The sequence below is a fragment of the Anser anser genome (assembly GCF_964211835.1).
Source record: "Anser anser genome assembly, chromosome: 2".
Lineage (NCBI taxonomy): Eukaryota > Metazoa > Chordata > Aves > Anseriformes > Anatidae > Anser > Anser anser.
This window is the reverse complement of record NC_139721.1, coordinates 14275656-14564013: the sequence shown is the minus strand read 5'-3', so window position 1 is coordinate 14564013 and position 288358 is coordinate 14275656. Positions and strand designations below refer to the sequence as shown.

Below are 288358 nucleotides of genomic sequence, written 5' to 3'. Positions count from 1 at the left end.
CCTCCAACCTGGATCAGGCGAGAGGGAAATCCCTCCCTGTACACGGCAGCTAGCATCCCTGTCAAAGCAGGCATGCAACCAGGAGATGCTTAAGGAACCAAAAGCCCCAGCCTAACCTACAGAGGAGAAGAAAATGTTCATTGTGAGGGAGCATAACCAAATATACAACACGCAACAGCAGGAAGCCACCTCAAGAGTGAAGACCACATCCCCACGCGAGGTGCCTCATGTCCTCTCAGATCCTGCCAACACAAAGGAGTTTCACTGCAGGCACTGAAACCTACCCCGACGCATCCGGGGGCACAACCCTGTGTGGATACACACCGGGATGTTACATATAACCCACTCGGTGTGACGATTCGTGTGTGGTGAGGCCATTGTCACCTCACATTTGCCCAGCAGGTAGAAGAAGAGCCCCATCTGAAGATAATTTTGGAAGACAGCTTGCCATCACGAACTGTAAAATAAAGTTGTCCTCATCCCGACAGCGTAAGAAGCACAAATGAAGAATTACCCAGTAAGTAAACTGTTACCACTTGGGGGATTCAAGTATTGGAGAGAAGCTACTTGAAGCCAATAGGGGGATCAAATATGAAATAATAATGTATTAGAAGTAATAAATTAAAGATGAAATATGCTTCACAGCTTCAGTCTGAAGAACCACACCGCCTTTAATCTGAAAAAACGCGACGCAACTAAGAACAACTAAGATAGCGTTAATCTCCGGCTTCAGTGCAGCGACGGCGAAAAATAAAAAGGACAGATTTTAATCCCGTGTGAGCTTTTATCTCGGTCTCAGCCTGGCGAACCACCCCGAGGTGTTTGTCTTCCCAGCGTTTACCAGGGAATCAATGGCAACGAGGGGCCAGGAGGCTCCGCGCGGCCCAGGCTGCCCAGTGGGCGCAGGCCTGCAAGGCAGCGGCAACGCCGGGCCTGCGCCGCCTGCACCTCCACGGTGGAAGATAAGCATGCCTGCAATCTGTTCCACTTCATGCTAATTACAGGCAAATCCTGTTTAGTCTACTCATGAAAGTAAATTGATTTGCATGGGATTATTTCCAGGGGTAAAAGGGATCTAAGACCGGCCCAGAGGATTTGGGGCTTTTGGGTGAGATATCCATGAAGTCCCCAGTTGGCTGAACGTTGAGTGCTTTCGATATCGTGTTAATACAGGTCAACAAATGTGATAGAGAGATACCCTCCCTCCGAAGACCCTGAACAATACAACTATTATTATTATTATTTTTAATTTCTTTCTTTTTAAATAACAGAGTTGTTTTACTATTGTAAATCTTAAGCTTTGGTTTGCATAGCCAAGAGATCTGGCTATGGTAGATAACTTTGAAAATTATTGGGTTTTTTTTTGAAGGTAATCTCTAAGGGGCTACCTTCTTCAGACCAGTTAACACTTTTGAAGGAGACAGATACAGCAATACCGCAGCTTGGCCCAAGCCCTCCCTTTGCCCCGTTTACTCCACTCCTCGGGGACCCATGCATCTTTTTTAAACAAGGCACAGCTCATGCGCCTCATACATTATTAGTGCAGCGTCTTCTCCCCCGGCTTTCCGAGCTCTCCGTTCCCTGCAGAGCCGCTGTTGACACTTCACATGCACCTACTTTGTAGCCCCTTTGTCTTATGACAAGATAATCAGTGCCAGGCAGATAACTTCCCCTCCACGCAGCCGCTCGGATGGCTCTGGCGCGGGGCTGTCTGCCTTCCACTGCGCCGCCGCCGCGCAGGGCTCGGTGACACAAGGAGAGACAGCTGTAGACCTCCAGTCTCCGAATTTCAACTTTCTGGCATTCCCCCATTTTGCATGACAGCGTCAGCGCTGTCAGAGGGAAAAAGGAGGATTCAGCGTCTCCCCTGTCATGCTGTGAAGCTCAGAATTTCACATCTACAGCACCTTCATCTTTCAGCAACTGCTGCAGTGGGGCGGGGGGATCGGTCCCTCTCTGCTTCATGGGTACAAATCCAATTTAGGATTGCATTTACTTTACCAATACAGCTATTTTTCTGCACACGATATCAGCTGAACAAGAAGAGGAGAAATTCCACGGTTCCTGTGCACCCTGTTCTCCCTCAGCTGAAGGTGAGCAACTAGCATGGAGGATTTGGACAACTGAGCTTCAGTTGAGGAGTTATCAAAGGTCTGGGCTTGGGTGAGAGCTCCTAGCATAGACACCTTGTGGAGCCTGGCTGTTCTCTCACAGACATACATACAGACACTTGCTGCCGTAGTGGCACCATCTTTCATCCCTGGACAGGTCTCCCAGTGCCTGGGGTTTCACAGGACCAGTCCTGTGTGCTCCCCCATCTCAAATCTGGTGTCTGCATGACAGGGATTACACAGTCCCCTCAAAGACCACTCCATTTCTGCACCAACGATAGTGGATTCATGGACGGTTCTTGTTTGGATATCTAAACGAAGTGAGATTAGCCAAGTAGTGCTGCAAGCCATCCTCTCCCTGGTCAAGGTGCTTTTTAAACCATTTGCAGGCTGGCAGCATTTTTAATGCCCTAACTGTTGCATCAGCTCTAAACAAAATTCCTTTTGCTGCAGCTCTAAGAGCTGGGTGGCTCAGCGAGTAAGCTTTTTTTTTTTGGTGAGGCAGATAACCTTCCCCTGTAACGCTCAGTAAATGTCAGGTATTCAGAATGGCGTCACCCCTCTCAAGTTTCTAAGGCCTCTCCGATGCAGACACTCAACCATAACCAAGGCTTATACACAAGAAACTTTTTTTTTTTGCCTGCCCCTTACAGCACTTGAAAGCTTTTAAAACAGAAAATTCCAAGTCAGCTGCAAGAGGAGAGACAGAATTGCCTCAACCCAGCTCCACTTCTCTCCTTGCGATCCTTGCTTACTGTTTCCATCAGCAACTTTGTTTTAATATGGCATTTTCCCCATTCACTTCTCGTACCCACTGCAGCCACACGCAGCAGGCACCACCGCCTCGATGAGTGCTCGCGGGGATGCAGAAAAGCAAACCCCAGCTCCCTGCGGCACCCCAGATAAAACAGGTCCCTTCGTGTACAGGCCAACAGCTGAAGGACAACATCCCACTGCCCAGACAGCACACAGCTCCCGCTCCTGGAAATCAGCGGGCACGATGAAGAAAGACACAGGACCCAAAAATACAGCCCGGCTGGCAGCCCATCCTTCAGCAGCTCGGGGGGCAGGCTGCAGCCGGCCACTGATCTCCTCCCCGCCTGCCAACACCCGAGGGCAGTTTGCCTGCAACCCAAGGAGCCCCCGGGGCGCCGAGCCAAAGCAATGCGATGTGTTCCTCACTCCACGACACCTCGGTTCGCAGCTGCCCAGGGTTCGGCCCAGGAAACAGGCTCCCCCAGTCACTTCGTCCAGCATCCCCCTTCCTGAGAGGCTTATCTCCACCGGTTCAGTCTGGCGAAGCAATGCTGCAAGGCATTTGGCTTGGCTTGGCGGTGGGTGTATCTAGAACCCGTTTAACAGACAGCAATGACAAGAGAAGCCTGCGATTCCCGAACTTAACTGATTTGAAGAATAATAAGAATTCAAGCTGGATCAGGAGAGCTCCTCTGCTAACTCACTTTATTGTCAGTATTGACCAGCACAATCTGGCCAAATCCCCAGTGCAAACGAGCAGCTTTAGCCAATATCGTCACAGAGCCAACAAGTCTTAATTTGCTACAGGAAATGCTCATTTTACTGTATCTTGTGCATCTGGCAATGGCTAAAATGCATCTAACTCAGTCAACAGTCAGATGTGATGAAACACAGCCAGCATTTTTCCACTGGCGTAACGCAGAGCTCAGCAGACGGGCTGAATCCAAAATCTGAACACCACTGAACATCAGATGTTTCTACATTCATTTTCAATTAAATGTTTTTGTGCAGGACTCCGACAGAGAAAGAGGCTGTCGAGAGATAGACTACACGACAGAAGATACATAAAGGAAGAAAATAAATAAAAGCACCTACACAAAGTGTAAGCCTGTGCCATAGCAGTTCAGAGAAGCTCTCTTCTTGCAAATCGGGTTTTCCCCCCACCCACTCAGTAGATAGTTTATTTCTTGAAAACTCATAGTTTGTTGGTTTTCGTTTTCTTTTTTTGTCAGCTGCCCAATACAAATAATTAAGTTCAACAGTTTGTTCCCATCTGAAACCTATTAGAGCCTTCTGACCCACATTAGATCAAATCCCCAATATTTGTTTTGCATTTGGATAACGTTTTGTAAACACGCGGTCTCCTTCCAGCCCTTGGTCACAAGGGGCCATCGTCTTCCCAGGTGCCGAAGCCACGCTGAGGAGGACGGGGCGGCCGATCCCCCCGTCCACCTTCCCCCACCTCCTCCCTCCGTGCACACTCTGGTTTCAAGTTTTCCAGGACGGAAAGAGAAGCACATGGAGACTGGGAAAATTCTCCTCTACCGCTGGAAAACATGACTAACAAGCATCTGAGGTGGCCTCAGAACTGCCTTGTTCTCCCAACAGAACAGAGACGTCGGTTGCTAATGTGGAAAGCCCACACTCCCAGCAATCACGCTTAATTTCTGACTCACTCCTACTGGCATCAGTCGTTTCTCCCTCTCCCCTTTGATTTTTTCTTCCCGTGCACCCCAAAATGCAGAACCTTGGGAAAAAGTAACACAGTAGCTATTACATCGTATTTTAAATTCCCTTTAAAACGTGTCTGCATTATTCTTGATCAAAGGAAAAGACCAAATGACGACCTGAATACCTGAGAACAATACTTTGAGGATCACTTGCTCATTATATCAATTTAGAAGTATTCAGTTTTTGATACCAATTGGCTAGTGGGACTTGGTTTATATGAAGAAATATTTCCCTTCTCTTCTGTTTTCTAGAATAGACTATAGAACAACATACAAAATCCCCCACTTAATTCTTCGTTAGTTGTCTTCTTCCATGGCACTAAAATCTGTTTTATACCAAAGTATGAGTTCAAATTAAGAAAAACATTACTGAATATATATATAGCTAAAAAATCAAGTCCTTGATGAAGTGCACAGACATTCCTGGTCAAAGCAGGGGCAAGAAACTGGGTCTCGGTGGAAGCTGACATCTATTTCCCTCTAAGCAAGCAGGGCTTCACGTTGAGGTCGGGGGCTTTCTTGCTTCCCCCCTTCTTCACGCCGTCCCTCGCGTTGGCAGGCTTTATTTTGGTCTGACACGGGTAACAGGGTTGGGAGCAGCTCTCGGATCTGCCAGTTTTCTCGTGGGAGGTATCGGTTCGGTTTAAGAGCGAGTGGGAAAGGAAGTGTCTGACTTTGCAAACACAACTTGCACACAAAGATATTTTTATTCCCTTGCCTTCCCACCAAAAGGTCTAAGCTCTAAAGCACCGAGCATAAGGCGGGGTAAAACACCCCGATTAAACCCAAGGCTGCAGGCGGGAGGCCCTTCAGCCTTCACCAAGGAGGTAATCCTGCTATCCCCAGCTGCTTTGCTGCAGCCCAGTGGGTAAGATGCCTTGGATGTGGCAATTGTTTCCCCCGCTCCGCTGCTGTAGGCATCCGAGGTTTGTCTAATTCTTGGTCATTTTGGTGTCAGGAGGCAGAGCCACGGAGAGCCACCCCGCGGCAGCTGGCACGGGGAGAGTCGGTACGTGAGACTCAGCCCCACTGTGGTTGTCCTGCGCTCCTCCAGCAGTGCACACTCACTGAATAATCATTCCACCTTGCATTTTTCCCCCCAAAAAATAATATCCCAAGGCTGGAAGCCCCCTGACCTCCTTTCCAGCTCCCCTGGGGGAAGGGAGCACTGCGACTCCTGCGCCGGGCTGCCACGCACGGCCCCAAAGAGACCAAGCAAGCGAACCGGTGCGGTGTTTTATCCCGGGGCTTACCAAAAGGAGGCTGCCCGTCAGCCTGCTCTAACAAGATGCCTTACACGGGCATTTAGCATTAAATCAGAGCCGCTCCTCGCCGCGCATTCCCTACTCCCTCGCCAGCACCGTCGCATCCTCTCCTCGCTCTGCCGCCGCTGGCACGGCCCGAACTCCCCAAAGCAGCAGCCCCGATGCAGCTCAGCTGCCCTGGCTCCCCAAAACTCAGGGCCACCTCCTTTTGGTCCCCAGGTGTGCCTGGCAGGAGGGCAGAGCTATTCACTCGGGTGATTAGTTATGCAAGTAAGTGGAAAAAAAAAATAAAATCAACGCTAAAGGTGAAGTACAAATGGGATTAATTTCCAAAACTGCAGAGCATTCGAGTGCTACTGGAGTCAGCAGCAGCATCTACAAGTACTCAGCACATTTGGAAGAAAAAAAACCACATTGATACTTTGATGGATTATTTTTTCTTTATGGAAATGCTACTTTAATGTAATTTCCCTAGTGTATTTAGAATGACAGCATACATATCTTTCTTCTGATCCGAAGTAAAGTTTTTTCACATCTCAAAGCCAGCTGAAAATACTTACAACCTACGAATGCAAAACCCTAGAAAACAGAAGTAAAATCTCCCTACATATATACTCAGCCTTTTCATGCAACTAATCAGGACTGACGGAGGGCTCTAGAGTTTCAGTTGTGGCAAAAATGGTGACAGTTCTTCAGCGAATACAGGAAAATCCAAAAAAATTAATCCTCAATCTGCCCTCTGCTTCTCGTGCTCAGCACGCGGGTCTCTGCCTTCCAAGCACTCTTGGAGCAGGCTGTGAAGGAGAAACAGCTCCGTGGTGCAATAAAAGTTTAAGCAATTTAAGTAATTCCCCCCCCCCCCCCCCTTCCACCAAGAAAACAAAAATAAGATGGAGGGGGAGACCGGGACAGACCCACAGTCGTATCTGGAGGGAAGAAAGCCAAAAGCATTCCTCATTAAACTCCACTGAAATAATCCCGGTGCAAAACGGTTACATGATGCAAGAAAGCAGCAAGATGAACTTCATTTCCAGGGAAAAGAAATACCTGGTTAGAAAAAGTAGTGTGAATGAAGCTGGCGTAGATCATGTGGACGTAATCCTCAAAGCTATTTCCAGCTAGGCAACAGTAATGAGAAAAATTCTTCGGCGAAAGAAGCGGGTTACTTTCAAGCTGCATTCCTTTCCATCTAGGTTTACCCTCTTCTTCCCTTCCCCAAAATACACCATACCTAGGGAGCAAAGCCACAGAAGTTGTGGGTTTTTTTTTTGTTTTGTTCTGTGTTTGGTTTCTGTTTAGGAGCAACTGTTTCATAACCGTAATGTTCGCAAGCACTGTTTGCTTTTCGGACAGATGTTGCATTGTAATTCCGTCCAAATGAGATTTTTTTTTTTTTTTTTGATTAGGGAACAAAGCTGATAAGAGCAAAACCACTGGGGCCAGACGAAATCTGTGGGAGTTCTGATGAACTGGCTTGCAAGCTCGCCTGAAAGCAGCAAGACTGCCCGGTTGCACTTCCAGGACAGATTCAGCAGCAGCTGCTCTCTACCTCCTTCTCCGAAACAAGCCTCGGGCAGACGTCCTCTCGTCATGCATCAGAGGGCTGGGGCCTAACAAGCTCCTGAGGACAGAGGCGAGAAAGGAGAGTGGCTAACGGGAGCGGGACGCTGGGGACCCGCAGGCTCGCGGCGTGCGAGCCCTTTCCCCGTGAGCCCATGCTCACCGATCCTGCACGAACACGTCATGATGCAGAAGGACCTGCATGGCCTGAAACGAGGCTTGTTAAAGAGGAGATAAGGGAAAAAAACCCACCCCCAAACGCCAGAGGGAAACGACGGGCCCAGAAGGTCGCCTTCCTGCACAAAGGGAAGAAATGCCGGCTCTGAGGCAACCCGCGCCACATTAACAGAAGCCAGAGAGCCAGCAGCTGCTCTGCAGATGCCACTTTCCACATCTTTACTGCCAAGCCGGCCAACTCAGGACTCTTAATTTCCATTAATCTTCTTGGGCACTGATGGGCCACAGCGAGCAATTTGCACAGTCCCGTCCGTGCATCCTGGGAGTCTATGGAGAGCCCGCGGAGAGCGACGGCTCCGGGTTAACTAAGCCATGACTCTGATGAAAAGCAGATGCCATTTAATTATTGGGGGGGGCTTCTACTGACTGCAACCCGTGGAAGTATATTTTATAGTACACCAAAGACCAGAACTAACAAGAGCCCAAGGCTACTAGTGCACAGATCCTCCAATGCCATTAAAAGTGTACGAGTGGGAAGACCATCGGGCCACTTCAACAAGGAGAGCCCTCACTTCTGCCATTAGAGTAAGTCTTGCACACAAAGAGGAGTACGGTGTTAGTTCAGGGTCCTCTTCTACCCGAGTTTCTTTCACCGAAAAAATAAATAAATCAGAAATTAAGATTAAATACGTGTTAATCCTGAAGCTTCTTCCCTAGCCTTCAGCCTCATGAACACAGCATCATTCCCAACTAAGCTATAACACAGCTTTTGGCAGCCCCCCCTTTTTTTTTAAAGCTCTGTTTCACATTTTCTGTAAGAGCCCCTGAATTACGTAACAGGATCTTGGTCAAAAATGAAGAATTTTAAACATCTTTTTCCCCCGTCTGCATGGTGATTTTAGAGGAATCTAAACCACGAGGCTCTTCTAAGCCATTAGTTCCCATTCTGCTATGTTTGGAAGAAAATACTTTCGACGAAGGGTGAGGTAGGAGGTAGTGGCAGATATCCAGATAAGTTCATTTCTTCGGTACATATGCGATCATTTCTCAGTAGAAAAAAATTCCAAATGACCTCAATTTTTGTGCCTGAAGTTCACTTTTCACAGCATTTTAAACGCACCACCACCCCAAACGCTCTTCAGATCTAATACATGCAACAATCCCAGGAAATTCCTTTTGGTTTACTCTTTACTTACAAAGAAAGTAAAGATGAAAGACAGATGAAATTCATTTCTCTTAAATTCTTTCAACAGTATGCAAGCAGCCCGGGCTCTAAATACAGTGCTAATTATGGGTAGCGGGCCTTTTTCTATTTACATGGCCAGGCTGGAAGTTACAGCGTGGTGTACGGACTACAAAAATTCCTGGCTTAGCAGATAATGCCTGTGGCCCTTCCCTGTGAAGGTGCTGTCTGCGAGCAGGGAACCACGATGGGGTTAAAATGTACATCGAGGCACAGAGAGTGAGATTTTAAATCACGTGTAGTAAAGGCTACGGTAATCTTACCTCTAAGTTAAAAAATGCCACGGGCATAATTCTCCCCGTGCTTTTATTTTCACGCCGAGGGTTACCACATGAAAAGCTGTACCTGGATATCGAGAGGGAGAAGAAACAGAAGCAAGGGTTTGCGTAGAAAGGTAACTTGCTGTCCTTGGTGGGAAGAAAAGCCAGCCTGGCTCCTCAGGTATCAACCCACGGCAGAAACTCCCAACTTGTCAGGTTAGCAGCAGCTTATACATCACTCGCTGTACTCAGCACATCTTTAACGTCAGGGAAAAAAGCCTGGAGAACTCCTGTGCAAGCGCCTTGCCTCAAAGCCCTTTTCCTTCAGGGTCAGGCGAGGAATGACACGCTTTCAGATTTACAGCTGAAACTAGACTCCTTTCGTGCCTCTCCACCTTTAACTTGGCCCAACACGTCGCTTTTCTGCTGTTGAATAAGGACCTCGAGCCCCTCATCTCCTTACACCTCAGGACTGCTCCTCTGGCAGACGGGGATGGCAGCAGACAGCCCGCACGAGGCTGGAGGCTTCGCCTCGCCCGCCCCGCAGCACCTCGGCTTTGCCAGACACCCCAGCACACGTGCAGCCTGGAGATCGTCCCGCTTACTTGGAATCCCCCAGAAAAGACAAAACCCGACGTGCCAGGTAGCAAAGAAAGGATTTTTTTTTTTTTTTGCACGACAGTTTCCTCCTTTAACACGAGACGCACGGCTGGGGCTTGCTCAGGAGCGCAGGGGCTGGCTTGAACTCTCACAGCGCTTCTCCCCCTTCTCGAGCAAGCCCTGGCGTTTTGACCAGATGCTGGGAGCCATTCCAGCCCCATCTGTTCGAGAGTTTTGAGTTGTGCAACATAAATTTTACTTTAATGTGTGGTAATAATGACCTCCGAAACCCCATCTTGCCTCTTTCAAATGCGCTAGCTGAAAGCCAGTTTTCCTACACGTTAACACGTTAAGTGCTGCGGGGTGCACGTTAATGCTGTTTATGAAGATTAAGCCACACAAATCCCCATTTGCACTAATGCTGGCTTCATGACCTAATCGCCAAGAAACGCAGAAAACTGTATCTTTGAGAAGTGCAAGTCTCCCTCCTGTCCTCCCTGCCCATGCCCGTCTGATCGCTCCCGCTCTCACCCATCCCACGTGCATCCACCCTCATTAGGTCTCACAAGCTGTGCAGGTTCAGGACAGGTCAAGCATCCAGACTAAATGCTTTTACAAACGTTACAGTGTGCTACAGAAAGTCTCTGGTGCTTCATTAAAGTGCATTTTCTGTCCTAAGGTAATACCAAATCAGTGCTAGGGTTTGTCAAAGAGTTTGAAAATCTTAAACTTTGCTGAGAGTTACTCTTTTGGCAATCCTGCACATACATCTGGATGATCTGTTTTAACAAACCAAAAACAAATGTTGGCTGGGCTCGGTTTCTGTATTTCTGCTTTTTTCACGGCCAACCTATCTCCTTTCACCTACATTTTCAATGGCAAAACAGAGACACAAAAGCTGATGAACCAAGTGTTTTCAAATGTAAATCTCAGTTCTCCTGTGAGAGGGCAGAAAGCAGCGTATTTTCCTCCCACAGGATGCTCCCCCCAAGCTTTGTTGCTTCATTCTAATTCATGTCCTAGCAGACAGAGAGGAGCACTGAAGTGCTGTTTTCTGGGTGATGTGTTATTATCATAATACACGTTATTTGTGTTCGCAAGCACATACTTACAGAGGGAGACTTTTCCAGGTGGCACATGTTATTCAACGCTTTTTCTTTTGCAAGTAAATACCCAGCTTCGGAAAGAAACAGCATAATGGTTATTTCTTTCCATTCTGGAAAGATCTTTGCAAAGGTCAAGGTCACGGAAGCAGGAGCTGTGCGAGTGGCAAATTTTGTCAGAAACCAAGGAGGGGGAAGAGTCAGGTCCTAAGGCAGGTTCACACAGAAACAGCCATTCACACCGAGCCACGCTTCCCAAAGGAGCAGGTTTCCTCTTCATGCTCTCTGGCTTCCTTTATCCTAAGATCGATATTAAAACCAGACAGCTTTTTTCTCTCCCTGCCACAGCCCCCTTCCTCCCAGAGAACCCCTAAGCCTGCCGACTGGATCTTCTTCTGCACCCGCTCAGCCTGCACCACCACGCAAAAATCAGCTTGGGGCTCCATCGTGACGGCTGCAGGACTCTCCTCTGGAGACCGGGACAACGGCGTGTTTCATGCCATTCATCTCAGTTTACAAACTGAGGTCAAGGCAGTAAGCGATACGGCAGACAGTGGAGCAACAGAACGATAAGCATCATTTCCCCAAATTATTCAGCTCTTAAGACAGAACTGCTGTCTGTATGTCCAGTTACCCACCGGATAATGTCCTAAGGCAGAGAGAATGAAGTCACACTCCTGGCCTTTGAGGTAAAGGAATTTTGCTTGTGAAGTGTCACTGGCAACAGCAGATGAACAACAAAGCAGCCCTTTACTCTTTTGATGAGGATGTGATTTAAGGCACTGGGTAGTGAGTACTGCACCAAAGCTTGCCTGTTTGCTTATTGTAGCAGTGAAGGAGACAAGGAGATACGAAGATCTCAAATAGATGCTTCTCCAAAAAAAACACAAAGAAACTAACGATAAAACAAAAGAGGTCATAATTAAGTGCAACACAATTCCGTGCATATCGAAACATAAATGAATTTACCCAGTAACTTGCCTTGCATTCAGCAATCATGCACAAACCTCATCCTCTGGGACTCCATGGCTCTGGAAGCCATGATCACACTGAGATGATGATGGACACAAAGCCCTAAGTGTGCAGTGGACCCAAAGGATTACCACACCTCTAATTTGAGATTCTCTGCATTTATTGATCCCAGCATCTCACACTAACCACAAAGGGGGTGGAGGGGTATCAAAGGAAAAGAAGATATTCTTCCTTAAGTAACTTACAAAGTCGTAAGTTTCAGAGGAACCAAGCGACTAAGGAAACAGGACGAAGTTTGATACAGAGCAGCTGATAACATACATTGAAAAAAACCCTGTGCCACGTTTTCAAAGCTCCAGCTGGATGCAGTGAAAGAGGAGAACCAACGATCACTCAGGACGGATTTGCCTGCGATGAATAAAGAACAACAGAGATAAGGCCAAAGCATGATGAAATCACAATTTATTTTGTTTAGGGCGGGGAGCCCAGACTTTTCCCACTGGCCTATTTCTAAAATAAATAGGAAAAACTAACCAACAGTCACAAGCTATAGAGAGTTCAACAACCAAATGGATTTAGCCAGGGGTTCCAAACTCCTAATTCTAATAGCTGGCACTGGAGTCCTTCATCCAGTTCTGGCTTGCCTTTTACTAATTTTTCAATAGCTCTAAACAGTCAAAGAGAATCGTATTTTGGGCTTAAGAGTTTTGGAGCAGGGGAGAATCCAGACCTCCTCTTCCTTCCCACATAATGTAACAGATAGACTTAATCTAGTTTCCTCAGCAGGGCTCCCTGCCAAAATATTTAGTCATTTTAGTCTGTTTGCTTTTGATACAATTATATGTTTCTGTTTTGTCATATCCTTATCTGATTCAGTTTGATATTTGTTCAACATGAGTGTTATGGAATGGGGTTCACTATTTCTGTGCCTGCTCCCAAACCCCTCCAACCATCACACTCCAGAACACACACATCCAAACCTCCCCCGTGCTCACACACACAAATGAGGGCAGATTTAGATAATTACCATATGGAAAAACTAATATGCCCAAGACATCCTGTAAAAGAAGACAATGAGATTGCTAAACTCTCGAGCCGTACATAAATAGAAGTTTCAAGGCTTTTATTTGAGGAAGAGATCAGATCATCCAGCGTTCTGTTTTGGCAAATTTGTGTCAAAATGACATTCCAATTTCAGCAGCATACATAAAACTGCACAATTATTTAGCACTGTACAGATTTTACATAACTCTTGAAGTTACTGACTCAATTCATTTCCCTTCCTACTATAAGACAGATTAATCTGAAATGAATTAAGACAGGCAACCAGAAGTAATGTTACTATAGCCAGTAAACATTCTTTAAACTGCTATATCACTAAGCTGCTTAAAACCCTCACTATCATCGTATGCTGCATCTGCTCCATAATTACTAACTCTCAATCCACAGATTATGAATATATATTTTGTATGGCAACACAACACGCAAAGCGGCACAGGTAGACAGCCATCCCGAAAGCCAAATATTCATTTAGCGTAGTACTTAATTTTTCAGACACAAAACGTGAGCTGCTCAGGCAGGCACGCCCACCCCCTCGCACAGGCAGATGCTCTGAGCCTTGAAATCAGGACTCTCATCCCATATTAAAAAAAAAGAAAAGAGAGAAAGAAAAAAGGACATCAAACCATCGTGTGCTCACTGCTAGTGATGAGAAACCCACTGAAAACCAGTGGCAGATCCCAAGGCATCAAAGCAGCACTTTGCTACAGGAGGCAGAAATATTTCACACAAAGAAAGAAGAACTACATTACTAAGGACAGGAGTGTTTATCTTCATTACAGTTCATCAGTTTATCAAGATTAACAGAAAACAATGGACAGTACCTAGAGTGGGGTGGGGAAGGAAGGAAAGGAGAGATTCCTCTCGCTTATAAAAAAAAAAAAAAAAGAAAGAAAGAAAAAAGGCTTTAAATTTTGAGACTAAGACAAGAAGCTCTTTGGGAAAAGGTCTGTTAATTCCTGTAGGACTGTGGTGCTGTCGTGGTTTAGTCCTCTACACCTAAAGGAAATGAAAGTGTTTAACAACAACCCCACAACTCCAGACAAGTCTAGGATAAAAAATAACCTCCACCCACAAGCACTTTGGTTTAGAAAAGGTTTCCAGCTGCACTGTGGCACCGTGCACTTAAAGAGTTTGGTCTGGTAGAAAGCAAATCATCACCAGAGTGTGAAATGCTTGCTGAGGCCTGATTCTGGTCACATGCAAAACTGCACTGCAGAAACTGCACTAACTGCAAAAATAATAAATAAAAATAAAAAATAAATCTCCCAAACAAAAAATCATAACGTTCAAAAGACAGACACAGAAAACAGCATGGAATAAGAATAAAGAGAAATTTGTTTAATAAGAACGTTTCAGTTCTACGTTTAAAATTAATTTCTCTAAGCTTGCCAAAGAAATATTTATCTCCAGGATCTTAATTCAATGATGTCTCAGTCTATATAGTGGGAGACAGCAAAGAATCAAAGGAAGAATTAATTGGCAATGCAACAGTTCCCAGTCCTCATTTGGTTTGTCTCCTCCATCAGTATCTTGCACATACATGTTCTAACACCTGACATCGGAGGCATCTGAACGCTGCTTTCAATCTCCGAGAAGAATGCAAGAACATAAGAAAATAGCTGACTTCCACCTGGGCACTTGTTTATACTCTGCTTATCAGATTGTTTCCCTTTAATGTAAAAAAAAATAATAATTTAGTTAGTCACAGAGAAATTTTAGTTACTGAGGTGAACTCAGGCTACTGGGAAGTTTTCAATTTCTTGTCAGAACTCATTAAGCAAAATGTACCCAAACACCCAAAGATGCATACATTTAGGAGAAAACAGAGCTATGCTATTAACTCTTCGGTTTCAGGATGTTCCTGTAGCACACGGAGCCTCGCCTCACAAAAAGGCTTTTGAATGCAAATGTCACGGAGTTAAAATTTCAGGTAGGACCAGAAATACCTTTAAACTGTAGTTCTGGAAGAGACTCAAAAGAATCACAGAGAACACAGGCCTACAAGCTGCTTTTTTCAAAGCCAACTCGTACGATTTAATATCAAGTAAAATTATGAATGGCTGGCACGGCTTTGCTGAATGGGTGTGCTTGACAGGACTTCAAATATGCTATTTCACAAATCAAAAGCAATGGACCATGCAAATGTTTCAACAAAACAGGATCAATGCTTGATATAAAGTTACTTAGCCAGTGCGCAAAGTAAAAGAAAATTACAGTCTACAAGGAGAATATTTAAGAAGATGATAATTCCTCTACGAAATAAGCCCTCTCTTACTGTTGTCCCTTCTCTCACAACAATAATTAATTTGAGATAAAGGACAGAACTCTGTAAGGACTCCCATGTGGAACACCGCTTTGTCATTACCCACTATAAAGAGTATCTACTAAACAAAAGCCTGAAAGCAGCTCAGCCCCAAGCTTTTGATGAAGTCCTCTAGCACATTGCAAGGAGCTGAGAACACAACCGATGCCCGTTACGGCAAGCATTCGCCCACCTCTCCTGTGCACATAACCCTACCTGTCTTCCCTACCTATTTGGTTTGGGTTTTTAAATTACCTTCTGAGGACCAGCCTTCGCAGTGGGCAGATCCCCTGACCCAGTAACCCATTTTATTTAACGTAGATCTGCTTCGCATGGACGCTCCCGATGACTTGCTGTCCACCGGTCACCAGCTGGGTGACCACTACTGGTCTACTATGCTCACTGCTCTGCTGCGTGCCAGGTTTGTTTTAGGCTGACGTATCTGTGACAAAAGATGTGAGGATTTCAGACGGTTTGGAGGGGGCACGGGTGGAGGGGGGAAGCTTCTCCTTTTCCGTGTGTCATTAGAAATTATTACGGTTACAAAAATCCAACAAGAAAATTTCACTTCATTAATCCAGCAGACAGAAAAATATTAATCTTTTTTTTTTTCCTCCAAATATACGACTGCAAAGCTTTAGACAAAAGACAAGTAACTAATCCTTGTTTAAAACAGCTTGCTTTGTCTAAAATACATGTGCCCCTTGGCATTAACTGCTTCAGATCTCAGGGGCTTGAGGTTACTTCAGGATTCAGTAACTAATGGAATAATTATATTACTGGGGGTTCAAGCAACAGCCTCTACATAGTTTAAATATCTTCCTGTAACTGCTTGGTGATAAACTACATTACACATCCTCCAGAAAGCAATATATTCTGAATGCTCAGACAATATTTATGAGTTTGTTTCAAAGGTTTCTGATTTTATTTAGGGTGTTCAAAGTGTGTAGGCATAGTCAAAGCAATACGTTTAAAACCCTGCCATAAATCATTCACTGTGCAAAAGCAAACTTTCATTAAAAAGAAAGCCCTTAATTGGTGAGAACTTCCTGAATGTAAACTGTCACTCTGGATACCACCTCTTGAGCCTTTCTTGTAGCAGATGGTCATTAACTTGCAGCAGGATGGGCACCCCGACTGCCCGAATCCCCCGGCTCTGCTGCACCGCCTGCTCGGTCCTACACTGCCTTCATCTCCCAGGGGACCGGCTCGTCCCGGCCCCAAATGCAACACCTCAGTACCCCATATCAAGGGGCTCCCAGCTGAACCACTGAATAACCATTAGCCGAGAGACCCAAGCCCTCTTTTGCCATTATTCAGATTTTTCTCTAGTGCACGTTCTTCAGCTCATGCATTTACCTTGGCAACGTAAATAGGTATTTACTTTGGGGTGTTAAGGCTTGACTATTAAGATTTCAACCATCTCCGTGTAAAACAAGATTTAAGAGAGATTTCGAAAAGGCACAAACTGACAGCCCTCCAGGATGTGAAGCCAAATTCCCACCACTTCCTTCCCTGCCGGTACTTCTGAAGGACATTTCACACCTGGATGAAACCATTCACATTTTAATTTACGTGCTTTGACCTCACCGACTGAAGTTGATTTGCCTTCACTTTCCTGGCTGCCCCAGCTGAAGGAGTCCCAAGGCAGGCTGACACTGCCCAGCAAGGGACCCAGCAAGGATCCTTTCACATGCAAGGATCCCCAGGGCAGCTCCAGGTAACGCTATCCGGTTAGCCTGGAGGAATTTTGCAAGTGAGGGGTCGAAAGAGAGAGATGTTGAGAATCACACAGAATGACAATTCAAAACTTCTTCTGAAGACAAGGCATCTTCAGAAGAAAGGCAACTTTAACACACTTTAGTGGAAAGGAAATCAAGAAGATTCCTTCAAGCTAATTGAGCAATAAACAAGAGAGAAAATACTACTTTCTGAACCCAACAGAAAGTTTCAAAACAGGGGAATTCAGTTTTGTGCATCTCAGCTTTTACCTCAATCCTTTACACCTGACACAGTTAAGTAACAGGAGAAGGCGATGGCGGGGGAGGAACTATAATTACCAATAAAGCCCTGCTATTATTTACAAGTATTCTCAGCAGAAGGAACCTCATCCCTTCACACTCAGCTCCCAGCAAAGAACGTAACAGTCTCACCTGGAGGAGCACAGCACTGCCCCATCCTCCTCCACCTCTTACACCCCACTAACTCGGTGCTGTGGCCCACGTCCCAGCTGTTTTAATTATCAGGAAAACCGAGCAATTCTCCTATGCAATGCTGATTAACATCATTTCGGAAGCTGACTCTGTAAGCATCAGAAAAATCAAGTTAATTTCATCTACATTACAAAAATCTAATTTCTTTCTTTCCTAAGTACTAACTGGCTTGCTTACCCAGATTTTCCAGCAGCGAACATCACTCTTAAAAGCTGGTCACTGACCTTCTTGTGATCCACATTTTTCTTGTGCTGGCCAGAATTTCACTTAGCTTTAACCTCCCTTTGTATCATGTACTTGGGAAAAAATACTCTGTAACAGTCCTACCCTTGACAATGCTATCATTCTCACAAAAGGTTGCACACAGCCTTATCATCTGCTGTGGTGGCCGTGCTGGGCAAAATCGCCTTCCAGGGCCAATTTCACTATTCTGAGCGCTGAGGGAAACTTCCAACTTCTCGTACGGCCGCAGCCTATAATGTAACATTTGCCAGCATAAAGCACTTAAGTATTTTAATATAGATTGCAATTCACGTAATACAGGATCAAACAATGCAGAATGTGAGGAGAACGGGGAAGTCCAAGCGGAGTAACGGCAGTAGATTGATCGCCATCCACAGAGCTTTGCAGGAGAGAGGACAACAAACAAAGACAGTGCTGCTGGTCCCAGCCCGGTCCCTGAGGAGCTACGGTCACGCTGCTGAACAGGCACCGCCGTAAAAGCTACTACTCAGACAAATTTGGTAGTGTCTGTTCAAGGGAGAAACCTAGGCTTGAGCAGGGATGGCTCCCAGATGTGTCACTGCTGAGAAGGAAAACCCAGTCAGGTGAAAAGATTTAGGTCACCTGCATAGCAGGCCTCGGAAAATTCACCCTGGCTGCCTGCCCTGCAGGTGACCTACTGAAAAAGCGGCTCAAATTTACTCTCCAGACAGACAGCTTTTTACAAAGGAAACTGGAGATTACGACTCCACTGGAAATTACCACTTCGGAGACTAGTACGTGCATACGCATACATGTACGCACAGGCACCGGCGCTTGCAGTGGGTGGGAAGGCAGGGAGCAGGCAGGCTGCCCGGGCTGCAGTTCTCATCGTAAACACGGCTAGTGTCAGCCACCCCACCTCAGCACAACCACCGTCCTCGCCTACACGACTGCCAGGTCCGAGGTGGCAACGTGAAGCATGGCAGCCGCAGGCCCCCTGCTCCTGGCCCACAGGGACCGGCTGCAGAGCCATGGCGGCCTGCACGCACCGGCACGGCCCCCTGGCCGGCCTTCGTGCCGGGGCAGGGAGGAAACGTGCAGGGAAAGCTGACACCGGGTGTCATCCAGGAATTCGCTTGATAGCAGCCCTGTGATCAATTGCCCGGGGGAGCGGACTTTTTAGGAATTATCAAGGAATGCAGAGGCATCCAGAAAGCTCCCTCTGAAGTCTCGCGGCAGCGAGTGACCTGCCTAAATGCCAAGGTGACAGATGCCTGTGTCGGGGCGCCGTCCTCTCCTCATGGCCTGGGGGGCTCGCAGCCAGGGGAAAACAGAAAGGCTTTGATGCAGTGCACTGGGATACATTTCAGTGGGCACCTACCGCCTACTACAGAGCTGTCAGACGACTTTGTTAGTGTGGCCAAGCCTTTAAATAGCAAAACAAGAAATTCTCTTTAACATTTATTTCATTTTAAGTTCTTCTAAAATCAATTTTGATGACAAACTCATCTACAAGGACTTGGTTCCCTTCCTTTGCTAAAATGACAGCTTTCAAAATGTCATCTGCAGCAAGGTACATCAAAAGCAAGCTTCATTTGCTGGGTTTTAGAAAGCCTTTATTTGTTCGGTGGTATTTGCTTTACATTCTTTAAAATACTTCCCATCCCTCTTCACTTTTACATTGTATGTCCTGTAATGTCATAGCTACCACTGGGCTGGACTTTCAAAAGGAGTCTGCTCTGCCATAAATTCATCCCTGCTTAAATCAACAGCAAATACTTCAAAGGTTTTGATCAGCAGTTATCTAGGAATTAACAATGGTGAGAAACTTCAACTATGAATATTCATTTTCAAATTTCATTGTGAATATTAATTTTCGAAGTTTTAAAAACATTTTGGTGCCCCTTCTCCATAGAGCAAGCAACGTCAGAGTACAGCTCTGCTTTGGTTAGTCTAATTTTCAAAGGTGCCATCTTCCCAGTGAAAACATCCTTTTTTTTTTTTTTTTTTTTTTTTTTTCTGAATATGCAACGAAGATACACCTTGCAGACAGGGAGAAGTAGTGGAGAGTCCAGCCGAAGAAGTATTTTCTCTCATTCACAAACTGTTTTAAAGGTCTCAGCATCATAACTTTGCTGCAACAAACTGGCATAATTACACACTGACCTTTGCACGGCCATGGGGGAAAGACCGGAATACCACACAGCCTCTGATATACTGAACTGCAGTGTTTTGAAGAGACAAGAAAATGAGTTTTCTAGTTATTTATGTAAGCAATTCAGAAAGCACATTTACTGGTTTCTCATCTCAGAGAGATTTTATTTTGTGGGGACTTTTCAAGGACGAAGGTTTCAATTCCAAAACTTTACCCAGGAAAAGAAAAGCACGAAAGATGAAAACCCCATAAAATTATTTCAGCTACAAGAAGCACTGCAGCGCTTGCTCAAGTAGGTAACTTCTTGGCGTCTCTGGCACATAGAGGGGCCCAGGTCAGCCATATTATGACAGCAGCATTTACTGTTTTGTCTCACATTTACACAGCTCCTGATAGATGCTGTGCTGCCCGCGCTGCATGGCATCCTCCCCCAGGCACCCACAGCCGCTGCCTCTGGAAGATGAAACACTCCTGCTGCAACAAGGAGTCAATAATGAGACACAAGAAAAGTGGACTCACATTTCCTTCAGGCAAATTAAAGGGAGGACTCGAGTTCACAGAAAGGTTTGAAGCGGAAGGCAGGAGGAAAAACGACCGATAAAATACACCCCCAGAACCTTACAGGGTGCGGTTTATACATTCTTGCCTCAAACACAAGTACTATTTCCAAACGGGGATCTCCAAACACCTGCCCGCTGGAGCTGCAAACACCAGAGCCAGGCAGAGGCACCATGGCATCCGCTCACCCTGCACTGAGGAGGGAGAGTACTTGCACCCGCGCCAGGCCCAGGACGCAGTGACATCCTGCTATCTTTTAGGGAATAATCCTGCCACTCTCCGAGGTTGCTTTGCTTAAGGAATATGCCTAGAGGTCTCCCTGTTTTAGAAAGGGGCACTGAGCAGCATTTCCCTCAGCTGCAGGAGCCCCCAGCCGGGCCGGGCCCTCCCCACACATGTCCAGGACCTAGCTTTCTCCACCGAGCCCCAGCTTTTTGCCTTGGTGGGGCGGTGGGGGAACTGTGAGGGGACAAAGGAATTATCTCTCATATTCCTCCTCCTTTCCAAAAATCACCCTATACTTGATTTACAGCAGTTTGCTCACCAGTCTTCCCCGCTTTTATTCTAAATCATTACAGTCTCCTCACAGCAGCCTTCACAGTCTCCCTGCTCTTATTTCCCCAGCCCCAGGCGAGCACGGCTGCGCTTCCAGGCACCCCATAAACCGAAACAACGGGCGTTAATTGTTTATGTGCTGCTCACTGCCTCCCTCAGCCAGCGTTGCCTGCCTCCCACCCCGGCACCAGCCACGCAAGCCCCAGCGGTGCCCTCTCCGCCTTTTCTGAGAGCATCGGAGACCTGAAAGCAGGACTGTGAAGCTCCTTTGCATTTTCCCTTCCTTTTCTGTTTCCTGCACTGTAATTAACACCAGGCATGGCAGACAGATAAGTGACAGGGGGTAGGAAGTGGCAGTGAGGTGCTGGCCTTGCTGCCCGTAATGGCGGGGTCCTTCCCAGAGCCATGCCGCGTGGGGCAGAGGTTGGCTATTACAGGCCACATGAGCCGCGAAGCCAGAAGTCACTGAATTGCAAATATAAAGAATTAGAAAAGGCACCATAAACAATTCCACCTTTACAGTGACAGGAAGGACATACTCCAGCAGTCTTCAAGCATCTGCACTGACGACCTGGGTAGCGCAGCGGACAGGTGCATGCCCGCTCAAAATGGAGGCCAAAGGTGTCTGAAAGTGTTGGACGTAGGGGAAAAAATACTTGTATATGGACTTCTCTAGAAAATTCAAGTTATAAATCAGCAGATAGAAAAGTCCGGTGTCGCATTTTCAGTACCACAGCGTCTTGCTACCAAAATAGTCCCGTTAAAAACAACTGGAGTATTCTTGCAGTCAGGTATTACTGCGCCTAAGTAAAGAATAGCACAATTGTTCATCATTAAACAGACAAAGTATGTATCTGAGAGAGTATTAAGCAAACCAAACTGAGAGGTTTGCAAAAGATTACTGGAGAGGATAAATGTACTAGAGAGAATTGGAGGGGAAAAAAAAAAAAAAAAAGCCTGTTCAGAAAAACCGGGAGGTAGAACTGAATTCCCCCTTCTCAATATTTCTAAGGAATACCATTGCAAAGTTTTGACAATTATGAAGCACGTTAGCTAATCATGGAAATTCATCAAGTATGTCATAAGTGACAAGGAAAGAGTACTTGACTGCTAAAATTGGATGAGCCACAAAACCTCCTGACAATCACTTACATAAATCACAGGAACATATCCATCATTTGACACAGAAGGTGTTTCCAGAGAGTAATATTTTCATGCCAAGAACAAGAAAGTTTGTATACCTCATTTGGAATCACACCATATTTTGATTATTACCATATCAAAGCACTTCAGTGAAAAAAAAAAAAAAAGGGTTATATTTTGGTGGCATAAAACCGAAATATTTGCAAATGAAGCAGAGGAATTTCATGTCCACACAAAGGCAGCACAAAGGCAGGTCAAGAGATGCATGCCAACAAATGAAGGTTGAAACTTGCATGTAAGTAGTGAGGAATGACAGTAAACACACATGCATGTTTCAAGCAGCGACACTTCAATCAAGGAAGTAACACCAGATTACAAATGTTAATCCTAAATGGTTTACTACGTTAGTGGAACGAAAGAAGTGAGGCAGAAGGTTTATTGCATTTTGTTTCAAGGACTGTACATGTGACACTACAGCATATGAAAAGTTAAGAGCACTTAAGTGAGAGCAATTGCAATTTTCTGTTTTCAAGTGTTAGGTTTTGGTTCTGCATTCGTAACTGGAAATGTCCTAGTTTATTTTGTTGGTGTTTTTTTAACTTGTGTCTCCTTCAGCTCCTCCTAAATTATTCCAGATATGAATTTATAACATCATTAATATGAAATTTCACTTCTTCCTACCACAGATATATAACCAAGGAAACAAATTGCAATCTACTTGAAGATAAAAGTATCGTTTTTTTCTTCAAAAAAGGAAGCCCTGATCACCTCATGTACATTCTCCAGAGCTGATCCCACCCAGAAGTGGAATTGCTCTTAAAACCTTTGGCACACGGCACGCTCTGCATTACTCCCATTACAGCAACTAACTGCCTCCCTTTTCCATAAATTCCCCACTATGGAGAAAGAAGCAGTAAGGGGACTAACACAGGTTAGCAGCTGACCAGCTTCAGCAACAGATACACGAGGTATGGGTTTCCCTTCGGGGGGGATGGCACACGGGACACGGTAGGTTGTTCTGTGTATAAGGTAACAGGAAGACACAAAGAGCAGCAATAAAATACACACCTTGACACATTCTTCCAAGAAGGAATAATCTGCCATCCACAGCGTCTTTCCTTGCTTCTGCAAGTATTTTTTTTTTTTCTTATTCAGTCTAATAGTAGCTCTCAATATCACACCATGGAATTTTATTTAATATTATGCTTTGTCAATATCCCATGGACTTTGAAGATGTCAATGATAGCTTTAAAAATAGCACACTTGTTCTGTTCTCTACCATTCTTGAAATGCTGTCAAGAGATATATTGATAATTAAATCTCTCTGTACATCAAAAGACATCCCTCAGCCAGGTACAATGCATGCACGCCAGCAGTACAATTAGTCTGAGATGGCATCCTAGATTTTCTAGCTAACAAGGTCAAAAGAGAAAAGATGGAAAATAACACCTATTCAACTGCAGCCATTACTGGCATACGTCTGTGAATACGTTTGCTGTGCTTCTTATTTAAATCGTAAACTTGTATTACTAGTGGAAGGAGAAGAAGACTGATATTGTAGTCCATAAGTAAAATACAGAACGTTTAAAAACTGATTATAGAACTATATTTCACATGCCCAGCATGACTAGTAATTGCGCAGCAGTTTTTACCATCTTCACGTAAAAATTTCTGCACCGTTGCCACCTACTTGACAATGAAATAAAAAATAGGTTGTCCCAGTAAGACATCTGCATATAATATCATGTGCAAGTTACCTTGGTTACCAGTATCACAGGCAGGTGGGTATTTTAAAAACAGCCTATCTTCAATTATTTTAAAACAATATTTGCCAGAAAACGTGCTCAGTTAAATCATCGGCCATACACCTATGGGTAAGCTCCCAGGAGCACGGTAAGCAGCTGTAACTCTTCAACAATAGCAGCACTGGTTATGGTCACACAAAGGAAACAAAAGAAGTCACCGGTATTTATACTTTAGTCTGTTTATGCGACATTATTTTACAGAAGTGGATAAAGCTGAAATCCCACTTCTTTGGATGACCTGCAGGGAACCCAACATAATACAGCTCAGTAATTTTGCTGTTTACCTCTCCAGAGAGAGAGCATTACGTTTCTCTGTACATGCTGTGATTTACAGTGTTCTGTTTTGTTTGTGCCCAGAGATTCCTATTAAGACCATTAAATCATATAGCCACTGATGGACTTCAATTAGCACTGAAAGCACACAAGAAACGCTTTGTTAAAATAAAGTTGGTTGACAAAAGACATCCTCGAATCCAAGTTTTCTCATACAGCAAAACAAATAACCTGATGAAACGGAATACAATGGGGAACCAGTTGCAACCTTAACTACGCAGGAACACCCCAGCAGTTCATAATGAGCACGGGACTATCGCTCATCCCGAAACTCAGCACAAGGCATTGTCCATCCGCTCCACCAGTTCTTTGTTACCAACTCCGTGACTGTTTGCAAGCATATTAAATCCAATTAACAGTTTTTAGGAACAAGTATCTGGCCTTTGCTAGGAAATGTAACGAACTCTTGGGAGAGAACTCGGAACCTCTCACTGAATTCCTTTTCATTGCACAAGTAGCCCAGGCTCCTTCCCACCCCCAGCCCCAGAGGACGGATTTTGTCACGGTCACTTCACTCAGGGCTGAACCCTCAGAGAAGCCAGAAGAGGCTCAAATGGACAGCCTCGAAAAATCCTGTGCTCCAGAAATTCATTTGAAACAAGGATATAAGGCACAGCTCGAGTACGAATTCAGATTAATCACGGTCTAAGGGGGTGATAAAAGCTTTAAACTTCCATCACCTTCAGCGTCTGGCAGCACTGTCATCAGAAAACCAAAACAACTACACAGCAAAAAATTAATTATGCATTTCTATTTAATAGCCTATCTGCAATCTGCTGCCAATACTGCAAAATTTGTTTTTGTGTTTTTTAACTGCATTAATGTTACATTTAAAACCATCTTAAAACTGTTGACAAAAGTTAGAGATTTAAGGTTAAATTAACGATGAAAACGAGTTAAGAGGTACATAACCTATTACAGCCCAAAAGAATCCTTACTGCTCTCTTTACTTTCTATAATATATGACATTTTTTTCCAGCTTTTCCAATAGAGGTTTTCAGAGATTAGTATTTTTGCTGCACAAACTTCTATCTCGTAATTATAATATATGATTTTTTTATAATAAGACAACCCAGATTTTTTTCCTTTATATATTAAAAAAATGTATAAACAAAACCAAAAAAACTCCACTAAAAAAAAAAAAAGGCACTTGAAAAAATCTGTAGTCAAAGTTCTGAGAGGGGGGGAAAAGCAACAAAAATGAATATTTCCTTTTTACCTATCTTCTTTCTCACAAACAGCTGAAAAACATTTTCGAAATACCAGTTTAAAAAAAAGCTTACATTAGTTGGCTTGGTCTAAAACGATGCAGTATGTTTTTAATTAGTGTAAAATAAATTCTTCATGTGCTTTTAAGAATAATAGAGGGTTTCCAAGAGTAAAATAAATTTGTGCAGTAAATGCACAAAAGGAACTTTCAAACCTTTATACCGACCATATAAACCCCGGCCGCTGGGCACAGCGTTTTCCCTCTTGCGCAGCCCTGAAGGGAACGGCTTCTTAATGTTTTAAGCAATGCATCCCAAATCAGACAATACTGGTTCTTAGCAGAGATTATGGGAAATTAGTAACACAGCCAAGGACCATATAACACGAGCGTCCTAAATGCTGAGCTACTTTCTGAACAGCCGGCAGTGGGAGGAAGGAGCCTCACGGAATGCCAAGGAATTAAATTTGCCTGTCAGCAAGAATGCACTGGGTTTTGTTTTAGATGGAGGGATACAAAAAGGAGCGAGGGAATGTGGCCAGACTATGGCCCCCTGGTCCTCAGCTTAGAAAGAGACCTAGCTAATGACTGTAATTTTTCTTTTTGCATCTAAACTGATGAAAACATGGCCTATTTAGACCTTCGGGAGTTAAAAAAAAAAAAAGCTCCAGAATAATGCAGGTAAATTCTTAACTGCACGTAGTGTCAGCCATTGGTGATCCAGGGATATCCAGCAGTGAGGAGTGATGAAGAAGGAAAAATTATAGAAATATTTCTGCTCAAGTGGCTAAGGGGAACTTTTAGAGAATATACTTCAATATTCCAATACAAAAGGAAAAGCAAAACAATAGATATTTTCATTGCAATAATCTCTTAAATATCTGGTCTCTGATTGAAAACAACAGTACACATTCCGTTCAAAATTAGCTGCAAACTTGTATGTTAATTTCCAGTTTCCTCCACCTGATTTGTGGTATTCATCAGAAGTAAGGCAGGTCTTTAAGAAGGTATCCAGCATGTGTTGTTCCGCCTTGTGAAAATCCCGCCAGGGAAGAGCAACGTTTGACTCAGAACTGCCATCTTAATGCAAGGAAACGGCCATGCCTTCTTTTACAAGCACGCACTTTAACGAATCTCTGTCTAGTTCAAATAAACCAACTGACCTAATTAGCAGAACACAAACCGCAGGACAGACAAGGCAAAAACTTCCCCAGCAGGTGTGTTTGCCTTTCCATTGGCGACTAGGACCACACTAGGTTAATTGCCTCAAAAATGGTCTACAGAGATCACACTTTGACTCGGTATCTAGAAATAAAACTTTCCCTTTTCTGGGTATTTTAACTGCTTTACACAAGCAGTAAGAAAAACAGCCCTGAAGAGAAAAGGATCTGGGCAAAGCACCGTCACTGGCAGGTAGGGTCTCACACCTTCCTCCTATTTCTTTCCACTGATTTAGCACAACCGCATTAGCGGATGGAAAGAAGACAAAGATTTATTTGCTCATAAACACCTCTCGAGTCAGCAGCAGACAGCTGCCCTCTGTCTCGGGGAGAAGGCTGCTTTCTGACTGGCACGTTGAATGCTTTTGTCAATATATATTCGGTGTATTGATATCCGCTGCCTCTCAGCCCGAGCGGTGCCTCTTCCCCACGGCACGTGACATGAAATCCAACTTCTCCTCAGGAGAAAACGGGCAACGTGTACGTACACGCGACTTTGATCCGTACGAGCTCAGGACACAATGAATAATTTCCCCTCCATCCTTCTCACCCCGACATTTCTCATCTGCAGAAGAGAACCTGGCCACTTCAAGGCAAGATGCTTCTCAAACAAGTCAACAACGCCAGAGGAAAGAGAAGCACGCTTTCAAACAAGCGAAACACCCTGATCAGGCATGTGCCCAAACTCATTTCAGAGGTGGAAGAGATCTGGATTAAAATTGTGCAATTTGGAGCTCACTCCAGGCCCCCTCTTCCATCTTGTTCCACCAGCTGTAGCCTTCAATCGAGGCAGACTCCAGCTAACAAAGCCACACAATTTAGCTGATCCAATAAAATCATCCAGATGGGAAAGATCCTTCCTCAAATGCCTTGTTATCTTAATTAGATAATAGTTTTTAAAGTTCGTTAGTTCAGGCTGCTAGGAGGCAGACGCATACACATGACTCACTGAAATGACTCGCTGGGCAAAGTTCAACTATCTCCTTGCACCTGCATCTGATTTAGCGTGACTGTTTCTCGTTCCTTCGCCGCTTGCCACATCAGCGCACGGTTACGCAATTTCCCAAAGTGGGGCAAAACTCTACCGCCCCTTTCCCTCCGTGAAATTTATCTTTGGAAAAGGCCTCCCTTGCCTTCCCTGGAATAAGCCTTCCTTTTCAGCCACCTAGCTATCCACGCCAAATAAAAGAGGCTACACATGCTAAGCAAGCCAAGAAAGGAAAAAAGCCCCAGATGATTTAGGAAAGAGTTTTATATGATTACAAAAACTTTCCAAAAACTAATAACTTTCGTAGACTAAGCTGTGTCCTACATTAGCAGAATGATTTGTTTTCCATGATCTCCTCTGGTCTTCAGAAAACTCTCCAAAGCAGCACATTTCAGATGGTAATTTGCTTTAGGTCTGTTAATTTTTGCTGCATTCTTCGCAGAAAAGGCTCCTCTTTCCCTTCACAACAGACATTTTAGGAATCTCCTTCTGTTCGCTTTCTGAGATGCTCCACACATTCTCGATGTGCTTCTCTAAGAAAAGCTCCACTGAACACGGCAAGCAGATGTAGATGCAACCAGGCCGGGCAAGAGAAAAAAGTACTTAACATTGCCTCAAAATAACACATTATAAAGGCAAAACACGATTACAGTCACAATACCCAGGGTTTATACATAAAAGCAATCTGATGAGGGACAAAGTTGTTAAATAAAATCCTGTAACTTCATTAGGGACCTGTTGCTGGAGTGAGACAGTTACCACGGCTCTCCTGCCACCTAATTTCAGCTGCCTGAAAGCCAGGCGTCAGCTGAAAGCCAGCTACAGAGGCAGAATCAAGAGGGAGAGGGATGTGTTACCCCTAAATCCAGTTTATTCCATTTGTCCATGGCCACAGTGACCTGGGTGTAAACCATGTGGATACCAGCCTGAGGTGGGCATGAATCCCTCTGCAGCTGCTCTTTTTTTACTGTCTAGAAGAGGAGTTTCGTTGCCCCTCCTGGACACAGGACAGACAAATCCTGACGCTCACATTCCAGAAGAGTAACTCGGAACCAGACAAAGTCCCCTGTAAATGCAGGTACTTCATACACGTCATACAGAGATGATACACACTTTTATGTATACATCTCAGCACATCTTGTATCATACAAGCACAGAATGCCTCAGGTAGGAAGGGACCTTAAAGTCCACCCAGTTCCAGCCCCCTGCCATGGGCAGGGACACCTCCCACCAGCCCAGGCTGCCCAAAGCCCCATCCAGCCTGGCCTTGAGCACCTCCAGGGATGGGGCATCCACAGCTTCACTGGGCTGCCTGTGCCTGTGCCTCACCACCCTCACAGTGAAGAATTTCTTCCTTATATCTGATCTAAATCTCCCCCCTTTTAGTTTAACGCCACTACTCCTTGTCCTATCCCTACACTCCTGACAGAGTCCCTCCCCACCCTTCCTGTAGCCCCCTTTAGGCACTGGCAGGCCGCTGTGAGGTCTCCCCGGAGCCTGCTCTTCTCCAGCATGAACAACCCCAACTCCCTCAGCCTCTCTTCATAATATACTGATGCTGAAAGAAATTATCAATGGAAATAACACTCACCAGGGCACCCTGCTTTCATGACGTGCCAGTGGCACCCAGCCACCACTCACCCGGGTCTGTCAGCCAGATGCAGCAGGTTTATGTCTTCCCTATACTCCGGAACGAGCATGGATGAGCATGTCCTGTAATATTCTCTACAGCTCACCAATGCCCTATTTGGCACATCTGAAAAAGGAGACTGCACAAGCAAAATAGGAGCTGATCCGGTGATGGAAGCGTAGCAGCAGGAAACAGAACGACTCAAATTCACTTTTTTTTTATGTGCCGGAAGATGCTCCCCAAAGGAAATAACTCGCTTTCCTCTTCACCGCGGAAAAATGATGTGGCAGTCATGAATGAGTAAAAGGGAGAGGAAATAACACAAAAAGAACTGAACACAGCCTAGAGCCCATTGTGCAAAGCGTGGATTTCAACCTGAGAGTGCTGTCTAGGAGAACTACTGCCACTGGGCTAAGTAAGCTGAAACAACCGGCTGTTTCAAGGCCTCAAGATAACACCCGGCCATAAAATGGCTCTAAAGTAAGTTATTATGAAACAAGATTAGCTGCACACACCATGCACGCAAAATTCAACATACAACATCACGCCTGCCCTTTTGCGAAAGAACAGTAGTAAGATAAAGATACATTTACTCAGAACATGATCACTCATTTTATTTCTCAGTCTAGGGCATGCAAATCCAAGGCGCTATGTGAACAGCCCATAACAACAATTTATAACCCACAATGATGTTTTAATACACGCTCAAAAGCTAGATATCCACTTCCTCCCAAGTGGAACTGAAATATATAAGGCCCTTATGCAAATACTGAAGCAGGGTTATTTATCTAGAGATCCCAGCCCAACTACAGTAGGCGTACAAAAGAAAAATAAAAACCCTGGCATAAAATAGATCAAACCCGAAAGTTTAGTAAAATAAACAATAGCTGAATATAACCAATTGGGGAAAATACAAAAAGCTATTCCAAACTTCAGGCTGTCTGGATCTAGATACAGGTTGGATGTGGTGCTTAGGGACAGGGTTTAGCGGGTGACACTGGTGGTAGGGGGATGGTTGGACCAGGTGATCTTGGAGGGCTTTTCCAACCTTAATGAGTCTATGATTCTATAACACTGGGTCCGTTTTGTGCACCAAGATACCGTCATCATTATTTCAGCCTTTGAATTTTTGCTGTACCTACAGACGAGGATCAGACGCGAGCATGTCCTCCATCCAGTGACCCGGATGCCTTCTGTTCTTGTTGCCTTCCGTACCCCAGCTGCAGAGCAGATTCCTAACAGTCGCGTTGCTTTCGATGAGCCCAGCCCACCCGAGCTCCCACAGAGGCTGCAGCTCGCTCAGCCTCACCTCTGCCAGATCCCATGGGGACTTACAAGGCACTAGGACCTTTCTTCCCAGGAGCTTCAGGGCTGTGCCAGACTCCGGGCCTGGCCGCGTGCACGCTCCCAGCAGAAGTGAAGGCACGCTGTGCCTTGGCCTCTCCGTCCTACTGATAGCAAATCTATTTGGAAGCAAATCTATTTTTACTGGTGGGTTAAACTAACATTTAGGGCCGTAACGCAGAAGCCCTGCTGAAACACAGGTGCACACAAGGGGTTCCCCGACTTGCTACAAGTCGGTCTTGAAGCAGAGCTGTAAACAGCTGATGGCAGCAACATCTGAAAAGGCTGCAGCAAGATGTACCAAATCTCAGTGCCACACAAAAACCCAGCGAGGGAGGAAAAGACAACTGCCAGCATGCCTTCGGCCAAACAGGACACACACAGAAAAAAAAGGCTGAGCACACCACAAAAAGGCTAAGCCAACGCAGAGGTGCTGGTTTTACACTGCTCCCGGCTGGCGGCTGCACTGAGCACCCGCGCTACAAAGGGAAGAACTCAAGGACGGGCTGGAAAAGAGAAGGCGTCAGCGGAGGCTGCCCACCTCTGCCACTGCCTTTCTGAGCACGGTCCTTACCATTGCTTTCACTGTTCAGAAAGACTACGTGAAAGTGCAGTTATTATAAAAGAAAGGCCAGGGTGAGAAGGGAAATCTCTCTCACCCACTGCCAGGTGATTTTGAAAGCTTTCATATTCAAATTTCCACAGGGTAAGAGACTTCAGCTTAAAAGCTTCCCTCAGCAAGAGGGAAAGAGCCTTCGCTTGCAAACACCTAAACCAGAACTCGACCACAGAGCATGACGAGAGCAAAACCAGACCCCGACGTCTCGTGGCTGCTGCCCTTTAAACCAACACCTCGCTTCAGCGCCGTCCCTGCCGCAGGCGCATCGTGTCCCTGGAGGTGCGACCACTCTTCCACTACGCTCCACGCCTTGCCTTCGCTCCTCTGTAGGGCTTCTTGCCCACGTTTCTCGGACAGGAGCTGCCGCGTTTGCTGAAGAAGGGAGAAATCTGCTTTGGGGCATCCCCGGGGCAAAAACGACACACGACGATCAGCTGTCTTATCAGAGAGGTGGGTGGGAAGGGAGGAAGCATTAGAGGAAGCATTATGGGGGATTTAATAAGAAAACAAATATGCAGGGGCAAAGTTAACTGCACCTGAAATAATTGTTTTTGCCTTTCAGGTGTTAATAAAAATATATATTTATACACAGTACAGATATCAAGACAAACAAGCAGCCACGGAGGAGAGTCAAAGGGAAGAGCGAAACAAACACATAAACAGGGCAATTTTGGAAAGGGAATTAGCTCTCATAAAATGTGAAGCATGCTAAACTCTAACATGTTGATTTTCTAATACAAATGTAAATTTTACTTAAAACTTAATTTATTTTCTTTGCATTTTTCCAGCACACACATTACAAGCAAGTTGTTGCTAGTGGGCCTACTCGGCTATGAACACTACACTAACACTATCAGTAAGATCAATCATGCACTAAATTGCTACTGAAAATATACTCTCTCTTCTGGCTTTATTTCTCCACATGGTTGACCTGCTATTTTCTGCTGTACATTTTTTATGTAGGGAGTAACTGCATTTTGAAATCGCCCGCAGCTTAACCATTGGCTTTTGCACAAGGGTCAGTATGAAATATGTTTTCCCATACTCCGGTGATACCAAAAGCTGTGGCCAATGCAAACAGCCAGGCCTTGGTCAGGTTTTGTTTCAGACTGTGCTGGTTAACCAAGGTATTAAAGGGCTCTGAAACGGGACTACGCCCCTTTTTGTCAGTCTTCACTGACAGACGAACGAGCAATATTTACCCTCTTCTCTTCAGAGCAGGCTGATTTCAACCACAGCTCTCACTTAGAAACTAATTAAACAGCAATTACACTTTTAAAAAAACAATGCTATCAGCAAAAAGATAACTATCAACAATCCAGCACGGCTATTTGAAAATGAAGAGATGCTTAGAGCTCACCAAGCCTCGGGTTGGCTTTGATTTAGCACAGTTAAAAGTCCAGGAGGAACCCGGGCACCCTTTAATGGTTTCCAGCTCATTAAGCAGACACGCACAAGTGAATGTGGGGCTGCAGGGGTAGGGACAAACCCGCAGCAGGTGCTTCTGATACTACAAATAACTGGTGGACCACCTTAAAATACCCGAAAAGGAAGTTTATTTATCTAGTAATTTTTTTTTTCAATACATCCACTGTACCTCTCTGTCCCTTTAGGAGATTTAAGCGTCCTGGAAGACCAGGGGGTGTGGGGGAGAGGAGCAGCCCTGGGGTTCCTCAGTTAATATTTACCTTAGCTCTCTAAAGAAATTTTCTAAAGAAAATCAGTTTTCCTAAAGAAATCTGGTTTTCTCCAGTGGGATGCTGAAATGTGAGTCTTAAAGACACCTTCATTTCAACTGAGGGCTTTGAGGTGTTGCGTTTCTTTGAGTTCGCTCCTTGTGAGAATTCTTTAGATGCTGAACTTAAACGTGGTTGAAAAAAGTTTGGATGCTCTCATTCCGTTGTTTGTACTCTCCCGTGGTTTACTGCTGTGGTAACAAGTCTGGTCCACCAGCGTCTGCCTGGCCTGTTTCTAAGAGGTGTTCTCCACTACCTCGTCCAACATCACCACGAACTTCAGGGAGCTCAGGCATTTTAAAAACGTACCCACGACATTGTCAGGGTGTGGATTTCTGCCTCCGCTGTGCCATGACACCATAGCTGTTCTGCAGCTTGCAGAAAAGAATGCATACCAGAAAAAAAAAAGAAAAAAAGAAACAGACTGCGGCATCATATTGAAAACTGAAAAAGCAAGCACCGGTTGTAGTCATCGCTTTGGGTTTGGCTCAGCAAAGCTTCAGCTTGCGTAACACCAAACACAGAGGATATCATCTTCTGTGGTTTTGAAGACAGCTGATTCAGAAAGCAGAGCCCCCGTATCACTTCCAGTTCCCCAGCTCTTTGATAATCCTTGTTTTAACGCTGACCTAACCCCTCTATGCTGGGGCTGGCGCTGTGCAATACGTTACAGCTTGTCCCTCAGACAGAGGGAGGAATATCGAGCAGGCCACGTTTGGGGTTGTGCCCTAGACGGCACGCGGCTGCGTAACGCTGCGCAGGCCGCTCATCCTCCCCACGCTTAATTCACCTCCCAAAAAGCTGGGATCACGCTTAGCCATTTCCAAAGTCTGCTGCAAGGCTTAATGAACCAGCAGCTGCTCCCTGGCCCACAGGTGCTGAAGCAACCGATACAGTCACTGGGCTTCTCCCAAGTTGGGGGTGAGGCGGGGAGGCATTTTGCGATGTACGGCGTCTCCCAGGAGCACCGCCATGTATATATATTATAGGTGTACAAGTGCCGTGTATATATATCATAGGTGACAAGAGTCTCCTTAGCAGAGGGTGAGAAATAAAGTGGTATCTCAGGCAGGACCTCACGGAGGGCAGGGCAACCTGCCCCACGTAGGCACAAGCCTCAAGTCCTCGGGATCAGCAGAGGCGGGCGCTATCCCCGGGGGCCACACGGGGCCCTCATCTTCACTGCGAACCACTTCTGGGAGGACAACACGCATGATCTTTTCTTCGCAACAAGAAATTACAAGGGCATAAAATGATAGGCCTAAATTGACAAAAGTTCTCCAGCAGAGCTGGGATTTGAACCCACTTCTAATCCAGGGCCTTATCTATCAGGCAAAGCTGCCCAAAAAGATAAGCTCTGTTTCCACGTCCTCACTAAAAAAGGGTTTTCTATGTGTTTTTTTTTTTTCCACAATGACCTAACTCTTTCTCATTACTGTTTCCCTTGGAAACAAAAACGTATTTTGCACAGTTTTCCTTTGGTTTGCTTTTCTTTCCTTTTTTTTTTTATATAAATAATTGCTCCTAAAATTAAGGATTCTTTTTTGTTTATTCAGTTCTATATGGCTGTTTCTGATAAATGCAGAATGAAAGCCTAATGGAGTTTCGCAGCCACACTGTTACTGAATAACCTCGATTTACGGGCCCCAGCACCACCCCGCGCAGACCTGACCCCGGAGAAGAAGAATCTTGCCCTTGTGCCTTGGCAAGGTGGCTGCTGGGCCAGCAGCGCCTCGGGGCAGGCTGCAGACTTTCCAAGCTGTATTTTCACTCTCTCTCCTAGCGCTGAGGAAGTTTTTTCCTGAAAATCACAAGCAAAACAGATAGCGTGCTAGCTGCTTGTGGTGGTTTCACCCCGACGGGCTGCTGAGCTCCACCACACCGCTCTCTCGTTCTCCCTCCTCAAAAGAACAAGGGGAAAGGGCTCTAGGGTTGAGAAAAGGACAGGGAGATCGCTCACTATCGCGGGCAAAACAGACAACATAGGCAGATTAATAAAATTTATTACCTATTACTAACAGCCTAGAGCAGGGAGAACTAAAAAAAAAAACGAAAACGCCCTCCCCCCATCCACCCTCTCCTACCTGCTCCCCCTGAGCAGCACAGGGGAACGGGGAATGGGGGCTGCGGTCAGTCCCTGATGCTTCGTCACGGGATGCCGTCCTTCCATCCCGAACTGAGCCTGCCCACAGGCAGCAGCTCTTCAACAACTGCTCGCACACGGCTCCGTCCCACGGGGTCCATCCCCCAGGAGCAAACTGCTCCAGCACGGGTCCCCCACGGGCGGCAGCTCCCCCCAGACCCCCTGCTCCTGCGTGGGCTCCTCTCCACGGGCTGCAGCTCCGGCCCGGGGCCTGCTCCTGCGGGGGCTCTCCATGGGCCGCAGCCTCCTCCAGGCCACATCCACCTGCTCCACCGGGGGCTCCTCCACGGGCTGCAGCGTGGAGATCTGCTCCGCCATGGTACAGCACAGGCTGCAGAGGAACTTCAGCTCTGGCGCCTGGAGCACCTCCTGCCCTCCTCTGCACTGACCTTGGAGCTTCAGGGCTGGTTCCCTCACATTTTCTCACTCCTCTCTCCCAGCTGCAATAGCACGGCAGTTTTTTTTCCTTTCTTCCATCTGCTCTCCCAGAGGCCCAACCAGCGTCACTCACTGGCTTGGCTCTGGCCAGCAGCAGGTCCCTTTGGAGCAGCTGGAGCTGGCTCTGCTCTGACATGGGGCAGCTGCTGGGCTCTGCTCACAGAGACCACCCCTGCAGCCCTCTGCTACCAAAACCTTGCCATGTAAAACCCAATGCACTCCTGGAGTCCAGGTGACCTTCTTTTGGTAGGACAGGAGCTTCACCTATGCCTGAAAGACACAAGGACCTCATCAGAGCAAGGACTGTCTCCTACTGCTTCTCCCACCAGAACTCCTGTTGGCCCCTGCTGCAACTCCACTGTAGGGCCAAAAGTTGTCAGAGGCGAACCCCCATAAAGAAGCAAGCTTAAAATATTTTTTTTAAGAAACAAATGTGTTACACAAGCATGCCCTCAATCCCCGGTTACTGAGTACAGCAAAAGAGGACAGTGGCAAAACCAACAACCGACTTCACAAAATTGTGCCACCCCAACTGTGGAGCTGCAGCTCCCTAAAGCAAAGCCATAGGTGTGCAGAGCCAGCAGGTTACGGGTACTAAATCCCAGCCAAGCTTAGCCACCAAGTCACGACAGAAAATACCAATATTCCGACTGCTCCATCTCTTCATAAGCAATTGCTACAAGACCACAACGTGGTCGCAAGCAGACGAGAAATGAGGGATGGGCTATGGCAAAGTTTTGCTCAGGCTGCAGCATCTGTGCAAAGCACGTCTTGCAGTACTGTTTGTCGTCTGCCAAAAGCCATACAATAGACTCTGTTATACCTCAACTCTAGCTTATTTCATGGGAACCAATAATAGTTATAAAGCCATTTATGAAATTCACTGAGTAACATTCATTATTTTCCTTTCTTTTTAAAATATATTAAAACCAGAATGCAATAAAAGTCCAATTTCAGTGTGTCAAGGAACAACGCAAAATCAAACTGCAAAATTATTATTTGGTTTCAATTCATCATTGGTTTGCCCAATTTATATACATCCAAATCTCAAGAAACAGAACTTCAGAAGGATTGTGGACAGGGAGAGAAGTGAGAACTGGACAAGACTGGGTGAGAAAGAATAGCATCCAAGCCAAGCTTCTGCCATTTTCTGGCTGTAAACCTGTGTCCTAGCACCTGAAACCAAAACTGAGAAGTGGAGATGTAAACACAACACATCGCTGCAGCTGCAATGAACTGCAGGAGCAAAGGTTTTATTTGTTTATTTATTTTGCATTAATTTTTGCTCCTATGCCCCTGAGTAGCTAGGAAGCCAAAATTTATTTCAGCATACATTCCCCTCCTCTTCTTGGAGGTGAGGAAAAGAAAGAAGGGATTGGCAAAACACATTTACACTCTAAAATAATCCTTTCGAATGACGTTTTGCCAGGAAATTTCCTTCAACGTAACACAAAAGAATTAATACAAATAAACTATCCTTGTCAAGAGAACTGAAACGTTCCCATTTTCTCTCTGGTGCTAAAACCTTTAGCAGGACCGCTGTAAAACAGCTTCATTCTGGAACACAAACGCAGAACACCAGACCTTTTTTCTCTCACTTCAGAGACACTGAAGCCCATATCTCCCTCATCCTCCCGCAAGCACCCCACCGTTTGCAGCCCGCTCAGCCCCCAAATCGCACCGCCTGCTCCCCTTTCCCACCCGCGCTCCCCGTGCCCGTTGAAATCTCCTCTCCCGCACTCCTCCCCCAACTTTCCCCAAACCTGAACTCACGCCACCCGATCCCAATCATTTCTGCGGAGCCCTCTTTAAGCAGAGGGGCACCTCGAGCCTTTTCTCCCAACAGGAGAGTGAGCAAGGAGAAGTACCCGGGGTTGCTGTGCCATGCTGCACGCTGGCTTTGTCGCTGCCACTGCTGGCTTTGCTCACCCCAGGAGAGGCAGAGAGGTCTGTGCCCGTGGCAAGCTGCAAGCCCCAAGTCGCTTTTGCTGAGCAAACCCTGGTTTGATACCCAACTGCTCCAAGCCCTCGTCTCCTCACTGCCCCGAGCTGGTCGCGACCATCCTGCCCCACAGGGCTCAGCTCCTCCCCCGAGCCTTGAATGCAGCCAGCCCCTGAGACATCAGCTGCAGATGGGATTTTTTTTTCCTGATTTACCACTGTAGAGGCCTAGAAAAAGATGCTACAGAAAGGCAAGTGACTGGACGAGTGAAACAAAGACACTTAACGTTTCTGCTCCCTTGGGTCTGGCTTGCTTCCCAGGGAGAAAATCCTCCCCAGCACAGGGGGTCACCACGAAGCCTAGACGCTCCTTCGAGCCACCTAAGAAGTATTTTGGCAGATACACGGGATTTAAGTGACGTCTAGGTCTCACGCGACACAGGGGAAATTCAGCTTCCCACAGATTAAAACCTTTATTCGCTGTTTCCCTGCGTGGGCTGGAAGCACTGCTCTCCAGAATGAAGACTTGTAGCTGTCCGACCAAACCCAGCAGCACACCCCGGTTCATCCTCAAGCTCTGTCACATTATCCCCATTAAAAACAGCATTATTTTTTTTTCCAGGCAGACTATACAGTCATGAGAGGTTTCAATTTTGCCCGGAACGTATGCAGAACCACCTCAACAGGTCCCACATTCATCCTCTCCGTCAGGACGCACAGCCCCAGGGAACCCTGCCGAGAGAGAAACTGAGCTCCTCTCCTCACCTTTGAAAGGGAAAATGTCCTCATTCTGCCTCCTTGCATGCCCTTTTTAAAACCTCATCTGCATTTGTTGTCCTGTATTATTATTATTATTATTATTATTATTATTATTATTATTATTATTATTGTTGTTGTTATTATTTACGTACACATGTAGGTGATGCAACCCCTCTCTGCTCAGGCTGGAGCTGGCTCTCAGGCAGGCCACCAGCCATGGCCCGGAGCAACCGGCAAGGCTTCCCCGTCCACCACCGCCTCGAGAAGGATGAGCCACACACTGCAGAAGCCAACGGTTAAAACCACAGCTCTGCAGTAAAACCTTCAAAGGCAAGAGTTTCACCCAATGCGTTTGCTTTTCTTTTTCTGTAAAAAAGTAAGTCTTGTACGCCAACCAACCACCGACGACACTATCCCCTTATTTCAGCTGTTTTATCTATTTGTAGTATTGGAAGAGAGGTGAAGTAAATGGGTGATGGATATTCCACTTCTTTAAAAAATGAAAGGAAGAATGGGCCAAATTCTGCTTTCAGAGGAACCTCACTTAAACGGAGTAACCTGAAATAAACTTCACTTTCAATTTTAGTGTATTCTGGTTTCACTGACATTCGTATGACCTATCCATATGCGCAGCAGCTATGTGCAGTATCTCTCACGTCCCGTTGTTCAGAAGCTGGAGAAAAAAACAAACGTTGATTGCTTGACTCAGTAACAGCACCAACTACTCATTTATATTTTAGCCATTTCTGTATGAAAGAGGAAAGAAGAGGTGTGCATCAGGCTCACCAAAGAGCAGGAAGACGCCCTGTTCCCTCTCCTCCTCCACTCCTGCTGCCATGGGTAGGCTGCACACCTTCCAGCTCCTCCAAACTGAGGATTTCCTCCTCGTACCTCCAATCACCACGGCACAGATCTTTCACACACCGTTTGAGCCTTACTAAAATTAGGGAAGATTAATTTCCTGCGCTGTAACTTCAGTGGGTCCTGTCCCATCTGTAATTCCCCACTCTGGACTGCATCACTCGTAACAGCAAGCAGTAAGCAACCCACTGCGGTCAGCAGTTTTCGGAGATCAGATCCATAAATCAGCGTGCTCGCAGAGCCTGGGACTTGCAACGGATTCATGGCCCCGCTCTCAAGCCTGCAGGCCGTTTCCACAAAGCCTGAACGGGGACACGACGGCAATTTCAAGCAAGAGGACAAGCGGAGGGTCCTGCGCACGCATGGGTGTGCTTGCCTGCCGCAAGGGTGGGACAAAGGCAAAACCACTGCAGGAAATCTGCGAGGCTAAAGGAACAAAAACTGGCACCTCTGAACCTTGCCCCAGTCTGACATCCAAAACAAGCAGCAGGGAGAGCCACTCATTTTCCAGACACACTCACTATGTGGCTTTTCCACAGGCGGGGGAAATGGAAATATTTGTTCTTCCATGAAAGCACCACCTCTGCCTAGTCTGGTTTCAAGAACGAGCCCAAAAAAACCATGCCCAAAGCCGTGTAATCCAGGTATGGTTCACATCCTCCTCCGGTAACCGCAATCTCGGCGTGCCATCTAGCCTCCCCCGCAGGGCTCACGGTCAAGCCTTGAGGTCTGAGTCATCTGACCCATTTTTAATGCCACGCCGGGATGGGAAGAAGCGCACCCTGGAGCTCTCGCTTCTCCCCTGCGCCACTCTCGCACCCGAACAACCCACCTTGTACGAAACGGGGCTGCTTTGACCTGAGGGATTTGGTTTATTCAGCCCGCAGAACTGACGCCCAGCCCACACGCCAGACCACGCTACGCTGCCACGGCACACGAGGATTGCCACGAACGCGACGCTTGCGCACGTTTTTCTCGCTGCAGACACCGAGACGGGGCAGACGATAAACCCTCCTCTCTGCCCCCGCTTTGCCGGATTAGAAGGATTCACTCGCACGCCAGCTACAACTTCAAGTTCAAGAGGGAGATTTCCCCTTCCTTTCTCTTGAATGTTTCTTGTTAAAGGAGATTTGAGTCAGTGGGACACCTGGGGATCAGACCAAACGAATTCCAGCACAGGCTCAGAGCCTCAAAACCAAATCCCGCTATCGCTGAAATCTTGCTAGGTGTCTTTGCTATTCTTTCCAACATTCGTCTTCTTGTTTCGGTGCTGTCAAAATGATGCTGTTTTCTTAGCAAGTGAGCGGTGCGTCGTACTGTAGGAGCTTACGGGGCATTTCCAGCTCCCAGGACACCACAGGGCCGGCTGGAACACACGCTCCTGCCTAGGACTTGGCAGGGTGCAAGGACTGAACAACAGCAAGACACAAAAAGGAACGGGTAAGCTGCTAGAGTAATTAGATGGGGCAGGTGACACGAATAGGAAATTGGTCGGTCGCAGCCTGCGTTTATTAAAAACGCAACCAAACGAGTTCCGAGAGAGATTTTCATGTGGATGTCTTGCTATCGGCAAGAGCACAAAGATTATCAGCGACCCTGAGCCCTGGAGCCTCGTTAGCTCCAGCCATCGATCCACAAAGTAAATCCCTGGTTCTGGGAAGAGCTGGCCAGGAACACGCCCACGGACCCGAAGCAGAGCAGGTCGCACAGAGGCTCCCAGCCTGTGCCGCTGCTGCCCCCGTCCCTTGGGATCGCCCAGCAGCCCGCCCCGCTAAGCAGCAAACTGCTGGGATTTGCTCCTCTCTCGGTGCGAGGGGACTCACTTGGAGGGGGCAATGGGCTGCTAACATCAGGGTTTAGCCCAAGCACACAAAAGCCAGGAAATTCACAGCTAAGGCTGAAAATGCGTGCTGACACGGCGGCATTATCTCCTGCTGCTGAGCCTTTTCTGGCTCTTCTGGCACAACCGCCTGGGTTAAAGCCTGCGTGTCAGCAGAGATTTTCAGGCTCCACCATGAGTTTCTTTGCTTAAGTCAAGCTGCTGGCATCGCTCGGATATAGTCTAACATGATATGAACGTCTAATGGGGATCGAGTGCAAACACACACACTCACGGCCTTCCACGCGTGGTTTCACGCTTGTCCTCCCCAACAGCCGTGAATTCGGCACGAACTGACTCGTAAAACCCCAGCCATCCCTCCGATGTGGGCACAAAGTGGGATTGAGCAGTGCCACGGCCCGAGGACCCGGCCGGGGGATGGCAGGAGGGGACCCGGGGACGGGCAGAGCTCTCCTGGGGGCACTTGTGCCAAAAACAGAGCTGGCGTGAGCTGAAGCTGTGGGTATTTCACAAGAATCCACTGAATTCATTGAGTCACTCTTTAACTAGGGTGAGAACGTGAAGAAGTGGGCAACTGATGGGGAAGGGGCTTCCCAGAACGGGAAAATCTCCATCCCAAACGCCAGCATTTGGCCAGGGAACAAATACACATCCCCCGTCCACTCTTCAGACCGAGGCTGCTTGCAAATTTAATCGGAGAACGGTTTGGGCTGGCAGGGACCTAAGGGCTGACTGAAATTAAGGAGAACGACCACCAGATCCTATCTCATCGGGAACAAAACGAGCTAACCTAGCTCTCTAAACCGAGCGCTTTAGAAATTACAAACTAATCCAATTAGAGACTTTATCTTGTCAGTTACAAGCTACTTGTTATAGATTTACCAGTAAATTAAAAAAAAATAGGGAGGTTGCTTCCACTGGCCCACAACTGAGCAGCTTAATGCAAAGGACCTGCCAGAATGACTCACCAGCAAAAAAAAGGGGCAGGGTTGGATTTTAGTTTTAAAGACATGCAGTTAGTACGATCTATAAATAACCGAAACCGTGTCTCTCAGTGAGAGGGCCACTGCTCATTTTTATCACAGGTGTGGGGAGAAGTGCTATGGGGAAGGCAAGGGAGGCTTTCCAGCAGAATGCTATAATTTATTTAAAAAAAAACAACAAAACTAAACAAAACGGAAGGTACCTGTGGGACACTGCTTCAGGTGTGCACGGGGGCAGGAGCCGTGACAGCGCACACACCAAAGGGACAAACCTAACCGACACGTGCAGGGAAGGGACAGGACATGCTGGTGACAGATAAATTTGCATTTTACGGGGTCTCTGAAGCCCTACAGAATTAAAAGTTCCCATTAATACAGCATAATATAATGCAGTTGCTTGGGAGGATTTTTCCAGGTGAATCCGAGCCACTTCGGACAATGACACTTGAGCAGTTTCCCAGTCACTCGAAGCCTAAAAAAACCAAACCAGTAACAACATCATTAGCATCAAACGAGATCGGCTCCCAGTTCTGGTTCACTGGGCAACCACGGCAATATTTGTCTTATCACAGGGGAGGCCAAGGTACAGGCAGAGGCAGACGCGTTCCTTTTGATGGCACTGACATCATTTTGACGGTAAAGTGACAGTAAAAATTTGGCAGGCAATAAATTCCTCTCCCCAAATGCCGCTGCAACAGTAATAGCTGTCAGGAGCAGACAACGTTGCAGGCTTTACAGTCTCAACCAAAAGTGCCCGCATCCCCGCACATTAATCTGAGGGGAAACCAGCGGGTCCGATCCTGCTTCCCGTCGGGGCCGGGCAGAATCCATCCCCAAATCGATCGGCAGCGAGGGCAGAGCTCCCCGGATGCAGGGGCAGCGGTGACCCCCTGGTCCCAAAGCCGCCAGGGGCTGGCAACCTCAGGCCGGGCTCCCTAAAGTCTTCCTGGCAACGAGCTGCAAGAAAAAGGTGACAATCGGGGTGGAGGTTGCTTGGAAAGGCAACCTCGAAACCAGTGGGTAAGCAGGGGAAACAGGCAGAAAATAAAATCCAAGGCCACGACACGGCCCCCTCCCCCCCCAAACGTTTTATTCCGTAGATGATGGAGGGCTCAGTCAGTCAAGATCTGCAAATTGGTAGGCAGTACGCTCTGTGCTGCCTGTCAGTACTACACATCCTAAAGGGCTGAATAAATAATTGAAGAATAAATAATTGTGCCAGGGCTTTGTCTCATGGGCCATTTTTATGGATTGCTGTCTAATGATAGCACCATCTGCGACACTCCGCATTAATATGGGATAAAATTACATAGTGCTTTGTTTCCTCTGACACTGTGATGTTATGATGTCTCTTAATATTACCTCAAATAAAAGGCCAGAACAACGAAGGAAGTGTCCCAGTCGCTAGGAAACTCTCATTTAGGGAAAACCAACTTGAAGCAATCGGAGACGTTCTCCCCCCAGGGACAGGGCAGGGAAGAGCGGGGAAGCCTCGCTGTTTCCAGTGCGTGCCATATCAATGTAATTAAAAAGAGAGGAGCTTGTTAGCATGTTTTTGTTATTCAAGTCCAATTCCGAGACGCTAGGTTAATAGTGCGGTGCTGCCAACTGCCAGGAGGCAGCCCCTCGGTAAGCTGCGCCCAGGTCCCATCCCTGCCTCGGCACAGAGAGGGAGGCAGAGATGAGCCACGGGCTCTCGCTCCCTAATTTCGGGAGAAACACGATGACTTGCATCGGTTTGGTCTGACACAGAGGCAAACCACGGGTGATGGGGGAACCCTGCAAGGAGACAAAGGCTGTCTGCACGGTGAAGAAAGCAAGCTTCAGCTCCACGCTGCGACCACCACCCGCTTTCCAGTAACGCTTTGCACTTCTTAACAACCCTCTGCCCAAGAAGCATTTTCGCCTTTATTTTTAGAAAGAAAAACCTGAAGCCATAGTTAAATATTCACCTGCCATACAGCTTAAATAGGCTTGCGCTTCGGTGTACTTCTTCTTGCCTGCAGGACACCGCCGGCGCTTCCCTCGCGAAGCTGCAAAGGGGCCTGCAGGCGCGTCCTTCCCTCCCTCCTCACCCCCAGGCGCAGGGGGACAGGGGGACACCAGCAGCGTCCCCATCCCTCGCGCCCACCGATGCACATCTGCACCCGCGGGGATGAGCGGCCGCCAGCCTGGTGGGTCTGCACAAACAGCAGCTGTTTCAGGGTCTGAGGGAGTCAGGAGAAAGGCACTTGCTGCTGCGGAGCTCTCCCTTACCTGCGGAGCGAATTGGGAAATTGCGAGTGGCTTTCGCAGAGCGCAGTCTCGGCTCTCTCTCCCAATCTAGCCTCATCCCGGGGAGATTTCGACGCGCAGAGCTGCTGCCTCTCCAGCCGCAGCCCTCCGGCGTGCGCAGGTCGAGCTGCTGGCTGGCTCCCGAAGCCAGAACTGAACATTTCAATTCTCACATCCCGGCGCAGCAGCCTGCGAGAGACATTTGGCAGATACGGCTCCCGCCGTCACGGCTCCCGTAACGTCAGGACTGCGATCGCAGGCTTCGGGAACCAATTTGCTAAACAAGAGTTTTCAGACTCTCTGTGGATCAAATGGAGCACGGCTTCAAAAGCAGGAGACACAAAGGATGAGGGCTTGCAGTGGGATTTGGAGAATAAAGCCTTTCCGGCTGCTCCAGTCACTGGGAAATACATTGAAGGGAAAAGCCTCTTGCCTTCAAGCCTTTCTCCTATCAGAAAAATCTGTTAACATCATTCAGTGCCACCCTAACACCAAATCCAGGGCATGTGCTTAGGCTGGCCAGGCCTATGGAGGCTGAGTTGTAACTGGATTAATAAGAAAGAAAGAAAAAAAAAAAGAAAAAAAGACCTTCCAGCAGGAAGATGCCTTTAACCAGTACAACGCTTCTGCTTCTCCAAGCAGATCAACATCGTATCTGCATTCTCGCCCCAACGGACCGTGGCTGGAATAACCACGTGCATAGCTGAAATACTGACAGCATGCAGTCCAGTTTCTCTCAAACCGCAGAAACCCAAGGATGTGGCGGACGCTCCTAAACACACAAATACAACATGGCAGCGGTGGGGAACCCGCTTCTGTGAGAAGAGCCGGCTGGGGCTTTCCAACATACCTGGGCACCTACACATTAAGCAGGGCACACACATGCAGAAATCAATCAGTGACTGCAGTTCACGTAGAATGAACTCAGGGGCTTCACCCCCACACTTGTATTAAAGGAAATCTATACCAAGAGCCAAAACCAACGGTGGCAGCTTTGCTGTTCGGACTCGGCACCTCGCCTTCTGGATGTGCTTCCAGTGCTCCCTGTTACAGACTGCATGAATTCGAGATAGCACAGATGCTAAACAATGAGGCCATGTGATTTATGGGGGGTGTATCTGGGTCTACAAATCAAGTAAAACAAGCCCAAGCACAAGCCGACACAATTAAGAGGTGTGTTCGGCATGCATAATGGATTGGTAAGTTTCCACTTCATTATTTTTAGAGGTTGCACCGAAAAAAAACCCTCCTAAACCAAATTTGCTTTGGGGGTACACTCTTCTTGTTGGCTGATGGCAACTTAAAAACAAGAAAAAAACCCTGGTTGGTGTTTGGAGCAAGCAGAAACATGCCATTTAGCAAAACTTATTCTAATGCTGAAGCACCATCAGTATACATGAAGCAGCTGGGCATCTTGGGCATGCCTTTCTCTTCCTCCTGGTATAAGACACAGCTTTCCTGGAGAGAGGAAGACAAGGGACATACCCATCAAACAAAGGAGGAAGAGGATTGGGCTCTGGATCAGAAAAAAAGCATTTTCTTCAGCAGAAGAAATGAAACACTGAGAGGTTGTCCCAGTCAGGGTGAATGTGTGAGCGTCCCCCAGCAGCCGCCCTGCCTTGCTGACATCCCTTTGCTTCTGCTGCAGACAGAAAGGAGATGGCGATGCTGGACAGCTATTGTGCTGGAGAGAAGTTCAGCCCCAAATCCCGTCAGAAAAGCACCATGAGGCGGCTCGGCGGGGGCTGAGGAAGAAGGGGAGGAGGAGGAGGAGGAGGAGGAGGAGGAGGAGAAGGAAGGGTTTAGGCCTTGCCAAACTGCAGATAATAGGGAGGGAAAAAGAGAAAAAAAAAACACAAACAAAAAACAAACAAACAAACAAACAAAGACCACAATGGCATTAGGGTAAACTTTCTCACAGCTACAGCTGAAAATGGGAAGGGATGCAGGGGAAGATGTGAGCTGTGGCACTGGCCGCTGCCTGCTGAGGCTTTGAGGGTGAAAGGGGTTGCTTTTATCGAAGCAGAGTGACTGAAGAAACTAATAATAATAAAAAGTACCGCTCTTGACATTAAACATTCATGGAAGCAGCTACGGCACGGCTAATGGAAAGTGTCTGTAAAACCTTTAAAAACTTTGTTAATGCACGGAGACTGGCAGAGGTCACGGCACGCTCGGAGCAAATTGGGAGCCATCGAACGAAAATAGTTTGTCCCTTTTCAAAACAGCACTAAAAAGCTGTGCGCTTCCTGCACTGAAACCAAAACGGCTGAAGGCACCGAGAAAGGTTATAAATGCTCATTAACACTACACCGGGTAGCCAGCCAGTAAAACCACCTTGCGCCAGAGCACCCGCTCTGTTCCTCGCCCCCAGCCCTTCTCCTCCAAACAAACCCGCCACCACACACCGAGAGCCTCTCGCTCCCCGATTTCGGCCCTTTCCACCATTACTTTAACCCCGAGGGCCCTTTCCACCATTACTTTAACCCCAAGGGCCCTTTCCAACATTACTTCAGCCCTGACGGCAGGGACGTTCCTGTCACGCAGCTGGGCCCCACGGTGGCAGGCAGCGCGGCCTGCTTCACAGCGCGTCTGTGGGTGGCTTCTGCCAGACATTAATTGCATACTCCCTCTTGACAATGCAGGAGAGCGTAATTTCAAGCTGCCTCTGGCTAGTAAGAAGTAAAAGTGTGTGAGATACTCCAGCATCGTACTAGTTTGAATAAAAAGCACCCGTTTTAACACAGCACTTCGCCTCTCGCCCCGTCCACAGCAGCCTTCTGCGACCGCCTCACCCTCATGGAGCCTCGGCACAGCAGCGTTTCAGTCTCGGCGGGTGTCTCCCGGCGTTAATGTTGTACAAATAATAAGGATGATAAATCAGAGAGCACTGCCACCAACCCAGACACAAAAGCAATTAAAAGCCCGTAACGTCCACGCGATGAATTCTGACCAGGCGGGCAGCTTTCAGGGCGCAAGGTGAGCGCTGCAGGCAGGCCACGAGCCCTATCCCCGTTTATGGCCCTAAAATGACACAGGCAAGCGTACCCAGCTGCTTATCACACATACAGGAAGGCTTTAAGGTATAGTAGCGGCAGGTCCTGCTGCATCAGCAGAGCGTTTCTACCACGTTTTCTAACGCAAAGATCAAATCAAGACACCCCTTGCTTTGTTCTACCTTGGATTTCAGAAAGCACAGCGCCCACGTGAAGTCGTTCGCAATGCAAGAGCAGATCACACTAAGAAACCAACATATTAGTCATATTAATACATTTTTGTCAAGGATTTGAAGGCACAGGGATCCGTCGCTTCTGTTACCTGGTTCAGTTAATCTTCACTGTTTTATTTATCTCCTAGTGCTTGATCGGCTTTCCAACCACTGGTATAAAAAGGTTTGCTACCTTTTATTTTTAAATTTAAAAAATGGAGTGGAAAAAACGCATTGTGATTCACCCCTAGGACACAGAAGAATTCACTTCTGCTGGAAAAGAAACCACCAACACATGCAAACATTTCCTAGAAAGCCAACAACTGTTACTGGCCTTTTTAGGTTAACATGCATGGCATTCCTCAACCTTATTTTACATAGAAAAGGTCACCAACCCTTTTCCTTCCTAAGCATCATTAACCCTCTCTATTCTGCAGGCCCCAACACCAAACTTCCACAGATCAGGCAAAAACCGTGGCAGCTTTCCAAACTGTCCTAGTTTTCTACGTGCCCTAAACTCTGCTAGTCTACGCGCCAGTTTCAAACCTGCCCCCAGACACAAAAATTACCCCCCCACACAGAAAAATTCAGAAGCTGCCTGGCATAACATATTCCAGCACCTTGGAGTATGCCCGTTCACACACACGGGACACCTTTGCCCATTTAACTTTGACAGAAGAAATCTCAGATTGGGTGAAAGTTTTTTATTTTTAAAACCATCCACACGGTTTCTTGCACTGATGCCCAACACAAGCAGAAGAAAGAATACGAGAAGGTCCCTTAGCTTTATGCTCATGGATATACATGCCCCTCACCCATTCCTCATGTGGTCCCGTTCACCATTTGGCCACCAATTTCCTTTCTGGTTTCTTTGTTTTGAAGGTATTTCCCAAGAAAAATGTCAAACTACTAATGCCCTTGCACGCACTTCCCCTCTACTGTATCTTATGGATACTAAATAGCAGCACCTTTCACCTGTTAAGCATAGGGCATGTTTTTAAATAAGGAGGAAAAAAAAACACTGGTGAACTAATCAAAACCACAAGCACAGCATTGGAGAATTCGTATTCAAGATGTTCCTGGATGAAGTTCAGCGTATTAGATCACACTTTCCTGCAAAAGTGTTTTTATTTATCTAGACTTTGCCACAACAATAAATCAAATCCATACAAAGCCAGAAAGCATCAGAGATGCCATTATCCTCGACAGACTTGCATTGGGAGTGAACATGACTTGCAGTACCCAGAGGAAAAAGAGAAAAGTACTGAAAATAAGATATTAAGAGCCAAATTAATTGGTGACATAAGCAGGTAAAAGTACATTGAGTGAAATGGAGTAGCTTATGTCTGCAATGAATAAAACCATAAGCATTTAGCATTTTCTTCCTCGAGTCTTTGTTTAAACAAATCTGAATTTATTAGTCTTCTGCTGAATAAATATGATAAATTCTTATTGAAATTATCCTCCGGTGAGCAGCAATAAATACTAGGCAATATTCTTTCAAGTGATCCATTATTTAATCTGGCTAGGAGCAACTCCAGGTTTCCTGCATGTGCAGACAAAAGTTCGCTTCAGAGCAATAGGCAAGCGTAGATCAGGGCTAGTTTGGGGAGGAACAGGGAAACCTTCCCAAGCTCAAGAACAAATGGAGCAACTCAGACGTCCCTCCTCGATGGAGTTCGTACAGGAACAATACAGAACATTTCCATACATAATTTACAAGCTCCTACGAAATGCTAGAGGTTAACACTTTCAGGGTGTAATTTAACAGAGAAAGCGTGCACCGCATATCGGATCAGCCTGTGCAATGTTAAAAAAAAGAGAAAAGTGGAGTAAGAACACAGACATTATGTGTCATCAGGAAGAAAAAAAGCCACTGCTTGTCAAACTGAGCATCCAAACACACACAGGCGCGCACACAAACTGTCTCCACAAAGGAGAAAAAAATATTTTAAAACCATCCCACCATTTGTGCTCCGTTACACAAACACACATCTCTAGATTACTCAGCGCTTCCCAGTGTCCTCCAGCTGAGGCATTTAACAAACAGAGGTGTCGTGAGACACTTTCAAGCATTGCTGCTTAATACTAGAGGAGATAAAACCCTTTTGATGTTTCAGCCTCAGGAAGTTCAGAGGTCAGGCTGGTCGCCTAATTTGCTCTCTTATACAAAGATTCAAAGCAGGAAATGCCTCGTCTTTTAAACCTTCCCTTGAAGATATCATTTATGGTGAAGTTTTAACCACCATTAACTGTTTGGGACAGCAGTGCGCTGCACCGCATCCCAGGGACAGGAGCACATGGAGGCTGCAGGTCCCCCTTGCCTTGCGATGCCCACAGCACCACTGCAGAACCCGCTGCTAAGTTGAACCACGCTAGATTCTTTGTAAAAATGCAATATAAAGTAAACCACCCGAGCACATAATGGAAAATTTGCATAACAGCAGGAAGACAGAAAATAAGACTGGTTAAATTAAGTGATTACATACATCTGTCTAAGCTCTCCAACGAAGGGACACGAGACAAACTCTATCCTGCTGGTTTTACGCTGGTTTCAGGAGATGACATGGCACCTGAGCTACATTAGGACAGCCTGGCAGATACCTGGTTCAGCACAAACCCTGCAGGATCTGCGTCAACTCATCACACTTTGGGGATTTTTTTTTTTAAGGCAATGTGAATCAGTGGAGCACAGCAGATGCGTGCCTTGCTGGATGGTGCCTGTGCTGCACCACCCGGTGCTGGGAGCTCTCAAACGCGGTTTATTTGACTGCTGAATGGGGGTGCCAGACACAAATGCCTCCACGCCAGCAACCCTCCACTTTGACATGGATGTGCTTTAAGCCAGGTGAGCACCTCCACGTTTGTTTTCACGATCTGGCTGCCTCAAGGAGGTTTACGGTTTGTATCTCGAATTAAAAAACAAGGGTAACCTTCTCACCGCCCAGATCAAAACAGCGTAACCCTGCTTCTAGCGAACACAGGAGGAAACAAACTGAGCTGTGAGGGAAGAAAAAGCTCCTGCGCTGAGAGTTGCTGCCGCTTTGCAAATTCTTAATTCTCTTCCTCCTTCCATCCTCTGGCTTTCACACACGATGTTTATCTTCTATTCCAGAAGCCTTAAACAGGGAAAACCATCGTTAGCACATAATCTGGGCCAATACATGACACCGAGTAGCCCTAACTCTCCTAAAGCCCTTCAAAGGAAGAAAACCCAGCAAGCCAAAGTTCAGCCAGCTCTGCAGCGCTGCATTTTATTTATGCCTATCTCGGGACCGTGGTGACCATCGCTGGCTCCTGGAAGCTCATGCTGCTCCTCAGGATGCCCAGCAGAGCTGGTGCCCGCCCAGCAGGGCAGAGGCCACCCCACAAACCCTGCCACTGCTGGACCAGCGATGCTTTTGCACAGCAAGCAGCACAGACCTTCGTGTTACGTGGTCGGGGAGGCTGCTGACCAAGAGCATCGCTGATCTCTCAATGTTCTCATTACTGCAGGGGCTTAGTGTTCACAGTGAAGTGTGCGTTGATTTAATTTTTTCTAAACCACTCTTATGTTATAGCAGATTATTTCGGGGTCTTCTTCCCATAGCTCCAAATATTAAAAGATCCAGGAACTAACTTTAACTCCTAGCAAAGAAACTGACAAGCATAAAAAGAAATGGGTCGGACAACAGCTTTGTCTATACCAAAGGGACTAGTGCGGTGCCTGCAGCTTCCAGCTCTTCGCTTTGGCTTTCCGCTGACGGGCAGCACTTTTGTCCACCCGTTGCTGTATCTCTCAGGCCCCCGCAGTTCACCGCTATCTGCCTGTGAGAGAGCAGCAACCGAGAGCACCCACTGCCAGAGGACACCCGCTGCCTCGACGCGGTCCCTCCGCACAGATGCCTCCACGTGACAGAAGTGACCTGCTCCTTTCCTCCACTTCTCGCCAAGCCGACACACAGAAAAAGCACCTATGCGAGGGCATCACGCCGGGAGCGCTCCGGCATTCCCCCCCCCCCTTCCTCCCATTTGTCTTTTTTCCCCTGAGTATCCTCACCCAGGAGTTGTAAGGGAAAGCGGATACAAGAATACGCCATTGTCATTAATGAATTGGCTCAGTCATGCCGTTAACAGCCCCATTTAATTGTACAGTACTATTTGCTTGGCAGCTTCTCCCACTATAATGGAATAACAATCCACTGCACTGTCCCAGATGAACTACCAGGGCTCAGTTTACCATGTCGTTTTATTCTCCACACCAAGCACCCAAAATACTACCCACTTGATTCTTACTGCGCTCTCATTAAGCAAATAGTCGAGACCAGAGCAGTCCGTGTTCATTTCAGCTTTCATGACCAACCCACGGGCATGAGGTCAAATAAAGAAATATTACTGCACGGGGATAATAACCAGCAGCGTCCTCATCATGGGCAACTCTGTCATTAATCATGGGGTGAGGTGTCCAAGCTGCTTTTGTTGTTTGTAGCAGAGAAATGAAGTCTAGATTATCTATGCATCCAGTCCATCCATAATAAGACTCATAGAATGGTTCGGGTTGGAAGGGACCTTAAGTATCACCTAGTCCTACCTCCTGCTAGGACACCTCCCACTAGATCAGGTTGCCCAAAGCCCACCCAACCCGGCCTCGGACCATCAGGCACTGCCTTCCTTTCTCACCACCTCACTGTCGATTACCTCCCAGCACTTGCCGACCAGTCTGCCCAGAAAAATTCTAGTCTTTCATCGTAACTAACCACAAGTGCCACTTGCGAACGGCTCTGGTTGTGGCCACAGAAAGATGACACGTCTCTTGAAGAAAGACCTCGGAAATACCCCATGGCACGTTCCTGGCAGGCAGGGACAGCCTGGGCCCCGGAGCCAAACCCGGCTGTGCCCTCCCTGCCCTCCGCCACCACTGCTGTGCCCCGACCCTGTGAAAGGGAGCATCACACACCTCTAAAGGAGTACCAAAACCCCACGTCAAGCAAGACAAATAGCTCCATGGGATACCTTTTATCTGAGGCTCACAAAGCACTTGTAAAAATCCACTATCCCCATTCTGCAAAGAAACAGCAAAATTACTCAACCAAAAGAGCTGGAGAAAACAAAACCCAGGGCTCTGCTTCCTACACCACACTGCACTACAGACTTCTTTCTTTTTTTCTTTACTTTGGTGCTATCTCTATAAGATAGTAAAAATTATTTTCCCCTTTTTACCAGATAGGCATTTTTTTTAAATATTGCATTTCTGAAAATACATTCTCTTTTCTTTCATATCAGACCCCGTGGACTTCTTTTCTCTGCTAATTGACCCTGGCAGCTTCATGAGAATCAATGGAGCTGCACGGGTGCCTGCACAAAGAGCTGCCCCTGTTAACAGGCCACCACGGACTCCAGCCCCGATCCTACTGGGAATCCATAACAGCAGCTGCTACCATTGGCTTCAGGAGGAGCAGAAAACCTCCTCCGAGCAGAGGAAAGCGATCCTATAGAACAGGAGATGATTAGCAGAAACTCAGATGGAACTGTTCCTCTGCTCCCACAGACAAGAAATACTTGTAATTCCCAGCTATTTAAATGCAATGAGGTCAGAGTCGATGAGAAAGGTCTGGTACAATTGATCCCAGAATGAGGAAACAATAACACTTTGGAACCGATATGGATTTTTTTTTAAACAACAGTGTAACAGGGTATGCTGCAAAAATAGCAGAAACTGATAAATATAGAAGACCTGTCTTCCACTGAAGAGCCGAGTGCTGGAGTCTCTATTTATGTGTACATTACCAGCAATGCCATGCACTGTATCAAATTACAGCACGATTTTCATTTTAGTGCATGCAATTCCTCCCCGCTACCCCCACAAGTCTCATGAGGAATCACAGTTAAGCACAGCAGAAGAAAAAAAAAAAAACAACAACAACACACACCTTTGGCTACAAATGCAATTGTCTTGCCTTATGACAGGAAGCTTTTGTTTACAGCCCAAAGCATTCACACACAGATAACTGGAAAAGATTGGTTTCCACCTCCCCACACTTTAAATATTTGCCTAAGCCATCCCCGTCCCCTCCCTTTCAGTAGTTGATAAGACAGCTACCGTCACCATCCTGCTATTGCTAAACATTTAGGCTCAGCTATTGATAAAAACCAGAATGGTGAATAAGGATGGAAAGGGCAACAACTACAGTCAGAACCGTGAGTTTCGATTCCTGTGCTGCACAGGCTCCCTGGGCAACCCTGGGGAGCTGGCTCGGGCTGCGAGCTCCCAAAACACAGCACTGATGGCAGCGCTGGCTTCAGGGCTCTCCAGCCTCCTGCCCAGCCCAGCCCGGCTGTGTGCTCGAGGATGCTGCAACAAAAAAAAACCTAGAAAGTAAATAAATAAAACCATCAGGTTTCCCCATTTAGGAAAAAAAAAAAAAAAACAAACACATAAATCAGTTCTCCAGACTGACACGCATCGTGGTCAAAAAGATCTGGGCTGACGCAGTGAGTGCAACGGGTGCACAAGGGAACGACCTCCCAGCAAATGTAAATCCCTGATACCCAACCTCTTACGTCCCCAAACCACAGCCACAGCCTTCCAAACGCCCCGTCCTTTCAGAGCTGGGTGGGGATGACAGCACGTAGGGACTGAAAAGCGCCAGGCCAGGGTGAGAGGGCCAAGCAGGGATGTGCTGTGCTGCACGCTGAGGGCTTGGGGGATACTGGTTTTATTGGGGTTTTGTTTTGTTGGTTGCTTTTTTCTAAGAAAGCAACGGGGTAATTAGAGAAAACGCAGGACCTGATACTCTACGTTACACAAATATCAGCCACAGTCCACGCTGATTACATGATTGAGGTGGGCAGCTTCAAGGCAGCAGGGAATGTCTGGACATGAGTTGAGTTGTGCCATTAAAGGAAGGCTCCAGAAATAAGCAGAAGCTTCTCCATCTGAAAGCAGTGGCAAAAAAAAAAAAAAAAAAAGCTTCTCTCACCCTTGCCATAGGCTTAGTCCAAAGATTTAAAGCAAAAAGCTACGAGTGAAGCTAAGGACCACAATTAATCTATCATAAGGTATGTAAGGCAATTGATCCTGGCTCATCAACACGAAGGATTTTTCCTAAAACTTTCCTTCCTCTGATGGAGACCAGGATTCAACTCGCCTAGCCCTGGATGGCAGAGCCCTGCCAGCCTTACCTGGCCTCCCCTGGGGACACCAAGGCGCTGCCCCTGTCCTCCGCCACAGCCTCCTCCGAGGGCCCGCTCCTCCGCGGTCGTCCTCCGGCCTACACCAACATGCTCGCTAATACCCACGTGCACCCTGCCGGTCACTGGAGCCCCAAATGGATTAGGATCCGGTGTGAGCTCACAAATCACACTTCCCTTGACTAGGGCTTCAGAAACCAATTCCCAACCAGAGGTCACACACCTAACCCCCCCAGATGGGGTTACCTCTCCCCCGGGGGGGTTAGAGCAAACTAACAGAGCACCGGTGGCTTCCTCTTCAAGTCTTTCGGGCTTCCCGTTCAGCCCCGGGCTCTCAATTTCTGGGCAGCACAGCTGAATTCAAAACGGCTGCAGCTGCAGGCTTGTTGGAGCCCTCATCCTCCTGGGCCTGAAATCGAGAACCTGGCAAGGAAGTTCCCAGTACAAAAAAGACAGGGATCTCCTGGAAAGAGTCCAGCGGAGGGCCACAAAGATGATACGGGGCCTGGAGCATCTTCCCTGTGAGGAAAGGCTGAGAGACCTGGGTCTGTTCAGCCTGGAGAAGAGAAGACTGAGAGGGGATCTCATCAATGTTTACAAATATCTTAAGTGTGGGAGACAGAGGGATTTGGCCAACGTCTTTTCAGTGGTTTGTGGGGACAGGACAAGGGGCAGTGGCCACAAAATGGAGCACGGGAAGCTCCGCACCAACGTGCGAAAGAACTTCTTCACGGTGAGGGTGACGGAGCACGGGGACAGGCTGCCCAGGGAGGCTGTGGGGTCTCCTTCTCTGGAGATGTTCAAGGCCCGTCTGGACGCCTACCTGGGCAGCCTGCTCTAGGGAACCTGCTTTGGCAGGGGGGTTGGACCCGGTGATCTCTGGAGGTCCCTTCCAACCCCTACAATTCTGTGATTCTGTTCCCTGTGACAGGCTGGAGAAGCGATGAGATCCCCTCTCCTGGTGGCTCCACCACAGGAGCTCAGCTGCCAGCTCCACCTGCCCACTCCCAAGGCAAAAGCGTGCAATACTTTGAAGTGGAGGGTTTAAGTACCCGGGAGCAGAGCTCTTCAACGCATTGCACTTTCTGCAAAGAGTCCCCCAGGTGACTCAAGGTGCCCAACGTGAGTTCAAGCCAGCTCTTTCTTCCCTCCCTTTTCCACCCTGCTTGTCTTCACAGGTCCACGTTCGTAACAATGGAAGAGTTTGAGTTAAAGTGTCATCTACATAAAGGTTGCCTGGATACTTCGAAGACGAGTGCCACAGAATGTGTGCAAATAACAGGATTTCACTTTATGTCACGTTTAAAGAAAATGCACCCAGCGTTACCACTTTATAGGCAATGAGGAAGAGAATAAATAAGAGAGGCCGTGTCACACTGATGGCACGACTGAAGATAACAGCTTGGGGGGGTTCCCCCATACACTGGTAAAGTAAAACCCATTTACTCTGGAGACACGAGGAGGTTAAATCAGAAGCTACCTCAACTTTTAAATATAATTCTGTTGTTGTGAATGCAAAGCAACACTGGTCTCAGAGCATTTTGTAGATATTAATTAATTAAGGACCAGCACACTTTCCAGGGAGACATCTGCAAGTGAGAGAAGCAATACCCCAGAAAGAAAATAAAGGAAGATGCATTCCAGACCTGTGATGGAAACTAAGTGGGACATAACATAGTATGGGAGGGGGTCAAACATCCCGGACCACTTGACTTGTAAATGGAACTGGATTCTGCAGCCTCTGACACCCACGGCACATTTAGCTCACGCGTGACACGAGGCTGTGCTGCAAAGAGACAAGTTTCCACATCGGCCTCCATCTGGCAGGCGCCAAGCTGCTCCGAGCCAAGCCGTGCCACCTCTGTCGGCGAGGGTATCGCCCAGCAATTCGGTGCATGCTCCCAACCCTGTTGTTCCCGAGCGTCGCGGAAGAACAAAAGCAGCTGCTAATCAAGATGCAAAATCACAAGGCTCGCCTCGCAGAGAGAAAGCGATACCGAAGTCGTAGCTGCTTTTGAGGAGGCTACAATTCACAGAAAAGCTGAGAGGCTCTACTTCCTCTTCTATTGCTCTAATTGTGCAAATGAGAATAGGGCCTAAGACAACGTATTGCAAAGCACACCTGAGTCGAAGGCGCCTTGCAGCCCCGCAGCTTTTAGCTTTCATCACAAACACATGACATTTTGGTCGTTACTATTTTAAAGAAAAATAAACAGGCTCAGACTGAGTTTTCTAAAAGGATTTTTTTTTCCCCTCCATATTTTACCTTTAGAACAATCATAAGCCATTATCACATCCCACTTTAATATCTAATTGGCTTAAATGATTCAGTTCCACTTTTTCCCAGGAAAAATCCCACCCAGGAGTGGGTTGCCATTGCGCACCAGACCCGGCGACACCCCTGGAGCACATTACACCACCAGCAGCAGAACCACTCGCTGCAGGAGCATTGCCCCATCTGCTGCTCCTCGCCCTGGGTGCTGGACCCAGGCTTGGTGGCGGATGCCATCGCAGGCAGATGTCACCTCCTCTCCAGGGGACACGCAGCTGAGAACCAGCAAGGAGGATGCTCAAGAGACCCAGTCCCTTGGGAGCAGACACGATGCAGGGGCGGTTCACAAAATCCCCCAGCCCGGCCGGTGTTTGGTGGTGGAAAGTGTTTTTGCAGGGTTACAGCAAGGCAAAGCGAAGCAAAAGGGCACACAGAAACTTTGACCTTTATTCCTCGTCGTCACGGTCTACAGATTTCTCCCCCTACTTTACCAAAGCTTTCAAGTAAAACCCATTGTCTGGAAGGGAAATTTTCCAAAAGGAACACAAAAAGCATCTTCCCCAGCCCTGAAGATAGGCCAGCACCTTCTCCTGTGCACTGCTCCCACTGACTTGCACCCTTCCCCGAGGATTTTAAAACCCTATTGTTACTGATGCTCTCCTAACCTGGAGAGGGGCTAAAGCCATACAAAGAGACCCTTTATCTTACAAACAGAGCAAAATGAGGCAGAAACAAGCTCATTCTTAGGCTTATAAAACCAGCCTTTACAGATAATTATGTTTTATTACTCTTCATTTTATGAGGATTGTGTTATACAAAACAAATACCAGATGCCTATTCGTTTCGTTGGGGGGGGGAGGGGGGAGGGATGAATCTCCACGAGCACTGCCGTAAGCAGCACTGCTTTTAATTAAACACAATAAACGCATAAAAATTAATACTGTTTGAAACCAGCAGGTAGGAAGCAGATGCATGAACTGGTGCTGCTGAAAGACCCTCTTGCCCCCGAGCTCCCACGGCAAGAAGAGCCAGCCCCCAGCCTAACACACAGGGCCTTGAGCCAGTGCTCTTTGAGCGAGGCTCTTCAGATGTGAATTTTTCTGAAAAAAAAAATAAGTAACTACAGACAACCAAAAGCTTAAAAAAAAGGAGGGTGAGGAATTTAATGTTACTGCTGCTAAAATGACACATAGACTCAACCAAGAAAACCCATGCTTAACAAAAAAAACACAACAACAAAACAGCCAAGTAGCTTAAAAATGAGGCTGTGAGCTCAAACGATGGCAGAGGAGAAGGCAAGGAGGTGTAAAGGGATTTCTGGCAACCTTAAAACAAAGCTACCAGCCAAAGTGGCGGCGCTGACACTCCAAAGTGGGAGGGATTCCTCAGCTCTTCGCTCGCTAGACTCAACAGTCTCCCAGAAGTGTGCAGGACCAAACCCCATGCCTGGGACCGGGAACGTGCATCCGAAACACGAGGAAGACAACGGGAGGGAGGCACGCAGAGCACGCACAAACACAAAAGCAAGAATTGGACACAGCTCCTCAAGGAAAATAAAAGACATCCAACTTCTCAGCAACAGCCAGATGTCAGCGATCCACCCCCGCGGAGGCACCGCTAGGAAATCCATTTCCTATTTTCAATGGCGGTTTCCTTTTTCACTTTAATTGCATTAAGATCCAATCGTGGGGGGACAATAGGCTCTTCTTTCTTAAGGCCACTGCCAGCCCTGTGCTGTCGGTCCAGTTTTCAGCATCGTGCCCAATACAGCTTTAATGTTAACATCCTGCAAACACAATTCCAGTCTGTAATAGGATCTCATTCCAGAGGAATCTTCTTCTAGAAACATATACGTATTTTTTTAAATAGAGGGATTTTAAAGGCATGTTGCAGCAGCAAATGCCAGATACGTAACAGAGGAATGGTTTCCACGCTGACCTGTTCATTTCCAGGTTTCCCCATGCTGTAATTATTGATACAGAGGACGGGGCTCCCCTCTCACCCTCTACCAGTGCCTATTCTCAACCTAAGCTTCTTCCTAATGAACTTTGTTTACAAATCTTCATTACACTCCACACTTTATTAGCCCAGCCAGTTAATTGTAAGACCACAGTACCACAAAACGCAATTATAGCAATCAGTGCATTGATTATTGTGAAAGACGGTCATCCTGAGAATAAAGGTGAAGTAAACGAGGCATTGTTATAACCAGTAACCAAACTGCCAGAGCAATCTGGGACCACACCACTACCTCTAAATCCCCGGCTCTCCAGTTCTAGACACATGCAACACAGATCTCCCTGCTAATTATTTGAGCATGACCCGTGGCAGAAACATTTTTCATTAAAAATGAAAGAATATGATTTTTTTTTTTTTTTTTGCTAGAAAGGATTATTACAGGCCACCAGGAATGGCTAACAGAACAAAAGCTGAAAACTTGTTTTCATTAAAGTTTGCAGATATTTCTAAGCCCAAAGCCAAAGGACACAGGTCCTAATTTCTGCATTTGTTATTGTTATCGTTATTATTATTTTGGCTTGCAGCAGCAGGAACCAAAGTGGCTACCAGAAGGCTGGAGGTGGTGACGAAGAGTCCTGCGAAGGCTGTTAGGTACAAGACGCAATCATTTTTCAACGCTTTGAGAACAAATGCTTCAGAGCAGGAGCAGGAACCTGCTGCCCATCACTAGGTTGGGAGCAGGCACTGGGAGCTCTGCACCAAGAGGCACACGGGGAGTTTAACGAAGCCCCTGGGAGAGCTGTGATTTTCTCTGCTCCAAGCAAACGAGCACCTCCTGTGCAGCACTGCAATGTGGCACACCTGCAGAAGGCATTTTTTAAGAATCACATCTGAGACTTTATTATTTGTGCCCGCACCGCGGGCTCCGGTGCATCCCTGACCTCTTCCACGAGCCCCAGCAGCTCACACGCTGTGACAGCTCACACTTTCCCTCCACCACTTCATTCCTGGCTCTTGAATCAACAGCCGTGAAAAGCAAGGGGGGAGCAGGGAGAGCGTGCCCAAGAGAAGGAAAAAGAGAGAAGAGCTGAGATTTGGGGCTGCAGAAGTCAACTTGACAGAGGGATCTGGCAAGAGCTGACACACTGCAAGCCGGAGATGAAAGCACGGAGCGCGGGGCTCGCAGTGTGCTCACTGAAAGGGTGGCACGATTCTCACACGGAAAACACGTTTTTGACACCTCCTCAAAAGCACTCCCATAAAAGAGCCATCGATCAACCCAGCGCTGCTAAATTTACCCCGACTTCATCTTTTTGACAAATATGCATAAAAGCTGCTTGAGACACGTGGCCAATCCAAACCTAAACCAAAATGTTTTTGGAAACGTGTCTTAAACTGATCCACGTGCCAAAGCCAGCCACGCAGCCCGAGAACATGCCAAGCAGTCAAGGGAAAGCTCACAGAAGCCTGCACGAAGATTTGCAGAGCTGTGTTTGAAAAACCAGCTGGGGAAGGGAGAGAGCGAAACGAACAACTGCCTGAACTACGTCCCCACCTTCAAGAAAATGTCACCTTTAAATCCCTACCTGTTCCACTCACCTTGCTGCCATCAGATTTTTATTACCCCTTCTTTGGAGCAATTCTCTGGCACTTAGCATGCAGGAGCGGTAGGCGGGAATAGATCCTGCTGCCACAGATAATGCGGTTCTAAGGGAAACCCATCAATTGTTAATGGCCATGCAAATTGTTGAAACTAGAGAGTTATTCACAGTTATCTCGCTGTGATTTGGTAAGTGTCCATGCCCGATGTGATCACTCACTTGATATATTATTCCATTACAACTCAAGCAGTAGCCTTACCTTTCGGTTTTAGGGGGGAAAAGGAAGCGTGAGAGAGGACGGGAGGGTGGAGGGCTGTTATTTGTTTTGAATTATTTTAAACAGCCATACGAACCTTTTCGTGTGAGGGTTTCACAGTACACTGAACCTCTCCCTGAGACTACAGCAGTGCCTTCCTGCAACGCTTAAACCCCCCCGAGCAGAAACTGAAGTTCAGCATGCAATTTCAGACCCTGGTCTTGCACAGCACCTTCTTACATTTCAGCCCCACACACGGCTCCATGTCCTCTGTGGCGCTGGATCTTCAGGCTGCAGATCACACGGTTTTCCATTTTCTGATCAGGGTTTTCTCCTGCTTATGCAAAACTTTGCTGCCATTCAATAAGCTATATGCATTATGGATTTGAGGAAATGCCTTCGCTCTCTTGCAGCACCAACTTACCGATTATTAATTTTCAGCTTTATTGCAGCTCCAACATATTAGATGCCTTTTTTTTTCCTTTTTGCTTCCTGCCTGAGATTTATTACTTTTAGCAAAGTGCAGTTTGTTTTTTGATTTTGTTTGTTCGTTCGTTTTTAAACAGCCCTTGAGGGGGAAATGTTACTCTTCTTTATTAAGTAATTCTAAAATCGCAGTATACAAAATAAATCCTGTAATTATGTTTCTCACTAGGATTAGATAAATTATATTTAATTAAAAAAAATCTGCTAGCACCCAGCACAATGGTTGGTGGCAAATCGAGGAGATGAAACATTTATGTGTTTATCTTCCCACAGCAGCTGATTGAGCCCATGAGCAGGCACACCCAAACAAGCCTTCTCAGACACAAAACCAGACAGCAGCACAAAGATTTGTCCTCCCCTTCGGACGAAGGTTCTGACTTCCAGAAGCAGCCTCTGATTTCCTCCTCGCGGACTGCAGCAAGTGCAGTTTTGATGGGCTTTTTAGCAGTCAGGCTAAACTACCCCACTGCACCAGTAATTCTGGTATTCTGATAACAGTTTGCCATCATTTGCAGGGCAAAAAAAAAAAAAAGGATGAGAAGAAGTCAAGATCTTCTAGGGGAAGGGGAGGAAAGCAGGGTCTGTAACTACGCTTGCCCTATGGGCACGTGAATGAAACTGAGCTCCACTGCCTTAAACCAGCACGCTCAAGGGACGCACCAGCCCTGCCGCTACGGCCAGGGGAACCTTGTCAGCCCGCTCCCAGCGCACACGTCCAGCTGCAACTGCAGAAGAAGGTGCATTTTGCAGAAGCAGATTTCCTCAGCTTCCCCTCACCCCGGGTTCACGGTCACCCTGCTGTCCACGTTCCTCCTCCCGGCCTGCTGCCGCCGCCTCGGCCCTCTCCGCGGCTCAGCACGCGATGCTCTCCTGGGGCTGACGGCCTTCGGGTCATACAGCACGCTGCCATCACAGGAACCGTTTACACCACATACATATACACCATGCTCTTTTTGCAGCCTCGGAGAACTGATCCTTAGCAGGACAGGGTCCCCTCATCTACCCCTGAACCATCGCAGCACGCGTTTTCCCTTCAGCAAGCGCTGCCGGGACAGCTCGGTGCAGCTCTTGGCTCCGGTCAGGAGCTGAGGAGTGATTGATCTCATCGATTTGTGTCAACAGCCTGACATAGCCGCATCGACCGGCGGTAATTTTGGGGGAGGAGCCGGGAAGGGGAGCGAAGACGGCGACGCTGCCGCTATCACGCCATCCTGCCGGAGGAGAAAACGCGGCCGGAGATGCTGGAGCAGCCGTCGGCGGGGCCGCACCGGGCCTCAAACCGACAGAAGGGAGCAGGCAGACATTTCACATGACCGTGTTTACAGCAAACCCACTGCTCGACGCCCAACTGTATAATTATAATCTATTACAATTATGCAAAGAAGTAACACTGCAGAAAGGCCTTCTCATTTCCCATTCTTCGCACTGAATACTTTTGTTTTGCAGCCAATCAACTAAATTAGCCCTAATTCTGTTTCATTCACAAACACAAAGAGTATATTAGAGGGAAAAAAGTGAACAAACAGGAAATTCACTTAGGAACCCGGGAATTATTTCGTTTTCGTGTATTTCTGAACCAGAAACCATCACGGGGAACAAAGTCCATAGTGGTAAGAGCAGCTTCACCACGGGAGCCTTTGGTACAGGCACCAGGACGAGCAGAGATGTCTGGGGGGTCTGAGTGAGGAGAGCCAAAAGGTTCATATATTACAAATGGCCATGCATCCCCACCTATGAAAACCAAAAAACCCTAAGTAAGTTCTTGTGGGGACTGCCACTCAGCGGCACAGACAACATCTCCCTCGAACGACCGTCACTTTTTATTGGCAAGTCACAATTCAGATGCTGTCTGAGAAGGGGACACGGTAAATATTAATGAACCGTACTTCAGTTTTACACAGCACTTTCTCTAAAACCCTCTAAAGCGAACTCCAAAAATGCTTATGGGAAGCAAAGCGTTCTTCCCCATTTTGAAGGCAGAGGGAAACGCAACGTCTTGGCCAGGGGCAAGGCTGGCCATGGACGGCAGCTGCCCATGGGAGGAGAAGGAGGTCCCATAGCAGCCACCAACAGGACTGCGGGAGCAGCGGGAAGCCTCTCCTACTGCATCGTCAACCAGGAGCCTGGCTCGGCCAGCATAAACGCCCCACGGTGCCACCTTCCAGGTCAGCACCTGCTTACCTCCAGATCGGCACCCTCTCCAAGGAGGCAGCACCGCAGCACCTGAAAGATTGAGGTTACACCTCAGCACGAGGGGGGTGGGAGAGCTGAGTGGGGAAAATGCAATGTGTTTACAGAAAACGGCATCTCCTTCCTCTCGTTATTGAGGAGTCCTAACCCCGTGGCTGGCTGAAAGTTATGTTTCCTTACTCCGATACACGATACTATTTCAGAAAGTCACATCCCATTTGGAAAGTCATCTAACTGAACACGCTCGCTCTGCTCCTTTCTCCGCAACGCAGCTAGGCACAAAATTCTGCTGAGCGAGGGCCTTTATTTCTTGAAGCATTACTTCCCTTTTCTCAAGTGAAGCAAACCTCCCCTCTTTTGTTCTCATTTTGGATTCACTCCTTAAGGGAGCGCTCTGGCCAGGACACCCCTATGTCCCAAACTCCCGAGCAACCTGGAAAGCTGCAGGACCTTAACCGTAACCTAAAGTTACGCATTCCTGAGCGCTGAACGCCTCTCCGTGCAAGCAGGGACAGGAGGATGCAGCTTGCATCATCCTCCAGCTACGGCCAAGTCCTTGGGAAATCAGCCACCCCAGCGGCACGCAGCACATCGCTTAACTTCCTTCGGAGCCAGCTGTCTGTGTATCCGCCGACTACTTTGCTCTGGTTAGCAAAACGGTTTGTTTACCGAAGACCACGAAACGCTGTGGATTTGCTGAAAGAAACCTTGCAGCGAGGACGGGAAAGCAGTCGCAGGTAACACTCCAGAAATCACCAGATTACCGCGCATTCTCTTGACTCACATCTGTTGAGCAAATAAGCGCTCCGTGCCCACCAGCTTCATTCACTTCCCGCTCACAGACGCCTGCCTTCTGCCTTTCCAGCGGGCTGTTCCCAGGCTGAATACGGGAGAAAAGGATTATTTCCGGCAGTCAAACTCAAACGACTTTCCCAACGCTACGTGGGTATGCAATTATACACATCTTGGAGAGCGCGTTTGTCCTTTTTTCTGATTAAAACCCTGAGGACACATCGCTAAGCCCTTGCTCGAACCAATCCAGGCCTGCAGATGTGCCCCACCGGGCAGGAAGGCAAGGGCATGGCTGGTCTCAGTCGTGGCTGGACAGCAGGCTGCAAACACGGCTTTTGGCTCGGCTTTGCTCGGGGCTCAGAGTGCTTCCAGCTCGCCTGTTTGGGGTTTAATTCCGCTACACGTGAAAACGATGGCTACAACCACTTTTGGGTTCGAGTTCTGTCCTACTGCCAAGCACGGTAATTATTTATCAATGAATTATCCCAGAACGTTTTTCTTCAAAAAGTAAAAGCAGTTTTCCACCTACGTTTCTGCCTATAGGAAAAAAGGGGCTGGACCAGCCAGCCATCTACTGCAATTCATTGTCACCGCAGAGCCTCGGATTAGATGCTGGGCAGAAGAGACGCCGAAAAGCCTGGAGCAAGGGATTATAACAACACCTCGCCTCACAAGAAAACGAGCTGAGGTTAGGAGGGAGGCTGGCCGCGGGCAGGGTGGCTGCAGCCACTCCGCGTGTGGACAGCCAGCACCCGCGTCCCTTTGGCGCCTTTCGGGGCCAGCAGGCAGCTCTGTCCTCCGTGGGAAGCCAGAGCCTTTCCCCATCTGCATACAAGGATGCTGAGACAGGTACGGAGAGCAGGGGTAGGAAGGCAGTACAGCACATTTCAGGTGCTGGGGAGCACATCGATATTTACCAGCTTCCCGCGCTTTGGAATAAACGCCTTGTGAAAACGGGCAGATTTCCAGTTTCTTGAAAATTGATATTGAAATAAAAAAGCAGTCTGATTGGGACTGGTCTCTGCAGGAGCCAAGATACTCTGGGAAAATGCCCAAGCTCGCTCAGTAGTTCTTGAGCTGCATCCAAGCTCCAGCAGCGGCCTGGTGATATTTAGGATCCGTGGGCCGGTTCCCGTCTCAGTGCAGCTCACCGGATTCGGGAACAGATCTGTCCTGGACATCAGCTACCACAACCGTGGATGACTTCTCAGCCCTGTCCTAAATAGCTGCTAACTCAAAAAAACCCTTTTAAATAATTCTGAAAATAACGCTTGAAGTGATTAAAGGGGGCATTTATCTTTATGCTTTCATGCAGCACACTGAAGCTCGAGATGCTGAAAACCCAAGAATTTCACCTTTGTTCAGAACATGCACGTACACGCGCGTGCAACGTCCAGATTATCATCACATGCTCGGCAGGCATGCCTAAGCCTCACTTCGTGTTTTCGTGCCAGTCTTGTGAGCGGCAAACTCATCCCTAGTGTCTACCACTTCTTTTTTTATATATATTTTATTCCTGGTGGGGAGGAAACAAAACCGAAAGTTGCTTTTCTTCCCAGCCCGTGCTCAGCGCGCATCCCTGTACCCTTTGCCCGGGACACTCTTTTCACGGTAGGAGGTACAGCAGTGGCTGACACGTGTTCCGCCAGCAGAGTGCACACCAGGTAAGCCCACGGAGCACCAGGGATTACCGAAAGCACCCACAACGTGTTCAACTGGGAGTCTTCCCCCAGCGAACCCCCAGCAGCTACCCCGTGTCCTGCCGAGGTGCCGTACACTAGCTGCCCTCCGCCACAAGAAAAAAAAAAATGCTCATCTGCCCAAAACCGCATTTTTTTGCTCACTTCCCCCTTTTCTTTCCTCCTTTCTTTGACTCTGCTCATTATCCGTGTCCTCCCCCCACCACACACCGTTTCATTACCAACACCAACCTCAGCTACCCTGCACAGGTAAGAGCAGGCAACACTCGAATGGGCTTCTGATGAGACCTCGCATTTTTGGATACCATCACTGCTGCTCACTCCATCTTCTGAGGGCAGGGCTGTCCACCCATCAAGGGAAACACCACAGACAACACTGCTGGCTTTCCTAGAAAGATCCCCGTTTCGGTGTGAATCTCTTCTCTGCATCTGGCTTTATTAAAACGCTGCGTTCCTCAATTTCTTTCGGTACCCGTAGTCATTTCTATTACCTTCCAAAAAGTAATTATTTGGAACCAGTTAGGCCTGTACGTGAATTCTGCCTTTGTTTAAAACACTTTGTACATATGTATATATTTAGACTGTCATTAAATATTTAAGAGGCTGTCTTCAAACTTCAGCAGCAGTTGGCCTGCTTAACCCTTCGTGAGGTGGGTGGAAAGCTCGGCGCGAAGATCCCACTGAACAGGAGCTCAGCAAGCCCAGCACTGATGACGAAGGCCAACTTCGACGAGCCAAAGACACTGTAGAGAAACCAGGTATTTTCTTTGTTTTCCCTTAAATCCTGCTTGCTAGCAGTCGGATGGCGATAATGCAATTCATTTCTGTCTGCATCAGCTTTATCTGCCGAGATGCGTAACCGGGATGCAAATTAATTAGCTGTAACACACAGACGGATCTCTCCATGCAATTTGGGGACGGAGCTTAATACGCACATGCCCTTCCCACCTTCCTCCCGATGCGGTAAGGCACTCCTGCGCTTCCCGCAGGTAAGGAGGTCACCTTTCCTGGCGGGGAAGGAAGGCGTCCTGCAGACCTCGCTCGGACTCGACACCCACCGCGTGCTGCGCCGCAGACGAAGCTCCAGCACGAGTAACTGACGGCAGGCGCTGGTACGGAGGTAACAGCACACAACCCCACCCTGTCGGCACGAGGTTACCGCGTTTTAACATCTGATCGCCTCGTTTACCTGGCTCGGCGAGCCCTCTGCCTCTCGCCAGTCATTCACACGGCTCTCCGGGGACGGGGCACGAGGGCACTACTCCCCGTCTGTCCTGCGAGGTAGGGTAGCCGCTGCAGCAAGGGAGAAGACCGCCATACACAACTAACTCTGCACGGATATGCAACTACACGTACCTTGGAGAACACATTTCATCCTTTTTGTGATTAAAACCTCGAGAACACATCGTTAAACCCGAGCTGAAAAAGCCCTGCAGAAGCAGCTCTGCTTGCGGTTTTCAAGGCCCCGCTAAGTGGTGTTCGAGTCAGCACAGGCCCAGCTTTATTTAGAGACACTTCCAAGTGCCACAGCCTTGCTGGTGATGAGATGCTGCTCTGGGCTGAGCGAGTAGAGGAGTCTCTTCCAGCGTTCACACGCAGGTTACACATTCACACACAAGCACCTCCACCAGCTGACTAGTTACCCTACCCTCAGGACGTGACCTTGTCAGGTTTTGTAGAGCCAGCTGAGCACCAGGCGCGGTCAGCATCCGAACGGGAGAAAGAGAAAAGGCAGGACACGGGAGGAAGCGGTCCTGGAGAATCAGCAGATGGCATACTTTGCTGTAAATCAGCTCCGAACCACGGGCGTGGAGGGGCAGCAGCACGCTCTGCCAGGTGCTCTCTGGGATCGGATGCGAGGTTAGGGAGCTTCGGCACCCGCACCTAGCTGTTTGCCTGCTCACCTCGGTAGCCTGGCCACAAATTCAGCCTGCCTCAATTCTTCGTGTAATCTTATTTGCTTGGAATCATCGTTATTTCCACTTCCTGTCTTAAAAGGTAGCGCCGTGAGGGAATGCTGAAGTCACCAGACACCACCCCGGACACAGCCGCATCTCGGAGCCAGAACGGTTTTTGTGCGAACGAGGGTTGTGTACGCTCTTCCCTACGAAACAAGCTGCAAAGACATTTTAGGGAGGCCAGGAAATAATGGGGAGAGCTGTTATCTTTTATTAGGCCAAATGCTGTAACTGGGAAAAAAGGAAGAAAAAATAAGGCTGTAGTCACGTCAAACAACCGGCTGGTGTTTGCTTTATGACAACTTGACAACACGCACTCTGCAGAACAGAACAAACGATCAAGACTCTTCATATCTGTAAACTAGCTCAAATTACTCCAAGCTCTGCCAGACAACAGCATGACCTGAGAGGCACAGCTGCCAGGTCTGCCTTCTTCTCTGCCACAGCCCGCGTCCCTATAACCGTGCCCTACAGGGCGGCCAAAAGAGCTCCTGGGTCACCAAGAGCGTGAGTCCAGCTTAGCAGCTCCGCTGGATTTCTCATCATCTGGTACCTCTGCTGGATTTTCTCTGCACCATTTCATCACTCCATCGTCAGTTTCCCAAAAGTGAATGGCATTAAAAGTGTACGAAGTATTTGCACCGCTGTCTTCTCCCCCCTTAGGGGGAATTTACAAGAACGGGAAGGCGAACAGAGTTCACCCAAGAACACACAGCCCTCCTCGTGTTTTGGTGCTGACCCGGCCGATCCCTCTCACAGCCCCGTGGCTACTTTCGGTGGAGAAGCAGGCAGCCAACTGCAAATTTTGATCAGCGTTAATGGCACTGTAGGTTCTCCACCGCTCCTCCCCAGGAGTATTTTCCCACCCACGCTCGCTATGCATTGCAAACCCCTTCCTCTAGCCCTCGGCAGCTCCGCGGTGCGAGGCTGCCCTGTTTTAATTCAGCGCCTGGCTCCCGCAACGCGGAACACATTCCCATGCTAAAAACTTCGCGTACATCCACTCCGCAGGAAATGTAGCGGTGGTCAGCATTTAAACGGGCTGCCAACAGCTTAATCAGCACCGCGGTTCTGGAGGCAATTCCCAGGAAGCGATTTTCCCGGCAGCTCTTTGTACGAACCTGAAAAGCGTACTGGAAAGGTAACGCCACAGCAACCTGACGGCGCCAGCAAATAAAAACAAGTATCGGGGAAAGCCGAGAGCGGGAGCGTTAAGGGAAAACGCGAGCTGCGCTCACACCACGGACGCGTTCCCTCACACACAAAAATCAGGAACTCGAGCACGGGGCATTCACACGGAGAGCTTCTCTTTCTCCTCCTCGCTCCTCTGATGTTGTATCAGCTCGAGCCAAGGGGAAACCGACCCGCGAGGCAAGTTGCTGCCTCGGGTAAACCACCCGGGGAAACCACCCGGACGGCAGGCAGCGCTTTCGGACACCATCCCAACCGCCGCTCTCGCCAACTCCAGCCCTCCCCAAACTTTGTCTCGGGCAGGGCATTTACCCGGAGAGGCAGGACGGGGAGGTAGGGTAGCACCAGGTGCCCGAGCATCCTCCAGCAGCATCCTCACCCGCCGAGCCGAGGGCACCAGCGCTCCGCCGGTCCCCAGGCGACACGAGCCGCAGCCGCGTCCCCCGTGGCCCCTTCCACCACCTCCCTCCCCGCTCCCCAACCCGAGGCATCGCCCAGGGCCAGCCAGAGGGGTACACGGAGACTCTCCTCTGTCCCGAGGGCAGCCACCGGCGCTCGAGAGCTCGCCCTCGGGCGCCGTGGCCCCGGAGCCGCGCGCGCGAGGCGGGGGCAGCGCTCACTTACTTCTCGTATTCGGTGTTGTCTCTATCGCAACGCGAATCCTTGTGCTTTTGCCAGTCTTTGCCATGCTTGCAGGTGGTCAAGAGGACAACATCCTCCCCGTTATGGACGTGATATAAGGCATTCCTGGTGTCTGACCCTATCCCTGTCAGGTACCTTTTCCCCTTGAATACCAACATGTACTTCCTGAGAGGAGGGATGGTGTTAAACCTCAAAAATCCCTTCTCCCCTCCTGTCCTAGGATGATCCTTAGAAAAGAGCGGAATAGAAACATCAAAATTGGGTCTGAAGTTTTCAGTACTGATGCTGGCTTTGGCCAGCATGGCCTGGCCGATGTCGAAGCCCACGTCCTCGGTGTAGTCGGGCCAGGTGCCGGAATATAAATTAAAAATCAAGTGATTTCTACCATTGTTCCACAAGTGGAGGCTCTGCACTTTGGAGCGGAGGTTGTGCACGTACTGCGGGGAGAGCTGGTCCCGGTCCAGCGTGTCCAGGCTGAGGACGAAGAGACACGCCTGGCTGGGGTCGGAGGTGTAGAAGCGGGAGCCCTCGATGGCCGCCAGCACGTTCTGGTAGCTCTCGGCGATCTTCTCCCCCTTCTGCTGCGGGTACACGTAGACCTTGAAGCCGTTTTTCTGGCAAAGGGCGAAGTCGAAGCAGGACTCCATGCGGCACCGCCGCCCGCGGTACAGCCCGGCGCTGCCGTCCCGCCGCTGCCGGGGCGAGACCCGGCCGCCGCCGCCGCCGCCGCCCCCCCCGGCGTCGCCCCCTCCGGCCCCCTCCGGGTCCGCGAAGGGCCGGAGGGCGTCGGGGAAGCGGGGCCAGGGCCGCTCGCTGCCGGGCCGCGGGGGAGCCCCATGCCGGCCGCCGGGCGGCGGGGCGCGGGCTGCCCGCAGCTGCACGCCTCCGAGGTAGAGCAGCAGGGCGAGACAGGTGGCGGCGGAGAGCAGCGTCAAGTAGCGTTTTTTGGCCTGCATGTGGCCGCCGGGGGGTCCGGGGGGCTGCGGAGGAAGGCTGCGGGGGCGGCCCCACTTCTCCGGGCGCCGCTCTCAGCTCCTCCGCCGCTCCGCCATCTTCTCCTCCTCGCCGCCGCCGCCGCCGCTGCCGGCCGCTTCCAGCTCCCCTCGCCCGCCTCCTCCGCTCGGCGCCGTTCCCCAAGCCGCGGGCTGGGGCCGCGCATGTGGGCGACCGCCCGCCCGGACCTCCTCGCCGCCGGGCTCTCAGCGGCGGGCGGCAGCGGGCCGGCGGCGGCCCGGCGGGGCGCCCCGCATGCACTCAGGGGCCGGCCCCCCGCGCGGGGCGGGCACCGGGGCAGCCCCGCTCCCGCCTTCGCGGCGCTGCGCTCCGCCACGCTCCCTCCCCTTCCTCCTCCTCCTCCTCCTGCTGCTGCTGCTGCTCCCGCTGCCGGCGGCGGGGCGCTCACAGCCTGACGAAGCCCTGCATCGCCCCGAGCTGCCCTCCGCGGAACGGCGGCGGGGACCGGCGGCAGCCCCCTGCTCCTCCCCCTGCTCCTCCTGCTCTTTCTCCTCCTCCTCGTCCCTCCGCGCACCCCCCCCCCCCCGCCCGGCTCCGCCGCCGCCGCCTCCCCCCCCCCCCTCCCGCTGCCGCCGCCGCCGCCCCCGGCCCGGCCCCGGCCCCGGCCCCGCCGCGCTGACCTCACCCAGCCACGCAGCCCCGCGCCCCCATTGGCTGGGCGTCACGTCCGGGGGGCGGGGCTTCCGCTGCGCCCATTCATAAAGCCGCCGGGCGGGGGGGGGGGGGCGCTGCGGCGGCGCCGGGGCGCGCCGAGCTCCCGGGGGTGTCCCCGTAGGGGGGCGACCCGTGGGGTGTCCGCTGCTGTCACCGCTGGGTCGTGTCCCCGAGCGCCTTCACCCCGGGGGCGGTGACTCCGCCAACGCCCCCCCCCCCACGCTGGAACCACCCGTCCCAACGCCTGGCTGCTGTTTCTGAGATGGTCTGGGCGGCTGTGCCCCCTGCCACCCGCCGAGCCGGGTCTCATGGCTGGTAGGATAAGCCCCCGGGACAAAGGGCTTTCTAACTGTAAAACTTACCGTAGAAAAACTCAGGTTGGAAGGGACCTTGAAGATCATCCTGTCCCAACGCAGGCAAGGGTGGACGCCACCGACTAGATGTGGTTGCCCGGGGCCCCGTGCTTTTATGTGCCGCTATGCTTTGAGTTTGTAAGAGCAAGAAATTAAACCTCAAAAATGGGGGAAAAATAAAAAATAAAAATAAAAATAAATAATAAAAATAAAGGAGGCTCAGGGGAGACCTCATTGCTCTCTGCAACCACCTGAAAGGAAGGTGTGGGGAGCTGGGGGTCGGCCTCTTCTCGCAGGTAACCAGTGATAGGACTAGAGGGAATGGCCTCAAGTTGTGCCAGGGGAGGTTCAGGTTGGAAATGAGGAGACATTTCTTCTCAGAAAGAGCAGTCAGGTACTGGGACGGGTTGCCTAGGGCGGTGGTGGAGTCACCGTCCCTGGGGGTGTTCAAGGAAAGGCTGGACGTGGTGCTTGGGGACATGGTTTAGTGGGTGACATTGGTGGTAGGGGGATGGTTGGACCAGATGGTCTTGGAGGGCTTTTCCAACCCTACTGATTCTGTGATTCTACAATAAGTGCTCCAGAAGGAGCACCCCAAACCTCATGGGGCTGGCCAGGGAGCAGCTGCTGGTGGTCAAGTGCTGCTACAGGGAGCTGCTGGAGCACCCGAACATCCCTCCAGCTGTGTGTTTCTGCTTGATCTCACCCACTCCTCAGCGTTTAGCTCCGTAACCAGCAGCCTGGTTTGCTGGAGGGAGCCACGCTGCTGGTTGGGTGGCGAACCCGATGGCACGGCCGGGCTGCAGGAGGTGGCAGGAGAGCAGCAGGACGTGTGGCAGCAATGCCTGTGCACACACGGCTCTGCGAGGGGCAACAACACCAGAGATGTTTCGGTGTGCGGGTGTCAGGCCTTCCTAGCTCAGTAATTGAGGGCAGTGGAATGGGATGGGGCGGGCTTCAAGCTGGTTGCACAAGCCGTAGATGCCAAGGAACCATCCCATGGAAAAACCTGTGCCAACACGCTTGCCCTACTGCTGGTACCAGTGTTAAAGCCATAACGGGTGGGCCTTCCTCCGCTGCGATCCCACCTCCCACCCTCCTGCTGCTGTGCCGGAGCAGAGTTGGGTCAAGCCAGCCGAAGGCCACAAACCCTGTCCTGACAAAGAGCGTGCCCGTCCCCATCCTCTTCCATGCCCCTGGGGCTCCTGTCGTGTCTTCTCCTCATCTCCCTCCGCTTCTGTGGAGCTGAGAAGAAGAAATGTGAAGATAACAGGTGTGAAGACGTCGTGCCTCCTCAGCAAAGGAGAACCTAGCAGAGGAGGACGCGTTACCGACGGGAAAGGAGGTCTGATCTCGTGGCTGGCGCCAAGAGAAGACAACTCCCTTCCAAAACAATTTGACTGTAGGGAGGACGGCTGAAGGAAGGAGGCCGGGGTTTCACGCAGAGGAAATTTCGGGGTCCTAGTCGAAAGTGATACTTATGGCTGGTGTAGATTTGGGTCCGGGGGCAGAAATTCTGGCCTGGGATGTGAAAGCAAGGAAGCGGGATTAAATATTAATGTGTTAATTAACCCTGTAATCCTTCCCTGAAACATTTGTCACAGCCCACATACCAAAACTGGGATGCTGTTCAAGAAAAAGAGGTCAGCTTCTTGAAAGGTGAACCAAGGCTGCTCGCAGAGGCACCTTCTGTCAAGCGCAGGAAGATGGAATCCCATTACTGTCTGCAAATTAAGCCTCTGGGGACCAGTTTCAAACAGAAGAGGAAGCCTGCGAGCTTTGCTGTCTGTGCCAAGGACGGTAGCTGCTGCGAGCCGATTTTGAGGATCGGGTGCTAGCGAGCCCATGGCACGAGAACGCCTCTCGCCACAACAGAGAGGCACGGGAAGGAAGCGAAAGCAGCTGGGTTTCCAGCAGGACTGCGGCACGCTGGAGGAACTGAGGCCATTACCAGCTTCGCAGCAGCAGCAATAAATACTTAAGCCTTAAAATGTCTGGGTCCGGACGCAGGCAGCAATGACATCACGTTGCGAGGCAGGGAAATGAACCTCTGCGGATCGCTGCTGCCGTGCCCGACGTGCGGTACAGCCGCTGCCGTCGCGTGGTGCTGGGCAAGACTCACTGAGGGAGAGGGTGCGTGCCCCTACCCGAGCTGTGGAGCTCCAGCGATCGATTCTCTCTCTGAAGACTGCCTTCAGAAGCCGGCTGCTGGCTGCTGTTCATCATTTCCCTGGGTAACAGCACGAAATCAGCCTTCTCCAGCCCATTTTTCGGCAGTGCTCAGGCCCTGTGGGCTCTGCGGAGGGCACCAGGGCTGCTGGGGAGCTGTCTGCCAGGCGGCAGGGTGCTCTGGTGATGCGAGCCCGCCTTCCTCGGAGGAAATAAATCTGCCTGCTTCTGCTGTCAGGCAGGTGGAGCGCAAGCCAGCACAGAGAAACCCAGCCTGGAGGAGAGGAGGAGCGTTTCATGTACTCCCCATCAAGGCTGAACCCCACGTTCGCGGAGGCTGCTGTTGCCTGCTAAGGGCCTGCAAGCCAGCGGTGGCTTTTGACCCCGGTCCATTACCCTTTTGCACTCTTCCAAGTAATTTGTACCTTCATGTGGCTGGCAGTTGTCTGGGAACCTGTCCAAGCCCTCAAACGAAAGGCCAGGAGCGGGAATCGGTTTTCTATTTCTGGCTTTGCCTCTTAACACCTGTCCGACCCGTGCAAGTCGCTCAGGGCCAGATTTAAAGAGGTGGATTAGCATGGACTCCTCTTTTGGGGTCTTCCTTGTGGTGCCCAACTGTGGTTTGCAGCGCCTCCAAAATCTAATTACTCAGAGTTCCCTGCTCTGGGTGAGCAGGAAGCCCACAGAACCTTTTTTTGTGTGAAAAAGTCCTTATTGCTCTACATGTTTGAGTGCACCTTCATTTTGACGCTGTTGAGTAAAGTCCTTGACTGACCCCCTCGGCACTGGATGTTCCTCTATCTGCTTTGCCTACAGGGCTCAATCCTGGGCCTCAGAATGTACTCCTTGGATTGAAATCTACATAAAACATAAGAGAAAATGCTGCCACGCTGTCACCTGTCCCCAGCCCCTTTGTTTTGAAGTGTTCGCCCAAGCAGGAGACCAGGAATCACCCTCATGCCTCGCAGGACAGCACCTTACCAGGCTGGGCCGAGTGGGACACCCCTTCTGAAAAACAGCTCCGTTCTGGGTCCTTGTGAGCATCTGGGCACGATGCAAGCACCTTCATCATTTGAGCAGCCTCCGGTAAGGAAACTCCCTGCATTTCAGTTCACACCTCAATGCACCGCTCTTTTACTAAGCCGTGGGCAGAGGAGCCACGTCAGGCAAGCGCCCTGGCTTCAAGCCCCCTGTTAGGCTCACCACAGCATCGTGAACGTGCCTGGGGTCTAATTTCGGCAGGACCACAGTGAGCCTTCGGTAGGAAAAGCTTCCCATGCTTCGGGGAGGAGGCTACAGAGCTTTTCTGTCCACTGCAAGCTGCCGAGCATGTACGTGCGTTACTCCTTGGTGCCGTACTGTCCCACGAGAGGTACGTGGCACCTAAACCGGGTGGTAAATCCAACCCTCTGTGGGGTTTTTGGCTTGTTTAAGTACCCAGATCTCAGTGGTCCAACCCATTCCTTTTTATTATTATTATTATTATTTTTTCCATCTTAAGAAGTGCTGAGCTCTGTCTTGGACTCGGTGAAGCTATGGGGAGCCCCACCTGGGGTAATCAACGCCCTTAGGCCATCTGTGGGCCTCGGATTTCTCACTAAACGGGGTCAGTAATACTTCCCTGGCTAGCAGGACATCACGAGAGCTGATTTATCACCGCTGTCGAGTGTGTTGTGATCCTAGGAAGAAACGCAGCGTAAAAACACAGAGCAGCCAGGATACTTGGAAGGGCTTGGCGACAGGCACGTGTGCATTAAGCAGTGTCACCTGCTGCTTAACTAGCTCCGACTGCCAGCCTTCGTGCCACGGATTCACCTTTCCGTGGCCAAATGTGGTATTTCCCCACCTTCTAACGGGAGCTGAGAAGGTCCCAAGGCAAGGCACCAGGTTCACCTTTGGAAAGCGTTCCTGGTCTGCAGGGATTGAAGGCTGATTTACAAACTGGCTCTGCCTTAACGTCGCCTTTGCCCGGGGTTGTGTTGCTTCATCAAATAAAATAAAAAAAAAAAAAGGAAGTGGGGAAAAAGGAGGGAAAGACAAAGCACACTTTCAAACAGTAATTTGTGGAATGATAATACTGCATTAAAATTGTTCCTCAGCTTGAAGCAAATTAAAGCGATCTTTGCTCCACAAATTAATACTAACACTACGGTTGTTTATCACGTCTTAGTAATATCACATGGGAATAAAACTATCAGCTCTTATCCGTTTAAATAGCCAAGATGTAACTGCTTGAGCTACAGCACTGCAACAGCTGTTCCTCGTGTCCTCGGAAATAATTGGTTGCTACAGAGGCTATTTAAATGTGAGAAACTGCCTTAGGTTTTATAATCAGTTTATTTTTAAGAAAAAACATCGCTGCCCTTTCCTAAGGAGGTGAGGGTTCCGGGTGGGGTGGAGGGACAGCTGTCCAGGCACTGATGTACTGTGACATTAAACACCTAGTAAAACCAGAGGCTTTTAAATCCTGAGTGCATCGCCCTCATCCTCAGCCGCTGGCTGAGCTCCTGTGCCGGGGCTTAAATCTCCATCACTGGTGAGGGAAAGAGCCAGCACACGCTGCCTTCTTTGCCTGTGGGTGTAAGCGAATCCCCAAGGAGGGGAGAGGTTGGCACAGCCCTGTCCCCAGTATTTCGCAACGGCTTTGCAAATCGGGGCTCTGCCTAACGCTTTGGCTTCCCGGCCCCCGGGGCTCCGCCGGCCGCAGAGCCTGGTTGTCGGTTCTTCTTCCTTCGAGGAGTAACAACTTCCAGATTTACTCCCTTTCTAACTGAGCATCTTTCAAAGTGGGTGTAGAACTATTTAAATAGCTTCTGTGGAGGTGGGATGAGAAATTGCTCTTATTCCGTAGTCTGCAATCAGCACCAAACAAGCACTTTTCTCCACTGCACACACAAACAGGCAAGCAGCTGCCAGCAGCCTCAGCACTTTAGGTCTGATTCTCTGCTCGCTGCTGCAAGGCGTGAGGAATTCCATTGACATCAACGGAGCTCCAGCGATGTGGTTGTTATTTTATGTCATTAGTTTATTTTTAATCCATTTAAGTCTCCGTTTATTTATTTATTTACTGCTGCAGGGGGTCTCCGGCGGCTGCACTCCGGGAGGGTGAGTGTGGGTGGTGCGGAGCAGCCCTGGGCCCCAGCGTGGTTCTTCTTCCCCCAGCTTTTGGAAGAGGCAGGGATCGGCTCCATCACCTGCCTGTCCCCTGATGGCCAAAGGCTTTCTCTGGCACCAGCACAGCTCTGCTGGGTGCAGGAGCTGGAGGCTGCAGGAGCTGCGGCTGCCCCAGACTCATCCCCGCTTGTGCAGAGCAGAAATGCGGAGGGCAGCACAGAGCACAAGCAAGCCACAGGCCATAGGGGCACAGCAAGCCTCTCTGGTGGCTCCCGGAGACAGCTCCCACTATACCAAGTGGGAGCACAGCAGGCAGCCCAGTAAAGCTCGATAAAAGTTTGGGCCATTGCTGAGTCAGTTCTGAAGCTGGCGATGTGCGGTATTTTCGTGCACCACTTTTTTTTTTTTCCTCCTTTCGGTGCAAATATGGGTGGCAATCTGATTAGCTTATGATTCACCATTTGGCTAATGTCCCTACTTCCCCCAGTCCCCACCTGTTCAAATAACTGCTACTGTAATGTAGGCTGTTAACTTGGAATAACTTTTCCAACCCCTTTTGTAAATGAACTCTGGAAACTGCTCGAACTCTTGTCCATGGGCTGAAGTTGTAATCATTTTAACTTAAATGCTGTTAAAACCAGCTCAGCCTGCTACAAAACTCCACGCGGGCATTTAAGGGGAAGCAAGCTCACTTCGAGCTGCCCAGACTCAACCGAGGCTGGGATCAGAGTGCTGTTTTGGGAGGGCCACGTCTCCAGCCCCAGCACAGCTCCTTACAAAGGCTTACAAAAGGCTTACAAAAACTGCACCTCCCGGGCAGTGCCACGCAGGGACATTGCAGCCTCACTGGTCCTGGGATCTGATCCAGGCTGGCAAAGCCACCCAGCTGCGGTAAACACCCGAGGTGGGTTGGGGCTGGTCGCCTAAGCTCGGTTTCGCTAAGGTCAGCAGCTCCGAGCACACCTTTGGTCAGCCAGTCCCATGCCCACCACTCGTCCTTTCAGCTAAGTCAACATCAGCCAGTTGCTCCCGTGACCCCCATAGGCCCTTTGCTCCAATTTAAACAGATCAATCAGGCTCAGGGAAACTTCACAAAAGACCTAAATTATGCAAGCTATGCAGTGCAAGCCAAAAAAAAAAAAAAAAAGTTGGAGGGAGTAATGGTGGTACTGAGCTAACCAGAGGAATGGTTTGTTCTGTTCCCAAACTGACCACGACAGTGCGACAGGAAGGTTAGACAGATCATTTTGAGGCTGTGAGAAGTCCACATGCATGTCAGCCGCTGTGCGTACACCCTCGAGAAGACCACTAGGCAAACCCCACGTCTCGCCTAGCCCTCTGACCACGCAGCCCTCTGCGCCCCTCCACAACCTCCCCTGCCCAGCCCTCCATCACCAGCATGGTGCACCTCATCGTGCTCAGCTCTCGCTGTCCCACGGCCACAGACCTCTCTGATCCTCAGCCTGTGGGTCCACCCAGCCCCGGGTTGGCAGGCTGGGATGTGCACGGAGCTCCCCGTGCTGCGGGATGGACGTGGCTGGTGCAGAGGTGATGGGGAGAGGAGTGGCTGCGTGTCCGCGCTGCTGCCGTCAGGATCAGGATCCGGTGCTAGCGCCAGGGCAGGCAGATGCTTTGCCTGTGGGTAAAAGCAGTAGGTTCGCCAAGGAAGTGGATCTCCCTAGGTGGTGTGCTAATTTCACCCCTGGCAAATGGCATTAATATAATACATCAAAGCTGGGCACATTAATAGGAAACCAAGGGAAAGGATTTGCTATACATGCTAGCTACTTTTCAAATGCAAATGTCTGTCTTAAATCAGATTAAGATAGAAGGAAGCCTAGAGAATGCCAATAATTAATACATGATAAAGCAATAAACATCCAGGGCATCAAAAGGTAAAACACAATCGCAGAGATGAAAGTGCTCCTGCTCCTCCGCGGTGCGAGCAGGTGCGAGTCCCCCTTCCCACCTGCGTGGGTCGGTGGTGATCACAACCCGGAGCGGCTGCTGCTGCTGGGCACATCCCTCTTCCGCTTCAAGGGAAATGAGAGGAAGCCTTAAGCTCGGCCAGGGAAGGGGAGACTCCCCGAGATGGGGCGAGCAGTGCTACTGCAGCAGGGGAGCCTGGAGCTGCTCCTGAATTCACAGGCATGGCCCCGGTGGGGAGGCCTCCTGGCAGCGTGAGGATATCCGGCTCCTGCAGCTCTACTTCAGTAGGAAAGAATGGGGATGGGTGCCAGCACCTCTGAAAACCTTGGGTGGTCAGGATCTCCCCTGTCCGCTCCGCTGCCATTAGCTGATCTCAGAAGTGCTTTGCACTGCTCCCCTGAATCCTCCTCCCATGAAGAGCAGACTTGGCGATTCCCTGTTCCCCTCCTTCCTCCAGACTTGTATGTTTAATTACGGTTGCAGCAGGGCGTATCTCACCTACCTTGAATCTTAAAAAACGAGCGATAAGAAACAAGGGAAATACTAACAGGCTCCTATGTCTTACAAATCACACGGTCCTGGCATCAGACCCCCCCCGAGTACCCTGTGGTTTTACTTCCTTCTTCAACTGATGCCGAAAAGCAGCGCTCACTCCAGCGTTATTGAGCTTGCAGAAGGCACCCAACTTCAGCAGGCTTTGCCTATCGATTGTACCACCAGATAAGTGGGCTGCCTCGCACGCAGTCCGTGCGTGCGGGAAATGAGCTCCTCTGACGGCAGATAAACATCGCAGTTAATGTTTGAAAGCTGCCGCTCAGCCCCGAGCCCCGGGTGGCTGCAGGTCCTGCTGACTGCTGTGGTCTGCGTACTGGTCCCTGGAATTGGAGGGCGCTTATCTTACCAAGCTGTTCTTTATTTTTAGCCCAAGATACCAGAAAATAAGCAGAAGTCTCTTCCCAGGCCTCTTAGGAGATGTAATGCTGACTTACAGGTTCGTAGCCTGCCCCTAGATCAGAATAGGACTTAAAAATCAAATAGCTAAAAGTGGAGCAGTAACGGTACACTGGGCTCCTCTCCCGATTTGCGATCACCTCCCAACACACAAAACCCCCTCGCTGGCCCCTGGAAGCCCAGGATCACATTCTGCTAAAATAAACTAGAAAAATTATGCAGTTCCCACATGCATCTTTGACATTTCCCTTTCCCTCGGAGCCTCGTTCAGAGCGCGCGCGGGGCTGGAGGGAGCCGTGAGCACGGCCACGGGGTGGGCAGAGGGACGGTGCGGGCACCAGCGCTTCCCACCTGAGGTGGCAGGGGTGGAGGTCACAGGCAGAGCTGTTGGCAGAGGCAAAGGCAGTTTAAGTCATTCCCTTTGGACACCCAGTTGGGTATCTGGTGGCCTTTGAGACCTTTGAGACCTTTGAGCCTTTGAGGCCTTTGAGGCTAGTGGCCTGTTTCTGCCCCTACTCCCTCCAGCCCCTTTTTGGTATCGTTTCTGGTGTAAAAGTCACAGTGTCACAGCACGGCTGAGGCTGGAAGAGGAGGACTCCTGGTCCAAGCCCCGTGCTCACGCGGGGCCACCTAGAGAGACCACAACAAGACCGCTGCAGTCAGCACCTGCGGTGGCTGGGCTCTAAACCACACGTCATGACCAGAATCCAGCCAGCCCTCCCTGCTGTCCCCCCGCCCAGCCACTGGGATCGGTCAGAGGGATCGAGTGATGATCCTGGTCCAGATCTCCATCACTGTGGAGAGTGTGCAGATCCAGGTGTGAGATCCAGGTGTGCTAGCCAGACTGAACACAGAGGAGATGCCAGATGCTGCCAGCGTCGTTAATGTAATGTAGGACCCATGTCCCTGCCTGCCTGAGAGCACCTACAGGTCTGCTGAGGCCATAGACAGCAGCTGTTGACCTTCAGAAGACACACTGGTACAGCAGACAAGATGGTCCGATGGATCTTCCTAGAGGGAACTTCATATCCACTCCGCTAGTGGTTATTCAAGCCTGACCATATCAACTGTTGATAATACCCAAGCCCTCTGGCAGATTGCTGGCGTCAGCATGGACTCTGATCTTTGGCTGCTGCCCAGAGAAAATTATTAATCAATCCAACAAGCGCTATCCTAAGCAAGTCCAAACAGCTTGTGCTCCAGCATTCAGGATTTTGGGTAATATTGAAGTTATGAAAGGTCTGAATTTCCATGTGGCCCTTGAGACCCCTGCAGTTTGGTCCTACTAATTAATGCAATCACCGTGACCAAATATTATAGAAGTGCTTACCACCCTTGGTCAAGGGGACCTCTGAGATGGAAATTACCCTGTCATGGTGCTGAAGGAACGTTGTTTCTCAGACCTGCCTGTAAATTTCTTTCATACAAGAACCAGAAGAGGGTTGCCTCCAAGTCCTCACAAGATGTAGCTGCTTACCATGAGCTGGACTAGGCTAGGGGTGCACCTCTCTTAAAAAAAAAAAAAAGATATATATATATATATAATTTTTAATTCTATTAAGAAATGAGGGATCTCCATGGAGAAAGGCGGATGGACTCAGGGTTCGGCTTCACAAGCAGGTCACTTTTGCTGTGCTGTAACTCTCACGACTGGAGGGAGCGAGCTGAGATTCACAACCTTTCGGGTTCTGGTGGTGCTTCCATCACAGACAGGGAATATTTGGAAGCACAAGCCTTATCTACCTTAGGGGCCCACCTCCCAGCAGCCCAGGCAAGGTCCAATTTTTGCCCACAGTGCCTCTCACTGGCATGGGTTTTGTTTCCACGGCCGATAACCTTCCCGTTCACCCCGGCCTTGCTCAACAGCCGCCGCGGCAGCTTCGGTTCCTGTCACAAACAACCACTTGCTTAGTGCTGATTTCTGTCCTAAACAGTGTTTCTTCTTATAACTTTGTTTTTATTTAGTGCCTAAAGTTCTAGATTAAATGCCATCTCCTAGCAACCAGTATATTTTTGTCCCTAGTCTGCTAACTTTTGGTGCTTGAATATTGCTCTCCGTTCATTGTGCTGCCTCAGATAAAACGCGAAACACTAGTTTCCAGATACCTACTGGTATTTACATTTGTTTATTAAATTTATAAACAATCGAGTCAGTTAAACAGCCACCTTTATGGCTGCTAGTTCGTTGCCTCTGTAGGTATGCTCCAGAGAACCAAAGATGCGCGGTGTAGCCCTCCTGCCTGGTGCATCTTCAGAGGAGAGAGCCAACGCAGGAGCTGCTCGTGCTGGGCACACCGCCTGAGACATTCGGGGATGGGGGTCTGCTTGACACCCAGCAGCCTGCCCAGACCCTTGCCTTTTCTTGACATGCTAAAGAAACGTCCGGACATGTGCTTCCTACTTCTGCAAATTAACTCATGTGTGTGTCCTCCCAGCCGTGGCAAACGCACCTGCGAAACTCCACATAACACATCAGAGGGTTGAGTTATCCCCTCAGGGAACCTGGCATGGCAGCGGGCTCCTGTCTCATGGTAGGGCACAGGACGTAGCCCACGTTACAGCAAAGCCATTTCTTTTTGGCCGTTCAGCCTCAGATTCTGCAGCATGACTTCTAAAAGGGTGCGTGGGGAGGGTTTTGCAGCTTTTATCCTTGTCGGGTAGCGCCGCAGGAGCTCAGCATCCTGTGAGGAAGGGCTCGCGGATCATGCCAGGCATCTCACCAGAAATTCTCAAAATGATTAGGGACTTGTCTATGAATTTGGCTTCAAAGAGCATCAGCAAGTAGGGTTCGCCTCACCTAACTTTATTCAGCCATAGGCTTTATCTGAGCTGGTTTCTGAGCCTCCTCTCATGGTCAGCAGAGGGGAAACAGCAGCGTTAAGGTGTGCTTTGCCATCGTGGCTGGCTGCTTTAGGCCACGATGGAGATTTCCCCAGCAGAGACCGTACAAAGACACTGCGAATGTTGACTGCTGGTCAGGTGAATCCCACCAAAACACCTCGTTAGAACCCATCCTTAGGCTTGCAAGTTTTTGTTCGCAAAGCTAAGTCACTTTTCTATCCATGCAAACTTGGCTTTAGCTATTTTTTCTGTTTGTGATAGTTATAAATTGAATTTACGTGTAATAAAAGATGCTGTCCATGAGCATAAAAAACAACTGATGCTTCGTGACTTTTATTTCTGTAACTTCTCACTTCCAGAATATCCATTTGACAAACTGTGAATCATAGATATTGGCTTGGGTGGATATACTTAGCTCTGTAATATCTATCTCTGTATAGCGAGAAGTAAATAATCAGCTAATTAAATGAAAAATTTCTCTGCGAATTACTGCTTCCCTTCTCTCCCGTTTTCCCCTGCCTCCCATCCGCTCTACCTCACCACTGCTCGAAGGCATTTGTGACCGCCGGCAGCTAGGAAGGCTGAAGCTGCCCAGGACTTCCTGCACAACTGACACAGAACCAGGACGAGTTACAGGTGATGGGGCATTGAATTTTCCGACTCATTGCTAAAAAAACCACAGTACTTCCAGCCCCATGCTTGGGCTGTGCTGGCTCAGAGAAAAGGATGCTTGCAATATCCTTTAATACTGCTCTGTTTCCACCTGTACGGGAGCGTCCAAAGCCCTGCTTTGACAGGTGGGCTTGCAAGGTCAGATTTGTAGTCTAAAACCCATCAAATATCCGCGCAAGGAGGGACGTGTGCGAGCGGCCCCCAGCCAGCTGAGCGCAGTGGCAGGCGGCCGTGAACACCAAATGAGAGCACGGATTTTGCCTGATCTTGCTGAGCTGGTTTGGTCTCGCCTGCTACATGCGACCGTCTCATTAGCACCTGCTGCCAGGTATCTTCCTCTCGTTTTGGCCAGGGCTGCCTGCTCAGCAGTAGGCAACGCCAGGCAGAGATGTGCAGAAACTTTTGGCAACTTTGTGCCGTTTGACTCCAGAAGGATTAAACCCTGCTCGCAACAAACAGAAAGGTAACTATTGTGAATTCAGCTCCGGACAGGTTTTGCAGTTGTGTGTTTTAGTATTAGGTTAAAAAAGTCATAATGCTAAGGCTTTTTGAAAGAGGGTATTTTGAACGAGCAGCAGTGAAAGCAGTCAGTCATGTTTTTGCGTCCTTCCTCCTCCTGTCCCTGCTCCCCTCAGGCACAGCACAGCTTGCACACAAAAAGCAAGGAGCTGCTCTCCAGAAAGCAGTATTTGGGACTGCTTATGGGCTGGCTTCTCCTGCACAGCCCACTCCTCCTGCCCCTTGCCTCAGTTTCCCCTTATTTATGGAGGGAGCTCAATGGCACCAGCCTCCTGGACTTGAGCTTATCAAGCTGGGTTCTTTTAGAAAGATGAAGAGCCTTAAAATACAGGTTTTGTCTGGATGCAAACTGTACCATGCTGTTATATGCCTTGGAACGTGTGCAGGCATTTAATAATTCACGACTGCCCTCCCCCCACGCCAGGATCTGCACCTCACAGCGGTCCCTTGATCCTGAAGCAGTCACATGCACCAGTCGAGGATTTGGTCTCAAACAGCTGAAGGCTGGAGGTGATGTCTCTGCAGTAAGCTAAAGAAGCACGAATACACGTCTCACATGTCTACGACTGTCACTTCCTAGTGCTCCATCTCCCCAGGACCTACCTTAGCACTCATAAATCCTGCAACAGCCAGAAAACAAAACCGGGCTGACAGGAAGACGATCTGCCACAAGCTTCCCTCCCGGTTCCTCTCTCTCTTCCCAAAAGGTGGCGAGGTGGGTCCCGGGGGTGAGGTGGGAACGGCGGATGATCTTTGCAGCAGCAATCTGAATGGACATGTGCCAGGGAGGATTGCTTGCATCCGGGGCGGAAGAAAGGATGTTGCGGTGAGACGTGAGGCGATGCCGAGTTGAGCTGTGTGGATGGAGAGGAGAGGCTGTGTCTCGACAGCGGTGTGGAGGAAGGGTCTGGAAGGCTTCAGCAGAGCCTGGAAGTAATTGAGGGCTGCCCCATGGCCTCCGTTATGCACAAGGTCAGATTAGATAATCACTGTGGTCCCTTCCGACTTCAGCATCTATAAATCTGTGAAATAGGAGCTTTAAACCACGATGAAGAACTGAGTCCTTGGAGCATCACTTTGAAAGCCCTGAGTATCCTGAGATATTGGCCTTTAATACTGGGATTTGGGGGTATAGGAAATCTATTTCAGGAGTTGGAGTTGGCTTTTTTTTTTTTTTTTTTTTAGGTTTACTTCATCTACCTGGTTTTACAGGCAGCGGCTATCAAAAAAAAAAAAACCACCCTACCTAATAAAATATTTAAAGCCCTTTAAATATCCCTAAAAGAGTCTTTTCATGCCATGTGTTGCATAAACAGGCTGTGTGCTGCTGGGTGTGATGCAGACGTCATGGCTTTGATAGTTTCAGAGCTTTCATGGCCAGGAAGCACCACTGCGGTGGTTTCCTCTGCCCTCCTGCATAATGCACACCGTGGAGCTTCGCCCAGCAATTCCCACACCAATACATGAGCTACATCATGTAGAAAGACATCCACACTTAATTTAAAGATCTTTTTGGGTGATGGAGAATCTACCATATCCCACGTCGGCTCCTCCAGTGGTTAATTACAAGGCTATTAAGGAGAAAAATATGCCTCATTTTCAGCCTGATTTTTTTTTAGCTCCAGTCTTCCCAGCTTGCACGCCATTGTCTGCAAGAGTAAGTAATCGTCCGATGCAGCATTGCTCCTTCATGTGCAGATACTTACAGATCTTGGTCAATTCATCTCTCATGCTTCTCTTTGATAATATAAATGGATTGCGCTCCTTTGGGTCATCGTAAGATATGCTTTCGATCAGTCTTATAGCTCTTCTCCCAGCCTTTCTCAGTTTTTCAATGTGATTTTTAAGTGTTGACAGCTGAACCGGACTATTTTTGTCTCATTAATGCCAGGTATAGAGCTAATACATTTCCTTACACTCAATGTTCCCATTTATACATGCTAGGGTCATATTAGCCCCTTTAGCAAGAGCATCACATGGGGACCTCGTATTCGGTTGTTTATCCATCACAACCTCTAAAGTAAACAGCCATGGAGAGCTTCCTGAATATTCTCTTTATGAGAACTCCCATGGGATCACTCTTCATTTGCAATTCCTCTTCTGAGACCTGTCGTTTAACTGCCTCCTAATCCATTTAAAATGGGCCGTATTGATTTTTTTTTATTATTTTTTAACAGTGCTGCCTCTCAACACAAAGCAAACGGCAGAGCGTAGCCCCCAGAATCTCTCGGATGCTTCCCAAGCACCTATTGCCACGGACACAGCTAACCGTGTTTTCTGTCTGCGCCGCGGCAGGGGACACGTGCAGGCACGGCCACCGCTTTGTGATGAAGGCCTGCTGCCTCTTCAAGTCTGCGATGGGAACCCAGGAAAACCGGAGCCAAGCATTGGCCACGAGCAGAGCAAACAGAGGAGGTAATGCTGCCTTACAGATAATGCTTTCAGAGATGGTAGAGCAGAGAGCAATTCTTTTTGTGGCTGGATACCAGTGCCTCTCGTTGGCTTTCGGAGAACATTTCGAGACAATATCCTGCTCTCAGGGGGTCCCAAACCATGGCCTGTGGAGAAGTATCAGGCTGAAGATCCCATACAAATGCCCTGCTGACTGCTTGAAACCATACTGCTTTTATGGTGGTTTTAATTTAAGCCTAATGGGGAGGGTTTTGTGACTGGCGGCCCAAGAGGAAAACTGAGGGTGGTCCTTGGTCCAGCACATTTGGGTAATATTCCAGACAATCTTGGTTTTCCTCTCGGTTGTCTTGTCCCTCCTGGGATTAGCAGAACACTGTCAAAAAGGTCCATGTTTTGGGATTTTGAGGCAGCCTAATAACAAAGACTAATAACAAAGAGAAAGAGAAAGCATGAAGAAAGCCTCATTTCCTCTACCCTCATTTCCTCGACCCTTGATACACACCTCAGGGAGGCAGAGGGAGGGAAGAAGAGCTGCTTCCAGAGGGCAGTAAGGGGCAGTTGTTATCGCCAGGAGGAATTAGGTGCTCGGAGCCCCAGGCTTTCCCAAGTGCTGAGGCTTCTGGCCAAGAACTGCCAACACCAGGCTGAGGCTGGGACCGAGGGACATGCAGTTAGCAGGACTGTATTCTTCATGCTCTGCATTAAAACTTAAACAAAGGCGGATAAAAAACACACCCTGCATTTTCCCCAAAGTGCTACAATTTCTGGCTATAACAATGACAGGCAGGGGCTTATCTGGCTTTCCTACATGTGGGAGCATTTCATTGTGCAAACGCTTACAGCTGCACTTTCATATGGGGCAACTTCTGCAGCTAAATAAAATTGTGTAAATGAGTTAATCAGCTTAGCACAATGGTTCCCGATATTTTCCATAAAACAATTTGCCTCCCACGTTGCCAGCCTCTCCTTCCCTTCCCGCGGCAGGGAGAGCCGAAATGCCCCTGGGGCTGCGCATCGGGCGCGTAGCACAGACCACGCTCCCCCTGGGCTCTCCCTGCAAAGTGCCAGAGCAGGGTGCTCGAGCTGAGACCTGCTACGTGCCCTTGGGCGCTTCGTTTCTCTGCCTTAAAACTCCCAGTGAAGGAGAGGCTACACCTACAGCCTTCGGTGGAGGTGACCACACGCACCTCCAGCCTGCCCTCTGCCAACGATGGATGAAGCTCTCAAGGCTTTAGACCATTGGCTATAAAATGTTGCCCCTTTTCTGCCTTGTATATGGGCTAAAACAGTTTCTTAGTTTCTTTTTTTTTTTCTTTTCTTTTTTTCTTTTCTCTCTCTTTTTTTTTTTTTTTTTTTCCATTTCTATCCACCCCTCTTTTCCCAAGCCTCTCGCCAACCTTGCCCCAAATCCTCTGGCCATGCCCTGCAAAGAGCGGATGAAAGCCTGGATCTTGGAGGTGGTCTCAAGCAGGATCCTCACCATGATGCCAAAATCCCAGAACCAAAGAACAGCCCAGGTTGGACAGGACCTCAAAAGATGATCAGGTCCAAACAGTCACGGGAAAAGGGTGCCTAGATGAGGTTACCTAGCACCCCGTCCAATCGCATCTTGAAAACCTCCAGTGATGGGGGCTCTACCACGTCCCTGGCGAGGTTGTTCTGGTGATTGATTGTCCTCCCTGTAAATAATTTCTCTCCTTTACCAAGACGAACCCGCGCTGGATGGGAGCCCTGCTCCCCGCAGCCACCCCGCGCTCTGCCCCTGTGCCCGGGGCGGCAGGAGCGGTGGACGTGTCCCACTTTCCCGGCTGACAGCCTGATGTATTGACTTAAATGAGCCAGAGCATGTCTGGAATTACTCATAGCTACAGCGTAGTAGGTTTCTACCTCCAAGAGGTAAAAAAAGAAGAGCTAAATTCGGTTCCAGCTGAAATGCAAAGTAATGATAATTAACAAAGTTAACTCTTTGCTTCCCATTCAAGTCATACCTGCAGAAAAATCGGTCTGAAAGAAATCCCAGGAGAGCACTTAGTCCATCCTCCTGCCCCAGCGCAGGGTCAGGATTCCCCTTGGCTGAGCAGCTCTCCATCTCTCCAGGCTCTCTCCCAATGCTTCCGCATCCCTGTTCCTGGAAAGCTTTGCCTCACGTCCAGCCGGAATCGTTCTTGCTGCCATGTCAGCCTATCGCTCCAACACGGGTATGAGGAAGAGATGAATCCCCTTGCTGCCCTATAATGTACCTGTAGCAGTTTGTCTCCTTTTTATCTCCTCCTAAGGCCTTGGTGCCATTTAGTTAAAGCAAAAGCACTTCAGTTGAAAGTATGTTTCCCATGTGCAGCAATTCAGCGTACTTCCCACTCGATGCTAACAGCAGTGGAAGGCGAGGAATCACGCTAGGTGCAGAAAGCAAGGAGAGGGCAATGACAAAGCAATGACACGAATGAGGCGAAGGAGCATTCAGAGGAGAAATTAACCTCAGACAAATCAAGGCTGGACTGACAGGAAACCTCACCCACAGAAATGCTGCTGGAGCACACGACCCACACTGAGACCCCGGCAGGCCATGGCATGGTTGCAGCGAGACCTGAATGTCAGATGAGCGTCGGGTGTGGATGGGAAATCCTTGTTCCCCAAATAAAGTGCATTACATTTGTACCAAAATGCCTGGTCCATTCGGCTCAGTCTCGCTTGCAACACAATCTTTGCAGCAGCAGCTTCTTGGAAGACTTGTATTTTCTCTGTTCAGCCTCAAGGTCAATACAGTTCCCATTTTACGGGTGGGATGAGAAGAGCTGAAGTGAGGGAATTTGTTCTTTGACAGACAGCGTGTCAGTGGTGGGACTGAGGGTATCACCTGTGTTTTCTGGGGTTGGGCTCCATTCACTGGACTGCACTGTGGCCTAAGGGCATTTGCTCACCGTGTAAGACTTTGCCCCAGCCGAGCACAGATTGGCTCAGCTTATCGGGTCCCAGTTCAGGAACCCGACATTTGGAGGGGACATCGGAGCCAAGGGGCCAAGCAGCATGGCCAGGGCTGTGACCTGTGGCTGCTGCCCGGAGGTACAGCAAGCTCTGGAGGACCCAGAGCCGTGCAAGTCACTCCGAGGACCATCCGTCATGGAAAGGAAATCCACAGAATAACCAAACTGCACAACCAGCTGCTCCAGCGATGATTTAGGAACAATGAGCTATGAACTAGGAAACTGCCCATGGGTAAGAAAGCAAAACCCGCAGAGCACCGTGGCAGGTCCTTGCCCCAAAGCACCAGGAGCTTTCTCTATGTCCAGGGAGGAGTTTCATTGTCACGGCAGCTGCTGTTTCATCCCACAGCAGATCTGATTTAGGTGCCATTGTTTATAATGGAAATAATCTTCATATGCAGCACCCAGAACAGCAGTCATATGGTGCTGCTGTAACCCCTGTGGAGACTACTATGGTGAAAAGAACATGCGACATGGAAACGGCTTCCTTCACCATTATGATTCTTCTGATTTCCTTCAGCCCAAGATGTAACGTGCACAGATTTGTTCTAAAACGGAGTTTCTCTGCTAACATATATTTCTCACTAACAAAGTTTATGGAGTAGAAAGCTTTTTAAAGATGCAAACAGAATTTAGAAAATGGCAGCACAATCACAAGATGCTACAATAAAAAAATATGATATATGATTTTTTTTAGATGACAATTTATCCTGACTTTGTCAGTTACATTGCACACTACATAATTTCATTCTATTATTTTGTATTAAGCCCACTATTTTCTGTTTGACCAAAACATGTCATCAGTCTCTCCCTTGCAAATAAGAGAATGTTCAGAATTATGGCTGAAAAGAAAAAAAAAAAAACAAAAACCAAACACCACATATATGAAAGAACACATTATTGTGCTGGAATTTCAGCATTAGCATCTCTGAAAACTGCCTCAGCCACTGACTTGTAAATTGCTGTTGTGCTGCAAGTGCTGAGCCATATAGAGAATAAATGGGGGTGGGATGGAGATGGAGCGACATGCACCATCAAGTCTAGCACCTGCCTCTTTTGTGCTTTGGTCCCCAGAGGAGATGTCTTGGTGGTGGGTTTACCCTGCTCCGTGGCTGAGCTCCAGCTGAACCGCTCTCTCACTCCCCCTCCTCAAAGGGAAAGGGGGAGGAAATACGATGGAAAGGGCTGCACCAGGGCACAGGTCCCCTCCTGCTGAGAACTGTCATCAGTGGGCCTCTGTTCCCCATCAATTTGTTGTGTTTTTTTTCATTTTTTTCCCTTCATGCGATGGAACAAGCCCTGAACCTCCTTAAATCAAACAAGATCCTTTTACCGTATAATAAAAATTCCATGTTTTAATACATCGCCATGCACAAATGAAGTCAAACAATGCAGAGTACAAAATTGTCAAATATACAAAATGATAAAGCAGATATCCAAAGCTTCCAGAGATCATGCCCAAAGATACCAAAAACTTGATATTGGTTTTAATTTCATCATTTATAAGAATTCCTCCCTCCCACCCGGGTTTTATTTTCTGTTGATTTTTGAAAACAGAAGGAATTTAATAGTAAATATAAAAACCGTAGGGTGGAATTAACAGTGATGGCCGCTTTGTATACTAAAAATTAGATTGCAGGACAAATTCTGGTTTGGGAAAAAAAGCACTGCTGTACAGATGAACACCTCGGATGCCTGGGGAAGCGCAGCGCACATCAAACGAAAAGGCACGCTTTTGTCTTACGCCACCTCGTTTGGCTCTGTCTTTAAAATGCTCGCTCATAGATGGACAGGGAGTAACAGTGCATCGCGTTTTAACCGCTCGAGTGCTGGCATTCTCCTAGATTTTCAACCAAGTTAACATCAAAAGGAGGTTACGGCCTTAGAGTATTTCCCTGGTGAGTGCAACTCAGAACCGAACCCAAGGGCAGCTGGCTCAGACACAGTCTGTGAGGCTGTGGGACCCTTCTGCCCACGCAGCATGGCCAGGGCACCGCACTTGTCCCTTTCTGCACCAGGCTCCTCGGCACTTTCCTGGCTCACCCCGGCGTATTTCCCAGGAACTCAACCCCAGGAGCTCGATCCAAGCCTCCCCCTCCGTTCCCGCAGCTCGTGTCCATCCCCAGCTGCATGCAGGCCACGGATTTGGGGCAGCCTTTGGAGACAACGCAGATGTGGCTACAGCTCCACCTGTAAATTACCTGCCCTCCCCAAGGACAGGTTCAATCAACCTTAAATTCAACTCCCTAGAATTGAGGAACCCAAAGCTGGAGGCCACTTTTCTGTCTGACACAGTGTGAGACGGATCAGTCAGGCAGCTATCACCCTCATCTCACCCATGCTTAGATGTGGAAAAGGAATAACCGTGAGGCAGGTCCGTATATCTCAATCCCTACAAGAAACCGAGGACAAAGCCAAGCGCATCCCAACCCCGCACCTCTGCAGCCCCTGCCAGGTGGCTTTGAGCAACCTGACCCAGTGAAAGATGCCCCTGCCCTGGCAGCTGGGGGTGGGGACAGGTGATGTGATGATCTCTAAAGGTCCCTTGCAACCCCAGCCACCCTGTCGTTCCATGATTTAAATGCTGGTCGTTCACATTTTTAGGTTCTTGCCCCGTGCAGTTCATCATTATTGTAGGGGAAGCCCAGCAGACTGCAGCGAGCTTCCCTGACCCCGAGCAGGCTGACCTTGCAAGGGGATCTGTCTGTCTGTCCGTCTGTCTGCCCATCTCCCGCCACGGCCCCAGGACAGCCTGGTGCAGGGCTCTGGGTTCCTCTCCTCCATCCGCGGAGCTGAGCTTAGCGGGGAGAAGGATGAGATCTGTGTCTCAGGCTGAGATGCTTTGCATAGTCTGGAAGCTCGTATCCCTCCGTGGCTTCTCCACCGCGCTGGAGGCCACTCGGTCTCTTCTCTGCCTCTCTCAGGAGCAAGGCAGAGAAGGAGCCTCCTGCACACAAGGAATGTGGATGAAGCAGTAAGAGGGATCCAAGCATTGGTTTGGACTAGTCTTGAGGCCAGAGCCTGCCGCAATAGAGAAAACCTCTGTCTGGATGCAAAACCGGGCTCTCAATAAACAAAACAAACAAAAAAAACAAGTCCCCTAAGCATCTGATGGGCAGATTTTTTTTTTTTCTCTGCGCAGCTTTTTATTGCTTACATGCGGTTTTGCTGCAATATTGATCTCCCTGCTTTAAAAAAACAACAACTGTATATCGCTATTTAATTTGGTGACATGATATTAAATAGATGAATTCAAGGCAAGTGCTTAATAGAAGTAATATGATTAGAGATGTAACAACAGCTACAAAGGATTTTTTTTTTCTTTTCAGCAAATGTATTTAGATATATTTGGAATTCAAATCAGAAAGGAGCTTTTCATTTCATTCTGACTAAGCCTGGACGTGTTATAATAATGCCTGAAATCCCACTTTTACGGAAGAAGCGGACATGATACGGCCATCTGCAGGATCAGCTTCCTTCCCCGCCCAGCCTGACCTCGGCCATGCCTCCGGGGGCCGTCTGTCCGTCCCCGCTGCAAGGGGACACTCGTGCCACCGTGCACATAACCAGTGACTCCACGGAGCTCATTTGACGGGCAGCCAGTATGTACCGGTGTTCTTTAAACAATAAATCTAGCCCAAACTCATTTTCTTAGGATTTCACACTGGATTAGAGCGAGAATCCCCGAAGATCTTTATCTTCTTAGCTCTGTCTGTAGCCAGCTCCCTTCTCGTCTCAGCTTCGTGATATTGATTCAATACCAATTTGCAGTAAGTATTGCTTTTATGGTTTCTTTTGCCTGCGCGAACTGTTTACTCTTTAAAACATGCATCCTATTTCGTGCCATTTTCCACAGCACAACTCTGGAAGGTGGCTCTTGGCTTCACGCTCGCCTCGTACCTACCGGCAGCAGCTTTGTGAGACCTGGGTCAGAACCCGAGCACTCCTTTGCTTATTTCCAAGGTGCAGTATTCAAAACAGCCAACTGCAACCAGCTCTTACTACCTGGGGTTGTCCCACCGAAGTCGTTTCACTTCCAGGCCTTCATGAACCGGCTCCAGCGGGGCCCGTCGGGAGAGCAGGCACAGTTTGCTGGCTTTGAAGCAAGGAGCTCACGCACCTCGTTCAGCTGCAAAGCAACACGATGTAATTCTCAATCAGCACTTCGGCTTCTCTACTCGCTGTTGAGCACAGGAAAAGCTGCTTCTTGCCACCACGATGCCGCCTCCTTGGTTAAGAGACAAAGCCATGGCTCCCATTCCTTGCTCACACCGATCGCCTGAGTGCGTGATTTTGTCCCAGGCTGTTATTAGTGAAAGACGTCGGGCTTATTCTCTGTGCTCAAGGGTTTTTGTTGTCCTTTCTTGTCCAGTTCTCTTCCCTTAATTACAGGCAGAACAACCTTGCAACTGCGAGGAGATCTAATGCATCTCCTACCAAATGCTGGCAAGCTCAGTTTAGCTCAGGGCTCTTTGTTCAAGTCAATTTTGTGTGAAAAAAATGAGTATAGGTGGGCCTGCCTTCACGTAATATCAGAAACTTTAAGAGATTTTAATTCAGAAGTTTGCATCTGATGACCTAGCCTAATCTCTTGCATAACGCACACCTAATAACCTCATCCAGTGACTGCTGAACTGAGCCTAAATTCCTGTTTGAGGTAGAGCTTATTGACTTAGAAAAATACTCCGCATATATTTAAAGACTTTATGTGATGGAGAACGTGCCAGGTAACTAAGTAAGCTGTCTCTATGGGTAATTATCCTCCCTGTCGAGCATTTGCACTTAATTTCTAGCCTGAAATCGGTTCCCAACCAGTAGAGCACATCACTCCCTTTTCCTCCAAATAAAAGAGCTACCTGCCTTCAGACAGCGCTTCCCCACACAGGTAGCAGATTGTGATTGCAGACAGATCCAGTCACCTCTTCAAATTGTCTCTGATAAATTAATAGCTTGAGCTTCATTAGTCTGGCACTATAATAAGACCTGTTTTCCTGCCCTTGAATGACACCGGGAGCTTTAGAAAATAATCTTTCCGAGTTGTCAATATGCTTTTTGAGAGATGGGCACAAACTGGCTCCGTTACAGTGTCACTGTTGCCAGATCCTCAATCTCCTCCAAGTCCTACTGACTTTCTGCCTTCGAGATTACATTTTCCCAGCTGGCAAGTGCATCTGTGGGGTTGATATTGAACGGATTATTTACCAGACCTTCACAGCTATCCTATTCCAGATGCCCCCAGGTGTGACTCTCCTTCTCCTCCCGTGGATTTCTGCATTTGCAGTACTCCAGGTTCATCATCATTTCGTACCATGCACATTTTTTTTTGGTGATCTGTTGATGTTGCCACCAGTAACTTTCTATTTCCTTGGGAGGAATATTGAAAATAGAACATACCTTGGGAGGAGCTCATTAGAAACAGTCTTGCTGATGATAATTTCATATTTACAGCCATTTTTTTGTGATCTAGCATGTAATCGGCTTTAATCCACTTAATATGGGCTATACTGATTTTGCATAGTGCTATTTTATTCTCTGTCAGAATCAAATGACCTATATGAGGTCATGTATTGTGCATCAGCAGAGTTTTTCTTTTATCAACAAACCTTTGATATCACGAGAAAATGATAGGAAGTTTATTTGACACAATACATTTCTATAAATAACCATTCGGAGGGGTTTATCAATTTTTAATTGCTTCAATGATTGTGTCATATCAACCTTTCCATGACTTTCCCAAAGGAAAATAGGAAAATAGGAAGCTCATGAGCCTATAGTTTTCTGGGTCAGGTCACTCATTCTTTTCAATTATTGTTTTGTGTGTGTGTGTGTGTGTGATTTAAAGCTTCTTTAGTGCTTCTGAGTTCTGATAAATCCTAGGTAAGTTTTCCTACACTTTTGGATTCAGTTATCTGGTTCTGCAAATTTAAGAATACGTTTGGATAGTTGTTGCTTAATATTACCCATAATTACTGATGGAGTAGGAGGAATTACATTTTAATGTGCAATCTGACTCCCTCATTCTACTGCTTTCAAACACAAAACAAGAATATTTGTTGTTTTTTTGCACGTTCTGTGAGTAATCACCATGCCGTATCTCACGTCAGACTCTGCTTTGCCACGACTGTATTTATTAGGATGCATGTAAAGTGTTTGGTCTTACTAGCCCTAACCTACTGTCCACTGACTTCCCATACATTTTGGCTTTCCTCATCAAACATTTACTTGCTCACTTGCTGATTTATACTCACGAGCCTGCCTAATCACCCATACATTACGTTGGTGGCTTTTTTTTGCACTGCAGAGTGCTTTCCTGAATTTTACCATAGGAGATTGCAGGTAATGCTGGTAATGCTCTCCCCCCCCCCCCCCCCCAACCATCAATTTTAATTATAACAGAGGGCCTTTTCTTTTTAAATTAAAATCTTATTGACCAGTCTATTTATACCAGGGTCAATCACGCCACAGTCTTGTAGCAGGGCCTTTCAAGGAGATTCAGATTGCAGCGATGTTATTTGTTAAAAGGGGACTGGGGTGAAAAATGCAGGTTTTTACTTTGCTTGCCTGAAACAATTTTGAATAATTGAGATCTTGTGGCTTCATGAAGGGTGGAGGGAGGTCAGTTTTAGTTATAGCAAAAAAATCACCCCAGGACGGGCTCCACAGCTGGCATTAATCAACAAATCTCCGGAGACTGTGATGGAGCGGTGCCATTGCAGGTCTGCTGGGGGCCTGCCCTGAGGTCTTCTGAAAATTCGGAACAAACCAAAAAAAGAATTTCGTCATTTTTAATGGTTTGATTTCCTTAACGGCACTGCAGCTGCTTTCGGTCTGGCTGTCGAGTAACAGAAGCAGGCAGCCAGGCACGAACCCACCACCAGGGCACGGCGATGCAGATGGGTTGGCAAAGCCCAAGAGCTCGCAGAGCTGTTGCAGACTTCCCTCCTGAAGCTTCTTAACAGAATAAACGACGGGGTATTCAGGCAGAGAAAGCCACGCAGATGTAAAAAAACAAACAAACCAGGAACGAAACAGTGCAAAGGATGTTTTCAGCCGCAGCACGTTTTTTTTTTTTTCGGGTGAGCAATTCCTCCTGTTTCTGGTGTTGGCCTTGACACAATTTGCAGCACTGAGGACGGCTGAGTCCCCGCCCGGGTTTCTTGTTGGGGCTGGTGCTGCACCATCCTTCCCTGCACAAAGACAGCGGGCAAGAAGTGGCCGGGACGGGCACCCAGGGGCAGCAAGGCTGCAGGTCCGCGGCCAGGAGCAGCGCCCTGACCACAGGGAGCCACCCGTGTTTCGGAGCTAATAACCAGCGATCAGCGTAATGGCAGCACTGGCCTTTGTGAATATATCTATCTCCACAGGGCTGATAATTGCTGTTTTATTAAAATAGCATTAGTCTCCAGCTCTTTTGCACAGAACTAATGGCTCTGAGCGTATTTAAATTCACTTCCTTTGCCGGAATAACTTATTCGCTCCCTTTCATGTTGACTTGGTCTTTGGCACTCTCGACATAAATGATTTATTGACTAGAGATAAAGCATTCTTTCCACAGAACCGTTCTTGCGACCCAGGCAAAAGCGGATGTGTCTGCTATTAATAAGGTGTTCAGCATAAAAAATGCAATAGACTTGATTGTCTGCACTCAATAGCCTTTCCGAGAACACAGTACCTGCCCCCATTCATAATAACAAAAAATTTCTCCCACATGTTTATTTATATTAAAAACTTTTCAGAAGAATACGCTGGGATCCAGATAGTTGTTCAGTAGATGCAGAACAATTTCATAAATATCCCTGAGGAAGCATGGCCTACTTTGGGAGAATAACAGCGATTAAAAAAAAAAAAAAATCCAAACATGATGAATAGTTAAATACAAGCCAAAAAGTACAGTTATTTCCTTATGGCTCCTTCAGACAGTTAGACACGTGAGGAGTGTTGCGGGGCTCGGGGGAACTATTCTTGCTCACGTTTGGAGTTATCCACATGCACAGGCTGTCTGTAGGATGGAGACCTACACCACCGTCCAACGAGCTTTGTCTGATGGGCACCTACAGCAGAGTTCTCACTGAGTTTGGCTACACAAAGGGTCTGGACTTTGTTTTCACATTTCTCAGGGCCTATAACACTGCTTTTCTAGATCACCGTAGCTAAAATCCTGGGAAGCTTTTAAAGCAAACTGTTTTAACAGGAGAAGTGCACACATCTAAATTCATGCCCATACACTGGAAGATGTTCAAAACTAACATTGATACAAAAAATGCTTCTAGTGGCTCTTTGCCTAACTCAACTTTGTCTCATACGCCCTTTTAAGATAACACTCTTTTTAAAGATAAACACTTCTTTTATCATTCATATTATTACAGATTTGTTTCATTGGATGTAATATAATGAGAGAATCCCTACTGCAGAAGCATAACATTCTCCTTTTAAAAATAATTTATATCCAAGTTGTTTCTTTTTTAATTGCTGTACCAACATGAAATTGATGTCAGTTGCCAGAGTGCATTTTTAAAATCTGTAGCAGAAAGAGCTGTAAAATTTACAGAAGCTTACAATGGAATTCCGCAAGGCTCACGGCCACTTCTCTTAATAAGGATCAGATTCCAACCTGCAATGCTACGAAAAGCTCTAAAAAGTGCAAATGCTGCTGTTGGCAAAGATTCTTATGTCTTAAGGAGAACTTGTACACCAATTAATTTAAAATTAGGCGCCAGGATTTTCAGAAAGAAAATATAAAGCTCACTGCTTTATAATTTTGGGAGCTCCATTGAAAACCCATGGAAAGACCCAAACCACTAGAAACCACTAGCAGCTTCTGAAAATCTTGGCCATCAGTAAAAATATTTTCCTTCTGGATTGAATAGTAAAGAAGCATTCAGCATGCTGAATCTGAGATGGGTGGAGAGCCGTAACCAAAGCCCGCACCCACCTGAAAAAAATTACAACCTAAATACATTTATCTGTTGGTTGTACAGGCACCCTCAGTGGTTGACCTTGCATTCTCTAGCAATGGACTGTACAATAGCTAAATATTATAACACAGGAACCTACTCTAAATACGTCCCTTGGCCTTGATATAGTTGCACCTTCTCTCGGTCACTGCATCGTCAAACCCCTATGGCATCTCACCCACGGTTTGGCATACACACTAATGGCAACTCTACAGTACCTGTCTATCAGGCTGGAGAGAATGATGGTGTTTAAGTACACAAAAAGCTACCTTTGATTTTAAAGAAAGAAGGAACAAATAGGTAAGCCTCCTCCGTACGCCGATGACATCAGTTCATTATAAAGAATATGTCAGGAAGGTCCTGATGTTAGGGACAGACGTTAATTCCACTAAGTCCCCATGGAAAAAACAGTACCACAGCCAGCTGTGATACAGCCAGTGATGAGGCCAGCCATTCAGAGACTGAACAAAAAACAATGCTCAGATTGAATGCAACAGTCTTGAGCCTGCTACAGTATATTGAAAGGCTTATTAGAACCATTTGCTTATTCCTATTTCCTACCAAAGTACTGTTTTGGATAGAAAGTGGAAAAAGTTAACAAAGAAGTCTGCCCTCTCCAGAGGGAGTGTCTTGCTCCTTAGAAGTGTAGTCTTACACTTTACCTTTTTCAGAGAGTTTGCTTTGGACTGTGATTCCCCAGTCCTTCCCAAAACGTAAATGGTCGCCAGCATAAAGAACCTGAATTCTTCCAGTTGGTTCTGTTTTTATTGTAGACCAAACCCAGGGTCAAACACATCTCTGAGAAAGGTGCTCTCCCTTTCCTCTCCCTCACTGAGTAAGAAAACTCATTGGCAAGCTAGAAATGAGAACCTTTGACATCTGGTGGATGGGAGGGAGAGCAGACAGTGTCCTACAGCTCGTTCAACCAACCCTGTTCTTGGCTACCTCTGTGACAGCCATTCTGTAAGTCTCGATAAAATGTCACACCTCTGCCACGTGCAAATCTATCTACACAATCTACTGTGAATCAGTGAAGGTATGCTAGTAGTGGACTTCAGTTTGGATGCAGTCTCAGCACAAAGACTGAAACGTATCCTCAGTATTTTAAAAAGACCTTTATATATATATGGGCTGTGCTACTTCTGTGTGGAAAGCACGTATGAAGTGCTGATATCGTTTAACAGAATACCATTAGACTGCAAAACTAACATATACAAGACGTTTACATTCCTATCAGGGGTGTAATATTGTGAACATATCCACTGAGATTGGAGAATTGCTGTAAGTTTTTCCTAAAACATCATGCCATCTGCATACATAATAAAAGAATCCAGTAGTTGCCATGCTAAAACAGGACTTCTAGTGAAGGGCATAGACAGTCCCCTACAGGGAACTCAAAGTTATGCACAGTGATGAAAACTGGAAGAAATTTTCCAGCTAAAGGTCTGCCAATGACCATTTTGAACAAATTAGCACTGGATATTATGCACCACATCTTTACTCCGCAGCAAACCAGCTCTTCCCGAAATGCATCATCTTGAGTGGGCTGCTTTCACTTCAAGTTTGCCTTCAGTCCTCCATGGTCACCTCTTGGCAGTGCCATTTGTTATGTTTGTTTCACGAAGGAAAGTTCACTTTCATATCAAGTGGCAGGACAGCAGCTTTAGAGGCTGGAAATGTTTACGGAGAGCTCTCTGCTGGGGCTGCAAGAAACAAAACAGAAAACCAAAACCAGACAGTGAGTAGTACAGAACAGAGCAAAGGAATTACCATATATTTCAACTAAAATAAAAAGTCAAGTTTGTGCTGAGCAAATGCATTTATAATGTAAAGACAAACTACTCCTAGAACATATATTGTGACCCTGGCAGTTTCTTTAATCAGTTTTACTCATCAACCAAAAACTTCAGTGCTTAATCAATTCCTTAGATAAATATAAAGCACAGAGCAGCAATCATTTGTCTGATTTGATAAATGCTACTTGAATTTTATTGCTTCATCTTAAAGCACTGCTCACTCTTCCTCTAGTCGGAGTCCCAGAGAGTTTAGGACTTGGTTGGGCTTGCATTAACTTACTGAGGGCTTGATAGCCAAATCCTGGAAAGGCTCCTCCAAATGCCAAGGTAGGGGCTGATGTTCCCTCACCATTTCTGCTGGCCAAGACAATTACAGTTGGCCATTGCTGCACGCGAGATGTGAAAACAGATCACACGCTTCCTTCTCTGCTTCACACTCCTTAAGATAACTGGGGAATTGCAGAAGGTTTCTCTATCCCTGCTAAAAGTCTTCTTTGGGATGCACAGCAAAAAGACGAGAGGTAATGGACACAAGATGCAACAGGAGATATTCCAGGTAGATACAAGGAAAAATTTTGCCCAGTGAGGGTAGCCAAATTTTGGAACAAGTTCCCCGATGAGGTTGCGCAACCTCCACCTACAGAAGATATTCACCACTCAACCCGAGAAGGCCCTGAGCAACCTACCTCAGCCCTGTTTTGAGCAGGGTCGGATTGAAGGATCTCCAGAGGTCCCTTCCAACCTAAGTTATTGTGTGATCATAAAATTTCGGATGGGGATTTGTGTTCCCCGTTGTGCCTTTGTAAACAGGAAACGAGTGCCTCTGCAGGCCAGCTCCCACTGAAACGCATTCATTTATTCAGTATTTAGCCACCAAAACGCACACAAATTGCTCACAGGCCTACACTGGTCTCTGGAGCCAGGGAGCCATGCAGAGACAAGCGCCTGTGTTACTTCAACAGGCCTGCTCTGGACACAGCTTTGTTTCTCACAGAGCCCTCAGCACCCCCACTTTTACAGATCGTGTTTAATACATAGCACATATTGCTATTGCAGTTTGGGAACCCCGAGGGCAGTGCCGGGACAGCCCTCATCAGGGTGTGCTTTGCACCCTCTCCAGTTGACGTCCTTCCTCGTGCATGAACGTACATGTCCGTATGTAAGGAGAGAGATGGATCTTTGGTTTTTTTTTTGGCCAGATTCCAATTTGAGAAGCTAATGGGATGCTGATGCTGCCAAGGCAGTATTCACGTCAACTGAAACTCAGGCTGGCAGTAGCCTTCTACTCTTCACCCCTTCAAAATCATGCCTGGAGGGCTCTTCTCTACAGGGTGTGGACTCACGGGCTCTGCCAGCCCGTCAAGTTTGCCCGTATTTGCCTCTCCCACCCCCAAACCCTTGCAGCTATGGAAATGGAGGTCTGATCGAGTGAGGAAAGGGTGGGATGCTAAACCATCAGGTTCTGGAAGAGTACTGAGTGAGATATAAAACAACAACAACAACAAAAACAGACCCTGCCATAAGCACTTTGTTCCTCAGTTTAAATATGGCCTATTAAATAGAGAAACAATAAAACCCAGTCTCCTTAGCTATTTCCTTTCTTATGTGGGCACATTCACCCGATGATGGTGCTAGTTTTCATTTTTGTTTTCACAGCTGCACTGTTTTTATTCTCCAGGTTCTCTAGGGTGATGATCCCGCTAGCATCTACTGTCATCGACTCCATAATATGACCGTGTCAAAAGTGGCCCAAGAAAGATGCACGTTTGGGACCCAGCAACTGTTTTATTCCATGAAAGATCTGTCAGGAAGGTTTCGATCCAGGGACCTTTGGTCTAGATAGATAACTGACTGCATCCCCCAGGACAGAAAAGGACACAGCGGTGATATTAAGCAGGTGTGAAGATAAAGGAGAAATCTGGGGGGACGTTTTAAATGTGGAGAGAGGGAAATTGGTACCTAACCTCAAAAATGCTGGATTCCAGGTGAGCTGGAGGCCATCTCACTTCTGTGTAGCATTGGCAGAGATGTACTTGTCTCATAAAGGAGAAATGAGACTTTTTTTGAGGTTAAATAGCACACCTGCTGCAACGAAGGGAAAATCTGAAAAGCTCGCCCAAGCACATGAAAATACCTTGCCTATCCACAGTTACAGGACTAAAATTAAATGGGTGAACTGGCTAACAGTATCAGATCAGGCTTCAAGATTACACTTGTGCTGGAATTTCCACCATCCACTTTGTCTAAACCATGGGTCTGTACTTGTGCTTAAGTTTGAACTGAGTCAGCTGGCCTGTGAGAAACCCATGAGCAAGAAGAATCAGGGACTGATCTGACCGCAGCGCCACGTGAGAGCAACCATCTCAAGCCATGTGGGACACCAAACAGAGCCAGTCTGGATGCAAGCAGTGACACTGACCAAGGGAAAAGCAGTCTGTTAAGCTCTGAACTTATACGAAAGCAAGGACTTAGTAGTGATTTAGCACCTCTCTTCTCTTCTCACTTCATCTTTTGAGGCCAGGAATTCAGGAGCACTTACTCCCCCTTGTAACCTATCACTTTTGGTGTCCAGATAGAGACTCATCTAAGGATCCTGGTTTACTAAGGATCATGCACCCAGTGCTTTTGGAAAGTAAGATCTTTTAAAAAGGCTTCACAAATGAGCAGTCACCTTTGAAAACACTGCCTTAGACTGCAAGCTCTTGGAATGACGACTGCTTTTTGCATGGGGTTTGTATGCCTACCAACTCAACTGCATACAGATCTAATCTCACATGACATTTTCGAGAAGCTGCTGTAGAAGGACTCCAATCATTTCAGAGCCAGAGATGTATTTCATTTTTGAGCACCTGTGATTTCTTTCTAAATGAAACAGGGACATCTTTTTCATTCATTTTAAACACATGTTAATTCAGCTCAACCTAGCATTATTACTTTTTTTTTTCTTTTTGTAATTGAGGAATCCTGATAACAAGCATCTGTTTCCTTTGCTATGTTTCTTCTCTACTAGAACTAATTTTATACTATATTTCTAAGGTCACGACATTTCAAACATGGGATTATTGTGAAAAATGCCTATTTCCAACATCCATATACCAACTATTCCTTTCAGATTGGTGAAAAACTGCATTCAGCTACGTCTACTAGTATTTTTCCTGTGTTAGAAAGGTCACGGGTATCTCACTTCATGCTTCTAACATCACTTGAGACATTCCAATATTCTGCAGATTACTGCAGACTTGTTGCATCTTGCTACATAATAATTAGAGATACTACTAGCTTTGAAGAATTTCATACAATGGCAAAAGGAAACGGTTGCCAGCCCATTTGTAGATTTACCTTCATCTTTCTTACTGAATTATAACCACTGAGGTGTGTGAGCAGGAGGTGTCTCTATGAGGCTGATGGAAGTTAACGTGAAAAAAAAAACAAAACACACCAAAAAATACTTGGGGAGCTGCTGATTCTGGTCAACCACTGTGACAGGAGGAGGAACGAGGATTACCATGGGCTGGGAAATGCAGCTGAGGGTGAGCTGTGCCAAGAAGAGGATGGTTCCCCACTGCAATCATTTGCCCCAGGACAGATGACACTGAGTTCGGTTTCATTTCATCCTGAAATCTTCCTCTTTCTGTTCTGGGCTGAGTGGGAGGAATCTCTCACCTTTTATTCTCTAGGTAAAAGCAGCTATTGCTACACATCCTTATTACCTAACCGGTCCCTGATAAGCGGAGTCAACAGAGCCAGAGATGAAAGGTTACCCCAGGGTGTGCATGGTTGTCCTAGCTGGAGCCAGCACGGAGGAGGTGGCAAAGCAGAGCCCTGCAGCCTGCTGTGCCCACCTCTCTGCCCTCCTCCCCCTCCGGGCAGGGCAGCCCTGTGTTGTACGGACAGCAGGACAAGCCTCCGGGCTGCAGGAAGACAGCAAGCTGCCTGGGTGCTGTGCCGCAGCCTCGCAGCCCGTATTAAAATGATGCTAAGCAGTGACACATTAATCAATGGACTGAACGCAACACCCAGCAGCCGAAAGGGAAAGCAGGGACGTGGATGATTTTTGATCAGCCTGACAATTTTGTTTTTATTCCCAACCAGTCATGTGTTGGTCTGATTTTCCCCTCATTACTAAGACCTGGTAGCTGACAGAGGCTTGAAGGTTATTTAATGTTGTTTGTCAACTGCAGTGTCAATATGGTAGGAAAATGCCGAGAGGGAAAAGGAAAGAAGTCTCTTCTAGCTTTTGATTTTTGAGTTCGCTTGCCAAGCAGGAAACCAACATTTTAGTTTTGGAGCAGACAACAAAGGTGGATCTATGAGCATACCAGAAGCATCTAGAGCTTCAAACACAGCAATCCTAATCCCAAGCATTTAAAAATCATTAATAAGGCCATGCTAAATAATTATAATGGCTGCAAAAGCATGGAATTAAAAATACATGTTGCTTTCCCATCAGCTCTACTCTTTTTTAGGATACCGTTATGACAGATTTTTCATTTTCACCCCCAACCATGAAACAAGATGGTTTTGTTCAAACGGCCAGGGACAGAGATGTATCATCACAAGACTCCAGGAGCAGAGCCTTTAAAACAAACAGCAGCTGACATGTGAAATGCTATTTCTGCAAATGTGAACTCAGGGTTTCTTTTTTTTTAAAAAAAACACTCCTTTTTCTGGACAACACGCTCCCATAACCAGGTGCCCTAAATCTACCTGTGTGGAGTTTTAACATCAGTCCATAAACATGCCACTGAACAAATATTCTTGTATGAGATATATGGAGGAGAATGACTTTACATGCAATAAACTCCTGGGCGTTATTTCTACGCTGCTCACCCCGAGCAGCCCCAGGTCCAAACCAGGGCTTCCAGGAGGCAGCTGGCACGCAGCCTGCACGCAGCCTGCCCCAGCAGGGCTCAGCGTGGGACGCCGCTAGCGCAGCGTGAACGCCGCAACAGCCATCGCGAGCACGTGGGGACGCCGGATCCTGGCTCGCTCACAGCTTCACAATCTGGATCTCGTCTTAAGGAAGGCTTCCGGGTGGCCTTCAAAAGCCGGAGCAGACGTCTCTCCTGTCACTTGATGCTGATGTATTTTAATTCCTATCCTCTATTTTATATTGAGATTCTAAGGAGCTCAGCTGCGGGACAGCCGGGTTTGAAAAGGATGCTCGGTGCTTCAAGACAGATGATGAACATTCAACAAGGTTGGGCAAATCCTTTTCCCTATATTCTGACTAAAGAGAAAACTCACTTCTTGCTTGCGATGCAGGGCTCCGTAGCCTGTATCAGGCAATTTTGAGATGAAACATTTCTGGGAGAATGGATGTCATGGCAGATGCTCTCAGCAGGTAACCTTCTGAAAAGCCAATTAGTCAGAGGTTATCGCAGCTGCTCTGTGAAACACAGTTGGTTCACACAGAATGGGCTGAAAATGTAGTTGTCCAAAATGTGTTTCACTAAGCTATTCAACGTCCTCAAATAGTGGGATTAGCCAAAAGTCTCTTCATGAGTCACGCACAGTTCCAGCTTCCCCACTAAAGCAGATCTCTCAGCAACTTTACTAGGTTAAACCAAATGAGGACACGATCGATTCTGTGCACAGATGATTTATGCAGTAATTTCTGTTCCTTGCCTCTTCCTTCAGAAATCGGAGTTCATGAAGGGCATGATGAGCTCTCTAACAGGCTTGAGCTCACACTCCATCCTTGTACTGAAAAATATCCTGAAAGCGTTTTAGCATCTACAAAGCTTGATTTTACAGTGCTAATCTGGAATCCTCAGAAGAAAAAACCATCCCCTCAAAATGTATGCCCTTTTCATGTCTGAGCCTAAACAAAATGTGACAATTTCCAAGCTTAAAAGTTAGGTTCAAAAAGCTGGGAAAATCCTGGGAGAGACTTTCTTCTTTCAAAGAGGCTCATTCATCCCTACTCAGGATGCTTCATACATCCCTCCATCTACCTGCTGCTGCGAACACACAAAGAAAAAAAGAAGTGTGTTTCTGCATTCAACAGAACACGATGATTTCCTTGAACTTACAAGCAGCTAAAATATTTTGAAAAAGTGCAAGCAACCACTTCCTTAGTGTTTACAGCTACTTTCAAAGAATTCTCTTGATCTACTGCAAACTCACCCATCGACGTGAGCAGTCAACTGGCTGTCCACCAGCATCCTTCTCTAGAGGCTCAAATTATAGCAAACAGAAAGATTTAAAGGAACGTGCTGCTAAGGAGTCTGGAAGTTTGAGCTGGTGCTGTCTGGAGCTGCAAGTGCACAGGAGATTGCCGACTTCATACCCTAGCATGCACATCTCTCGCTGCCTGCCTGTAATCAGTTCCTGATCTCACAAGTCCTTGTGGGGTGCTCTGCAGGAAGTGAAAAAGGTTGTCACAGATGAATAGGCTTCCACACACCGTGGCTCGAAATAGCCATCTGCACTACATCTTGAAACTCTGCATCTGCATTGCTTTTGTCTCGAGACACTGGGTTTTAATATAAAGCACCAGGAACTGTGCAAACTGAGTGAACTTAAAAAAAAAAAAAAAAAAAAAGATATGGCCTTAAGTGGTATCCTCAGCATGCAAATAAGGTGCTCAGCCACACAGTCTGCGGTGGCCTGCAGTGGTTTGGTGGCTGCTCTGACCATCACCTGGAACGTGCCCTTGCATTTGTTCTGCAGCTTCTGCAGGACACTTTCAAACCCATCCTGTTAAAAACTGTGCGGCAGCATTTGGAAATATAGTTCTGTCCATTATGTCGCTGTATTACTTGCCTGAGGACCTTCAGCAAAATATGTATTAAGTTATGAAGCATAATCAGAGGAAACTAAAGACTTCACTAGAAAAATCAAAGTGTTATAGCAAAAGGGTTTGGAAACTCTCTGGAGCTACAGATCCCCCACTGCCTTTGCAGAGCTTATGCAGGATTAATAGGTGGAACAAACTACCCACCTTTGGGGAGATATTCACTGTAAGGTTCCCTGAAATGAAAGTTTTAACTCAGTTTTCATTCTCTCAAATGATTAACCAAGTGAAAAGGAAAATTAAACCTACTAAAACCACCAGAGATTGCACGTGCGCACACACACATTTACCACAAAACAAAACAAAAAAAAACAAAGATCATGAAGCCTACAAAGTCAGCCTCTCCCCCAGTACATTGAACAAGCAGCTTTATTTACCTCTTTGGATAAATGAATTATGATACATCCTTTACTTGTATTATCACATCACATTATCATTGTTTTCCCCAGAATCCTCGCATTGCTCTGAGCTCCAAAGGAGAAAGAACAGAAAGAGGATTTCGGTGCCATTTGGTACTCCTATTTACCCTTGTGGTTCACGTGGCCCACCACCTCATTTAATGTGCAACATTCAGTCCCGAGAATAATCGCTATATTCACGGAATCTTCTAGTGGACACACTGCCCAAGCACATCACAAACAAAATGCCTCAATTTCAAAATACTCCACGAAAAGACATCACCTTATTTTACATCTCCTAGCTAGGCACAAAGGGTGTTCCATGGCAGCATTGCTGTACAAGCAAGACCCTAAAGATGCAAAAGAAAGTCTGGGTTTGACCGTCTATACCGAATCCTCAACATGCACTTGAAATAAATAAAATAAAATAAAATAAAATAAAATAAAATAAAATAAAATAAAATAAAATAAAATAAAATAAAATAAAATAAAATAAAACGAAACAAAACAAAACAAAACAAATAAAATAAAATAAAATCCCCATGTCTAATTCTTCCAGCTGCAGGACCAAGCCCAAGGAGGTGCTGCAGCAGGGGCAGGTCTTGCCTGAGGCAGAGGTCTCCCTCCAGCCTGTCGCTGATGCTGTGACGGGGAGCGTGCTCGCTGCTCTGCAAATCAAGCTCATGTTTCTGTCTGGGTGGCTGGAAAATGAACTACAGAGATCAGACTGATTTACCACCTTTGAAGAGTCCCTGGGTGATTATTGAGACTATATCTTGATGTATACCCACCAGAGACCCCAGATACCAGTGTCACTGCCTCTGCAGAAGCGCTTCAGAAATGAAGGATGGGCTGATTGTATCAAAGAGGCTCTTAAGTCAGGCCCCAAGTCTCAGGCCTGAAATTACATGGGCTGTGTTGATCACAGAGACAAGTAAAGAAGTCATTCATGAAATACTACGTATGAAACAAAGAATACCTCGCCAGTGTTCAAGAAGGTTTGAGAAGTTCAGTTGTTGAGGTTTTGGGGAGAAATAATCAGCTCCACACAGCAACTGACTGCTTGGTTGCAAAAATCTGCTTTACGCTGATTTGCCCCTTTCCTATTATTTTAGTGAGGAGGCTATCCAAAGCAGTTGCGTATTTTTCTCTCTCCTTTTGCATCAGGCACAAGTACATTCTGAAAATATGATCACACAAATATATTTAAATGGTTTCAGACCGGTGGCTTTTCTGTATTCTGTGGAGGTGACTGCTATATTTGGTTGCTGCCAACCCCAAGCAAAACATTATTCAGATTTGCGTCATGTCCCCTGCCTCCCAAACTAAGCGATACGAACCACGTCCTTAAAGGGTCCTTTGGGTCTATGTTTGTAAGGGGTCCTCAGGAGGGCTCTTTGGGGCAGATTACAGGATGGGTTGGAGTACTCCATGTCCCCCTTGCTGCCTGCAAACCCAGCTTTCCTTCCCAGGATAACCCATGCCATTCCCAGATCTCGCGTTTGGCCTTGGAAGGGCTCTCAGGTGCTGCAGCGTAGACATACCCGGTGTAAATCAAGGACAGGACCAACGTACTTTGTGGCAGAAAATAATTCAATACCAGGTAGAAATTGACCTTTAAAAGTCAGACAGAAGGGCATCTCCACACTTAAAACAGAGGGGTTTTGGACTAAATGTCATATTGGGAAAAAAGATTTTCACTTATCATGCAGATTCTTTGCTGGGGCACGCCAAGCAAGGACGTGTACACGTCAGTGAAATACGCAGCGGAGCAGGGCCTCGGCCCAAGTGGTTAAGGTGAAGGCCTTGCCTGCCACGTCCTGGAGCAGCAGGCTTCCCTCTGCTGTCCAGCTGAGTAAATCCAAAATTGTTCCACAAAGTGGAACAGCATCAAGAAAAGCCAACCCCCTTCCTGCCTGGGAGCTGGTCTTTAAGGTTAGAGATGGAAATAAATAAGCACGCATGGATTTCTGAGGCAATGATTTGGCTGAGCTGCGTTAGTCTGAAGCTAGCCGGGTATTTCCACACTGCAGGCTGCAACACAGGCCAAATGTGAGCCACAGGCAGAAGTGGGGCATGCGAATGCATCCCTGTGTTCGCTGAGCTATGAGAAGTAAGAGCACCCGCACACTTGGCTCTGAAGTTCACCTGGTGTTTGCACAAATTCGTTTTAACCTCCTCTTGACGGGCAACCAGTCTAAGCTAATTATCGAGGCCTCTTTGACAAGCGGCGGGGAAAGACAGGGCCCTTGGAGGAGTGATCCACCCTACTTACTTGTCGTATTGGATAAATGATCCTCTGGAAGGTCCTCTCTTCACTGATTATCCGGAAAAGCTAAATGATTAGCACGGAGTAGGAATCCAGCAATTAAATGGCAAACGAGAGGTGACAGGAATTGCAACTTAATGCTTAATTTGATTGTTGCAAATTCCAATTAGCATGTGAAATGTAGGTACCACAATGTTCAGGATTAGCATGTTTAATGCTTACATTTCTACTGAAATCAAGAATGATATAGATCCCAGGGAGGGATAAGAGCCCTAAATTCCTTCGAGGCCTTGGATATTGGAATTTGACAGGGAAATTACACACTAAATAATCTTCTTAGAAATTGATACGCACAGCTGAGATAATGAGATGCTTCCTGCAAACAATCCACAAAGTACCGAAGTTTTTTAGAGAAATTATTTACTCAGCATTACTGGTATCATTTTGCAGCTGGATAATTTATTGTGTCCATGCTGCCAAATTGTTTCGATTTGCCACTGATTTGCTTTCCATTTCTACTAGCAATATATGAACAAATCGACATCATAGTCAAGGAATCTGCACGGGCATATAAAACAAGAGTAAACAAAAATGATATTTTGTTTATTATTAAACACTTCTCATATTTTAGCTAAGGTAGGCAATTAGGTTGATAGGAATTTGCAAATGGATGAGAAGTTACACCATTTTATCTCAGGCCAAACAGTTTATCGCAATTCATGCACAGACAAACTTCTGTGCTTCAAAATATCTAATGGGATGTGGTATTTTTCTTCCAGTGCCAGCAAAATACAGATCCCAATTACATTTTTGCTTCAAGGAAGGCAGGAAGGAGGAATTTCTGCCATTGGAGCATGAAAAAGATTTTGGCTAGAAAGAAGATGGACCAGATTTTCCAAAAAAAAAAAAACAAAAAAACAACAAACCCAAATGATTTGCACACCAAAGTCTCATTAGAAGTCAGCAAGACTTTGATTTCTAAGTCACTTGTGAAAATTTTCTCTGATGATTCCTACAAGTCTTTTAATATTTATCCTGAACAAGTGCTGACAAATCATTCAGAAGCAGATCTGGGGCTGCAACAAGTTCTGGTAACCCCTCAAGACATTTCTAAAGCCTCACCCACAAGAGATTCGAAACTTCTGGCATGTCCATATGTCTGAAATCTTCAGTTTGCATCATGCATTTGTCTATTTAGGATAATTAAGGGCATGCCTCCGTGAACACATTACTGCGAGGTAACCAGCGTCCGGATTTACAGCAGAACAGATGCTCTGCTATAACTGTCCATGTGCATGCCCTTACCCTGTGGAAAACACACGGCAGCTTAGCGCCCTGTCATTGAGTACGAGCACGCAACACACATTCAGCACTCGCACTCCATCTTCCCATTTCCTCGCAGTAACTTGCTCAGGTAGCCGCCCTGTCATATTTGTTTTACAAGCCCAGCCCCTATCACACACTGCCCAAGAATAAACACAAAACGTCCTTCGCCAAGACATTTTTTAGGCTGTTCACTGTCACCTCCAACCCGCCCTTAGAGGATTTTGTATTCAGTGCTCATCCCTGCTTAGGCTGCACCAGGCGGGGTGCAACGTAAAGAAACGGAGGCTGGAGGCTGGTTAGCGAGGGGGACCCTTACCCTGGTATTTTAGCAAGATGAACCTAGGTTCCTGAGACGTTGTATTTAACCATTTTACTGATAAAACGCCAAAGTGAAAAAAAGAAAAAAAAAAAAAAAGCTATGACATTGCAGAGATCACAAAACAACTAAACAGCACCCTTGTCAGAAAGCCAGTGTTTCATTCAGGTGCAAGACTTTCAGAAACTGCTACTTGGTTCGCCACACTAACAACGGGGTTTTCTCTGAAAAAGTCCCGTATTTCAGGAGTCTGGACTTTGGTCCAAAGGGTGTGAGAACTGGAGATCTCTGAGAGAGCTGTAAACATGTTAAATATCAACTTCTTAATGACACCGCCATTTAATTCTACTTTCAATTCTGAGATTACAAAGGGAAATGATCTCACCTCATCAGGGCGTAACTACAACGTGCTGCTACAGCTCACACTTTTACCAACTTTGCGGAGGCTCCCATGAGATTACTGTATCAGTGGCCCTAATAGAGCAGCCCAGATTCATCTCTGATCACTGGAGCACAGCCTGCCAACAAGAACTCTGCCTTCATCCTCTTGGCCCACATTCGGGATTAGAAGTTCTTTCCAAATCTAAGTAGGACCAGGATGATCTCAGGAAATTACATCTTCTGATGCAGTTGAAAGGTGTTTCTTTATTGCACATGGAATTTGTTCAGTTATTACACCGACCAGGCCACTCCAGTGAGCACTTCTAAATCCACTGCTATAAACCCACCCTGATCATCAGTTAGAGGCTAAGGAAATCTGTCCATTTTGGATTTTCGTCTTGCAGATACTACTGGCTTTATGTAGAAAGCAAAAAAAATAAAAATCTTTTTTTAAAAAAGATTTTTTTTTTAAAAAAAGCTTTTTGCTTTTGATTCAAATTCTCAAAATTTTAACCAGTAAATAAGTGACATCTCCAGTAAAAAGGTAAAACTTCTGATTCTGCTATACAAAAAAGTGATCCCATGGTTTTGCACTTTTCTGGAAAGTAAGTTTTTCCCCTTCTGTCTGTGAAGGGAAGACCGTGGCTCTGCTTCCAGCACACAGACAACTCTGGGAGTGCAATTCCACGAGATGAATCACGCAACAGTGGAGACAGTCACGGTCCTCGAGCTTTTCCTTCCAGCAGGCACCACTGCCCCTCTGCTGGGCCCAGCTGGCTGCACAGTACAATGGATCCGTGAAACACACCCGCGTGGAAAACAAGACCGAAGAGCAATACTGGTTTTAAACCAACTCATTTCACTGATCTGCTTTAGAGCTCCAACCACAGCCACAGCGGCCTTGGCAGGGAGTGGGGAAGAACGGCTGCAGGCAGCGCAGGAACATCCTAAGCCAGCTTTGCAGCCGGAGGATTCGTAAGACGGAGTCACATCTTGTGTCTCCCCGAATGCTGACTGTGGTCTTCCAAAGAACATTGACGTCTAACTCAATTTAGAAAGGTAATAAGGAATGAAGCCAGCAGCCTGCGAATGGAGAGATAGCGCTATAGATAACAGGCACGGCTAATTCTGTTTTTAAATAACAATAGGGACAGCAGACCCACTGGCAACAGCCAGAACATTTGTTCAAATTATGCATTCTCTGACTTTTCTTTTGCTACTGGAGGGAGGGCCCAATCCTGAAGCTATTTTCAGTCGTGTTATTTTGTCAGTGCCCAGCCATGAATCAGGGTCCCACTGTGCTATTCAAACACTTAACTAAAGGCTGGTTTCTCCCCAAAGACTTTGAAATTCAACTTAAAAAAAAATTCCAGAGGTCTAAATGGCAGGAAGAACTACATTAGCAGTACTTTCTTTTATTGTTTTTTATTATTTTTTTAACTAAATATTGTTTACTTCATTTGCAGTAATTAGAGTAGAATAATGAAAAAAACGTTTTCAAGCAAAAGCCTGGAACAACTCTGCAGCACTGCTGGTGAAATAACAAGCCATTTCAATGAAATAAAATGCAAGCGTTGAACAGCCCAAAATGGCTTCCACGGAGCCACAGCAGTACTGTATGCAAATATGTAATTTAGTTGTTTTTATGTAACCTGGCTATTTTGTAATCACAGAGGTGGGGATTAGAGGAATGGGACAGAGGCCATTTGTAAAGAAACTACATGGGAAAAATATGCACTGCAGTTATAGTCCTGGTATTTAAATTCAGATACTCAATAAACACATTGTCAGCTAACAGCAGACTATTCAGTTTCATTAATGATACTGATTTAGAGTTAAAGTAGAACATACAGAAGTGAAAGCCTGGAGATATATATACATATGATCTTTTAAAACACATTTTAATGGACAGTGATTGCGTTGCTTTTATGGAGCGCTGCTCATCCAAGCCTGTTTTACAAACCAACTGCGGACGTGCACACACATTTGCCCCCAAACAAAGGAGCTCACCACGTCTGTCACTAAGCCATCACCTCTGCTGCGACAACAGGCGGTGCTCGTAAACACGCACAACACTTTTTAAACTCTTTCTATACCATAAATGCAAAATACAGACAGGAGCTGTGCCTAGAATCTAGACAAGATACGTTTCCCAACAACCCCAGCTAAAATATAATGAGAAACACATACATACATATCACTAAATCTATTGCGATACCTACATTGTGCAGATCCAGCAGCACTACCAACAGCACTCACCCATCCCGCCATGCTGAGATATCATTTGCAATGACCTTTAAAGAAAATGACCCCTATTCCCAGCGAGCAGACTGCCTGCAGGACAAGTGTCGAAGATAGGAGCTCATGATTGAGTGGCTAATATCTCTGCACAACTCCAGCTCTCCTGATCTAACATAACACGAAAGGAAGTTCTGAGATCTCGCTTTCTCGCCATGTCTGAGATTCGGTTTCCAAAACCTTTGTAGCAGCCTCTAACAGGGTTTTGGGAAGCTTGAAAACCTTCCTCGTTAAAGCCAAAAGCTAGGATACAGTCTTCTGCACTCCTGACACCCAGAACTTAACCGAATTTCTCCAAACGTTCTTTAAAATCTGTGGTAAGGATCTGGATCTCTTCTGAAACCACCAACCACAGATGACTCTTCCTGAGTCATCTACCAAAGCCTAAGCCAAAACTACCACTGAAGGCGACAGAAACCGTTGAAAATCTCGGCTTCCCCACCACACAAAATTAGTTACATTAGTTATATCACATTCAGCCCACAGCCTGCCTACCAGACTCACGATGCTTGGCCGCTGTACCAACAAAGGACTCGCAAATGGAAGCGTGGCCTGGATTCATTCAAGCACCTTCAGACACCTCCTGCCGTCACCTAGATTAAATCTGTAGGTTAATTCAGGGGAGGGAGGTGGCCGCGGGTCTCCTGTCCCCAGCCCCAGCCCATCACTGCCTCAGCTGATCACAGCGGGGCTCAGGGAAACCCGAGAGGTACCTGGAGGTAGATGGGGTGAATCCAGACCTCGGTTAACAAGTGGGTAGGTGAAATGTGAACTGCGCTGCTTCTACAGAGCCAAAGGGGAAAAAAAAGCAACAAAACTATTTTAGCTAACCAAAGCTGCAAGCACAAATCTGAGTACACAGAGGGAACAGATTTTTTTTTGAGCAAGGTGGTGCCGCTTTTACATACTGATGAGTAATAACACACTCTAAAAATGTTTTAAAGGATCTGATTGTGAGAGGCAGAGAGTTTGGAAACTTTGCCTTTTGAAGATCGTGCACCATGGCAACCACTAGAAAGGTGAAAAACAGTCTCCCCGGGTCATCTCTATGGAGGGTTCTGATTGTAGCTTGGCCGGTGCTCACTTCTCTGCACGGCAGCAGAATTACTGACTTTGCTGGGAACGGCCAAGACCCTTTACTTAACTCCGAGACACCACAAATCACTGCTAATTCTGGTGCTGGCTGCGAATTACATTAGAACATTCATTAGAGATTTTAAGGACCAGAAAAAAGGATCTGGAGGACCGGAATGTAAGTTGTCCCCTGTCGACCAGTAACCTTGTTAATTCCAGATAGCTGCCGTGATTCTTGGACTTCTGCTTCCTCTAAATAAAAGCCTGTGAAGGTTTGACACCAACTATCTGTGAACTGCTAAGTACTCCTCTGTGACTGCAGAGCAAATCACCTAGGTCTGTTCTCCCAGGGACTAACAAAGCTTTCATTGCCCAGAAGCAATATTCATCCTAAATGGATAGTAGCTCCCAATCCCTACAGCCTTTGGGACCTCATGGTATTGCCTCCCCACCCTACAGGAGTTGCTTAATGTAAGAAAGGGTGAAAACTTACACACGACAATGTGTTCGTGTATACACATGGACTATGAGTGAGGAATGAGCATCCTCCAGCACCTCCTGGGGACCTGAGAGCATCACCTTTGGGTGACAGCTGTAACCCTGCTGCATCAGGGGTCAGCCAGTAGCTGGTTCCTAGTGTCATCAGACGCCTTTCTCCCATGTCACATTTTCAGAACAGTCTGCAAACTTTCAACCTTTTAATATCAAATATGAAATCGAATTATATAAACAACCAATCTATCACTCCAGTAGAAACACGAAGTTCAATTTCAAGGTAGGGTATTTACACTGGGGAAGATCCCATTTGTATTTTTAAATTAAAGACTACTTTTTGAGGTTTATTCCCCCACACAAAGGTGTTTCTAATCCTGATGATGTGCCCCAATTTGAGTCACTGATGTCCAAGATGAAATGGCTGGAACCAGGACAAAAAATTTCAGCCCTTCTGATGTCACCTGTACCTATGAGATGGACATTGTCACTCACGTCGATAGTCACATCTGGCCAATTGGGGATGAGTCGGGAGAACACTCCTCATCAACAAAGCCATTTATTTATTTATTTATTTATTTATTTATGTGGCTATCATCATTTTTCTTGTTTCTTTGTGTTGACACTTATTACTGCACACACCCACACTGCCAGCAGCTCCAAACAAAAATATTTTTCACTATTCCAGTCCTTCCATTGTGTGTCACGATGCATGCCAGACTTGCCCCTAAAAGTCTGCATTTAAGTGTTTCTGTTTTGTCTCTCCGTATTCTGAGTAATGCTTATGGGAAATTTGCTCTTTGCTTTCAAGGTAAGACTGAAATGGACAAGCACTGATACTTAATCAGGGATGATTTATTTTAAAAACGTAACATCATCTCCATAACTCCTTGCAAATCAAATGCTTTAAAACAATGCTTTCAATTATTACTAGGGCACCTGAAGCCTGCTGCCAATTTCTGTGAGTTTTCTGCTGTGTTTGTTGTTTTTTTTTTTCTTTTTTTTTTTTCCTGTGCCCACAGAGTGGTACAGAAAAATGACTTCACTTCTGATTTGCAAGGATGCTCAACTGTGGCAGCCTCTTTGTCTTCAGGAGAAAGGAAGTGCAAAAACAGCTCTGCATAACTATAAAGGAGAGCAAGCTTAGATGTGTGTGAATATATATATATATACACACACATATATATAAAAGTCCCACAACAATGAAGTTTCATGTAACGTATAACCTAAACACAAGCAAGCAGACAAATTAAGCAGATGAATGCTCTGTGTGTACATTAATGTTGATATTAGACTTTTAAAGAATAACTTCCCATTACGTACTCCTTAAGCAAGTACAAATTCTGTTAGCACTCGCATACCAATGGAAAGGCTGAAGCAGCCAGCAATATGAATTGTCTTTCAATCCTCTGTAAAACAATTATATCCTCTGTGCGAGCTGAAATTCTTTACTGCTCATAATCAGCTTTCCGCTCTAAAATCCAAGTCACCAGGACACATACATAACTTACATTACGCTGTAAGATTGTGGCTGTAAAAGAATATTAAGGAGGAACCCTTGCAAAATAATACTAAATATTTCCTTTCCAGTTAAGATTAGAATTATGGCTTAAGGGAGTAGAGTCTTGCTAATTCACTTTAATGATTGGGAGATCCATTGCAAATTACTGAATTTTTCAACTAAGTTAGAAACACATTAAAAAAGCAAGTGTAATTTATCACAAAATGCACTTTGCTCATTTATTTTGACAACTGTTGTTTAAATTATTTATGCCCCTTCATCATGTACTAGTAAATGTACTGTAGTCTGTTTTGTAAAAATAGTCATCAGCGAGATTAGAGGAACATAACATCCGCTATTACCCTTTGCTTGGAGGTGAGTAGAAATCATCATTTTGTGCTTTGCCAATGCAAAACAGAATCTTTTTCCCCCCGTTCTTTTTTAAAGAATGCTGAACCCACAACAGCTCCTACCAGATTCAAGCATCTGCAGAGAAACTTGAGTGGAAAGAGCTGAGTGTTGTTACCTTGAAAGTCGGGCCACTGAAATAAGTGCCTATTAAGGGCTTAACGCTGTGGTATTAGGATCCCCCCCTTGGAAATCCCCATCAGTGAACATTAAAAAGATTCTGAGCCTGAACTCAAAGTCACTGGGAGCTTTGCTTGAGCAGCCTGACAGACGTTGTTGTGTATCTACTGCTCTGCATTGATGCATCTCCTTTAGAGGAGGAGAAGTTTTGCCTTCTCCATGTTCCCACTTCAGGCCTGTCTGGAGGAACAGAGGAGGAAGGCGCACCTTCCCTTCCTGAGCTGTGCTCTGACTCTACAACCTTGCATCACGGGCACGAAATCCAGGTGAATAAGTGCAAATGAGGAAGGAGAAAAGTTAAAGCAGATTTGGCTTTAGTCATTCCTGGAGTCAAGTTATGTCTAGCACATTAACCACGCGGGGTGTTGGCTGGCGTTGCATCACTGTCAGCCTACGCCGATGAACACGGTGTACTCAGGAAGCGAGGCAGTTGGGCATCCCATGAGGATTAGCGCTGAGGCTTGCCAGTGCATGTGCCTCCATCCGTTCTACCAAGTATATTGCAACCCTGAAGAAGGACAGAAAAAAAAACCACACGCAAAAAAAAAAACACAAACCAAAACAGCTCCCCACCTCCCCAGTAAAAGACCAGCTCTTGTGAAAGATGCCAGACTGACAGCCTGGGAGCCCAACGTTTTCCTACCGTCTTCACAACAGCTCCCACAAAGCAGCACAAACCCTCCCCTTCCATCTGAGCTGCAATCTGCGTGGCTTCTGGGCTGGGGCGAGGAGAGGCAGAACCACTTCTTGTGGGATCGTGCAGCTCAGCCCCCGGGGCTGATCAGCCTGGCTCTCCGCGCAGCTGGGTACGTCCGAGCCGGAGGCTGGCTCTGTGGCGCTACGTGAGCTCATTTCGTCTCAGGTAAACACCCAACCGCTCTCTCCGACTCACCTCGGGTGCAAGCAGGGCTAGAGGTAGGGATGCTGCTTTTTGGCGTCGCTCGCTAAGCAAGGTAGATCACGGGAGATCTTCGGAAGAGAGCTGGAAGAGCTTCTTGAGAGCTCTTTCCTTCGCCACCGATAGAAATCGGATCAACCAGAGTCTGACCTTACAATTGGATTCACCCCACCTAATTTACACCTTAATTAATGATGACTATTAATTACCCTTAATTACATTAGATCCCTAAATTAATGATGGTGCTTCTAAATTAGAAGCGTGGTTATCCTTGATATTAGGTGCCTCAACAGATGCCGTGAATCCAGGCCCTACAGTCGTGCTTTTTTGCTTATCTACTCACGCCCAAGAGGGCTGAAAATCCTTTCTGAGCAGCGCTTAAAAGATGGCCTTGAAAATGCTCCCTGTGAAATCAAAGTTGCTGTATCCTGAACCTCACGATTAGCAGGTGAGCTTCAGAAAGTGTTTGGGGCTTAAAAAAAACCCATAGCCCCCGGGTGAGGTGCTCTGTGTCTCAGCGACTCCTGGGGTCTGAGCCATCCTCGCTGCAGGACCGAGGGAAATTCAGGGTTCCAGGAAAGCGACACACTTCAGGCTTAGCTCACAGGGTATGTCTTTAAAAGCAGAGTCGTTAACCTGTAATTTAGGGGAGGAGGGGGAGAGGAAAAGTATGAAAAAAGATTTACCGATAATCTCACTGTACTCGCCAGTCATGTGAGTTAGCTTCCTGTATGCTGACTCATCTTTAGCTGTTGAAACGTGTTTCCTTACACATTTTCCTTTTTTTTTTTTCTTGAATGGCATAAACTTTTCTCTACTTAATATGGTAAGATGCAGTCAAAGACACTCAGGCCTTCGCCCTGCTCATTTTTTCCTCCCATTTTTTTCTGTCTCACTGGATCTACGGAAACCCAGCCAGAGTTTCCTTTGGGCTGCTGTCCGTCTGAAAGGCACCGCGGGCAGCTGAAGCAAGCCTGTGCCGCGCAGGGCAAGTGTCAGAGCCAGTCCTGCACAATCTTTTTGTTTAGAAAATCACTTTTAGATAAACAGGCTTCCAAGTGACCAAGGACAGCTGAATTCGACGGCACGACATCCCCACCGCCAGTGGTACAAAACTGCTGGATTTCCACGTCAAGCTGGGAACAGCCTCGTTAATGTGCTGCTCAGCCACGACTCGTATTTCTACACCACTAAAAGCATGAAACGCAAGGGTTAATCATCTCCCTGCCTCTTCCTCAAGTCTCTTCAAGTGCTTAAATAAATCCAAATTGGAAAAAAGATAACTTGCACCTATTTCGGATGGGCTGGAACAGCTGCTGAAGTCTCGGAACTGGAAAGCTGTGTGCTTCCCCGCGTCTTTCTCCTGTAGGAGTCCTTAGAAGCTGACTGCTCTCAAAAATGGGACTCATGCTGGAAGCAGGGCTGTAGGGAGCATTTGGACCACGGTATCAGAGTAGTGCAGAAATCTTGGGCTGTGGACGGATGTTTTCCTCTGGATTTCGCTGTGTCACCTGTAGCTGTCCATCGCAGCAAAGCGAACGAGGCGGATATTGGCTCTTCTCTCCCCAAAGCACAAAAATCCCGGCCAGCTGGGATCATCTACTGAGCAATATGGGCATCCCCTGCCTGCCACCTACACCCACTATCGCCCGCGCTCCCCTTGCCCTCACCTAGCTCCTGCTCTCCCTAACACACATCGCGTCGCTTTCCAGTGCTGGTGTGCAGACCTCCAACACATGCCCTCTGGAGGTGCGGGCCCCGTATAATGAGCCAAAGCCTGCTGCCAAAAGCTGTCTGTCCTCGGTTGCCTCGCTCCAGCCCCTCGCAATAATCCCCAGACTCCCAGAGGCTGCAGGCTACTTCCAAAATCGCTGCTTTGAACAACAGAACGACTGCACTGACATTTCTGGGGTGTGTGCACGCGTGTGTGTGTGTGTGTGTGTGTGGAGGGGGTATTACTCCTCTAACTCCCGGCTGGATCTCATTAAGATCAGAGCAAGATCACAATACAGTGTCTCTAAAACACCCGAGGAGAAAAAACAAAAACGCTGTCAACCCCCATTAGCTAAAGTGGGATTGCAGCGCTAGCTTTGTGCACACGGCAAATTATTAAACGCACTTTGACTATAAATAATAACAAACTTGAAGAAGCAAATCTTCTTAAGGTCTGCAAAACTGAATCTTAAGATTTTAGGTGCAGTTCTCTAGTTAAATTACAAAGCACTAAACCTAAAATTAACTTGCTCTGGGCAATCTTAAAATAGTAGATTGCTGGATCTAAGCTTATGGGTGTTCTCAGCTAACTGCTTCTGAAGAAATATAAAAGTGGTTTATTACATCTATAATTACAGAAAAACTTTGCCCTGTACTTTTCTCTCCTGGCTGGAGGAGACGAGTTTGGATATATCATGTGAAACCAAGCCTTGAAAATCAAAAGGACGGGAATCATAAACACGCACTAAGCAGCCTGAGCCATCCAAGCCTTTGAGATAAATCTAACAGAGCCTTCTGCAGGATCGTGCAGGTTTGTCTCTTCTTCTGCAAGACCACTTATCAGCACAAACATGCACACACACACATATATATGTCTGCTTACATGTACACACACAGACACATACGCATATTCATAATCCTGCAAAAAAGGGACTTTCAGGGCATATTTGAAAATAGATGCTCTTGCACACACATGCAATTAGTTTTAGAAGTATTCTCTTTTTTTCCCCCTATATTTCTACCCTGATTTTATCTATTAATAGTTTTATTTTTCTATAAAATCTGAGACCCTGATCTTGACAATAAAATACACTGCAAGAGCTCAGAGAATATTGACAATATTGTCAGTCTCAGCAGCAGACAAGAGTCGGACTCCCCTCTGCAAAATCATAAGACTGGGTGAAAAATCAGTATGAGAGATTGATCTGCTTTCTGATTTTCCACTTGTTAAGAGTCACATTTCCAAGCTGTTCTCTCCAGATCATGAAGGGACAGAAACTTCTTCTTTTATTGCTTAATGCAAACTGAAAACCCATAATTTCACATGACTTCAGAAGCTGCAGCTCTTCAATAAACGCTGAATGTTGTCACAGTCATGATAAACCTTCTGATTAGCCACAGTTTTAAGATTTGGAGGGTTGAAAGGTGCTACCTTTGGTAGCAAGTCATGCAGATAGACTTTTAAGCAAGACATGAGTTGCAATAAAATCTGGAAAATCATTTTTTTATGAAAGAAAAGAAAGAACATTGCTACTTCTATGAAGAACTCCAATAGAGCATTTGATATTTTGTGAACTTTTCTACAGGGATTTCAGCAACCACACTTCATTTATAAATTCACCTTTAACCCAATACATGCAGAAATATTCTCAGGTAGGCGATTTCTCTTGGAGGAAGTAATGCATCTGATATCCCTGGGTTTTTATATGGGATCAGATGTAGTTCCTTGTTCTTGATTGTATCTGACACTGTATTGGAACACTGTGTGATTAAGTCAGTAAACTTAAAAATATTTAAACTGCTCTTCTGATTAGAGAACTTCAAATATGTGGAGAGTAGCGGGGTTATCTCCAAGAGCACTTAGCTTAATTTTCCTGCCACTGAATTCAATTAAAATGACTGATTCAGAGAAGCATTAGAGCAATACTGGGTAGTCAGATCTAAAACAAATCCAAACCCTCCCATCATACTGTTTGTCCTCTACTTCTTTTTCTAGTGTTTTCCAGCCTGCTGATTTTCTTAAACTTTTTCAAATTTTCTCTCATAAACTGGCAACTGCTCCAAAATATTGGCAATATGAGAATAAAAAAAAGGCAATTCCCACAAGCATTCAAATCAACATTCACTAAAAAATTCAATACTTTCCAAAGATCAGCAGCCACTTCTGTTAACAGTGACTTTTATGGTCAATGCTGATGAAAAGCTGGACGATTCTGGAAAAGCACCGTGCTTCTCCTACCGACTATTTTCATATACAAGACAAATCTTGAAATATTAAAAAGCAAGTAAAACAATAACAAGCGAGACGTGTAGATTCCTCGACTCTCATCTAGAGGATGAGTCGTGTTCATTTACAGCTAAACTTGGATTTAATTGCTAGCAGTGAATCTGGGAGCAGAAAAATAAAAACAAAACTACTGGCCAAAGATGAACTTCCCATGTCGTTAAAAAACAGGAGGGTTTCAATATATATTCCCTGGAGTTTATTCTGGTAGGCAAATTCAATTAAGAAAAGGAAGACATGAAATTTTAGACAACATGAAAAGTCTTTAAAAGTCTATTAAAAATCCTTTGCTAAAACCTATTTTATGATGAAGTGAAGTCCCTCTGTTCCCTGCAATGCATCAGCTGGTTTTTGGTGTTTTATGCAAAAACAAGGCATTCATTCACCTGTTCCACAAAGTGCAGTTTTGGGGAAATTAAAAGACAATAAAACGCTCGATACAGAACCTCAGACCCATACAGTTTTCTGCACCCTCTGCCAGGTGTGGCCAAAAAGGTCCCGGGATGTCTGAATCATATTGATCTCAATCTAAGATAAATCTAGGATAACCCCTGCTTTTAGAGAATAAAATGAAATTAAACAAAATGTATGCTAAAAAATATACAATTTCAAAACTTGAAGAAAATAGACAGTTGCCTTTGCCTAGGGATTGTAAAACTCATTTAAGCAAAAATTCATGGAGTAAGAAGAGACTGATTCAAATATGAGGCTGCATATTTGCATAAGAATATGCTTTTTATAGTACCAAAGTTCTTGCAGATACTTTCCCTTTCCTCATTTTCTTTTGACAAAATGACGCCGGGAAGCGTTTTGCAGGAACTCCAGGTGAGAGTACAGCCTGTTTGCCGAACCCACTTGCACAAACGACTCCCAGGGCTTCTTGTTTTCGCCAGATGGTGTTAGGGTGGGATTGCTGGTGAGCAGCAAACCTGCCTATTTGTGGGCTGAGTCCTTCTGAAGGATTTGCTGACAGCACCACGTGAAACGCGGAGCTGTGAAGTCGTGCCTCCTGTGCGTGAACTTGGTTTTTCACAGCGTCAGTCAAATGTCTGTGCAAGATAGCCATCCCCCGTATGCTCCCCGTCTTCTTCCCTATACCACTTCCCAACAGTTAAAAACAAGTTCTGACTCCAGCCAACATTTTCTTGAGTGTATATGATCATGCCAAGACATCTTGGTTCTTTGGGCTTTGTGTTGCCCTTCAAAACAACGTACAGAAACAGCAGACCTCGGGTAGCTCGGCGCGTGCGTATCTTTTAATCTATGGCAGTTTTGATTCATAAACATCTAGCAGGGATTTTGCTTGAAGCAGACACGACAAAAAATACAACTTGCTTGCAACGCTGCTGACTGGACTCGGTCTGTAAACTTGCTGTTTTTGCAAACAGACTGTGACATAAGAAGGAAATTTGGTTTTAACTGAAATCACTCGGAACAGGCAAAAGGGAATGCTTTGATGCGTCATGTTCCTACATCATCCCGGGCTGACTTTGAACTCAGCGGGGATTGTTAGCGATTTTGTGCCATTTTAGCATGAGAGTTTCTCTAGTAGCAGGAAGTCCTTCATTACACACTACCAAAAACTGTCCCAGTGCATTTGGCCAGTCTGCAAAGGGGACCTCTTTTAGCCCTATTGAACAGTTTTCTCTGAAAATGCACATTCTCAGAAAAAAAGTTTAGCCCTACTATTATCTAACATCAATATACATTTTTAATAGCATACATTTTCTGCCTCAATATCTTTAAAAAAAAAATCTTAAATCTTGAGAAGATGAATATTCATAACCCTTTTTACTCTTTCTCTGTCTTTTTAAAAATCCTTTCTTCTACGCTGCAATTAGGTTTATCCATTTTCAAACTTCAGTTAAGCTGAAAACACACAATGGAGAACTTGCCTGCACTTGTTGGATGCTATTTCACTACTGAGGTTAAGAACAATGAGAGGCCTTTCACTGCATGCACAATACCTTAGCTTGGACTGAACATGTCAAACTGCCTTCGAGCACTGGCTGTGAATGCCAGGGAAGCTGGATTGTTGAGACTTCAGCTTTTGTAAAAGCTGTACTATGTTTGGCCTATCTGGGTATAAACACATATAAGCCAGTTATTTTTTTTTTAAAAAAAGAAAAAGCTTGCAGAAAAAGGAGTGTAAATTTAAGACTCAAACCAGATTACTTTTGCATCTACAAATGACCCAACAGTAACAAATATGGGTCGGCTCCAAATTCCACCTAAAGGAATGGGACCTGTGGACTTCCAGCACTTTCAGACAAGCTTCTTGCTTAGAAACCCACATCTGATTTTGGAAGCCTAAGGTTAGAAATTCGACAGACTAGTTCCCAGTTTGCCAGTCTACAGAATGACGAGGCTTAACCATAGGGGAAACAAAACGTGGATCCTTTACTTTTAACATTCAACACACTCTGTCCACTTCCACATCAGAAACAAACCTGAGCTCTGGCGAGTCCCACAATTTCTTGCTTCAATGTCCTTGTTCTCATGAACTTCAGCAAAGGGAAGCGCAAGGTCCTGCTCCCAGGGAGGAACAACCCCAGGCACCAGCACGTGCTGGGGCTGACCACCTGCAAAGCAGCTTGGCAGAAAGGGCCCTGGGGTTCCTGGTGCACCCCAGGCTGGCCATGAGCCAGAAAGGTGTCCCTGCAGCAAAAAGGGCTAATGCTACGCTGGGCTGCATTAAGCAGAACACTGCCAGCAGGTCAAGAGAGGTGATCTTTCCCCCTGCTCAGCATTGGTGAGACACTTCTGGGGTGCTGCATCCCGTGCTGGGCTCCCCAGTACGAGAGAGATGTGTACATACTTGGAGCATGTCCAGCAAAGGACCACAAGGATGATGAAGGGACTGGAGCACCTGTCATACGAGGAAGGGCTGGGAGAGCTGGGGCTGTTCAGCCTGGAGCACAGAAGGCTCAAGGGGATGGTACCAAAGCGTGTAAGCACCTGATGGGGGAGTGAAGAAGATGGGACCAGACACTTCTAAGCAGTGCCTGGTGAGAGGGCAAGAGGCAACAGGCACAAGTTTGACAAACATGCAATATCTCTTAAACATAAGAAGGGACTTTTTTTTACTGTGATGGTGGTCACACACTGGAAGAGGATGTCTGAAGTGGTTATGGAGTCTGTATTCTTGGAGATACTCAAATCCCTACTGGACACAGCTCTGAGCACCCTGCTCTAGAGGACCCTGCTTTGATCAGAGGGCATGGACTAGATGATTCAAGAGGTCCCTTTCCACCTCAGCTATTCTCTTCCATGATTGCTTCTTTCAGCAATGTCAATTAATTTAAGATTTGTACCCTTGGACTTTTCTAAATAGCCTTAACTTTTCTAAGTAAAAAAAAAAAACAAAACACACACACACACAAAAAAACCCACCTTTTTAAACGGTGTTAAACTTTAGCAATAAAGCAGAAATACATTTAATGTTAATGCAACTCTTAAAATGTTCTATTATCTGCTTATGGTTGGGGAATTTACTCAAATTCTTATACTTTACATATAATCCTTCAACATCACCATCTGTGGTGTAAAGGCATTCAGTTTAGCATCAAGCCATCATTTTACCAATTTCACAGTATCACAGTATCACAGATTTCTAGGTTGGAAGAGACCTCAAGATCATCGAGTCCAACCTCCGACCTAACACTAAGTACTCCACTAAACCATATCGCTAAGCTCTACATCTAAACGTCTTTTAAAGACCTCCAGGGATGGTGACTCCACCACCTCCCTGGGCAGCCCGTTCCAATGCTTAATAACCCTTTCGGTAAAGAAGTACTTCCTAACATCCAACCTAAAACTCCCCTGTCGCAACTTTCGCCCATTCCCCCTCGTCCTGTCACTAGGCACGTGGGAGAATAGACCAACCCCCACCTCTCTACAGCCTCCTTTCAGGTAACTGTAGAGAGCGATGAGGTCGCCCCTGAGCCTCCTCTTCTCCAGGCTGAACAAGCCCAGCTCCCTCAGCCGCTCCTCGGAAGACTTGTACTCCAGACCCCTCACCACCTTCGTTGCCCTTCTCTGGACTCGCTCGAGCACGTCCATGTCCTTCCTGTAGCGAGGGGCCCAAAACTGAACACAGTACTCGAGGTGCGGCCTCACCAGAGCCGAGTACAGGGGGACAATCTCTTCCCTAGACCTGCTGGCCACACTGCTTCTTATACAAGCCAGGATGCTGTTGGCCTTCTTGGCCACCTGAGCACTCTGCTGGCTCATATTCAGCCGACTATCCACCAATACTCCCAGGTCCTTCTCTGCCAGGCAGCTTTCCAGCCACTCATCTCCCAGCCTGTAGCTCTGCTTGGGGTTGTTGCGCCCCAGGTGCAGGACCCGGCACTTGGCCTTGTTGAACTTCATGCAGTTGACCTCAGCCCATCGGTCCAGCCTATCCAGATCCTCCTGCAGAGCCTTCCTGCCCTCGAGCAGATCGACACACGCACTTAGCTTGGTGTCATCTGCAAACTTACTGAGGGTGCACTGGACGCCCTCATCCAGATCATCGATAAAGATATTAAAGAGGACCGGCCCCAGTACCGAGCCCTGGGGGACACCACTAGTGACCAGCCTCAGCTGAAAAACTAACTTTAAAAAAGTAACCTTAATCCTAGTATTTGTGGTTAAAACAAAAAGTTTTACTCTACAAGTTAATGAATGTGGCTGAACAGCTGTTACAGCCACTGCTGGAGGAAAAGCAGCACTTTAATAAAGAGTAAAGTGATAATTACCCAGCATCCTGATTCATTTTAAGATATGGCATCTTCAAGCAACAGAACACACATACTGTCTAATTGATAACTGAAAACATTTCCTTGGGCTAACTAAATATCTAGTTGACTGAATTTTCATTAAAAAAAAAAAAAAAAAAGTCATATGATTCCCTGGGGAGAATGTTCTTCAATTATAAACATCCATGTTTCATTTTATAATCTCCTCTCATACCTTCTTGAGAAGCCCGTGTGAAGCTTGTGCCAAAATCTCTTCTGAAGCAGGCAATGTTTACTCTCATTCATACTTTTTCCAGATCAGGAATAAATAATAAAGCGCTCTCCACATCTGGACGGCATTGCATGCAACATATTTTCAGCACTACTAAACCACAAATCCACCCTAAACAATTTTCCCCCACAAATGGTATTAGCCAGATTTCATAACTCTTCCACAGTGACTATGGCTGTTCTTCACCTTCTGAAGAGCTGCTAGCTGGAATGGTCTCGGAGATGACCTCCCATTGTGCCACTAGCACGGGGTTTACTCAGGCCCAGTAGTTTACTTTTACCAGTGAGAGCTGGCAGCCTGGTCATCAGGGTCCTCATTTCTTCATGCGCTTTGTCCCACCACCTTCCCCATCCCCACTGTGTGTGTTGTTCTGTTCTGTTAGTCCTTGCAACTGCTGGGTCACTTAAATTCCTGTCCATCCATGCAGCTGTCTTAGTGTTTGGTCTCAGTTCTGTCAATGCAGAACTATAGATTTGCATCTAGATCACTAGCTCTTGGTGATCTGTTAGTCCATAGCTGTCAACACTTTGAAATTTATCCCCCGATCTCTCATCAGATTATCCATTTTCTGCTTTCCACCTGTTCCTCATCCACTCTTGCTGCCCAGCAATTCTCTACCTCACTCACAACGTTGCTGTGGTGGCCACCATCCTCATACACCTCTGACAGCTCCACGCTCGTACCCTGAGCATCTCAACCCACCTCTGATTTCCCCCCAGTCACTCTTCTTTAGAAGAGGTCCGTGAAGACGCCCTTCCACCCTGTGAAATTTGCCTTGATGAAACCATTCGACGTAGAAGCATTCGGTTTACCACGGCTTCTTGTTCCCCATGAGGAGAGGCACAGCCAGAATTAAAGCTTCAGGCCTCTTTTTTTTAGCATTAGCCATAACACTATTTGTTAGTCGCTGTTTGGTAACGGCCAGGTGGACGGTAACGGCAGTTCCTCTGCCTGCTGCTTCTGAGTAGGCCACAGCCTGTAACAACCCCGTGCCCAGCGCACCCCCTCCTGCCCCCAGCCACTTGTTCACCAGCTTCCTCGAGCCCTCTTCAGCCACCACTTCCTACAGACCCGTAGTAAACTACACGGAAGCGGGGAGCCCCTGGTCTGGTAGGCTTCTCCGACACGGCTCTGACACACACGACGTGCTGCAACAAACCCCACCGAAGGAGAGGGAGAGCAGGTGGGTGACATTTGTGCGCTGTGGGGAGAACTGGAGGTAGAGGAGGAGACAGACTAAGGGCCAGTTCAGAAAAGGGACAAGAAATGGAAAGGTGAAGGAAGTAAAGCTGGAAGAAAATCCGTCATCAGCCAGTATGCTATCCAAATTTTTCCTGATTTGCTCTATAAACCTTTGAACAATGGACTTTGGGAGCAAAGCCAAGCATTACAGTTTTAACAGCCTGTGTGTTAATCTCTGCCGGAGGTGAACTATATCGCTATGGCTCAGTTTATAATGTAGGGCAGGAGCATGCTATAAAATGCACCTGTCCCACAATTCTGACCCTCTGATTGCCCACCTCGGGGACCCGCTGGAGCATCCTGTGGTGCTCTGCTACTTGGGCTTTCTCTGTCTGGAAGCTGAGGAGCCAGGGTCTACTGAGAGGAGGCAAGATGCGGTCTTGTACCATGTGGAGCTGAGAGGTAGCCAGAGCCAGGAGCTGGGAAGCAGTACTGAATCCCACAGTATGGACACAACCGACATTGTTAGTGGGCAGACAGGTTCATATTGATGGGTCACATAGCAGTAAAGTTTAAAAAAAAAAAATAAAGTAATTAACAGAAAACCCCTCTCTATTCCAAGCTGCTTGTGGAGCTTTCAGACATGATTTTTGGGATGGACTTGATTAAAAAAATCAGCCAAAATAAAACCCACTAATATTTGCAAATCATATATTCAAACCATAAAACCATTTAAAATCTGACAGTAGTCTTTGTTCTTCCCATACACTTTGATATTCAAATGCTTTAATCTCTGTTATGAAGCCTCCTAGGACAGCCCCTTACAGACTTAATTTCAATACCATGAGCACAGTTATTTACTAAATGTTTTCAGGCCATAACTCAATCCCCTTAGGATAGGATTCATCTAGCCAACAGCAGATGTCTACGGAGAGGAACAGATGAGAGTTCGATGGCTACCCTCCTTTCTCCCACAATGGAGAGCTGCAGACATTTCTGGTGTGCAGTTCGTCTCATCTCATCTGGAGGTAGATATCTAAATCAGGCAAAATGTAGGTCACATTATTAGTGTCGACAGCTAGAAGCCCAAACTTATTCTTCGTGAGATCCAAGCTCAAACATCATTCACTTTCCCTACGCCAAATATTCCCTATTGCTTTGATGCCTCAGAAACCATCTACTAAGAAATACAGTGAATGCAGGAAGAGTTTAGGCTGTCTCAGTTTGGACTTTCTAAGTGTAACACATCACTAACCATGTAACACAAAAACTATAATAAAACACAACCTCTTCATCACGTTTTTGTCAGAAATGTAGTGGCATTGTTGCTAACATTACAGTCACTGATGCTTGTAATAGAAAAAAAAGTTACTTTTAACAAGATCCTGGAATTACCAAATACCCTCCTGTCATCCATTTTGTGTCAACTGATTGCAGAGACGTGATTTAGAAAAAAGCTATAAACGTATGTCTCTGGGACACGGGAGCAGATCCTTTAAGGCACTTAAAGTGTCCTTCACTCAACAGACCTACTCAGATCTGCTTATTCAGATAACCTGCCCCACAGCAGCTCATCAAGTCCTGCTCAGAGCAAAATGGAGCGTTACAGCAAGTCTGCCACGGGCACAAGGGAGCACAAGGCTGGCCGTCCTCACCTTCTTTAGTTGAACGGAATTGATGACATTCAGGTCATGCCGCATATCCGTTCTCCAAAGGTTTTTCTGAGTGTGGGGAAGGAAGCTCTTAGCTCTGGACATTGCCATTAATTTATATGCTGTAGGTGACTATTTTTATTATTAATCTTCCGTACCTGTGCCCAGCATGTTGGATGGGTGAATTTTAAATAAATTAAATTTTGCATACTCACTCCCTTTGTGATTTTATTATGCAAATAATGCTCATCTCTTCACCTCTGAAACCATCCACAAACCACAATTTCAAAGTCAGCCTAATTTATAAAAATGCTGATAAAGGCTGATCTTTTTTAAGGATTCAATACAATAAGAACTGAATCCTGTCCCTTTGTAATCTGGAGGGTAAACGGGAGAGCCTGCTGTTGTCACACGTTTTTTCCTTTTTGGGAAGTAGATGTTTAATTGTAATTTTTATCTACATTTATATTCTGTTGTCTCCATATTTCTACAGGTCATCTTAAATCCCATCTGTTCAACAGGCTGCGGTTATTTTATAATTTTCTGTGACACAGACTGCAACTCAGAAAGCACAAAACACAATCATTTCTTGAGGTGGTTGGGGATGGATGAATTCCCAAGGTAATGGGGGACAGGCAGGGGAGCGGGAGAGGCAGGACAATGCGGAGGACAACAAGAGGGGAAGCTGGCGGCTTTCAAAGCATTCAGATTGCTCTCTGGAGGCCTTCCCTGGAAATCAGCAGAGTTCTCAGCAGGATGTATTGAAAAGATATTGAGCACATAATCCTCAGCTCCTTCATAAATGCTGATCCACAGCTGGGTCACATCAGCTGCTGCAGAGTATAAGCAGTAGTAACAGATGCTACCAATACATAAATATGTTGGCTTTCCTAAGCCTCAGGTTTTGCAGAGGTAGTTTGTTAATTTGCAGAGGCTAGTTTATTAATTTCAGGTTCCTTTTTGACTCTGTGGAACCTTGGGTGGAGTGGGGCTCCCCCTGATACCCATTTTATTGGCCGGTTCAAACAGCAGAGCCAGTTTCATCAACATCTAAGGCCATATTTGCCTAACTGTTAGCATTTATTAAAGGCTCTCTGTGTATGCATAGTGATTATTTATCACTTGGAACAAGCGTCGGTCGTTCTTGGCTAGAAAATGATGCATATTGCTCACTGCTTTCTTGACCTTAGACTTGAAAATTAAGTTATTCAGCTGCCCTGGTGGACTGAATACAGTCTTGCTGTATTGGATTTGGTCCAATTCCAATTCTAGAAACTTTTGGAGGACATTTTTCTATTTTACTGGTTCCACGTCCATTTCCCTTTGAGCACTTCTTTTCAGACTAACTAGGAAAGCCGTAGTCAGTGTTTCCAGTTAGGACTCCTTTCTTCTTTATTGTTTTCAGTTAACACTTTATCTTATTTTCTTTAATGAGTGCCCTGTCACCTCTGCATTATGCAAGACTTCTTTGGTGCATCCAAACTAACCAGTAACTACCAACCCCAAAGACACCCACTCTAATGATGAATCCAACAGATCAGGTACAGAAATAATTCAAAGGAGTGATTAGCAATCTTAGCTTGCACAAGAAAAAAAATCTGAAACACAATGAAAAGTGTACTTATTTGATCTGTTCACATTTAGCATCAATTATAGAGATAGTGTGAAGTTGACAGATCTCAAATTTTAATTACCTTGAAATTTGCATAGTGGTTTACTAAATGCCTTTTTGTTTAAGTCTGTTTAATACGGTGTTTAATTAAACCGCATTCTAGGTCAAAGTAATTTAATTAAAAAAACTTACTGCCTGTAGGTCCTACATAAACAGCGCTAAGCACACCTTGCATGTCGAGATCATACAAACACTGACAAAGTTTCTTCCTTGCTCAGGGAGAAACTGATTATCTAGAAGCCTCTATAACAGAAAATGAGACAGATATGAGCTTTGTGATTTGCAAATTCCAACACAAAATACAACTGACCCACAGGAAAATGCTTCCATACAAAGGGGCTGTCCTGCTGTGTGTGGGATACTGCACTGCAAAACCAGTGCACATCCTATGGTGAATGGGAACAGGAGTCAGGGGTTAAAGAATTTTAAATTCCACTCAGAAGGATTTTTCTATAAAATAGTGAAAAAATCCCAAAGATTTTTTTTTTTTCTTGCCAGGATACACCTAACAAAAAAAATTGTAGCTTTAGAGTATTTTTGGGGCACTCATACTTGGCCCAAAGCATGTAAAAATTGATGCACAACACTCCAGCCATTATTTTAAAATGTGGCAGTACAGACAGTGCTCCAGCAAGGACTTGGACAATCCTGCACAGATTAAAAACATACTTAAGTCTTGGCAGAATTTCCCCTTTACCGTTATAAGATTTTTTCATCTCCAACACCAAATGAAAATTTGTCCAAGCTCGTGACTATCTTTAGAGCCAGGGTCCATCAGCTGCGGGTGTAACACTTCACAGGCACTCCTGGCCCTGCTTCCCATCCATCCAAAATGCTGTCACGAAGACTGTTCTCTGTTTCCTTGCTTGATGATAATGGATTCATATTTGCAACAGCAGACTCAGAAATGCCTGAAGACTTTCAAGGTCCCTCAGAGCACATCCTATCTTTGCCTATCATTTCTTATTTGTTACTGAGCTATTGATCCTAACTCTGCCAGCGACACCAGTCTCCACTACCCAGTCAAAAAAATCTCCAAAGACAATTAGATTTTCTCCCAAGAGGCTCTCACTTCTGGGCAGAGTTTGTACAAAACATCTGCGAGGCCACACATTCCTGTCTTTTCGAAAATCCTAACCTGGAAAGATTTTCCTTTGCCACGCTGTCCACAAAACTTTAACAGATTTGTCGGGGTTGTGGCTTACTATAAGAGAGCTATTGTCTTATTATTCTCCAATACTAATTTGCTGGATTTATCTGCTGCTTTCTGACATATTTAGCATGCAATCTTTTGCAATCTTTGCACTCCATATTCATAAAGCACCCAGTGCCGTGCGGTGTCGGCCCACAAGGAGGGCTTCTGAAGTGCTGTCACAATACAAACAAGCGCAAAGAAATAAAAAGAGCTCGTGGAAAGAATCGACTTTACCCTCTGCTTTTCATCAGTAAGAAAAGAGGGCTCCAGTAAGCAGACAGAAAATAACGAGGGCATATTGCAGACAGACTACGCGTGCCAGTCAATGTGCAGATCTCGCAGGAAGCCTCATGATTGCCTTCGCAGGGAAGCAATCTGCATAGCTGCAGATTAGCTTCGTTCTTCACGATGACACTGTAAACAGAGGCCAGGCTGAAGCACACTTAGGCACCTGCATGTAGGACTTGCCTCATTACTGGCTCCTTCACTCCCTGGCCTGGGGAAGGACACACAGGTCTCCCGAAAGGCCACCCAGCTCTACATCTGGATCCACGTCCTTTGGGTCAAGATTTAGCAGTGTATGTTAAGCATATTTTCAAGAGGTGGCACGGACTCTCACATGAATTGTCTTTCTTCTCTGTTTATCTAATTGCAAAACTACTCAAAATGTATTGAAGAAGGGAAAATACGCACTTGATAAGGCAGAAGGTGAAGTTTTTAAGGAGCATGATTGCTGCTTGATTTTCAGAGGTGTGAAGCCCCCCAGCTCTGTGCAGGTTTCGGCTCTCTCCAAATACACTTATAAAGATTTAAGACAGATCTTTTGACACCCACAGGTACCTTGTAAAAATCACACCGTCCCAGGGAACACATGCACAAAAGCAGTCCCTATTTTTTGCAGGATTTGCAGCCACGTACAACTGCTTATTTAAGGCAAGCTTTGAACTCTTGAGTGAGATGCCCTGATAGAAAATGTTGCAATGCTGTGGCAAATTATGTAAATATCACCCACAAGGAAGTACCCTCAAACAGTAATCTTGTTTGTGTTCTCTCTAAATTTCCATCAGCGTGGATTTTAACTAAGCAAACACCGTTCTTGTTGTGTTATTATTTGGAGAGGGAACCCAGTGGGAACTCTACTTCTTCTCTGAACCATGTCCTAGATCTTTCCAGCTTAAAACCTCCACCACCCACATCCCCGGACAATTCTACTTTCACCTGCAAAAATTAACCCTTCACTCTGCTCTATCTTTCCGGATCTCAAGGCAGTCGGTTACCAGGCAACCACCCCCTATTTTCCCCGGCTTGCTTGTTTAATTGAAGCCTGTGCTAAATAACATTGCCAAGGAGGGAAGGCACTCTCTAACGGAGCTCCAGTCGCTGAAGGCACTGGCACACGGGTACAGGAAAGCAGGGCCTCCCCCCTACGTTGTGCTCTTAGCACCAGCAAAGGACTGGTAAATATACAAGGAAAGGCATTTTATCTGTTCATCTTCTAACCCAGCAGTGGGAACCCCACAGGAAGGTGGGGACCCCGCAATGCCTGAACAACCCTTCCCTCTGCTTCTCCCCCCCCCAGCACCTCATGCAGCACCTGTGGATGGAGGGAACCACCGAGCTGCCCCAGGCTTCGTCTGGGGAGAGACCTAGACCTGATCCTCCACGGACAGGAGCTGCAGCTCATCTACCCTGCCTGCCTCACGAACACCTGGGGATACGGAGCACCTCGGGGGGCAAATTGCACTGGGAGTGCTCCCGGTGTGCACGGGTAAGCAGTTCCACCTCTGAGCTGGGGCATGGACCCCAAAACAAGGTCAGTCCCACAGCAAATCATAGAACCATAGAATATCCTGAGTTAGAAAGGACCCTTAAGGATCATCAAGTCCAACTCCTGGCACCACACAGGTCTACCCAAAAATTCAGACCATGGAATATTTGGTGCAGCTTTTCCAGGAGGCCCAGTCCAGCACGCACCGTCCCAGCACCCACACCCTGCACGTGCAGGAGGTAGAACTGGAAACAGGCATCGATAAAAGGGGATTTTTGCACCTGTTCCTGAAAGCCCGGATACAGAAGATGTAACCTTTCAAAAATGCAGGCCCTTCTCCTTTCTGCAGTAACATCGCTCAGAGGGAGGTGGCAACAGGGCCCACAAAGTCAGGCCTTAGTAATACGCTCCGGTTCTGTCCTCCCAAATGGGACATGAGTGTGCAAGCAGAAGGGGAGAACACATTTTCATGATGCAAAACACGCTAATGTGAACAATGAACGTCTGAGTGCACAAAAATCCTAAAGTTTTGGTAGTCGTTAGTCATTGTTTCTGGCTAGACCAGCTCAGTCAGTCAGTTCTCCACACCACTGCCTGAGTGCCTAGAGAGGAGTTAGGAGTTTACAACAAGGTGGGGAGGAGAAGCTGCAGCAGCCTCCACTTCGATGGCCTGAAACGGCTACAGAAACATCTGAAAACTCAAGCCTGCCTACTAAACAATCCCATTACCACGTTAGGTGGAAAGTTGTGCTGCCTCTATAGACATCTGCTTGGTGCAGAGCACTTCAAAGCAGCTGCTGACTAGACCGGCTTCAGCACAAGCCTGGCCTTGCAGATGAATTTGCATAAAATTCAGAGCAAATGGAATGAAAAATAAATCCACAAATTTCCTCACTTAATGAGAGGAGGATGAGAGATGTACTTGATTTTTAGGAAGAGTGTTCAACCACTAGTGTTTGACCTAAGTCTTAGACAAAGGAGCAGCCCCGATCAAACGTTTTTATGAAGTGAGATGTGTGCAGCAAGGAATTCTTCTGAAAAAAAAAAAAAATCCTCTGCCTGGCTTCTCCAAGTAATTCCTCACTCCCTGAAAGCCAAATTCTTGTCCAAACAAATTCTGTCAGGCCTTATAGTCTGGCTCCATCCCACCTAATCAAAAGCATTTAAAAGCCTTCATAAGCTTAGAATCTAACTACTTCATATTTGAAGTATAAATACAGCCTCCAATTTGAACTGCCCTCTGGATGCTTATCTGAACTGGTGGCTTGAAAGGGGCTTCTGGTCTCCCAGCTTCAGGCAACCAATGCAAGTTTGGTGGGAAGAATCCAGGTTGTACTATTTCCTGACTGCATGCTTCCAGAACAGAGGAATTAAGCACTTCTCCATTGTGTCTGGTTTTCTACTTTGTGGCAAGAGAGATTTTCCAAAGAGATAAGAATAAAATGTTTCACTCAAGAATTTCAAGAACTCAGAAGTAGCTTGTGATACCTGAGATAGCACTACTGATAAACTCGCTTTGTATCTCCTCCTGACCCATGACACCTATCTTTAAGATATCCTCTGCCAGCCAGCTGATAAGACTTGTCTAGAAGCTCCAAGTGACTAACTGGTAAGAATACATCTCAAAGAGAACGCTTTTAATTACGTTTGACATCCTTCTATACATTTCGTGAGATAATAAATACATTTTCACCAGGTTTCCTCTGATGCCATATGGCTGCTCACAAAAAGCTGAACAAATAAAGTATAATGAGGCTCATTAAACTAAAAAAAAAAAACAATCTGCGATTAGAAGGACTTTTGGAATTTGCAAGATGAGTTTCAGATGAGGAGATACCCTGTATATTGCTGCTTTGGACTTTCTGGTCAATGGCCATAGTATCAGAGGTACCAGTGGAATTATGAAGAGAAGCAGACTCAGGAAAACTTGAATTATGAATAGAAGGTAGAACAGAATCAGCTTTCACAGAATTATATGCAAGCCACTCATCCTTAAAAGTGGAAAAATTGAGAGATGCCAGTTAATGAATGTGACAATAATGACTTGGAACCAGAAAACAGCTTCAGATGGTCAGATGACTATGAATTTGATGGTGCTAGGCCAGGATTGCAGTTGCAGTAGTAGGGTGAAAGAGCTATGGGCAAGAAATGGGAAAACGGTTCTACTACGGGGACAGTGTTTGCCTTTCCTGGCCACACGAGAGGGAAAGGAGATCCAAGGAAAATAAAAACAAGTCACAAAGTACCGCGGACCTGTGTTAATGATTCACACAGGGATCACCAGGCAGCAGCGACAGCAGGCGCAGTGGTTGCTTGAAGAGGTTCTCGAGGGTCTGTTTACTCCAAACACGTGGTTGCCTTACCACCAGACTGCACGTATCTTGGGGGGCAGAGGACAACCCCTGCAAAGGAGGTCAACCTCTGCCACTACCAGATGCTTCCCGGTTCGGTCAGGAATCGTGATCTGGAAACACGAAGGGCAGTCCCTGGCTACCCCCTGGGCAGGGCAGAGGTCCGGCTCTGTTGCCAGCACAGCTGAATCTTGGCTCCCTTATTTGTTTTTCCTGCGTTGCTGTTTCATTTCGTTTCCATTTCCCACTCAGTAAACATCTGTTTGCTTAAATCTCTTGCTGCTTATTGCTTGTGAGATGGAAATCTGCATATCACTGAGTCCACATACAGAGCAATTTAGCACCAAGGCATGGTGAGAACTACAGCAATCCCCAAAAATAGAGTCGGGATCCCTACTATCACCTTGTGACACATACAAATAACCAGGCAGTGCCGTGTCCCTTCCACCAGGGATTTCTGAGTGTTTCCAGCAGCACTAAAGGATGCTTTTGGGTGACCCCAGAAGTTATGATGTGGATACAGCCACCTCAGGCTTCATTTGCACTGTGGCCGCTCTCACTTGAGCTATGCTAGTTAGAGAAGAATCACTTGAGCTAATTCTGCACCGAAAATCTGTCTAGAGCCTTAGAGAAAAGCCCAGCTGGTATTATTGTAGGACGCATCCACTGCTTAATTATTTGTTAGAAGTGCGGCTCAGAAAGATTAGGTCGTTTATTATAGTTGCTGTCGGAGCCAGCCTCCCTTCCCTCTGCTTCTCATGTCTGAGTGCGTGCTGCTTCTCTGCTGAGCCGAGGACAAACAGGATGGCAGTGAGTCACCTGCTTTTGGAATCGCTGCGCTGATAGCCTGTGTTTTTTTTATTTTATTACACATTTTTATGGTGAGATTATTCAAGCAAAGGGAGCAGAAATCAATCAAAGGAAGGGCTGCTGCCAATTATTCCAAGGTAGTCTTTCATATTGGACCTAACCCTACTCTTACCCCTATGGTACTAAAAGCTGGTCACAGCATGGCACTTACACTTCACATCTTCACATTTCCCTTTCCCTCTAGTTTTAACAGACTTGCAGTAACAACAACTATTGTGTCTCTAACCCCCGGCAATTTCCTAAAGCTCAGTGCCTTTACCTAAACCCATCGCACCGCAAGGCGCCTCGGTAGGATCCCTGTTTTAGACATTAATGTCTAAAATAACGTCTTTAATAGAAGCAGCAGATGTACGAGGAAGAAATGAAGACATACAGAACAGGAAAGAGGGAGGACAGCACTGATTAAGTTTTGCTGTGTTACAGCTTGTTCTTTCAGAAAGCCTTGCCATCAGCTGTTCCCTAGCGCCGTGCATGTGTCTCTTTTGGCTGGAAAGCACTGCTTTGTGTGTCAGCTGCAGCATGACTTCTCCTGGCTATTGCTCACTAATTGCAGACCCACTTCAGGGTCATTCAGCTGAGCAGCCTATCTCCTCAACAGGATGCTGCATTTCCCCGGTACAAAAAAACGCTCCGCGTGGCACATTATGCCGAAGGCCCTACAATGAGATGCACAATGTATGAATTACATTACATCCGCTGTATACTTTCTCCCGTCTCATGTCTTTTTTTAAATGAAAATGAAATAAGCTAATTCAGGATTACACTTTTGGTGTCGATCTAACTGTGATTTTCCCTCTTTGGGCGTGTAAATGCATGTAGAGGAGCAGTGCACTTCTCCAGTACCTTGAAGAATACAGACTACAATGATATCCGAACATCACAAAACAAAAGGGCCCCAACTCTTCAGGCCACGTGTCTTTAAAAGGTCCTTTCATAAGGAAAGCGCTGTTAGGCAAGAAAATGGAAATAATTCATAGTGGCTCCATCTGCAAAGTCCAGAGGATTCACAATTGGCCAGATAATGTGGAAGAAATGTATCAGAAATGATCAAAATAGGGAAAAAGTGACAACCTTTGTACTTATTTACAGGCTGCTCAGATATCCAGAGGGAACTCTGCATAGCTCTTAAAACTCCCCGAGCTGGGGAGACTTTTATGAGATTTCACTACCCCTGTCATATTCACCCTATTTTACGTCACCGCAAAGAGGACTTAACGTTGATAAAATATACTTCCAAAGAGCACATTAGTTTCTTTTTGGAATGATGAGTTTCCATTAAGACTGACAGGTATTTTCCATAATTTCCCATGGGAGACTATCCCCAGACTCCTCTAAAAGGTTCTCAAACCCCACTGCTACTGCCATTCAAAACACACAAGCACAACACCCTGCTCCTACTGCCCGACTCAAAGGGCTGTTCAAAAACAAATGACAAATCCTTCAATAAATTGCTGCTGAATACAATTTGCCTGCCCTCCTTGATTTTGCTTATAAGGAAGAGTGTTTTGTTCGCATTACTCTTCCTGCCAAAAGCGTATTATCACAAGCTAAAGGGGGAAATTACTTTGTGGGAGCCTTTAATTAAAAGAGGGTAGCGTTTCATTGCCTTTCTTCTTTGTGATCGACACTGCCATCCCTCCCTTCTCCTTTCTCCATCTCCCAAAAAACAATCCGGAACAGGTTGGCATGATGATCTTGTACCGAACCTCCATCACCGCTGAAATTCACTCCTTTTATACGCTGGCAGAATGCAACATTGCATAACGCTATAAATAACTTTCTATTCATCAAGGGCCTGCCTGGGACTGGCTATCACGCTGCTCTTTCTAGCACTGTCCAATAATTGCAAATTACAATTTTCTCACCAATGTGTTTATTGAGCATTAAGAAATAATTGCAAGGAGCATGGTATCACAGTCTGGCTTTTTTCTTTCTTTCTTTCTTTCTTTTTTTCCTGTCCCATTAGTTGCATCTAAATTGTTCAAATTTCAATGTGTTGTTGAGAGGAAAAATTAATACGAGCATCCTTTTCTATATTGTTAACTATGTATACATTATATATATATAATTTCTATACTGTTAACTTTGCCCTGGACTAGGAAACTAGTCCTTCATGCCTGCTATGTTCATTTTTTCTTGGATGAGAGATAGTGTATGTGTGAGTGTGTGTGTTTCTGGGTGATTAGACTCCTTACCTCTGCTTCCCTTCTATCTTCACTTCTATCTACTTGACTGAAATATCAGTCAGAAGCCTGTACCAGACATCCTTGTGCTATTTGTGATCACATATCTTTCAGGGATTTGCTGTCTGGCAGACCACTGCAAGATTTTTAGGACCTTCTGCAGTAATTCCATTTTTTCCTGGAATCAGAATTTTCTCTTCTAAATGGATTCCCTCTTCCTTTTGGGGCTGCTATACATCTATGAAGCATATCGTGCTTTCAGTGCTTAAAAACTCCTGGATCAGCAGAAGTGTGTGCAACAGTAGATGTTAAGGGCTTCTCTGACAGCATGAGGCATTTGGATGGTAAACTCCCAAGCTCATTTCCAATGAAAGTATGGGGTTTTTATTCTCACTGTTATACAGCGCAAATTTATCACAATTGGAATAAAAGACTTGGCAAAAAACATAAGCACCTCCTTGTCAAGAAACCATTATCTAAATAGCCTCTGAGATGTATCACAAGCACAAAACCACATTCTTTCCTCAGGAGATGCCTTTCAAAGCCAAGAGGTAAAAAAAGGCAGGGAAAAATACAAGGTTCAGAAAAAGATGACCCAAGGTCTGTACACTATAATTCAGCATACGTGAGCTCAAATCCGAAATATGGAAACACTGAGGAAAATTAAGGTAAATCACCCTAAACAATGAAGGCCCTGTGTAGGAGGTTGCATGCCCTAAACCTACAAATGGATGCTTTCATTCAAGCATGAAGTAGTCATAACTCACTACATCGTAATTCTCCTTAGAGGATTTTATGTGCTTTATCACAGATGCATTGATTTAAGGCATTAGCTGATTTGGCTTATCTTTCCTCCATGTATTTGGGCATATATGGCCCTGCTCTGTAATGACTCATTTGAAAGTTGAGCCCAGATTCAACACAGCAATTTTCCCTATTGGTATAAATCTCTCTCACCCCCAGATAATTGCGGGACAGGTCAGGAAAAGAGAGGGGTCCTGAGCACAGCCAATGCTATGAAAGTATCTACTGAACTCCACGTTGAAGTGCATTTAGAAATCCTTGAACCTCTTGAAGCTTCAGTATCTCCCCAACATCTCGCTCTGGAATTTCTGTGAACATGCCAAGTTACAGCCATGGGGCTGTGCTGTCTTGGTTGGGAACGGTCCTGGTATGAAGAAATTGCCATTATAGGACAACAGAAGCTCAGGCTGTTTATGAGCTACATTATAAAAGGCATTTTAAGAATCCGAGTAATAAAAGCTGTGGTTCTAGTCTAAAGAATGATTCCATTAAAGAAAGTGTCACTAGATGTTTCCATGTTTGTTATGTGCTAGCAACTCTGGACTGAATGTGCTCAATTTGTGAGTACAAAGACATTTTTCTTCTAACAGCCAATCTTAAAAACTCAAGCTGGGATCTGAGAGGTGGGGTGGGTTTTTCATTCTCATACCTCATTACCAGTAAATGTAAATTAATATATACTTGCTTATGTAGCTATAACCGATCCTTATTTTGTTGTTTTTTAAAAAAAATCTTGAAACCAGTTTGAAAACAAGAGCCAAAACACACAAACCAGAACACAGGGTTTATGCAGCGCTGACCCAGTGCCTATATACTGCAACTCAGCATACACGAGCACAAATCCAAAACATCTGACTGAAGCCACAAATGTTGCAAGATTAATAACCAAGATAGATGGTGAAGATACAACAAATTAGAGTCAAACCTTCCCTGGACTACTGCATGTTTTGGTATTGTCCTCTGAACTCTCGCCAGTGTCTTTTCAGGAAGGAGCAGCTCAGGGCTCCGGGTATTATCCTAGATAAAGTCACAAAAAGCCAGAGAGGGAGGCTGTTACCTCTCTGTATTATCATACAGTAAGTCTGCCACCACTTCCCTGGTGGCAAGCACCCGGCGCTGTGAACCTGTATGAAACCCACAGCCTGAATGCTACAGGGGCAGGAGCTTATCAAAATGGCTTTGAGCAACAGCTCGCCCTCCGTCCGTATCTCAGAAGCCACCAGACCGACGCAGGCGAAGGGAACTTCGAGCTCCTGGGATCAAGGCTGCAAGAGCCTTCAGTCAGTAGCCACGCTGTAATGAAACGAGATTTTTAGAAGACTAGCCTAAATTACAATTAGCTCGTAATAATTAGCAAGGAACAACAACAACAAAAATAGCATTCATTCACTCAAAATGATTTTTAATGTTATAATGACTGCTACATAATTATACCAGAGAAGGGCTATTGAAAAGAGGGAGAAAAGATAACTTCAAAAAAGGGAACTCATTTGGTGTTTATTTGCTGCAGGCTTCTAATTACTCTGGAAGCCAGCAGCCCTCCTGATAGGATTACCGCCACAAACGCAACTGCAGCTGCGAGGAACGCTGAGCACATCAGTTTTTTAGCACCATTAAAACAGTCCTCTATAAATACCAGATGCATCTATCTATCCATTACTATCCCTTCTCAGCACTTATTAGCCGAGCAGTCGCAGAGTATATCACAAAAATGAAATGTGTATCTGTGGCAGGACCGGCGCGGCAGAGCAAGTAATTTGTATCAGGCTGTAGAAGAGTTTAAGTTTTATTATTAAGTATATGTCACAGATATACTAGTACCAGTTCATCTTTTTCCCCTTTATAGTCCAGATTTATACACTTATTAATAAACTCCGGGCGGTCATTTCAACACTCGCATTTAGCAGAGTAAGCCGGTCAGATCCGATCAGGCTTGCGTGGATTCCACGTGGCAAAGTACAGAGCCCTGGCAACTTTAATTGTGGCAGTCCGGAGGAGATTTATGATGCTATCCATCCCGGTCCTAGCTAATAAATCACATCTTCCCCGGTCTTCAGCTGATAGGTTGGAGGAAAAATGCTGGTAGGTCTCATTAGTGCTGCACAGAGGTAGGCTCCCGAGAGCACGGGGCTGCCAGGGAGCCACGCGGCGCGGCGTTTCCTCCGCTTTTGCCCACATGGGATGCTCAGACGATTGCTGGTGGGACTCTGAAAAGCATTAAGAGGAGCAATTTTGCTCAGGAAGAAAGGCTGGAGGGGTAAAAACAGGCTTTAGAGCCAAGGCACCGGACAGCAGGTGCAGCCGTGTGAGTTCAGCTCTGGTTCCAGTACAGATTTCCCGTGCAGCCCGAAGCCTGAGCTTCAGTGCTCCTGTGCCTCCTCCAGGAGCAATCCTCAGGTGATGCTTCCTACCATTTGTCTTGTTTAGTAGATAAGCTCTTTAGGACAGCCACTGCCTTTTACTATGCATATGCAGCCATTCTCACCAGGGGGTAGTAGGTACAACAGCAATAGAAAACAATAACTAAAACAGCAGGAAAACATTTTCAAATGTCAAGTTTTTGTATTCTGTCCCTCCCTCGCATTTTTCCAGCAAGCTAATAAGAAAAAAAAATAAATCACAGAGCAGTTAGACATTTCTAAGGTCCAATGTGAACAGCATAAAGCAAAAAAACGTAGACATGCTCTGTAAAATAATACATTTCTCAAAATACTCAGGAGACGGGGCAGTGGCAAACTGGCAGTTTCATTAAGAGATCAACCTCTAATCCTCTTTGTGGCGCAACATCAGTGGAGAAATTAAGATTCCTACATTATACTCTTAATAACTGTATTATTCTAAGACCTGCAAGAGCAGGAGGGAGCCGGCACTGCCGGTACACTGCGTGTGCCCTGGAGCCATGCGAGGCGAGCCAGACCGGGCACAAGCAGCATGCAGGTGAGGAACAGGCGAGCTCTGGTCATTACAGGGCAACTCTGAGAGGTACACTGATATATTGCCTGTCTAATTCACATGGAAACAAATTACTGATGGAAATGTTCCCCTACGTCACATGCCAGGTGCGTTCCCAAGACAAACCAGAAGTCTGCGTGCTCAGGTGAAAGGTATGGATCCAGGTTTCAACGGGCTGGCTGTAAAGGAGCAGTGGCAGCAGTCACACAAAGCTTTTGCTCCTACAGGTAGCCTTCTCCATGCTCCCTGCCTGGTTTATGCTTCACGCTGCAGAAGGCAGTGCAGACGCATCCAAAGAGAAACGCAGCGGATGCAGAGATGCAAGGAAACGGTGAGACGACATGAGACAGCAAGCAGTCAGCACGCTTCCGCAGCTCAAACGCTGCCAAATTTCCAGCCAGCAGAGTCATCAGGTGGGGTCTGCAGGAGAATGGGAGCTCTCGGGGAGCTCTCCCCAAGGAGCAGCCCAGGTGATACTGCCGTGGGCGACGGAGGGTGGAACCGCAGCGACGGCAACGGCCGCGCTTCCCACAGGAGGTGCCAGGGAGGGAGGGAGCCTGCGAAGGGCTGGAAGACGAGAGAAGCTGCCGAGGTTTCATGTGTACAGGAGTCAGGCCTGGAAAGGATTTCCAGTCACTCTGTGGGGGTAGCTCACCAAAGACTGCAGAAGTTCACTTTGTGCTTACCGGCATCGCCGAGGTAGGTGCATACAGACAACGACGCAAACACTTCTGAAGTCTTCACTTATCTGAGCTGCGTGTGCGACACCAGGAAAAGACTACCATATCTTTGTTAATGACTCCATTAATGAATACAGAGTGAAGCTCAGTGGTACAAACCCTAAATAGCTGGCTAATGCTTGTAGGTGCATATAGCACCTATTTCTTGAGCAATCACGTTAAGTACCATGCTTACTGCTTCCTCATGTTTCCAAGAAGAAGTTCAGCTTTCGAAGGGGAGAAGAGGGAATGAGAATGCTGCATGCAGCCCCGTAATAGTTTCAGTTGTGAAAAAGACAGAGCTTCATGATTTCCAAAGTTGCTATTTTTGTACATGCTTGGAGAAAGCGCAGTTTAACAAAACTTCACAATCAGCGATCCTCACAGAGTGTTCAGCATGTATTTGCCAGTTCTTTACTAAGCTAATTCATTTTTAAAAGCATCTCAGCAGAGATTTCTGCTCAGATTTAGATTTGCATTCCACTGTACGATACTCTTCAGTAGAAATATAATACTTTGGAGATAAAAACAATCACATTGTTTCATTAGCCTGAAACATCTCAGATGGGGACAGCCATTAAAATAGGTAGCTTATAGATAAGAGCACAGCCGAAAACCCATGTTTCAGAGTGAGGGTTCAGAATGACTCTGGCAAATAGCCTCCACTTCTGATGGAAAGGTGCGGGTAGGGTCAGGTCAGAACGTGGGCTGACACGTTCAGCTGACGAAGTCCTGACTGCTCTCTCAGCTCCGTGTGTTGGGTATCCTAACACACCGCGTTTCAGTGCTTCCCAGTGGTTGTTTTATCTCGCAGGGAAAAGCAAACTCAGAGGCAAATGTTCCCTGATGAGAAAATGTTCCGTAACCTCTCAAGACAGAGCCAACCTTGTGATTCATACACGTTATTTTTCCTGAAGACAAGTCAAGCAGGATGGCATTCACGTGTGGATGTCTCCGACTGTTCTTCCTCCTTCGATAGGAAGCATTTACGAATGTCCCTTTCTCCAAGTCATCACAAGACTTAAGTAAAGCTTGTGGAAGTCCGTGAGAGCCCCAAAGCAGATTTTAAGCAATGCTTCACTGACCTCCTAATGAATTCATTTCTTCCCAGAAAAGCTAAATATTGAACATTTCAGAACCAAAACGCTACTGTATAAAGGAAACCAAAAACACTCCACACTGAATTATTCTTAATTCCTTTTCCTCCTGAAAAGTTCCTAACGCTTCGCTAGAATATAACTCCATACCTTGGCAAAGGTTTTCAGCAGGACTAGTACAAAGTACTCTGTGGCCGTCTCTAAAGCCAGCTTGTTGGTAGCAATGTACAGGAGACAACTTAGACCTGAAAATGCAGCTAAACCAAAATAAATGATATACTGAATTTCAACAGCCTTTCGGGTTTGAATGTTATTGGTATATATCGCTGCGATTTAGTTTTTAAACTTCGGAGGTACATCAGAAGTTATTTTAGGAAGAACTTAAGCTATGAGGCACAAGCTGACATTTTGAGGTATCATCAGAAAGATTACAATGAAATGTTAAAGAGAAAAGCTATTCCCTGCAGGCTGACAGAAGCGGGAATGGCACATCCTCATCTCTCCATCTGAAATTCTCCAAGTCCACCACAAGCCCTAAATTGTACAACAGCACACTTCAATTATTCCCCTGCTTTCAGTGTGCTAAAAATAGGACTGACATCACAAACCAATTTTAACTAATATTCTAAGGCTAAGTGCATGCCAGTGTCAGTAAATGAAACGTAAAATTAATTGTACTGCAAAAGAGGAAAGCCTTATGAAAGAATTCACTGTAGTAGTAAACGGTGAGCACTTTGTATGCCCTCAAGCTTCACTGAAGTCATTATTACTTGTATGTCAGGAAGGCTACTTTCAAAAGTATTTTTCAACATGATGTTCATAATTTATTATTGGGCAGGCACCAGCTAGGCAGAGCCCGAGAATCGATGATGTTGGCTTCTCATGATTTCAAGGGGCAGTGTTTGGTCTCACACTTGCAAAAGGGAAACTGTTCTTAGCTTAAGTTTTGACAGAACACAAAATTGTCTAATTTAGAGAGACAAAAGGTATCATCTTCTGAAAGAAATACAAACGCCATGTTCTCAGCACAGGCAATCATTAACAGGGAGTGCTGAAGCTTTAACGTGGAACTAAGAACATCAGGGAAACTTTTGGAAACCTGCCCTCCGTATATCAGCTTTCTACATATCCTCAAGCCATTACCACTTACTTTCCTGACCAAACAAGATTTGGCTGCTGTTACTAACACACTCCCAGTGCTACTATGGATGGGCAGACTGACCTTCGTATGCTACTTTACACCCTAACTGCAACACCTCCAGGTAGAGTAAGTCTCTTTTGTTGGTGGAAGATGTTGAATTCCTTAGGAGATGACACATTCCTTTAGGCTCCTTTGCCTTTAAATTTTTTTTCTTCTTTTTTTTTTGTTTTTTTTTCTCCAAATAACTGCAGCTTTAAGAGGTTAATGAAGCAATACAGGAGGACTGAATTTGATGCACAACAGTTTTAGGACCAGAAGCTGAAGGTACAGGGATAACTTGTTCCCTGCTCCCACGGGGCGTGCAAAACGCAGGTCCGAGTGAGTCACTGGACGGGCACGGCAGCTGTGGGACACAAATGGCCAATTTAACAAGCATGCTAATGTCCACTGAAGGGAATGGCAATTAGAAGCCCAAGCTGTGTCTTAGGGATGAGCTGAAGTGACAATGAGGAGATGCAGCTGTTCGGAAGGAAATGTGCAGAGGTAGGAGCACTCTGCATGTCTCATCTGTGCTCTCTACCACAACGATCTTGATTTTGCTACAAAGATACTGATCATGCTGTTGCGGAAGATGGTTTCCAACCAAGCTAAACGCCATGTGAAGACTTTTTTATACATAAAACACTGTATTTGAATTCCCTGTGCCTTGGCCCTAACCTGTGGAGGGGCATACTGCCTAACACACGGGGACGAGGACAATTTTATTATAGCAAAATGCTACGACTAGCTGGTGCTGGAGAACGAAGACGTGTTAACAGCCTTGTTCCAAACGCTGCTCTTGCTAAAAGGAGGTTGCACTAAATATGTATAACTACAGTGGTGTTAGGAGAGTGAGAATAATAATTTTCAGAACACCTGTGCTAAGAGCATCACTTTTTCAAACACTTAGAAAGTGAGTACCTTTGCTCTTGTAAGCTCAAACCGACTTACGTGGTGTTTACGTGCCTGCTTTTGCATGTGCATTCACATCAGAAGAGCTGGTTCCTCGGAATGCCATCGCCATAGATAATTTAACGTGGCCCCGCGAAATTTAGTTTAATATGCAAAGCAAAGATCACACAAAGTGATAAACATTTAATGCTGGTGGAGATGAAGGTGACACACTACCATAAAATGAAAACATATAAAGCGGTATTTGTTCTTCCTGTCAGCCTCTGCTAGACGACTTGATAACAAAATGACACACATGTATTTCCAGACTTAATCTGGATGCACAACAAAGCCTAAAATTTAAACTAACAGGCCCCAAGGATTCTGATCCAAGAATACACTATGCCAAGAGAAAACAGTGAAATCTGATGATTACACTTTTCAAAAGAATGATCCCTCAAATGTGTCATGCCAAGATTATAAATGTAACTGAATATCCACAGAACCTACAGGCAAAATTTAAAATAGAAGCCAGCCTTTAAATACAAGTATTTCAACCTGAGACAAAGCTGAGGTTATTTTTCTTTAAAAAACAATTTTCGGTAGTTATTTTTTGGTTTATTAGGCATTGATGACACTGACCAGTAGCTTCTTCTTGCTTACACCCAATTAAAAAGAAATAATTATAATAATAACTAAAAAGTCTTATACCAACTGAAAAACCAACTTTCCTTCCCTACCAATTTTGACCTTTTCTGTTTGGGAGACATTGATTTTTTTTTACCGCCTGTGTTTCTAATGGAGCTTGAAATTAACACGGCTTTTTGTTTACCTCCTAATTTGTGCACCACCATCATCAGTGTTGTCAGCACAGCTCTGGGAATAGGGTTTGTTTACTGCTTCTGCATAACCAGCAGAAGGAGCATAGGAGCAGAAAATAGGTTTGGTTTAGAGTTTTTTCCTTTATTTATTTTTTTTGCCCAGGTCCTTTTATAGGTTATGTATTAATGACTTGAGTGATAATGTGACCCATTTTGTCAATATTTCTTAAATGGAACATAGCGAGACTTGAGCTGGCTCAGGGATATGTTGAATTCTTCTGGCGCATACATCATAAAAAGTTGGTATTATTGTGTCAGTCCAAAGCATCTGTCAGCCTTTTGCACAGTGGGAGTTTCAGCGAGACCTAGCACCGCCTGCCTAGTGTGGAATACCAACTAGAGAAGTTCCACAGCAACTCATTCTCCAGCTAGCTTCTTTGGCGCAACGTCCCCATCCCTGCATTAAGACAGCCTCCAATATCTGAGCCCCTGAAGTGACACAGGACCAATGTCATCTCCTCTTCTCCGCGATGAATCAAATATTCAGGACCAGTACATGGGCTTGCATTCTTGCAAATCTGCAGCCTTACCAACTCTGTAAGAATAAACTTATTTCTCTTGGTCACCACCAAAGTGCACGGGAGGGGAAGATATACAAATAAATTTGAATAAGTTACCATCCCATTAACAGCAATCGTATGGCTGATACATGATATGTCCAATTAGTACTGGAATAGGTCATCGCATAATTGACATTTGTGGTATGCTACCAAACCGTGAATATTGCCAATTAAAAATAACTCCAGCCATTTTCCAGGTGCAGCTATAAACCCTGTGCGTTGATCTTGTGTCATTGCAAAGGGATGGACTATACAATCAGGGAAACTTCTTACATCTGGTTTCCACTACTTTTCAACCTAGTCTTTCTTTCCTAGGGAACTTTGTGGCCCAAGGTGAGAGAGGACAATTCTGTTCACAAACATCCTCACTCCATGCTCTTGTGTGGACACTGACATACCCTGTACATAAAGTACACCACCCATTCACAAACGATATTCTAAACAGTACCTTTATTTTGTTGCTTTAAATCAGATCCACCTCTTCAAATATTCTACCCACAGCAGTACACAGGGCTGATGATCTTCTTCGGCATAATCTCAATGACATGAGCTTCTTGTTCCTGTCACAAATGTACCCCTCTTCCCCAAATTCAGTACAGCCTCCTGTTATGCTCCCCAGTTTTCTCCTGCTTATAGCATGCCATTTGAAGATCCTCAGCATTTAATGCTGCATTGATTCAATGCCTTCGATGACGGACAGTACATCCAGCCATTAGGTAATCCTTAATAAAAACCTCACTACATTCCTTGTGAAGTATCAAGAGCTGTGCTTTAAACAGTGATGTGGCATGCTGAAAATCATACCTCCCCTGCTCTGTCAACTGTGCTTCCATGTCAAAATAACACCTTTTAGTTAACTCAAACATGCAGCGTATTTCAGTTGTTTCTTTTTCTGTATTCTCTCTGCTCCCCAGATGACAATCTTGTTGACTTCTGCCAGTAGCTTCATGCCTAAAGCCTTTTTCCCCTACAGAAGGTCATTAAGTTTGAGCTGGTTTTTTGTTGTTGCTGTTGTTGTTTTGTTTTTCCTGCATGAAGCTACCAAAATTAGGTTGTCTCAGCATCGTCCTGTTAGCATCCCAGAGACTAAACAACTCTATTTCCTCTGGAGACAGGAACTCAGAAAGGCCATCTTCTGACCCAGCTAGAACCATGCATATGCACTCCTCATCCCCTAGGTTGTCTGTGGACTCAGTGTAAATCATTATCAAGTAGTAGAAAGCTGAATCCTGTTTTCTGATTTTTAATTCAGCTCTTCTCAAAACAAAACAAAACAAAGCCCGAGGACTTATTTAGCCAAAAAACATTAAGTTACGAGCCAAAAAAAAAAAAAGTGTAATGAAGTGTAATGCAATTCCCAGCCTCAGCTGTTGACCCTAACCCTAAGAGGGTTATCCATCATATCCATCATATCCAAGAAGGAGGGGAGGCTGACCAGCCTTGGATGTGTTACTTGGCCTTTCTGAGGAGAGTGGATGCCCTGGTGGCAGCTTTGTAATGAGGAGATTCGTTTATTAGTGGGCACATTGGAAAAGCATATTCATTTCCTAAACTGTCCGATCTGACTTTAATCTTCCGCTTACTTCTGACCTCTGCTACACGGAGGCGAATGACAACGCAGACCACTAAGAGTCTCGTGAGCAATCCAGTCTCTCAGCGGATTTTCTCAAAAATAGTTTAACTAACAGATACTTGGGCTGCACCACAAGCACAGCGGGGCAATTTAGGACCTAGCAGAGTCTCAGAGGAGCAATTTGCCTGCAGAGATTAGGAAAGGATTCTCTCCCCTTCCTCAATAATCATACAGTGGGAACCATTAATAATAAACATTTGTCATCTCTCTGCAAGTGAAATAAAAGGGCATCTCCTATTCTGAGAACTCTGTGGTTAACACCGATGCCTGGAGTGACGGGATGTGGTGCTTTTCATTGTAATTGCTGTAACATTGCACATTTGGTTAACCAGCTCATTCGGGCCACTGCCAAAGGCAGAGTGTTGGTCTGAAAGGACCCTGGTCTGACCGGGGAAGCCAACAGCACGTGTAATTTATCCCTGAAGTTCAAAAGCAGATCTCTAAGCAGATCTCTCGTGTTACAGGATTCAGAGGCTGGAAAAAATATGCTGCAAGGGCTTCTACAAGTGTTTAGTAAGGGTTTACTAAACTAAATTGGTTTGCAACAGTAACTGAGTGTTTACTAGGGCACAAAATCAAAGGATCTTAAGGGCACAATTTTAAAACAACGAAAATGGTTAAAGTTTGCATTCTTATCCAGTGCTATTACAATAATTGCCTTATAAATAGATTCATGCGTTTGTCTGTTTTCATTTCATTTTTTGTCAAAGACCGATGTACCAGAATGTTAATGTTATATAATTATATATTCTGTAAATTAAAGCAGCATGGCGTACTGGTCGGGAATAGCACATTTCACACTTCATTACTTCTGCTGCAACTCAACCAATGTTAAGCTCTGAATTTTCTGTTTCCAGTAGTCAGGATTTCTTTGTTCATTACTTTCTTCAAAGCATTTCTGTTTCACAGTTCTTCGCTGCTTATCCACAAGCTCTCCCGTCCTCAGTAAAGGACACGTGGATAGCGATGGCAGAAATCTGGGGGGTTCCTCTAGTAACAAATGCAGAGGGCAACGGAAGCAAAGAGTAGGTTCTGGAAATGTATATGGGTGTCATATCGGGTGCTGGGACAGAATTGTTACTGGCAGCTCAAAGGTCAGACTGACAGAAAAGTTACAGCCAACGGACCCAAATGCCCGACTATTCAGTTGTAAACCGCAGCAGGTGCCCCGAATTCATCAGATTAGGATAAATACCATGTTGTGAGATTGCTACCAAGTTGTGAAATGGTTAGCTGAACTTTTAAATACAGAAGGTCACTCTCATCTGCAGAAACATACACAAAGAATATGCATGGTGAATTAAAAGAGGCCTGAAATACTGATAACAACTATCTCCGACTTTACCACCACCAAAAATGTAATTTTTACCTGCCCTTCAAACACAGAATAACAAACCAAGGAATTTGCATTTTTGCAAATACAGCTATAAAAAGATAAAGCCAACAGGCCACCAAAATCCATGTCTTACTTTACCTCTTAGCACATTTCCATGTGGATTTGGAGACAGTTTTGATACCAGTAGTGAGAGCAGCAGAGAATAACTTTGATTTTGATTTGCAATGCAGAAGGAAGTCAGAGCATATTCTAGATTTTAATTTGTTTCATAAAATACAGATCTGCTGAATGCAAATTGGAAACGTTGCCAGTGGCCAAGGTATTCAACCATAAATGTAAAACAGGAGGTTAAAGAGTTGTGGGTCACCGTTAAAAGATAAAAATCATTGGATCTATTCACCTGGGTTTAAGAAGTGGCGAATGACGGAACTAGCCATCTCTAATACACCAGCTCTAACCATATCATAAGTGCGAGTGCTGGTAGGTTGCAATGCTTATTCAGTAGCTGAAAGCTGCACACGTGGATTCGCCAGGCAGCAGCAGGAGTGCCCTATTCTCCCACCGATCACATCACGCTGCCTGCGAGCTTCCTATTATATGTCACAGCAGAAGCGACCTCACAGGTGTGAAATCCTTCCCCATCCAGATCACAGACAGCTCAACTCGCAGCCTTTGGTTTCAGTCTGGCTTCTAGCAGCAAGCAGATTGCACGTAACAAAATCCCCTGCTTTGAAAGCCACGTGCGATGGGCACGGAGGCCATCAGCAGGCAAACCACCAGGTCCTTCTCTGCGAAGCACTTTTTTTACTTTACCTTTTAACTCGTTCCGAAGCGGGGCCCCTTACTGCAGCTGCAGGCTCCACTGTGCTCAGATTCCCCAGAGAGGCAGTTACACGGTTTCACAATGCTCTCAGTACTTTAAAGGGTGTGAGCTCTTGCTAATACAGTAAAGAAAAAGCTGCCATCACTACAATGTCACAGCAGCTTCTGTTTAAATAACTTCCATCTCCCCGTGCTTACAAGCGCTATGAAGTGCCAAGACTCACAAAACCACCATATTTTACATATGGACCAGCAGGGCAAACAAGGGTTAAGTTTCTGGTCTGGTATCACCCAGGAAGCTCAGAGCAGAAATAGAGCCAAGATGTCCTGAATGGCAGTCCTATACTGTAACCCCAAGCACATCCGTCCATAAAGGTATTTTATTTAAAGATGCACATTTTCCTTTCCAACTTGGCAGTTTGGCTTCTTTTTAAGACCTTTAATTATAGCTCAAATTATGTTCAATTTATTTTTCCATGGTTGTTTTTTTCCTGTCTAGGGCTCCACTGTTTTTTCTCTCTCTAGAAACACCAAATGCTTTAAAATCTCTTTTGTTGTTAGCAAGCAGGAAAGGAAAGGAGGAGTTTTTTTTTTTTTTTTTGAGAATGTCTTTCTCTTTCTACATTTAGGAAGCAAAACAGATGTTGTGCTCTCTTCAGGGAGAAGGATCCTATCCCGTACCAGGTGTGAGCAAAGGCTGGTTTGCATGTGGAGAGGAAAAGAGCAGCATTAAAGGACCTTGTTGGAAAAGCAGAACCAATGGCAAAAACGTTTGGGTTTTGAGCAAGAAAGGTAAGTTCACCCACCTAAAGAAAAGAAGGGGTACCTGGAAAATAATAGGGAAAGTAACACCTTGCTTTGCATTGGCAGGAGGAATAACCACTACTGCCAACCTTCCCAATAGTAATCGAGTGTTTCCCTTATGGCAACAGCTCCACAAACCAGGGAATGGCATGAAAATTTCTACTTTGGTTTTTTAAAAGGTTTAACGCTTCAGCCTGAAACCAAGAAGAGCAAGAAGACTCAAAATCCCAGAACACAGAGAGCAAAATGTGGGTTCCTTTGAAACCTCATCTTTTCTGAAGGGGTCAACACCACATTTTTAATACTGTAGGCTGACATTACTGAATAACTTTCATAACCCAAAACATTTCCTAAGTCTTCTGTTGCAACCCCAAAAGATAATTAAAGAAAATCCCCAGCATAACATGAAACAATTACCTAAATACAACTTCACCTTTTGAAACACTTCCTCTGTGTATATGTGAATATGTAGCTAAGAAATAATCCTGTTTGCATTAACAGAATTGCTTATGCATATGGCAATAATTACACACAAAAATGGCATAGTTAGTTCAGACCATTGATTTGATATTGGCCTCACTTTTGATGAAACAGTCACGCTCGGTCAGTATCACACAGGGAGAGAAAGGTCAGAGCAGCTTCCTCCATCTCAGCAAAGACTGTTCCACCAACGAAAAGAAAAGAAAAACGGTTTCCTTTGGAGTTTTATGGAGTTTTATTTTCTGTCCTCCTGCAGATCAAAGAGTATCCTTTCCTGCATGAACTAAGCCATGTTTGCATAAATGTCAGCTCAGTTTTAAGGCCAGCCTTGCACTACAGGCTGACAGTTTTATCTGCAGAGCTTGATTTAAAAAAGAAGACATAGGAGCTGGTCCCAGTGCTGGTTCCAGGATCGAATTTAAGAAGAGACAGGTGTTCACAGGCATTATTTATACCCAAATGCAGGTCCAGATGCCTCCCTAGAACCTGCAAACCTCCTCTGTGGCCTTTCCATGGCATCTTTTTTCTTTTATGTGGGAATAATGCTAAAGCAAACCAAAGCCTATTCCCTTGGGAATGAGAGCACTGTGGTGTTCTGGTACTATTTTACTTGTTTAGTTCCTGTGTTTAAATTTGATGTATCCATTTTTGACAAGTCCTTGGTGAGGAAAACTGCCTGTTTACACAAGGGATGGGGTGCTGGAGGATAGGCCGGACTGCTCATATACCCACATGTACAAATAGGTGACAGGAAAATCAGAGAATGGTTTGGTTAGGAAGGGACATCTAACAATCGCCCAGTTCCAACCCCCTGCCATGGGCAGGGACACCTCCCACCAGACCAGGCTGCCCAAAGCCCCATCCAGCCTGGCCTTGGGCACCTCCAGGGATGGGGAGTCCACAGCTTCGCTGGGCAGCCTGTGCCAGGGCCTCACCACCTTCATATTAAAGAATTTATTCCAAATATCTAATATAATTCTCCCCTCTTTTAGGTTAAAACTGTTAACCCCGGTCCTACCACAACAGGCCCTGGCAGAAAGTCTCTCTCCATCTCTCTTATACGCCCCCTTTACTGAAAGACTGCAATGAGATCTCCCCGGAGCCTTCTCTTCTCCAAGCAAAACAACCCCAATTCTCTTGGCCTGTCTTCATAGGACAGGTGTTACAATCTTCTAATCATTTTCATGCTCAAATAGTGCTCAAAATTGCTGAGAAGTATTACCATATTGTACCACGACACGTGATAGCTGTATAAACGTGTGGTATCACCACTGGGTACAGCAGGAAACCAGTAGAGCACGGCCCCAGAGGTGCAGGAGAAGAAAACAAAGCCAAAACCACAACAGTAGGCCTGTTCAGAAACCCCAAAACTGTGCTTCCAGGAACTGTATGCCAACTGTAATCCATAACATCGTACACTGATGCACAACAGAACAGACTTCCATTCTTTGGGTTAATTACAGGTGAGGTGCACAGGAACACCTCGCGCCAGGGCCGCGTCTTATGCACACAAACTTTACAGCAGGTAACAGTCTAAGAATGAGGCAAACAAACCCTCTGAGGGGACCCCTTCCTCTGAGGACTTGAAAAAGAAATAAAGAAAAGGAAAATGTCTTTGTTCTTGAATTGCTTTTGTCCTCAGAGAAGTAAGGCTAACCAGAGTTTGGAAGTGGAAACGTTGCCTGGAATAACTAACAGCAGTATTACAGGAATCCAAACCATATTTAATAGGAACACTGTTATAAGGCAATGGGTAGTCAAAAGCCCACTGGCGATCATCTTCTTTTTCTGCCACCATGTTCTACCTATAAATAGCAATCGTGGTCCTGGTGCCACCTTTCTGGCCCAGCAATGAAGGGACAGGGGTGCATTTTGTGCACAACGGCAGCATTGCTGCTCCGCTGTGACCAGAGGGGCAGTGGTGTGGTCTCCTTGTGCTGGTGGCAGGCCATGAAATCTCAGCAAAGCAGGAGACTCGGTCAGATCCTATGCCTGGTAAGAACACAAACAGGATCCCAAGTCCATCACACTTTACCTTTTTACGACTGCAAAGAGTGAAATGAAACCTGTTCTGCTGTATGCATGGACTTCCAGAACTACCAGGGAGCCAGGCCAGGTTTGCCTCCATTACCCAAACGCACCCTGTATTTTGTACTCTTGAGAAATAAACAGATTAATAAACTCGGTCCATCAAACAATAAATAATTTGTGTGCACAAACAGATTTGATTCACAACAGCCCAATGGTGCACGTTACTAATGCAGCAAGCTGCCTGCTATAAATGCAATGTGTTCTCCAGCTATAGGAAAGCAAAGGGATACAGCTGCTGAAGGGTGATGTGAAATTAAAGAGGGAATGAAACGTGTGATCTTATTTAATCACACCTGGTGCTTCAATTTTTCAATAACAGCACCCTGCTAGACTGTGTCAAATCGGTTCTACAAAGAAAAAAATTATGGATGGAAAAAGAATTAACTCTTTCATCCCCACAGTTAATACATTACACCAGTCAGAAACATCTTTAACAGTGGCTGTTAAGAATCTTTTTTGCTCAGATGAAAGGTGCTTGGCACCTAGTTGAACGGTGCTCACTGGCTGATAGTGCTTCTGTGCCAGTGGGTGAGTGTGTGCCCTCCACACTGACATAAGCACAAGCCTCGAGTGCATGGATAACCTGTTCTTACACACAAGAAATCTTCCTGGTCAGAATCAACTCGAAGGATCGAAGTGCCACCCTGAGACCATTCATTTCCATTTGCCTCCTTAGGTGGGTGGCACATATGTGCAGAGGGACACGCAGGAAGCAGCCGGGCTGGGGACAGCAGAATGCAAAAGGGGAGAAAGCAGCTTTCCCCTTGGTCGTTCAGTTCAGCACAGATTTCCTGTAAGAAGAAAATTTATCCCAGCAATCACTTCTGTTTCCTTATGGGCTTTTCTCTTTTGAAGATCTGTGCTTTTTTTTTTTTTAAGTCATATTTTGCAGTTAGGTGTTAGGGTTTATAATGTCAAACATAATGTGACTCTGCAGGCATTGCATTGTGTGATTGCTTATGTCCCATTGGCCAGTCAGACACTGTTCATCAAACAGTGCGCCCTATGTCCTAGTAAATCACTTTTGGTAACAGACAGCAAGGTGTTCTATCTAATGCAAAAAATGGTAATTGTGGTCAAATGTTCAATTCTTCAGGGAAAAGGGGAAAAAAATCCTTCTACATGATTTCACTCAGCAGCAGAAAATAAAAAGCCAATGTATAATTAGCTTAACATAACCATCTTTATATTAAATTCATAGAGAAGAAAATCAAACATGAAAAATAACTAGCAGGCTCCCATTCTGGTCTCCTCATTGAATTAATGTCACCAGTACGGCATCAGATAAAATAAGATGCATACGGTTACTGTATGGATGAGCTGTATCTTTGGAGAGTAGTTTATTTTTAGAGGGGAGATATTTCTTTATGCAAGTGTTACCTATTTAAGAAATTTGTATTTATTCCAACATTGTTGTCTCAAGAGATGTCTAGTTTTTACATTATGGTTTCAGCCAATTTACTGAAAACCTAAGGCATTAAAGCAAATACCTCAGAACAGTTTTAAGAACAAACATCTTAGTCTCTTCATCATTACTTGTATAACTCATGCTCAAAAAGATTATCACACCAAGGAGCGTACACTGACTTATTTATTTTTTAATAAATAAAAAGGCATTGTAAAAGACCTCCATAAATAGAAAATGCTAACACTGCAACATGAGGGATTAATTTAAACCAGGGATGTTTAGAATGCTGAATGTAATCACCATTGAAATTAACAAACAGAAATCCTCGGTTTAAATCACTTTTATTTTTGTTTTGCATTTTTAATTTGCATTTTCCTTTGGAGGCCAGAACCACAGGTTGAACTGAAGTGGATTTCAAAAAGATCTAGTCTATCCCTCTACTCCAAGGCAAAGATGGATATCCTCACAGCTAACTCCTACACCTCATACCTATAACCCACCTCTACTCTCACGCCCCCAAGTACTCCACTCTGTGATATGTTTATGCTAAGTTTCTAATACCCCAATCTCCTTAGGCGCAAACTAAACCAATTAATTCCCATCTTACCTTTGGGTAGGGAGAGAGGGCATGGATAAGCATCACTTTTATATCACAAATCCTTTAATATACCTGAATGTTTGCATCTCTTCCCAACTTTGTCCTTCCATCCCGAAACCAATTCTTTTAATATTTCCTCACTGGTCTTTTCTAAATCTCTTCTCACCCCCACAGCTCACTCTCGTCTGGCCTTTTCCAGTTTGTCTATACTGCTTCACAGCCTGGAGCCCACTCCGGATACTACCCCAGCAGAGAGACGGCGAGCCAACAGAGAAGAGTTAATGATATCCTACCGCTTAAACGCAAGACTCCCACTTAAACTGAAGTCTGAGCTCTTCCCCATTCTCATTCTCTCCCCCGGCAGCTTTGGGCTGCTGACTCACGTTCAGCGTGTGATATCCCAGCCCCGCGTGCTCTCTCACGGTACCGTTACTTACTCAGATATCCCTCATCTGCATTCATACATTTGTTTTCCCTTCCTCGCCGCAGCCCTCGGTACTTGCATTTGCTTAATACTCATCTCGCTCATTTCAGCCATTTCTGCATTTCATCAGAATTACTTTGGACTCTAAACCTGCCCTCTGAAATGCCCAAAGCCTGTTAGAGCTGATAGTCCCTTACCACTGTGTTCTCCAGTCCATTGTCTGAGATATTATTGCAAATAATGACCAGCACCCGACCGAGGGCAGAATATAGCAGAACTGCACTTCAGGCTCCTCTCCCCATTTTACAAGAAAACAGTACCTAGTCTTTGAACACAGCACTTCAACCAGCTCTTCACCTACCTCACGGTCATTTCACCCAGATGATTTTTCCCTGTTTACTTGTAAGCAGGCCACACGGCTATCCGCAATACTGCCAAAAGCCTTGCTAAAGTAAAGACATACTTACTACTTCTCTTTTTTATACACCTCTTATTCCATTCAGAAAGGAAATTAGAGAGGTTTGACACTTTTTTTTTTTAAACAAATCCACACTGGCTGGTTTTCTATCAGCTTATTATCCTCTAGGTGTTTAGAAATTGATTAATAATTTGCTGCAGCATTTTACCATGTATCAAAGTTAAGCTGACAGGCTTCCTCAGTTCAAATGTTTAAGTTTGCCCTTCCTCAACCTTCACAAGTTTTAAAGATAAAAGCCAACAGCTCTGGGATGGTTTCATCTGACTCCCAGGTACTCAGGGTCAATTTCCTGAGACACCGATGCCTGCATCTAACTTACCTCCATATATATTTAACATCTCTTTCCCTATTCCAGCTTGTGTTCTTTTCCCTCTAGTAAAGTTAACAGTCCCAAGCACCCCATCATGATTAACCCATTTTGGAAAACTGAATCCAAGAAAACTGAAATGTTCATCCTCCTCTTTGTGATCAGCTTTCCCTTCCTTGTCTTAGAGTAACAGAACTCTAAACAGTTCCTTCATATTTCCCTTATGCAACTCATTAAACCAGGTGTTTGTGCCATCTTTTATTTTTTTTTCGCTTTGTAAAGCATTCTCCTACTCCCATTCCTGATTTTCAAGTAATTGCTGAGGTCCTGAAGTAGTTGTGATATTTTGTGTCTGCCTCCTTCAATGGGCTGCCATGCTGCCATGTCTGTAGCATCTTTTCCTTCAAAAACCCATCAGTTACCTTGAACTTTCTTTTCCCTCCCTTCCAGCCCTCACCTATCTATTCCAAGGTTCAAAGAAACCAGCTCTTTTAAAGTCCTTTGACATTATTCAGCTGCTTTTACTCATTTTTTCTTTCCTTCAGATCAGAAACCCTTTTGTTTTGTGATCATTTTCTCTCACTTTGCTTTCTGCCTTCAAATTCTTAACCACTTCTTTCCGATGACTAAGAATATAGCATAAAGTAAATTACTTTGCCCTCAGAAACAAAAGCAACCCTCTTTAGATGTTAATTCCTACTAGACAGCCTAGACAAGACTCACTTGACCAAGGGCAGGCATCTACTCAGCATGTCATTCTGGGGAAGAGATCAGGACCTCCCACAGCCAGATTCAACTTACTCCACGGTAGATGCCTAAAGCAAGTTACACAAAAAACCTCTAATGGCTCCTGCTTTTCCTACAGCGACCCATAAAGGGAAATTGGACTATTCACTCGCACATTGGCTTCTCTCAAAGCACAGAGCCACGCAGCATGGACGGTACCTCTGGAAGTCTTGCTCAGAGCAGGGTTAGTGTTAAAGTAGGTTGCGCAGGGCTGTGTCCAGTCAAGTCTGGGTTATCTACAAGGATGGACATTCACATCTTCTCTGGGCCTGCTCCACCATCCACTGACTGTCCATTGACTTGCTCCAATCCGTCAACGTTTTTCTTGTACTGGAGAGCCCCAAACTGCGCAGAATCTTCAAGATTTAGTCTCACCAGCACCAAAGGGAAGGGAACAATCGGTTCCGTTGACCTGCTGGCCTCACTGCTGCTTGTACAGCCCAGTATGTTGCTGTCCTTTGCAACAAGGGCACACTGCTTCTTCATATTCAAGTTGTTTTCCAGTGCTCAGGGTCTTCTTTAGCTGGCTCCCTGGCCATCGGCCCTCAGCTTGTACTGGTGCAGGGGGTTGTTGCCTCCGGAGGCAGCACTCTTTGTTTTTTGCTGAACTTCCTAAGGTCTATGTCAGCACGCTTCTCCAGAGTGCCCACGTCCCACTGAGTGGCAGTGCTGCCCTCCAGCACACTGAGTACGCCCCCGAATGTGGCATCACCCTACAACTCGCTAAGCGAGCACCCTGTTTCATCCTCACTTTATGCCACTGATTACAACTCTATGAGCCTAAGTCTAGATGATTCTCCATCTATGTTACTAATTATCCTGTCTGTATCTCAGCAGTTTGGGTATAAGGCCTCTGTGGGAGACCATGTCAAAAGCCTCGCTAAAGTCAAGTTCTACAACATGCACTGCTCCTCCTAACTCCTCATCACAGAAGTAAACAGGGCTGGTTTGCCCTCAGTAAACCCACGTTGGCTCCTCCTTGTCCTTCATGTGCCTGGGCTTCTAAACCACAAGAGTTGACTTGTCTCCTCCGTGTTCCCCATAAAACTGTGTTCTATTAATACTCCTTGATAGTTAAAACGCTCCTTACCCCTTGGGCCTTTCCTATCAATATTTCTGTTAAGTAGAAAAATGCAGAAACTACTCGTCCTAAGCTTGTGGGCAGCAAAGTAACACTGAGCTTGTCAGGATGTTGATCTAAATTTGAACATAGCATGTATCAATAAGTAAACATGGCATTTCTTTTTCAGTTAACACAACCTACACATATTTATTCACATGATTAGCACTTCCATACACAACTCTTGATTGATTTTCATTGCTTACATTCTTGTTATACTTGGTCATCAGTAATGATAGACAACACTAAGGTTTTGGGTTGTTTGTTTGGTTTGGTTTTGCTTTTGTTTTTTATTATTTTGGATTCATTTTAACCTCTAGTTGTAAAATAGATCTTAGGGTGTAAAAGTGAAGTTCAGTGAAAATGTTGAAGAACAGTATTTTCTAAATACTCTACATAATCAAGGCAAAACTAAGCTTACCATTAAACTTTTAGTAAGCAGTCTTATTAAGCAAGGAACATTATCTTCACTTGGTGAACTGAATGTCTTACTTCTGGTTACCATATTTCTCAGCATCTCAGAACTGGTAGATGCTATCTCCACTGCATAGGTTTTGTTTAAAGTTTAAAAGCAAAATAAGCTTTTCAGCTTTTTTTTTTCATCCCAAGTGGTTTCTTACCTTTGAATGAACTAGTCAGTGAATTGAAATAGCTGAATAAACATGAAAAAGATATTATCTTTGCACCTGCAGAAGTCAAAAAAGAGCTTAGCGCTTCAACAACAGGTGTTTAACCAGCGACTTTCACCAGTTTGGTTGTCTTGACTTCCTTTGCATTTCAGCAGCAAATACTCCCTGCTAGATGCTGAAAATACAAATTGAAGTAATTACAGAAACCTGTAAGGTCTAAGGTTACTCTGCTGTCTGAAGTTCAAATAAATCCAACGTACTTCTCTTTAAAAAAGTAAATATGCAGCACAGTTTTAATTTAAAAATCACAGTAAATATTTTATACCCACTTTGCACTACACAATTTGCAACTGTTGGAAATACTGCAGTGTTTGATCACAGTTTTTAGTTCTTTGAATTTTTTAAAAAAGAGAAAGGATTAAAAACTGCAACAGACTCCTTGCTGCATAAAACCACCCAGAAAACAGTCATTGCTTCATCCCCCATAGAGTCCAAGTGTGTGCTGAGGGGAAGAAGTGGGAGAGGGGTAGATGTGAATTAATCAGCTTTTGGTATAGGGCTCTGTTGCAAGAACTTCTGAGCAAACACATCACTGGTTTCGTATAGTCTTCATTTCATGCTTTTGCAATTGTAACACAGTTTTTGAAAATTCAGGCTATTCAAGCTGTAACTTGTACAAAATCTTGCTTCACTGCTACCAGTATGGTTCATCCTGGCTCTCTGCATTGAGTTTGACATTTTTCCTACTTCAGACACAGCTCTGAACCAAAAAGCTGAAGATGCCTAATGTTGCTTTTAAAGCTCACAAGATCAGTTTGTGATTGTAACAGTTTATTTGTCTCTGTTTTCCCTTTATTTTAAATGAAAATACCTCCTTATTTATACACGGGGTAAGTTGAGCAATAAAGACAATAGTTCTAAATAAGAATTAGAGATGTTTAAAACCCACAGAAGTGGGCATGGATGAATTTTGTTTTTTGTTTGGCACATCTGTCAAGCACCTAGATCTGATGTGCTGATACAACAAGACAGCTTAAGGCAATAAACATGTCAGATCCATCTGTTCTTTGGGACACAGAGAAGAAAAGGGATTGCTCCCTGCAGTATTCTGTACACTCGAGACCATTTTGGAGAGGCTTCCCTCTGCTGCTGACAGCAATTCAGCTCTACCACTTTAAGCCAGAGGGTTTCCAACCTTGTTTCCTGTGCTCCAGCTGGGCATGTTGTGTGCCCTTGGCTTCTTCTCCCTGCTCTCCGCAGTCTGAGAATCGGTAGTTTGGAAAAAGATGCAACTGCATGGGAATGGCTGCAGCAAAGTCAGGAAACAAAGCACAGAAAGCAAGAGTGGAACACATCCTGGGTGCATGTAACCTCACATCCTGGCTTCTGCCATGGCTTTCAGCAGCTGCATCTCAGACCTGGTGTATTCATGTCCTCCACTACTTTCTTAGAAAAATCACCTCCCAGCCATGTTTTAACAAAAGCCATGTTTTAGCCACCTTCAGCCACATTCAGGGATTTTGGCAGATGTTCAGGGGACACACCTGAAGGAAGAATTAAAATAAAGGTTTCTTGCAGGATATATACAACGCACTGATGTCGAGCTGGCTGTATAGATCTTTAACTCAAGTAACGTCCATCCATTTCTCACTTTTGACTGGCAGGAGAAAAGAGGGAAGAACACGCCCAGCCTAAATGAACCTAGGAGACCCACGTAACAAGCACAAAGCTCAGCTGTGTTCTGCAGTGAGCAGCACACAGTTTTAGACACATGCAGGCAGGAAACAAGAACAGGAAAGCTCTTTTGTCCCACATACCGGTCACACATCCATATTATCCAACCCATCTGAAAATCAAACCTCCAAGAAGACAGAGCTCACTGGAAAAGATCCTGCTTTGCTCAGCCCTGTCAGGTTAGTCCCAATGTTGAGAGGTCTTTAACCTTGTTTCAACTTTTCCCTAAATATTTAAGGCTAACATCGAGCTGTCAGCATTGAATTCAGGCTGTAACAGTCCTGCTGAGAATGACTTGGTCTAGGTCAAAACCACACTGACTCTAACGAAACAAACGGCCAAACATCTTGTCCTCTGACTCCACATGCAGGTCATGCAAGAGAGTAGGGCATAAATACGAGGAGATGGGCTGGGAGGGGTTGTGGGGCGGGAGGAGTTCCCGATCCAAAAACCGCAGCTTCTGCCGTGCAGTGCCAGATGGAGCTGCTCTGCACATCACAGGTGTAAACGCGGATCTCAGATGTGTAAAGCAGCTTCGACCTTCAGCTTATCATTCAACACGTACATAAACAAACAGCCGGCACAGTGGGCTGCAGAATGCGTAGAGGCTCTGGTGAAGCCCTGCAGAAAAAGGGGATGGAGATGGGGGGTAAATTACAGAAGCCTTGCAATGCACGAGGTCGAGCAGTGAGTGATTGGACCTTTACTGTCTCAGTCTGCTAAGCATCAAAGGTGATGGATTAAGCGTATCGCCCACTGTAGTTCAAGGAACTCATGCATGTTATCAGTTTCTTAAAAAGGCCGACAAAAATCGTGAAGGAACAAAACACGTAATTAAAGCTGAGGGTCTGATTAGTGAAACCCAGAAATATCCTTTTGGAAAGCCGGCCCTATTTGCTGCAAATCAGTTTCAGCAGCCAATTTGAAGCTATCACACCAGCACGCTGTTATATGTAAGTTAATAAGCACTTACTATTGATGGTTTCTGCAGTGGCTGTTAAATTTTTAATCATATCCTTAATTTACTGTTTACGTTCTTATCCAATTAAAGTGTGTGTGCATGTGTGTGACAGAGAGAACATGGAAAGCTGTGTTTGCTCGGACATACAAACCCTGGGTGATGTATGTCCATTGGAAACATTTTTTTTCCTCTTCCCTTATCAAATTCAGTGAGACTGCTGTCCTTTTCAAATATAAAAAGATTTAAAAATCTTGCTTTCTAAATGTAGAAGTATGTGTCTCCTCCTGCTTGATTTTTTTTTTTTCCACACAGCCCTCTTATTTTCAGGAGGATGCCATCCCAGTCTGCTGTGCTAAGTTTGCACAATTCTGCTGTTAGGAATGGGCCCCGCTGACCTCTCTGTACAATGCTGTAGCTGGAGTTTTGAAGTGAATGTCATTAAAATGCCCAATGCCTAAAAATGGGCAGCTTTATTGGCACTTTCCTGAACAGAAATCCCAGCATCCCTTTTCATTTGTGGATCAGACATTTAGGTAACGCTCTGGGACATCCTCATCCCCAGCTCAAGCTTTCAATAGATTCCTCCAGCCATAAAAACTAGACGCGCTGAGGAGATGGGAGATGGATCATTTATTTTTAAGCACTGACAATTTTTCACGGTGATCAACAATAAAGTTCTCAATTACAGAAGGAGAGTAAATAAACTGAAGGAGGATAGAGCTTTAAAAAGAGCTGGGTGATGACGGAAGGAGAGAGATTAGAAAATCTCAGCGTCCAAGAGACGAGCTAATCACAAATAAAATGACATTACAGTCCTATTACTACCTCATGCTGAAAAAGTCCAGGCTGCCATCTACTTTATTTTGTTCTCAGGATTAAAAAAAAAAAAAAGCAATTCTATCACTCCAAATATAACACCTCAAATTTCTTTTTCTCTACAGCAGAAGAAAAGTAAAGATAGGAAATCAATATGTTCATAGAAGAAAATAAGCATCTGGAAGTTCCCATATAAGGGAGAAACGAAAAGGCTGCGGATGTCCTGACAGTGGCAGAGCAGGTTGGGTTCCTGTGCGGAGGTAAAAGCCTAATAAACGGAGATGAGTAAACTGCTTTTAGAGAAAATGCTGCAGTTACATTGTGCTTTTCCAGAAGCCCATTAAACCTGCAGCCGAAGCACTGGGCAGTTGCACACACCCTTGTGCAGGGACCGTTCCTCAAAACACCCCCACCAGGGAGTTTTTCTACTGAGTGCGCTCAGACCTGCACTCCAGGAACCGGACTCCTGCCTTTAAAACACAAGCCGCCCGCATCAGCCAGGCAGCTCAAAAAGGCAGCTTCAGTTCTCGTTTTATTCTTTGCCCCCGGGGGCAGGAACTTTCAGCAAGGAAGGATGAGAATATGTAATAAAAGGGAGACAGGAAGGTCTCCAGTAGGCTCGGAGTCCTAAAGATAGCAATGAAACTAGCACGAAGGGAAGGAGGAAACCACCCTCCCACATGAGAGGAAACCCCAAAATAAAACCTTTTGGCAGATGGTAAAAGGCTTTAGCATTCAATAAAATGAACAAGCTGCATGAGAATGCAAAAGAGCTTCAAGGGAGACACAGAAAGCACAAACAAAAGAAGTATGAAAAAGCTTGGTTTTCCAGTCATTCTTTTGTGTTATTATTTTGAGTCGTTTTTTGGATAGGTTTTACCAGCCTTTCTATTTAATTCAAACTATGCAGTTCACGGCTTTCAAGAGACTTACACCTTCATTGCCCATATGAATTACATGAAAGGAAAAAGTTTTCAGCAACTTTTCTGAATTACAAAGCAAAAAGTTAAGTTCCCAATGAGCACTTCGGCTGGAGCTCTCAGCCTGGTCCTGGCCTTCATGTGCACGACTCGAACCACCTTCAGAGAGGCAAGAAAAGCCACAATCCTAAAATAATACTAATGGTTTACTATTTGTATCAGGCTCAACCACATCCAGATAAGAGGAGGAGCTCAGAGGACAGGACCTGTCTAACCCTAGTTATTAAAGAACTTACAGTCAAGAAAAATTGCCAAAGCACAGGTAATTTATAACCCAGGACAGTTTATAAAATGAGTCCATCACTGATTCATACTAAAGGAACACTTAAATTACAAGTAAGAAAACCACACCGAAAACCCTTAACCCAGAACTTTTAATTTATTAATTTTAGCCTTTTTGGTTGGCGCTTTAATTTTACTACCAGTGAGCAGCAGTTAGCTCAGGTGAAAAATTCTTCACAGGAAGTAATAGGATGTGAAAGATGATGCTACGAATTGTAGCAAAAAAAAAAATAAATTCAATTTAAGGGTATAGCATAACCAAATGCTGCTAACAGGTACAGATAACGGCAGAAAAATTAATATACTAAGGCAGTGGAAGATCGGCGGCAAATTAAAAGTAGGTAACATCACTTGTTATATACTTCACGCTGAGAAGCAAAAAATGGCAAAATCTACTGCCTTGCTTTTCCTCTATTCATTTTTAGCTAACCCAAATTAGATGGCTAGGCCTCCAGCTGACAAAGGAAAGAGCCTCCAGAGGGCAATGCATTGTACCTATCATGGGCATCTGTTTTAGAAAGGCACAGATTATCTCTGGAGGTGGCTATCACTCTTCATTGACTACTTGAGAAATGTGAGCAATGACTTCAAATAGACACCTAACTTTTGGCTAGCTAATGTAAGACACAATAAAGACACTTCAAACTACTCAAGCTAAAACTTGTATTTATCTTTGATTAAGCCATTTTAGTAAAGACCATGAATAGAAAAATAAGATAAAAAACAGGTTTTGTGGTTTTTATTTTCATCGGTGATTACGAAATTAGGATTTCAAATAACATAGGTAATGAGCATCATCAAAAGAAAATTTGAGACCAGGTAGGAAATAGGCTTTATATAGCTAAGAAAAAGTTTATAAAGAGAACAACGCATCAAAACTGTATTTTTGATATAATAAAATTGGCAAGGGATCACGATATTTTTCAATTTTAGAAAGACCTATGCTGACTTAAAGAACAGAACACTTATGCTTCTGTATTTGTGGTTTTAATTAAGTTACTAAAAAGGGTTATGGATTTGATCCAGAGGTCAGCAGAGTCATCGGTACCCTTCATTGATTTGAATGGGCTTTATAGTCTCATGCTGTAGAGGAAAAATGGGGTTGATCTTGTTCTCATTTTAACTAGTTTCACATTTCACCAAAATCAATGGAGCATTACTCCTTCATTTGCCCTCATAGAACCAAGAGCAAAGTTGAGGTCTCATATTTTCAAAGGGAGATTATTTGGATAAAACCAATGTGGAGCTGGTGGTAGACATAGATTTGCATTCTTCTCAGTAACTACTCTTGCTGTATGCTCACTGCATTAGAATTGGTACAGATTGTGTGCATGAGGAGTATGGACCAAGTTTTGAGTCATCTGAAGACTTTCTCAAAGACCTTATCCACGTTAATTATAAGCAGCAGAAACTTAAAGAAGACACTAGCATCAGGTGCTCCTAATTCTTAGAGATATCCATGATAAAAGGATTCATTTTATCTGGTCCCAGCGTCTGTTTAATGTTCCTCATCTAAATACCCTGGGTTCTGGCCATCTGGATCAAGAGAAAACATGGAATAAACTTGCAAAACAAATTCTTATACTAGAATTATCATGTGATCAGTTAAACCATGTAGAAGTAGAGTAAAATTCCCACAGTGACAGGTCCCATTATTAGAGAGAACCAAAGAGATCTCAAGAACAGCAGTAACAGTATAATAAAGGAAAACATGAGTTGCTGACAAAGCAACAATCACACGTTTTAGTGCTTAACACAGCAGCTGATATTTAAGAAGGGAGAAAGAGACCTTATCAACAAACAGTTCTAGCAAGCAAGTATCAGTAAACAACAATAATTCACTCTAAAAAAGAGCTTATTAGGATTAGAAGAAAATAAAACGCTATTTTCACAGCAACAGCTAAAAAACCCTCTACACCTAAAAGATAGATTTCTAGAAAAAAAGACAAAAAAAACTCATAGATATCTCATTTTAAGAAGATACAACCCAGCAAAAAGACATTTGTTACCTTGATGGGCTGTAAGGGCTGGCTATTTTCCATGATCCTCAAAAACTATGATCCAGGTTTAAGTAGAGATCTACAAAAGTCAACAGTATTGGTGATTAGTGTCACAGCCAACAGCTCCACCAGAACGGATGGCAGCTGCAGTGCTGGACACATTAAGGTAATTCATGAGCCTAGAGAAAGATGCATTCAGAAACTCCGCAGGTGACAGCAGATTTGTCAGTGGAGCTGTGGAGGTAGGACTATCCCTCCCTTCCTTTTCCTGTCCCTTTCATGTGAAAAATGGTTTGCTTCAAAAAGTCTTTCAAGTTTGGACCAAGAATTGTAACCGCCTTGACACCGGGGGAGCGATGAGCTTAGGGAATTTGCAAAGGTCTATCTGCATCCTTAATTGCCTGACGCTTTTAAAAGCCAGTCCATTGTCTAAGATAACGCTGATTGCTTCTTCCGGCATCCAGGAGTCTTTAAACGCGGCTGGACCATCTTGGCACCTTATGACAGAAAATCACAAGGCATGGCTGAATAGCGTTTCACATAACTACGCTCTCTGGTACAAGCTGAAGAAATTCCTCACCAATCAACTGCAGTCTAATCGGCCCTTTAAACACTCAGGCTGAGGGGAAACCAGCGAAAGAAAGCTAGAGCAGTAGATATTAATCTCTTGGCCCAACTTTAACAACAATCCTCAGTTACTCAGGAGATCGTAAAGGAATGAAAAACGAAAAGAAATAGCATTAGAAAGAAGCCTTTCCTCTTTGTTTCTCGAACAGGCTGGAGTGAGCTAACACTTTAAAGAAAGAAGGAGATGTGATTACTATTCCCCCTCCATCTCTACCTCTGACATATGCTGAAGAGAAAAGAAAAGAAAAGAAAAAAACATACTGTTTAGAGGACTTTGGAGAACACATTTTAATAACACAAGTTTTGCATTACTGCTCCCTGAACAAAGACATAATCAGTTAGAAAGAACCCCTTCTTTTTGCTTTGCAAAACCTTTTTTTTCCAGGTCTTTCTCTCAAAACCCATCTCCTGAAAATCCTACACAACAGTGCTCCCTCAACACAGAAAACACGAACTGAACTTTGGAGTCTGTTGACTGATGTTATTGCCAGCAAAGCTTCCTAACTGGTCTCAGTAAAGGACAAGGCAAAATTATTTGTTTCAAGACCCAGTGTTGAAGTGGCTTCAAATGCACCTCACGGCATCTGATGCCAGCTGATGGCAGCTGGGTGTCCCAGATGAACTGACTGGGAAGACCTGAATCCTATTTCTAGTGGAGAGGGCTCAAAGCTCTACGACCATGTCAATGTATATGCCTTCAGAGTGCTCTCAAGCTTGAAGGGAAACCTTGACGTGATTTCTTGTTCACATACGAAAGCCTTTACCATGCTTTCCCTATAGTTCCTGAGGATGAGCTCCAGCTCTCTTGTATAACTGAATGAGTGTGCCTGCTCAGAGTCCTGACATTTCGTATCGGGCTGTCTGGATATAAAACGAAGCGAGCACTCCTAAGCCCAGATGTTTTCTAATGAGGTTGTCTTCAGGTGGACATCAGTGGTACAAGCCAAGTGTATGTAAACTAACTCATTTTCTAACTGTGTGGATAACTGAGAATAAGCTCTAGGATGTGGGTGAAACCTTAGTGCGGTTGAGGAGCTTCAGAACTGTATGGCATTGCCATGCATGCACAGCCTAAAACTCAACCCTTTACTCATATACTGAGAAACACAAAGACTTACTCAGTGGCCTTAGAGATGACTCCTGAGTTCTGTAAGGAACGACTCACTGCAGATTTTCACAATGCGTCCTTTCTTCACACAGGTAATTTTTAATAAGACAGGTGACTGGGAGTCATTTTTTTACTGGTAAAAACTTTGAAAATTCTGTGAATGTAAAACTACGCATAACAGTACACAGTTCAATATTCATAGAATGGCTCGGGTTGGAAGGGACCTTAAAGATCACCCAGTTCCAACCCCCTGCCATGGGCAGGGATGCCACCCGCTAGATAGGCTGCCCAAGGCCCCATCCAGCCTGGCCTTGAACACCTCCAGGGATGGGGCATCCACAGCTTCTCTGGGCAGCCTGTGCCAGGGCCTCACCACCCTCAGAGTGAGGAATTTCTCCCTAATATATAATTTGAATGTAGGCTGTTTCAGTTTAAAGCCATTACCCTTGTCCTATCCCCACAGTCCCTGACAAAGAGTCCCTCCCCAGCTTTCCTGAAGGCCCCCTTTAGGTACTGGAAGGCCACTGTAAGGTCTGCCCGGAGCCTTCTCTTCTCCAGGCTGTACAAGCCCAACTCCCCCAGCCTGTCTTCATAGGAGAGGTGCCCCAGCTCTCTGATCATCCTCGTGGCCCTCTTCTGGACTCGTTCTAATAGGTCCACATCCTTCTTATACGTTATGATCCCACAACACAGCTGTAACTGAACTGCAAACAGAATAATAGGTTTATTTAAAAAAAACATTTATCTGGCCACTTACTTCCATTAATATTCACGTTGAAAACCGTGGCTGCTGTATTGATGTTGTCATCTGCTGGAATTAGCACTTAAATAAAAAAAATTACAGGTGTCTCATGAGTACTATCCTCAGGCTGCATAGAAGAAAATTAAGTATTTGTTGACAGCTGTTCAGAATTTTGTTAGAATTCAGAACTCCTTAACGTCAAGGACCACAAGATCATTGTTAAACACTTCAATATATTACTTTATAGGGAATCAATTTCAATTAAAATCCATTCAAATAGTGACTGGAAAAATTCTATAATATTGATCTTCAGGGGGAACTAGCATAGCTAAAATTATTAATCATACCTGAACGCGTCATAAAACACTGGTCTAGTACCCATGTTTTATGATCATGTCAAATAAAAAGGTTAAAAAAATCAACCCTTTCCTTTGTGGAAGATGCTGGAGATCTGCATACTGCTTAGTAATAAAAAAAAAACAGATCATAACACTGCTGACCGACTGTATGACTGAGTAAATGAAGGTGCTCTATCACAGGTAGCATAAAAGCCATTAAGAGAAAACTTTTATTTGAATAGAACCACATTCATTTTTAAAATTACATTACAGAAATGCTTTTAAAGAAATTGAGTGAAAGAAGAGAAAGTTTTAAACAAAACACATACTTTTTATATAACTTAGAAAAGCAAGTTTACAAAGGTATAAAAAGGGGAGGGTTTTTCTCCCACCTCCCTTGATTCTTTCCAGTAATTATAAATCTTTATTGCACAGGCCATAAATGCTAGCAACAACAGGAAGAAAAAATGCTTTTGAACTATTTGGCAAAGTCCACCTACGGGAATTGAAAACAGCAAAACTTTATATTTTCAAAAAGGGTTTAAGTGACTTTCGTGTTTGTTACAAGTACCAATATGGTGAAACACTTTGCTAACAGAACACATTTATGCAGGCGTCAGTAACGCTGGTTTCATAAAATCAGAAATACTGTGTTATCTGAGTGAAGAGGGCAATCCATCCAGCCTTCAGAGCCGCATTTTGCTGCTTGGGAGTCTACATCTAGGCATAGCGAGTGGGAATTGATCTCACCTAATATTAGTCGTCTGCCCTGTAGACAAATATACCTGACAGACATCCTGAACTTTTACAATAATCAATGGAGAGCAACAGGAACAATTCCTCTGATGTGTCTGAGATGTGACTGGTCTGTACGTGAAATACAGAGGATGCATGCCTACTACTGCACGCACATAACAGTGGGATTGCTTCGTCTCTGTAGAAGGCAGAAGAGTCCCAACCCAAGGCACACAAAGGTAGGCTTTGGCAGTTTGGGCTCCACTGAGGATGCCATATTTCCGTTTGTAAAAAGATTTCTTGTGAAGAACTTGGTTGATGACAAAATAAGACAGATACTAAATGGATAGCAGAAGAATTAGGCAGGGATTCTTCCTAATGCAGTACTTCTGGATGCTGGGGAGCACACGGGGATGAGACCACAGAGAGAGTCCAGGGTTCTTGGCTCTGTCAGAGACAGAGCATTTGGAAGTGGGATAGCGTTCTGATCCAGAAGGACATTTCCTATCCTCTTATTTCCAGCTCTGCTCATTCAGATTGTCCATAAAGGTGTTAGCTGTTGAAGACTACATCAACCAGAAGCCCAGCAGTGTAAATTCCTATGCATTTTCCAAGGGGTAGGAAGGTATAGTTAGAGCTCTGATTCTTCATTTATTTCACAAAACAACTATCAATCCTAATTTTATTCTAGGCCCGATTTCTGGAAAACCTCATTAGAAATGACAAGTATGTTACATTGTAAATGGCACCATCTTACAATATGTAGACGTGATTTATTTGAATTCTGTGTGAACAACTGTACCTATTGCTGGAATCCCTTTTAACAGCCTGTTCTTTTCAGCTGGGTGAAAACAAGTGATTTCTGCTGGCATTGATCACAAACAGCTGCTGTTAAATCACAGCCTCTGACTGTTCAAAACTTTCCTATTTGGTTGAAAGTCTTTCATGACTGGTCACAGCACAAACAGCAATATTTAAATTTTTTTCTTAAACCTTTTAGCAAAATTGTTTCTTCTCTTTCCAGTTTACACAAGAGTGGGGAAATATGCATATATATAAAAATATATATGTAAGATGTATTCATTCAACATGTAAGACAGTTTTGGGTATGGATTAGCTTAGAAGGGCCAAACTCTCCACACCTAATTTTCCAGCATACTGACTTCTAAGAAATTTGAAAAGCAGGAATGAGAAAGAAAAAAAAAAACACAAAACAATAAAACAGTAAGAAAATGAGACACTGCAATCAATCGTATAAAATGGATAAAACTGCATTCCCACTAGACTAAGTTGCAATATCATGTATAGAAACATATAAAAATGCAAGCATCTAATAGTATTATACAGCTAAAATCTTGCCGTAGAAGTTCATCAATACAAATTTCATAGCTGCTTACATGTTTCCTTATTCAAACTCCAAAATAATATGCTATGCAATTCTGTGCTAAGCACATCCAGAGTGCACTACAAGGTATCGTCCAGTGTTCTGGAACTTACTCTGTCAGCTGGCTCACTTGGTTGTTTGATATGAATATATATATATTAGCATCACAGCAACAGCTAAAAGGTAACTATTAGAACCATGGCAATTCAGTGGTCTATCAGGGACTGTTGATTGCACTGTGGAGTCTATTCTTCAGGTTAGAAACCAGAAACGTGCAATTCAAATAACTGATGCCATAGATGGAACTTGATATTCATCATCACCGATGCATGTATTTTAAACATTTTTATCTGTGCTCAAATAGACACTCCACATACAATATTGTACTTCAGCTAAAACAAATGAAAACTATAGAGAAAGCCTCAGTGCATAGTTGTAACCTGAAAAAATTGATTTTCAGAAACCTTAACAGTGCCTAAAGTCTGAAAAACCTCTCAGAAACAACCACAGCTTCTGACTACCAAGACTATATCCTCTTTAAGTGCTGCATATGTCCTTGACCAGGAGAAAAATACAACAAAGACTGCTCTTTTGTACTCTAGGATGGCAACAAAGTCATTTTATGGTCTTGGAAGAGAAGTGTTAAGCACTTAGCACAAGTGCTAAGATTCCTACAGCGGCACAGGAGAGAGAACATACAACGGAAGGAAGTGAGAGGGGTAAGGACATATAGAGAAAATAAACCAGTACAGAGAAGACTAAAACTTCTTTTTCTGTAACCAGGCAATTTACCATGTTGAGTCCTGGAATACAGTAGTTTATCCCTGGACTTTTGGACAAATTGTGCCAATATTTCCATGCTGTTCTTTATTTTAGATTTATGAGGTCTCTTAGAGATTTTGGAGCACAACAGGAGCACAAAGCAAAGGAAATCAGCTGGGAATTAAGTTTGCTGAAGCTTTTCTGAACTATCAAGTGTTTTTTTCTGTGCATTGGATAGATGCCATGTATGCAGCATATGCAAGAAACATTTGCATAGTAATTTGTGCTAGAAGAAGAAAGGCTCTTCCTGACTAGCTGGAAGCTTCCACTTAGGGAAAAGAAAAAAGGTGAGGTCAAGATAATGAAAACAAAAGAAAACGGGTGCCTGGTAAGAGGAGAGTCAACATTTCAAATGCCTCATGGCTCAGAACACCACCACAGGGACATGAAACCCAAATTCCACAAGTGTTACACACTTCCTCCCATCAGCTGCCTGGGAAGGCAAACGCACTGCCTACCTTGAGCGCACGCAGAGGCAACATCTGCTGTTTTTTACAGACATGAAAAAGAGTTTTTCTGGCGGAAGGAACTCTTGGTTCCTTAGGTGCCAAAACCTTGAGTCCAGAATGTACCCAGGAAAGAAAACAGTACATCAAGGAAGTGTAACAGGATCACCCTCTATCACGAACTTCAGTTGTTCTGACTTCTTTACAAGGATGACAAAGAGTTGTCCTGATCCCAAGCCACGGTTCTTTAAGAGACATAAAAGACAGTAGACAACAACAGTTCACATACTGCTGTATCCATAAAGCCTACACAGCAGGGTGATGGCAAGCTGCAGTCTTCTCTTGATTCCAAAAGACTTTCCAGTCCTGCACTTCAGAAGGCCCTGTGTTCTCAGATCTTCTCACTGCTCGAGCCCCTTTCAGGCAGGTGTGTAATTCCCAGCCATTCATGCTGTGCACCAGACCCATCACAACAGGGAAGGTCTTCCTATGTGGGAATTCAGACAATGGGAGTAAGTCTAGCACTTCAAGGCTTTGATTATGGAAAATGACAACGAACGTCCTCAGACGCGGTCGTGCAAGCTGGAAAGGCAGCGTTCAAATTCCTCCCGCCTTCAATATTCACAAGGAAGGAGCGGACAAGGTGAACAGGAATTAGGGTAATGTTTCCGACAGGCTGGGAGGGTTCGGTGCCAAACAGCTGAAACTTTCTCTGCTTGATCATGCCTGACTTTACTCTAGTACTAAAAGGCTGCTAATACTACAAAAATCCTTAAAACGGGGTTCAGTGGGGTGGGGTTCGTAGTCCTGGTTTATTCGCCACACTGACCCTGAAAGCAGTATTTCTGTTACCAGTTTCCTCTAATGCCCAGTGAACAATCCGTCTCTGGAATATGTGGCTCCTACTTCATCTTTCCTCAGAAGATGAGATGCACCTTTGAAGGCCCTCTAGTTCCTTTCCTGGAAGAATAAAATGCTAGGGCATTATAATACATTTTGAATGGGACTATTCTGGAAATCGAAGGAAGAAGAAAAATTGGTCTTATTGTGGTTACCAATGGGCACATATGTTTTTCAGTAGCTTAGCACCAGGGCAGGATGAGTATAAAACTTACTGAAGAAATAATGCCAACAGGTATCAACAGCTGTGATGCTTTTCAATGAAGCATAAACCCTTATTCTAACACATTTTTCTAGCAGGAGATTTTTTATTTTTATTTTATTTTTATTTTTTTAAGAAAATGGCACATCCTGTGGCCAGGCAGCACATTAAAGTTGCGCTTTGCCCTATATGAAACTCAGAGAGAAGCATAGGAGAGGCTCCAATGTCATCTTAAATGCAGGTATCTGAATTTTAATCTAAATCCAAAAGTGCCTCATAAACTCAGCCCTATTAGCAGATGGCTGTCTGTGGATACTTTGCTGAGAATCACACACAGCATTGTTCTACCATTTTGAGGACAGTCTCTGCTATGCTAGCCAAAACCAGGACTCACATTGAAAAATCTCAAAATAACTTCTTTGTGTAGTTATGTAAGGCTTTTTTTTTTTTTTAAATGATCTTTCAGCTCAGGTTTTGAGTGGAAACAGTACAATAATGGTGTTTCCAGCAGTGTGCAGCTCTCCCTAAGAGACACTGGAAGATATTTTGTCAAATTAGTTCCTCAACATCACTAAGTCTAGGAAAAAAGCAGAGATCAGTAGTTGGGCCTGTACCCTTCTATCCTAGCGCAGGTTGGAATAGCATTTCTGCAGATAATAGCCTCAATCAGGCAGTCCTTACTCCAAAGAAAAGTCTCCCTAAAACTCGAGACAAGTCTTCAATTACACAATCACATACTATTCTGGCTTTAAGATCCCCAGAACTGACTGGATGGTGTGTCCTGAATGAAGAAGAATGAAGCAGTTTTAAGCAATTTTCTAAAACAGGAGTGGAAAAGAATGCTAGTTCTCTATTGAGTTTTTAAAATGAGGTTAACTTTCTCTGTGGACAACAGAACACAAAAACACTTAAAATACCTGATAAATACTACATAGTGCTTTTTTTGAAACTTTCCCTGTCCCCTCCAGCTTCAATCAGGATACGAAGAGAAGTCAGTGGAAGTCGTTTTGCTGACATCAATGGGCTCTGAATTAGGACCTCACTGCTTGTAACCCTGCTGGTGTGTTAAATGAATTCAGAAAGGATTTTTAGTGGCTTCTTTTACCTAAAGATCTCTTGAGCTCTGCATCGAGAGACAGAGGGCTTTTTCACGTTTTTGGAGGACATTTTGGAGGACAGCAGAGGACAGTGTAGCTACTGCTGCACTGAGGGCTGCATTTTGCAAGTTGAATTTTCAAAAAGCAGAAACTGCTGGCATGCAAATCTGTTACTCTTCAGAGAAAAAAAGATCTCCAAAACAGAAGAAAACTTAGAGCAAACTATTTCAGTAACAACCTCAATTAGAAATGTATAAGCCATAGCAAGCGTGGACACTGTTTGAAGAAACTGGGCAAGGGGACAGAACCAGTTTCAGAGAAAAACTGACATCCAGTTTTACAGGCTGCACTTATTTGAGAAAATGTATCTTAACCTTAGTACTTGCAAACAGGCACTCTCAGCAGACACACTCCAGCTTGGTGTAAATGAAGTGATAAGGGATAGGAACACTGCTGTCAACCTATCACTCATCGTCCCCTGCTCTGGGATCACACGATTAGCACAGACCTGCTGCACGAGGGAACATTCAGTGGACAGCTGTACAGCCCCGTAACTCCTGCTCTATTTAAGGAGGCTAAAATGGAGCTCAGTGCAGCACAATGGCTAGTGCCACTCCGGGGGAAGACAGCAGGAGCTGCAGACCATCAGCTTTTTGTAAGCTTGTGCTGTTTTTCATAAAGCACACGATGGCATGCCTTTATATGATCAGACTAAGCAACTGTTCTCTCTACAAGGCAGAGAGAGACTACATTAAACACACACCCATACATCAATTGCTGAACTTTCTTTCATAGTTCAGTATGTGTTTATTCATGCCCTTACCAAAGTCCAAATTTGTATCTTCAACTGCACAGACAAGGATTAAATCTCAAAGGATGCTTCACTAAATTCCTTGAAATAGCAGTCACCGCTGTCTGACTGATCATGACTCATAGTTGATGTGTCCGGAGGGAAGCCAGAGAGAAACAGAAAAGGAGAAGCCTGGAAAAACGTAGTCCTCAATACAGGTTCATGCGGAAATCTATCCACAGTGACCGACTGACCCACATTTACAGCTCCTGGATCTTCACTGTCCCATATCAGTAGAGTTTACTTCCATAAACCAGCCTGCGGCAGTGATGGTTGACAACCAGAACTTCGCAGCCTGTAAACTTTCCAATAACATTTCTTATGTAGGGGAAGAGAGAACCCAGACAATACCAGAGAAAAGGATGTAGTAATAATGGATGAAAAGATGAATGGATGAAGGGAAGAGGGCTCTACACATCTGGCGAGCACTGATGCTTCAGCATGAGCGCTGCCTTTGACATGACAAAAGACGAGGTGAAGTCGTATTCACAGATCATGGTGATATAAAGGAGCCCTTAAAGCTCCTCATCACAATCCACAAGACACCGAGCCTGAAGGAACTATTCAGCTCTTTCAGATAAAATGCAGCTTACTCAACTAATCAGAGAGTTTTTCCCCAAACACAGTGAGAAAGGCTTAATCGGGAACATAATGTCATGTGTGAAGGACGTTTTGTTAAAAATATACTGCATGTACTGAAGAACTCTATTTTTTTCATACGATGTGACATATTACAGGCACTGAACCAAAACGCCACAGAAGTGTGCGGTTTATGCTATCTGACTGGACTACCAAACAATGTTTAGCATTGAGAAAGTACTGCAGATATGTATCAAAAGATGTATAAATGTTACTTTACACTGTTACCACAATGACTGCTTTTCTTCTGTGTTACCACAGCTGTTAAAAAGCCCTAATAGAAAACTAATAATGCAAGTCACTATAAAACATCTTAACCTCATTTTGAAAATATGTACAAGCTTTTTTGTTACTCCTGCTTCCCTGTCTCCTAATCAAGATCTCCATATTGAGCCCAGTTTTGCTTTTTTTCAGCAGCATAAATTAGAAGCAACTCTATTCAAGTCAATAAAATTACTCCAACATGAAAAAGGAATCAGCCATCTGCAAAAAGCAGAGTCTAACAGGTAATTTTCCACTGACAGCTCTTACCATAAAACAGGTTACAGAGATTACTCTTTTATCTCACATTGAAAGTAAACAATTAATGCAAAATGTACAGTGTCTATGAAGACAGCATGTTCTCTTCTTGTTCCCTTTATATGTAATTATTTTCATGTTAGTAAGCAGACATTTAAGTAAGACCACCATCAGTGGTAGATGGAGCCTACTCATCATGCAAAACAGGCAACTGAACATCTCTGTTTATTTGTGCATTATTTTACCTTTTGTTCCCAACTTGGAAAGCATGTGGAATCTATGAGGCATTTTCACGCATCATTTCTTGCTGCAGAATGTCAAGTCACCTTTTATTCCCTCAGGCAAACTTCTCCTACCTGATCTCAAGAGCTGCCCACACCGAAATTATTTTTCATACCTTGTGTAAGCAGCTGGAGGTTTCGGACTTCTTCTCTCACCTTCAGCTGAAGGACTTGCTGCAGAATGTGCTGTCGCAGGCTTTCCTGGGCAATGCCCATTCGTTCAAGCTTTTTGTCAGTAAGTCTCAGCAAAGCACGGCCTGGATGCAAAAGTCAGAAAGAAAAATCACACAAGGATTTCCGTTAATGTAATATTCTCACTCTGACAGGCTAATTTCCTACAGCAAAAGCTCCCAGCCCTGAAATACTTCAGTCTGAGATGACAGAGTCTCCTCGGTTAGGTACTGTTTTACTGTCAGAGACTTATGTTCCACTTTTCCCTTTTCTCTTGACTTTATATATTGTTTTGATATTTTGCGAGCCATTTGGACATGGAAAATTGGTATCTAGTGCCATTTTAGATGACCAATTGCTGTAGCTGAGTGCCAGCTGGTCTCCCCCAGAAGCCTACAATTGGTCCAGGTGTCTAAATAGGCCCTCACCTATTATCAAGCATGTAAATTACTGTCAAGAAACCACCAGTGAAAGTGAAATTTGACCAATTTAATCAATTTTTAGATATGCCAAGGATGAACGTTGTTGCAATTCAGACATGTTTATAGTGTAATAGCAACACCTCTCAGGAGAGCCCTATACTTGGAGATCCAGCCTTCCAAATCCCTCTAAGCAGTAACCTATCACAGCAAAACAGAAAAAATGAGCCAGAGACTTCCTTTATACATCCCCATACACAATCATTTGTATCTAAGTCATTCCTGAAAAAGCTGTTTGCCCAGCTATAAAGATTGCCCTATTACAGCCTTTGCAGGCTTTGAACTCTCTGTTCGCGACTTATCTTCTCCATTAGGGTAATGTTGCACCACGGTCCCATGCAGATTGTAGATATTAAAAACAATCCCCACTCCCCACATTCTGCTAGTGGAACTCTGACTCCATCTTTTGGGCACCTTCACGCCATGAGCAAACAGGAGGAAGGCGGCACATTGGTGGAGCCAACACTAGAGAAGTATTTGGACCAAGTAGAGAACCAAAGCATCAAGCAGAGCCTTATATTAGGAGGAAAACAAACAAACCTTACTCTCTTTCATTTTCACTAGTTTTGTGAGCTAATACAGGGAGGAGAGTCCTGTGGCCCTCTACTGCCTCTTATTTCCCAACGTCTATGTTTGCCTGGCCACAGATGCCCTGGCTGACACTGGCAAAGCACACTGGAGCTACATCGATACCACCTTGGAAAGTAGCACGACGCTTGGTTCAATTTTTTAAACAGACTGAACTTTTTACTTCCTCTAGTTCTAATGGCAAGCACTTTTAATTATTAAAAATCCCTTCTTTGATTTCTCAGGCTTTATTCTGAAAGCAGAAGAGGATGGTGAAGAAGAAGTTACTCTCTCCACAACACAGCAGCCTCTGTGCTGCCATTAGTGGGGCTTTTGGATGAATGGTGCAATTTAGCTCATCATAAAGCATTACTCAACAGCAAGATAAGGACCTTATTCAATCTCTTTCTTTACAAAACAGCAATATGGGTACAGAATTTTTATGATTATTTTAATTAAAGAATTTGAGATAAGTTAACCACCAATAATTCAAGGGGACACATAAAATTTGCCCCAAAACCAAGTAGTTAGCAGCATCCCCTTCAATAACTGCTACATTTCACTCATAAAAAGTTCGGTGAAGTGGTTGGTGGGATCTTGATATGATGTAAATGTAATGTAAAGTGCTGGGATGTTATTATTAACAATGCAAGATCTCATTGATCAAATGAAAAATGACAGGGTTCATTCATTTCCTGCCCTTCCCTGTCTCTCAAGCACTCAATACCATGGAGGATGACCTTTTGATTAGGAAAAGTTTCTTTGAAATCATAAACAAGAAGAATTCTATGGGTTAATGTAATAACAAACTATGGAAATTAGTTCCTTGCAGATCAATGCCAGCTGTCCAATTCCCTCGGTGATAGAGATAGTAATAATGACTTCAATTTTTATGTCGCCTTATCACACTAAAACATCTTAAAGCAATTTACAAAGGATGTACAGCAGCCTAACAGTATGGTCCGTAATGTCAATCTAGCAACTGAAAGCAAACAAAAAAATAAACAAACCATCAGTTTAAAGAGTGCCAACATCCATGTCATCTTAGGGCAGGGAGTCAGCAACAGTAATATGAAAAGACAGACACAGGCCATGTATCTCATCCAGCGTCCTCCACCTCTTTTTGGCCATGGATATAGTCACCACTCTTTACTTCCTCAGGGCACCTCTTTATTTCATATTCAAGTCAGTTTTCTACCCCAGTCGCTGCCTTTGGAAGTTGAGTGTGCACAACACAGAGACATCTCTTTTCAACTCCTGGCATGCTAGTTCCTCTGTGGCTTTGGCTCAAAGCACAATGCTATCGGGAAAAAATGTCTTTGACTCATACTATTTGCAACAGCTTTTACAAGCTGCCTTAGATTAACTCTTTCCTGTACCAAACACAAGGTGACCTGTTGAGGCAGTGATGAGGCAAGAAGGTAAACATCCATAGGCAGAAGTTGGCATTTCCAGAATGCAGGAAGTGACCTGAACTAAGACAATCAAATCCAATCCTCCCCATACTATCTTTCTTCCCTCTCAACACTCAAAACAACAAAATTCAAGTCAGAACTGGAATAACTTATTATACTGGTACTAAGTCATGACTTTGAAAAGATAGAGCTAATGACTGGAGTCACCAAAGCCAGTTAGTTACTAAGACCAAGGTCCTAATAATCAACTAATGATTTCAGATGCTTCACTGTATTGCTTCCTGTACGGTATGTACCTGAAAAGTGCTAAGGAGTCTGTAAAGGTTATTGAACACTGAGCTTAGATGTCCAGAGAGGTTGTGGAGCCTCCATTTTTTGGAAATACTAAAAACCTGACTAACAAGGTCCTGAACAACTGGCTTTAGTTGGCCCTGCTTTGAGCACGGGGACAGGACTAGACGATTGCCAGAGGTGCCCTCCAACCTCTGCTATTCTGTGCTGCTGTGGCTCAACCTTCATGAAGGATCTCAAGATTAAGATCTATTTTCATTGAAAAAGAGAGGATTAATGAAGAAAATTAATAAGCATACCCAAAAGATGGTCATTTTGGCAAGCATCAGAGATAAAAGAGACAGCTATGCAGAAACCATTGGGCTAGATTTTTAATTCTCAGAGCATGTTGGACAGAATATATTATCAAGAGCAGAACACGTAACAAGCATAAGGTTTTTAAAGAGTGTACACTGATCTCTGCTAGGACACAAGTAAGGAACTTTACTTACAACTCAGGAAAAGTTCCTCAAACTAAAGAATGGCTGCTACCTCTTTAAAGGCTGTTTTATATATATGTAGAAGTAGCAGCTACATGCATAAAAGACACTACATTTTTTTTCTAAAGTATCTTGGCCAACAGAACAATAAAGATTGTAGTCACAAACACATAGGCCTTGGCTCAAGTTATTTGCACGGCAGGGAACCAAATGCTTTAAAAAAAAACCAACAACCCTCAGTATCTCTATGCATCTTTTAGCACCTAAAACCCAGCCCTCACATATTCAGGAAGGAACAGCCATGGAACGTTCTGAGACACCCCGAGGGCAGACACAGAATATAAAATACTTTCCAGCTTAATAATGGATTGATGGCCTAATTTCTTCTAATATGACTTAGCTGTTACAGATCTCATCTGATCAAGCTGGGATTAGATGAAAATTTAAGTGGAGGGAGAAACATTGCATGCCACAGAACATTAATACGAGTATAAGCATTGGTCCAATGAGGTTGGCATTGGCCCTAGAGCAAGGAATGTGGCGCGGTCGGCTGTACCTAATCAAAAATGCTCATACCTCCCCTCATGGGTACAGCCTACTGCTCCTCTTCTTTTCCCTGAGCCTGTGAAGCTGACAGTTCACAGACATCTAGAGGGAGACCATGCTAGAAGCCCTGATAGTATACTTGTAAAGGAGGTGAATGCTTAAGGAAGAAAGGATTTATTAAGTGTAGAAAGAACTGAAGAAATGCAGGAAAGCAAGAGCAAATAGTAGGAGGTTGATCTCATGCAAAACCGTGAGAACTATGGCTAATTTAAAGTTGATAAGATAATGAACCAAGGGTGGGAACAAACAACGTGTGTGAAACATGGCCAAGAAAGGTGATCTTGTCTTCTGAGTGCAACCTGACAGGCACTCATGAATATCAAGACAAAATATTCAATTTACTTACCATGGAGCACAGAATCTAACTGAGAACGAAAGAACAGGACAGAGAACACAAGGACATTAAAAATGCCCTACTATCAGACCAGCGGTTCATCCAGCTTTATATTCAGAGATGTATTTAGGGAGAGCTACTTAAAGGGTTACTTTCTGAAGTCATTCCCCTTGAACTGTGCCTGCTACACTAGGGATACTAGAGAGTACATCATTTTTAGCACCTACATATTGTCCTGATGTCCATAAATTTGTCTTCTTAATCCTGCTGATACTGTCTGCCTCTGCAGCCTCCTGGGGTAGCAAATTCCAGAAGCTCACTGCCCATTTTTGCCTGTTTTATATTGATTTCTTACTAACTGCTTCAAGTGTTCCCTAGCTCTTGCACTGCAGTATTTGGTGAACAATTCCACAATCAGCTTATCTGTTGCCTTCATGATTTGTAAACCTCCATCATTTGCCTTTTGATCATATTTCTGGATGACAAACTTAGAAAAACAGGAACACAGAATTCATTAAATCCCTAAATTATCCAAGCTGAAAACCTGAAAAAATATTTCCATGCTAGAAAGACCATTTTAAATTGTTGTTGAAATGATTGTATATTCTTACTTAATTGATAATAATGTGCCTCTCTGGTTTTTGTATAGAACAATTTCAGAGATATTGCTTTTGTATTTATCTCTTTAGTTCCATTAACATATTCATAATTCTAGTTCACTGCTTTTTTCTACTTGAAACAGTCTGATCACAGCTTTCCTCTTTTTTTATACGGGCTGATGTTTGCTTCTCTTCACTTCAGTGCTTGAAAACAAGCCTCCTAGGACTTACCAGGTAAGAAATTTCCGTGACAGAGATAGAGACATTAATATCATTGTTCGGGTGCTGGTGAGACAGAAGTATAAAATCCTCATCACACGCTCAGGAAGGAGGAATTCAGACAAGAACAGGATGAGAGAGGCTATGACTTTATAGTGAGGAATGGTGCAATTATTTCATGTGAGGATGCTAGATAAATGTAAACCCACCTACAGAATGAAAACAGCCTCACAATGGCAGTGGAAAGCGATGAGTACCAGGGAAAGAGAAGAATTATTAAACCAAAGAGCTAAGTTAAAAAGAGGAAAGATGGATATGAACACGATTGAGGAAGCCGGGTTCAGGAAACTTTTGTAAAAAGAAATAGTACAAACCAGCAATCATGCATATTTTCAGAACAAACTTGATATGACTTAATGGTGTTCGTGATAACCCATCAGATCTTATACAGTCCTAGATTTTCTGCTTTCCATATAAGAATTTAAGAGCATGTCTCTTTCTCATGTCAGTCTCATCACTAGTCAACCAGACACATCAGTCACTTCATCATCAATGCACTGGGGCAAATCTACAGCTTTTCCTGCCAAAACAGTTAGATCTCTTTGCCCCACTTCAACTTTCTAACATCTCACTAATGAGGCAAGACCCAGTTGCTTCAAAAGCACAGAATCACAGAATCACAGAATCGTCTAGGTTGGAAGAGACCTCCAAGATCATCTAGTCCAACCTCAGCCCTAACACTAACAAGTCCTCCACTAAACCATATCACTAAGGGCTACATCTAAACGTCTTTTAAAGACCTCCAGGGATGGTGACTCAACCACCTCCCTGGGCAGCCCATTCCAATGCCTAACAACCCTTTCAGTTCTTCCTAACATCCAACCTAAACCTCCCCTGGCGCAACTTTAGCCCATTCCCCCTCGTCCTGTCACCAGGCACATGGGAGAATAGACCAACCCCCACCTCTCTACAGCCTCCTTTAAGGTACCTATAGGGAGCAATGAGGTCTCCCCTGAGCCTCCTCTTCTCCAGGCTCAACAAGCCCAGCTCCCTCAGCCGCTCCTTGTAAGACTTGTTCTCCAGACCCCTCACCAGCTTCGTTGCCCTTCTCTGGACTCTCTCGAGAACCTCCATGTCCTTCTTGTAGCGAGGGGCCCAAAACTGAACACAGTACTCGAGGTGCGGCCTCACCAGAGCCGAGTACAGGGGCACAATCACCTCCTTAGACCTGCTGGCCACACTGCTTCTTATGCAGGCCAGGATGCCGTTGGCCTTCTTGGCCACCTGAGCACACTGCTGGCTCATATTCAGCCAACTATCAACCAGTACTCCCAGGTCCTTCTCCGCCAGGCAGCTTTCCAGCCACTCATCTCCCTGCCTGTAGTGCTGCTTGGGGTTGTTACACCCCAAATGCAGGAGCCGGCACTTGGCCTTGTTGAAGTTCATGCAGTTGACCTAAGCCCATCGGTCCAGCCTATCCAGATCCTCCTGCAGAGCCTTCCTTCCCTTGAGCAGATCGACACACGCACCTAACTTGGTGTCATCTGCAAACTTACTGAGGGTGCACTCGATCCCCTCATCCAGGTCATCGATAAAGATATTAAAGAGGACCGGCCCCAGCACTGAGCCCTGGGGGACTCCACTAGTAACCGGCCTCCAACTGGATTTGGCTCCATTCACCGCAACTCTTTGGGCCCAGCCATCCAGCCAGTTTTTAACCCAACAAAGCGTACGCCAGTCCAAGCCATGAGCAGCCAGTTTCTTGAGGAGAATGTTGTGGGAAACGGTGTCAAAAGCCTTACCGAAGTCAAGGTAGATCACATCCACAGCCTTCCTCTCATCCACCAAGCGCATCACTTGGTCATAGAAGGAGATCAGGTTCGTCAAGCAGGACCTACCTTTCATAAACCCATGCTGACTGGGCCTGATCGCCCGGTTGCCCTGCAAGTGCCGCGTGATGACACTCAAGATAATCTGCTCCATGAGCTTCCCTGGCACTGAGGTCAAGCTAACAGGCCTATAGTTCCCCAGGTCTACCCTCCGGCCCTTCTTGTAGATGGGCGTCACGTTTGCTAGCCGCCAGTCGACTGGGACCTCCCCCGATAGCCAGGACTGCCGATAAATGATGGAAAGCGGCTTGGCCAGCTCCTCCGCCAGTTCGCTCAGTACCCTCGGGTGGATCCCATCCGGCCCCATCGACTTGCGCACATCCAAGTGTTGTAGCAGGTCGCCAACCATTTCCTCATGGATAGCGAGGGCCACATCCTGCTCCCCATCCCCTTCCACCAGCTCAGGGTACCAGGTATCCAGAGAACAACCGGTCTTGCCGCTAAAGACTGAGGCAAAGAAAGCATTGAGCACCTCAGCCTTTTCCTCATCTTTTGTAACTGTTTCCCCCCGCATCCAGTAAAGGATGGAGATTCTCCTTAGTCCTCCTTTTTGTGCTGATGTATTTGTAAAAACGTTTTTTGTTATCTTTAACGGCAGTAGCCAGATTGAGCTCCAGATGAGCTTTGGCCTTTCTAATTTTGTCCCTGCACAGCCTCGCAACATCCTTATAGTCCTCTTGAGTAGCCCGTCCTCTTTTCCAAAGCAAAAATGTCAGACTTACCACTGCAGCAAACACTTCATCGATACCTACTAGCATAGTGGCAAATGCCAGCATAGGCAAAGAACAACTTTCTCCCAAAATTGCTATTGGTGCAATCAGAAGCCTGGTGTTTCTGATATGATGAACACTTCTCAGCTGGGGACCCACTTAGACAGGAGACATAAGGAATACTGGTATGGAAATAAAGCAGAGGGGAGAATAGTTTCAAATGATATGGATCAGAAGGAGCAAAGAAGACCCTTCAACCTTGAGGAATACAAGATCTCCAGCTAAGGAAGTTCTCTAACATCTGTGACAGTATTCTTGTGCTATCTCATCCTGTTAGCAAATGCAGAAAACCTCCATGGAGCAGAAGGAATTATTTTCTGGTAAGTCATAGGAAAGGGAGAGGCTCACATCTCCAGCATTCCTCCAGTGGAAGAGCAGGAAAGCACAGGAAGACATTTTAGATTTGCTTATGTATCAAATTAGCTTTGGACTCGCCTTTATTTGTTAATATCATCATACATGAATAAGATGACTTTCTGGCTCTTTATCACTCATTATTTGCTGGCTCTGGATGAGGCCGGCTCTACAGTAAACTTTAGGAAAGCAAACACTGTCATAACTGGTCAATTAATGTCTGATTAATCTCAAAAAAGCAGCTATGTAAACAAAGGCGCTTTCTGAATATTATCTGCATCCTTTGTTTTCACATCATCTCTGTTTACAGTTCTGAAAAGAGGAAGAGATGACTATTCTTACCGCTGCCATTAAGTCTACCATCAAACCAGTTTATTTCCATAAAAGCCCTCTCAAGTTGCAGTTCTCTTGCACCTTTCCGCCCCTTTCCTGCATTTCTGAGCTACAAGCATGAACAGGATATGGATGAAAAATAACACAATCTTTTAACATTGCTATATTTTCAAATACAAAAATAGCAGCAGCCAAGACACGACTTTGTTTCTAAATTTCTCTGTTTCTGACAAACTTATTTAGCAGTCAGTAATAAATCTGTGAAGCTATTTAACTCAGATTTCTTAGTATGGCCTAACTTCCTCTCACGTTAGCATTGCCTTCCCAGTTCCCTCCATGTTCCATCCAGTAATGCTGTTCTTTTCTATTCTGATCTAGTCCTGTGAGCTACGTACCTTCTGGTCCCCAAGGTTCTCTGAAAATGAGCCATCTTAGAATCACTGAATCACAGAATCATTAAGGCTGGAAAAGCCCTCCAAGATCATCTGGTCCAACCATCCCCCTACTACCAATGTCACCCACTAAACCATGTCCCTAAGCACCACGCCCAGCCTTTCCTTGAACACCTCTTGAATTAAGAGAACATGGGTCATGGATATTAATTTTAGGGACTTAACTTTAGGGATATTAATTTCAGAACAAAAACTTCTCGAAGTCAGTACTATACCCTTGCTCTCTCCCTGGTAGACATTTCTTTCCAGCCAGACAGCTCAGAACAGTCCAGGTATCTTGAAAAGTCATGCTAAAGGCAAAATTCCCTCTATAGAAATAGGAGTCTCCCGACTCCCACATCCTTCCATAAAAAAAAATATAAATAAATAAAAGAAATTCCTGCTCCCTGACTCATCCACATATCTTCAAGAAACTATTTTAATCGTGTACTACCTAGTGGGGAGCATCACACATCCGTATATGTAACAGCCTTAGTTATTACATGTTGAATGAATTGCCCTAGTTTGTAAAGAATTACTAAAATATTCCAAAATAACTTTATTGGAGGAAAATAATGATTCTATACAGAGAAAGGAAGGGGTTAATGAGAAATTGTGCATCGTGATTACTGGAAGTGGTTCAGTAAGTAATTTACTGTACTGATGGGAACTATATTGATTCCTTACAAGTCTTGGGTAAAAGACTGTTAGACAGACCTGTTTTCCAGTTGTACGTATTTGGGACCTGATGATTTTAATAGGAGGAAATAGTAATAACTTGAATTCCCCTCTGAAATATAAATTCAGGCACAAATCATATTACACCGCTTTGCAAATATACTGTAAAATGTGAGACAACCATTTTTAGTACTCTCAGGAAGGACCCGATAGGACCCACAAAGTAAATTAAGGATAAATGTAAACCTTTAGCAGGCAGTCTATAAATCCACATTGCTTGTTGTATATACATTTGCCAACCTACTTCCTGGCCATACAAAATTATATATTATCTACGGCTATATATAAAGACGTAAAGACATGTAATAATGCACTTCTATTATATTGCACATCATATTTTTAAGAAACACAATCCAGGACTATTGTTTGCTGGTATCAGTGTGGTAGATTTATGGTCCCCCTATACAAATAAACAACCTCAAGGTCTTTTTTGTTTGTGATGAAGTGAGTGAATCTGTCAACACCTTTGATTTTGTCTACCATCAGCAGGACACACAGTTCTTCCATTCCTTGTTAATCTAATGTTGCTCAGTGTGCAACCCATTATGCATTAGATATCACATTTCTTTATTAATTGCAAAAAATCACATTAGATCATGCCCGCTGGCAAAACTCATGTTAATTTATTCAGGAGTAAACACACATTCATATATTATAATGCACGGCTTCTACACAGAGCAGATTATGAAAGGGCAAGCCAATTTGGGAAGCATTAGAATTGACTGAAGTCTTTACAGCAAACTCAGGCAAGAGGCTTTCCTGTAAGTCCTAATGGTGGACCTTACAAAAATCATTTTTCTTCCAGAAGAAAGATAATTTAATACCACAGGAAAAATAATGACACACACACACACAAAACAACGGTTATTCTTGAGGTGCCCAACCGAGCTGGAATTGGGAAATTCTTGAAAGCACGCAGAAGACTGTCTTACCTTTTGGCATTTCTAAAGCAAAAGTGGTTCTGCAGTTCTGCCTAGAAATAAATTGGTGCGTGCATCCAGCAAAGGGGGCAAGCCCCCCGGAGTACACACATGAATTAAGAAAAGCTGCCGTTTTATTAAGTGAGGAAGAACACCTGCTCTCATCACATGCAGATATACCACTGAGCTCTTTGAATTGCACTATAGTAGGAAACACTAACGTGGCTGAAGACCGGGCTCTGGGAGGGTGCTTCTGCAATCCAAGGGACTGAAATTGTCAGTAAATATTGTTGCTTGCTCTAATTTGCTAGTGATCAGTCCAACCAATAATTCAAAGATGCTAGGCCACAAAATACACATCAAACTCACAATTCTTCAGCACGCAGCATATGGAAGGACAAGGAAAGACAACCCATTTCTATGTAATATCTTCCTTTTTTCGGTCACGGCTTGGTGGGCCATCATGGGAACCATCTCACTCCTTCTGTGATGCTAAAGAGAGCCTGCCCTGCTTCTTTCTGATTACTCTGTCACACAGCTTTCAGGTAAAAATCTAAACACTGGAAAATGTTTCATTCATTTGCTGAGTTTCTTTTAATGCCAAACTTGTGGGAAGCAAGGAGGACCTACATAATGTGACCAGACAGCTTACTGTACTGCAAAAAGAAAGCTCTGTTGGTCATCATGAGTTGCAGCGGACCAGAATTTAAGAACTTAGATTTTCTAGTAATACTTTCCAATCACTGTTTTTGTTTTTAAAGAAGAGTAAAATTAAAATTTTATTAAATATTAAAATAAACTTTTGTTATCCCAACGCCAAGGAACATACAGTATTGCTACATTTCCTGATCTGTAGCCCTAGCTCTCCTCTGTTCCATGCTGTTATCACCAAGCAGCTTTCAGTGGTGCTTTCTTCCATGCCTGTTCTGGCTTTCCCCTCCATTTTTTAATAAAAAATGAAATGGAGAAAGGTTTTGTGTTAATATTCATGATGTTAATAATTAATGTTAATAAAAATGGAAAATTAAAAGCAGCATGCTCATAGGTTAAGCACTGTAGACTGCTTCAACTCTCCTAACCTGAAGAATCAGGCACATCCCTCCCTCCCACTGCACTACCAGGTCTCTGTGTGGGCTTCTAACCAGAAGCCTGGCACCTGCCAAGCTGCATGCACCACCTTTCGTGGACCCTTAATTTATAGTTGACCATTTTATAACCTCCAGGAGTATAATTTTCCTATTGTACGAGTCACCTCTAGTCAATTATGTACACAGCCTTGCAGGTACAGATACTAATCTCTTGCTGTGTTGCTGGTTCAGTAGCATGATAAACTTTGTACAGCTCCTTTGCATTTCTTCCAGCTTTTATTACTGTAGCTGTGAGGTCAATCGGGACATAAGGATTTCATTCTGCTGGCCCACTCCTTCTATTTAGCACTTGACCTACAGAAGACTGTGGGACCACATTAATTTTGGATCAGAAATAAAGCAGATACCTGAGCAATGATTTATTCTATCTAATCTGTAAGCAACTGGGTCCTATGAGTCCAGCCCTTATTTCTGGAAATTCTCCTTCCTATATATACCCCGTGACTCAGAAAGGCATTCCACCAGGCATACAGAAACAGGACCAAACCCAACAATTATTATAATGGTAATGATAATAATAATACACTAAGGTACAGGAACGCTACCAAAGGCTGCAGCCTGGCGCTGCAGTCCAAAGGGAACATGCAGCCCAGAGCCAGGCTTCAGGTGTCGTGATCCTTAGGAAAAATAAAAGCTCATTTTCCCTACAAGGGACAGGAAGACGACGCGATGTGTGATATTTTAAATAAAAATTACTACAGTTAGGAGCAATGGAGCTTTCTGGAAAGGAAGGGGATGCCTCATGCCCTAACACCCTGGGGAACATGCTGAACCCCAGCGCTACCCCAAGACAGGGCCCCCAGGCCCCCTGAGGAAAGGAGGTCTTGCCAGTAACATACTTGGGGAGCTGTATGCGAGACCAAAGGACAAAACCTCTTGGCTGCTGTACACCAAGCAGGAAGGTCTCCTGGGTGTCACTGCTAGCTCCCAGACCCTTCCCAAGACCAGACACTGAAGTCCGGGCCTCTGTGGCTGCGTTACAGAAGCAGGTGCTCCGTTCCCTGCCCACCAGCGAAACCACCGGCTGCCGGGCAGGCCGAGAGCTCGGCAGCAGGGTATGAAATCCCCCAAGCTGAAGAGGAAGCCACACATACTTCTCCTGGTTCCTGGACGAATGCTTCAGTTCCACAAAGCCTATCCTCCTCCCTCACCAGGAGCAGCGAGCACAACTGCGCGCTGCCTGGAGGCTGGTCCTGGGCCAGGCACACCAACCGAGCGTGCTTCTTCAGTGAGCTTACGCAGCCAAAGACCTTGTTTCTGAGTCACCACCAGGTGTAAATATGAGCGAGGTGCTCTTCTGCTCAGAGCCAGGCGATTTTAGACATGCACAAAAACGCAGCTCCAGGCACCGAGGTAAATTTACAGCTAAAATGGAAAAGGGAAACACGGTGTTCAGGTACCTCCAGGCTTTTGCAGCAGCCACACAAGCCTGGGACTGTTTTAGACAAATATTCGGGATTTATTATTTTTTTATTTTTTCACTCTAGAGCATCTCGCCTAGGTCCTGCATTCAGTGCCAAAGCCCATAGCTGTCTCTGTGCCTGTCACCCTCTAGCTGGCTGCCCAGTAGCTGATGTCTAGAAAGGCTTGGGAGCAAATCAAGAATGTGACACCACTTTCCCCAAAATCTCAGTCTCCCAAAACTTGTCATTTAGGGACTAATTAGCATAAATAGAGTTGGCCTATTTGAGCTTCAGCTGAGCCTAAGGTCAGTGGATGGCTTCCAGTGACTTTAGCCGTACCTAGCGCCGCTTGTGAGAGGAACCTCACCAATGACTTTAAAATGACAGAATAATTCTCCCATCCCCAAGGGGATTTAATCTAGCAGGATGAGGCAAAACAAAAAGCAAGTGCTGCAAGGTAAACCTAAACTAATTAAAATGTGAAAACAGGCATAAGAGTTCAATAATGAAGCTAATGCACAATAAGATGAAAACTAGCAGTGAAATGGGTGAATCTCAACTCCTTTCAGCCTTCAAATGAAGCCTTTGGAAGAGACAATTCAGAGGAGTTTAGGTTACTGCAGTCTGTACAGGTTGCACTACTGGGGGGCTGTTTACCTCTGTGTGAAATCCAGCAGTCCAAAAGGCCTTAGAAAACAGTGTGAGAAAGAGTAAGAGAAAGAAAAAGAAATGTCTATAAACCAAACAAGTACCAGTCAACTCCCAAAACTCTTTTTTTTTTTAATATATATATTTTTATTTATATTATATTGTTTTTCTGATAATTTCAATGGGCTTTCTTTCTACTATAAATTAAATTCTTCTCTTTTAGAGACAGCTTTCATTGCTTCAGATCAGCAAACATTAAAGCACCGCATTATGTACGAATCTTCAGTTGCACTTTGTTTTTAATAAAGAAGTATATGGCGAGGAAACATTTGAACATATGACATCATCTACTTTCAAGACTTTTTAAAAAGAGGCAGGCACTGAGTTCAACAAACACTGATTAACCAATAATATCAGATTAGAGAAAAAGCAACTGCGACTAGTGGATGTACTAAAGCCCATATGAACAATTTGCAAAGAACAATTTATATAGAGGAATAAAACTGGAAACTATCAGCACAGAAGATTCCAATAATAATACTGAAGACTAGCTACCTAAGCAGTCTATGTCTAAGTACCCAAGCAAAAGAACAGATGACTGTTTAAGCAGTGTTTTTACTTACAGAATATGCATTAGGTATCAGTGACAACACACTGGTTAAATCTATGGCCAGAGGCTGTCCTGGCTGAAAGAATGACTATTCCGACAAGTTCAGTGAGGATGCATCCACTCACAGCAGAGCTCAGATACAAATATAGAAAACCCTTTTTTTCTGCTGTTTTACACAAAAGAAAGAAATACATTTTCAGCCTGGCAAAATTTTCCTAAACTGTAAGAGTCTAGAGCGTATTTTCTGAGTAATAACATTGAGCCACAAATTGAACCCTTAGTCAAGTACAAAATTGCTTATTTATCTTCATCTCCACTCATTAGCTTGCGCTCAGGCTTCAGTACAAAAGCCAAATCATTTTAGGATAAGCTTGAAAACCAGTTTTGGTTATGTACAAAACAATTTCTTGTTTATACATGATAAATGAACATTTAGGCTCAACACTCTTTCCTGGGTTGGAGACACATGCACATGAAACTCTAGCAAGTATCAGTATTCCCACAGCAAGATCTGAATAGCAGCAACAGAAACCTAAGAAGCAACAACAGGTACAAAGAAATTATTTACTTCATTTTCCAGCGTATAATTAAAATTCTAAAGCAAACGTCCATATCTGTAAATACTCTTTACTCAATTCACTTTTATTTTCTCTGCAACGTTCTCCTCAGAGTCCTCTTCACAATACACTTTATGTTCTGTTCTCACCAGTGTTTTTCTGTTTGCTTCCCACTGGAACATGTTATTTTCTACAGTTTTCTCACTGCAAAGCTTCCGTGGTTAAGGAATATGCTGTGTACCATGGACTGGCCACGTGAGCACTGACAGCGTGAAATCCTGTCAATACCCCAAAAGTAAATCAGCTGGATGGTAAGCAGGATCACAGCTGTCTATAGATTGAAGTATCAGCTACAAATCCTTCAGCCCAGTTGCCTGAGAAGCTGATCTAAATCAAGTTATTTCTAGCCTGCTCCCAAGCAATTTTCTGATGACCTTTGAAGATGGGCAGGCCAAGATCCTGTCCGCAACACAGAGCCACGGGCACTCCCTTTCTTATCCTCATGCCCTTGTATCTGCTCAGCAACCGGGTTCTACTTAAATGATATGGAGGAGATCACATAAGGTCCACTTACAGAGTTGTAGGAAACATTTTTTTTTGTTATTAAACTAACAGGAAAAGGACCTGGGGTCCTGGTGGACACCAAGTGGAACATGAGCCAGCAGTGTTGCAGCAAAGAAGGCCAATGCTCTCCTGGGCTGCATGAAGCAGAACACTGCCAGCAGGGCAAGAAAGGTGATCCTTCCCCTCTGCTCAGCCCTGTGAGGCCACACCTGGAGTGTTGTGCCCACTGCTGGCTCCCCAGTATGAGAGAGACATGGACATATCGGAGCAAGCCCAGCAAAGAGCCATGAAGACGATTATGGACTTGAGCATCCGTTGTACGTAGAGAGGCTGAGAGAGCTGGGAGAAGGCTCTGAGGGAGTTTTTCAACACATATAAATACCTGATGGGAAGAATAAAAAGACAGTGGGTACAACTCAATCACAGGAAGTTCCATTTAAATGTAAGAAGGAACTTTTTATTGTGAATGTGGTTGAACACTAGAACAGGTGTCTGGAAAAGCTGCAGAGTTTCCATTCTTGGAGGCAGTCAAACTGGTACAGACCGAGGCAAGCTGCTCTGGCTGACCCTGCTTTGAGCAGGGGGGGTGAGCAAAATGACCTCCAGATTTGCCTTCCAGCCTCAGTGACTCTCTGATTCTACATAGTAGCAGTGAAAATCCAGTTGTCTGAATTTCAGCAGAGTTAGCAAGGTCACAATTAGCAGCGACCGAACACAAGATTCTTACATAATTTGTGTATCAATATATTCGATTGAAGTATGCAAACCATGGAGACGGGTGAAAAAATACCTATGTGGTTGGAACCTCACTCAAAATTGTTCGTATACTAGTGCACATGACCTACAGCATCCCTCAGTAGGAACACATCCAGACATCGGATTTCTATAAAGGAAACACTACAACTAGCAAGGTTACAGATGCAGAAGGATGGGGGCCATTAAGCATGTAAAACAGGGCTTTTTTTCAGCCCATTCACCTAATGTTACACACACTGAAAACCAGGGCACAGCTGGTTCCCAGGATCTGCATCCCAGTAAATTAGCCAGTGCCACAGTTGTCCAGGCACTGGAACTCGGTAATTTCCATTATCATATTGCTCCAGGGGTTCCTGGTATGATTCTGGCTTGGGCCAATTAACACTTTCCCAGAAACTTCCAGATGTGGTTCAGGAAGAAGCACAAATTAGGGGCTATTCTCCACAGAGAGTGTGGACGCAGCCATCCTGCTCTGAAGAGTAAAAGCCCGTAGCAGTATGGGCGTGAGCCATTCCACGCCAATTAGCCTTGGTGCCAGGAGATGTTTGGGGAAACGCCACTGACATCAACATAGCAATATTACAGAGCCATCAGTTCTGTCGGTAAAACCCAACCAGCTCTACTAACACAGCAAAACATAAGCTGGCTTCTAAGAAATCAGGGGTCCAGAGGTGAGACGTTAATATTTCCTCCCCTGGGAGTCCTGGCATGTCCACTGGCACAAGTCAGCAGTTGGAAGGGATTTCCTCCACTACTTCTTACCTGTACCAAACTATTAAATAATTCAGTTCTCTCAACACTGGAAATGAGGAAAAGCAACAGGGAAGACACATTTGGGCATGCTTTTACTGATTACAGTGGTTTTATTTAGATTTAATTCTGCTATAGTATTTCATTTCCAAGCATCTGAAAGATCCTGTCTGTTTTCAGGCCTGTCTCAGCTCTTACATAGCCAACAAGAGAAAGATATTCCAAAATTTTCAAACACTGGAAATGAGGAAGAAAAAAGGTGTAAATTATTGGGACACTGTGTTTGAAGAAAGGAACAACACAGTTCTTCTGGGAACATTGTTTCCGTGAAGTCCTGTACAAGATAGCGTGTGAAAGAGCCCAAACAACAGTATCTCAAGTCCAGTTCTGGACTACTTCTGAAGGGCAATGTGCTGCATATCACGTTGCACGAGTCAGAAGAGCTATCATGGATTTTCACGTGCATATTCTGCCTGCTTCATAGGAAGCACTAATTACAGTTGTAGGGTATGTCTGTGCCAGCTAACTCACCTGCATTTCGTGGGCATACCTTTAACGTGTTCTGCAACCCTGACCTCTGCAAGCCGCTGTTCCTTCTGAAGCCCTGTCAGGTCACAGCGAAAAATGCTAATGAATACTGGTCTCCTCCCACCTGCAAGAACAGCTAGACTGCTGGCCCAGCCTCCACAGGAACAGCTTTAAAGCAAGGGCAGCAAGAGCAGCTGAGAAAAAAAGGAAGAGTGTCGACACTGGGATACTTCTAAAGGTAATTTACAGGTTTTGATCTTGACGTAACCACAGTAATTAGTAGGATAAGATATCACTCCAGGCTCAGTATAAACACCACGTGATAAAAGTAAACCACCTTCTGCAAAGTATGGAAAAGCACCTGCTTGTTGCTCACCAAGAGCCTCCTGGTGTTGCAGAGTGGCTGTGTAGGAGCAGAGCTGCTTTGGGACTGCTGCACCAAAAGCATGCACAGACACCAAGAAAACTACTCTGCTGTCACAAAAGTGGGCTGTATGAAGACAGTTGCTAATAGTTTGTACTGCTAGGGTTCCTGAATGGTACGGAGCTGTTATTAAGAAACACACTTACTGTCACTTCCCACTCTAAGTTTTGAAATTCACCCTAGGTATTTTCATCAGGCATTAGAGCACCACACTGACCATTGTAAAAGGTTTACTCAAGGGGCTGCTGGAAAAGATTAGAAGAAAACAAAATGCCAGGTTTTTGAAAGGTCCTGGCTTATACCACATACATGCTGACAACTGGAACAGTTGCACCTACAGAGACAGAAATTCAGGACTTGCAGTGTTTGGGAACTGCAAACTCTTCAATATACTAAGCTTGCAAAACCATTCACTAAACACCTACCTAGAAAAGAGAATCAATCCAAGTCTGTCTCAGGGAGTCCCAGAATGATTGGGGAAAATGGCTTTTAGAGTGCTAAAGGTTAGATCAGCTAACCAGGCTCTTAAGACAGAAACATTTCTTGCTACAACCGACTTCTGCAACGCGACCAAGGGTTTTCAGCAAGTGAGAGAGAACTGCACTTCTACATGGAGTATCAGGTAATCTCAGTTACACAAAACAGCCTCTGTGGAAGTGAAGTGATTGAGCAGAGAGGAGTCTCTTATTTCAAATCCAGGAGCAGCTTGTGGAAAATGCATGTTCTTAGATAAGAAATTTTACTTGTGCGATAAAGTAAAATATTGCACGCTTCAGAGCCTCACATACGCTCACCTACTTGTGTGTGAACTCATGCGAAGTGTTAGTCATAAGAGGCATTCAAGCTCTCATTCATATTTTGTATCTTCAGTTTTAATAAGCTGTTTGTAACAAAGTTTTCACACAGGCCTAGTTCCAAACCTGCTACAAGATTTGGATCTTACAGCAGGAGTGCTTCAAAACAAAAAGAGAGGAGTATGAAGCCATCAAATGACAAATGCAATGAAGTTTCAGGATAATATTTATTATTTCTAATAAAAAAAAGTATATCAAGATGAAAGTTGTTCACATTAAAACATTTTTACTGAAGAGTCATAAGGCTGTGCAAAGCTAGAACGGCATTTGCTTAAGGAGGCCAAATTGCTTCTCCATCAGCAAAGTTTCTGTCTTCTCCTCACATTGATACAGCAATAAAAAATAAAACACACAGGTTATCTCTGGTGCCCTTCTTAAAATTCTTTTAGTTAGGTGATATTATTTTTTTATCCTTTATTGTTATTTTAAGATTGTGGGGAAAAAAACACACAAGTGGAAAGACACACAACTTTTCCTGAGCTTTCTTCTTACTCTAAAAGAGGAATAAAAAACGTGCATCATCTCTAGCATAGCTGTTACACCCAGTCCAGTGGCAGTGTGGCAGGAAGGCAGTACTCATACGTTATTTCTCCTCCCCTTGGGTTCTGTTTCTCCATAGTCCTACATACATACAGGAATTGGAAACGTCACAGTGGAGATGGTCAAGATATCTGCTCTTGCTGCTCTTGCTCTGCCTTGGAATCACTGAAGATTTCTATGACTCGACCTAGTGCAGTGGGTTTGCAGCCCCCGGGTTTGGGCACAAGTTATCTTACTGACACCACAACAAGCTTTGGAAGCAATACGGCACATGTAAGAAGGATATGCAGGATGCCTAGTTTACAGCACCACACCTCTCATCATACCATTAAGCAGCAATTGTCAATGCAATATAGTTTAACCACAGTAATTCCATTTTACAAAGGCACTGGGGAGAGCCCTGGTTGTCCCCTTACTTAGCACCTGCCCTTACTCCTGCTTTTATACCTCTGTTAAAACTACTGCCTGACAGCTGGCAAAGATAAAGCTCCCCTCTCCAGGGGTCAATTACACTGAGCATTTCCAGTACATGACCACAATACACTCGCCTGAGGCGTGACTGGGGAGTAATCCGGACAAAGATATGTGATCTCCCACAAGTTAAAATCGCAGAGGATGCTAACAGCCACACACCAGTATTTAAAACCAGAGATGAAATCCTGCCTGGATGTCCCTGGAGCAGGGCAGAACACAGTCTGCAAATAGATACTGCTTCACTGGCTGTATGAGGTGTAAGAAACTACCTAAAAAACTTAGTTGACTTACAAGAATTACAACATCCATGCCTATTTCATTGAGGGCAAATCCAACCCACTTTTAAGTGAACCCACTTCCAATGCGGTTTGACAACCAGATGACATACAAAGTTTCTGGACACAAGGCGTGGAAGTACAAAACAATTCAAAGTTGAGTCAAACTAATTTGTTGTCCATGTTGGGCCACTGCTGTTGCAATCAGCTCCAGCACTTTTCAATAACCTCCTGCAGAGGAGAATTACACGACTGGTCACCGTGGTTCACATCAGACAAAAGAAGTTCAATATTCCAGCTATGATTCTGGTCCAAGGTCATATTTGGCAACTTCACTTCTCTGCACTCGGAGAAAGCCATTAATTGTTGAAACAAAGCAAGCTGCCTTTTTTTATTTTTTTTTATTTTTATAATCATGTATCAGACTAGAATTAGCAAGTCCCCAAATGCTTTGGGAAAGCCATTTAATCATTTTGATATATTTTTGAGAGATATTATCAAAAGACACCGCTTCCCATAGTCTCTTACTATCAATTATAATCACAGGTTTGTGCAAGTGAGTGTTTCAGACTGGTTGTTTATATCATTCTTTACTCTAGGCAATTCATTGAGGTATAGAACAGATCCAGCACATCAGAGCTTTTTCCATACAGAAGTGTTAATGGCACTGCAGTTTACAGCATTTTTTTTCCTGCCAGATGGATGATCATATTGGTGTAACAGTTCCCAGCAATTTTTGCAAGTCAGCAATAGACTGCACAAGATTTAGTGGATGCTGTTTAGCTACAGTTTGCTTACATACAGAGTATGCAAATACTTGCTCACTACTAAAGGATTCACTCAGATAGGATGTGGAGAACCACATTCTACTTTGCCTTAAATTTTTAAGATTACTCTAAGAAGAGAAGAAGTTTCCATCTTTTCCTTAAACTGTATTCTGACACCTGGCATTCTAGAGCACGCAGTAAATGCTCAAACACTGTAATTGTTATTTTACTGACAACTAGCTCTCTCTTAAAGGGGAAAAACAAACAAACAAAGAGTCAGTCCTGAAGCACACCTGGTGAAAATAAACAATCTGTCAGGGAAATGAAAGCCAGGCATCATCCAGCGAATTCAAGAAAATAAAAAGGCTCGCCGAGTTCTTGCGAAGTGGTGCCTCTGAAGGTCAGAACTGTATGCAACAGTACGGATCTGTAAGGAAATGTTGCAAGTTTTTCCAAGCAGACTTCCAACGTTGATAGAAATATCTCAAACAACGCAAACCCGAATCACGTGTACAAACTGAAACAGACCCACGTGGGCTTATACTGTGCTTATTGAGGTTGCATTTCTGGAGGTAAAAATATTCGTGCCACCAAATAATCATTTTGCAACTAAAACATTAAATAAGCATCAATAAAAACTGCAAGCTCAGAAGGCACGCTTTTCTACTCCATCAGCCTGTTTTGTTGTCATTGTGGGCTTTTTTGTTTGTTTAATACCCTTATTACTCCCTCACGTCTTAAAATGTTCATCTCTTCTAGTATAAAACATACCAGTACCACTGAGCACATGAAAAGTCAATATTAAAGCTGCACTGTTCAAATCTTAGAAATCAGGGAATGCCAGCTTTTGGGTAGCATGAGCACTCTTATCTTTGTCCTTTACTCACACATAGTACCACAGAGATTTTATCTGTGGTTCATATAGTGGCTGCTCAAAACCATGATTTATCCTGCTTTCTGGAAGACTGAACCACAGAGTGTTGGAGGGCAGGAGGGCGTTAGAAATATGTATGACATATGCTTCTCCTGTTCTCATACTCCTCCCTAAGCACTTCGTTTGGACAAAGATAAGACTCTAGGCTAGATGCACCATGATATAGTATACTCAGAATCACACTTATTTTGCTGCCTTAAAGAGGTTTGTAGAATCTATTTCACTACCATGTGTACTGAGGGGTGAGAGAAAATGCACGGGAATGATTACAACACATAGAAACTGCATACACAATAGATTAGTTCTAAGAAATTAAACTTACCGATAATTATTTTCTAAAGAGCGAATGATGACATACTTCTAGTTTGAAAAATTCATATCTAAACACAGTAATGAAATAAGGGAAGAAAATGAAAGCTTCCATAACAGTGTATACTTGATTTACAGCATAGGAGCAGCCCCTCTAGACAGGCATTCCCTTTACACAGAGAAAGGTGCACCGCAGCTGATCCAGTCTCATAGCAATTAGGGATTGCATACATTCCTAACAAAGGAGACCAAATGCATGTTTGGGTACACACATACAGCACAGGTGCTGATGACTATGATTATAGCCGCTTGACACCTTTCATAATCATCAAGTGTTGCTGAACCACAACCACTGAGGCTGAAAATTTCCACATCAGTTGTTCTGCATCAGACTGATTTTTGGTAGGCTTAATTGTCTTTGCCAAAATTTCAATGTATTTCAATACAAAGTCAGGGAAAATATTTGCAGTTCTTTTAAAAGAATTAAATAGCAATTGGGAGGAAGAAAACAACCCCACAGTTTCTAGTGTGAAAGCACAACCTGAAAATAAGCCTTCGTGCCAACATGCTGTCTCCATTAAAATCTATCTGAATTTGTTCCTGTTAGAACCTTTTAAGCATTTCAGTTTACAACCACTCAAGACTCATTCAAAAAGTCATTTCAAGAGATTGTGTGTGCTCCAACCTAAGACTATGGGACAGAGTCATCCAAGCCAGGTAGAGCCTTGGTGGAGCCAGGAACAGTAAGAGAAGAAAACTGCCCCTCCTGAACTCCTACAGGTTTCCACTGCTGGTTTGGGTAGCAGAAAGAAGACCGTTCAGACTTTTGGTCCTTTTGTTGAACACAGAAGAAAAGATTTTTAAGAAAACTAAGACTAGGAAATGATGAAAGCCTTGAGCACAGAAAAAAAAAGACAATGGCATTTGCACAAGCAGAATGTACTTTTGCCTAAAAAATGGAACAAACACAACCTGCCTGAAACTTGCTTTCCTTTAGATTGATTTGATGTCCACACTTTGCATCCGTAGGTCCCATCCCAGCAACACAGAGATGGATCAGGAATCTCCATGGCACTGCTTTATGTAGTGTATGCAGGCCAAAGATAGACAGTTCAAATCCTTCTATTGATCTGATCCAGGCTGTATCAGCTGATGGCCACAGATTTCTGAATTGGGAAAAAAAATACTTGAAGTGTTATGCTTTTGGAATAGATGGTCTTCAAATTGTTATTTTTGTTATCAGTGTTAAGACAGTAGGATAGCCACTTCTGATATTGCAAATGTAAGGAAATGTACAGTATGACAGAAGAACTATCTACCTGCCCTACGGTGCTTCTTACAGCAATTCCCAGGCAACGGCTCTAGAAGTCAGAGTCTCCTAGCAGGCTGTAGGTTCGGCTATCCTCCCCAGTAAGAGCACATCAAATCAGCTTCGGCAACAAATGCTTCCTTGATCTAGAAGAATGTGTAAATAAACACGGAATCCAGATGGTATTAATAGGCTATAGGGGGAATCTAGTGCAGAAGTGAGACCTAACGACAGAACTAAAGGAACGGCAGGTACGTGAGCATGTATTAGCACCACACCGGCCTCACAACAAATGTGTAATAGATTGTTTACAGATGTCATCTTTGCATATTAAACCGTTTGGTACATTTGCAAAATTCAAATCACAAGGGATTTCTAAAAAATGATAGAGGATATCCTGAAACCTCAGATTAGCTTTTCTATACTGTATCAATCTAGTCTAACACACTCTTTGGTCAAACACAGAAAAAACGTAATGGATTCAAGCCCTAGGAGAGCAAGCATTACACATATAAAGTACTGATTGGTTTTACCACATTGTTCCCTGAGTATAGATACTTACCCCAAATTTTTACTAAAGTGATGCACCTAGTAGCATGCAGGATTCCTCTAAGTGGGAACACAAAATAAGTTGCCCTTCTATCAGAAGTTTTACCCTAGACCTAGTCTGATGTACTGATTGAATAAGAAAAATCACTTGTAGACCACAAAACCAGCTGGGTAACTTGCAGATTATTTCATCTGGAGTTTTTGCTAATTAGTCACACAATGTGGGGTGCCTTGTTCAAGGCTCATTTGAGCTTCCCAGGGACCTTCGCTTCTGGAGGCCTAGACTCTCACGAAAAGGAAAAAACATAACCACAGAAGCTGTAGAGTGCATTGGAGCCTAGAGATTGCAGGTATTTCTGCTAAAGGATCCCTGTGAGCATGCAGCCTTGGGTGTTGCGTGTACACATGCCTACCGGGTATTTTTCCACCCACCCATCTCAGCTTTTACAAACTCGATTCTGTCAGTATCTACCTTTTTTTCCTAGTAAGCAGCTCCTCTGCTGAATGACCTGCAAAGACAGGATTCATTTTCTGATTACTGAATCACTCAGGCTTCCAATTTCAGCTTTTGAACGTACGCTGTTGTCCTGCTAAGCCCCTATACTCGGTTATCGAGTCACCTATCAAGCTGCCTTTCAGCAGCTTCATCTCCTGTAACACGACAACACAAGGCTCATCTTCCAGGCTTGGGAAAAGGCTGGGCTCTGCCTTCCATCTATTTCTTGGCTATTCTTAGAGTTGAAACATCACAACTGGACACAGGATCCCGGCAGGAGTCCTAAGTGACCTGACCTGTGTATGTTACAACAGTCCCTGCTATTCAGTACGACTTCTATAACCAGAGATTACGTTAGTCCCATTAGCTTTGCGTTTAGAGTACATGTAACGCGGCTACCTACAAAACTCCTAATTCATTTTCTTCTTTGACAGGCTGCTTTCCAACAGGGGAGAGGCTATCCCTGCAAAGTGGAGGGACTTCTCATATACTGCAATACATTTGGCTACAGCTAAACATATTTTATGAGGACCGTTTAGCTAGATTGTTCATACCCCAGTTATATCACCAACCTAACTGTTTGCTGCTGCACCTCACCACAACGCTTAGGCCACCGACACAGAAAGTCTGAATGATGCTGCGTGACCAGGGGACACCAGGAATGTCCCTCTTCGTTAGCATCTCCTCACGCCGGGGCAGAGAGGCATCTGCCAACGAACCAGTCTCAGTCCAGTGCACAGCGTACGTATTAAAAGGCAAATGTTTAATGAAGATGCCATGTGATCCTAAGCTGTATGCGTTGGGAGGGGAAGTATACTGTATTCCACATGGTGGCCGTTAACAACTAAACTTGTAACCCTGCCAATGGAAAAGAAATTAGAAAGAAAAGAGTATCAGGTTAGTTTGACAGGTCGGACATCAAGACGACTGGTGTTAACTATACAATGCAATTCTTTGTTGACAGAAACCCAAATTAACTGTTCCATTATTTTGGCAGAATTGGCAAGAGGCTAACAGGTCTGTAGCTCCTTGTGCTGAGTGTAACAAAAAGAAAAAAAAAATCCCAGAACATCATTTTTGAAAAGAAAGAAGCTTTCTCCACGAGATGGACTTGGAGCGAGTCGGTATGATACGGGTCTGAATGTGGCTTAATGTGACATAAAAAAGGATTGTACACGTCTGTGAATGGCAAATTCAGAAGTAGATTAGCTTAGGATAAAGGTTACAGGTGACATTCATCACAGTCAAGCTGTCTTTTGTTTGTTTTTGATAAGCCAGTATATGACAAGCTTTATCTACATGCGTCTAACATTCATAAACCGATGGACACCGGCATTTTTGCACCGCAGTTTAACTAGTGCCTGACAACAGATTGGATCGCAGCACTTTATAGATTTGCTCACAACAGATCGTCACATTCCTGGCATTTCTCCAGACGGTGTTTATACTTAACAACAGCAACAAAAAATTAGAACACGTAACAAACATTTCCTTATAAGCCACTTGGGATTGTTCCACATTTGGCACTGTTTTTTGAATAACCCTACTAATCCATCTTCAGGTTCTGAGCTGTTATATTTAGGTCACGAACATGTGCTAAGAGATAAAATCTATGCAGCCTATGCAAAATAAACATTAAAAAGTGTACGCTGAAAATTATAGTCAAGGAAAACCTTGACTAAATAGACCATCTGTGCAGGTGATTCTAAACCCTACTGGACACGGTCCTGGACAATCTACTGCAGCTGACCCTGCTTGAGCCAGAGAGTGGACTAGATGATTTCAAGTGGACCCTTCCAACCTAAATAACTCCAGGATTTCGTTATTTTGACCTGTGAACAAGTAAGTCATCTCAATTCTGCGATTCGCTGCACCCAACAAAACCAGCAGGGATAGCGACTGAGGTTTATATTGGATATATTTATATATATGGACTACCAAACAGTTCGGCAGAAGATCTTCCTCTAATCACAGCAGAGGGAAATGCAGGTGCCCTGTCAGAACAATTGACAGGACAGGGATTACGCTGACGGCCTGTCTTAAATACATGGCGCAGTGACAAAAGATACACATTTCCTCAAGTGTATCATTGTTCTGCATTTCACTGAACAGAACCTCGAATTCCCCTTTGGGGAGCATTTGTGTTTTTTTTTCAGTCAGTGATTAAGAAGCGACGTTTTCAGTCTGTGGAAGTTGGAGGCTTCTCTTACCAAGCTGGTGGGCAGGAATTCCTCTGTGCTTCAAGCAGAGCTGTTGGAGAACTGGGTGAGGTCTGTACAGCCTGCTGTATTGCAGGCTCCTGGGATTCACAAGCCTTCCGTGGGATAGCTCACGTTCTGACTTCATTTCTGTGCGCCATCCTTTAACCCTGCTTCTGCTGTAAATATGCAGCAAGGTAATCCTAAACGACTAAAATCCACAGCAGAATGTACTTCAGTGACCTGATTTTCAGCAGCAACACAGCCTTCAAATACATGCACTCACATACAGGACCACGTTAGACAGTAGTTGCAATTAATAGTAAGCCATTAGAACAGGAGTTCCCAAGTTTTATCTGAGGTTAGCCACTTAATGCTGATTGCTGTTTAACAGAGTTGGCCTCCGATAAGTACTTTTGGGCTCAGTAAGGTTAATGAAACCTGGGGGGAGGGAAGGAACTATTATTATTACTTTAAAAAGATGCACTGAAGGCATGACAACTTAAGAAGGTCCATAGATTAATCTAGGTGCCCATGCTGCAGACCAAAATGGCTTATTAAGAACCTACTTTGTGTGTGTCTAGGCTCGCATTTATACCTGCAGGGCTCCTGGTCACAGATAACAAAAAAATCAATAAAAAGGCTCAAGTTTCTCACGCCGGATTCCTCTTCTTCAGAAGCGAGCAGCCCTACCAGCCGCACGCAGGAGGACAGTAAGCCTGCTCCTGCATCGGGTAAGCGTTGATCACTGCTGAGACCTGAGGACTCGGATAAACACTTCACAGGGTGCGCAGATCCTCGTTGGGCAAAGGGCTGAAAGTCAATTCCTAAATGCAGTAAAGGCTTGGACGGGATCCAGCCTCTTTTTTTTTTTTTTTTTTCCACTGTTCCGAGAGCTCCTTCAACTGAATTCAAGAGGAAAACGCCGGGTCCTTACATCTTGGCTGAAGGAGCCAGGTATTTGTGACCTCCCTCTGCTGTGTATTCTGCAGTAATGAGGATAAAGCTCAGTGTCAAATGCACCGTACCAGACCCTGTCAGACTTTTCAACCTGTTCAATTAACTATATCAAATCAAACAATAATTTTCACTGGACCGCTGGGAGGCACTTCTTTTTACTGAAGGCTATTCCCTTGGCAAATCTTGACTTTCAGAGGCCAGCTGCTTCTGCACTTGAGCTGTTCAAAAAAAGCAGCTTTGGATTTTACTTTGAGTAGAATATGGGGGAGGTAGGGAAGAGAAGAGTGCTTTTTCCTCCACTCTCTTTGTTCTCTGTAAAAGGCTCAGCTGCCTGGGCTGATATTTCCAAAAACTGAATCGTTTTCAAAAAGGGACATGAAAAAATCAGCGTCTGACGAGCAACAGTCTACAAATTAATCAGAAGAGACTGAAAACTGGGGGTAAGGACTGGCTTGTCCTACACAGACAGGGTGTAGTTGTCACCGACTTACCCGAATGCTGATATTCTGTTGGGATAAAGCCTACTGTAGTTACTTAGAGCTGCTGCTGTAATTTTGCTTCAGACTGGATAGCAGGTTCCCAATACAGCATCATAAAGTTGCTGTAAATATAGCCTACCGGAAGCCTGAACCAGAGGCTGGAAATCAGTTATTTAGCTGGTGTGCAAGCTCCCCCCTGAGGAACTAAGAATTATTGCACTACATATCAATAAACTGCTAAGGTCTTTACTGAACTACAGAAAAAAAAGCGTTTCTACTACATTTCACAGTGGGAGAGAAAGAATCGGGTCTCTCCAAGCTGTTTTAAAGTTTTTATTCAAGTTTTGCAAAAGAGTGAAGTAAAAAACAAGACAAAAAAAAACACCACTGCTTTCCCAAGTGCATTTCCACTTCTTTCTAAACATCAACCTAGACACACTTGGGATGTACTGAAGACTACATATGGCTATTTCCCTTCACCCAGTAACACTGGGGGAATTCTGGGCACAAAATGCCTACACAGGACAAGTCCAGCTCTTGTTGGCAATTCCATGAGGATCCTGACAAAAAGTCCAGAGGAAAGAAAGCAGAAGGTAGTTGACAACATGGGGAAGCACAATAGAGAGCAAAATTTAGGATAAGAATTAATCTGTTTGTGAGAGATACAGTGGAGGAGCAGATTTGTTGGCTACATATACATATAAAAAAAAAGAGAGAGAGACAGCAGAGAACCTGGAATCACAGCATCATTGTCTGAGGGCTCCTCTCTAGGGAATAGTCACGGGGGATTAGCTAATGGTCGAAGTCTGAGGTGAAGGGAGGAATACCACAAATTACAGACAGATCGGATGTGTGAGATTAACTCTGCACTCGCTTGTTTGTGTCACAAAACAGAAGCCAAACTCTTGGATGCGGCTTCCTCCAGGTTTGGGATTTCAGGAAAGCTTTCTTCTGTGTTTCATCATTAGGTTAGCTTTGTTATTAGACCAGGGAACGCTGCCAAATAATTATAAGATTACGTTAAGACTAAATCCCCCTATCATGAATAGCACATGCTGGCAAGTAACAAGCTAAAATAAAACGAATCAGCTCTAGCTGCTCACTGATATCACAAACACACACCCACTAAGCAGCAAATTAATTCCCTTCTTCAGAGTGAAGAATTATAAGGTCCTCTAACAACTCCTCCACTTAATCACTGAAGTTTTCCCCATCTAAGTTTTCCTTACCTACAACTGAGCCATAAAATTGACTTCATGTCTGCGCAGCAAGAAGATAAATACTCCTTCCCAGGCAATAGCACAAGTAATCTGAAAGAAGATCATCCAATACCTCCCATTTTTGTCCCAATTCCAAACAGAATGGGAATCTGAACTTCCAAAATGCTGCAGAAAAAAAAAAAAAACTTTGCAGTAAACGAGAACCCAGAGGTACTGACCAGCAGTTTAACCTAGCTGAGAAAGTAAGTTCCAAACTCAACGGATACAGCAGAAATTTTTAAAAGCACTAAAGAATTACAACTTAATGAGACTTTGGTCAGGGCAAAATAGGCAAAATACTTGGAATCAGCACAATTCATAGGAAGGCCTAAATATTTCATGACCAGTTGCGAACTGAGGACTCCATCCTTTGTTTCAGTGGACGACTCCAAGCTGTTATGCACCATATTGAAGCAGTTCATTAGTATTAACCAAGTGGGGAAATAAAACAAGGAAATAAAGAAGCGCACTGGAAGTTAACAATGTTACTTCCTATGGTTTCACACTGCTCCTTGGAGATCTCTAGGTAATAACAGTGCTTCACCCTGCCTAGCTTCTAGATAATGGGATCGCACAGCCAAGGGACACGGTAAAGTAATAATCTGATCACTAACAACTGGTGATAGCTCCAAAAACCTGTAGAAAGAGAACTTCCTGACAAATAAAATGAAAGGGTAGAGCTTCAACATTTGGCAAAGCGTTAAAGCTATTAATAAAGTAGTCAATGCTTATCTAAGTCACCTAAAGAAAAAACAGTTGATAAACATGCTTTGTCAAGAACTTGTCAAGGGTATTGCGGTGGTGTCTTTTTTTTTTTTCCTCCCAAAACAAGTGAAAGTGCACAAAGGAAACAGGGGGAATATAAAAGGGGTGTTTTCATTACCCCTTTCTCTAAGCCCACTAAGTTATTCTGTTTGGAAGCATGCCTTGCCTCTCTACCAGTGATTACTTGAGCAATTTACTCACTCACCCTTGGTCTTCTGAATCACACTTAAGTTGGATGTCTGAGTCACCTAAGATAGATAGGGTAAGCACCCACAGGCTAAATCACCAGCTTCTAAGCTTTTTGGTTCTGTCAATGGATCACAATCAGTGTTTAGTTCTTGCAGACACACCGTGCAGCCTTATCGGCAAGCTAGGAAATATCACAAGGCTTTACAATATGGTTCAAGAATTCCTGAAATAGGTTTTGCTAAGACATTTGATACAGCTGTCCGTATCTTACCTAATTCAGATTTTTAGCTCCCCTCTGAGTAAGAAACATAAATTGATTTTGAAACTGGCGGCCAAGGTGAGAGGTTCTGTCAGCAAGTTTTACATGATACTGATGTGAATCAGTGTTTCCTTAGGGGATAGAGTGGATCCAATTTACAAGGTAACAAAGGTCTTTTTAAGAAGAAAGGTAAAAGATGGTATGATCTCTAGTTAGCAGAAGTTGACTAAAACAAATAGAACAAGATTAAATTAAAAATGCAAAAAAAAAAATAGTGTTAGAGGGACGAAATAATCCAATTATTTTTGCATGTAATTATGAAACATTAATTCCCCAACATCTGACAGCACTTGAGAACTAAGTACTGAGGAGTAAGTACAAGTAAACACTACTTCAGATGAAGAGCAATATACTTTTTGCTCCTGTCACCTAAATACTCATACTCTAAAAGTACAGAACAACTTCTTTAAAGCTAAGTTGTCAGAGAATTTCGAATCTGAAGCTCAAGGACCAGAATTCAAACATTATTTGGATTCTGTTATACATCAGGTAGGAGTAAAAACTACAGCAAATGGAGCTACCATGGCTTTTAGTGAATTCTTATAGTGTAGCAGAATAAAGAAAAAGAGGCAGCTAGAGTGCAATTCAAATCTGAGTATGCTGTAGAGGAATCATTTATTGAAACCATAAGAAATCTTCCAAGGTAGTTACAAGCAGAGCGAACATACCCTAGCAAAGTAACCAGATCCAAGAAATACCAGGTAAGACAGGAAACAGTGTAAAACATTCATCAACTACTTGCCCAGCAGTTCTCACATCTGATAATGGCTGAGGAGTATGGAAATCGTTCATTCCAAATTTAGCAGATAAAGAAGCAGTAACATTAATATGTCATTGGCAAGAAAGGCCAAAAATGCCTCAGTAGCCCTTCGGCAAGTTCTCTTTCCTATTAAACGTAACACGGTAATACAACTTCCTCTACACATGATTTCATGTAACAAATAATGGAATTAGACACTCCCCACTGCTTTGTGCACGAAGAGAAGATAGCTCCACTTCATGACTAATCGACTCAAGTGCTGCGTACGCAATCAGGGGCTGGTTCCCCTGTGCACCAGCAGCAAGTTGGCTTAGCAATAAGGACTTTGTCATGGCAGCTACTTAGAAAATGGTCTCCTGCTTCAGCCTCTTTTTTTTTTTTTTTTTTAATCTCAAGAGAGAAGACTTTCTGCCACAGTACTCCACAGACCATTTTGCACGCAGAAAAAACAATTTCTCAGCAAAGAATTAAGTATTTTAAAATCAGAGCATTACTTGAACAGTTCCAGGAAGTTGTAACTTAGGTGCCCTCCACCCCCATCTCAACTGCAGAAAGCTTTCCTGGTCGTACTAGGTCTTTAATGAGCCGCTACAATTTTGTCTTCTGGGAGTTCGTTACACATTGCATGAGCTATAATCTAACTGAAAAGCCTGACCCAGGCATCACCGTTGAGACATGAGAAAAGATTACTTCCATGCAAACCTTTCTTTTATCAATAACAGGTAAAAAAAAAATGCAGAGGAAAAGAAAAAAAAAAAAAAGACTCCCACTTTCCAACTATCTGGCCCATCCCAATTTCTTTTCAATTAAATACATATAAAGCTATATAAACACAGGGTTGCGTTAAAATACGTCCAACACTATTCTCCATGCAAAAAGCACAGTTAGACTTTTGCCACATACTATGCAAACAGGAGCCTTATCCCAAAGCCGTCACTCTTTGATGTGTTCCACATGTTAAAAGTTTGAAAGCAGCCAAGTATGAAATAGGAAAAAACTCTTTAGTCCCTCAGATTTTCCAACACTAGCATCACAGCTCCATGAAGCATGTTGCAAATAAGACTGACCTTATAGAGGGAGAACAGAATAAAAGCTTTCTCCACTGTGAAGCAGCAATTTCATTTTATTTTTTAAACCGCAGATGGAAGCAGTCTGGATTGATCTGACAGCCTGCCAGCCAACAGTGCTGCTAAGACTTCACAGAGCATGGAAAAGTGGCAGAAAGGGCTGTGGGCAAGGCTGGCTTACCCCCTGCATCACAGAGAAGAGAAAAGCTTCGCAGAGATGGCTGGAGATGGAAGCTGCTTTACGAATCACTATCAGGACACTGCTTGGGAGAAGAGGTCTACTGTGCTGAAGAGAACTGCCACATGCAAAACAAGGAAGATAATTAATGTTTTATTGGAAATACCCCGCGTTTAGACACAATGAAGGTCCTTTTTCTGTTTCTGTTAAAAAACACTTTATTTTCTTCTTCTGGGAATAAACTAGGTGCTTTCTGAGATACATGAGAGCACTAAGGAATACTCAAAACTTGCCACACATTTGGAACCAACCAGAAAACCATAGTAAACAAAACCCGAACAATATTTTACAATAGGTCAAAGTACTTCCAACAACCCCTTGCTGTGACCCAGGACCTTCTTTACTTGGAACCAGTCCTACATCTGATCATAAAACCAACCCTCAACCAATAATAACCCGGAGGGTAGGTTATAACCATTTTATACAGGAAAGTAAAACAACGTACAATAAAAGAAGCCAAGAAAAGGTGCCAGTTTGTGTCATCTTCTGCACCGAAACTATAGTAGGATTTGTGAGAAGATTCTGGAGGGCCAGGTGTCAGGTACCACAGACAGGGAAGCATCAGGGGCGAAATCCTACTGAGGTCACCTTACAGAGGCTGTTATTTTGCTTCATGCGCTAGGCCTCACATTAGGTACACTGTGCAACCAGCACAAAAGATATTTTGAGTCGATGTGATACTTATCAATCGTGGAAGGATGAAGGATGGCAGAGTTGCAATCATTTCTCAAGGGAGGGAACAGCAATAGAGAAGTGATTTCAAATGAAAAGTACTTCCAACTGGAGGACTGCATTCAGCTCTAGGGCCCCAAGCACAAGAAGGACATGGACCTGTTGGACTGAGTCCAGAGAAAGGCCACAAAGATGATCAAGGGGCTGGAGCACCTCTCCTACGAAGAGAGGCTGAGGGAGCTGGGGTTGTTGAGCCTGGAGAAGAGAAGGCTTCAGGGAGACCTTACAGCGGCCTTCCAGTACCTAAGGAGGGCCTACAGAAAAGCTGGGGAGGGACTCTGTCGGGGAGTGTAGGGATAGGGCAAGGAGTAACGGCTTCAAACTAAGAGGAGGGAGATTTAGATTAGACATGAGGAAGAAATTCTGTACTCTGAGGGTGGTGAGGCACTGGACAGGCTGCCCAGAGAAGCTGTGGGTGCCCCATCCCTGGAGGTGCTCAAGGCCAGGCTGGATGGGGCTTTGGGCAGCCTGGGCTGGTGGGAGGTGTCCCTGCCCATGGCAGGGGGCTGGAACTGGGTGATCTTTACGGTCCCTTCCAACCCAACCTGTTCTGTGATTCCATGATAAAAGAACCTGTTAACAGGAAGACTCAGGTAGTTCTTAAACGTTTTTTAATCACATACCACAATACATTTACTTAAAAACACCAATACCTTTATCCCTGTTGTGTAGACACCAAAATATGTATGGGAATCTTTTTTAGGAGATCGCAACATGGTGAATAAAACCACCTGTTTGTCATCACCCTTCATACCCACTGAGCCTTGAAACTGAGATAGGAATGAGACCCAGGCCTTCTGCATCCCACTTCAGATCTCTCGCCCCTATGACATTTCACTGGTTGCAGCACAAAACATAACTGAGTTGTGTGAAACAGAGTATAGTTTAACTATATATCCTGGAAACATATCTGGCAGCACTGTGATAATAAAAAGGAGGCTCTTTCTCTGTATGAATAGAATAACTTAGATCCTTAAGATTCAGTATGCTGCCTAATATCAGAATAACCTGAAATGGAGCCAAGACTTCTCTGAATTCCAGTGTAGTATTTTAAACCACAAGACCGTCCTTTTACCAACGTGCTCATAACCTAAGTATTCCAGCCGTTATGATAAACCCATTATGTTTTGCAAACATATTATTCAAATGAAAAAAAAAATCATTTCAGATTTTAAAAGCAGTATTTTTATATGAATTTCATAAAAATATAAGGCAATGTAGTTGATTTAATGAAAGCACCTTTAGAGGTTATAGAATTAGCCAGATTCTAAGGCCATTTGTAGGTTTTCACTAGCAGTTCATATTTCATTTTCTGAGGTGCCATTTGGTATTTAATGAATATTCATAAATTCTGGTCCCTTCTAAAACTAAAAAGAGGTTTTCTTGAGTCCTGTTCCTTTCCTCCTTAAAAGTTTAATTTAAAAAGGCTTGAGTCCTTTCAAGTACCTCCTATCAAATTCCTTTCCTTGGACCAAGGTACCTCTTGGGTATTACTTTGACAGAATGAGGTTTGTTTAATGATCATAGCATTAAAACCTCATGCTCTGAAGACATGCATTAGCACACTGGGGAACAGGGTGTAAAAACAAGAGGTGAAGCAGGGTTTCTTTCCTTCCTTCCTTTCTTTCAACAAATCACACATGAATAAGTAGTTAATTAGGCATCACCTTTATTACTTTGTCAATGAACCATTTTCCCCTAAATGGTTATTCCTTAGTCATTCTATGCCCAGTCTTGCTCCTATTAATTTTGAGACACAGCAAAAATCTTCATTTGTTTCAATGGTACAGGATAAGACTGTCAAAGAACAATTTATCTCTCAAGAACTCCCTAGTCATTTAAAAGCACTGCTGCCTGGCAAATAAAAGCCGCATCCAAACACCAAAAATAAGGTACATTTCTCAGTTTTGCTCCATGGGTTATATTTGTATAATGCAGGTATAAAGGGCTGTGCAGTCAGAACAACTTTTTATGCTCTCTCATGCTGCTGTAAAAGTCACCACCAGTTGCAGAGCCTCTAATGTCAAGGTCATACTATTACATTCTTTTCTTGGTTGTACAGGCCACTGGCATCTTTGTTTTGCTCTTTTTATTGTCTTATTTCTTTCCTACCACTGGTAATTCTTATCGCGTGCCTTAGATCTTCCTCTGAGTTAGTCTTTCACATTGTTTTGGTCCAGTCTTGGGTCAAACACAATATAATTGACCTCTGGCCTTTTGCTGAATATGTCAACCAGATGCTCCACTCACCAAATCAGTTTTTGTGTATTAAAAACATCTCCCAACTTCTTATTGGACCTTTCTATATTTAATACTCCCTAACTGCCTGCAAAATGCGTTTAATTGGTTCTGAGGTGATCCATATGCACTCAGCAAATTGTAGCATCACCAGAGAACTCAGGTTGGAAGAGACCTCAGGAGATTTGTAGCCCAGCCTCCTGCTCTGAGCAGGGGCAGATATGAGATCAGATCACGTTGCTCAAAACTTCTTCCACCTGGGGCTTGAAACCCTCCCAGGGCAGAGACTGCACAACCTCTCTGAGCAACCTGTTCCAATGCCCAGCTATACGGGAAAAGTTTCTTAATATATTCAGCCTTAACCTCTCACTTCAACTTAAGTATAGTGACTGTCATACATCTCTGTGATGAGCCTGGCCCCATCTTTATGATAACATCCTTCCACACGCTGGGGGCTGCTGCTAGTCCCCTCATTCTACCCCCGGCAAGCTGCCTCCTCAGCCTGAACAAGCCCAGCTCCCTCAAGGCCCTGCTCACGTTGCAAGTGCTGCAGCCCTGAGCATCTTGGTGGTCCTCACCTGAGCTCACTCCATTTTGTCGATGTCTTTCCAGCACTGGAGGTCCAAGAACTGGAGTCTAAAACGTGTAAAGTACAATAACCACTGTCCTTGATCTGCTGGCTATGCACCTGTTAATGCTGTCCAGGATTCAGTTAGTTTGTTGTTTTTTTTCTCTGTCCACCAGGACCACAGGTCCTCTTCAACAAAGCTTCCCCAGCCAGTCAGCCCCAGCCTTTATGGGGTGCTAGGGGCTCTGCCTTCCCAGATACAAAACTCCACATTTGTCCTTGTTGAATTTCATACGGCTCCTGTTGGCTCATTCCTCCAGCCTAAGTCCCTGTCAGTGGCAGCCTTAGTCTTGAATGCATCAACTGTTACCCCCAATTTGGTGCAATTTGGTACACTGTCCCACAACATTATGTCAATATAAATGTTAATATAAATACCGTTTTCTTTTTCCTTGCTAGGTATACTAACATTATTTTTTTTTCCTCATACATCTGCAGCTGCTTTTTGTCAAGAGTGCTATAAACATAAATCCTCTACAAAGGACATTTTGTTTCAAATTTTTGCCCCCAAACCAATAAACTATAATCGTTAACTAACAGTCCCCAGGTACTCAAAATGCCACACTTTTCAACACCTATGGTTAAGGTGACAACATCTAGATATGTTTGTCCAAGAGTTTTTTTCCTGGCTTACAACCATGCCTTAGATTTTATCTTCAAATAAAGCTTAAAAATCCTTTTCTTGTCATTTTCTTCGAGTCCCTTTCATCATATTTTTCCATATCAAAGAAGCCTGTAAAATCAACTTAATTCCTGAGAGATTTTCAACAATCACATTACTTTTCCATAGCCATATCTGGAAACAGTTACACTATCTTGGCTTAATCTTCATAGCAGTTTTCATGCTCATTTCACATTCTGCTTTTCTTGAGCCAAAAATCTAGTGTTCTGCCCCTTTATTAAAATATGTCAAGTACTTTGAGGCATGGGACCAACAACACTGGAAGTATCCTCCTGAGTTACTGTTTTCACTCATAATATTATCACAATAATTTGTAAAATCCATACAAATATTACCACATTTCTTCTGTTATCACAAACATCCCGAGTTGGAAGGGACCCATGACGATCAAATGCAGCTCTTTTCTTTATTGCACACCAACTTTCTAACACTTGTACTAATATTTTCCTTATACCTCTTTTGAGTACAGTAAGAAAGATTGATCTTGATTCTCCTTTTTCATAGAGGTCTATAAAGTTTAAAGTTTCAACCATCTACAGTGAAACTACACGATTTCCATGTACGTTTAAATTGAAATGAAAACAATTTTTTCTTCAACTTTGTCTCACAGTGCCTTAATTCTAAAAAGAGACAATGTAATAGTAAAACAGTAGTAGAAAAAATGAAAAAAATACTTCGTTTCAAAATTTTCTGGTAGCTCTCTGGAAGCAGCCACCCATGTATACATGGGTGGAGATAGATTACACTCCTAGGAACTGCATTTAAGATACTGAGAATCAGATGATGACTTAGAGGAAATAGGCAGTGATTATGTACTAAATCTCAACATTTACCAAGGTGACACAAACCACTTCTCACATATTACCCATGTGTGTATTCATGGCTACACAACAATCGAAGATGAGTAGTTCAGTTTGCCATGTTTGCAATCATTCATTATCAAAAAGGAAGTAATAAAAATGGGAATTAATGGAAAAAATTAAACACAAGTGCACATATACAAAGAGGCACAGATTAAAACATGTATAAGTTAACAATACGTTATTGTTAGACTGAGGTTTGCATGTGGAACTGAAATCGCTGCTTTATATTAAATGGCTGAATGCCATTTCCAAGTTTTGTATACTACCACTTCAGAGAACAAATTAGTGTTCCACATAAGACTTTTTACAGACTAATTACTTCCTGGGAAACAAGCAAAAATGTTATTTAACTCCCCAGTTGCATTTGTATTTGTATTAATCCAGTTACTCAGCTAAACGGATGTCAGTTCAAAGTGGCCAAGTAAAATACTACTACCAGAATCTGAAAAGGAGTTAAAAAGTCAAGCAGATCGAGAAAATCAATATCAACTTCTAAAGTAAATAGGAAAATAAAAATACAATGATGCTTTTTAATATATTGTTTGCAGACAAAACACCAAGTATTGAGCATTTGGACGTCTTGCAGGTATTTGGAGGAGAAACTACGACAAAACAAGAATTTTTTAGACTGGCTAAAGAAAATATGTGAAAGTGGGAAGCCCTCTATCCAATAAAGGAAAGAACACAAGAAGAACAACTGTGTACTCCAGCTACAGACTTGGGGCAGAAAACAGCTTCACTAGCAGCAAATAATAGTTCAGATTGATACTAGAAAACTACTAACTTTAAGTTAAGTAACCACAAACTTCTGGAATTGATGTAAAAGTCTCCTCTGATCACAAATTTTCTAGAACAAAGTTAAAGAAATGCATCAGAAACAAACTTTCTGTGTTGATCCTGATTCAGTCCTAGGGTGGGGATCACTTGGGCTCACTTCCCAGCCTACAGATTAACAAATCTAAATGTAATTAAAAGAAAAAAAAAAAAAAAAGGCCAAAAAGATATGAACTCCTTAAGGTAGTACACCTCAATGAAAAAAATCATTTATGTTTTTCCTCATAAGGCATTTCTTAATGTTTAGGGGGGTTGATTTGGAATGAACAGGGTGCGGCCTTTACCCACATGCACACTGACTTCTTTTCTTATTATACTAACCTTGAATAATTGAAATTTGTATTTAAGAAAGCTGGGGAAAATCAGCTATACACCACAGCCAGTGGACACTGTTATAGTCCCCCTGCTCTAGATCGTGCAGCTCTTGAGTCATACAGTCAACAAAAAGCCCTCAGTGTACAGTCACAATCTATTAACAACAACGTAAAACAATTTATGACATTTTAACTAAGTAAAATATTTCTGATAGTGCATACTTTACCAGTTATGTCATGCTGTTTGAATGACTCACTGTAGATTTGATACTGATTAGGGCAATGTTTCTTCAGCCATTTGCAGACATCCTGCTGGGTCCATAATGCCACAGGCTTGGTCAGCTTCACAGTCCCGGACTAGAAAAGCAGAATGCAAAAGAGGAATGATGTTTAGTGCATACACTAGCTTCAGAAATTTTACGCTAATATCCCATATACAGTATTAAAATAATAAATGCTAGACGGGAGCTGCTGTTGCTGGCAGATATCCAAGTCACCAGCGCATTACACAAGACCCAACTACTCAAATGCATCATAGCAGGTATCACACAGAATTAAAGGTGTTTTAACAGTGTTACACATTGCATCACAAAAACGTACTGTGCCATGTCTTCCTTGAGCAACAGTTTAAAACTCTTTCTCAAAAGATTTTGATCATACAGGATCAGATTCTTCCCCATGCTTTGCAAAAATCACCAGAAAGCCAACACTTATGGCTAACAGGTCAAGGTTACCTTTTAAAAGATAAAAGGTCTAATTTCAGTACTTAAAATTCCCATTATTGTTTATTAACATGGTAAACACAGTAAACATATTTTCATTACAATAATCCTTTATTTTTTTGTCCTTATTACTTATATCCACAAACAGAGGTTTAATTGTTGCTGTGAATCACTTTAAGGACTGTCCTCTTCCAACTCCACTGAGAGCTCCTTTTGTCTCTCTCTAGCTCTTCATCTCAACTGCAACCTACCAGGGTACAGTTTTTCTTAAGTTTTGTCGTGGTCTTGTATCTGAAGTTAGCTTGGAACTACTGAGTGTAATTAGGGGTAGAGAATCTGTTATCTACAAACACTTCTGGGATAGACATATCAAAGCGACATTTTGCTTTAAATAACAATACTACATTTGGTGTAAGAAGGGTCCAGACTTTTTTTTTTTTTTTTAATACAGTGAGTTTCAAGATGAAAAACAGACTGAAAAAAATTAAGCCTGTTTTTGCTCTTCATCAGACCTGTGTGATTTCCACTGTCATAAAAGGTCCAGATTATGTACAACTGACAGATAACAGAACTGAAAAAGTCCTAACACAAAGCCAGCTTGAACTTCAGGTCCTGGCTTGGGGAACAATTTCTTCCTTACTAACTGTTTAACAGACAGCGGTTGCAGCCCTGTGAAAAGTTCAAAGCCAGTGCAATCCGGCACTCCTGAACAACTGATCCCCATGCGGGGCCAGGTTCAGGCTCTCACTTTTCACAGCAGAACCACGTTAGAGCCTCGGTCAGACCTTTCCCAGACTACAGCTATTCTCACACACAGCAAGGTTAGCCACGGTAACTAGCAGGCGCGGGGCTGGCTAGTCTAGAAGAAAGTTATCAAATGTATATAGAAGAAAAATTACAGAGAGCTACACGGCTACAGACCGTATTACAAGACAGAAAAAGGCAGTACGGAATAACTGCTCTCCCTTCCAACTGTCAATTTGCAATTATCAGCTTTCAATCACCCTAACCTAAATCTCAGTTTTCTCTTACTGCTATATATACAGACAGTCTCCTCCTCATCCATCTCCACCACTCCTCAAGCAAGAGGGACCCAGACAACCGGAGCTCTCACCTGCACAAACATGACAAATTAGTCACATCAGCACAGGTCACCAACAACCAAGAAGCATCACCAGTAGACGAGACTTCTCAGCTAAAATCTGTGGCTATTTAGATCACAGAGTAGCCTGAACCAGTCGTAACGTACGAGTGAAACTGCACGCAAACGGTAATAGCTGCAGCCTTTGAAGCCTTCAAATTCACAAGTGAGACCTAAATTTGTAAAAGATATCTGGACAAATAGAGTAACAATTTATGAATGTTCTACGTATAAACTAAGTCAATTGCATTTTCACGTCACATATCATTTAATCAAACAATTCACCTTTGCAGATATATTTTTTTAAACATACAAAAATGCCGAGTTTCAAAGTATCTTTGTTCCCTTGTTGTGCACGCAAAATACCGATCCCTCCAGCTCCCTGGGTGTTGTAGAGAAGTTCTTCTGCACAAATTTGAGGTGAAAGAGAATGTCGCCTCAACCGTTCTTCTCCATTAGGTCTTAGGGTAGATTTTCTCGATGTTGCCAGCCTGGTTTTCTTCCAGCATTTAGGCAGATACATTTTGTCAGGCAGCCGTTTTCAAAGTTGCTTTGAACTTTTTCATTACCAGAAGTCCAAAGGACAACAGCAGTTTTAAGCTAGTGCTTTGCGTGTCTTATTAAGTCCGTAAAGGACATCACACAAAGATACCAACTAAGGTCCAGGGAATATGGCAGAGCTAAAATTCTGACAGGCAAACGCCTTGAATTTCTCATGTCCAATTTTCCCTCTCTCTTTTCATTGCCTAAATAAGCAGCAGAAAAAATATTGTTGAATATACAATACAATGCCCGTCCCTTACCTTAGCCTTTTTTGTTTTAAACAAAAATACACTCACTGGAAATACGAATCCTTTCAAACACATGAATATACATCACCTGCATTTGGAGGTAATCCATTAATGCAAACCCACCCCAAATAATCGATTCTCATCTTGTGCTGTCACCCACCAAGCTACAGCGGGTAGAAGCCTGACTGACAGACTTGCATCCACAAAGAAAATTCCAGAGCTGTTTATGATGCACTATAACCAGGACAGTGCTTGCTTTACCACTAACCCTTCTGGGAAGCACGTCCGTCTCACACACGTATAGAAAAATGCTCTGGACACTGCACACATCTCAAGAAGGGATGGCCTCTGTAGAAAGAGTAAGTGCCCTGTAACTGTTCCTGGTGCAACTAGGAAGACTGAAGAAGCTGAATTTCAATGAAGAGCCCAATATTACAGTATTGGTTAGCTGACTTTTATTACATACATATATATACACACACACAATGCATTTCCTTCTCAAATACATCAAAGAAAAATACAAGTAAAAATAGCCATATAATAGGAGTAATCTCTCTGATTCCACAGAAATTCCCCAACAACGGGATCTAGACATTAACATGTGTATCTTTATACAAGCTGCTGCTTAAATTTAAAGATACTTCTCGAGCATTAGAATTTCTGAAGATGAGAGGAAAATCTGTCAGCCCTTGAAAAATAAATTGTTAATGGTTTTTCTTGTACATCATAAAAATCTTTAAATTACAAATATTTGCAAATATAAGTAGCTGGCTATAGACTTAAAAGCTATTTATTCCTAGCAGAAAGTACACGAGCAGTGACAAAGTTGGTTTTGACTAAGAGGATGCTGTTTTCAGTTCAGTAGCTATTCTTCTCTTACGAGCTTTAAACACAGTTACGTTAAATATCTGAAGAACAAGGTTATCTGCAGTTACGGTACAAATTTGACACTTCCTTCTGTGCCTGTAGAAGTGAAAGATGCTTCCAAATGTAGCTATTATGCCATGAAACATACAGATCACTGCCTAAACTCATATGCTAATCCTTTACTGTCCAGCATTCAGAATTATGATTGAAATACTACTGACTTAAACTTAAAAGCAGCCCTAAGAGGATATTCTTACATTGGCACCATCAAGCATTATGGTTAATTTTCTAATTTGTACAGACTTGCTGAGTTAGAGGAATGTAGGTTTTTTAAAGCAATGGTTATAAACAGTATATTGTAGGTACTTTCATTTTTGGAACATCATACCCAAAACATTTTCCAACCAGATGCTGTAGATGTAAGGTTATTAAAAATACACTTCCCTCCCACAGAACTCATTTGTTAGTTTCTTTCCTGTTCTAAAGCTAGATCTTATACTAAAAAACTCCCCGTACGCCAAGGAGAATGACCCTCACCATAAACATAGCTACAAAATGAGTCCCCTGCCATTAACTATATACAAACTATCTAGATAGCTGGAAAACACATTATGTTTTATTTTATTTCTGTTTATCAGCTCGGTCAAATAATAAGCCCAAACTGATAAAATACAAAACCTTGGTCCAGCCTTCCATTTTCCTGACAAATTTATCCTAAAATTGCCCTTTACTGGCAACATTTTAATAGTCTTAATCCTGCAGAACACTATGCCAGTCTGGCTTGGGCCACATACAGGTCTAATGAGCACAAAAGTTCTCAGTATTCAGGTCTTGTCTTGCAGATTTGAAGGAAAATCTGTTTCGTTGGGATTTTGTGTCAAAGTCTTTCTTTTAAATTGCCTAAACACAGTTTTTGTTATGTGTATCTCCAACTATAAAAACGGCTGTCCCAAGAGAAAAAAAAGAATCAGCATATTTAATACATGCAATTTTATGCTCTGTTTGTTCCACAATACAGAGAATATAGTACCTAAAATCAACAACTTAAGAATAAACAGATAAATCAAAGTTATACGCAGTGCATTATTAGAGTGTATTTCAGTGTTCAGAATAGCATTAGCAACCAACTCCTGTTCTTCCTGAGCAGCGACATACATGTTCCCTCTTACAGGTGCAGTTTACCAAGTCTGCCAGTTTCCAAGGTCAATTTATTCACCAGAATTTCTTTGTCTCTATCATATTTTACTCTGGAACAGAAAGAAAGGCTCTTGAATTTTGAGTGACGGAGGATTCAATCTTATTGTTAAAAACACTTTACATCCAATATTCTGATTTATTGCAAAGAACATCCCAAAACCACATATTTTTGGTTTGGCATTTATGAGTATGTTTGCAGTACAAAATCCAGGAAATCTGGGATCAGGGTCCTCATTGAAACAAGCCTGCAGGTCTGCTGGAAGAATGCAGCATGATACCACTTGCAACATCCAATTTATCAACATACTAATTCTGACCTATCAGCAAAGTCAATGCGTATTTGCACACATTTATCTACAGTCAGACCTCACAACTTCTGCCTAAAAAAATGCTCGCATAAAACAGATTGGTAAAAGAGGCACCACTCAAAGCACTAAGACAGATTGTGCTCCAACATCACGACTCATTCTCTGCTCTGCAGTTTACATTTTAACCAAAAAAAGTCAAAGCAGCAGCAATCTTGTTAGCGCTGCATTGGTCAAAGGACAGAAGCAAGGCAAGGCTGCAAGAAGGACCATCACTTCTCAGAGCAGCACACTGAGCTCTGCCAGCTGCACTTCAGGCATGGAGAAATCTTCAACCAAATACAACTGCTCTGTGTTGAACCATTTCATTAACCCAGTTCGAAAGAAAAGGAGGCCGTTAGCTGTGAGGGATGGCATGGGAAGAGCAAAGGAAAGAACACGGTCACTGCCATCTAAAAAGGACAGAGAGCAAGATGGGTGGCTGTCACCCCCAGAATAATGCAGAGTCAGCTCATGTGTTTGTGATCAGAGAGAAGGGGAGGAAAGACCAGGGCTCACGTCATGCGGGATGCTGAGAATGAAATATTTGTTAAATCAAAACAAATACCCTCTGCAAGCAAACTATGAAATATTTTAAAATCAGAAAAATGAAATTTTATTTGTATTTGATATATATATATAGCAGTGAACTTAAACTTCACAGCTCTAAAAAAGCTGCTATTTCAGTTACTGTCAAATCTGTCAGGCTGTTGAGGAAGCAAGACTAACGGTATCATCTTCATAGTTTATGACACAAAGATGCAGGAGCAGCTATGTCCAGGAAGACGTTCAAAATTGTGTTTTTTTTTTAATATGCTTGGGTTGTATTTCTAAATCCAAGAAAATACGAATCTTTTTCATATATTCCAAATTACTTCTCTAATTTTAAACTGTCCGTGTAAAATTCAGTACCAATGGCTAACACAAAAGCTGTGATGAAGTGAGCATGGGTTATGAATATATTTTTATATGTTATCTTAAAATATTGAAGAATGTCGGAAGGAAACAGTTTAGAAATATACCTTCTCAGGTAATCATATGGATTTTTCTAGCAAAGACCAAAGAAAATAACAGTAATAAGCAGACAATCCATAAAACACTGAAACCCCCATTGTGCTAGGTTCTTGTCTGTTATTTAGAATTTTAATACTAAGAAGAGATGAAAACAACAAACCAAAGGAAATGTGTTTCTTTACTTAAAAAGAAACAAAGGAAAATACTGTAACATGCCTTCCCTTTTATACTGATAAAAAAATGAACGTTTAAAACTAATTGGATCAGAAATTCTGAGTTACATTGTAATTTCTTAAGTAACTGTAGAAAAGCAATCAAAGTCAGTATAGTAAATAATATATATATATATTTAAAATTATTTCGATTTAGTTTAGAGGACCCTTTAAAGACCTACTTTGCACCAACTTTTGCTTTAACCATGAATTAAACGCCACCCAAGGAGGATTAAAGTAGACAGACTACAGCAGCTATTATTCCAGTCATACACCTATGACTGATCAACACACAACGTCCACTTTGAATGAGACAGAGACACGGCAGACCTACGAAGTCTCCCAGATCTTCTGAAAATGTGGTCAGCTAGCACCATGCATTCTTTGAGTTAGCTGCAAGCTGGTCTCTCACATTTGCAGACCTGTTCCAAGCTTGCTCGCTCCACACAGCAAGGCACTGGCTACCCTAATTTGTGACCACCAGAGCACGGCAGAGGCAGTCTTATAACGATGGCAAGAGCTTGACTTGGAGGCTGTGCAGTTCCCAGGGAACTCACATCTATTAACGCAGCCTGATGCTCAAAAGCATGCCACTGGCAGAAGCACACAGACCACATCCCAGCTGCTCCCCCGTCACTCACATGCGTGTTGTCCTTCATGCAGTCCCTCCTTGCCTGGTTCAGTCCGGACGCACCACATGCCTGACATCAGGGTCCCCATTTGGGACCCCACAAAAGATAAGACCGGTTACAAGTGCATGCAAGAGGGAATTACTTCCCACCACCGGTCAGCAGACAGATCGGAGTAAAGCTATAATGCCATCAGATTTCCCTAAATCCACACTGTCAGAATACATTGGGTTGTTTTGTGTGTGCGTATTTATTTGTTTTCAGAAGTAACTTCACAGCCAGCTCGCTGTGCCTGGCAGTAGCACAATGACTTCCAGCCAGGGTACCCAAGGTCCCAGGAGAACCACGTCCTCAGCAACTCTGAGTTAAACACACCTGAAGTTCATGGACAGATGCAAACTGGACTTGCAGAGAGATTACTGCCCCTGAAGAGGTGGGGACAGTCATCTGCCATTGTGGGGGCAGAGAGGGAGCACAGTTAAAGAGGGAGATGAGGACACCAGGGCAGCACCAGCTGCAGGTACTCTTCAAGAACTGCTCCCACACGGCTCCGTCCCACGGGGTCCATCCCCCAGGAGCAAACTGCTCCAGCACGGGTCCCCCACGGGCGGCAGCTCCCCCCAGCCCCCCTGCTCCTGCGTGGGCTCCTCTCCACGGGCTGCAGCTCCGGCCCGGGGCCTGCTCCTGCGGGGGCTCTCCATGGGCCGCAGCCTCCTCCAGGCCACATCCACCTGCTCCACCGGGGGCTCCTCCACGGGCTGCAGCGTGGAGATCTGCTCCGTGTGGGACCCGTGGGCTGCAGGGGGACAGCCTGCTCCACCAGGGGCCTCTCCACAGGCCGCAGGGGAACTGCTGCTGCGTGCTGGGGCCAAGAGCGCTGCCTCTCACTCCTCACACTCCCAGATGCTGTGTCACAGCAAGGTTTTTTTTTGTTTGTTTTTTTTACCTCCCTTTCTTACATCTGCTCTCCCAGAGGAGCAAAGAATATCGCTTATTTGCTCAGCTCTGTCCAGCAGCCGGTTCCTTTTGGAGACCGCTGAAACTGGCCCTTATCTAACATGGGGCAGCTTCTGGATTCTTCTCACAGAAGCCACTCCTGCAGCACCTCGCTACCAAAACCTTGCCACGTAAACCCAATACAAGGAAAAAGACTGAAAATAGGTGGGGAAGCCCTCCAAGATGCAGAAGTGGATAAGGCCCTGAAAAGTTGATTTGCTACTCCTACCCTCATGCTTCCAAGAGGAAAGGAGAGGTAGGAACAAATGCACTTCTGTCAGGGCCTCCCTCCTATGCTACCAGTGGTGCCTCCCCATACTTAGTTACTTTGCCTTTCCACAGTCCCAAGGGCAAAGTCAACCACTGGCTTCTTTTTGTTGCCTCCAGCAGACTGCTGGGGGTTGCTGCCCCTAACCAGGGATTGCTCCAGCGGTGCTTAAAGCCAGCTCTGCACAAGGGGAAACTGCTCCCCTAGCGTCCCCAATCAGTGCACCACCAGCACTTCAGCACGCACTATGAGACAGGCGTTTATCCAGCTTTCAAGCACCACCTGTATCAATCCTATCCATTACCTTCTGTACCTGCACCACAAGGTTCAGTGCACTACCAACAGAAAAAGGAAACCAATTATGATAAATAATGAGATCAGTCTGGAAAGTAACAACATGTTAGAGGGAAGTTAACTCTCTCTTAAGGCTGTCACAAGTATATCTATCAACAGGAAAGAATGAACTGTGCTGCCAAATAAACTATCACTGGGCATTATCCTGATAGGGATAAATACAGTATTGAAACAACAAGTGAGAATAAATAAGGTGATACATTTTCTGTAAGAGCATTCTCTTTCATTGCAGAGATATTGCACTCTGAAAGCAAGAATCACGACTGGCAGATGCTGGTGTTGAGATAAATTGTTGTAGCATTATCAACAGACTGAAGAACTCAAGTGTCAGGATGAGAAAGGTGAAGACAGAGCACTCTTCAACGTCATCAAGAAACTTGCCTGACACTATTCTGATTGCTATCAACATCCAGAAAACTGCTACCGTGACAGGCCAAAAATGCTTAAAATAAAATCACCAGCAGGACCAGGAGGACAATCAATTTTGGGGGGTTGACAGCTAAATCTAAATTAAGTGTGTGTGTAATGTTTTAAAATTCACTTCATCTAAAAACACTGTGCATTTTTATCTCGCCAAACTAAAGATTAATTTCACTCAGTAGAGAAGATTCCTTTCAGTCCAAAAATACATACTTGCTTTTGGATATTTGCAGAGAAAATCAGAAAAGGAGAGTTGCTCTGTCAGGTTAGGGATTTTAACTGCACAAAACACACCAGTTGTTCAATACCTCTTCACTGATGTGTATTTGATTCTCCTTCTGCTGAGACAATTCAAACCACATATTCCCGCTCACAGTCGGGGCTCTAACCATCAGCATCCTGCAACACAGATGACAGTCTTCATAAAGTAAGTACAAGCCCTTTTGCTTTTCTACATAGAATCCTATTCTGGATCCTGCACAGATCTGGAGAGTGGACCATTTCTGTTCACACAGCAGGTGCCCTACTAGCATGCCTTGGGCAGCTATGAAGATAAAAGGCTCCTCCTCAAACTTCTGCAGCCCGCTTGCTACTGTTACTTGAGTCAAAGAGGAAACATAATTAATTTCAGTTAACAGCCCAGTATTAACAACAATATCAAGTAATTAACTAAGGTTTATTACAAGCACATGTTTGTTATTGCACTTAGCCATCCGCTACAGCGAGAATAGAAATTCGAGACGCTCACCCTTGACATGGCACACATAACTTGCAGGCTGGCTCATCTTTTATCGTGTCTTAAGAACTAAATGCTACACCCACCGCGAAGGAGATTCATGGCATGAGTCTTCATCACAGAATACTCCTCCGCTCAGACTGGCAGGAGGCACAGAAAAGTACCCCATCTTGGTGAAAGCACTGAGTTCAAACCCATTCAGGCAAAAGCACGAAAGTGAGCAGGAGTTACCTAATAACTGAAGACAGCGATGAAATGTAGTCCCCCTCCCTTTTCCAATAGTTTGTCCTGAACTCAGAAGTACTGCCAGGCAAACTGCAATTCCACTTCTGGGGAAATTTACTATTTGTCAAAAATACTTTCTCCAGGTCTACATTAAAATAAAAAATAACACCACCACAAAGCTACCTATATTACAAAAGTGACAATTACAAAGGAGTCTCCATTCCCACTTTTTTTTTTTTTTTAAATCAGTCCTGGCACCTCAGCAAGTTACATTCTAGACAATTTAAGATCAAACTAAACTGAGACTCCTTGTATTTATTTTAATGGAACTGCTGACAAGGCATATAAGTAGGTCCACTGATTTTCTTGGAATTTCTCACAGATTTAAAGATAGTGACGTAAAAGAATTTAGCAAAAATACAGCCTGGAGCTGCAACGAAATCCATCAGCCAAAACACTGCAGAAATGTTTAATTTGCGCAAAACTGTCAATAATGTACTGAAATCTTGTTGCTCTTTAATTACAGAACAATAAACAGTACAAGAGGAGAGCTAAACATGTAAAGATCTGAAAGACAGCACAAAATTTTGACTTCACACCTGTCAATTCCATAATAAGAATTAAAGGAGGTTGGTCAGTTTGCATTTGTTTTGTAGATCACAAAAATGCTTCTGTCAGAAGCACGTATGTCTGGCGGTGCCTTATCTGCAATTCTTCAGTCACTTAATTGGACTCTTTCAAAAAATAGCTGAATTACCAATAGTTAGCAAGGGGAATTACAAAACAGGCTGCTCCGAAACGAAAAGAGCTAGACAGAGCTATGACTTTTAAATGTACCTGTTTCATATTCACATTATCCATAGTAACACGGATATGAACTGAAATGTGACAATTCAAAATTATGAAGTGTAGCTTAATGGGAGAATTTTCTAAGGCTTATAAAATTAATGCCTTTACTAAAAATACTACTTGAATACAAATAGGTCTTTATTTCATGAAAAAGGAGGTTGTACAGAGCAGCACTCTGTATTTCCAGAGATTTCATGTAACTCTAGTAACAAAACATAATGTATCTGAAGTCCCAATGCCTTTCATTTGTAAAAATAATTAAAAAAAAAGTCCTTATGCTTCAAAATATTCAGGATATTCTTACAAAAAGTTGTTCAAATGCAGGCTAAGTGTAATCTCAGAAACAGTCACCTAATAGGGTCAGAAATTTGTGCTTTTTGGTGACCTATTTAAAAAAACACACCTATGGCATAATATTACTTTTGCCAGTGCAGTGTACCTTTCTCTGGGAGTGTTTTCATCAATGATATTGGAAGATTTTTTTTTTTATTCTTGGGATTTGCTGTTAATCTGACAGCAAATCTGGGCAGCACAGACCACCTACATCCTTCTAATTATAGTGTTTTCAGAGAAGATGCTTGACATGTCATAACCTAGGGTTTGAGAAGTAGCTGTGTAAGTTTTCTAATAGCTGCCTTATGTCAGAGGTGAATATGACACTCCTTTTTTCATTCTGAAGTTACAGAGCAGGATTTCTGGATGAGAAGAGCTATAAACCAAATTGTTACCTCAACGTTAGCAGGTAGTGAGGCTAGTTCTGTCATTAGCTCAACAACAGTACACTTGTACGAGGAGAACATTTAACATCCTGAGAAGATCTTAATCCCTATTAAATAATGACAGGTTGCTTTCTTACGAGGTTTACTCCTTCTGAGTGAATCACATTTTTGGCACCTTTGTTTCCAGCAGATGTGCCAATTAAGAGGATTGTACCGTATGAAGCAGCATAACCTTTCCATGCCAACTTTCAGTCTTTATGGGTAGGCTCATTCATATGCAGAAGACAAGTGCAGCAGCCAAGGCATTTTATAGCCCAACAGCAATCAAAGTTTTCTGGATATCTTTGCCAGTTGACTCTTAACTACATTGTCTTGAGCCAAACACATTTTGAGCAGAACAACTTTATAGGCCAGACATGTATATGAGTATTAATAAGAAAAAGTCCCCAAGCCCCGGCTGACAGGTCAACCTCTTTTTTCCCAGCGATGTTGCAACTGCAGCAAAGGAAAGAGAAGGAAAGGTAAATGTTGATAGAAGAAGCAGATCAGCCCAGCCGTCTGATTCATGTGATAGTGCCGCAATGTCTGTGTAGAAGGTTGCAATGGCTTTCTCTACTTAAATAAATATCTAGAAGGCAGATACACTACCTATTTTTCCAAACATGCAGGGCACTTCTGACGTCAATTTAATTTCCTGCTAATTACTTTTGAAAAACTAGCGTTGTCTCCCTAATGAGGCAAATGCTTATATTCTCTTATCTTCCCTATGAAGTCCTATATTCACAAAAAGACCTTAAGCTTTACAATGCCCTTTTATCCCCTTTATTAGAGAAAGCATATAGCATCAAAACTGAGATTCATGAAGGCCAGCCCCTCTGGCTAGGAAGCTGCCCAAGCTAGCCAACAAGAAAACACAGAGAAAGCCACAGAGCACAAGGCCCACGCTCACATAAAGGCCAACCCAGGCCGAGGGGAGACATCCCCTCTTACTCACAGGAAGCACTCCCTGCAGCGAGGCAAATGAACTCAGCCGCAAAAGAAAGGTCAGGAGCTTGTCCTTATTTTAAAAGGAAAGAGGCATGTGCCAGCATCACTGTCTCCGCTCATGAGCCTAAATATTTGGAGCTATAAAGCCCGCATACGTGGAATTTGGCAAATCAGATTCAGAGACAAGAGGGGAAAAAAAAAAAAAAAGGTGGAGGGTAATATTACTGCCATACTCCAAACCCATTTCCTAGATCGAGCCATTCATGGGAAAATAGGACTTTTCCAGGAGCATCCTGGCTCCACAGGAAGGTTTAGCAGAAGAATGCCACTTACATGAAGATTTTGCCTTGGGCTCCACGTAACCTTTGAAAATCTAGCCTCAAATGTGCCAGCAACACCTTTCCCAAGGAAGGCAGCTAAAAGATGTCCCTAGAAACATGGAGTTGTTATTGTCAACAGCAACAAAAAAAGACCTGCTGCAAATGTTATGTCCACCTGACCTCAAAGTAAGGAATTTAGGTCTTAAGGAGATGAATGTTGTGGAAGGGCTCAGAGAAGGTAAATTCAGCACTGAGAGGAACAATATTTATCTGCTATGATGTGCTGAGCGCACACAATATATATCCTTCCTGGAGAGAGAGCTGTGAAGGGCCATCTAAACCAGTGTGCTGGAAAAACAAACTGGCCCTGAATAAGAACTGAAAATATTTTAATTACATTTGTGAAAGGAACTCAGTCAACTTCTCGTTCTTGGGTCATTGCTTGCAGTTTAAGATTACACAAATAATTCACGCTAATCATTCACTTTCTGTGAGCAGGAAGAACAATACTGTCAGGCAGCGAACAGCAGACAACTCAAGATCCACTCTAGGGGCAAATTCAGCTCACAAGTCAAAACTTACCCCTTGGTTAAGTAGCTGATGTTCTATATGCAGATGACTGCATAAAGAGTCAAGTAACTTTAAGCATCCCAAATCCCACATCAGGTCTGCCATGCTGTTCTGCTGTTTTGATCAGGGCTTTCGTCTCAACAGCAGCCTTCAGCAAGCGATATTTTTACACAATTAATACTCAAGAGCTGGCATATTTTCTGAATAATGAAAAACGCAGGCAGTTCCAATAATACTTCAATCACACTAATAAGGAAATCTTCATTTTTATGCAGCTTTTTATATCAGTCCAACTACAGATGAATAAATGACTCGAGGTAAAACTCACAATTGCATTGATTCATTTAAGTCATTTCTAAGAAGCATTAGATATAAAAATATGCTAGTTGCTATCTATCCAGAAACAGCAGGTAAAACTGCAAAGTTGGTATGCAAAGGAGAACTTTAGATCTGCAGCTGACTTGCCAAATCTGCTCTGCAGCTTTATTCTAGATCACGTTGTCGCAGCGTCTCTCAGGTCAGATGCATAACCAAATTCTACTCTTAAACACCCTCCAATCCACAATGTTTGTTCAAGGTTTTCACGCTGAAAGCTTCTGAGTTCGTTGAAGTTCAAAACAATGCATGCTCTCAAGCAAAAGAAGTTGAAAAAAATTCAAGGATGGAAGATGTTTCAAAGGAATCTAGTCAACACTTTTTTTTTTTTTTTGGCAGTCCTGCCAAAGCCTCCAAGTTTTCTAATCTCCTAGACATCAGAATTCAGAGAAATGAACTGTTAAGGAATGTCACCAGACCTTTTACATGAAAACACAGCCAAGCATAAGGAGCATGAGTAAATAGCTGATATAAAGAGCACCATCTACTGACAGGCAGCATTTTGACAGACCCAGATTTGCAAGGCACTGTGTGTGGCTTCCAGATAATGCAACTTTTACAGAATTCAGCTTTCTCCTAGCAATGTACGGTACTTTTCACATTTTCTCTCTCGCTTGCCTTGTCTCTTCCGTGCTGTTTAACCTCTTCTCCTGCTCACCTCTCACGAGACAGCCCACACGCTCCAAGGAGCAGCTGCAGCAGCTTTTAACAGTCAGTCCCCCCCTTCTCTTTCCATTTCTCTCATTTCACTTTCTCATTGAAGTTTCCCACTTTGAACTACTCTCCCCTAGTACCTACCTGCTATACTACCATTTTACAATTATAAATTAACATTTTATTACCAGTTGCTTATGAGGACATGTTTCCAAAACCTCCTGAGTCAACAGCAATTTCCCATTGAAGCCAACTACCTTCAGACTGTCCCTAGATGAGAGGCATCTAGCCTCAAGATTACTGGAAGCTTCAAGGTTTCCTTGATGAGATGAAATATGTTTCCATATTCTTACAGAGGAGATTATATGGAGGTGAAGGTTTCTTCCACACTTAACCTATTTCTCCTCTATTTCTTTGAACGAAGTATTACAACTTTTTTATTATTTTACGAGAGAAGACAGGAAAGTATTATCGATATCCACAAATGGTTCTGATGCAACTCTCGGTTCGTATAATCAGAAATAACCTTTAGGAATGCTATTTAACATCTTGATCGCTTCATACCTCAGGCATAATACACAGTAGAAATGCAAGGAGCTATTATGGCACATTGCTTTAAATACTTGCTAGCACTATTGCAGTTACTGTGCATGATTTGTGTTGCAGCATAGTAGGAGCTAAATTTATTTACATATATTTATATATGGAAAAGGATTTTAAAAAAGGAAATGATAATAAATTTTCTAACAAAATGGTCAAAATACCCTAGTTGTACAGGCCTTCACTAGTAAACATAAGAATCACTTCTGATAATTAAACTTGAAAGTGAAAGTAGAAAAGAAATATTCAAATACAGATTGCGCTGCTTTACTGATTAAAACATCAATAATGCATTTAAAGCTCAGTTCCATTTTTATATTTCATCCAGATTCCACGAGTCATAGAATCATAGAATAATTAAGGTTGGAAAAGCCCTCCAAGATCACCTGGTCCAACCATCCCCCTACCACCAATGTCACCCACTAAACCCTGTCCCTAAGCACCACGTCCAACCTTTCCTTGAACACCCCCAGGGACGATGACTCTACCAGTTCCCTGGGCAACCCGCTTCAATGCCTGACCACTCTTTCTGAGAATAAATGCCTCCTAATTGTTTTATTTGTTGTAGTGCTCTTTGTTCAATTCTTTAATTGTTGAAGAGTAGGGGCATGACGTTTCCATTTTTCCACTCACCAGGGACATCGCCCAAATGCCAGGACTTTTCAACTATGATGGAGAAAGGCTTGGCAACTCCATCAGCCAGTTCCCTCAGGACCCTGGGATTTATGTCATCAGGTCCCATAGACTTGTACCTGTTTGGATTCATCAGGTGGTCTCGAACCTGCTCTTCACTTACAGTGGGTGGGACTTTGATCCCCCAACCTCCATCTATGGGTTCAGGGAAGTTAAAAACTTGGGAAGCCCGTCTACCAGTGCAGACGGAGGCAAAGCAGTTGCTGAGTACCTCAGCTTTCTCCATGTCTGTCATTACCAATTACTCAGATACAGAAACTCACTCCTAATACAAGAAATTAGCCCCCTATGATTGCTTACACACTATTTTCACCCCTCAGTCTATTTTCACAAATGTTAAAGGCGCATGGTGGCCTGCAGGGACGACTCCTGTCACCCCAGCACAGCAGCCCAAAGGGAGCTGGGTCCTCTCTTGTGCTCTTCCTCGAGGCTTTGTGCAGAAGGGCTGCCACCTCTCACACAAGGGCTGGGGGATGGGAAAGAAGCACTCACACAACCCCTGAGAATCGGCAACACAGTTCTTTATTGCCGGGACATCTTGCAGGTGAGCCTGTGGGATGTCCATGGTGTTCGGTGGCTCCAAGCTAATGCTTGGGATGGAGCCTGCGCGACGAGTAGGGAGCTCGCCGGGCACTGCTGCGACGCTGTTTGTGTGCTCGGATGGCTGAGAGCAAAGACATGCCAGGATAGTCCCAGGTCTGCTCTGGCTGAGGTGGATCCACTTCCATCGGCTCCTCCACATCTTGTGGATCCAGCTCCATGGGCTCCACGGTGTTTGGCAGAAGGACAAGCCAGTCCTTGCCCGGGACTGCCCAAACGGGATGCCTTCCGTCTGGAATGTTTTCAGGCCAAGGTGCTGAACCAGGAGGTCGCCCAGTTCCAACTCTAGGTCCCACGCCACCGTCCGGCTGATTTCCCTGCACGGGTTCAATGCTGCCATCTGGTTTACGGCCCTGGCTTGGTCCCATGCTCCGTTCCGGACGACTGGCACGCCTCTGCTCCACGTGGCTGTCTGCCTGGCGCTCCTGCCTTCGCTCCACACCACCAGTGCGCCAATGGGAAGGTCCATGCCCCCTGTCGCTGTATGGCTGAGGGGCCGGCCTGTTCCCTGCGTCGCTGCGGTGCCAATGGTACCGCCTGTAAGTGTCTGTGGGCTGGGCGCCAGAGGTCCCTCGAGCACTGGTGTCAGTTGTGCTGCGGGCGCTATCCCCCTGCCCACGACACTTCTTCTCCTTAGGTGCATTCCTTCTTGGTGCTTCCTCAGGCCGCATTGCTGTCCTCACACCGAGGAGGCCTGCCGCTCGCCTTGCTGTTTCTAGTCGTCTTCCCGCCACACGAGGTGGCCGTCAGAGTGCCTAGAAGCTCAGCGAATGGCGGGCCAGCTGCATGGGTCCTGTTTTATAGGGCCCGCAGCAAAGGCGGGACAGCGGTGGCCACTGTGACCTCAGCAAGCCTCTGTGATGGAGTGGCCCACACTCGGCCAAAGGCGGCTGTGTTGGGAGCGGCCTGGAAGATGCCCTCACGTGGACAAGGAGGAGGGTTGGGGGGGCTGAGGGCCCCTTTTCTGGGGCTGGATCCCCCGGGCCATTTGGCTTGCCAGAGGGAAAGACTGCCCCTCGGCCACAGGGACTGCCCTCCACCTCCCATCCTGTGCCCCGAGTTTATTTTTAACACTGGTTTTTAAGCAATTAAAATTAGTTTACGGAAAAGAACAAAAGCAAGGTGTATCTTCAGCCCTAATACCCATGTGCGCTTTGTGCTGTGAGTGAAGAATTTCTTCTTCACATCACATCTAATCTAAATCTCCGCTCCATTTGTTCAAAACTATTATTCCTTTTTCCATCGCTACACTCCCTGATAGAGTCCCTCTCCAGCTTTCTTTTAGGCCACTTTTATGGGTTGGGTTAGGTGGCAAAACTGCAGAACCTTGCAAACTGCAGCCTTATCTACCTTGTTCCACGTGTTCCACATGACGTTTTCCAGCTCAGGCTTTAGCCTCTCATCAGCGTAACATAGAATCATAGAAACATTCAGGTTGGAAAAGACCTCCAAGATCATCTGCTCCAACCATCCCCCTACCGCCAATGTCACCCACTAAACCATGTCCCCAAGCACCACGTCCAACCTTTCCTTGAACAACCCCAGGGACGGTGTCTACCATGATCCCCAATACCTTTTCTGCAAACATCGCTTCCAGCCATCTGGCTTCCAGCATCTACTAGTACATGAGATTTCTCCTCTCCAGGTACAGGTCTCAGCATTTGCTTTTGGTGAACTGCACGATGTTCCTGTCAGCTCATTTCTCCAGCCTGCCATACTGAGATTATTTAATTTCCATAATGATTAAAATTTATTATTGCTGAAGAACCACTGCAAGACATTCAATTTACTGTTTTTATACAATAAACCTTGTCAATCTGTTTAGGACAGGATTGAAAAAGAAACACCTGATACATTTTGCTAGCAGAGACGTTATAGTCAATCTGCTCATGTATGTAGCAAATTAATACCCATTAATAACATTATGAGAGTAATTTTCTAATAGGTAGGGAAATACCAAATTCCACCATGATTTATAGTTCCGCTTGCTGGGGTCAGCACAGAAGCTTTATTTTTCTAGACTATTTGCATGCAGAAGCAACAATTTTCCTTTTTTTTTTTTTTCTTTTAGCCTTTCTCTGCTCTAGAAATTTTTCTTCCATTACACTTTATTTCATCCTTTGCAGTCCAATTCCCTTTTGCTGCCTATGTTCTTTACCTGATCTCCTTCGTCTACCTACTATCCCTCTAACCTGTGCCTTCCTCAGCTTTTTATTTTGACCCTTTGAGATGTCCCAGGTGATGAGATGGGTAATTTCACTGCTCCCCACTCTACTTCTCATATAATTATAGCTCTGGAGACAGACAGCAGCTACACTTCTCTGAACAGAAAAATTTGCACCTGTTTCACTGAAAGAACATCCAATTCTCATCTCTCATTCACCAGGACAAACTAAAGAATTTGGTAAAGCTGGTGAGGTGATATAAAAATCAAAACTCATTTGGTTAATAAGGTTACTACTCCTTTAGGTTGTACCTCATCCTCTTCTCGGTCTCCCCTCCAACCCTATTTAGGCTGCAGTTCAATGGACACTTCTCTCAGCAGCAAAAGCAGCACAGCAATACTCTCCCTACCTGCTGCCACTATGGCCAGGTGATTAAAATAAGCCAAATTAACAAGGGAGTGCTGCCAAAGGGGACAGTTCTCACTGGTTATTTTTGACCATCTAGTATAGAGTAGTCTATAACAAAAGCCAAAATGAGACAATTCAGGTGGATGATAAATTGATCATCAATTCACTGAAGTCAAAGAACTGAGCAGTCAACTCAATAAAATGAGAGAAAGTAAGGGCTGGGTGCTGAAATGTGCTGCACGAAGCACACCACTAAATTAGGTGCTCCATCATCAGCTCACATCGGCTGGGCCATACTTGCATTTCAACTCCATTTTGCCCTCTGTCCCTCAGAGATGCCCTGGTACAAAGCTCTGTATGATCCTGAAGTGCACCACGTTTGTCAATGGAAAAAAAAAACCAACAACACAAACAAACAAAAACAAAAACAAAACCTACAAACCCAAACCCAAAACAAAAGTCTAACCATGGGAGAGCAGGTTAGGGAGGAAGATGAAGATGATCATGCGGAAAAGAGAGCTGAATAAAAATCTCATCAACAATGACCTCGCCTTATTTGCCATCATCATGCCATGTATAGAAGTGCTGATCTTATTTTCAAGTCCAGTTCCATCCTCTCATTTTATTTTCAGTTTATAGCATCACTTGCAGTTTGTGTGAACTATTTTATAGCACAATAAGATGCACTCTGTATTGTCTTTTGTGTTTTTTTTTACCCCACCAAGTGTCAGTCCTATCCATTTAACTTGACTGCATTCTACAGTGTTCTTTGTGGAATCAAAAGTTAATGCAACTGCCTTCTCTGTTATTATTCTTTCTGGATTTTATCAGCATTTTTGTGTCCTTTGCAACCTGGAAACCAGCGTGGGGAGAAAAAGTTATCAGGAAAAAAAAAGTTAATGTCTTTTACTGTCTCCCTTCCAGCAAAACAGGCAACACATTCTAATGGACACACACGAGTAACTGAATTTCATCTGAATTTGAGATTTTATCACCATGCTGAACACTGATCTGAGCACCTCATTTGGCACTGTTCTTCAGAAATACTGTTTAAAAATGAAACGCTTCAAATACCAAAGTTATTTCACCAGATATTAAGGGAAACTTAAATAACAGCTAAGGAAAACACTGATAATTATTAGGCCAAAACCCCTTTTTCCAAATAATCATTCAGCTACTAGTTACTACGAACAACTAGCTACAGTTTGCAAGTCATAAAGTAGCCTTCCCTACAGAAAAAGAAAACAGCAGTGACAGTTGAGTAAGCATGAACCTTAACAAGCACTTAATTTTCAGAATCTTCTTCTACAATCAGCAGTAAAAGTTTTGGGAAACCTTACTACATGGAATAACAGTCTCAGTTTTCCTCATTGGGTCTATGAATATCACCAATGACATTTAAAGATGAAATATTGACAATAAAATTATTTTTTCCTTTAGCACAAACCAAAAGAAGAGCAAAATGTCTGAGTCACCAGAAGAGAAATGTTTGAGACAGTCACGTCTGAAGGAGAAGATGTAATTGTGATAGAAATTGTACCAGAAAATGTTTTTCTACTTAATCAGCAAGGACAGCAATTAGTTAAAAAAATCTTCAAACTTAGACACAAGCTGTATTTACAGAAAGGATGGTGTATCAGCAAAGGTATGCTGAAGTTCAGTCACATCTACTTTTCCATAATGAAAACATTCACAAAATCCTTGGCAATCTGAAGTGTACTGCTAAGATTGAAAGCAATCAGCCTTGAATGAAAGATGAATTAATAGTGATTCCAAAACCATTAGATACAGACTCTATTATCATGCTTTTGTTTAAAGCAAGGAAAAAAAGGAAAAAAAGTCGAGGGTGTCTAGGTCAACAAAGTCATCAGTAGTTGATGGATGCACTTACAGACATTAGAGAAAAAAGGGAAATAGGCAGAACATAATACCCACTTACAAGATGCCATATGTAAAGGGTATGAAAAAAGGCCTCAAGATGAGCAGTAACTCTACCTTGTTCAGAGCTGAAGGTTTTCTATTTTTAAATATGCATGTCAAGGACACATTTAACCCTAGAGTTGCAGCTTGATGCGTCATAACACATTCATTCCTAGACACTGATAAAATTAGAAATATTCACTCTACCAACTACATCTTCTGCGAACAGTCCCTACCAGTAATGTCTGTGAACCCCGGGTGAGGAATTAGGGGATAAAGGAGACAGAGGAATTCTTACTTCAGAAAGTGTTGATGACTGCTGTATGGTTAACCTCTAGGCAAGCTGGAAACGCAACGTTTTTGTTGTGAGAAATGGTCAATTTAACAGCGTGCTACTACCCAACGCAGTGGCCTTGCTCCCTCTCCCCGGTAGTTTGCTGCTGCTGCTTCTGCTGGTAGAGCTCTTGGGGTTGCAAGAAGAAAGATCACATCTGTTAGCTGCTGTGAGATACAAAATGGGTGTAGATGTCTCCCAAAAGCCATGCTGAGCTCTTGCTGCAAACTCACAGTCAGACTGCCAGGAAGCCCTGAGCAGATCCTGCTGGTTATTCAGACATAATCGTGCTTAGGTGGGCTCTGGTAGCGATGCTCCACAAGAACCAGGATCGGCATCTCCCATTTCAGGCAAAGCAAGAGTAAGCGCTACATCACTCTTAATCAGTCATAGGAACCCCACGCTACCTACTAATTGGTTAAAATATTAGAGGAGGAAAGGGAAGAATTGTCTCTCACTAAGCATGATGTTCTCCTTACCTTCTGCTTGCTTCACTGATAATACAAAGCATCACAGAAGATATTGTCTTGGACATTCGGGAGTTATCTTTCCGCTGCCTGCACTGGCACAACAGCTACACAGTGATCTGCAGCTGAACATGGAGCAGAGATAAAACAGAAACTCTTCTGACTGCCATCCACATCCAGAAACAGCCAAAACCATAGTATTTGCAGAGTGTGAAATCAAAGCATACTAGAAAGCCTCCTTGATTTCACGTGTTTTTGTCAGCATTTTTACAATGCCTAGAGGCCCTCAGTGAGACAAGGTATCCCCCTGCACCAAACACCACGCACGTGCTGGTAAGTCCCCAGCCACCAAATACTTCCAATCGAAATCACAGGCAAGCCACAGGAAGTTCTCCAAAATCCTCCCCAAAGTAAAGTCCTTACAAAAATGGAAAATCCTATCTACACCATCCATCAAAAATTAATTAAGGCTTGCAGAAGGCAGCATATACCAAACCCCACTGTGCTTTTTGGGAACTGTGGCGGAACAGTGTCCTACATCAAACCCTCTTTTAATTGGATGTACAGCAAACAAAGCACCAGAGGAGGCCTTCACCATTACCCACCATGGAAAACAGCTGGAGAATCTATTCCATGGAGGAGAATGAGAACATGCAGAAAATGCACTACAGCATTTATTATTCTGGAGCATCCTGCCCAAGTCAATGTTTCCCAGGTTTCAGGCACACATGGCAAAGCGTTTGGAGAACCCATGTTACACATGTACACGCGCACAAGAAAAGGTGGGTAGCAAGTTTATTCCAAGTCTTAGTTTTCTAGTAAAACCATCAGTTTTAGCTCATCCTAATCCTCTTCTTTCTACAGCTGGAAAAACTGATCCACACATCAGGAATTTCACTTCCGTGGAAGAGTAACAGATTCTAAAGTCCAAGACCTATTAAAAAAAGGGGGGGGGGGGGGGGGGCGAATACACACTCCAATCTTTCCCTTTTAATCCAAAGGACAGACTTTTTCCAGATTAGGCAGTATTTGCTTGCTAGAAGATCATACTGAACACAGCTGTATTCACGTGTCTAGTCCATCCTAAGTGTTCAATGTATGATTTTTGAGATAAACACAATTTCTGAAATGCGGCCTTCTAACACATTTCACCTCCGCTAGACATCAGTAACCATTTCAGTATCAAACAAAAGCTCGTTAGCTAGTAAGATTGAGTACAGAGTTCAGTCTGAGATGAGGATACCTAAATTCACATGTCAACATAGTCCACAAAGCGTAGACGGACTCTGCTGAGCAGTGCCCACTTCGGATCAAATCTAAACCCTCTCTGTGCTCTTCTGAGTATGTTGACTAGATCTCCAGCAAAAAATAATAGGAGTTTAGATTCCCAGCTTACACACAGACACTTAAATGAAGTTGCCCTCATCAACAAGCTCAATTCCACTCATTGTAACCGAGGGAAAGACGGACTCCATTCTGCCCCCAGCCATCCTTTTCCAGACCCTTAATGAAATCACTTCCTTCCTTAGCGCACCTCTGCACTGAGTGAAAGCTTGACAAGTTGATAACACAAGAAATGCCCTTCAGACACTATCAGGGCTATTACGCTCACACACCCCTTTTGTGATTGTGACACATTTCACTTGCAGTGCTAAGCAATTATGTCATTTTTTTCAAAATGGTAAAAAAAATTCCCACTTGTAGAGAGGAAGGTGGACTATAGCAACTGCTAATCAGTTCTGTCACAAGTGTCCAGCAAACACATGTGGCAGATTAATGAAATTACTGTTATAACTCAGATGAGATGCACTATTTGCAGAACTCACAGTGCCAGCAGTGAAGCATTAAACTGCTTTCCTATTTTAAATGCTAAATTGGTTCCATAATACATTTTGTAATCCCTCTAATCAGTATTCTATTATTTTCTTTAAAGGACAATTCTATACTTTTTCTTCTCCACCAAGGCAGCTGTGTCATTAAAATACTGATTTATTTTTAAAGCAATCTCCGGGAAGCCCTTAGAGTAGCTTCAAAGTGAAAGCAGAGGTTTTGGATGGCTTTGTGGAGCAGCGTCAGAACAAGGCAAGCAGAACAGGCAGTGTAAGTACATTATGCATCTGCACGCTGTATGGAATTGCTTTTTTCCTCTAAAAGCCGCTCCATCTTTTTATCTGTATTTCTTTTTCCCTGAAGAGAAGTTCTTTTAAACAATGTGTCTGTGCCCACATGTGCCTATAGCATCAGGCATCCCACTTATTTCTAGAGTACTACCCCATCTTTTTACTACTTGTTTGCTAATACATCCTGCAATCGCTGCTTCTTTTCACACTACTGTAACGGAAAAGCACACAAATTTCACATTGATAGCTTTCACAGGACAATAGAAGCCTGAAGAGACGACATTTCCCTCCTTATGCTCCCTCAGCTGCCTCTTTGTAACCATCTGCTCTTGCCTAACCTACACACGGAGGCGGCATTCGCTCCCTGCAGCAGATACCACCATTTTGCTGGGGATTTGTGCAGCCCCCAGCCCACCGCAGGGTCACAGGCTTCCCTTGGGCCAGCACCCTGCCTTCCTTCACGTGTGTACACTGTGCGCTTTCAGGCACCGAAAATGTTTCATTGATTTTTTTGGTGACGGTCCAACTGCAAGAGGCCTGAAAAACAGGATTTTCTCTTGCTGGTATCAGTGATCCTGATGCAGCAATAGACCTTGTACAGATGAATGCTGTAAAGGATCTCTTCAAATAGTTCGGAAGGTCAATAGTGGTCTTGTCTTCTGTGAGTAAATTTCATCTGCTCTACTTACAGCCATCTAAAGAGCTAAGTATTAGTCTGAGCTACTTATTTTGAATTCCTGTGGGAAGAAAGAAGAAAAAGAGAAGCAGTAGGAGAGTAATCTCATCTTCAGACAGGGAAGGAAAAGAATAATGGCCCTTTGCAGATGCCCTTCTTTTCCCTTCGCTGTCCTGGGCAGAGCACAACAAATGAGGTCAGGCAAGATCTCCCACTTATGTGCAGCTGCTGTCAGGGCAGATGATATTTCAGAATCCCCAGGTATGCAGTCACGACGAACTGGAAAAGACAGATCTTTTATGGTGAATGCAAAAATCCTGCTGCAAAAAACATGGGGCATCACAGTACGCTACTCACAACAAGAACAGAAGACAGAGAATGGGGAAAAACACACTGGACTGAGAATACATGTGGACTCCAAATCAGGCATTTGTCCTACAACAAGCTGACTTAGAGGACCGCAGCAGACAGATCTGTTTCTTGTCTCCCTGGCTAATTACAATTTAAATTCTGAACCAAGCAGTTAAATCCTGCCCTACAGGTAGGGTTCCTCCAGCACTTCATTCCATCCAGCGAGGGATAAAAACATCAGCCTCGGCTGCTGGAAATGTACAGGGTCACCCAGCATTCCTGTTTCACCGCTCAGGATACAAGTAGAGTTCACTGCAGAGTTTTGAGACTTCAGACAGCAGAGGTCACAAACAAACGATAAGCTGAGAGAGGAAGAAAGGTGTCCCCAAATGTTTCAGCACCTGAGCAGAACAGACCACGCGGGGCCACGCTGAACCTCCACTTGGCCAGGTGAAAACACTTTTGGGTTTCAGACAGTCCATCTGGGTGCTTGGTTACATACCCCACGGCCACCACAAGGAAGAGGGGAATAGTTGGAAAACAAAGCAAAACGGTAAAACTTCACCAACCAACCCACTCGGTGGCTGTTGATGTTTCTCAACCAACTACAAAAAAAATAAAAAATGGTTGAGCAGCTATTATGAGTATGTATGTAACGTTACACATATCCCTAGGACTGCGGCTTGGCAAAAACCCTCTCTTCCATCCTACTCATTTTATAGGTTTGACTACAAAGGATAATACTGTGAAACAGAAGCCACTGATTAAAAAACCTGGAGGATTTTTTTTTTCAGGAAAATATTTTTTTGTTCTTCTGCTAGAGAATATATATATTTTTTTTTGAGTAACTGACAAAATATCAACGATGCACACCCCAAGTACTCCCATGGCAGAGCAGAGCTCTTCAGGAAGCCAGAGGAGCTGCTTCCACCCCCATCAACCCTGAGCTGGGCCCAGAAAGCTGAGATAAATGCTCATCTTCTTGGAAGAGAGGTCAGTCAGCCCTCCAGTGTTGTTCAGTATCACTTTGAAAAAGCTTTTTTTTTTTTTTCTTTTTAAAGAAAGCAAAAGCAACCAAAAGAATTAGAGACACACTCAAAAAGTACACTTTACTGGTGTCTACACAGCAGTCATCAACAGAAGGCAAGACAAAACACCTCTCTATTTACCAGTTTCCTTCCAGAGTTTTCACGAGCATTTTAAAGGACTGTTAATTTGTCTGAGTCAGATAAAAATCTGCTATTACCAACACAAAAGTCTAACTGTAGTGGTTAACATTAAAAAGTCTTTATTATTTGCTACTGCTGCTCCCACATGAGATAAAGTGTCTCATCAGATATAACGCACCTTACTTAAGAAACAAAACTCCCTGAAGAAATGATCTTTTAACAAGTGACGGACCAGATTTGGGGGGTCATGCTCACACTGAACAGCACTTCATGAGCGCAGTACGTGGGCAGCCTTGATAAACTTAGCATTTCTGTAAGAGAGGCCTTTCTGAACCTTGTTAGGAAAGGCTTCCTCTGTTAAAGCCTACACTGAGAGAAATATGGGACTTGAAAAGTATAGTAAAACGCTCAGTACCCTAAATTATCCCTGGATAAACACAGGCCATTGGGAGCTACTGAGCAGAGTTCTATTAAAAAAATAAAACCAAACAGACCATAGCAACCAGAAGCAGCATTTTAATAAAATAAAGAATTCCAGAAAACACATATGATAGGCAGAAGGTGGTAGTTAAATAAGTTTTGTACACGTTTTTTATATCTATCTACATAAATATATATACATGAAGCATCCTTGCTTTCTCCAGTGAAGTTTTCTGCTCTGTAAGACTGTCCACTCAGACTGATTATTTTATACACTCTGAATACTGAAAAACAGTTACTGACCTGGAAAGTATACATATTTATATCCATAAGTACACATTTTTAAATATATAAAGCTATTTTAACACTTCAATAATATCCTTAATTTGTATTATCTCCTGTACATTATCAGAGTCTCAATGAATTAAGCACATCAATTTAAATATGAGTAATCATGGCCTTTTTCAGACTTTCTCATATTTTTTATACATAACAAGCTGGTTCCTTAGCAGAGTCTGAGATCATGACTCCATTTTTCTTTAAAATCACACCTCTGTCCATGAGAATTAGATCCCACACTCATCAGGAACATTCTAAATGAGAGCTCCTTCAATGAAACTACACTTTCTGCTGTCTGCATCCCGGATATAGAAACAAGTACTTGTATTCCCCTATTTGCAACTCAGTAGCTGCAGAAGAAGAACTTTAAATCTATCTGTAGCCCATGAATTATTACTGTTCTGCAAAACCATAGCTGAAGACAGAAAAAGAAGGACACGCTCTATTAGAAAGGAGACTCTGTTTGTTTCTTTGGACAGCAAAACGTTAGAGCTGCCAGGGGTTTAAAGTGCTGGAATTGGTCCCAATGAAGACAAATTAGAAAGCTGAAAGCAGAGAAGACAGTCTATAAAGGCAGCCTAAATTGCATTCGATACATTGCAATGCTTTGTGCAATGTATGTCTCACCACTGTGGATATGGAGCATGTGTAAATATTATCTGTATGTACAGGATTGCAAAGAAACCTTTTTAAAAATAACTGAGCAATGAGGAAATATAGAACAAATGGATCTGCCCAATGTTTTATTTACAATACTTGCCTCTATTCCTTCTCATCTTTCCACTGTACGGATATGATTGCATGTATAAAGTTTCATAATGACAGCTTGCTTCAACTCCTAAAGCCACACAAGTGACAATCCCAACTCTATATTCACATTTTAGAGGATAAAGCAACATGGTTTTGACATTTAAGGAGAGCAAGCCTGAAAAGACAGGCCACCTCAGGCTATAACATGAATCCAGATGAGAAACGTCACAAAGTTAATACCACACACACACCACAAAAAAAAAAAGTTACAAACAAGGCACTCACAAAAAGCAGACAACTTCGTTAGCTTGATATTATTATGCCAAACTTATTCCATCAAGCAAAATGCTTAGTTTGGGGTGGGGTTATTTTGCTGGTCTTGTGTTAAATCTGAAGAATGCCCAACTCATGCTACATAAAGCTACTGTAATCAGACTGAGGAAACCAATGGCTGATTTCACTACCTTCAGAGCAGTAAACTTCCTCTCTTTCCTGGCTATCCCCTTGCGCAGACAGCCTTGGAAATGGCTTCCCATCCATCAATCCAACAGGTACAGCTCACATAATAGAAAGAGGCTCCATTATATTAAATCACCAATGTATCTCATTCCAATTTTCCACTAGAATAAGTCTTTTGCAAGCAAAGACAAGCCTGATCTGCCTGGGTTCCATGTCAGCTACATGAGCCCATTCTCATCTGGAAGCCCCATGGCATCACTAAGCTCGTTCATGCCTAAGCTTGCAAGATCTCTTCTGAGTTTAATGTACTTGAGTTTTCAATACAGGGCAGATCTGCATCTGGTGAGGTCAAAACAGGGCAGAGTCAGATTGCTTTTGTAAGTGAAAGGCTGGGTAAACACATTATTAGCTAAGCTTTATCTCAAAGCCCATCCAAAATTTGGTGGTCTTTACACTAAACGGATGATTCCAACTAAGCACAAGCCTGTTTGCCAAGGGCTCAAGAGAAATCAGCAATGTGCTTGATCACCAGCCCCCAAACAGACTACAAGTAACAGTGTTTCACAGAATATCCCAATATGAAACAGAATATTCTATGAAATTGAATATCCTGTTTCACAGAATATCCCAAGATGGAAAGGACCCACACGGATCAGAGCCCAAAGAGAGACAGACTTTAATCAATGCCAGCTTGAACTGGATCTAGTTAACAAAGCTTACAGCTGAATCAAGTTGACAAAAGACAGAATGAAAAGAGCGTAAGGTGTTCTCATTCATAACTAGATATTTTAGACAAATATCCAAATGGAGAATTCATACCAAGCCTTTATTGTTAAGGCTACTGCTCAAAACATTTAATGCTATTTTATTCTAAAAGTGAAATACCTTGTAACTGTATGCATGTTATTTGTAAGATTTACTGTATTGATGACAGTAGCAAATACTCTTATTTTTTCACTCATTGAATGAATTGTTATTGTACCTAGCCTTTTTTGGTCTTTAAAAAAAAAGAGATGACAACACTCATTTTATTTGCTCTACTAGCTCCCAAAGTGTCAGACTCAGTAACAGTGAAACTTTTCATCCCCTCAAAAAAACTGCTTTTAGGCAGGTCAATAAGACTGATAGGGCTTTTAAAGAATCTCTCCCAAACTACTAGTATTTTTTAAAAAATATTCTCTTATATTAGATACACTCTTAACTAGAACAACATATGACAAATTATTGTTCTATACCTGAAGGGTCTGGAGCAGACATATTCACCTGCACCTCACAGTCATGTCTATTGCACACAAACAAGAAATAGCAAAACTCTCATCAGCTTATGAACGAGTGCAGACGCTTCATTTGTCTTTATGGTTCACCTGTGAAGTGTGTTTATTCACTGACATACGAGATACATAAGAACTGACAGGGTATTTTACTTAAAATTAGTTAAAAGTTTATTGAATTCAGTTATCCAAATAAAAATCCATACATTCAAACCTCTCTCTTCCTTTACCTGCTCCAGGAAAAACAAACAAACAAACAAACAAAAAAATAACTATCTATTGCCATTCTGGTTGCTACTCAAGTCATTCTGAAAACAGGTCTTCATAAAGCCTGAAAAAGAGCGATTTCATTATTTATCATTATCTTCACATAGAGAGAAATAAAATAGTGCAGTGTCCACGGTGTGCGTGAAAAAATTCCACAGCAATACCTCCCTTCTGTAACACCCACTTCCTTAGACTTATTTTTGCACCTTCGTATGTCTTTAACAGGATGATAAATGCTTTTTAAGCAGTAGTCAGGACTTCAGAATGCCTGGATTCTTAAAGACTCACCACAATAAGTAAGGATCCAGCTCTTCTTACCTTAGATATTTCTGGTTCCACTTGTTGCTTTTTGGGTGTCTCTTTTGACTCAGGCCCTTTTGGAGCACTGGTGTTCTTCGCAGAGGGCGATTCAACTCCTTCACCTTCAAGTTGCAGATTAATGCCTTCTGTGGGGACAGGGTGATCAATACCATTCGGATTCAGATTGCAATGGATAGCTGGGGAAAAAAAAAAAAAAAAAAACACTGCTTAGGAAAGAAGAACCCAAATGTTGCAAACATTTATCACAAAGTACTAAGAAACGCCATACAGTAACAGAGTTATGACAGATAATGGCAAAAGAACTGTCTGTAGCTTGACACTGATCCAGGATATGATATTTGAGGAAGAAAATGAAGGGTAATGCAACACTGTATAAGGCTATTTTGTGCAGGCTTCTGTGTCAAACTATATTCTCCTGGCATCACTACAGAGTCCCCCAGCTTACAACTTTTACTAGTGTACGACAATCTATCCCATGTACTTATCCTTCAGTCATACCTTTTTTCTCCTTTCCAGGCAAATAAGCTGAAGTTTTCCTATTGCATTTTCCATTACCTATAACATGCAAGGTTCTAAACAACGTGGGGTAAGTAAGCTGTGCACAGCAAGTCGGTCTTTGCATAGAGTAATGCCTCACCCAGCTGCTTATCTCCCTTCAGCGTTTTGTGCCGCTGCAAATCACCACCCACACCATCCTAACAAGCAAGAGGGATGTACTCTCTAGGAGCATATAATGAGGTGTGGACTAATGATAGCAGAATAAGGAAAGCAGCCAGAGGGGAAAAAAAAAAAAAAAAAGGAAACTAATGCAAACCATCCCACAGAAACGCACATTTAGAACTATGGTGGTGGTTTATTGTTTTCTGCCTGAAATTTCACGGTTCCAGCACTCAGAGAAGCAGCCTTAATAACCTTCTTGGCACACACAGAGATTTTAAAACGTACGGATCCTGAGGCGACTTCCCTTGGTGCAAGGATCAGGTTTTTGTATTCCTGCTCACGGGTAACTGCGCTACCTCTAGCGCAGCTCAGTTAATGGCCCGAGCTTCCTTGCTCTTATGCTGTGGTGCAATTTTTGACAGCCCCAAATAGAAACCCAAAAAACAATGTGAAACCGAAATAAAAGCTGCCCTTTTATTCGTGCTTGGCTTAGACGCGAAGGGTGGGGAGCAGGGGAAGGAATGAGAACTGCCAGTTTTAGCAGCTACGTGAACGGCCCCAAAAGCCTCTCATGGAAAACAGGCCCCAGCAGGCTCCGAAAGCAAAGGGTCCTTCAGCTGCAGCACCTTTTGAATACCCATACACCTGAAATCCAACTGAAAACTTTGAGCCTAAATAACAGAAATTCCTTGGTGAAGAATTAAAGCAAACCCAGAAGACCAAAATTTTGCCTTTTCCCCCTTGGGATTTCAAAAACACCCAAATACCTGTAAACAATGAGTGATTTGTACAAGGCCTACAATAACTACATCTGCAAGTTAGGGATGGAAACTTAGTCTATGTTCAAGTCAAGAGAACATTATGAAGGGTAATTCATTAACAACACCGAGCGATGGAAAGAAGTACAGAATTGCCACGTTTTATTACAAATTGCATTATCTCCCCATCACCTGCAGAAGAATGAAAAAATCCGTCACTGGCCCACAGAAAACCAGTAAAAGTCAGAATTGGAAGGGAACTAAATTTCACTCTTACTGTGAGTGGCTGTAAGGGTACCTAAAGGCATGTAAAGGAAAGGAGGTCTGCAGCCGTCTGCATGGCTGTTGCTCGTATTTGCCATCTTCTTGTCTCATTTTAGCAGGCCAGGCATCCGCAATTCCTTCCTAGAGAGCTGTTACAGAGCCCAGTTTCCCAAGCCAGCTCTAAAGAGTTCTTCCCCAAGCCTAGCTGCAGCTCTTTGATTTGAAAGTCTCTCTTCCCTCATTCAAACCAATTCTGGAGCTTGGCCGCAGGCAAAGCAAAACCCAAGTCTCCTCGTGCTGACGTTGCCTCTCACCGCTGAGGAGGGAACACAGACGACTGTCTGCAAGGCACTCCTCTCCTCCTCCTGCTTCTCCCAGCCACACCACTGTGTCAACCCAAAACACAAACGCTTAAACCTTAATCTCAGTAGGAGCATTTCCTAACTTTTGAGTCCTTTATTTCTAGATACACACCATGCCTACCTCTCCCTGGGTTTTGCTTTTATCATGGCTACAAGTCCACAGTGGAGCTAAACTTGAACACAGCTGCTTGATTTTTCCCTTAGAGAACCTCTTTCTGCAACAGAAAAAAATATCAAAACCCTTTTACTTCTGCAGCGAAGCTTACAGGCTTCACCTGCTCTGGCTGCGTGGCCATTATGTTCCCGTACCACGAACCTGCCGAGCTGTTATGATGGAGCCTTTAACACTTTTAAGCTCCCAAGGGAGGTTTCGAAGAGACTGTTGTGTGCTTTATATTTACATTCCAGTGTGTGTGTAAGGACACCAAAAAAATACCTGTCTCCTAGATCATACTCACCTGTCATGATCTATCTCTTCTAGATCATATTTGCCTACCTGAAAGAAAAAAAGTAATTACTAATGACTACTTTACCCTCCAGACTACAGAAAAAAAATAGATGTGATGCACCAAGACAGGCTTCCACATCCCAATACATATGGAAGTATACGTATGGAAACTGTTCTGTTAGTGGCCAGATTTAAGACTGCAATTCCCCTCCTTCACACACACAAAAAAAGGAGATACCCTAACCACCCTGTAAAAGCACTCCCTTCCAGCACACCCTGCTCAAGCAGAGGCTGGAAACTAGCAGTGAAAGACGCCTGGTAAGGAATGGGGGCCATAAAATACCTATCAAACTGTCTTTCCTGCAAGTATCTTGCCTAGCCCAACAGGAGGACTCCTGAGCACACCTTCCGAACGCTAACACACCACAGCAGCATCCAGAAACGCGCAGCTTGTGGCTGCCAGCCTCCTTTCAGTGCTCACCAGAGACAAATCACAAAGCCCGGTGGGACTCGAGCTGGCTGCAAGAAGGCTGCCAGCAGCAAGCTTCCTGTGGACTGCAACCCCTCCCTTCCCAGTGGCCCCGAACAATACAGATTCGGGAGGAGGACGGGATGCACAACAGAAGCCAACAAGGAAAGCCTTCTAGGTTACAGCACCGATTTGCTGTGCAGCACAGGGAGCAAGCGACCCAGCTTTCTGGTAACGTGGTAGCATAATCATCACCTGAATGGCTTAAGAAAAAGATGAATCACGTGGCAAGGCGCTGCTCGACTCTTAGCCCATCATTCTTTCAAGAGTAAAGAATGGTAGCGCTGTTTCAGCAATGCTTTATTTTGGGCTCCTTTAGGATACAGAAGGAAAAATAAATTGGAGAGGCTGCTGGCAACTACATACGCTCCCATTACCTCTTCATTGAAAAGATGTGACTGTTCAAAAGAAACAGGGACTGCCTCAGAAAAGACTTTTCTGAAGTTGCCAGTGTTAGGGTGGGAGAAAGAAACAACTTTTTAATTTATTTTCTAGGAGGAGAGGGAGAAGGAAAGAGTTCATCTCTCGTTCTTCCCCCCCGTCACAGTCTTGGCTTACCACTAAGCTTGGGACTGTCAGCATTCCTTCCGGAAGGCAAGCCCAGAGCAAGAGCCTCAGCACGGGGAGAAGGCAGACTGGAGGAAAATATGCAGAAGTGAGAATAAGTATCACCTCTGTCAATTGGCAAAGCTAACATCTCTGTCAGGAGGCATCATCAGGTGGCCAGCTCTATCGCCTTTCTCCAGTGCTGCCTCCAGCTCTCAGCTACACAGAGACAAAGAAGGAAAGAGCATTCTCTTGCGTTCTCTGTTACTTTCGGTTAGCAGACCGAAATCCCTTATTTTCATTTCTAGAGCAGGCAGAGCTCTTGCTTTTTTAAAAAGTGTCATTACAGACCATAATTGCTCCCTTTCAAGATTTGATAAAAGGTGAAGGTCTGGTCACTAACAGCATACCCTCTTCTCAAATCAGCACCTTGCATAATTGCAGCCAGATAAGACCAGCTCAAAACTTCAGGACTGACTATGCAAAGCTAAAGGGGCCGAGGGGCTGACAGCTTCCAGGACTGAAGTTCTCTAGAACTGATCTAAGCAGCTCTTCCAAGAGATCTCAAATCACCGACTTTATCACAGCCCGACTTCTCTGATCCTCCCAGCTGACTCTTAATTGCAAAGCTCATCTCTTCCAGGATGTCTGAAAAAGATTCTTCTCTCTAACTACAGACACGGGAGTTTCTTGCTAAAATACTTGTCCAGGCTCCTACCTCTCTCTACCCTGCCCTTGCCTACCACTACCTTCCCCCACCCTCTGCCATTTCCCCATACCACTCTTTTGACAACAGCCCCAGCGCTTCTTCGTTCTGCCAGATCAACTCCATCTCAGCACTCGCAGACTTTAAAAGCTCATCAGGCCTCCAAACCCCACTTCATACCAGTTGACAGTACGAGCCTAACGATACACGTATCAGTAGCATCATTAGATTTTGAAGCAGAATCTCTCCTGATCTTATTCCATACATCATCCCTATATCGCAGTAACAAGTCTCCATCCCCTTCTAGACTGCTGAAATTCTCCTTTCCCTTCATGCCTACCAGCTAGGCAGCGTGCTGAAAACCCCACCTAAGAGCTGATTAATGCCGCGTCTGTCTTCATGCTTCCCAACAATTGTTATTTTGCTTGGACTGAAAGCTTTCTGCGGTGGGAACGTTCTCCTTTTGGGGAGGGAGGCTGGGTGCTCTGCACAGCACCGACCGCGGAGCAGCAAGCGCGTGACAAATGGTGCTGGCAGACACAATGACAGAGATCCACAGATTACATTTAGAAAACCAACCATTATTTAAAAACAAAGGTTCTCGAGTGCTCTTGTACTCCTACCTCAATGGCAGAGCTGAATCTACAGGAAAATATCCCCTTCTCCAGAACTTTAAAGGAAAGGCTGCTTAGATCTGCCAAGTTAGGAGAGTCAGAAACTGTGAGAAAATAGTAAAATGAGCACCCAAAAGGGAAAAAATGACCACATCTGCCCTAAAAGACTAGGGAAGGAGAAAAACTAATGCAACACAGGGTATTTTTCCCATAAGCTAGAATGCAAACCCAGCTCCTTTCTGAGCAGACAGAGCAGGAGAATTTGTTGCCCTCCAGAAGCTGATGGGGAGCAGAGCCCTGCACCCACGCAGCTCCCCTCCGGCACACGTACACAGCTCTGAAGGAGCTCGCAGGGCAATGCGAAGGCTCTGCTCCCCTAGCTGCCTTCCTCCCATCCACGTCTGCCTCACGGACAGCAAACAGCCAGGAAACAGCTTGTCTGAGCACGCCTGATGGTACACAGCAGTCACCAAGGGCCACAGCAAGCTGCTGGCATCTGGGAGGAGGCCCGGCATTTGACTAGAGGACACTCTGAAAATCTTGAGACGAGCCTCAAGGCACTCTTCAGAAGTCAGCCTTGATACATCCAAAGTTCTGCATGACCAGATGGGGAGTCGGTCTCTCCATCTGGGGGCTCAAGGCGTAGCAGATCAAACCCAGGATCATTCGCTACCTCTGCGCGCTCCACTGCCTACCGCGTCAAACGTTTCTGAGCTACTTGTTTCAGTGGGAACACTGCTGGCTGCTCAAAATTTTAAGGAGATCAATTAAGACTGCATTAAAGCATACTTGGCAAGTGCTTGAGTTGCACGCAATAACAATTGCTCTATTCTGAAAAGCGATCGAGTAAAAATAGCATCTTCTTACTCATCTGCCCTGTTCTGCGTGCATCACAGTCATGTGCTAGCTTTTGCTCTTTGGAGACAAAAAGCGCGTACAGGAGACACCCATCCAACCTCTAAACTGTTACAAAACTTTCAAATGTAAAATACTTGCTAGCATGCAAGCTCCCTTTCATGTATTCATGCCACAGACTTAGCTCTGAAATGCTAGGAGCTGTGTCCATACAGTCCACCTTTCCATCTTGGCTTGGTTCTTCATCAAAGGCCGATCAGATCTCCAACTACACAAAATTCTGCGGTCAGCTCTTTCAGCCAGGCTCCTGCACACTTCCAGGTGCTCCATTTCAATACTGAGTGGTCAAACAGCTTCCACTGGGCTTTTTGGTTGGTATCATTCACAATCCACTTCAATTGCATTGATCAGAATCAGGGAGACATTGACATAGAGAACAGGTCTTGTTCCAGACAGATGGCTGCTCGTATTGACCAAGCAAGCAAGAAGGAGCTGCATCACAAAGCTCTTCCCAAATTTCCAGAAGCTTGTACTACATTAGTAATTCTGAACATCCCTAGAAAACATGGGATTATTCCCAAGATTGTCAAACCTGAGTTTTTTAAAAGAAAAAAAATTACTAAAACCACTAACACCACTAATGACCTTAATTAGTGCCGTAAAATATAGGAATATTTTGACTATTTTATCTAGCAGGAAGTTTTCCCACAGTAATCTGTTTCTGTAACTCCTGGTTGGTCCATTCACCTCATCAGTCTGTTCCTAGTTTGAGAAACTGTCTGGCTTTTGCCTGCAGGAATTACCTCTCCCTGCAGTGCAACCTCCAGCTAATGTAAACCCATGCAGTCCCACCAATTCTTCACTTTGGGCCAGCTGAAGCGGTAGTCAAAGCCTCACGTGAATCCATCCTGCTGCTTACGTTGCCATCCAGGTTGCTGGCAACCTTCAAGATCTTGCTTAGATCCGTTTCTCCAATCTGCCTCTCTAATGGTCTCAGCTGCATTCACACAAACCAAGAAGCCCCAAGTCCATCAGGATCTCTTCTGCTTCAGTACAGACAATGTGGACTTACCAGAAACCTCCTTGAAGGGTGAAGCCCTGAAGTACTTTGCTGGAGTAATACCGGTGCCAAGTTACCTGTTTCTGCTGGTCAGCATCAGAAACGAGCGTTACACAAACACAAACGGGCTGTGCCAAAACCCAGGGCTGAGCTGCGGGGAGTTTTGCAAAGTGGTCCAACCGATGAGCTGCACCAGGTGGTTTGGGTTCAGAGCTCAGGCAGGCAGGGACAGCAAGGCAAAGCCTAAAAGTACCCACGCTCCCGATGCAGCTAGCTCTGAACCTCTCTAGCGGGGCAACTGAGTGGTTACACCACAGTGCCAAGGAAATTAATACTACAATCCATTCACTCTATCCAAAAAACAAAGAAAGAATGCCCAAAATGAAAGCCGAACGCAAAAAGGGCTGCCTACACTCCACATACCTCTTACACCTCAGTTGTAAGAGGCAGCTGATAGCAATGAGTCGTGTATAGCATCAGAAATATATCACACAACCAGAACAAGTATCTTCGGAGTTTCAGTCTTAATCAAACTGAGCAAATAATTCTGTAATTTGGTTTAAGTCCATGCAAATCTTAGGTGTATAAAGAGGAGAAATACTCCCTACTTGTCTACTGAACAGAAATGCCAAGTCCAAAATGAGAAATCTTCTTTTTGTATATGTCAAATTTGCCTTTAAAGACCCTTGTCCCACCAGAATTTGTATTCACTTAAGTCTACTCGGTTAAGAAATTTATTCTTGCGTTTTTGACAATTTTCCTACTGGAAACTACTCATTTATTTTATGTAAGGCAATACCCACTTTCCATCTCTTATTTCACAGACTGTAGCAATGTTGTAAACCAAAAGGTTTCTGTTCCACCTGCTCTTCAGGACACAGCCTGCACTGGCTATCGCTGGGCTAGACAGGCCCTGGAGCCTCGGCAATGCAAGATCTGCCTTCTGTAACAGCAACAGGATCGCGTGATGAAAAGCAGAGACAAGGGCTGGGTAGCCAAATTATTTCTGAAGCATTTTTTCATTCTATTTTAATACATGTACAATTGGTGCAAGCAGCTCTTGAATTCACACTGGCAACAGAGAGACTCATTGAAAAATGGGCCAGTTCGGTGAGTAAGGCAAGTCTATCATAAACCCAGCGCAGGTATACAGGAAGAAGAAAATGGTGACAAAGACAGGGAACTAAAGAGCTACGAAATTAGCTTATAGTAAAATGCATCTTAGTGGGGAAAAAAAAAAAAAGGTCAATAAGTAACATGCATCATGTATACACAAGAACATACTACCAACTCTTATGTGCTGTAATCCATTGTTTGAAGTATGGATAAAATCACTTTGCAAAACATTGTTAATAAGAAGGCTTATGTCAGTACTGCAAAGTAACTCCTGAAAATTGAGTAACTCCCCTGGATTTCAGACAGGTTTGTGAGATGCACAGCCTTGCAGTCGAAGAGGATGTTACAGGAGGTAAGAGGCCCGAGTATGAAAAACACAAATCAGGAGGTAGACAGAGGGGAAGAGAGCTGAATTAATGCTCTCACTGGAGGAAAAGAATCCACCATACATTGCAGTCAACACCAAACAACTTGTGCAAACTCCCGACTAGACACCACTGGCTGTTGCCCACTGAGGATTTCAGAGTGAACACAGAATTAGATAGAAAAGGGCCTGGAGCACAAGTCCTGTGAGGAGCGGCTGAGGGCACTGGGGTTGTTTAGTCTGGAGAGGAGGAGGCTCAGGGGAGACCTCATTGCTCTCTGCAACTGCCTGAAAGGAAGGTGTGGGGAGCTGGGGGTCAGCCTCTTCTCACAGGTAACCAGTGATAGGACCAGAGGGAATGGCCTCATGTTGAGCCAGGGGAGGTTCAGGTTGGAAATGAGGAGACGTTTCTTCTCAGAAAGAGCAGTCAGGCACTGGGACGGGTTGCCCAGGGAGGTGGTGGAGTCACCGTCCCTGGGGGTGTTCAAGGAAAGGTTGGACGTGGTGCTTAGGGACATGGTTTAGTGGGTGGCATTGGTGGTAGGGGGGTGGTTGGACCAGATGATCTTGGAGGTCTCTTCCAACCTTAATGATGCTATGATTCAACTGGGTGAGACACAAGTCTTCATTGGTTCCACTACTCCTGGAGCAAACTTGTCTTGTGGTCACCAAATGAGCTCCTAAATATTTTTGCTGTAGAGATTAGCAAGTCATGGTCAACCACAGCCTGTATTTCTAAGAAAGCTTCCAATCCTAACCGCACTACTACCCAGTTCTACAGCCAAGCAGTGGCACAGCCCAGCGAGCCCATCCAGCACGTACCAAGCCCAGCCCAGATGCACACAGGTATTACAGCATCGGCAGGGCGCTGTCCCACGCACACCACAGATCTCTTGCCTTTGCCCTACTGCACCTAATGAAAGCTGGTGTCTGCTGAGCACGTGCAACAGAAACGGCTGCAATTCAGCTGTGGACCCAGGCTTTATTCCCTGTCCTACATACGATGCACAAAGTCATCAAAATGCAAAGGAAGAAACAGTTACCCATTCCCACTAGCATAACTAGTCGCAATCTGGCAGCTGACTTCTGTTTCCAGTCCTGTCTTTCTCTCAACTGCCTGTTAAGTCACCTCTTGTCAGTCCTCAAGGCTATCCCTTCCCTTGCACATTTAATGAAGGAGCCTGGAAATGCCTTCGTGCCTTCCCCCGGCAAAATTCTTTACCTCCTACAGCTTACTCATACCACTGTGTCCCACTCCCTCCAGTACCACAGCTGACTCTTGTAGTGACAAACCATTAGCTGAGAGCATGCAATTATTTTGCTGGAGGAAAATCCAGGAGAAAGCTTCTATTTACCCACATTAAAATTCCTTTTATTTCTGAAACAGCATTATTAAAGTCTGTTTCTTGCTTTTACTAGGATATTTGCAGAGAAGCAAATCAACTCAGCTAAAATGCCCTCTACCAAAAGAAAACCAAACAAGGTAGACAGAGGTGGATAGGACTGCACTGAAGACAGGCTACAATCCACCCCAAATTTCATCCTCAAGCCCTTTTCCTACTCAGCCACATATTCCCTGCAAGCATTTTAGATCCCACAGATGAATGCAGAGCTCACTTCAGCCCACATTCAGTCCTGCTGCCCACCTGCTTGCCTCACCCAGGAGCAGCACACGTTACAGCGATCTCCTGCTGTCCAGCGTGACGAACGTGCTCCTTTAAGCCAAGTTGAGCTCACGGACGGGTAACATGCAGCTACTGACAGCACCTCCTTCACCATCCTCTGTTGTCCTTCTGCCACAGGACACTTCTGGAGAGAGAACGAGGACCCTGAGCAAAGGAGAGGGACTGTACAGCCTCGATCCAAATCGGGCTTTTGTGCTGGGTGGGGTTGTTCCAGATGCACACAAGTCAGATTTTCTCATAGAAGTCATCAGGATGGGTCTGACAAAGTCCTGCCCCATATGCCACCACTCAAGGGAACAGCGCGAGAACAGCAGGTACATGAATTAAACTTGCCTTGGCGTGTTAGGAACGACCCAAGGTTGAACTTAGAAATGGTGTAATTTGAAAAACTATTATTCTTTTAAGCACAAAAGCCTATACCTTCATTGTTCTGCTTTGTGAACCAGTTCCTTTTTCACCTTCTCCAAACCACTCAATGTCTAAGGATTCTCTTCATGGTCATCTCTTTTCCACGTGAAAGAACCAGAACCTTCCCTCAGAAAACATACCGTATTGCTAACCAGCTGATTGCCCTTTTCTGTAGTCCTTCCAGCCCTGTGTCTTTTTTGGGGTGTGGCAAGAAAAAACAAATGGAGCATTGAGAATAGAAGAGCAATATCCAAAGAAATAGTAAAAAAACGTTCCTTGCTTCTTTTTTTTTGAGCTCCTCCTCATAGTTCCTAAATTCTATTTGCTATTTTGACCATGACCAACCAGACGGTTCCAGAAGACTTCAAAATTACTCCATTTTCTGGCCCTTTTCTCCACCTTTGCCTTTGGCACCTTACAGAACTACTCCCTCTACATTCTCTGCATGCTTTGAGCACATAATTTAGTGATGAGTAGTTCAACTCTTAATCTTCAAGGCTAAACACCTGTATCCAGTCAAAGGCAACAGCTTTCATGAGAAATAACGCACCATAGGATTGCTCAGTCCAACCTTTGAGTACCTCTTGTTCACAGAAACAGGAGCCCTAGCCTCAAAGATCATATCCTTTGAGCAAAAAGAGAGAGACCAGAGAGATGGGACAGGGCACAAGCTCGGAGGCTAAAGCTGTCTCAGCCATGACAGCAGAGAAAGTTAGCACCAGAACCAAACACAGCACCCCTAACCCCAAAACTCGATTGGGCACTGAGCAGTAGCCCTCCGACAGCTCTACTAGCTAGCTGTAGCACTTTGAAAGTCCAGCTGGCAAAACAGTGATTCCCAGTGCTACCCAGACACCTACATCTGCACTCGCTGGCAAGCCTTGAGAAGATATTTTGGACAGAACCCTCCCCAGGGCTATCAGCTGAAAACCCTGCACCAATCTGCAACTCTTACACCTCCCACCTGGCTGCAGTGCCTTACCTACGGTGCTTCTCACTGCTGCTCTCCTGTCGTAACCTTGTGACAAAGCAGTCCTGCAAAGTCCAAAAGACTGGCTCCAAACAGCCTGCCCTGCCCTCATAAACTGAGCTGTGGGAGGAACACAGCTACACAGTCTCCTTTATGGTACCTACCTTGCTTGGACATCTCGAGGGAAAAAAAAAAAAAATCAAGAAAAATTCTGTTTCATAACTTCCATTTAAGCAAGAATTTTGGGATCCTACAGTGTCACTACAGGCTTTGTCAGTGCTTTCCAGCAGCACGTTAGGAAATGCAAATAACATCTATCTTCTGTCACTCGCACTCTCGCTTTCTCTTCGTGGTAGAGAAAGTACATGAACTTTCAAAGCACCGTTCTTTCCTTTGCCCATACATCACTGCCACCACCAGACAAGTTTGATCCTTGGGATGGGATTCCATTGCATCAGAACAGCCAATTTATATCAGTCAATGTCCTCCTGGAGCTTTGGAGTCTTCCAGGTGTTTTGAAGGGTAAGAACAAACAGTCACGGAATTGGTTGACCTGAAAACGCTTCTGAGTTTCCAGGTACACTTGTGCTACAACAAAATCTCCTCCAAGGAAAATGCAGTGATATGCCAAGCCTAAACTGTCTTGATTCCTGCCTAATGTGAGTTCATTTCTAAAAGCAGGTGGAGGAAAATGACCACACAACCTGAAATCATATCCCCTTGCCACTCAGTCTAAACTCACCCAAGGAAACTTCAGCATAGTGCCGTTCTTTATTGAACCAGCTTAATTTTGGGGTGTCTGATTGCCACAATGCACCTCCTGAACTTCAGCTTGCAGCTTCCCTCTACGATGCCTGAGAAGAGCAGCTTACCTGTTGAAAATGAGAGCCTGAAGTCCAAAACAGACTTCTGGCTTTAGATAGTTACAGTATTCCTCTGGAGAGGGATCGTTAACCATCTATCTTTTGAAAGATGCAAGGAACTGCAACAGAGCTGACTTTTCAAAGGTAGATCCTTCCTCTCTGAGTTGCTAAGGAGTGGTTCAGCACAGAGGAGCACGCTGCCACCAAGCTGCGTGCATACTGAGGTGGGGGCACGAAGGGAAGCCTTATCCTCCAAAGTCAGGCTGCTGCTGAGCGAGAAAGAGGAGCACAGATGTTACTGCCCAACAGGAAGACAGCCACGTGAAAGGGGGTGGAAGAAGAGCTACGTTCCAGCCTGGAATCCCATAACTGCTGAGGCATTTTTACAATAAATGGTCACCAAGTAACATACGGAAGCAGCACGAAGATCAAAGGCTGCAGTTCAGGTCTTCCTCTTGCCTTGCCACCGCTGGTCCTATCAATCTCCTCTGCTATAATCTGATGGGACACTTTGAGCTGGAGAGGCAGACACATACATCAGCTCTGGCAGCTCCTTCCAAGCCACATGCCTGAGCCCCTCAAGCTAAGGAGTGGCTGGAAACTATTAAAGAAAACAAGAGCACCGAGGGAAGCACAGACTATTTTTGAATGGCAGGGTTTGTGACTTCTTTGCTAGGCAAAGCATTTTTGCTGAAAAAAACATGTATTAGATCAGATTCCATGAAATCCTAGGTGTGTAGACATCTAGTCTGAGCCTGGAGTGGGTTTAGGTGCAAGGAAATGCTGAATAACTGTAAACTTGTTAAGACAGTTGTACTTTTGAGCACACTGTGGAACAGCACGATGGTTACCTACACTAAAACTCACTAAAAGCTCTCTTTCTGATGGTCCTGAACTTGCTTTAACATTCTTGGCAGAGCTAGCACTGCAAGTTATAAGCTCACCGTATCTCAAGGCTCTGAGGAAACACGTGGCAGCACTCAATATCCGCCGGAGCTGGCTGAGCACCTCAAGCTTTCCACCCAGGTGTATCACACTGCTGAAATTCAGGACTGCTTTGACAGAGATCAGTTACAGGCTGCAAAAAACGTCAAGTCTTGCAGCAGTTAGCCTTGGCTCCAGACCCCATAATGCTCCCAACTCCTCCGAGCCTCCAGTCTCCTTCAGGACTGCCAAGGGGCAAGGCCAGAGCCTTTCTGCCATTTTATGTCAGCAAGTCTCTGCTTCTTAGTGAAAAACATTCTCCAGCAGGCAGATCCACCACTGCAGAAGAGCCATAGGACAGGAAAGAATTTATTTTTCCATCAGCTTTCAGGAGACTAGCAATGAACATACGCATATACTTTCCAAAGCACACGCATGGAAGAGAAGGCATTAGACCAAGCTTCACTAAACACTTGCTAGGAAATAATTCCGTGACATAATTAGCACTTTTTTTTTTTTTGCTCAGAAATCTGCAAGATACTGCAGGTCAGAGCTGCAGGGGAGCTGACAGAACTGTGTGGGATTACCTGCGCACATACATTATCTGCTGGCTGTTGTCAGTCTCTTGCTTTCCTGCGCAAGAAGCATTGTGGGGGGAAGTCACCATTCTCTCTTCCCCTTTTCCTCTGCTGCACAAGAGCAAAAAAAAATAATAACATATTTCTGAGAACACTGTTGCAGGGATCAAAAGCCTTTTTCGACTGGCTCTGACCTAGTTCTTTCATTCTTACTAGAGGGAGGAAAACACTTAAAGGAACATTGTCAAAACTGCTAGGTCTAAAATTAGACTTACCTTGGCAGTGCTCCCATCTAGATGGGCTCGTGTTAAGGAGAGCAAACTCTCTCTCCCCACACAGACACCGATATGTTCATCCATCCCAAGCACCAATACTACGAGCCTGAAGGACCACCCAGTCCACAAGATCTCTTTTGGGACAAGTAGAGTGAACCAAGATCCAACTCTATTCCGGCTGAGTCCCTCTGAACCCCTGCTCAGGTATGTGTTATGCAACTGCCAAGGAACTCTGGTATCCTCCAAATTCCTATTTCATATTTGCAAATCCATCTCTGTCAGCTATTCCGGTAAAAAAAAATTGGGATGTTTTCTTTAAGTAAACTGCTGGACATTTGTTACCATAACCAAACTCCAGCAATCCATCCTAAGACAGCATTAAAAATAATCGAGCCCAGGGAAGATTTCAACAGGTTGTTAAAATAAAGTCTGATTTTTTTTTTCCCCCAAAGATTCTCCGCAAACTATATGTTACGAAACGCTTTCATTTCAGCCACATGGAGCATTTCTGAAATAAAAGAGGGTAAAAAAAAAAAAAAAAAGTCTCTGGGTTCGTGGCTGAGGCTGCCGACCAGGCGTTTTCCCCAGAACAATAGCAGTGGCAGAGCTGGTCAGGCAGCGGATGTTGGCTCCCGCCAGGAACTCCCATGCTCCAGGACCTGTGGTTCCCTCGTGCCCCCAGGGACCCCCCCCCACTCCCTGCCACTTGTGTCCTAGAGCCAGCCGCTTGTGAGCCCGCGCGAGAAGCTAGCAGGCCCGGCAGTCCAGAAGCCTCGTGACACTAAAAAAAAAATTTAAAAAAAAAAAAAAGCTCTGAAGGCCCAGGAAGTCCACGCTAGCCAAGCTCCCAGCTGAGCCTGAGAGGCCGGACGAATTCCACTTAAGCCAGGTTTCCAGGACTTTCCTTATTACCAAGCTTCCAGAGCTGATGTACAGAAGGTTACGCTCTCAAGATCCCAAGCAGCAAAGCAGGAAAACATTTTTTTTCCAACAAAAACAAACAAATCAACTAAAAAAAAAAAAAGCAGTTTGTGTTTCCTAAGTCCAAGACATTGAGTTCAGCAAATTGGCATTTTTTCTCCAAAACTCTTTGAATTTGGAAAATTCCACAGCAGCTTCACTTTTGACTAGAGTACAATCCACATGCTGTGGTGACAGGAGCCACGAGGGACACAGGGTAAGCTCGGCTTCCCTAACAAAAGGGCCATGCGTTACCTGCCAAGAGGCACAGGTCATGAAAAGCACAGGGCCCACACCCAGGGCTCCAATATTGTGCAAAATGCATTAAGATAAAAGCACGCTTTTAAGCGCGTTCGCACAAAGAAGCCCGGTCCCAAAAGAAAATTAAGGATAAGAAAAGGGCTTAAACGTGCACGCACTGCGCTGACAGAAAGTAGTCACAGCCACAAGGCTCCTTGTGCTGGAGAAGTAAGGAGTCACCTCGCTGTGCCAGGGAGGGGGACGGAATTGTGCAGCAGCACAAAGGCGAGAAAAGTCGAGGGAGGAAGAAAACAAAGCGAGGGGAAAGTGGGACACACAGACGAGAAGGCCTGTTCTGAGAGCCCACAGCAGGGGTGCGTCCTGGGGAGAGGAAACGGGAAGAAGGGGTTAAAGAGGAAACAAATCCCAAATCAGCTCAAGAGAAAGGAGAGGCACTGCTTCCCAAAGGTTTAGCAGAGCTTGCCTTCATTAATATTTACAAAGCTTTTAGGGATTCTCAGATGGAAGGCACTGCAGATATGACAGGAATTATTCCAGACCTGAAAAAATCTAGCAAACAGACCGAGAAGGACTTCAAGTGAATAAAGGAGGATGACACACAGAAAGAGGGGTTGCTGCTGGCGTATGAACCATCTGGTGCATGGCAGTCCGTTTCATTTACTCACCCACTACCAGGCACGCATGCGCAGTTCCCATTGCTAAGTTTTTGCCACAGAAGAAGAAATGCTTTTATCCAGGACCACTACCTTCCTTCCACTGTTACAGTCTCCAAAACCGCTATTCAACAAAGCACCCTGGGCATAAAGGATCTGTTTGACTTAAGGAGAGGCTGGAAGCTCGGGACAGACACCTTTTGAGACACAGTGGTTTTATTTACCTTAATGTAAGTTTGCCTGGGAAGTTGGTTCGCAGGGATGCTAAGGTGTCCACTGGCCAAATTTTAGCTTGGCACTAATTTGTGCTGCTCACTCGGGTACTTAAAAGAGCTTCAGCACGATCCTCATGGGCACAGGTGGCCTCAGACGGACCCACAGATCTCAGCATACCTGAGAAACAGGAGCTGAACGAGGGCTGCCTGAAGCTGAGCGTCCCCCAAAACAGCGACATACCCCAGGCTATGCACAGGGGGAGGCCGTGGGGCTGGTTTTCATACCATGGACTCCTACAGCTCTCCTGTGGGCGCAGAGGAGAGCGAGACGGGCCCTGAAAGCAGCAATTCCCAGCGCCTCGCTCTTAAGTGCTAGAAAACGACGAAGTTCGGAGGCAGGCAGCAAGCAGGAAGATGCACCTTTCCCCACACGCCGACCCACGTCTCTCCATGTACGCCCCAAAAGCTCCACGGAGAGGGACCACGCACCCACCAGCGTGGCACCTACCAGAAGACCTCCACGAAGCAGCCACCTGCCCCAGGAGCCGGGCCGCTCACCGAGCTCTCTCCCCTTGAATTTGGGCACCTCCTGCTTGGGGAAGGAAAATGGGGCAAGGGGGGAAGGCAGGGGGGGCAAGGGGGGCAAAGGGGCACACATCCCCGGGCCAGGGGCTGTCTGGAGCTCACGACCTCGGCGGTGGGGGAGGCACCGAGGGTCGGCAGCGGGGGGCAGAAACCCGGGGGGGGGAGCTCAGGGCCTTGGGGGGGGGGGGCATTTGGGAAGGAGGGAAGGAAAAGGAGAGAGGGAAAGAGGGAGGGAGGGAGAGAGGGAAGGAGGGAGGCGCAGACCCGCCGCCCCCACCCGACGGGGCGGCACCTCGGGGCCGACCCCCCAGGGCTCTGCATGCCCCGGGCCGCTCGCAGCCCGCCCCCCCCACCTGCCCCCCCCCCCCCCCAGACCCCCGTTTTGGGGCCGGCCATGGCCGCGCACCCCCGGTGCCGCCCCCCAAAGCCGCTCCGTCCCCGCCGCAGGTGAGAGCCCGGAGGGGAGGAGACACGGGAGGGCCCCCGGGGGCGGCGGGCGAAGGGACGCCGAGCCCTCCTTACCTTCCACCGCCATCCTCCCGGCCTCGCATAGTGCGCCGAGCCCGGCCCCGGCCCCGACCCCGGCCCCGGTCCTGGCCCCGGTCCCGGCGGCGCTGCCCCGGCCGCCCCCCCCCGCCCCGCCCGCGCACGGGCTCGGCTCATCTGCAGCCGCCGCGATCAACCTGCAGCGCGGCCGCTGACAGCCGGGCGGGGCCGCGCCTCCCCCGCGGCTCCATGGGAAATGGAGTCCCCGGCAGGGCCCCTGCCGCCGCCGTCTGGTGGCGAAATGGCCGCCCCCCACCCCCCCACCTTGGCCCCTGAGGGGTTGTTGGCCCCAGGATGAGGAGGAGAGCACGGGGTGCCTGTGGTAGCTTGGTTTGGCGGGGGTGCTGCTGGAGGGTGCAGGCCTTTAGGGGTTGACCTCCGTTGCATTGCTATCCCTAGCTGGCCAAAGGGGGTTTTGCATGGGAGAAAAGCACGAAAAGCATCAGGAGCGTGCCGTCGTCACCTCTGGGTACAGTCACGCCACAGCGTGAGGTCCTCAGTCTTCCTCTGTTCACCATGTTTATCCAGAATCACAGAATCATCTAGGTTGGAAGAGACCTCCAAGATCACCTGGTCCAACCTCTGACCTAACACTAACAAGTCCTCCACTAAACCATATCGCTAAGCTCTACATCTAAACGTCTTTTAAAGACCTCCAGGGATGGTGACTCAACCACTTCCCTGGGCAGCCCATTCCAATGCCTAACAACCTTTTCAGTAAAGAAGTTCTTCCTAATATCCAACCTAAACCTCCCCTGGCGCAACTTTAGCCCATTCCCCCTCATCCTGTCACCAGGCACATGGGAGAACAGACCAACCCCCACCTCGCTACAGCCTCCTTTAAGGTATCTGCAGAGTGCATCCTGTCCCACTGTGACAGGTCAGCCAAAAAATCCAAAAATGGAAGGAGATTAGCAACATCCTAACCAAGTCTTTACTTTGACTCCTCGCAAGTCTTACACCAAACATTTCTCACCCTCATGACCTGCCCTGAGATGTTTGCTGTCTGAAAAGCAATGCATTTATACCCTTTTTAAGTTTTATTTTGAGATATCAAAAAGGTTTTGAAAGATTATTCTCTCTCAAAAGTACCTGTCTTCTTTGGTTTTAAACGTATCAGCAAATAGTAACCAACACCGAAAGAGTCTTTGAGTTCCTTCACCCACCCAAGTTAAGTCATTAATGAAGTTGAGAGGACAAGAGCAGAGGGACAGAGTATTCAAGGGCATGTACAGGTGGGGCATAAAAACATTTGCACATGTTCTTTTTATTTTTTAGCACTGGTTATTGCAACTAATGAGCATTATTCAGGACAGGTTGTTTTTGCAAAACAAACCTCCACGAGTTCAAATTAGAGTGCAAGAATATAACGTGTGCAAATGAGTAAGGTGTTCATAAATGCCAGGAATTTTGACATTCCTGAAATATCTGAAGTGATTAAAATAATACTGGGTCTTCATTATTTGTTTTATGAAGAAAAACCAGAGCCTATCCAGGACAGCCTAAAAGCTCCAGTCTGGCCTGAAGCCTTCTATTACCAACTTTGCCCTGAAAATCTCAATTGTTCTTTGCTCTCATATGCATTTGAACTATTAGCCTTTGTGTTGTATATGAATCAAGATACAAGCTCCCTCGAGCAGCAGCCTTGTCTTTCATGTATCTGCAAAGCAGTAGGCATACTCACAATGCATTATAAGTGATTATAATTGAGAGGATATGCAGAGACTACAGAAGACGACACAACCACACACCTGATCCCAGCTGTTGTGTGAAATGGCCTGATGCTCCCGTACTTTCTGTCAAGATAATGCGGTGTTCCTAGGTTTCATTGTTTTCAAATACGTAACACACACAACCTTCAGAAATTTCTTCTTCGCTACATAAACTTTTGTGATTTTAATGACATTTTGTGTTAAGCTTATGTATTCGGCTCATCATTCTTTATTTATTTAATCATGATGGTATTTGGAGGTAAGTTAGTGCAATTATCTGACTAGTGTACATGTGAAGCATTGCTTTCTTGGTTAGAATGAGTTAGAAGCCATGGCGTGAATAAATCAAGGCTCGGAGTTCGGATGGTATGGATGTGGAGAGCTGGAGCCTATCTCCATTAGTATGCTGAATTTCTGACTGGTAACTACGTTTCAGCTGTGGGCCCTGAGGACATCCCAAGTGAGTACGATTTTACGAAGCCCTTTAAAAGCCCTGTAATTTTTAATTACAGCTTTGTGCCTGATGAAGAACAGCAAAATTATGGCTGTGACTAGACAGCAAATAGGGCATGACAGATGTTAAAAGGTATAGTTTTTTATATTTAATGTTACATGATAGCTAGTGAAACCTAGTATTTAACAAAATCTAAAAGCATCAAAAACATCTACAATTCTGGTCAAGACTAGGCAAATTGTAATTTAATGTATGTCACTCATTAGAGAAAAGAGGCTGCAAATTGATTCAATTAATATATGGGTAAAGCACAATCTGTTTTGAGCGTAGCTTTCAAAAACATCAGTGAGAGCTAGCTAACTTTCTAAAAACACCCTACTAAATTATAGAGTAGAAAAAGACCAGCTTTCTCAGCTCAGAAAGAGCTATCTCATCACTCTTCCTTGCTTCTTTTTTTACCTTGTCTGTCTCCAGATATATTTCTTCTAAACTTTCTCTTGAAAGTATAGGAAACTTCCTTAAAACACACTTGGTTTGACGCAGCAGAAGTCCACTTCCTGTGTACTTTGCTCTAGGTCTCCAGATGAAATAAGCAGTACTGACCAAAATCTCCTTAGCCATTCAAAACATTTCAAGGCAGGACTTGTGCCAGCTAAAATTAGATGAAAGTACATCCATCAACAGCACAGCTCTCCTAGAAGAAGAGGGCTAACCTACATGCAGGGCTCGAATACATCACTACACTATCATCAATCATCATTTTCCCCTTTTTATCCCCCTTTCACCTTAAAAAAAAAAAAAAAAGCCGTTAAGATTTAAGTATCCCTTTGTGCTGTGTAGTTCTTCATGTAAAACACAGTGATGTTCTTACTCATCTTATAAATCTGTAGGACCAGATCAGATGCATCTGCGGGACCTGAAGGAACTGGCAGATGAAATTGCTAAGCCACTGTCCTTCATATTTCAGAAGCTTTGGCAGTCTGATGAAGTTCCTGCTGACTGGAAGAGAGGAAACATAACCCCATTTTTAAAAATGGAAAAAAGAAGGAACGGGGGAACTATAGGCCAGTCAGTCTCACCTCCATGCCCAGCAAGATCATGGAGCGAGTCCTCCTGGAAACTATGCTAAGGCACATGGAAAATAAGGAGTTGATTGGTGACAACCAACATGATTTCACTAAGAGGAAATGGTGCCTGAGAAATCTGGTAGCTTTCTATGACAGGGTTGAAGCATTGGTGGATAATGGGAGAGCAACTGACATCATCTACCTGGACTTGTGCAAAGCATTTGACACTGTCCTGCATGGCATCCTTGTCTACAAATTGAAGAGACATGGATGTGATGGATGGACCACTTGTTGGGTAAGGAATTGGCTGGATGGTCACACTCAAAGAGTTGTGGTCAACTGCTCAGTGTCCAAGTGGAGATCAGCCACAAGTGGTGTTCCTCAGGGGTCAGTATGCAGACTGGCGCTGTTTAACATCTTTGTTGGTGACATGGACAGTGAGATTAAATGCACCCTCAGTGAGTTTGTCAATGACACCAAGCTGGTTGCTGCAGTTGACACGCTGGATGGAAGGGATGCCATCCAGAGGGACCTTGACAGGCTCAGCCTGAGCCAACAATGTGCACTTGCAGCCCAGAAAGCCAACCGTATCCTGGACTGCATCAAAAGAAGTGTGGTCAGCAGGTCGAGGGAGGTGATTCTGTAAGGCCTTAAACGCAATCCCACATGACATCCTGATCTCCAAATTGGAGAGAGATGGATTTGAAGGGTGGACCATTCAGTGGATAAGAAATTGGCTTGAAGGCTGCACCCGGAGTGGTGTTCAATGGCTCAATGTCCAGGTGGAGGCTGGTGATGGCTTGTGTCCCTTGGGGGTCGGTTTTGGGACTGGCACTGTTTCGTATGTTTATCACTGACATAGACAGTGGGATCGAGTGCACCCTCAGCAAGTTTGCAGATGACACCAAGCTGAGTGGTGCAGTCGATACAACAGAAGAAAGGGATGCCATCCAAAGGGACCTGGACAAGCTAAATAAATGGGACCGTGTGGACCTAATGAGGTTCAACAAGACCAAGCACAAGGTGCTGCACCTGGGTTGGGGCAATCCCAGACATGAGGACAGACTGGGAGAAGAACGCATTGGGAGCAGCCCTGTGGAGAAGGACTTGGGGGTTCTGGTGGATGAAAAGCTCGACAAGAGCCAGCAGTGTGTGCTTGCAGCCCAGAAGGCCAACTGCGTCCTGGGCTGCATCACCAGAGGAGTGGCCAGCAGGGGAGGGAGGGGATTGTGCCCCTCTGATCTGCTCTCATGAGGCCCCACCTGGAGTGCTGCGTCCTGGTCTGGGGACCCCAACACAAGAAGGACGTGGGGCTGTTAGAGCGGGTCCAGAGGAGGTACACAAGGATGATCAGAGGGCTGGAGCACCTCTCCTGTGAAGGAAGGCTGAGAGAACTGGGGATGTTCAGCCTGGAGAAGAGAAGGCTCAGGGGTGACCTCATTGCAGCCTGTCGATACTTAAAGGGGTCTTATAAAAAAGATGGAGAATAACTGTTTAATTGGGCAAATAATGACAGGACAAGGGGGAATGGTTTTAAACTAAAAGAGGGGAGATTTAGATTAGATGTTAGGAGGAAATTCTTCACTCAGAGGGTGGTGAGGCCCTGGCACAGGCTGCCCAGAAGAGCTGTGGATGCCCCATCCCTGGCAGTGATCAAGGCCAGGCTGGATGGGGCTTTGGGCAGCTTGGTCTGGTGGGAGGTGTCCCTGCCCATGGCAGGGGAGTTGCACTGGGTGGTCCTTTCCAACCCAAACCATTCCATGATTTTATCATCTTCATCTGATGACCTTGTTAGTGAGGTACTTCTGCCATATAGGTATGATCCAGGACTTTTAAGTGCGATTAATTATTTTGGGGGCCCAAACATCCAAAGCCACAGAGGCATTGTTCATGAACAGCTGAACAAACATCTGAAAATCAAGGACCTCAAGTCGGACACCGCGTATCTCCAGCAGCGAACAGCTTCACAGCCACGAGTGAATGCTTATAGCCAAGATTTGCTTAGCTGAATGGGCCTAGGCTGCGGTGGTGAAATAAAAACCATTCAAAGGCTGTTACTGAACTAAAGCATGAACTTTAGTACTGAGCCAAAGACTGAACTCCCATTCTATGATCTGTGGGTAACAGATTTTTATGCTTGCATGGATCCAATCCTACCATCATAGAATGAACCAAGTTAAAGTGTAAACAGCAATATTCAGAAGCAGTTTTATGGGGTCTGAAAATGACTTCAGAAGCACTATTCACTCTTTAATCACTGTAGGATTATATTTTTGGGAGCTGCCAGAAAAATAATAAAGAAGTTTAAAATATTTGTAATATTATTTCAATTTTATGTCATTAAGACTCTGTAAAGCAGGTTTTAATAGTGCAGTAGTGTAATTGTATTAAGACTCTGTAAAGCAGGTTTTAATAGTGCAGTAGTGTAATTGTATAATTAATATTCTTTGTATTTTCTGTTGTTGAAACGTATTCTTAGTGTTGTTTATATTGCACACCTTATTCTCAAAAATACCTTGCACAATAATGCTACAGGAAATGCGTTTGGAAGTCTGTGGGAGACTCAGAAAAGATCCCTGGATGTCTTCAGAGCATATTTTATCCTTATTTTTGCTGTTTCTGGTGTTTTCTATTATTTTATCTGTAAAGTAATTGATTTCTTTTTAAAAATATAGACAAAAATGAGATTTGTAAATAACTAATGTCTTCTTTTATTTGCAAGGAAAAAATGGAATTTGATTGTTAAAATGCTCTGAAGATTTGTGGAATTTATTATGTTTTATCACTTATGATAGAAAACTGGGGAAGGGATATGTATGGGTTAATACGACCTTTTTATGTCTGGGGTGACAGCAGTATTTGTACACTGAGGGTCTATCCTGTTATAAGCACATAGTTACTTCCACCCTCTAGTAACATCTATGTTTTATGTCATGCACGGAGAGTGGTACTGACTGTTGCCATCGTCAAATGATCTGATGTTCTGCTTAATTCATTCATTGCTTACTGGTAAAATAAAGTGAAATTTTATGCTAACATGGAGACATGCTACACCATTTTCATCCTGAAGCAAATTTGTGACAATTTGCCCAGCAGGACGGACCAAAATCAGCAGTGAGGCTTCATATTTGGATCCCAGCTGTGGCTACCAGGAACAACAGCATTTTGAGTCAGGCTTTCCACAGCATTGTATGGTGGGTGGGTGGGATAAATAATGCATGAATTGAAATACATCGGGTTCGGGCTGAGTATAATGAAAACCTTGAGAGAGTCATGCATTGCAAGAACTCTCTGAGCAACCTGCTCCATTCTCCATGCTTGGAGATATCCAAGCCCCAGCTGGATGAAGCCCTGAGCAACCTGCTCTGATCTCACAGCTGACCCTGCTTGGAGCAGAATTTTGGACTAGAAACCTCCGGAGGTCCCTTCCACTCAGAAGTATCCTGTGATCTTATCAACACTTGTAGCTACGCTGATCTAGCGTTGCTATCAAAAGCAGTGATTTACCTTCCTGCCCTCTGTTGCTAACTTCAGCCTCCAATAGCCTTCCTCTCTACTTGGAAACTAACCTGGCACAAAACCTGTTGAGTGTCATCCCCATTAGTGACCTTCTGTCATTCACTGCGTGACGGCCCCAATCCGTGTGCTAGCACAAGGAATTGGGCAGCATGGTGTGGCAAGAAGAAAGTGAGCGTAGTTTCTGCTGCTACTGGCTTGATGGGCCTGTACGCTTTTAGAGGTGCAACCCGTTTTAAACGAACTTTGCATCATCAGGGGCAGGTGATCATCCTCTCATTGATGTCCTGAGAGGCTCAGTGTAAGGTTAAGTCACATCTGCTATCCCAGCTCCAGCCTTTCGAGAAGTGCAGAGCATACTGCCGTGACTGAACCCAGCTGATTTACACGTTCTGTCGGCAGCTGTGCTTGTGGAACAAGTTATCGGCCACTTCAGCCCAGATCTGCTTGTCACCATCCACTTAGACATTGCCACTCTCTTTCCTGTCTGTGCATTCACTGCTTCCTGATCTCTTTGGTTGAAAGGAGCTGTGTCAACTTGTGCAGCTTCTACAGAAGACTGTGGCCAACCCAGCTCATTTTGACTGAAGCAGATGAAAGTTTGACTGCATGTACTGAGGGTCAGCAATCACTAGCAGTGCTAGTGATGAGGAGCTGAGCAGAGGGATGTTTTTGGATGGGAGAGCTACAGCTGGAGGAAGATATATTCATAAACTGCTCTTCCCTTTCAACAGGGCACACATTATAGCTATATTCTGGCTGACCTGAGTGTGCAACCCTTACAAAGACCTATGTAAATCACTTGTGCCTATATTTTCAAGAGAAGATACAAAATGGCTGAAGACAAATAATGGTGTAAAGAGTCCTTCTCCAGCCTTTTTATAAGACCCCTTTAAGTATTGAAAAGCTGCAATGAGGTCTCTCCACAGCCTTCTCTTCCCCAGGCTGAACATCCCCAGCTCTCTCAGCCTGTCTCCATAGGAGAGGCGCTCCAGCCCTCTGATCAAATTCGTGGCCCTCCTCTGGACCCGGTCTAACAGCCCCACAACCTTTTTGTGCTGGGGGCCCCAGACCAGGACGCAGCACTCCAGGTGGGGCCTCACAGGGGCAGAGCAGAGGGGCACAATCCCCTCCCTCCCCTGCTGGCCGCCCCTCTGGTGATGCAGCCCAGGACGCAGTTGGCCTTCTGGGCTGCAAGCACACGCTGCTGGCTCATGTCGAGCTTTTCATTCACCAGAACCCCCAAGTCCTTCTCCACAGGGCTGCTCAGTGAATTCTTCTCCCAGTCTGTCCTCATGGCTGGGATTGCAAACATTACAGATAAGAATGAAAATGCTGTGAAGAGGATCTGTATGCACATATTGAAACTTATTTCTGTCTTCTGGGATTTATGACCTACTTACTTTGGGGCTCCAGACAACAAGCATCATCCATATCTCCTTTTCTTTACCTTCTCTGCATAAATGGCAGCTGGCCCAAAGAAAGTTTAATATTCATCAAGAACAGAAGCAGGTTTCTCTACTAGGCATTTAAGGACTAGAAGACTATATTGCATCTTTAGCGTTCTCCATCAGAGACAAGGCAAAGGAATGTTCCTCACACCAACACAGAACTGGGCAGTTTCAGAGATAGCCACAGCTGGGTTTGTACTGGAGATGTGAGAGTACTGATGGAGATTTACGGTTTCTAGAAAAAATGCTTGTGTCCATTTTCTTCAGAGAAAAATGAAACACTGAGTGTCCTCCTTGCTCTCTGTTGGAGAGTGTAATTGCTGAGCCTTACCACATCAGCATTCCTCAAAGAAAATGAAAGAGCCAAACCTAATAGGAGAACAGTCTACCGTAGCAGGTCCACATGACTGACTGGCAGACTGAGTCAATACAGCTGGATAACTTGTTTAAACAACCCCAGGTTCTGCTATTATTTGCCGAACTGCAACTCGATGTGGGCAGGAACAATTCGGTGCTCTCTGTAACCTGCAGTCACAGAACCGTGCAGTCCCTGCGGCTGGACAGCAGCTCTGAGATCGTCCAGTCCAACCTCCTGCTCAGAGCAGGTTGTTCAGGGTCATGTCCAGTCAGGTCTGAGTATCTCCAAGGCTGAAGACTCCACATCCTCTCTGGGCAACCTGCTTTAGTGCTTGATCACTCCTCACGGTTTCTTTTTAAGTATAAACGGAATTTCCTGTATTTCAGTTTGCGGCCATTGGCCTGTATCTTTTCACTGAGCACTGCTGAGAAGAGTCTGGCTGCCTCTTCTTTACTGCCCACCATCAGGTTTTTATACACATTAATGAGATCCTCCCCGAGCCTTCTCTTCTCCAAGGTGAAGAGGCCCAGATCTCTCAGCCTCTCCTTCTGTGAGAGACATTCCAATCCTTTAATCATCTTTGTGGCCCTTTGATGGACATACGCTCCATTACATCCATATTCTCCAGCTTGTCCAGGTTCCTCTGAAAGGCAGCACGACCATCTGGTACGTCAGCCACTCATCCTGGTTTTGTATCACCAGCACATTGCTGAGGATGCACACCATCCCATCATTCCCAGTAGGTCATTAATGAAGATAAACAGTGTCAACTGCTGGGGTATACCATGAGAGACTGGCTTCTAATTGGACTTTGTTTTGCTGATCACAACCTTTTGAGCCCAGCAGATCAGCCAGTTTTCAGTCCTCCTCCTCATCTACTTGTGCAGTCTGTACTTCATCAGTTTTTCTAAGAAGGTGTTACAGGACACAGGGTTGAAAACCTTGCTAAATTCGAGATAAACTATATCTCTCCTTGTCTGTCAGGTTAGTCAATTCACCACAGAAGGCTATCAGCTTAGGCAGGTATGATTTCCCCTGTGAAAATCCAGTTTTACCATGGATTCCATCCCAATGGCATTCCCATCCTAAATACGGTTGGAAGTGGTTTCCACCATTAGTTGCTCCATCACCTTCTCGGGGATCGAGGCAGAGGTGACCGGCCTGTAGTTTCTAGATCACGCTTGCCCCTCTTGAGGATAGGAGTGGCATTTGTTCTGTTCCAGTCATCAGGAAATTTCCCAAATTACAATGACTTTTTAAAGGCAATTGAGAGTGGCCTTGCAATGACATCAGCCAGCTCCCTTATCACTTTTTGTGTGCATCCCATCAGGTCCTGTGGGCTTATATTCATGCAGTTTGTTTAAATGTTCCTTAACCTGATGCTTATCCACCAAGGGGATGTCTTCCTTGCTCCATTCAGACTTTTCCACTACTCGCAGGGGCCTGAGACTCCTGAAGGCTGGTCTTACCAGTAAAGATGAAGTGAAGAAAGCATTGAGTACCTTGGCCTTTTCCATTTCCTTTGTCACTAGGGCCCCTGTCCCATTCAGCAGCAGACCTGCATTTTCCCTAGTCTTCCTTACCTGTAGAAATTCTTGTTGCCCTTCATGTCCCTCACCAGATACATCTTCAGGTGGGCTTTGGCTTTCCTGACACCATTCCTGCATGCTTGGACAGTGTCTCTGTATCTTGTTTTTCACTGATTTGAGGATGCTGAACCATGTCTGCTGTGGAGCTAAGTCAGTTCTGCTTCTGTAAGGTCCTTATTTTGCTGACTCTATGTTGATTTTTACTGGCCGAGCATTCAGACCAGTCCTGTTACAATCATGTTAGACATTGGTTGGTGTGTACACTGATGTTTTTGCTGTGGAGCCTCTCCATGCTCACATTTGGGTACAACACACACGCAGCTCTTCCTAACAGACATCTGGAAACATTTACACTTATGCAAAATAGATTTTAAATTCATATCGGTAGGTTTTAGCACAGGTGTAAACGACGTCTTAGAAACAAAGTTTTAGGTAGCATTAGCATACCTCTCCTAGGTCTCCCCATAGAGAAATACCTGAACCTGTGCAGTGTGGGACATCTATACCCAGCCCATATAGAGTGGGATCAATGTGTGCATGAGGGCTGATACATCCTAAGCATAGTGCACTTACAACCAGAATATTTAATGTCTACAGTCACAGTGGCCCAATTACACTTGGGGAAAATTACTAGGCAATGAGAAAAAAGGACATATATGGGGAATTCCCAATATACAGAAGTCTTGCCACGGGGAATCTGTAACATAGAACTTGGGAGATGACCTTTAAAAAATAGTAATGTTTGTCACTTTCCTCAGCACCAGTAGAATAAAGTGATAAGTAATAATCAATACTGCATAGACTTCAGTGTAATAACATAACTCATGTGATCCTCTGAAGGTCAGAGCTAAAGAAAAATGACCTGCCTCTTTAAAATTCTTTTATGTGCTGGATTTGGATGGAAGCAGTTGTGTTATTGGAGATAATAATAACTAGATAATGATCAGAGCTGATAACGTCTTAGCATGATGACCTTTACCTGCTCAGGAATGGCTCGGTAGTGTTGAAAAATTCAAGCAGTTGGTGTGATTTGTGAGCATTTATTAAGGCAAATCAGGTAACTGCATTTAACATCACAGATGGCTTTTATTTTCTAAAGTGCTTTTATTTCAGTGCAATAAGATGACTCAGAAACTCAGTGGGGTATTATAGCCCTGATTTTTCATTACCTCACACCTCATATAGTGAAATTTCCAGTGCAGAGGAGACGTAGGTCCAGTATAGAAGGATTTATCACTGTTACTATGCAAATACCAACTGTTAACAGCCATGCAAAATATCACCGCCCTATACTATTTCTTATGCTACTTCTCTTAATCAGTGTTATATTTTGAGATCATGTATATAGAGTTACTACTTTGCATGCTTTAGCTACCTAGAAAGACAGAGAAATGTACAATGATCTAACAGAATGTGAAATTGTCCTTACAATCCAGAAAAGATCACCTATTCCACATTCCTAAGAACATTTCACTTATTTCTGAGGAGGTTGCTTTGTTTTGCTTTTTAATAAGAAGGGAATTCCACTTGTATTCCAAGCACAGGAATTCAGAGCACTGCTCCATATGGGCAAGCATAACGTCTGCTATTTCTTGGCAGAGAAGCAGCAGCACAGGTCTGCTTCCTCTTGGCAGGGAGCAGGAAGGGTAGGATTCATCTCGCTGAACTTTATCTATCGAAGCATCAAACACTCAGTAACACTGCATTTCCTCGAAGTCACCAAGGGGAGAAAAAGCCACATTTACTGAAGGTGCTCGTCATCTTCTCTGCTGACAACAGGTGTAGTCTGGATGACCAGCTAGCTTAATGTGTAACCCAGAGAAGACTATGTTTATAAAGAGAAATTCTACTCTCACTGTCTACTTGCTTTATTTTCATTTGTTCTCAGGCAGAACTGCTCACAAACAGCAAGTGGACACCTACCTCTGGAGCTTCAGCCTTAAAACCAGGGTTATTTCCTAGGAAGCTCTTACCACTATGTGGAACTCTGGAGATATTAAGAGGTAGTGAAAACTATTGCTATTTGCAACAGCATCACCAAACTACAGTATTTCTGCAATGAGGCACTGTTGTATGCCAAGAAACACCACTCCAGAAAGAGCATTACCCAGAGCACCTGAAATATCTCTCTGCTGGAGTTATGACAAAGAACCAATATTTTCTCTCCCTGACATTTTCAGTAACATATAATGATCTCCAGTACAGGCTAACAGCAGTTCACAGCCATTATAGACCTCCGCTAAGTAAGCTAAGGGACTAGAAGCGCTGACAGGAGGCAAGGTTGCAAACTGCAAATAAAAAACAGGATATAAGCACGCACAGGTTTTATCTATGCAAATGCGTAGCTCAAGCTACTTCTGCAACAGGGATACATCAGCTGGAATGGCTGCAAGTAATCAACAGCTCTGTCCAGCCACTCTGCTAATCTAATCACTCAGCTCTGCTAATCAAATCACTCCAGTAGCTGGAGTGGTGTTCCCCTGAATGCCAGTGCTCATTAAAACCAAGCTAAGTACAAATGAAATCATTCAGGTGTATTAACTTAAACTAATGATTGTCTTCTAATGAAGACAAGCTCTAGGATTGCCAAGTTATTTCCTCCTTTCTCACACCCACAAGCATCATTCCAGGAAAGTGAATGGAGTTATTTTGGGTTATGTTGGGGTTGAAGCACAAGGAGGATCTGGCTGCAATATTTAGCATGGTTCAGTTGGCCTACAGATTGGGACAGCAGAAATCTCGCTGAAGTGACTGTACAAAGGTCTTGCTGTCAGGGCCAGGGGTAGGTTACAGACTGCTGGGGGCAAGTAAATAACCCCCAAATGGCCTGTGATACTTACCTGCCTGTCCTAGCAGGAGAAAAGTCCAGTTTGGGGAGCATCAAGTAGCTACATGGACAGCTTAGTCACTACTGCTGCACAGGAGGGGATTGGGATGCGAGAGGTCCTGGTTTTGGGGGGAGGAAGTGCACCTTTCCCAGTGTCACCCAGCAGCAGAAGGAACAAGCCCAGCTCACCAAGGCTCTTCTGAGCTGTCACGCTGCCTCTCTGGCCTCTTCTTCCTTCCCTGTGGCCAAAGCAGCCTGCTGTCTCTCCCTCCCCATGAGGTGAATGTGATCTATCTGGGGACGGGGGGAGGTTTTAAAATTGATTCTCAGTCAGATGGAGGAATGATAGTGAGAGAAGAACATGAAATTCTTCCCTTTCCATCTGCATGATTGTGAAACCTCCTCTGACCACTTGACGTTTTGCTTTCTTAACCCAACATTTTAAGGCAACCCCAAAGCCCCTCTCTGCTGGAAAGTTGGATTTTGCCACTTGAAAGATAAGCACGAAACCAGTTATAAGTTATTTTAGGGTCATTTTCACAAGTAGCTTTGCTTGAGCTGTTGAGAAGCCTTGGGAAAAAGAAGAGATGAGAGAAGAAGGAAATGCTGGAAGACAGCAATGCCAGACAGCACTGCAGGCTGAATACGTTACTTAGGTGCCCTACAGACATTATGGAGCTGTACCAAACTGGATGAAGGCATCTCCAAGTGCCCTGTTCTCACAAATTACAATGGAGAAGCTCTGAAATGTGCAGGAAGCCCAGAGATGCAAGCGGTGTTTGTGACCCTGGTGTATAGATGTTCCAGAGTCAATTCGGCTGTCTAAACACAAGTGTTTGGTGCCCTTTGAGATGTCCAAGGGTCTCCCCTCTAGCATATAACTGCTGCTACAGAAAGCTAGGGGGTTCCTAGAGGCTCTGTGTTTTGTCTGCAAGCTGTATGTGGATGTCGTGGATGTCTTATTGCAGCTCAGATATCAGAGAGGGACAATGTTTAGTAACTGCTGAGTGCAGTAAGTGCTTAAACAGCACACAGGAACAAACGTTTGGGTGCCTTAATCTCTAAGCCTGATTTTGTGTTCCTATAGGAACTGAGTGGAAGTTCCTGGTGCTTTCAGTGACATTTCTGACAGACCCTGTGGTGGCCTTTCCCACCACAGTCGGGCTTCCTTCAGAGCAGCAGGAGCTGGCGTGACCGTCCTCGTGGGCCCTGGGACAGAGGCCGCGCTCAGCAGTTGTGTACTTACCGTTTGTTGTCCCAGCTGCACGGAAATGCCTGCCAGGAGTAACAGAGCCCAGGGAACAGCTCGGCCTGCTCCTCCTGCTGGGGAAGGTGCCGGTAGCCATCTCCTTGTTAGTCTGCACGCACCACGTACACCATGGGGCAGCTGCGGGCCGTGCTCGTCCCCAACACCGAGGCAATGCAATGCGTTCACCCAGCATGGTCCTGCACAACTCTGACCCGCCTTCAGCCTTGATAAAAACATTAGGGGCGCAGGTGTGAAGACCTGAGGTCAGCCCTGGGACTGGGGGGTTCAGCCCACTCGACTCTAGGAGCTGTAGCCCAGGCTGGTGTGACTACTGAATGCAGCGAGCAACCATACTCGGAGCCTTTCAGAGCATTATTTCTCCAAGACAATAGGCAAGTGTGTTCTTTCACTGTGTGACTTGCATGTAAGAAAGCTGTACGTTCTTCTAAGATTCCTACTTCAGATTATTTTTGAGAAAGTAAGTTGTAATGAGTTTTCTTTTTTTTTTTAAACACACAAAGAAAGCAAAGCACTTTTAGTTACGCTTCTATTTTTCCACTTGTATTCCCTTTTCTCTGTGAGTTTGATCACATCTGTTTTGCAAGCCTTTAACATCAGAAATCTCAATATGTGACAGAACTACAGACCCCAAATATGACTTTTCCACGCTTTTCCCAAACAGCAGTGAAAAAGACAACATTTTGTAATATACAACAGCCTTGTAAAGGTTTTAATGCTTCTTTTCCCTCTCTGCTGCTCCAGAAGATCTTTTCAAAGAGTTTTCTTCTAGTTGAGTCTGGAAATCACCCACTTTTAATGAGAACTTACTGACACCTAATTGCCGTGTGCCTCCTTCAGTTTCTCTTAAGACTCCTGCATTTTTCCTTTGTGCTCTGAACTGCTCCGCTGTCGCTGTTGCTGTTTGTGCCCTGATTGAATCCTTAAGTCTTCCTAGCATAAGTTTTTAGTCCTTTATTCTGTTTCACCTTTGACTATTTGAGAACTATGCTAGCCTTTAGAGCTAAATACATATTAGCTGCAGAATTCAGACACAAGCTTCCTACCACAGCACTGACGTTGCTTGCCAGTGAGTTTTATAATCATATCTTCTGTTATCTGATGACACTATACCAGAAAGGCAAAGCAGTATGCAGCAATATTATGTGAGAAAAGTAATACAAATCTCACAAACAAGGAAATATGTGATATCTTCTGCAACATGAAGCTTACCCCTTTGCTGAGAGCCTGCACAAAGTCATGCCTTTAATCAAGGCCTCTAAATGAGCCATCAATACTGCTTTGTGGTGGCCTTCTGTCCAGTGGTGAATTCACCCCGTGTCAGAAGCAAGGAATCTCTGACGGGCTGAGGGCTGAATAGGCCTTTCAGAAATATTTGGCAAGCCACATCTTAACATGCCTCTTACTGTTATGCCATAAAAGACTTTATAGAAAGTCGCCAGTGAGGATTTTCCTGCTTTTCTTCAGTTTACAGTTTCTTTCAAAATTCTGCTGATGTTTTAAGGTTGTCTGGTTTGCCTGAAGGTAAGCTGTCAGTGATGTCCCTGTATCATGCTTTTCACCCATAAGAAGTTCCCAAATCCAAGGTTGCAAATGGCGATCCTTGGTCAGGTATTGATTCTCTCAGGTTTTCTTCTTGGCTGAAAACAGTAGAAAGAAACATGAGCCATAGTAGCAGGTGCAGCTTCTGACATAAGTGCTATTTCTGGCCGTTTCTTATCAGGAGAAGAGCAGAGCAGAGCAGCAGCTAAGTGGTGCGTGAGCCGACGGGCCTGTCACATCAACTGTGCCATGCTGAACCATGTAAGTCAGGCTGAGAGAGCAGCGTATTGATCACTGTTATCTTCTCAGGAATTCTGTAAGTAAAGCAGTATTTCACATACATTTGGACTAGAGCATCCAATACACACTCACCTGTCAGGATTTTCTTCTGAAAAACAGTTCTGTTTTAGTATGAATCAGTTGTGCGTATTTTGCATATAGCTTTAATGCAATAACAAGATAGTGAGTAGCTTACACCATGCAGCTGCATTTGGGAAAATTCATTTGCACTCTCAGATTAAGATGTTTAGGATGGCTAGGCCACCTTGTTGCCAGAAAGACACTTAATTTGTGTTGAATCAGATTCAAATAATTGCACTAACCATTGTAGTATTCTCTACAATTGCTCGTTATTGTGCAAAAACCTAGTGAAGGTACGGTGTCCTGTGTTCAGCTTCTGATCTGCTTTTTATGTCAGTAAAAAATCTGAATTTGTGCCTGCAAGTTTAAGTTATCTCACTGTCTATTAGGCATTTTATATCTTGCTCATATGAATCCTTCCATTGTTCACAACCCTTTGATAGCAAAATAATCTGTATGCTGTTTGCATTTATGGCTTGAAGGGTAGCTTCTCTATTTTTATGTGCAAGAATATTTCAATAGTGAAATACTTTCTCTGGGTTTTATTAAGTGGTCTTGCCTCAAATGTAGTGGCCTTACTATTATCCCAAAGGGCTTAGGTAAGCAGCGCTCTAACTTCATAGTCTGAGGCATTGGGAATCAAAGCTGCAGTAGCACAAGATGAAATGAGGTAGGTGTTGAGCAACTTATGATCCAGAATTTCACTGTTTCAGGGCAGGTTTCTGCAAGGTCTACCCAGGGCAGGCTTGAGATTCTCTGAAGTGATGCTTATCTACACCTCAAGCAGAGACAAGGATAAAGATTCTTTAACAACGTGCAAGAAATAAGCCTATGAAACAAGCATTATGCCTGCCTTTTTTCTAGCAGTGCTAAACTTTGATACCTGCAAGCTACTTCTTTGTTATGTCAGAAGTAGATTCCAGTCCTGCTGGAAAAATTATATTCCTAAAAAAACCATGGTTCAATCTGAAGTGTCATCTCACAAAGTTCAGCTTCTGTCCTGCAGAGTTGATGCAGTATAAGATGACCTGTGTCTCTACTGGTTGTGCTTTTGTATTCTTTTTGAACAAAATAAAGCAGTAAAATGAAATAAAGTAAAATAATAAAATAAATAAAATATCATCCAAGTAATACTGGATTTTGGAGTGATTATTGAGAATCACAGACAACAGTTCTGAGAAGCATTCAAACGGTTGCTCCAAAAGGCTGTGCAATTAGTCAGATTCAAAATCTTCTCTGTGGACAAAGAGGAAACGCACTATATATTTAAAGTAAAGAATTTATCATTTTTATGACTGAAATCTTAATAGATTATTCCAAAAATCATTTTTGGTCCAGATGTAAGTATTGCAGAAAAAGAAAGAAAGACAGAAAGAAAGAAAGAACAGTAAAAATTGAATATCTTATATAGAAAAAAGTCTCATTGGTAATAATAATACAGAGAAGATTGTTATTTAGACATTTCCCAGTTCCTACCCCTTCCCCTGGTGTTATGCTCACCCTTCCACTGTTCCTCTGGGTCCTCGTATCCCTGGGCTCGCTCTGGGGCTTGTGGAAGTGTTAGGGTGAAACATCAGCATCTGCAATACTTTGCCAGGAGGAGTATGATATTGATTTATTTTTCTTTCTCACTCTAGGATCTGCTTGGGGATCATCTGTATGTGTTTTCTAACACAATTATATATGTGCTCTTTCTCATTGGTTTGCAAGTCCATCTTAAGTCCAAGTTTGTGCTGTTTTATGTATGTTGGATACTTGCTCTTTTGTTACGTCCCCTGAAACTGCTCTTGTCCAGATCCAGGTCCACATTTCTTTAATGAAGGGCTAAGGGCAAATTGTTTATAGCATTTGGATCTCCAGCACCAGCCTGTGCCCCATCCCTTCTCATCCCCTACCTGTCTCCACATCATAGCACCCTGTTTCCCCACTGCTCAAGGCCTCTGCTGCCATACCAGGCCTGTATTTCTCTGAACTACATCATTATGTTAGTCATAAATATCTTGTTCTACACAGAATTACTGCTTGTTACAACTGTCTGTGTAAAATTATTGCTGTACCACACAGAGATAAGGAAAAGTAAAACAAATCTCAAGTAGCCATCTGGTTAGAAGAAAAATTGCTGTTGCAGCTTAACCAGGTGAAAACAAAGCTCCAGGCACAGCAAGACAAGATCAGGCAGGGCAGGTCTGACAAGCCTCTCTCCTGAAGTCCTGCAAATTTTGTAGAAAGCCTGAAGCCTGTCGCTAGCAACAGTAATGCTGCATTACTTCTCTCTGGAGTTATAAAGTTCCATCCTTGGAGGTTTTCAGGAACCTACAAGGCCCTGAACAACGTGGTCTGTCTTCATTGCTGACTCTGCTTTGTGCAGGAGGTCGGAGTAGGAACCCCCAAGGTATTTTCCAGCCCAAATGGCTCTGTGAGGCTGTGTTGATGCACACTCATATAGACATATTTAAAAATAGAAAAGTTTATCCGCTATAATAAATGCTGAGAGAGCTCTCTTATCCCCAGGAAAGATGGTGTTACTCATCCAGTCTAGGACATATTTTTGCACCATAGTATTTCACAAGTACTCCTCCTAGTCCTGCTAGCTCTATTCCTATGAGTCCTACTTGTGTCATCAAGTGGACTTGAATCTTGCTGGTCACAATGGCCTTGTCTGGTGCTCTATGATTTCGTTGCCATTGGGTTTGTGAACGTTGTCACTGCAGTTCATAATTTGCCATTCACAAGATTCGTTTTCTCCTTTCACATCACTCAAGCCTAATTTTTAAGTTTCTGTGATTCATCATTTCTTGCTATAAATGCTAGCTGGAATAAATTCTGCTACATGGGATCAGATTAAGCTGAATTTTATCTCTGTGAACAAATTTCCTTCGGCAGAATTTCCTCCATCGGTGACTCTCGTAATAAATGAGTCTGGACTCTGCATGGCACTGAAGCCCAAGCCTCATTACTTATTTGTGTGTTTATTGTATCAGTACTGGACCTTTGCTTTCCTGGTAGAGAATTCAGCAGCTACACAGGCCATACACATAGTCATACCTACATGCAAACAACCTGCAGACACTGTCAGGAGTTTCATCTTCAGGTAGGAAACTGCACATAAGCTGGGCAAGTCTTAAAACTGAGTCTCATGTTATGGAGAGTAAAAAATCTGCATCCAACATTAGTTAAATAAAATGTTTGTCTCTCTGATGACACAACAAAAACATTGTCAACCAACAACGTGGTTGTACCTTCATTGTATTTGAAGTTTTTTCTGTCTAAACTCCAAACAATAACTGTGAGCACTTCGGGGAACTATCGCTCAGGTGGAGCACCTGTGACACGTCAGCAAAATGTATTTTTTTTTCCGCGGTGTCCCCATCCAACTTTCCTCACAAGACAGAAAGCATTTGACACCAAGCACACAATAGGAGGGCAGCTGGGAGAAAAGGCCCCTACTCCTCTGCCCAGGAGTGCCAGATCAGTGCCCTCCACAGCAGGGCAAAAGCACCAAGTGCAACTTTTCAAGGGATGCTAGATGAGTATCTTCTATTACATAAAATAGGAACTTCTGGGCTATCATCTTGTGTATTTATGTGTCCAATGGCAGCAATTAGAAAGTTGCAGCAAAACATGAGGTAGCGTAGGCTTTAATCCTCTTGCAAGGGAAGACAGAGAAGCTGGATGAGCCTGTGCTATGTTTCCTTCCATCCTATTGATCTGAAGGCACTGCTCATTAGTGAAGACAGCTTTTCCTAACCACAGTGCAAGGCTCTCATTTGCTATTCTTTCACATTCAGTCTTTTCATCCAGAAAGGAAGAGAGGATGAGAATACTGTGAGTGTAGAACTGCAGAGCACTTCCTAGGCTGCAGTATCTGTGAGAGGCGTTTTCCAAGAGTTTCAGTCTCATGAGGTTCAGCAAGGTGAAGTGCAAAGTCCTGCAACTGGGGAGGAACAACCCCAGGCACCAGTACCTGCTGGGGGGCAGAAAAGGATCTGGGGGTACTGGTGGACACCAAGTTGACCATAAGCCAGCAGCGTGTCCTTGCTGCTAAGAGTGCTTGGCTGCATTAGGCAAAGTATTGCCAGCAGGTTGAGGGAGGTGATCCTTCCCATCTACCCAGCACTGGTGAGGCCACACCTGGAGTAGTGCATCCAGTTCTGGGCTGCCTAGTACAGGAGAGACACGGACATACTGGAGAGTCCAATGGAGAGCTACCAAGATGATCAAGGAACTGGAGCATCTCTCATATGAGGAGAGCTGGGACAACGTTTTCTGGGGAACAGGAAAATATAAAATCCACTTTTTGACCTCTGGCAATTCTTTTTGCTAATGTCTATATTTATGTTTATCACTGGATTGTCTACAGTCCCTCAGCAAGCTGCCATCCAGAAGCTGTATGACATCACTGCATCATTATATGCTATTTTTAGCATGTTTGCATGTAGTTCACTGTTTCAGTTATGCATCAAAAATCTAAGCTTGTTGGCCTTATCTAGAACTGACAGAATTGCCTTTTTTGTTTTGCTTTTTTAAAGACAGCCATCTGTCTATCTCAAGCCTGTTCAGAGTTCCCACAGGCAAAGTATTTTTAACTATTTCAATTATGGTTGTATCAACTGTTCTGTAATTACTGCCCTGTAGCTTTTCCCTGCTGTATCAACGTCCCCTTTTCTAGTTTCTTTTTAGAGAAATCATGATCTCATTCCTGTCACCCAGAGGAAGAACTCTCCATGTATTATTTGCTGAGGAGCAAACCCAAGTGTTTGCAAAGCTGTTTTTTTCAAGTGGTGCTTCTCTCTACTGCTGTAAAAATATCCTGCCCAAGTAAAAGGCATAAACACATTTCTTCCTCAGCAAACTCTCCTTTGTTATAACTCAGTGAAAAGCATACGTTTTGCATTCACAGTCTGTGTGAATCTAGTTAATTCATTCTAGTTTTCCCTGAACATTTCAATTAAGAAAGTAAAATGTAAATGAATTAAAGATAAGTCAGATGAGATGACCTACTGCTGATGGCCCTGAGTCCATATAATAAGGTAGTCTCAGTTAGGTAAGTAACCTGAGGATTTTATTTAGCATTCATTATTTCTCATGTCTATACTTCTTTGTGTCCTACACAGTGTTTTCAACAACTGTTTAATAACTGCATTTTATACCATATAATTGTACTCTGAAGTCACATGTGATTAAGTCTTCCATCTCTGCCTCAGCAAATACTACATTTTCCTATCTCGACCATATAAATTTAAGACTGAAAGTCACCTGACACAATCTAGCATCTAATCTCCATTCCTCTTTCACTCAAGGCAAGGCATACAGTATCTTATTCAAGATAACACAGTTTTCAGGAAGGCTAATATCTCTTTCTCTAACTCTGAATAAAAATTGCATTGGGAATACTCTGTGGCAACGTTTGTAATGAGAAGCGAATTTTTGGAGTAGAAATAATTTTAATTACATTTGCTTTTCCCCAGAGACCCAGATTGTCCTGTCTTTGAAATAATCTAATATATTTTACACCATAGGGCTCTGAATATATTTCAGTATGTTATTAAGACCGTTATTTAGTTTAATACTGCAGTAACTATGAGCTGTGTTGGCCCATTGCCTGCAGAAGCTAATAAGATACAGAACCAGGCAAGTATTGCAAAGTTGCTTCCACAGACTCCTCTGTAAATCTCCCCCTTTAGGCTTATGGATTTACATGAATATTGGATTGGCAGAGCATAAGACCTCCTGCTGATAACAGGAATGCATGATTCAGAGAAACTCTGTGCTCCTGAATTCTGTAGCTGAAATGCGCATGGACTGTTAGGGAAACGGGAGTTCACCTCCTTCCACTGTGGGTAGAAGAAGACCTATACTATAGACCAGGTGTTTGTAAGGACATTCAAACCCAGGCATTCATTTACTGGAAGGAATATTTATGAGTATAAAGTATTACAGGAGGGCAAAGATACAAAATTTTGTCCAGCTGGTTGGTCCTGAAATATTGCCAACACATATTAGCAATTTCTAAGATAAGTAGACTGGGACATCTGTCCCTTCAATTGTCCACCTCAGTAATAATTCTCTGAGCCTTGTGACCAGCTTTGTTAACCTTTCTAATATTGTTTCTCTCACTAATCATATCATCAAGTATGTGCATAGATGTAGCCTACAGTAGTAATTACAGCCATGAAGCTGCTTGGCATGCAACTAGCCTAACTGGTACCTATCTCACAGCACCCATCTGGCATACGACTGTGGGGTTCATGCTAAGAGTATTGATAATTACAGGTTTGGGAACAAAGAACAACTGGAGTTTATCCAAAAATACAGAATGGAAAGAAGCAAGTGCTTCTACTACATCCTCTTACGATGCACTATAATCTTTTTTGGCTATTCTTTATTTATCTTCATAGTACAAATAAGGTTGGCTTCCATCCACCAAGCAAAAACTTCCGTAAAATATGAGTAGCTTTTCGGGATACAAAAGCCATCTGCATGGTTCGACATGGCTGACCAGTCTGTTCTTTCTCCACGTGCCAGTAAAAGGGGAGTCTGAATGCGGTATCTGAGCTTCTTTCTTTGTCACATCTGATTTTTCTGAGATCAGGAATTACTACTGCTTTAGGATGTATTCCTTATCCTACAAAGTCTCAAAGCCTGTAGAAGAGAACGTGAGATTTGGAAAATCTAATGTCATTCCTACATACTCCAGCACTGCCACAAATTATGT

General features: G+C 44.7%; 2 protein-coding genes and 3 long non-coding RNA genes across 10 annotated transcripts in view; 2 read left to right on the top strand and 3 right to left on the bottom strand.

The window, feature by feature from the left end:
* LOC310894109 overlaps positions 1-50423 on the top strand; it is a 397944-nt gene extending 347521 nt beyond the window's left edge. The window contains exon 2 of the long non-coding RNA XR_014579565.1: positions 45248-50423. This is a non-coding gene — a long non-coding RNA (uncharacterized lncRNA). The remainder of the gene's footprint in view (positions 1-45247) is intronic.
* The window catches only part of LOC310894110, a 92603-nt gene extending 23113 nt beyond the window's left edge, over positions 1-69490 (bottom strand). The window contains exons 1-2 of the long non-coding RNA XR_014579566.1: positions 52291-69490; positions 1-50417 (exon numbers count right to left, since the gene is read on the bottom strand). The exon at positions 1-50417 is cut by the window's left edge and continues 23113 nt beyond it. This is a non-coding gene — a long non-coding RNA (uncharacterized lncRNA). The remainder of the gene's footprint in view (positions 50418-52290) is intronic.
* EXT1 (exostosin glycosyltransferase 1) overlaps positions 1-70723 on the bottom strand; it is a 172417-nt gene extending 101694 nt beyond the window's left edge. The window contains exon 1 of the mRNA XM_083823819.1: positions 69498-70723. Within this exon, the coding sequence (XP_083679945.1) occupies positions 69498-70471 (974 nt within the window). The 5' untranslated portion in view covers positions 70472-70723. The remainder of the gene's footprint in view (positions 1-69497) is intronic.
* A 19738-nt stretch (positions 70724-90461) lies between these two features.
* SAMD12 (sterile alpha motif domain containing 12) lies at positions 90462-265662 on the bottom strand. 6 transcript variants are annotated; one of them, XR_014579561.1, is made up of 8 exons: positions 251875-260694; positions 248293-248471; positions 218803-218932; positions 179677-179817; positions 171363-171428; positions 168880-168949; positions 106004-106235; positions 90462-99781 (listed from the first exon to the last, which is right to left on the bottom strand). XR_014579561.1 is itself a non-coding variant. In XM_083823824.1 (7 exons), the coding sequence occupies exons 1-6, from the start codon at positions 252011-252013 to the stop codon at positions 168918-168920; spliced, it is 687 nt and encodes a 228-aa protein (XP_083679950.1). In that variant the 5' UTR covers positions 252014-260694; the 3' UTR covers positions 90462-99781; positions 168880-168917. The 6 variants fall into 6 exon arrangements, 4 of the variants coding, with proteins under 4 accessions (XP_083679950.1, XP_083679953.1, XP_083679952.1 ...); XM_083823824.1 differs by lacking the exon at positions 106004-106235; XR_014579562.1 differs by lacking the exons at positions 168880-168949; positions 171363-171428 and having other exon boundaries at positions 251875-253862.
* Positions 265663-277302: 11640 nt separating this feature from the next.
* On the top strand, positions 277303-282851 carry LOC310894985. The gene is made up of 3 exons (XR_014580332.1): positions 277303-280115; positions 281465-281599; positions 282357-282851. It is a non-coding gene; the product is annotated as an uncharacterized lncRNA (long non-coding RNA).
* The last annotated feature ends 5507 nt before the right edge of the window (positions 282852-288358 follow it).

Coding starts and splice junctions, on each gene's coding strand:
- SAMD12 (XM_083823824.1), bottom strand. CDS start 252,013: ATGTTAGCTTTGCCAATTGACAGAGGTGATACTTATTCTCACTTCTGC. Junction 248,472..251,874: donor TGACAGTCCCAAGCTTAGTG/GTAAGCCAAGAC, acceptor TTTTTTCCCCAG/CTATCCATTGCAATCTGAAT. Junction 168,950..171,362: donor CAACGTGAATATTAATGGAA/GTAAGTGGCCAG, acceptor TGACTTTTGTAG/ATCTCTACTTAAACCTGGAT.